Source organism: Phascolarctos cinereus, unplaced genomic scaffold (genome assembly GCF_003287225.1).
Source record: "Phascolarctos cinereus isolate Bilbo 61053 unplaced genomic scaffold, phaCin_HiC Scaffold_726;HRSCAF=1367, whole genome shotgun sequence".
NCBI classification, from domain to species: domain Eukaryota; kingdom Metazoa; phylum Chordata; class Mammalia; order Diprotodontia; family Phascolarctidae; genus Phascolarctos; species Phascolarctos cinereus.
The window spans coordinates 292852272-293140629 of NW_027556098.1; the positions used below are offsets into that span (position 1 = coordinate 292852272).

The window sequence follows — 288358 nt, forward strand, 5'->3', positions numbered from 1 at the left end:
CTGCCCTAATAATGAGAAAGTTTTTAGGAGTTATGAATGTCATTTTCCCATGTAGGAATATAAACAGTTTAACCTTATCAAATCTCTTATGATTTCTCTTTCCTGTTTACCCTTTTATGTTTCTTTTGCATCTTGTATTTGAAAGTCAAATTTTCTGTTCAGCTCTGGTCTTTTCAAAAGGAATGATTGGAAGTCTTCTATTTCACTGAATATCCATTTTTCCTTTAAAGAATTATATTCAGTTTTGCTGGTTAGGTGATTCTTCATTGTAATCCTAGCTCTTTTGCCCTCTAGAATATCATATTCCAAGCCCCCTGATTCTTTAATGTAGAAACTGCTAATTTTGAAACTGCTAAATCTTGTGTTATACTGACTGTGGCTCCATGATATTTAAATTGTTTCTTTTAAATTAAATTTAAATTCTACTTGCAGAATTTTCTCCTTGATCTGGAAGATTTGGAATTTGGCTATAATCTTCCTGAGAATTTTCATTTTGGGATCTCTTTCAGGAAGTGATTGGTGGGTTCTTTCCATTTCTATTTTACCTTCTGGTTCTAGAATATCAGGGCAGTTTTCCTTAATAATTTCTTGAAAGATGATGGCTAGGCTCTTTTTTAGATCATGACTTTCAGGCAGTCCAATAATTCTTAAATTATCTCTCCTGGATCTATTTTCTAGGTCAGTTGTTTTCCCAATGAGATATTTCACATTTTCTTCTATTTTATCATTCTTTTGATTTTATTTGATTGTTTTTTGATGTCTCATAAAGTTATTAGTTTCCACTTGCCCAAGTCTAATTTTTTTTTTCAGCCAAAGACAAGGTTTATTACAACATCATCATCATATTGGACAGACTCTTAAGGCATCTAAGAATTTGTTTCACTAAATGCAATCGAGCCAGATTTTAAGAATCTGAGCCCCAATTCTAACGTTTAAGGAATTATTTTCTTTAGTGAGTTTTTGTACCTTTTTTTTCACTTTGCCAATTCTACTTTTTAATGTGTTCTTCTCTTCAGTGAATTTTTGTATATCTTTTTCCATTTGGCCAATTCTGCTTTTTGAGGAATTATTCTCTTCATTGGATTTTTGTGCCTCTTTTACAATTTAGCCTATTCTGTTTTTTAACATGTTGTTTTCTTCAGTATTTTTTTGTGCTTCCTTTACCAAGCTGTTGACTCTTTTTTCATGATTTTCTTGCATCACTCTCATTTCTCTTCCCAATTTTTTCTTTACCTCCCTTACTTGATTTTTAAAATCTTTTTTGAGCTCTTCCATGGCCTGAGACCAATTTATATTTTTTTGAGGCTTTGAATGCAGGAATTTTGACTTTGTTGTCTTCTTCCGAGTATGTATTTTGATCTTCCTTGTCACCATAATAACTTTCTATCATCAGAATTTTTGTTCTGTTGTTTGCTCATTTTCCAGCCTATTTCTTGACTTTTAATTCTACAATAAAGTGGGGCTCTACTTCCAGGGTGGAGGGGCTACTGTCGCAAGCTTTGGGATTTTTGTGCAGCTGTTTTCAGAAGTAATTCTGGGGACTTGTAAGTTTTTGGCTGTTCCAAGATGGCATGATCTAGGGAGGGGTGTGTTTACCACTCTCCTGTACTGTGCACTGGTTTGTGAGCAATCACAAGCACTCTTTTCAACCCTGGAACTGACAAAGTTGCTCCTCCTTGCACTGATACTAAGACCCAGGACTGCAACCCAGATCCAAGGATAGGCAATGCAACAGACTCCTGCCCCTAGTGGCAATAAAAGGACCCCTGTAAATCTCCTTCTGACCAGTCGTCCATTCCCCTTATTGTCTGTGGACTGAGAGGTCTAGAAACTGCCACTGCAGCCACTGATTCAGTTAGCCTCCCCCACCCCTCCATGGCCTGCTCCTGATTTGCTGGGATCAATCTACACTGGCATGGCCTGTGCTGAACTGGTCTCCTCTCTCACCCTGGCCCAACAGACCTTTTCTGCTGACCTTCTAAGCTGTCTTGGGCTGAAAAATTCTTTCATTCATCTTTTTGTGAGTTCTGCTACTCTAGAATTTGTTTAGTCATTATTTAAAGGTATTTGGAGGGGTTTGGGGGAGAGTTCAGGAGAGTTTCTGCCTTTACTCTACCATCTTGTCTCTACCTCTTATTCTTCCTTCTTTTAACCAGTTCAGATGAGAGTTAGGTTCAAGTGTCAGGTGTTCCCCATCCCGTTCCCCTTGTTTGTATAGATGTCTACTTAATACACCTTGATTTTATAAGATAATTTCCCCTAATATTCCTTTCCCTTCCCCTCCCTTCTCAGTGTATCCCTCCTCCCTTCTCTTTCCATTCTTTTCTTAAAATCATCAAGACATGATAGAACCACTTCCAAGCCTTGTCTAATTGGACTCCCTTTATGAACTCTGATAATGATGGGATTGAAGGGGGATACATGTATCATCTCCCCATATTTGAATATAAGCAGTTTATTCTTGTTTAGTGCTTTATCATTATTCATTCATTTTTACTTTTTATGTTTCTTTCACTCCTGTTTGAACTTCAAACGTCAAGTTTCTCCAGCCTTAGTCTTTGCATCGGGAATGCTTGGAAGTCCTCTATTTTACTTAAGGTCAATTTTCCCCCTACGACATTATACTCAATTTTTTTCTAAGTAAGTTATTCTTGGCTGTAAGCTCATATCCTTTGCCTTCTAAATATTCCAAATTCTCCACTCCTTTATAGGGGTGGCTGTTAAATCACTTGTGATCCTGTCTGTAGTGCCTCTGTACTTGAATTCTTGCTTTCTAGCTGTTTGGAGAATTCTTCCTCTGACTTGGAAGCTCTGGTTTTTGGCTCTGATGCTCCTAGGAGTTTTAATTTTTGACATTTCAGGAGGTGACCAGTTGATTTTTTCTATTTCCACTTTGTTCTCTGGTTGTAAGAGATCTGGTTAATTTTCTTTTAAGATTTATTGAAATATGATTTATGGGCTCTTTTTTTATTTTTGTTTTGGTCATAGCATTCACATAGTTTAATGATTCTTAAATATTTTCTAGATCTGTTGGGTTTTGCTTTGATATCTTAACTATTATTCTATTTTTTTTTAGTCTTTTGACTTTGTTTTGATATTTCTTGTTGCCTCAAGAAGTTATTGGCTTTTCTTTGGTCCATTCATTGTTTGTTGTTTGAGTCAGGTTTTCTACTTCTTGCGCAAAGTTGTTTATTTCCTTTACAATCGCTTCTTCCATAACTCCCATTTCTTTTCTTTTCTTTTTTGTAAATTCTTTTATTCATTCTAAACTTAAATACAAAATGAGAAAAGAAAAAAGAACATTTTCATGTACACAGCAGAAGATGAGAGAGGATTCAATATAAAACAATAAATTTTCACTTCAAGAAAAGCTATGTAATAAATACTGCACATTGTTTTCAAAGCTACCCAGCTTTTTTTTTTGCTTCCTTTAAGGTTTTCTTTTGTTCTCTGATGTGCACTTTTTATTTTATTTTTTTCTCCCTCTCCTACTCTCACTGCCCCACCCCCCACCCTAGAGAAGGATACAATTAATTAGGGATTTTGGTTTCTGCCTTGGTTATTCTTTTACAAGCTGTGTTAGATGCTGAAAGTGATACCCTACTCCGAACTTGGAGTCTGAGTCACAGCTGCTGCTGCTGTTGGTTTCTGAATGTTCTTCTTTCTAGGTACATTGCCCAGGGCCTCCTTGCCTGCAAATGCCACCTCTGGGTACAGGTCCCCTTCTCATTCCACCTTGGATCTATGACCTACAAGACAGTAGTGGCCAACAAAGCCACCAGTTTGCTCCTGTCTCCATCATTGTGCCCTGGTATGAGTCTAGTAGAGCACCAGTATGGTTTGTCACCTCTTCCTGTCTTAGTGTACAGCTTCTTTTGGGGCAACTAGACTGTGCTCCTGCCCCATCTTCTCCTCGGCGTCCACAGACCTCCCTGTCAGTCTCTCCCTATGCCAAGCTAGACTGGATAAATGACTCATTGTGACTTTTTCTGGAGATTTCCCCATCAGGATTCAGGTTAGTGCATTTTCTAGGTTTGTTTGGAGGAATCTGTGGAGGATTCCTGTCACATTTGAATCATTACTTTGCTAGTGTAAGATGGCAACATGATAAAATCTACTTATGCCCATCATAAAAATCTCCATTACCTGTTGTGTGATCTGTAATTTTAATTCTTCAGAGACTAGTATTCCATGATTCACAAACATACAAAATCACCAGAAGAATATTGATGTTAAAAAAATAAACCTTAATTTTAGGGAGACATTTGGCATAATCATATGTGCTGTGCAACCTTATAAATACAGTCCAGTTCACTTTTATTCTTTCCATTCAAGTACAAGTTCCATTATTGTTCATCCTCTGTGCCTATCCAATGTTTGGGTTTTCATCCAGATGAATTTCAGAGTCTTAATTGTCATCTGTTTGACTCCTCTTGCATAAAGAAGTTGACCATTTTTTAATGATTATGGATCTCCTTTAGGAATCTACAGTATTCTGTGGCTTGCTATAGTAAGCACAATGTTACCCACAAACATTTTGCTATCTAAAGAAAATCCCTCTTTATTTTGGACAAAGCTGGAATGCTATAAGTCAATGTCAAAAAACTTTCAATAAATATGTATCTACCTATTTTATCCTTCATTTGATATTTTAAGAATCATAAGATTGTTAAAGTTATCTCTCCTTCAATCTTTCAGGGAATCATCTGTAATTTTAAAGTATACATGGGGGACTTAGCTGGAGGAAAACCTGTAAGGAATAAATTTGTCCTACTGAGTCAAATACTTTTAAATTTTTTACCATCAACTTTGGTGGGTCTTTATATTCTTTGTACCTTTCAGTCATTTCCCTCTAGGTTGAATTCCTCTTGATTTCTCCACCAAAGCCCAACAACCTCTTCATCCTGGAAGATCATTTCAACCCTGGAACTCACACCTTGGAAGTGCTCTCTACCCCTGGGGTTCTTCCTTATTTCACATCACCCAGATAGATGCTTTCTGTCACAATCTCCTTCATTTATGTCTAAAATGAAGCCCTTCTCCATGACAAGGCTAACACCTCTAGGTGCACAAATGATCTCATTCCATCCTGCCTTCTCCAGGATACTATCCCCTCCATCACAACAGCTCTCTCACTTACCTTCAATTTCTCTCTGTTAACTACTTACAAATATGTCCATGTCTCCCCCATCCTCACAAAACCCTCACTTGATCCATCCATCCCCATTAGCTATTGTCATGTATCTCACCTCCATTTTATGTCTAAACTCCATGAGGATATCCATAGGGCAACGTCTCTACTTCCTTTCCTTTCTTCTCTCTCTCTCTCTCTTTCTCTCTCTCTCTCTCTCGCTCTCGCTCTCTCGCTCTCTCATCTGACTTCCAACCACATCTTTCAGTCAAAACTGCTCTCTGAAAAGTTACAAATAATCTCTTAATTGACAAATTTAATGGCTTTTCCCCCCTAGTATTTATGTTTTTTGACATCTCTGCAGCCTTTGACATTGTTAATCACCCTTTCCCTCTTTATATTCTCTTCTATGTTGGTTCTCCTCTTACCTTCTGAATTTCTTTTGCTTGATCCAGGTAATACCCACTGTCTGTGACTGTCCCCTAGGTCTGTGTCCTGGGCCCTCTTTTCTTTTCCCTCTATACTGTTTCACTTGCTGATCTCAGCTCTCATGAATTTAGGTACCATCTCTATGCCAATTATCATCTTAACTCTCAGATGTACTTATCCTGCCCTAAACTCTCTGTTAACCTCTAGGCTTCTGTCTCCAATTGCCTATTGGACAACTCAAACTAGATGTCCTAGAGACATCTTAAACTCAACATACCCAAAACCAAATTCCTCTTTCTTCACCAAAACCTTTTCCCTCCTGAACTTCTCTATTACTGTTGAGGGCACCATGATCATCCTGGTCACCCAGGCTCACAATCTAGGTGTCATCCTCAATTCTTCACCCTCTCTCATTCCTCATATCCAATCTGTAGTGAAGGGCTATCCATTCTATCTTTGTCTCATTTTGTTAAAAAACAAAACAAAACAAAACACAACTACATACAGAAGCTTTTCTTCAGAATTCCCCTTTATGTGAACACATTAAGTAAAACTAAACATACTTAGATACTCCAAGGGTCATCTATGGTCTAAAGTACATGAAAATGCCTGATCCTTTTACATGAAGAAGTAACCATTTGTTACTTGTTCTCAGTACTATGTTTTATTAAATTTCTCTTTCGTGTAGTAAATGCATTTTAAACCACGTGGACTATATTTCCTTCTGGCTCCTAGAGAATGGAGATGGAGAGAATAATCTTAATTAGAAATAGACATGCTCTATCCCTAAGCTACATTTGAAGATTTTTCTGGAGTAATTTCCAGAAGGCACAAAGTTGCAATGAGATTATGCAATGCTATATAAGAAGGATGATTTTTTTTTATTAAAAAAATAAGTCAAGCTTAAAGGAATCTGGACTGAGGTGGGGGACAAGGGGAAGGTGCCTACTGCAATCAGACAACTTCCTAGACTATCTGTAGCCACAGCATCAGCCTTTTCTCTTTGGTAGTTCCCTTTAGGTACTACCTTATGACCCCTTCTATAAGACACGGAATTATCTATACTCTCCCTCTCTGTACATATGAAGACCCAAATCTCCATTTCTAGGTATTTCTCTAAACATATCTGTAAACATTTCAAGGTATTCCTAAAGTATGAATTTGGGCACTGCAGGTTTCTCTCCCCCTTCCCCCACTCCCTGCCCCCCCCCATTTAATCAATACTGGCAACTTCTTGTCCCCTCCAGGATCAAATACAATATCTGCTGTTTGGCATTCAAATCTAAACATTTCAAGATATTTTTCTAATCATAATAAAATGTTGAACAACATGAAATTTCATGATAAGGTAAGCAGCTGTTTTTTTTAATTTTTTTAATCTTGGATATACTTCCTTCTTCAGGATTATAGTAATGAACAAAAGTTATCAATGGGAAAATATTATCCCATCTTCAAGTCTCCAGAAAAAATTACATTTAATCTACTCTCTGTTTTCAACCATAGTTTATAGTGGCATGAGTATTGTTTATTATCTATATTTGTTGTTACATAAAAAGCTATACTATTGCATTACAATCATCAATCAACAATCATTTTTAAGTATCCACTTTGTTCCAGGTATTGTGCTAGATGCTATATATATATATATATAATATATATATATATAATATATATATATATAATATATAATATATATATATATATATATGTATATATGTATATATACAACAATTTGTTTAATGGACACCTAATTTGTTCCCAGATTTTTGCTAGCACAAGTGCTGCTGTGGATATTTTGAATTTGTGACCTTTCTTTCTTTGATCTTGTTTTGTTGCGTCAAAGGATGTAAGCATTTTATTAACTTTTCTTACATAATTCCAAATTGTTTTCCAAAATGGTTGGAACTTCCCTAAAGTGTATTAGTGTGTCTGTCTTTCCATGTTCCCTCCAATTACCTTTACTAGATGTTAGTTCCAGAGGGTTGCAATCAACTCTGATTGGTTGGACAAGTAATAAGAGAATGAATATGAGGAGCTGAACCTATTCTAATGAACTTTGATTATGTCATTTACTTCTAAGTTACCCCCCAGCCTTAGGCAATCTATTCAAAGAATTTATCCTGGCCAAACCTGAGTAGAGCACAATGGCTTCTCCACCTGGGTGGGATCAAACAGATTGTTAAGGAAGTTAATCCAATCTCATTATCAGCAATGTCCTTCGAAAGACTGAACTTTGAAATAAGGACTTTAGAAAAAGGGGGAATTCTGGATCTCCCTAAATCATTGGTTATTAATAATCACTTCTCTCACCAGCTCAATGTCAATAGTAAATCTAAAAATAAATATTGAGTATTCAGCATTGTCAAAAATTTTAAAACTAATTTAAATGTTCAGACGAGTAAAAGCTAAAATTTCATGATAAGGTAGGCAGATTAAAAAAAACTTGGATACTTTTTTTCTTTACAACTGTAATGAAGAATAAAAGTAATCAATGGGAAAATATTGTTCCAATTTAACTCTCCAAAAAAAAGTTAATCTACCCTCTGTTCTCAATCATAATTTATAGTAAACTGAGTATTGTTTATTTCCTTTTGTAATTATATTTTATTAAAATGCTAGATATTTAGTAACATGAGTAAAACTTTAAAATATATTAAGAAACAGAGGTCAATTCCTGGAAACGAAGCCTTAGAAACTATCAATAATATTACTGACTCTGTGTGTGTGTGTGTGTGTGTGTGTGTGTGTGTGTGTGTATACCATCTCAACAAATAGCAGCATTGCTGCAAACAGAGGAGCAAAAGAACTTTAAGCTCATTATCATCAGAGGCTCCTTGTTTCATTTCATGTGCATTTTCTTGGCCATGCATTTCTGCTGACTTTTAGCCAGGACAATCTGAATATTCTATGTCAACCAGCATTGTCTTGTTCTGCATACAACCCATCTCAAATGAGAAACAGCTGAACTGTCTCTTCATTCATGCTTTCTATGCAGGAGTGGAGGTCATCGACTAGCACTTGTAGCTACCCAGATGTCAAATATCTCAGGTCATCACCCTTTAAACTTCTTTTCATCAAGTGTTCACTTACATGGGGCATGTGTAGCAGAAAATGGGTTAAGAGACGTTTTTTCTGTTCTGTTTTATAACTTTTGTTTGGATTTTGGCTGTTGGATGGGTCATTGTGACAGCCAATTTGATTTCTTCTTGCTACTTCCTTTGTCCAGGAAGGAAATCCATATTGTCCAGAACTCTGCTCTCTTTGGGACTAGAGGGCAGAACCAGGAGCAAAGGGTGAAAGTGGCAAAGATTATTTGTGATTGATATCAGCAAAACAATCACAGATATCTGTAAATAGAATGAGAGGTGGCAGGTTCCCTGTCTTTGGAGGTCTTCAAGAAGAGGCTAGCTGACCATTACATATCGAATATAGCGGAATGGTCTTGGGGGTCAGGAAGACCTCAGTTTGAATCCTCTCTTAAAAACTTGTCTGTTACGTGGGCAAGTCATTTTACCTCTTTGAACCTGTTTCCCAATCTGTTTTAATAATGAAATTTGCCTCACATTGTTGTTGTAAGGATCAAATGAAATAATATATGTAGAGCATTTTTAAAACCTTAAAATGCTGGTGCTGGTGCTGGTGGTGGTAGTGGCTGAAATAATCTTTTTGGCAAAGCTTGGACTGGCTTTCTTACAAGGGGCCCCAAGTTGCTTAAGAACAGAGACGTAATATTACTTCCCAGCTCAGGAAGAAAGGTAGATAATATAAGATCAGAATGGGATGTCGAATTTTCTGCCCCAATGAGGTATTTTGTTTTGTTTGAAAAGTCTTGGCCACCTAGGGCAGCAGTGCAGCCACTGCACTAGTCAGTGGTGGTACAATTGGCAGCTTCTATCTTCAAATCCTCCTCAGGAGACTGAAGAGACAAAAGTTAAGGGGGCAAGCAATAAGGTATAAGACCATTTCATTTTGGTCTGTTTTATAGCAAGTGCTCCTTCAGATGACTGGAGTACTGAGAAGGGGAAAAAAACCCCAGCTATTATGGCAGAACTGGCAATCTGTACCCCCTACCCTACCTTCCTTTAGCTGGGTTTCACTGGCACTCATTTCTAAGCATTGCATAAGACTGAATTAATCTTTCTGTCCCTGTTCTTTGCATTTTCTTCTGTCACTTTGTTCATGGTGGGAGGGCACAGGAGAGCTTTGGAAACCACAGGAGACAGTGACCTTCCTAGGATAGGTTTTAGATCCCAACCTTCAGTTAGTTAGAGTTTTTTCCCCCTCTAACTGGGAGCATGATCATAAGCCATTCATATCTTTCATAACTATACTTCCAAGGGCAGAATAACTATGAACCTGGGCATTTAAATCTACCTCCATCAGACCTTGAGCCTAATGTAATACCCTAGGGCAGGGGTGGGGAACCTGCCCTAGTTTTATGATTTGGGGGTATGGATTAGACTAGCTTGGTTATGAAGGCCTCCTTCCAACATCTATCCAACAATATAGCTCGTGAAATGTCACCAATGTATTCATATTTATCTAGTTATCTAGAGGACATAATTCAAAGCAAAAGCATTTAATGAAATAGCATAGAGAAAAGAGAGAGAGAAAGAGAGAGAGAGAGAGAGAGAGAGAGAGAGAGAGAGAGAGAGAGAGAGAGAGAGAGAGAAAGAAAGAAAAACATTTCTCCAAAAAACCTGAGACTCTCCCACAAATACATACACTTTCAATGGAAAGAGTGGATACACATGTAGGAAACTTCTATAGGTTAGGCACAGACATGGAGAGGTAGACACACCCTTCATGTATGAAGGGGAAAACTGACACCTGTGAAGTCATAGGGCTGCCTGGTGCCTCTTTCTATGCCTCCTGTGGTATAGCATTTCCCCCCCATGAATGGTTCCTGCCAGACATTTCTTTATTCTGATTTCAGGTGGCTGTGAATGAACCTTGCTCCATTGGCCCCAAGATCAGTGCTGGTCACTGCCAGCCACACCTCCACATTATAGGTGGTTATAGTGCTTTCCTCTTTAGTTTCTGGCTTCCACTCCAGTCCTTAGGTAAGATGCTCCCTTCTTCATAGGAGAATGAGTGGGCTGTGCTGTGTACTTGTTGTTTAAAATCCCAAGGCTTTCCCTGAAGCACTTCTTTATAGAAAGCAGAAGATAAATAAGAAATGGTCCCTAATACTCAACATCTAATAGGGGCCAGGTAGGAATATATGTATGTATGTATGTATGTATGTATGTATGTATGTATGTATGTATGTATGTATGTATGTATGTGTATATACACACATATACACACATATGCACATACACACATGCACATATACACATGCAGATAAATGCCATAAACATGTTCATATGATAAGTATAAAAATGAGTATACAGTCTTTTGAGGGAGACATAATTTTTAGCTGGGGAATCAGAAAAAGCTGACTAGATATAGCATTTGAAAGATAATGATGGAAAGGTAGGTTGAAGTTAAATTATGAAGGCCCTTGAATACCAGTTAAGAAGTTTGTGCATAATTTGATAAGAAATGAGGATTCATTCAAGGTTTTTGAGCAGAAGGCCTGTAGATTAAGGAGAAGAACTAGGTCCAGTCTAGGTAGGATTTGCCTACACCTCTTTTTCCTACTTCCCACTTGAAAATTTTAATCCCTGTTACTCTTTCCCAGAAACATTGAGACATAAAATACAACAAATGTCTGTGTACCATGGAGGACAAATTTTTCGGCACTAAAAATATTTGTAACATACTTCTAGAAAGCAATTTTTAGAAGTAAACTCTACTGTATCCCTATTTTAAAAGATACCTTGTCAACTCCTAGTTTGATCTTTGTTTGGAAGGTAAATCAGATAGTGATGTTGTTAGACTCTAACCATGTTGGGGAAAGGCAAACAGCTGTGTGGGGAAAGTAGTTAAGTCTTGCAGAAGTCTATAATTGCTATTTATCCCTTGAGCTATTTAGGAAGTATCAAGATACAACCTTGATGCTGATATTTGAGAGAAGTGTAACAGTAGATAGATTCCAAGAGTGTTTGAGTGAATCAGAGCCCTGGTTTACAATAGTTAAGATAATTACTATATCCAGAACCTATGAAACAATTTTTTTACCATTTAAAAATGTGTTTATTCAACAAATATTTATTAAGCACCTACTATGTGCTAGGTTATATTGTAATTGCTAGGGATTCAAAGACAAAAATTAATTGACCTGTACTCTCAAGGGGTTAATATCCTGTTTGTACAATAAAAGCTGTAACAACGATCTCTTCTTCAATGAATATTCATATTCATATGTTTAGTCAGTAAATAAGTATTTTATATTTATTAAAAGTTTTCTTTTATATTCTACTGTACACAAAAAGTCATGTTAATGTCGACCTTTTTTTTTCTCCAAAAAGTAAGAAAGATTAAGACCAAAGATAATTGTTTGAGATAAATTTAGGAATATGCAACTACCAAAGGGCTTATGAAACAGAATTGCCAAACACAAAAACCTAAAAGCAGTCTTAGACTAGAGGCCTGGAGCAATTTGTGAGACTCTAAAATGGATCAGGAAAAGGTCTTGAGAGAGAGGCAGGAGCAGAGAGCATGCATGCAGAAGACATGTATGGAGTATCTACATTAGGGTAATATGGAGAATGTCTTTCTTTAAGCAGGAACCTGAGGTAAAAGGAATTGTGTGTAGGAGTCTGGGTCCTAGAGCTTCATAATGCAATGATAACAGTTTGAGAAGCAATGATAAGCAATCATTAATCAAGTTTGGATTCATACCATGTGTCTGAATCAGCATTTTCTATGTTCCTTACAATCTTCACATGGGAAGAGTATTTGGAGGCATAGGAAGCCCTGGGGCTTGGGTTTGGGGTGAATTCAGAGGCAATGGCATGATTGCTGGTGAGTATTCAGTGTCTCTGACAGTGGCACCAAGGAGCATGTTAGCAACAGAAAAGCTTATTCAACCCACTTCGTGTTGGTTTTAAAGGTTAGCTACCTCAAACCATCTGTCTATGCAATCGATTACATAATAACTACTTAATTTATACAATGCTTTAAAATTTGCAAAGCCTTTTGTCTACATCAGTTCACTTGAGCTTCATAGCAATTCTGTGAGGTGTGCTCTGTACTATTATTACAGATGAGCAAATTGAGGTTTGGGGAATTAGAGTGACATAGGTAAGCATCAGAGGTGGGATTTAATCCCAGATCTTCCTGATTTAACTGATTTAACTAAGCCCAGGACTCTAAACACAATATCATGATGCCTCTCAATGTGGATGTGTCATTCATGAATTCATAATCAAGGTCCCCCACTCCTTGGTTTCCATTTTAGCTTTTTGATATCTGCTGAGAGCAACGAGTTTTATCTATCTATATATCATTGCTCTCAGCAGGCATATATATATATATATATGTGTGTGTGTGTGTGTGTATGTATATATATATATATATATATATTATATATATATAATATATATATAAAATATATATATTATATATATATATATAAAATATATATATATACATGATTACCAAGAATGAAATAGTACTCCCCCCACCAAACTTAAGTCTACTAAGTTTGGTGAACAAATCTGTCATCATCCTATTTCCACATTGTTCACATTATTTTGCCAACTTTGACCACAGACCTCAGCCTTCATCTTTCCAGGATGAAGACTCCTAATCTTGTTCTGCTACCATTTCAGCTCTTCATCCCCTTGAAAGCTCTCCACAGAGAGGATTTGGTCAAATGAACTAAAATATGGAACTCTTGTTACCACCTGTTCCTTTGAAAGGTGAGTACTGGTTTCCTGTATTCAATTCCAAGAATTTAAATCTAACAATTGCTTTGAAAAGGGAAGGGGGAAAGGAAGAAGGGATTGATTCTATGTTTTCTCTATCCCTTTCTAACCTGTGTTTGAAATATTCCAACTGAAAAACTTTGTTACAAATAACATCTTAAAAGATGTAACAAAGGCACTTAGAGAAGATAAAATCACAGCAAACCACCTTCCCTTCCACTTGTCAAAGTAATTCTGTTCTCATTTTAAAGGCAGGTGAAACAATATTGAACATAGCAACATCCTAAGTCCTTTAATTATAATGTTCATTATGGTAAAAGCTCTGGGGCAGGGACACCTTCCATCACAACCCTAGGCTTTCAATTATCTTAAACAATTCTTTGGGACTGAAACTTTCCTGCTTAGTTTCTAACCAAAGGTGCTTTTTAAGATTGGTTTTGTTTTATTTTTATTTTTTAAATAACTAGATATCATATAGGCTGTAGCTAAAGTAGTGGTTGAGTTTACAAATCAAAGCTGAGGAGGTTGTTATTATTGAAAAGGAAAGAATGATATCACCACTCTTGTCATATTCTACAAAGAAGCAATGTCCTGAAAATGATTCTGAAACTTCATAGTAGCTAAAATGCTGGGAGTGGAATTAGAAAAACCTGGGCTCAAAACCCATCTCTGATGTCAATTGCCTCTGCAACCATGGAAATTACTGAGCTTCTCTGAACCTTAGCTTCCTCAACTGTATAATGGGGAACTATCCTTATAATACTTGCTTCATATGCTTTGAGGCTCAAATGAGAAAACATAGGAATTAACATTTTCCAAACTTTAAATGCTATATGTAAATGCCAGCTGTGATGACGGTGGTGATGAAAAATCATGAAATGCTAGAGCTGAAAGGGACCTTGGAAAATACATAATCACACATACTCCCCTTGTTTTACAGATAAAGAAAATGAGACTTAGAGATGCAAAGTGAGTACTTCAGATCAACAGAGTACCTCGCATATAGATCAAACTAGATGATCTCTGAGTTCCCTTGTAAAGGAACTTTAAAAAGTTCTTACTTTCTTTTGACCACGGACCTCAGCCTTCATCTTTCCAGGATCAAGACTCCTAATCTTATTCAGCTACCATTTCAGCTCTTCATACCCTTGAAAGTTATACACAAAAAGTTTTCTTCCTTCCTGCCTTCCTTGAAATGTTGCAACTAAAAAACTTTGTTACAAATAACATCTTAAAGATGTAACAGAGGCACTTAGAGAAGATAAACTCACAGCAAACCACCTTCCCTTCCACTTGTCAAGGTAATTTTGTTCTTATTTTAAAGGCAGGTGAGATTCTGAGGCACTGAGTGACTTTCTCTCAGTCCCACAGTTAGTAAGTATCAGAGGCGGAATGTGAACCCTTCAGTGTTGAAATTTGAGGAGTCTGTGACTTGACTAAAAGCACAGAGCCAGTTGAGGATAGAGTTGGGACTCAAACCTAAGCTTCCTGATTCTTGGTCTAGTAGCAGAGAGTGAGCTGGTCTCAACATAAGGAAAATCTAGGTTTGAAGGATAATAAATCTAGAGCTGGAAGGGACCTTGTAGACCATCTGGTCCAACACCCTCATTTTATAGATGAGGAAACTGAGATCCAGAGAAGTGAAGTAACTTGCCTACAGTTAGACAGGTAGAAAATATCAGAGGCAGGATTTGGTTCCATCTGACTCAAGGGCCAGAGCTCTTTCCATTATACCTTGCTGCACTGGGGATACAAAGAAAAGTAAAAGACAACTCCTGACACAAGGAGATCACAGTCTAATGGAGTAGCCAACATGCAAACAACTACGTATAAAACAGATATAAACGGTATAAATACAGAAGGAAGGCAATAACATTAAGGGAAGGAGGGTTAGGAAAGGCTTCTTGTAGAAGGTATAATTTTATCTGAGACGTGAAGGAAGCAAGTGAAGCCAGGAGACAGATACGAGAATGGAAAAAAATTCCAAGCATGGAGAACAGCCACCAAAAATACATGGAGATTTAACTAAAAAGCTAGTTGAAACAATTAATGATTTTAGCAGAGTAGCAGGATATAAAATAAACCCACATAAATCATCAGCATGTCTATATTGCCAAAAAATTGCAATAAAAATTGCCAATAAAGGAGATAGTAAGAAATAACCCATTAAAAATAGCCATAGCAAGCATAAAATACCTGGGAGTACGCCTGCTAAGACAAACCCAGGAACTACATGAACATAATTATAAAATGCTTTTTATACAAATAAAGTCAGATTTAAATAACTGGATAAATATTTATTGTCCATGGGTGGGCAGAACTAATATGGTAAAAATGACAATTCTACCTAAACTAATCTACTTATTCAATGCCATCTCAATTAAATTATAAAAAAAGAAAAATTATTCAGCTGGCAAAATTCATTTGGAAGAATAAAAGGTCAAGAATATCTAAAGAATTAATGAAAAAATACAAAAGAAGGAAGTTTAGCAGTACCAGATCTTAAACTGTATTATAAGGTGGTAAGAAAGATGGATTAGTAGAACAGAGAAGACATACAATAAATAGTAGTAAATGATTATAGTAACCTTGTGTTTTGACAAATGTAAAGATTTTAGCTTGTGGCATAAGAATTCACTATTTGATAAAAATTGTTGGGAAAACTGGAAAGCAGTCTGGCAGAATTGTGTATAGAACAATATCTTACACCATTTACCAAGTTAAGGTAGAAATGGATACATTACCTAGATATTAAGAGAGATATTACAAGAAAATTAGAAGAGCATGGAACATATTACCTGTCAGACTTATGGATATGAGAAGAACTAATGAATAAATAAGACAGAACATTGGGAGATGGAAAATGGGTAATTTTGATTATATTAAATTAAAAAGTTTTTGTACAAATAAAACCAATGTAGCCAAGAGTAGAAGAAAAAAAGAAAATTGGGGGGAAATTTTATAGACAGTTTCTCAGATAAATGTCTTATATCTCAAATATACAGAGAATTTGTATTTATATTTGTATTTGTCAAATGTATAAGAATGAATCATTCTTAATTGTTAAATGGTCAAAGGATATGAACAAGCAATTTTTTGATGAAGAAATCAAAGCTACATGTAGTCATATTTTTTCAAATGCTCTAAATCATTATTGATTAGAGAAATGCAAATTAAAACAATTTTGAGGTATCATCTCATACCTATCAGACTGACTAAAATGATAGAATGGGAAAATGACAAATGTTGGAGGGAATGTGGAAAAATTGGGACGCTAATACACTGTTGGAGGAACTGTGTGAACTGATCTAACCACTTTAGAGAACAATCTGGAATTATGCCCAAAGAGTTACAAAACTGTATACCTTTTGACCCAGCAATACCACTATTAGATCTGTTTCCCAAGGTGATCGGGGAAAAGGAAAAATGTTCTAAAACAGCCTGTACAATATACATCCTGCCAAAGGATTTTGGGTGGCTGTGAAAAATGTAGGGTTACCACTGCGCACTCTCCTGTTTGTCATGTGACCAGTGGCAACCAACCATTGTCTAGTCTAACCTATCTGCAGCCCGAAGTTTACAAGTTGTGCAGGTCTGCTCTAAAATATTTCTGGCAGCTCTTTGTGGTGGCAAAGAAATTGAGGTGATGCCCATCATTTGGGGCATGGCTAAACAAGTTGTGGCATATGACTTTGATGGAATACCACTATGCTATAAGAAATGATGAGCAGAATGATTTTTAGAAAAATATGGAAAACTGGCATGAAATAAGGAAGAGTGAAATGAGCAGAACCAAGAGAATTGTTACTGTATACAGTAACAGCAATATTGTTTGAAGAATAACTATGAAGGACTGAGTTATTCTGAGTATTGTAAATACTCAAATCAACTACAAAAGGACCTATGAAGGAAGATGTTATCTACCTCCAGAGAAAGAACTGGTAAATAGCAGTATACAGTGTGTTTTACATACATACATACACACATACATGTATGTGTGTGTGCACGTGTGTGTGTGTGTGTGTGTGTGTGTGTAATGGTGGCCTTCTCTAGTTCTCCAGTTCAGTCAGGGTGGGGAGGAAGGAAGACAGTTCAGAACTTAAAATGTAACAAAAAAACTTTTTTTAAATATGTGGATTTAAGAGATGGAGTGTCTATGTGAGGAACAGCAAGGAGGCTAGTGTCACTGAATAGTACGGCATGCCAAGGGAAGTAAAGTGAAAAGGCAGGAAAGAGTCAGTTTATGAAAGGCTTTAAAAGCCAAACAGAGGGTTTTACATTTGATCCTGAAGGTAATAGGGAGCCAATGGAATTTATTGAATAGAATGAGTGAGAAGGTCAGGCTTGTGCTTTATGATGATCACTTTGATCCCTGAGCAGAGGATGGGAGTTCTCTATACCAGTGATTTCACAAGGCCAAACTAAAACAAAATACAGAATTGCCTCAGAAAGAAGCAAGAAAGCATTTACTAAGCACATACTACTATATGCCAGACACTGTGCTAAGAACTTTACAAATAGTATCTCATTTGATCCTCCCAATATCTCAGTGAGGTAGGCACTATTGTTGTTCCCATTTTACATTTGAGGAAACTGAGGCAAACAGCAGTTAAGTGACTTGTTTAAGATCACACAGCTAGTAGTCAGTAGAGGTCAGATTTAAACTTAGTTTTTCTGTCTCTGTCTCTCTCTGAGCTCTATCAACCACATGACCTACCTGCCTCTAAAGTAGGTAGGTAGAAAGGTAGGCAGACAATACTATCTCCATTCTGCAGATAAGATCCTGAGCTCTAAAAGTGGCGGGTGCAATGTTCTTTCTTCTCTCCCCTGCCGCTGTGACAAAGGTTTTGGCCAGTTGATTACTAGCTTAATATGAGCCAAAAACATGATATCATTGCATTCCCTCCCCAAGAGATAATATAAATTCTGTCCATATTAATAGAAATTACTGTCCAGAACAATGCAGGTTATAGTGCTCTCGCACTTTGTGGTCGAATTACTGTGTTCAGCTTTGTCAGTCATATTTTAAGAAAACTAAGCTGCAAAAAGTCTACAGGAGAGTGATCAGGAAGGAGAAGAGACTGGAAACCATTTCATTTGTGAAATGGTTCAAGAAACTAGGGAATAATATATAGCCTAGAGATGAGTAGATTTGGGAGAACATTGCAGCAATTATTAAATTTTTGAAGGGTTGTGGTATGGAAAAAAAAGGAATCGGATTTATTTTGTATTGGTCTAGTGGGGGGACCTAGGGGTGAAACTCAGAGTGGAAGTTTCTAGAAAGAAGCCTAGCTAAAGTATCATGGCAGCATAGTAAAGCAAGAACACTGGCTCTAGAGTCAGTGGGTCTGAATTCAAATCCTGTTTCTTGCTCTTACTACCTGTGTAGTTTTGGCCTAGTCAATTAACCTCTCAAGGTGGTGGGGGAGCCTAGATGTTTTCTAAGGTCTCTTCTAGTTCTAGATACATAAATCTATTAATTTCTCGACAATCTGAACTGCCTAGAAATGGAATCAACTTCATAGACATGAGGTAGGTAGTGAGTTCTCTACTACTGGAGATTTTCAATTAGGAACTAGAATCCTCTCATTTTATCCCTCACAACATCCCTGAGAGGTAGGTGCTGTTATTATCTCAATTTTACAGATGATAAAACTGAGGCATTCAGAGGTTAAGTGACTTGCCCAGGGTCATACAGCTAGTAAGGATCTGAGGTAGGATTTGAATGCAAGTCTTCATGATTTCAAGTGCTACACTCCATCCCACTGTACCACCTAGTTGCCTGTCAGTGATGGAGGGCATTCATATTTCAGTTACAGATTAAACCAGGTGATTTCTGAAGTCTCTTTCTCTTATGATTTCATGACCATATGATTTTAATATTCACACTTCATGAGAGCTTTAAAAATATCTGTGTCTTCTGGAAGAACTCATTAGAAGTCTTTGAGGTCTTTCTCTGGCACCCTTTTCCTAGTTTAATTTACTTGTATCTCTGTATTCTGATGCTTATTGGATCAAAATGCTGAAATGAGACACTGGGGGAGGTCTATCAGAATCTAGACCTGTGATGTCGTCAGTTTAGGGAACTCCCCTACCATTGTAGATTAGCCACTCATTTTAATTTATAGTTTTAGGGAACACCTGGGGACTGAAAGAAAAGTAGCTTATCTATCATCCTGGAATCAGAGTCACAGTTTTAGAGCTACAGGGGACCTCAGAGAACATCAACTCCAGCCCCCACAATTTATTTGAGTAAATAAGACCGAAAGATGTTGAATAATTTGCTTAGGGTCATGCAAGTAGTAATTGGTAAAGCCAAAATTACAGGCCAGGTCCTGACTCTAAATTCAATAGTCCTTCTACTGTTCCAAGCTAATTACTTAGCTAGTATGTGTCATAGACAGGATTTGAGCTCAGCTCTTCTTGACTTCAAAGTAAAAGGAATTCTGCCTCTGGAGTCAGAGGACCTAAGTTCAGTCCTAGCCTCTGCTACCAGTGTGACCTTGGGTAACCAACCAACAACCATCCATTAAAGCATCTACTATGTGCCTAGCATTATGCTGCTTACTGGGGATGCAAAGAAAAAGGTGAAAGTCACTGCCCTAACATGTATTTAGGTATATGTAACACCCTCTTCAGAGCTAATTCCTCAATTCCCACTCGCAATAGCAGGGCAAGTCCCCAGGTGTGGCTGACTACACTATTCTGTCTCTGGGTAATTTTGTGGGGCTGAGAATACTAGGGCTCTTAGTGCTTCCCATTCATTATCATCCAGATTTAATTAGCTTTTAGAAGCACTATTTACTAACATACAGCGAGAACAGTAGGACCAAAACAATACCCCCAAACCTGAGGTTCTCTCCCCCCTCGCATGCTCAATGAGAAAATGGGCTTAAACTACAGTGGTAAGTTGACACACATATAGAGGATGCATGTGACAAAGAGTTGATTTACCGTTCTTGGTTACTGAGTTCTTTTTCCTTTTATGGAATCCATATGAAATTTCCTTTAGATCTTTATTGAGCTCCAAGTTGGTGTTTTTGCAGAGTTGGTAGCCTTTGTTTCTTTCTGCCCCTGATGGGGCATGATTCCTGAAGTTGCTTTTCTTGACACTTCTGTCTTTCCATAACCATCTGCAGGCGCTTCCTCTGTCATCAGCCATTGTTATTACCTCTGGTGGACATCGCCATCAACTTCAGTTGCCATCAGGGCTTCTGATGGTTTTGAACTTTCCAAGTTCCCTGGTCAATTCTGTCTCAGGATATATACATTCAACAAGATTAGGGATGGGGAACAAAAGAAAGAGAAGCCATGAACTCACTATCACATGGCCAGGTGGGTGAATGTACCTTGTTGTCATCCCCTCCAAGGCAGCTCCCAACAGCTTACTCCTTTTGTACACACATTCACTTCTGACTCAACCACTCATGAGTCATCAAGCCAGTCAGAAGACTTTCTATCACCACACAGCTACTCAGTCACTCATGGCAACAAGTAGTATCCTCAAACTTCCACGAGTGGCTGGATTAGAAACAGACAGAAAATATGCTCTAAGGACTGAATCCTGTCAGGAAATACTCATACCTCTCACAAGGACCCGAACACACTCGAGAGCGCGCAGACACACACACACACACACACACACACACACACACACACACACACACAGAGTAAATTAACCTTCCTGGGGCTCAGTTTCAAACTTCCCTATTACTGTTAAACCACCCCATCCTCCCAGTCACCTAAGCTCACAACCTTGGTGACATCTTCAGCTGCTTTCTCACATGGACCCCACATGTCCCAATCTGTTCCCAAGTCTTGTTTCTGTCTTCACAATATATCTCTCATAGTCCTCTTCTCTCCCCTCTCACTGCTGCTCTGGAGCAGGCCCTCATTTCCTCAGCCTGGACTACTTCAATAGCCTACCGCTTGGTTGCATGTCTCTCCTCCTTCCAAACCATCTTCCTCTCAGATATCAAATGTATCTTTTTAAAAGGGCAGATCAGACTATGTCATCCCCTCCCCTCAATAAAACTCCAATGCTTCTCTGTTATATCCCGGATCAAACAGAAAGCCCTCTGCTTGGTTTTTTAAAGGCCCTCATAAGCTGGTCCCTTTCTACCTTTTCAGTTTTCTTTCATTTTATTCTCTCTGTATGCTATGATCCAGTGACACTGGCTGTTCTTCACCTGACTTGTTATCCTTTCTCTAGCTATCCTCCCTTTCTGGAATGCTTTGCCTCCTGGTTTCTTTCAAGACTCTGCTTAAACTCCACCTCCTGGAAAAAGCCTTTCCCATCTCTCCTCTCCTTCCTCCCCCCTCCCCCTTCTGCTAGTACCTACCCTGTTACCTTTCCTTTACTCTGTCTACATCTTGTCTGTACAATTGTTTACATGTTATCTCCACGAGAATGTGAGAGTTCTTCGTTTTGTTGCCTTTGTGTCCTCAGATCTTAACACAGTGTTTGGCTTATGGTAAATATTTAATGAACGCTTGTTGATTGACTGCCTGATTCATCTATAAAAGGAGCACAATGGCCTAGATGACCTGAGGTCCTGGGAGCTCTAAATCTATGACCTTACAATTCTCTGCTTCTCACTTATATCTTTGGAAAACAGATTTTTAAAAAATACTCATTTTTCTTCAAAGTACTTCTAGACATTGTTTCCCCACAGATATGCCACAACCACATTATGAGTTCATTTGCATGGGGAATGGTTACAATAACAATGCTATGCAGTGATTTTTACAATAAGGCATTTTATAACAATATCACAGGTAGAGTTAAAAAGTGGAGGCTATTCCCTTGATTATAAAGAAAAATCTGCTTTTATTTATTTATTTATTCAGAAAAAGCAGCTTTAACTGAGTCTTGTTTAACTGAATTTTTGTGTTAAACCGAATGGCCATAAGCAAAGCGAACCTAATACCTTCAGTAAGCGACAGGCACCCTTCAACTGCTCTTTTTCCATCTTCAATAGATTATCCAGATAATTTTCTTAATCTACAACTTCCTTTTCGAAGGTGTATAGACACAAGTGAGGGAAGGGCAGAGGACATATGAAAATTCAAGATTTTTGTTTATAAATGTCCTTTATTCAAAATATGGAGCTATGCCTTAAGGACTACCTAGTGCAAGCCTGGCCTGTTTTATGAGTTAGCAGCAATCATTGCTTCGTAGTCTCTAGGCTGCTGCATTAACTTTTTAATACACGAAGGGCTCGGAATCAGTGCAGTGCTATGGCTCTTACCAACTTAAGTGATTTTACAAAAGCAAAGCGAACACAGTCAAATAAGAAGGGTTATGTGTGTGAAGGGGGAGAAGCGGGAGCGGATTTCTCTGGGGGAATGGACCGCACAATGCCCCGAGGATGTCCTGTAGTTGAGAGTAACCTTAATCCCAGGAGGGAAAGGGTATCTTAAAACCAGACTTGGCCGAAAGTTTCGCCAAGTGCTGCCTTCCACTGCAGCAGCACAGAGAAGCAATGGCCAGAGTTTCTGTCCCTTTAAGCAACCAGGGAGGATTAGAGTGAGGGGGAGATCTCAGTCGCTTGGTGGTCACGTGAAACAGGGAGAGAACTTGGAGGTCCCGGAGGTGGCTGGGAAGGAGGAACTTCGGGGGAAAGTTTTTTTTCTCTTTTTCTTTCTTTCTTTCTCCTCCCCCTCCTCCCCCTCCCCTCCCGCTTCCCTCTCCTGGGCGCGGATTCGGGGCGGGCGGGCGCGCAGAGGCAGGAGGAGGCGGAGTCGGCGGCCGGCTCGGGAGGGCAGTTCTCTAAAACTTTAGTTTTGGTTCCTGCTGAGAGTTTGGATCTCAGTCGGGCAGAGCCGCCGCCGGGAAAAGAAAGAAAGGAAGGAAGGAAAGGAGGAAGGAAGGAAACTAAGGAAAAGAGAAAGAGGAGAAGGGAACGAACAAGCCTGAATTTCGTAGAGGGAGTTCAGGGAGAAAAGTTTTCTGGTGGCTAAGGTCCTGGGCTGAGCCACTCCCGAAACTCCGGAGCGGCTCCGGGAGAACAGTCCGGGGGCCCCAGAGGGGGGCGGAGGGGTCGCTGCCGGGGATGCGGCACTGCCCCGCGGACCCCCAGCTCTGAGACTAGGATAAGGAGGAGGAGGAGAAGAAAGAAGAGGCCACCCTAGCCGCCTGCGCCTGCGGGGCCCCTGGTCCTCTCTGCCTCCCTAGTTCTTTTTAGTTGCGGGGTCCGGGGCTGTCCCGGACGGGCGGAGCCCTCCCCTCGCCGGGTTAGGGGGTGCGTGCCGGGGGGGAGGGAAGCGCAGGGTGGTAGAGCCATGGATCCTGGCCAGCAGCCGCCGCAAGCGCCCTCCCAGGGCCAGGGGCAGGCTCCGTCCCAGCCCCCCCAGGGTCAGGGTCAGGGACCACCGACTGGCCCGGGGCAGCAGGCACCTCCGGGGGCTCCGGGCTCTCAGGCTGCGCCGCCGCCGCCCCCAGCTGGGCATCAGATCGTGCATGTCCGGGGGGACTCGGAGACCGACTTGGAGGCGCTCTTCAACGCCGTCATGAACCCCAAGACTGCCAATGTGCCCCAGACGGTACCCATGCGCCTCAGGAAGCTGCCTGACTCCTTCTTTAAGCCCCCGGAGCCCAAATCGCACTCCAGACAGGTAACTTCACACTTTTCTTCCCCTCTACCTGCGTTTGTGAATCCCTTCTCACCCCTTCGCGGGACTCGGGGGACCCAGGGACTCTGCCCTGGGGGGGGGGCGGCTTGGAAGCATGGCCCTTCTGGCCTGGCTGGGATGGGCTGGTCCCGGGGGCTCTCAGGGCACTGAAGAAGGGGGTGGGACAAGAGACTACTTGTGAGTGGGGAAACTGGAACTGTCGGGACCGGGCAGTGGGGGGTGGGGGTGGGGGGGTGGTTAAGCCTCTTCTCCGCTGACTTTCACACTTCTCCGGCCCCTCCCTGCTGCTGCTGTTCTAGGCTGAGATTTTTTTCTCCCCCCTCCCCCCCCCCGGCCCCCGGTGTTCCCGTCAGGTTCCATACTGTCCTGGGGGTTGTAGAGATTTGTGGGGCTTTGAGGAGGTCCCCCTTTTAATTTCCTTTCCCCCCTTTTTTCTCAGGTTGGCGGGAGGAGTTTGGGGGAGGTTTGTGGGGGCGGGGAGGGGAGGAGAAGGAACTGGGAAGGGAGGAAGGGGGGGTGGAGAAAAAATTGCTGAGAGCTCTGTGCTACTTGGTGGGCTTGCACAATGCAAGCACCTCCCCTCCCTCCGCACCTTCCTTCCTTCCTTCCCCTGCTGGATGGAGGGGGAGGGGGGGGGAGTCTGGCATTTTGTGTGTGGGTGAGTTGCCAGCGGCAGCCTAGTTTGTGAAGTTGAGCTCTGGGCCCCCATCTCCTTCAGGGCCTCTCAGTCCACATCAGTCTCCTGGGGAGTCAAATAATTGTTCTCTTGTTTTCCAACGTTGATTAGGGGGTGGGGGTTGAACCAGTCCATTTAGTTTCCTTACTCTTTCTCTCTTGCTCTCTGGTCCCCCACCCCCAGGAAAGCATTTATTTCCGTCCTTCTCAGTTTTAGCACTTTTCAGAGCTACGAAACACAACTTCCACATCAGAGACTTCCGAGACTTTTCCTGAGAGTTGTTTATGGAGTTAGTTCTGCCACCCTCCAGCGCTTTTGTGACATAGATTGTTACTTCATTTCACTTTTAAAAAGTTAGTCGCATTGAGTAGTTTTAGAAATTTACTCTCCAATTAAATACTTTTGAATGAGCCATTTTTTGTTGTTTGTGAAGGATTGGAGTTGCTTTTCACATTTTTTTTAAACGCAGGCTGCCTTTGATAATGCTATACAGGTTGACTCATACGAAGTCCAAGTATGATTAAAAGTTAATGTTTGGGAAGCGATGACTAATTCTAGGATAGCCATTGCTTTTTAATTCTTACTGGGGTTGTGAACATGGCTGCTTTTAAATATTCATCCAACTTCATTATTTATCGTTTAGGAGATTTTTCAAAACCAAAAGGTCAGAGGTGTTTTCTTATAGAATCAGCTATATGTTAAATTCCTGTGGGTTTAAAAAAATACTAAATATAGATTTTCTTTTTTTTTTTAATAACTTGTTACCCAAAAACTTGGTATAGGAATCTTGTCTAAAATATAATTTGTTTTCCAAATACTCTCTAGTAGTTGGGCTTTGAGTAACTAATGTAAAGAATAGTTCTCTCCTACCCTCACTTCCCATTCACATTAGTTAAAACAGTCTACAAGTATGCAGTAGATATTGGCCTTTTTAAAGTCTAAAGCTCTCTTAAGCTTCTGGACAACTGGGGGGTTCAGGTAAAGAGGAATAAGGAAAAAGTAGTTAATAACTACATCCCTCAATAGGCAAGCTGTGAAAAGTGAGGTTGGGTATGCATCTGTGGATTCATTGTATATGTATGCACACGTTAGCAATACCCCGCTGGCAGCTAAAAATGTTCAACAAAAACTGCAAAATAGGTTCCCCATTTCAGATTCATCCAATAACAACTATATATCAAAAATAAGTGGGACTGCAAATGGTATATCCTCCAAATACTACACCAATGTGTAAGAGCCAATTAAGTACTACAGTAATTACTTCTGGTAGTTTGTTTTTAGATGCATTGGCTTTTACAACCGAGTTCATAATCCAAAATCATTAATTAGACCTTAGTAAGGTCTAATAACTGTGTCCTGAATTTTCCTTTGTCTTGCTGCTTTTAACATATCAAGAAGAGTTCACACTAATCATGACTTAAAATACAAAGGCAAGTTCTGATTTAAGGCATATGCCATATTCTTCTAATTTCTTCCATTTCTTCCTTTCATTGCCCATAGGAATTTAAGAAATTCCAGGCCCTGAGTAATCTTTCATAACTTTTACCTGACTGTAATCTCTGATCAGTTCCAAACTGTACAATGTTCCCATGCTAACTAAATTAACATTTTAAACATCCTGTGGATCTTACTTTTAGAGCTGGAAGGGATCTTCAGGGACCTCTACTCCAACCCCCCATTCTACAGATGAGGAAACTGAGGTCCAGGAAGGTTATGACTCAAGCTGTCAAGTAATGCCCTCATTATTTAGGTGCAGAGATGTGGTAATAACTGTTTAATTTAAATTCAGGTTCAAGTGTGGATTTTTTTTTACTTGTTAATGAATTTTCTGTTGTCAGAAACAATGTTAGCATTGTTTAAAAGTTGTTTTAATTGTGATGCTTTATTGATTGGAATTTATTCATAATGTGGAACTAAATACTTACACTGTAGTGTTGCTTTGTTTTGGGGTGGAGGGAATGCTGATTTAAAAAAGAAATCACTTGAATACTGATTTCTTCAGTAGCAACTGGTACCATAGAGTTTTCCGAAAGAAAAGAATGCCTTCATTACCTTATTTCTGATTTTTGAATCAAGTTCTTAAATACCTTTTGTGCTTTGTACTTATTTTATTAACCTTCTAGAAAATACAGCTTCATAATATGTAGCATTTAGCGTACATAAAGGCACTGAGGTGGAATTGGTGAACCTGCTGTATTCTAATTAGGCTCTGTTACCTAATATTTTGATTGACCTGGGGCAAATCATTTAATCTCTCTGGATCTCTGTTTCCTTAACAGTCAAACAAGCATTTATTAAGCACCTACTATTTTGCAGTAACTGTACTGGATGATATAGATGACAAAATAAAATGCTTATGGAGGTCTCTTCTCTTGAGTCAGCTAGGTGGCACCGTGGATAGATAAGAGTGCTGGATTTAGTGTCAGGATGACCCAAGTTAAAATCCTGTTTTAATAAAACTGTGTGATCATGGACAAGTCACTTAATCTTTCTCAGACTCAGTTTCCTCATCTGTAAGCTGACCCCACCACATACTTTGAAGTCCAGTGACATTGACTTCTTTGCTGACACTCCATCTCCCAATGGGAATAATAGTAGTGCCTACCACCCAGGATTGTTCTAATAATCAAATAATATATTTGTGAAGCACTTTGCAAGCTAGCTCTGTCAGGTGATAGAAGATCTATCATGTATGCATGCATGCATATATAATTACATACTGGGTATTTTGGGGTTGGGGAAAACTGAGCCTAATAGCTGAGACTGGGAAAGGCTTCACATAGAAAGTGGTGCTTGAGCTGAGTTTTGAAGGAAACAAAGGCTTTTAGGATTTGGAGGTAAAGAGAGAGAGTACTTTCCAGACTTGAGGGACAGCCAGAGGAAAATTATAGAGACTAGAGATGCAGTGTTGTGTTTGAGGAATAGCAAGAAGCCTCAAATCTATAAGTGAGGTTATGAGGTAATTGGGACCAGATCATGGTATCATAGATTTAGAGCTGTAAGAGACCTTATACCTGTAAGGCACCATTCCTTTACATCTGGGGTTTTAAACCTGTACTCTGTGAACCTTTCTTTTTCATTTTACGCATTTATGAACATCATTCTGAAAAGATGTCCATAGGTTTTACTGACCGTCCATGGCACAAAAAAGTGAAGTTCTGCTTTAGATGAAATGAAACTTTATATTTATAAAAGTATAGATTTAAATCAAATCACATACAACATCTTCATAATAATCTTCCATCTTTACTTTGCAGTTTTTTAAAGTACAACCTAGGTTGTTAGTCTCAGCTGTTTCACTTACTGGCTGTGTGACCTTGGGCAAGTCAGTTAACGTATTTGAGCTGAAATTTCTTCCCTTGTTTAAAAAAAACAAAAGCAGATGTTTATTGACATAAAAGGGTTATTGACATCAAGTAAGAGAATATTTGTGAAAATGCCCTGAAACCTGTAAAGCACTATATAAATATAGGTGTTATTTACTTATGCCCGTGTCAAGTACTAAGCATTACTTTAGTATCATAACATGTTCCTAGTATTATCCTGTGGAATAAAAATATTCTAATGAAAGCATTTTTTTTTAAACTTCTGGCAGGCTAGCACTGATGCAGGGACTGCAGGAGCCCTGACTCCTCAGCATGTCCGAGCCCATTCCTCTCCAGCCTCATTACAACTAGGAGCTGTTTCGCCTGGGACACTTAGCCCCTCTGGAGTAGTCTCTGGCCCAGGAGCTGCACCCACTGGTCAACACCTCCGACAGTCTTCTTTTGAGATCCCAGATGATGTACCTCTACCAGCAGGCTGGGAGATGGCCAAAACATCATCTGGCCAGAGATACTTTTTAAAGTAAGTACAATTAATTGAGGGATAGGAGAGGTAAGGAATTTTCAGTTTTTTTTAAAAATAAAACTTCAAAGACATTTAACTTTCCCTTGACTATGCCTGACCCTTCAAATGTTGTCCTTTTCTTTAGTTAAACTTGTGGAAAAAATAGTCTGCTCTTGCTGCTTCAAAATACTGTTTCATTTGGTGACCTTATCAGCTCCCATGGATTGAACTTCATCTCTATGCAGATAATTTTCAGATGTCTTTGTCCAGCCTTAACTTCTCTCCTGACCTCCATTCTTTAACTGGATGGTGTCCAGTTGGACATTTTGAACTGGATGTGTGATAGACATCTTAAACTCAACATTTCCAAAACCAAACATATCTTCTCTCCGAGGTATCGTCCTCAACTCTTCTCTCTCTCTCTCTCTCTCTCTCTCTCTCTCTCTCTCTCTCTCTCTCTCTCTCTCTCTCTCTCTCTCACACAACACACACACCACACACACACACACACACACACACCCCTTATATTCTCCCCTTTAACCCCCCCAGGCACTCTTGTTTCTAAGTCCTGTCATTTCTACCTAACTAACATTTCTTATATATGACCCATTCTCCTCTGACACTGCCACCACAATGGTGTAGGCCCTCATCACTTCATGCCTGGACTATTGCAACAGCTTTCTGGTTGGATCTCCTTGCCTCAAGCCCTTCCTACTTCAGTCCGTCCTCCACTAAGCTGTCAAATTGATCTTCCTAAAGCACATCCTCACTACACTACGTTCAATAAACTCCAGTGTCTCCATCTTACTTTTAGTATCCAATATAAAGTCCTCCTTTTGACTTTTAAAGTCCTTCATAAACTAAGCTTTTTCCTACCTTTCCAGTCTTCTTACAGCTTACTCCCCTTCCTGACCCCACCGAATACTGCGAAGTCCAGTGACATTGACTTCTTTGCTGTTCCTCATACAGAACACTCCATCTCCCAATTGCAGGAGTTTTCACTGGCTGGCTGTCCCTCATGTCTGGAATTCTTGCCTTCCCCATCTCTACCTACTGGCTTCCCTGGCTTCTTTCAAGTCCCAGCTAAAATCATCTACAAGAAGCCTTCCCTAGTCCTCTTTAATCTAAGTGCCTTCTTTCTGAGATCATCTCCATTTTACCCTATGAATATCTTGTCTGTATGTAGTTCTTTCCATATTTTCTCTCCCAAGGAATCTGTCAGCTCTTTGAAAGCAGGGACTCATTTTTTTTTGCCTTTCCTTATATCCCCAATTCCTGGCACAAAATAGGTGCTTAATAAATACTTGTTGACTTCACTGCATCACCTTTTTATTCCTCAACTCCCTATAATTTGATTATGTTGCCCTTCTGTTCTGTTCCATATCTATTCTCTCCAAGGGAGATTACTAATGATCTTTTAATTACCAAAGTCAGTAGCCTTTTTTTCTTCATCCTTGACCTTTCTACACAGGTGGTTTCTATTGACTACTGTCTTCTCTGACACTTTTTCCTTCCTTAGTTTCAACAACACATTGTTCTTCAGATTCTCTTCCTATATCTGTGACCTTCCTTTTTTTTTAAATCACCTTAACTAGTTCTTCTTTTTCCTGCTCCTTGAGTCTGGGTAGTTCTCAAGGCTTTTTTTTGTCCCATTCTTTCTCCCTGATGAAATCATCCAATTTCATGGGTTCATATATCACATTAAACTCCCAAATTTCAGCATCTGGATGTGCTCTCCCCTGACTCCAGTTTTATGTATTTAACTATAACCAATACTCTAAATTCAAAGTCACCCTCAAAAGCTATTCTTTATATCAACTTTCCTGTTTCTGTTTGTGATACTGCCATTTATACCCAGTTACCAGGCTTGAAGCTTTGAAGTTATGTTTGATTTCTCTCACAGTACCCTTGTCTAACCCTAGTCTAATCAGTTACCAAGGCCTGTTGAATCTACCTCAGTGATACATCTTTTCTCTGTTCCTTTTCTTTATTCTCATGTCCATGGCTACCACCCTAGCTGAGGAACTTATGACTTCTTACCTGGAGTATTTTATTAGCCTTTTTAATTGGTTCCTTTTCCCCCAGTGTCTCCTCAGTCTATCCTTTACATAGTTACCAGGCCTGACTGTCATTTCCCTGTTCAAAATCTTGAACAGGGCCCTTTAGTTTAACATTTAAGAGTGTCCACAGTAACAGCTCAACCGAGATTTATCTTTTGCCTCTGATGTTTTGGTTTACAGAACTCTTTTCTCACAATCACTCTGAGGTAGATGGTCTAAGTTGCGTAGTATGTCCATTTTGCAGATGAGGAAACTGAGGTCCAGAGTGGTTCAGTACATCGTAATGCTCAAGCCAAGCTAGTAAGTGTCACTACAACTTGAACTCAGATACCCAGTTTTCTTTCTCTTGAATGGCTCCAACCTTTTTTTCTAGTCTACTTTCACACTCTTCTCCTTCACTCCCTAATAGTCCAGCTTAACAAGAAGTAGAATTATTCCCTTATCTCATCCAGTACCATATCACCTCCTTAGACTTATGTATCACATGGGACACATTTCTACAACATTTACCTGTTGAAATCTCTTCTTTTTCTTCTCCACTTATGTATCATTTACTGTCTTAAGTCTCCTCCGAATTCCCACCTTTACTCTCTCCCGTACCATGGAATTAAGCTTACTCTTCATGTTTTCATATAAGCACTTTATCTGGCTCTCTTTTACCCTACTGAATTATATCTTGTATCATTTACTTGTGCCTTATCTCACCTACTAAATTTTAAGTTCCTTGAAGGCAAGCACTATATATTTTTTTCATCTCTAATAATTGTGAAATTAAAATGTAAATGAAATTTTGTTTATGTATGTACATGTATAATATATTCTGTTATACAGTCATATACACACACACACACAACACACATATATATATATATATGTATATATATATATATATATATATATATGTTCTTTACTAGGAATTACCTGAGTATCCTTCTTAATGATGCCTTGTATGTCGTGATCATTTTCTTTATTGTGATATGATAAAAAAAAAAGTTCTTTAGGTTTATGGCTTTTTGAGAGCTTGATGGACCTATGTTTATAAAGCCTTTTGTAACTTTTTCTTTTGTAACAATTTTGATATTTCTCTTTTGTTTACCAAACCTGTTAACCTCATACAAAAATATGAAAGCATGTCATATTATTTTCAAATGGCAAGTGTTATGGTCAGGGCATTAAATGTATGTCTTATTGGTGTTACAGCACTTTACATTTTTTCTTTTTGGGAGTGAATGTTGTCAGTAGAGAAGAATTATGAAGAATATTCAGAGTTATTAATTTTCATTTGTTATTTTTGTATATTTTTTGAGTTTGGGGGTTTAATAATGTACTTTTGTTGAAATCTTCATATTGATCATCTATTTTTGAGTAGTAGTTTTCTTTAAAATTTAGTGTTGGTAACTTTCGTATGTATCAGGAGGCCTGTCTTTTTTTAAATGAATGCCCACCAAGGTTGTTGTTAAGTGGCCTTCAAGTGTTTTAAGAAAATGTAAAAAATGCAGTTGGACTTCACAGTGTTGAATAGGCTTTTATTATATCAGATTTTGAAGTTAGAGGTAACATCTAACTTTTTTCCATATATATATTGAATCAAATCTTATACAAAATATTCTACAAGCTCCGAACATTAAAAACTAAAGTTTCTCTGTAGGAAACTTGCTGTCTTCTGTATATAATATTTAGGCAGTTAGTGATGGTAATTTTTATAAAAATCACAATTTATGTAATTTAACCTATAGTATACTTTTTAAGTTAGAGTTACTTGGATCTTGATAAGATAATGAAAAATAACTCAAGTTGTGATTAAGCTAGTTTATAGTATGAACTCTTGCTAATCATAAATTACTATAGCCAACACTAGAATTATTCTTTATTTCAGATAATTGCGTGAATTGCACTGATTTTACTGTTGTGGTGAACTTTAGTATTCACTTTTTGATATTGCTCTAGGTTTTTTTTGGTTTGTTTTTTTGGGGGGGTGTTTTGCGTCTTACAATATACACACTTGCTCTCTTAAGTGACCTTTTGTGAAATGAGTTTTTAAGGTTTTTGGTAACTTATTCTTATAATCATTCAGGTGAAGAGCAGAGGGAATGAATTGGAGAGTTTCTACAGTTTCCTTTCCTCTTCTCCAGAAGTTTTTTTTCCCTTTTTTTTCCCTTTTCTTGGTGTCCTGGTATCCATTTCAAAGGGTCAGGTTTCAACAAGAACAATAAAGGGCCTGAAACTGGAAAGTACACACGAGTCTGGCAAACTCATCTGCATGAGCCAGACTGCTTGTTCTCTAGCAGACATCCAAAGTCAATGATTGAAAGAGTGGCTAGCTGTGAAGGATGGGTCTTGAAGGGGAAAGGAGTGGAAACAAACCAGGTTGTTAGGAAGAAAAATAAAGGCTGTACTTTTTGAACCTCTCCCTGCTGGGTCACATGCTGACCTGGGGAGATTTTAAACAGCTTAATAGGCTGTTTGCTTTCTTCTTTCTGCTTTCCTTGGTTGGTGCTGTTGGAAAAGTGTGGAGCTCTGTTCACACTTAAAGGATGACATTAATAGTCTCTTAGTAAGCTTTTTGCATCCTATAATATTGTCAATGGGTGGAATCAATCTATTGTTACATAAGGTAGAGTGAGTGAACTCTTATTTTGAGTCTTTTGTATAAATACTCTGAGGACATTAGACGTTTATTCAGAACAGCTGACTTGATATTGCTGTGTTAGACTCAAACTGATTGAAGTGGACATTGTGAAGAAATCTTTATTAGGGTATTAGAAATACCTACCGGCTAAATTTTTTTGATACTTTAGTTATATTTACTACTTTAAAGAAAAGCTGTTTTATCATGAAGAAAGATCATATTCTTTGACTTTCAATTTTCAGATTTTCTGATCACATTTCAAAAGGGACTTTGGACAACTGCTTTTATGTTGGGGGATGGGGGGGTGGGGGTGGTAACTGTCATTTATGGCATTTATGTCCAGATGAAGGGATCCAGAGGCCACCTTGAATAAGAAGTGCTCAAGGAAATGGGAAATATAGCAAAGCCTGGAGAAAAGCAGATTCGAAGGAATATACAGCTGTTTTCAGATATTTGGAGGCTCCTTGTGTCATAGAGATTAAACTTACTCTATATAACTCTAAAGGGCAGAGTCTAGTAACAACAGATAGTAATTACAGGGAAACAGATAATGAATCAGTGTAAGAAACTTTTTAACATTTAGAATTGGTACAGGGTTTTTTCCTTTAAAGGAATTTATCTTGGTTTGTGAGTCCCTGAGTTCCTTGACACTGGAAGTATCCAAACAGAGATTGGATGACCACTTTATCTGGGCTGTGGTTGAAAAGATTCCTGCATTAGCAGTGAAGTTGAGCTAGATGATCTCTTAAGATTCCTTCCAGCTCTTAAGTTTATATAATATCCTAGGTGGCATCACTTTACTCTATGAATAATATATTGTGTTGAAAGAGGCTGGGAAGCAAGATGCATTTATATGTTGAACTTTTTAATTCTGAACTCTGGTACAGTTCACTGGGATACACTGGGAGATATGAATTGATATTTTTGATATCTTTGAATAGTAGTTGTATGGGTAGAGGTAACTTAATGGTGTCATCTGTCATCAAGGGCAATCTGGGTTTGGAGAATCTAAGGTAGGAATTTTAGTTCAAAATTATTTTAGAATTTTGGTTTTCCAACAGCCAGTTAGGCCATTAATTTTTTTCTTAGTGAAGTACTGTTATTTATAGACTATAGGCTAGAATACTGAATAATTTAGAATTTTTTCTTGTCAAAGAAAAGAAAATAACTTGAAAATTTGAAGGGTTCAGTGAATGCTAGAGCTAAATACCTTTGAATGATTGTGCTTATTTATCCATTTTTTAAAAAGCATAATCTCTTTTGGGTGTGTTAGAAGCCATGCCAACAAAAATTATATGAAGAATACATTTCCTTCTTTGATATTTGAAGAAGACTGTTAGTATGTCAGTGTGGTAAATTTAAGGTAGATTCATAAAATACATTCATTTCAATAAATTCTATTTATGTAATTTCATTGGATTAGCTTGCATTAAAACTACATTGTAATTAACTGAAACTTAAGAATATGTAAAGGAATCTTAGCTTGCTGTATAGATATTTCTATAAATTGGCTAAACTCTTAATTGTAAGTGATAGAATTAGTTTAATGGACAAAGGAGTTGGCTTTGGATATATGGGTTATACTACCATAGATAGACAAGCTGGCTTCAACATCTCTTCCATCTTCCTGCCCTCATACTACAGAGCTATTAAATAATTTTCAGTAAAGTTGAAAAGCCTATTTCTAAAGACATCTAGAGGGAGTTTCAAGGCATGAGTTTTCATGGAACAAGGCTTCTACCTTATTTTAACAAAACATGTCGTGGAGGTGCAGTAAAAGTTGTCCTAGGTAGTGACATCTATCTGGGTTTTGTATTATCACCTTACCTGATAAATCTGTGAAATATAGATAATCACATTTCTCAGGTGTTATTTACTTTACAACTCAAAATGCTTTTCTAGAGTTTAACACGTGGGATTGGTACAAAAAAAAAGCCCCAAACCCCAAAACCTCAACAACCCACAAATCTTTCCACTATTCTGAAAATAAATATTGCTCAACCAGCTGTCTTACAGTTTTCCTTGCAGGAAATGGTTCTTCAAGTAGTTGGTCAACAACTTCCTATTTCTTTATGAACTGCTAAATGACTTCCTGATTTAGTTTTCAATATCATCTCTGGATGTGATAAGTGTTTATCTGCTCAGATTAATTTTTATCATCAGATACTCTGTGGCCATTTATTATATTAAAATGACTATATTGTAATCTGTAGGTTTTTTGTATTTTGTAATTTACAAAAATAATGCAAATTTTGCAAATCCCAAACCAAAGTATGTAAAAGTATTAACATATTTGAATTGTTCTCATATGTTAAATTTTTTTGAGTTTCTTTTTGTTCTGCTAAAAAAAAAGATTCTGTTCTCTATGTAGAATGTGAGGACTTATGTTTTTTGGGGTGGAAAGAGGGGAACATCACATACCCTGGTAAATAAAATACAAAATATGCCCAAAGTCATAATATAAGGTAAGGAAAGAGCACTAACAGAGAATTGGTTTTTAGTCACTTTTACTTATTCCTTCTATGACCTTGGGAACTTGAATTAGATGGCTTCCAAGTTTCTTCCAGCTCTAAATCTATTATTCCATAAACTAGGGAATGCTAAAGAGATGGCACCTGTACTGAGCCTTAAGGAGCAAGAGACTCCAAGAGGTGGGGATGGGAGAGTATTTCAGGTGGGAGGGAAACTGCAACAGCATAGAGATGAAAGGTCGTGTGTGGGAAAGAATAGCTGTCGGTTCTGTGAAGGCAAGTAATGTGAAATCAGTCTAAAAACATGAAGATATATAAATGCCAAACAGAAGGTTTCATCAATTAAAATAAAGAAAATACTGAAGTGCAATTCAGATTTTGCTGTCTTCATCATTAACTGTACTTTACAATGATTTTTAGCCCTTACCAGTGTAGCACTTAGAATTGTTTAGCTATTAACTGCATCTTGAAATTCAGAGTCTTTCAGTACTGTATTCTACCTCAGAAAGGTGGCCTCGACTCTTACTGCCTACTGCAGACTGTGGTAAATGTGTATAAATTGAGAAAACCAAATAAAATCTATTGGCCTTTGAGTATTGTTCTTGACTCTGACTTTTGTGCTCCTCCTGTAACACTTGCCAAGTACTGAGAACACATATAGTGTATATCTGTGTATGTAGCGATGTAGCTGTTCTACAAGAGAATACTTGTCTTAAGAATGAGAAGTTTCTGTGTCCTGAAGGAGTTAGATAGTGCTATGTTAAATGTAACTCATCTGATTTCCCTTTAAAAATGAAGGCTGTAATTTGGCCATTGAATGTTGATGGGTTGCAAAACCAGTTCAAATTGCAATCACATAAAGTATTTCCATATATAAGGGGAGGGAAAGTCTTCTTCTGTTTGTCTTGGTATTGAGACTGAGTGGGAGAGAGATGAAAATGTACCCTTAGCTCTCTGTAGAGTGCTTGCAGTCAGCTCAGTGGGTGGGCATCAATGGAGAGAGTGGGCCACAATACCACACTGATTTAGGGGGTGAAACCCTGGAAGAACACTGTTGAATACTCTGTCATGCTTTTTTTTTTTCATTCTAATGAAAGAAGAAAAACAGTTTGGAGATAGTGCATGTGACTAAGTAAATAGAACACATGATTAATCTACTGAACCAATAAATATTAACTATTTTAGTTTAAGCAATACAAAGTTTAATTGATAGCATAGATGCTTAAAGGGAGTGAATTCAGATACTTGCATAAAGCAAAGAAATTTTAAAAAATTATCTGTTAGGGAACATTTGCATTATTTGTGAATTTTTATTCTAGGTTTTTTAAAGTGTAGCCTAGGGTCATTCTTTAACAGTAATATAATGAAAGCGATTTTCTAATTAATAACTAGAAAAATATTTAAAAGCAGAGGTAATTGTTTTTAAAACTTTGAAAGGAACTCTGAATAAAAGGATTCATTTGTCTTTTCTTCAAGTGGTTATGTTAAAGCACATATAACTCCAGAGTTAGTTTAGGCTTAGTACAAATCAAAGTGAGATCATTTTTTTTTCACTTGTACTTTGGCCCAAGGTTCTTCAGATTTAGTTAGTGTCTCCAACAGTAGCATAATTTAACCATTTATTGTTGCATGAAAATTTGAGAAGTCATCATTATCTGAAAACAAGTCACAATGGAAGCTCTTAAAGAGTAATGCAGATTGGTTACAGCAGTGCCTAAGAGAGGCAGTGCTTGCAGAAAGAGGTTTCTGCTTCCAGGATTAATCAGAACTTCAAACCATGAAAGGGACATTACCGTTTTTATGAAGAAGAATTGCTTCATGGCTCTGGTCAGTCAAGTACTGTAGCACTGCGTTTCCTGGGAACAAGTACTGCCACCATGGAAGCACTTTTATTTGCTCAGGGCTCGACCTCTACCAAAGGCAAACAAAGAAGTTTGGTATAAATCACAACACTCTTCTCTCTCTCTCTCTCTCTCTCTCTCTCTCTCTCTCTCTCTCTCTCTCTGCCTTCACATTCTTAGAGGCAAGGAAAAGTGCTTGGCTGAATTGTTTTAATCCTCATTGGGTTTATGGCATAGGAAGGATTATAATCTATAGCCTATCAAGTTACAGACATTTGTTGCTCCAAGTAACATTGTAAATTAGTGAAATGATGGTAATTTTGAAGTTTTATTAAAATAGTAGGGCTTTCTCTTTCTCCACAGAACTTGTTTATGCAATAGTTGTGGTTGGTGTTATTAGCTGACTTTATCCTGATTTGTGGTATAATTTTTTCAGTCATTTTAGGAATAGTTTTCCAAGTCTCATGTGTGCTATAAAATTCCTTTGAACAATTTCAGACCTGATTTGTTAGAATTTTTTTTTTTTGCAGGGGATTAAGGGAGTGATCTGTCCCTTCCTCTTCTCCCTATGTTTTGGGCTAACTTTCCTTAAAAAAAAAAACAACCAAAAAACAACTCCCTTGATTTAGATGATTTTTACAGCTACCAGATAATTTTCTTCAGAGAAATTACTTTTTTGTTAAGCATGTGTGAAATCTTACTGACTAATATTTGAAGAAAACTGCTTTCTTGTGAAGATACTAGGTTCTTTGACAAGAAAATGATTTGAAATACAGTTCCCAGTTTATTGAGAAGTGATTGTCAGATCTAGCAGGCATTTGTGGGCAGAAAGGAAAAGAAGATATAGAAGATGAGGAGAATGTTAGATTTTTCTGTCTGAAAGTGAGGGGAGTTATTTTTACCTTATGTTCATGGAGATGCTGTCTGTAAGCATAGGGGTAGCTAACTTTAGGGAATAATTGTGTTAAAATAGAATTTTTATAAATCTAATCCCTTTAAATACACTGAGTTTACTTTTTAAAGGGATTTTTTTAAACTGAATCTTTGTGAAAAAAAATCTGTTGTAATATGTGTAACCATTCCCTATTTTATCTGACTTATTTTCAGATTTTGAATGTTTTCTTTAAATCATAGAATTGAATTCAGAGTTTGCAATCAATATGTAGCTTGAACATGGCAACTATATTTTTGAAACCAAAAATCAGGATATACAATCTGACAAAGGATATTCCTTTTGTAAAGCCTTGTTAAAACACATTTATTTTTCCTAAAACTGGGACAGAATTTGGAGTATATGGTCACTGTACAGATGACCCAAAGGCTCTATGTCACACAGGATATGTGTCTGGAACAGAACATTAATTATGTCTAGTGGAAAAAACTGGGCATTGCATTTTGGGAGCTAAATCATAGCTGTATCCATAATATTAGAGACTGCCATCTTTGAGTATGTGATTTTTGTGGGTCTTCCTGTTTATTATAAGCAGTTTAAATTTAGTACTTTAAAGCAAAGCACATATAAATGGAAAACCAACAAGTACAGTCTTTGAAAAAGCAAACACATTATCCTTTCTTCAGAGGGACAAGGGGTAATAAAATAAACAAAATGTTATCTACTGCCCTAATTTAGGTCAACCAGTATTTATTGAGTCCTTAACATGCCTACCACTACGCAAGGGGCATGTCAATATATGAAATGGTCCCTGCCCTCACAGACCTTAAATTGTTGCTTCCTTTACCCTAAAGGCAGTTGGGAAGGTTGCTTTTCTAAGTTGTCTTATCTTGAAAAGACCCAGCCTTAGATATACATCATTTTGAGTGTTTTCAGGAGAGTATTTACTACCTACAAATGATAGTATATCATCCTATGAGAAGATAAACATTGTTTGGAGCTAGATCACAGTTTCAGGAGGATCTGGGTTTAAATTAGAGTAAATAAATAAATATGTGGTGGAAATGGAAAGGAAATAATGTGACTCCTTGATTTGTTACCTTCATCCTGGGTTAAAAGATCATTTTTTCAAAGATCTATCTTGCTTGGTTAAATATAAGAATATTCTTTATAGAGATTTTTTTTTTTTTTGGTGAGAAGCAGCATGGCTGTCTTGGAGTTCACATGAAAAAGACACAGGGGGACCTTGGGAGAATCATAATCTCAAAATAAGCCAACAGAGCAATCTTTAGGCTTAAATGTCTTTTCTGTTGTCAGTGGAAAACCAGTCCTTCATTAGCTAAAAAATGGAGTCCGCAGGCTCTCGTTCTGTCAGCCAGAAATAGTATGCTTCTTGGTTGTTAAAAGTGTCAGAAACTTGTTTGTCTTGGGAGAGGAATGTTGATTCTCAGAAGAAATGTGTCTTAAATTGATCCCAATCATATGCCAGTGAGTACCTGTACTGTAATGTTATAGATGAGAACTAGCTAAAGGGGGGGGGAAGGAGCAGGAAACAAGCATTTTTAAAGAAAATGAAGATATGGGAGAATGAGCAGGATATTGGGTTTTCTTTCTGAAAGTGAGAGGTTATTTTTACCTTATGTTTATAGAGATGCTGTCTCTCAGTATGTAGGGGTATATAACTTTAGGGAATAATTGTCTGTAAGTAGATTTTTTGTAAGTCCAGTCCACAGTAGGCTGTGTGCCAGGCACAGTGCTAAACATTTTACAAGTATTTTCTCATTTGATCCTCACAGCAACCTGGGGAGGTACATGCTAGTATTATCTGCATTTTGCAGTGGAGGAAACTGAGGCAGACAATTTAGCAGGTGAGTTGCCCAGAGTTACCCAACTAGTTAAATTTGAACTTGGCTTTTCCTAACATCAGGCCCAGAGTTCAAGTGATTGCACCACCTAGCTGCCTCTAGATGTGCACTGGAGCTCAATGTGGAATTAACACTTTCCTAATGATTCAGTCACCTTTAAAATTTTATCAAATACATGTGGATAACTTTTTAAAAGCATGGGTAATACCTATAGGGTAGAGCTGGCTGAATTACAGAGGTTTCTCTTGTTCTAATTCACATGTCCAGACCAATATAGGCTATGTTTCCTCTTGCACTTTGGTTGGAATCCAGATGATGTAATCAAATCCTTTTTAACCCCTCATAACTGGTGGGTGTGCAGATTTTCCTGTTAGGACCAGTACCAGTCTCTTCTTGTGGATGAGGAAATAACTGTTGCCTTTTGGTACTGATAAGTTATTATCATTGTCCTTGGTATTTTAAGCTGACCCTGAGTAAGCATGACAAGAAAAGACTGCAGGACCAGCAAACCTTTTCCAAACTCTGTGTTTGAAAGCTGTTGTTTGGTTTGCAACTATTACCTATGACTTGCTATAGCTAACTATAGTGGCAACCTGTAGAAATTGCTAACACTGGAAGCAGAAACCACTAATTGAAGTGGAAACATGGGAATATTGGACATCTCCCATTATCAACACTGTATCTCAGAATTTATGATAGATCAAAGGAAGCCCTTGATTTTAAAAGATGAAGTGCAGAGAGAAAAGGTAGTATTCCATGTTCTAAAAATGCTAGCAGGAAAGTCAGTTCAAAAGGAATGGGTAATGTAGAACTCGGAGAACAACTGATATGATGACTACAACATTGTAAAGAAAAACAGCTTTGAAAGACTTAAAAACTGTGAGCAGTGCAGTGACCAGCCATGATTGTAGAAAACTGAAGATTAAGAATGCCACCCACTTCCTGACAGATGTAATAGACTAGAGGTACAGAATGAGATGTTTTTGGACATAACCAATGTGAGTCTTTGTTTTGCTTGACTAGACTTATTTGTCATAAAGGAAGGTACTTTTTATTTTGGGAGAAGTTGGGGGGGTGGAGAGAGGCGTTAGCACATAGTGGGCACTTCATAATTGTTTATTGACTACATTAATGTTACTCAAAAAAAGAAAGAAAAGTGTACTGAAGAAATTTAAAAAAAAATCCACAGAAGAAAGTTTGGAATGAGATACAGAAAATAAGGATAGCTTTGAAACCAATAACATGAATTTATTATGTACTTTAAAAGTAGCCACTTCATTTCCCAGTCATCTTTACTTTTTGTATCCCTAGTGCTTAGCATAATGTTTTGTATATGGCAACTAATAAATGCTTCATGAATTCTTTTTTTGTGGACATGTTCATGTATGTTGCTGTTAAGCTTAGAGTAACAAAAATAATCATTTAATTCTTAAAACAAAGGGATGAGTAGCTCTTTAATTTCATCGTCTGATTTCAGTCTAATAGCCATTTAAACTCTATACTGGCCTCTGGTCTCAAATCCTTTGCCCCTATCTTATTGTCACTTGTATCTTATCCAGTTCTTGGTCCTGGAAGAATCCTACCGTCTGTCTCCTTGAGCTATTGAGTGCAGCTGGATGAAGTCTCGCAACAGTGCTGACTGAGTGCATTACAAATTCATGTTATCTCATATCAATTGGGTCCTCATATAATAAGGCAATGCTTGTGTTTCATTCATGTTTGACACTTTGTGACTTTTTGGAGTTTTCTTGGCAGAGATAATGGAGTTGTTTGCCATTTCCTTCTCCAGCTCATTTTATAAATGAGGAAACTGAGGCAAACAGGGTTAAGTGACTTGCCCAGGGTCACATAGCTAGCAAGTAGTCTGAAGCTGGATTTGAACTCAAATCTTCTTGACCCCAAGCCTGGCATTCTATCCAGTGTGCCACCTAGCTGCCCTTATTATGCCTTTTTATTCCTCCCTACTTGATTCACTAATTGATTGAGGCAGCTAGATGGCTTAGTGGATAGAGCACTGGGCCTTGAGTCTGGAAGATCTGAGTTCAAATCCAGCCTCAGACATTTACTACCAGTGTGATGCTGGGCAAGTCACTTAACCTCTATTTGTCTTAATCCACTGGAGAAGGGAATGGCAGGCCACTCCATTATTTTTGCCAAGAAAAACCTATGGACGGTGCAGACCATCGTGTAGGGAAGAATCAGACACAATTGAACAACAACTGATTCAGTATCTCCCCACAGAAGGTATTGCAAACCTTTTCTTCCCTTCTTAAGCCTTTCACACTTCTCCCTCTCCCTCAGTAGAGGAACTTGCCGTTTACTTTTTCTGAGAAAGTTGAGGTCATTCAACATGAGCTCTCTATTCATAATCTCCTCTTCTCCAGATCCCTTGACGTTATCTCCTACTTTCCTTTTCCCCAGGTCTGACAAAGATGTGGTCCTTCTTGCCAAGGCTGACCCTTCTACATCTGCACTTGCTCCCATCTTTTCTCCAGTTGATTGCATCCTCAGTCATCCCCACTCTCTCCAAACTTCAGCTTCTCACTTTCTCATGGTTCCTTCCCTACTACCTTCAAACATGCCCAAATTTCCCCCCATACTTAAAACTGTTCCCTCCATAAAACTTTAATTAGGCCCCACAAGCTGTCATCCTGTATCTCTCTTTTTTTAGCCAGAGTCCTTGGAAAAAGTTCTCTTCGTGCACTGCCTCCACTTCCTCACCTCTTCTCATCCCCTTGCGTTACTGAACTTAAACTAGTCTTTCCAAAGTCGCCATAATTGATGCTCTTTATTCACTCCTTATCTTTCTTGACCTACCTGCTGCATCTGACATTATTGACCACTCCCTCTTCCATCTCTTGTCCATCCCAGATGCCTGGAATATACCTCCTCCTTACTTTTGCCTCAAAGTTACTTTTTTCCCTCAAGATGCAGTTCAACTAGTATCTATTGCATGAGCCTTTTCCTAATTTCTCCAAGTCCCAGTGTTCTCCCTTGTGTTTAATTGTTATGTGTAAATTTATACTTATTTACATTCTATTTATGCTATCTATATTTGTATGTATATTTGTTTTTCTCTTTACTATGTGAGTTCCTTGTGAATAGCACTTGTTTCATTCCTTGTACTTGTATCCCTAGTGCCTAGCATACTGTAGTGCGTGTTGATTGATTTTTTCAGATTCATGAAATTTCTGCTGTGTTCCAATTTATTTACTGTGTTTCATTTTACCAAAATTATGTAGCCATACTGACAGTAATATTTTCATTGGTAACCAAAAAGTTGTACTGCAACTGCTTGGGTGTCCTGTTGGCTTCTTGCATCTTTCATATATTTCCTACCTTGTGGAGCTGGAATGAAGCCAGTATTGGTTCTGTGTTTGTGGATTGGCTATGTCCAAGACTTCATTGTTAGTCATCCTCTTTAATGTAATCATTATAATAACACATCACTGCAGCCTGCAAAGAATAGCAGATACCTAGCAAGGCATGTTCTAGTGGCTAAGTTAGAAGCTTGCTATCTTTCATGGACAGACAGAAGACAAATCTCTGTACTACAAATAAAGAACTCAAAATAGCTTTGAGAATTTCACACATGAACTATACTGGAACTTGACCATTATCACAAATAGAACAGCATGATCACCTGGACATAACATGGATCCGTAAAAATTTAAGAAGAACATTTTAATAGTGTTGTCATACTAAATACTCATAACTGCCAAGCTATATGGAATGAAAAGTTTTCAAAATATAGAGACCTATTGGAATAAATCCCCATGGGGGAACAGCTGTGTGGCTGTGGGCTACTCACTTAATCTTTCATTCTCCTCAGCAACTCTCCACATTAATGAAGAAAGTTTTCATACCTGAAGTTTCCTACTCTGATGAAACAAGCTTAAATCTAATAATAATAACAACAACAATCAGAGGCAGACAGGTGGTACAATGGATAGAACTCTGGGCCTGGAGTCAGGAAAACCTGAATTCAAATTTGGCCTCAGACACTTACTAGCTTTGTGACCCTGGGCAAGTCACTTATCCTTTACCTCAATTTTCTCATCTATAAAATGGAGATAATAATAGCATCAACCTCAGCACTTAGCACAGTGCCTACACATAGATATATACATACACAAACATATATATGCTATTCTTAATGGTAGTTATTAAGTGACATTTATGTAATACTTCAGATTTTGGAAAGCTATTTATATACTTTTCCATTTTAGCCTTTGTATAAGCCTGTGGAGTAGTTACTACATCCCCATTTAATGGAGAAGGCTAATGATTATCAGAGGAGCTAAATGGAATGCCCCTTCTCAAATAGCTAGTGTCAGAGGCAGAATTTGTATTTAGGTCTTTCCTTGCTCCACATCTAACACTTTATCCAATATGTTATGCTACCTGTTAATATTAAGTTTAACTGATAGAAAAAAATTATTCAGGAAGCCAGGTGTGATGTCACTGACAGATCCAAGTCCAACGGGCATAAGATCTTAATTTTGCCAGTAGTTCAACTTGATTGTCTACATCTTCATCTGCAAATGCAAAAGGACATAGTAATTATGTATTCTGAAGTCAATCTTGTAAATTTGGAAATTTCTTCCAGATTATCATATTATATACATAGATGTTTTTATATTTTGGTATACTGAGATTTTGGATTTTGTTGTTGTTTTTGTTTTGTTTTTAAAGCCAGACATTGTTTTTTTAGGATGTACTATGACATTAATTGTACTCTAGGGACAGAATGATGGCAGTGTTTCTTGTACGCTGAATATTTGACAGTCTTTAGAATTTTTAGAATTAAGTGAATATAAAGCAAAATTCCAAGCACAGCAATTGAATTGGTAGAATTTTAAAAGATAACACTTTGTGCTATTTAAATGCATTGTCGAGGTTCTTCTAATTGTTTATTCTTTAAATAAAAATGTACTTATTCATATGAGTTGTCTATATAGTCACTGCAATATTTTGCTACTTTGTGTTTCTACGTCAAATACATTGTAGATATGTTGATTAAGTGGTTACTTAATTTTAAATTTGGAGATTATAATTAATTTTTATCTTTTGTTTTGAAAGAGAATTAAGGGAATTAAGTTTTGTTTAAGGCCTATTCTTTTAATTAGTGATTATTACCACACAATCAATTTAGTGAAATTTAACTTCAAAAACTAAAATCATTGTACCGTTTCTAATTGCATTAGACCCACTGATTCAGCTACAGATACAAAACCCCGTAATTTTAAGGTTTTACAAGTTTTTAATATAAAATATTAGACATTTTAGAGGATCTCTTAAAAGATACGGCACTTGTAATAGCTTATCCCTGTTTTACATTTGGCTAAAAATCTAATAACTCAGCACTTATTTATTAGCTAGCTTTATTTAAATAAATTGTGAAGCAAGACTATTAGAATACTGCACCATCAGCCATACCTATTTCTATGGAAACCAAACTTTGTCTTCAAAACAGTCCTGGACTTTGCTTTAACTTCATTAATAAACCTTTTGTTGAAACAGTGAAAGATCAGAATCCTTTACCTAAACTTGAATTAATATCTTGTTGGAAAAAGAACATAAGGGTTTCAGGAATGCTAATTATTAGAGGAAAGGTTAGTTTTGGACAACAGTGTATTTGGCTGTCAAGATTTCTCCACTGTTTTAAGACTGAGTCAACTACAGGTCATTTACTGTTACTGGTTTACCTATAAAGAATTCAGATTTATATACCGCTTTGTATATTAAGTACATGTCTTTGTAAATACATATCTAAAGTTGCCCTGCAGTTATTTAAATAATGTTATTGTTTCAAGGATTTGCTTTCCATTTTTAATTACCTGTTGGAATTGATTTGCTAGGGAAGTCTTTTTCTTTTCTACTTGAGATGCCAGAATACTCTGGCTACAAGGTATCACGACATTATAAACTACTTGCATGTCTTCATTATGAGAATAATATAAAAGTATGACTCATATTTTCCCAATTAATTCTAATGGCTTCCCTTTTACTTGGGGTCATACTGCTCCATCCTTACCAGATGAATGCTGAGGATTTAAATAAAAGAATTCATGTACCCTCTTATTTTAAAGACATACTGTTTTTACAGTAACTTTGTTAAATGTTTCTCCCTTGTCTGTGCTTGAATTGTCCAAGCGTCTTAAAGTTTATGGAATATCAGTTTTCAAAGCCACATGCTTCTAGAACCTGTTGTTTGTATAAAAGTCAGAGCCTTCTGAGTTTTAAATGTCCACCTATATAAAACCATTTAGTAATATAGCAGATAAAAATAAATTTACCTTTTAAAAGAAAGCGTTCATGGGTATAGGGCTAAAATATAGAAAGAAATTAATTTAGACTACTTTGTAAGTTTTTACAGATATTAAATATTAGTACATACCTGTTCTGTAGTCTAGTCTTATTTATATTTCATGGAGTATTAACATCAAGGTTTTCCTTTTTCCCCACTATCGCCAATCTTATGAGCCCCCTTCTAGAGACATACATAAAACGGCAATAAAAGTCAAATACTATTACAATTTGTGGGAAGAGAGAATTCAAACTTTTCTGTTGCGTTGGGAATTCATTGCATCAAATATTGCTCAAAAACCCCATACCATTGCCTAAGGCTCAAAAATCTTTATACCAACATTATCTTTGTAATGTTTTTTATTGGAAGAGGACTCAATTTGCTTTGTTTCCCTTCTGGGTCTTGTTTATGGAGGGAAGGTTTAACTTTAAGTGCCCTATCTCCTCAAATTACCTCTTATTTACTTATCTCCCTACCTGTTTGATGCCCCAGTAGAGTATGAGCTCTTTGGAGGTAGGGGTGATATTATTGTTACATTTTTGTCTTTAGCACTTGAGCATTTTGTGGCTTAGGCACAGTACCCTGTGTACCATAGGAGCTTAATAAATATTTTTTCAATTAAATTGAATTGAAGGCTGGAGTAGAAAGGGTATGACATTGGCAGTTAAGCTTCAGTTGATCTGTGATCTTAAGACATGGGTCTTCCCCTTTACTAATGCCATACCCACTTAGGTTATTGAAATGTTAAATCTAATTTTGAATGAATAACACAAAATTTGACATTGTGTTTTTTTCAGGGAACTCAAAATATATATTTTACAAACCAGTGAGATATTGACAAGTAGTTTGGTGATCAAGTCAAACTTCTTCTACTAGATAAACTTAGTCTTTTTCTAGGTCTTTCTTTTAGTTGGGCAGAAAATTAGTTTCTTGTTCACAATTAAAAGCTTGTTCTTAAGGCCATAAATTTTAGTGACAACCCAATGATAATTTTATTCCAGAGTTTACTCTGTAATTTCATGCAGCTTTTATCCTTTTGATTAATTTATCATAATAGATTGGGGTTAATTTTTTTTAGGTTGATTCACATGCCCCAGTGGGTATGATGGTGGTAGATGGAGGCATAGTTTAAGTGAATTACTAGAGTGCACATTGCTAGTGGAATTGTCATGGATATCTTTTTTTCCTCCTGTATCTCTAGATTCTCCCCTGTTCCACCTAATGGCTGGGGCTTGCTTAAAACTCTTTGGCTGATATTACTTAGTGGAGAAGAATGACTTTTTGTTTGTATTATTTAGATTTCTTTGGTGACAGATGATAAATTTTATAAATTATGTGAAATCACTGGAAGTATTATATTCCTATTAAAAGATAATTCCACTGTTGTGGAATGTGTGTCTGAAAAGATTTAGGTGTGGCCATTAGTCTTTTTTTTTTTTTTTACACCACCCTGAAGTGAAATGGTGGACACATTTGCTTATGAAATAGACCTGGTTCTTCTTATGTGTTCTTTTAAGCCTCCTAATAAGGTGTTCAATTAAAGCAAACATCTCATCATTTGGAATAGTGAAAAAAATTAATAGGTTTAACAGTAAAGAAGAAATAGGTTTAACTTAGAACAAGTCCTTTTTAAAAGCTCTCTGACACATTGGTCCATTTTATTCCTCCCTAATTGAATGATTGTACAAACTAATGATTTGATCCATCTTGGCTTTTTAAAGTAACTAACCAGTGAATAAAAATTGAATTTTTCCAGTGAATCAGATTTCAGCATTATGATTCATGCTTCTAAAAATGAGTAACATGATCAGCAGGATATCCCTAGCCCTCTCTTGAGAATGGGTAAAAAATCTATGGTAACTCCTCCATTTTTGGTGGTAGAGTTGTATCAAGACTAGGAGGAGGCTTTTACAAGAAGGAAAAAAAAAGAGCAGCTATTTATGGAGCCTTTCCTCAGGCCTGCAATTTGAATCCTTGCTCAGAGTTGCTGAGCAAGTCAGTGATGGCATGTCAGTGGTAATTGATTCTTCCACCCTGCAGTCACGCTGGAGTAGGAGTTCAGAACCACTGCTGTGTAAAGTTTTGGCCTTTTAAATTTTTTTTAATTGCTGACTTTTTAAAGTGGAGGAGGGATTTTAAAAGGCTTTAAGCCCAAATTGTTAACAGCTAGATTATTAAGTGGTTAAAGGGGACATGCTGTTTTTTTTTAGTTCATTGAAAATAGTTCCGAATCAAAGAATAAAAAATGTTATCCTCTCCCTTCCTCCTCTTGTTGATTAAAGTCAGCTTATCAGATGCAGAGCTTTCCCAACAGTTTGGCTTAAGGTCACAAAAACAGATGTTAGGAGTTGTCTATCAAAGGCTTTCCAACAAAAAAAGTCTTGACGTACACATGCTACTGTGCTCTTTGAATTATTTCTTAGAATGTAGGCACCTTCATGGTCTTTTGGTGAAAGCATCATAGTTTCCTTTTTTTAACTTAAAATAAGTACAGTTGTAGTTAACTTTTGAAATATTTTATTGAAATCACTCAACTCTTAATTTTAGAAGTTTGTTTAATTGACAGCATAGTGATTATGTCATATTAACTCTAGTTAAAACGTTTTGCAGGGAATTTAACATCCCATTAATTCTAAATACCTAGAAATACTGTTCCATTGTCTGTGCTACATAACATTTAAAAAATCCATTTACACGTTATATCATCTATTGCTACATTGTGATGGTTTATCTACTGTTTTAGTTCATTTAAACTATTAAAGCTTAGAACTATTTTGAGCTACTGATAGCTAGCTTAAAACTGTACTAAAACTTTTGGTTTTCACTGTATTTTCATACTAATATATGCTACGTCCTTCACGTTGGACTTGTAAATAAAAAAATGTTTTCCAACATTACTATGTCATTTAACTTCTAAATTATACTTTCCCACATTATTCTCCCCTGCAAAATAAGTTTGCTTGTACGTCAATAGTAGCGTATATGTATGTGAGGGAGGGACAGGGATACTACTGCGCCATTATAGGATGTCCCTAAGACTGCCATTACAGCTATTCTGTAATGCCTACAAATTGTACTTTTTGGCTAACATTTCTCTATTCCATAACCTACTGTCATCATGGGTTTCAAGTTTAAAATAAGTGAAAAGGATTTCTTAGCTTTGTTACTAGCCATTAAAAAGAGACTGTTATCATCGCCCCTTTGACTTGCTTGGTAGGGATATATTCTTAATATCACTCATTCTATAACTGATTCAGTGTTGACTTTTAGGAGTGTTTTTCATCAGGCTATCTGTGTCCTTAGGTTGGACAGAGGGAGAGTCCCAAGGAGTTCTGTTTACAACAGCTGTGCTGACTTTTCTTCCCTATGATCTGTTCTACATCCCCACAAACACCTACATCTTTCTGGAATTGCCTTTAGAAGCTGTGTCCAACTATTCAGTGCAATGCGTATCCGTTAAATATGTTCTATGGACAGGACTTTCATTTTGGGGTCCTTTCTTTGGGCCATTGAAGGGAATTTCAGTTTCTCTTATTTTAGAAATATATGGTGGTTATTTTTTATTTTGAACTCAATCATTTGAGTGGACCTATGTTTGGGGAGGCAGAAAAAATCAGGGAATTAAAATGTATAGATCACGGCCTCAGCATATTTTCATTCCAGTTGGGGAGATGACAAATATGGAACAATTAGAGAAGGGTAAATGATAACATATAATTAAGTGGTAGATTTAAAGCAGTTTAAGAATTCAGTGGAAAGACAGGTGATTTGTTTGTCCCAAAGGAGTGCATGAAAGAATTGAGATTTGGGCTGACATTTAAAAGATGGATAAAAATTGAGGCAGTTAGGTAATGGAGTGGGTAGAGTGCTGGACCTATAGTTTGGAAGACCCCAGTTAAAATCCTGCCTCAGACATTTATTAGCTATATGACCCTGGTCAAGTCACTTAACCTCTCTCACTCAGCCTTATCTATAAATGAGGATAATGATACACTTACCTGACGGGTGTTGTTATAAGGACTAGATGACATATTTTTGAAACACTTTGCAAACCTTAAAGCATTGTGTAAATGCTAGCTATTGTTTTTTTTATTATTATTAGATAAAAAGTCATACTAAGCTGAAAACAATACCTAGTTGTTTTCCATTGCTTTTGGAAGTTGAAAGAATGATTCTAGTTCTCTTCCATTTGGTAAAATTTTTCTTTCTCACCTCTGTCAGTGTTGATGCCCCCACCTTCTCCTACAGAAAAAAATCCATAATATTAGATTTGTGCATTAGTTTGAAAGAAATAACACACAGAAGTTTCTACAGCAAAAAAAAAAACCCAAAACCAAAACCAACTCAGTTTCTGACTTATAAAATGAGAATAGGATTTAATACTTTTCAATTTCACCCCTTCCTCCATCCCAGGCCTTCTACCAACTCTAGACCTCTCTCTCTTCTTTCCAGCTATTGAGTTCTACCTTACATCATGTTCATTTTATAAGTCTTGCCCAGGGGTGGGGAACTTTTGGCCTCAAGGCCATATGTGGCCCTCTAGGTCCTCAAGTGAGGCCCTTTGACTGAATCCAAACTTCACAGAACAAAGCTCCTTAATAGAAGGAATTGTTTTGTAAAACTTGGACTTAGTCAAAAGGCGTCATCCAAAGACCTAGAAGGCTACATGTGGCCTTAAGGCTTCAGGTTCCCCATCCCTGATCTTGCCTGTATTCCTCCACTTGATTATAAGTTCGTTGAAGGCAGACTTTCCATTTTTCATCTTTAGAATCTCTGATGTCGAGTGCAGTGCCTTGTACCTATACCCAAAAGGATCTGTGATCTTACTGATATGAGTACTCTTTCTAGCTGATTGTAACCAATCCATGCCTTTTCTTCCTGTGATTTCTAGGTAATAATGAAGTCTGTGAATTTTCCAGATATTTGATATTTTCTTTCTTTTCAGAAATATTTTGATTTAGTTCGTCTTTGTTTCCTTCTGCTCCAGCCTGCTGTTTTATCCTTTGTGTCATTTCTCCTTGTAAGGTACTGTGATGTTAGAATTCAAATATGGTATTTATCATTAAGGAGTCACTTATTAAATGTTTGGATTAAATTGTATTATGAATATCTACACCTTCACTAAAGTCCTATATGAACTTTTCATCATGGCATAGTGGTGATCCTGGCTTCTTGAGGTCTATAGCTCTAGAACACAAGCTCTGGCAGGTCCTATGGAGCTGAAAAGACTTTAAGCCTAGACCTCAGCAACTGATGATGTCTTTTGCTCAAGAACTTGCCTACCTATGTTTGAAAAGATTCATAATCAGAAAATTGGAAAGAGAGGTGATTTTTTTTTAAAGTAACTCCTAAAAGACTAGTTACTATGATACTGAAAGGTTTTGATTATGGCTACAGGGAGTACACATGTCAAATAAATCACAAATCTTTGAAGTATGGATATATAAAATGAAAACTTCATAAACTGTTCCTCATGAATATTATATGTACTCAATAAATGCCCACTAAGTGGAGCATTTCAATAAATCAGCAAACATTTATAAATTACCTACTGTGTGCCAGTCACTGTACGAAGGCTTGGGATGAAATGACAAAAATTAAGCAGCTCCTGCCCCCAGTAAGCTTACATATTATTAAAGCACTTTACCCTGAGATTTTATATGATGTATGAATCTCAAGAAAGGAAGAAACTTTTTTAAACATATTTCCCTGATAATGCTTATGAAGGATATTTGAGGAATCTGCTAATTAAAAATGAGGGAAAACCAGGGAGCAGTACAAAAGTAGTGAAAGTGTTTGAAGGTTATAAAGGAAGGAGTGGGAACTCTAGCAGCTGGAGCACAGAGAAGGGGAAGAGTAGTTTTTATGAAGGTGGAGAAAGTTGTATGTATTCTCACCCTACTGCTTCTATTCCCCCCTCAAACATCAAGTGTAGCCTTTTTAAGTAAGTGGGTCAGCAATGAGGTTTGTCTGCTAAATCTAGCAGTTTTTTCTAAACAGGGATTTTGCTTTTTAAATTACCGTTCTTTTATTTGGAGTTGGAATATGGGATTATTTTGAGTTTTCTTAAAAACATTTATCAAGGCACAAAAGCAATGATGGTGCTTTCAGACTTTCTAAGAACTATCGTCTTTTACCGAAACATTTGTCTGAGTACTGGTGTTATAGAAAGTACATTAAATGGAGAGAAACTGTGATGTGGCTTTCCTTTTCTAGAATCATTTTAATGGAATTTAATAGCCATTGTTTAAGTTACTTCTTTTTCCTGTGTTACTAGAGGATCTTTGAAAACATCTTTCTATATAGGATTGAGCCTGGAGTCAAGAAAACCTGAGTTCAAATCCAGCCTCAGACACCAACTGTTTGTCTCAATTTCCCCATTTGTAAGGTGGGGATAATAATAGCACCTACCTCCCAGGGTTGTGAGATCAAATGAGATGATAATTGTAAGGGGCTTAGCACAGTGCCTGTAGTGTAGTAAGTGCTATATAGATGTTAGCCATTATTGTGTGATCCTTTTTCCAAAATTTGTAATGCAGTAACCTTGGTATTAAATTTTTATTAATTAATGTAAGTGGAGGGGCAGCTAGGTGGTACAATGGATAGAGCTTCGGCCCTGAAGTCAGGAAGACCTGAGTTCAAATGCGGCCTCAGACCAAATACTTGACACACTTACTAGCTGTGTGACCCTGAGCAAGTCACTTAACCCCAATTGCCTTTAAAAAAAATTAATATAACTGGACAAATAAATACGGTATTGCAATGTTGTAGGCAAAAGTTATAGGAGATACTTATAAAAGTTATACATGCCTTAGTATATGTGTCCTGTGAAGTCAGTACATCAAGGAACTGTCATTTCATCAGTGTGGAAATTCCTTGAAATGTAGCTTTTAAAATGTGATGCCATTTAAAATGGGCCCCCATTCTGGTGAGAATGTTAGTAAGCTGGGAGGCAGACAGGAGGGCAAAGAACCAAACTTCATGCCATGTGAGAACTAGACTGAAGATGTTTAGTTTGGGAGATAAAAAACTTAGGGAATGTGATAGCTAATCTACAAGTATTTGGAAGGCTGTTACATGGAAAAGGGAATAGATCTGTTTGGTTTAGCCCAAAGCAGGAGCAATGAGTCCAAGTTAGAAAGAGAGAAATTGAGTGTTAATGTAAGGAAAACCTTCTCAACAATTAGAACTACAGTATTCAGAAGTGGCATGGGCTACATTATAAAGTAGTGGGCTGCCCTCTCACTGGAGGTCTTTCAGCAAAATCTGGGTGGACTGCATGCCTGTCAGATATGTTGATGTTGCAAATTTGATTTTTAAGATTTTTATTCTTTCCAAGGCAGATCATAATCCCATCTTTAACATTTATTAGCTTAGAGAATTTGCCTCTGATCACATTGCTGGTGTCAGAGGTTGGATTTGAATCCAGGTCTTTCTTACTTCAAGTTCAGCCCTGTAGACATACAGCACATTGCTGTTGTGGCCAGTGAGATGGATGGGTGAAAAGCTTCTGTGAGTAGGAAGGGTCTAGCAAACTTTTATCAATCTACTGTATACAAGGTAGTGTGGGGAGAAAAGGATGTATTTTTTTTTTGTTTTCAAGGAACTTACACCTGGTTGAGGGAAGAAGACACATTTTATTATTTTTACTATCACCAAAACTTATTACTTGACTGGAGACAGAAGAGTTATTGTGAAAAGAGCACTGGCCTCAGAGCTGGGATATCTGGGTTCTACTTTTAGCTCTGCTGCTAACTTGCCATGCCTTTAGGAAAATCACTTTACTTCTGTGTCTTGAGCTTTGGTTGTAAATTGAGTCTCTAAGGCCCTTTCTAGTTTTAAAATACTAAGATTTTTTTTTTTTTGGCTTTTAGGCAATTGGGGTTAAGTGACTTGCCCAGGGTCACACAGCTAGTGTCAAGTGTTTGGTATGAGGCCGGATTTGAACTCAGGTCCTCCTGACTTCAGGACCAGTGCTTTATCCACTGCGCCACCTGGCTGCTCCTAAAATACTGAGATTTTAAGAATTGATATTTTTAGAAGACTTTTCAAATAGATTTATTGATTAGAGGTTATGGCATTGCCAAGTATAATTTATGCTTAATAACACAAATGAAAATTTGAAACAAGTAGAATGATTAAAGAGGACATTTCATTTTTAAACTGAAAATACGGCATTTTTTTTAGTCTTGTATAATTATTATGCATACTGATTCTGGCCATGAAAAGTTTCTCCTGGTCCCCCTCATCAATGTTAATATATAAAATGAAATAATAAGTTTTTTGTTCCAAAGGAACATGTTTCTTTTTTTTCTATGTTTTTCTTTTGGACTTGAATCTCTTTTAACATCACTTATTGAAAATAGGTCTAGACAGCCACCTCTTGATTTTTCTAATGTAGTCTATTTGATTTTTGGTGAGTCTTATTTTCAGCTGGTGGTGACATTACAATAAAAGTATAAGTAATCCCTTTGAAAATACAAATATTTCTATTTGTTACCCAGCAGAAACTGGAAAAGATAGAGAAATTGGTTTTTGTCCTTTATAAGAAAAGCATTTACCTCAATATCCATAAAAAACCTGAGAGCAAATTTACACAGGGAAAAAAGCATTTAGCTTAAATTTGTGGCATTTTAGAGGTGATACGCTCTATTTATAGCCAGGATGATATGAGGACTGGGGAACAATGGAACATTCATCATTGAATGCTATAGCTGGAAGGGACTTTACAAGTTATCTAATCCAGTGCTTTCATTTTTGCTGTTAAAATAGCTAAGTCTCAAAGAAGTGAGTGACTTGTTCAAGGTCACACAGCCATTGGATAGCTAAGCTGGAATTTGAACTGACATCCACCATCCTCAGAGCCTCAGCACTCTATTCTGGGTGGATACCAAGTCCTACCTTCTGCAAGAAACCTTTCCTAGTCCTCCTTAATATTAGCAGTTTCCTTATGACATTATTTCCAATTTATCCTGTATATATTTTGATTTGTACATGGCTGTTGGCATGCTATCTCCCTTATTAAACTGTGAGCTCCTTGAGAGCAAGGACTGTTTTTTGCCTTTCTTTTTATCCCTAGTTCCTTAGCACAGTGCCCAGCACATAGTAGGTCTTAATAATAATAATAGGTCTTAATAATAAATACTTATTACTTGGATGTGAGTTCTCTGAATGGTAGACATACCTATTTTCATTTGGAAGTAGAACCATCCAAAGCCAAATGATTTTGGATTTTGGATAGATACTGTGGGGGAAAGATTCAGTCTAATGATGACTTGATTATCGAATGCTCTATTTTGATTTCTACAACTGAATGATCTGTATAGTAAATTACTTCTTTGCTTTCTGTCATTCGTCATTGATAATTAAATTACTTCATGACATGTATTTCATCATATGGGAAGGGGACTGTACAGCTGACCTATAGCAAGAACTTGCCGTGGTTATTCTGTTAACTCTTCCCTCCCAAATCATCCTATAGTACAGAAAAATTCACTTAAACTTCCTTTACATCTACCAAATTTGAGTTCATTTCAACAAATATTTATTTAACCATCCAGAAGTTTGTGGGAAACTTCTGTAGTGTGTATAGGACTCTTCCTTCCCTCTTTCCTTTATAAGATTTGAAATCATTCTTTCAGTTTACATATTTAGTGCTTGATAAGCCAAGTTTTCTCTAGTTCTTTTCCAACTCCTGAAGCAGAAGTGTGGTTGTGATTTTTAATTAACAAATTAATAGAAATAATTTAAAATAATAAAATTTTGAGGTCTTATAGAGTTCTCTGTGAATTTTACCTCTATTTGCCATTTTGAATCCTCTTCACCACCCTTTTCCTCCACTGGCACTGACAACAAAGAATTGACTATAAATATTTAAAAAAAATTTTTAAAATAATTCATTTTATAAATGAATTAAATGAATTGCTAACATTTCTACCCTCAAACAACATGTGGCTGTTAGCTTAGAATTTGCTATCAGTTTGGGCTCTAGAATATTGTGATTATTTTGGAATAGTCTGAATTGATAAGTAAGAAATTTAATTCTACCTTCTTAAGTTTATCTCTGTGAGATCATAACTTGTTTAAAGGAACCATACTATGTAGAAATTTCTATTTCTGGAAATGTTATGGTAAAGGTCCTTTTAAGTAGTATAAGATAAAAAACTGACTTTTATTGTATTGTAATGTTATTAAACAGATTTAGAGGCTTGATGACCACCACTTAAGGAATATAAGGAAAATTCATTCATTGGTTGGCAGGTTGGACTAGATATATAGCCTTTGAAAATGCCTTCTAATTCAGTTAAAATATTTATTAAATGCCCAGACCAAAGGCACCATCTTAAGAATGGAGAAATAAATTAAGCAACCTTTCTCCTTCAAGTATGATAGAGGAAACATAATGTGTATATATACAAATAATTTTAATACTAGTTAGAATATGATTCATTGCTTATTGAGGGGCACATAAGTAGCACCAGTTTCAGAATTACTGGTAATGAAGGGAATGTAGAAAGGTGTCATGTGAGGCTATGTAGTACAGAAATCTGAGAAACTGAATATGGATCTCAGTTCTGTCACTACCTGTGTCTTTTTAGGGAAGTTACTTGTTTCTCTTGGTCTCAGTTTCATCATTATAAAATGAAGAGGTTGGACTGGATGGCCCGAGTTCCATTCCAGATCCAAATCTATGATCACTATAATCCCTTTGGAGAAGATGGCATCTGATTTGGGCTTTTGAAGGAAAACAGTACCGGTGTTGGTACAGTTTGGGGTGAGAGTAAGAGTCAGTTCCAGTCATATGGGAGGGTGTGAATACGGAGTAAGATTCTGTATTATGTGTAATTAAATAATAATAGCCACTTAACTAGAGCAGTTCAAGAATATTTAAACTATGTAGGACCAGATAATCCTTTTTTAAAATTAATAGCTAATTCTGGTTGAATTTTTAAAAAAAGAATTATTTAAATGGAGAGAGAAACCAGGAATTGAATTTAAAGGTTACTTCTATTTGTGATATATTTAACATTAAGTAACATACTCCTTTTGTCTTGGTACTAAAAAAAAATTTCCGTGGGAACACATCTTCAGTTTAATTCTGAAAGCTAATATATAAAAAAGATTAATTTATAGAAATTTGTTTTATGATTTTTCAGAACTTTTAGTTTTCATTAAAATGAGATGTGCCTGATATGTGAGTTTCTTATTATAACTTAAAATATTATAGTCTCTCACAAGGCATAGGATGAATAGGCCTCTGCTTACAGGAATTCAGCGTAATATTTTAAATGAGAATCCATATACTTCAGCACTCCAATTCAAAGAGCCTCAGAGATGTTATTGTTATCTCATCAACGTGATTTTCCCTCCATTGGTACAGGTTGCAACCCTTCATGCCTTCTCATTCAACATGATTCTTGTTCATGTTCTTCCATAGGATCCCCACAGAGGATCCACCCTTTTTGCTAGAGGTCTTTCTCGTTCCTTTTTGACATTCTCTGGCACTAGTAGAGGCCTTAACTGTCCATCTAATTCTTGGCTTTCTCCACATGATTGGTTCACCCTCCTCTTTTCCTGACAACAAATTTCCTCAGTGATATCTTTTAGCACGCTCTGACTTTACAGGTTATTGTTGGAAATAGGCTCACACCTGCATTAGCTTACCATGTGTTCTTTTGCCTTATGGGTCACCTATAGCTTTAATTCCTCAGAGGCAGTGTTTTAAGATTGCCAGCTATATATTATCGTGAGGAGGACATATGTGTTGAAAAGATGGATTGTGCCCCAGGAAACAGTTTGGGATCATTAAAGGCACTGGTTAGTTTCCCAAATGCAATCCATATTGCTTTCTTCATCGTGCTCCATTGTAGGCCCAGCTCTGACCCCACCTGAGTTTGAACCTTCTTTGACTGTTGCCTGGATATTGTTGCTGTTCAGTCATTCAGTGGTGTCCAACTATTGGTTTCTTGGTTTTCTTGGCGAAGATACTAGAGTGGTTTGCCATTTCCTTTTCCAGTGTGTTCCCATTTTACAGATGGAGAACTGAGGCAAATAGGGGTTAAGTGACTTGCCCAGGGTCTCACAACTAGTACGTGTGTGAGGTCCAATTTGAACTCAGATCTTCTTGACTCCTGGCCTGGTGCTCTGTCTGTTGTACCACCTAGCTTCATGAACATGACAATAATGTGGTTTCTCTGCTTCTCACTCTAACCTATGTTTGAGAGCTGCCAAATCAATATTCTTAAAACCCAGTTCTGATCATTTCCCTGCTCAAGAAGCTTCAGTGGTTATCTTTTTATATTAATTTAATGTTACTTTCTCCTTCCTTCAATTCTCACAGTACTACTTTTTGTTTGCTTTTCCTTGACATGAAATTCCATCTCCTGTCTCTTTGCCTTCTCAGTAGTTGTGCCCCATACCTAGAAGGCTTTCTTTTTTTATCTCTGTCTTTGGGAATACAGGAAGCTTTTCCTGGTATCTCCACACTTCACCCACAAAATTACTTCACATTTACTTTGCCTGAGTTTGTACTTGCTTTCACTGTATACATGTTGTTTTTTCTTCATTAAGCTGTGAGCTTAGGAGCAGAAACTTTTTATTTTTGTCTTTGTAATCCTGGCACATAGTACATACTTTATGCTTATTGACTTGAATTTTGACTCATTGTCCATGAGCTGTGCCTATCCTAGATTTGCAAATGATGTAACTTACTCAATGAACTGGCCATTCAAGTATTTGTCATAGTTTAGACAATAGGGATGTTTCATCTACTTAGTATATCCTAAATGGAGTAGGAGGCTGATCACATTTGAATAATCATGGATCTCATTGATGTGGAACTGTATAGGACTTCGTGCCATCTGGGCTATTGTACAAGTAGATAAGCCACACAAAATAAATACATATGTGTGTGTGTACAATTATACATATGTATCTGAATTTTTGCTCTACCATTCAAATGTGAAATTAATTTGTTTGAAACAGATATCTGAAGAAAAGGAATTTGCTTGTGTGGATGAGATTGTAGTCTTTATGCTATGCCCTATGTTTGGCAAGCATGGCAAAAATTTCATCTGATACTACATCTATACTTGCATCCTTGTAAAAACTTTTTGGCTTTTGTACTTGATTTAAGAAGAGGAAGGATTGAGATGCCAGGCTTTATGTCCTTACTCTGAAAAGATGATTCTTTAAGAAATGGGTCAGGAATTTTACTGGCTATCTACCATTTTTCAAATGGAAGAGACTGTTAGTTAAATGTATCCTGATATTATGCATTAGTTTTACTAATCATTGTAAACTGGAGTCCTTGTGTGAAATTGGAAACTCTGACCTCCTGATCCAGAGGCCAGGCATGTGGCCAACTGAACCAAACTGTTGCCATTTCCTAAAAATAGTAATGCCCTCTGCATCATGATCTGAATTCAGCTTAATGTTCACAGTGTTCTCACATACTTGGTCTGAATCCCAAAAAAAGGATGTGTTGGGTTTTGTATGTGTTTTGAGTGGACATGCTATTGTGAAATTAATTCTTTACTGGTAGGAGGGGAAGAATAAGATAATTTTTTTCTGCAAAAAGATTTTGTAATATTTTAATATATCAAAATTAATAGAGATATCTAATTATGTTTCCCTTCCTTCTTATATTGAGCTCTTGATAAACTGTGGAAAGAAACTGACAATTTACCTCTTAAATATGAAATATTAGCTAATTAAAACTCAACAGAATATCTTAAATAATATGGTATAATTTTCTTATCTAAAAAAGACAATACCTAGGAAGTTTTGTCAAATTCTTTGAGATTATTTTTCATGTAGAGTTGAGCTTAGAAGAATAATACTCAAGGTAGAATTATTTTGAGGCATTAGGAGCCAAGTTAGTCTGTGAAACATGATGGCATGGCTATTTATAAAAAGTTGACATCACAGTTCTGTTTTGAACTGTTCCAAGTCAAACAGAGTGGAGCCTCTCCCAGTTAAATGCTAGTAGTCTTTAGGGGGCCGAGTCCAACATTTTGTGAGCATTATAAAAAGCTTTTACTCTCAGGAGTTATATTTCAGGGCTTGTCATTTAATCTAAACAATCTTCAAATCTGTAACACTTTGCAATGTTTCAAAATACATACCCTTTAAAGTATTTAAGTAGAAAGAGTGAGTTGGTGGAATTGTGTTTGTTTTGGGAATTATTCATGGAATCATATCCTTTGTTTTGAGTATTATTCTTAATGAAATTTGACTGATAGGACTTCCCTTTCAGCATATTTTAGGGTGACTCTTTCCTGGATCTTTGTCCCCTAATTTCTTCAGTGTACGTAAAGAATTAAGTTTAGTTGTTGAAAACACTTTGGGTAAAATGTGATTTAATTCAGTTAATTCATTCCAATTTAAAAGTAGTCCTGTGAAAATCATCCTAAGAGTTTGTTCCACATCAAAACTTTTGTTTTTCTGAACTTCACAACTGCAGGTGACTTTTATGTGAACAGAATGTTTTGGAGGCTTTAGGTTTAGTTCATAATTAAGTACCTACTTTTAATATGTGCAGAGCTGGAAGTTTTAGAAAAGAGCCCCTGCCTCTATGGAGGTTTTACTCTATTAGCAGCATTTGATAAATATGCAGATAAATATAATACAAAAATGATACTCAAGTATATTAGAGAAGTATAAAATAAGAGGCTATATGAAGTGCTAAAAGAAAACAGAAATGTTCCTTGGAACCTGCACTGGGGAGCTATCCTCAGGGACAGACAGACGAGAGTAGCCAATCACTGTAACTCCTATGCTACGGTCCTATGTTTTCTATTTATTCAAAGGGGGATAATTGAACTAAATTAATAGAACCAGTGGGGTTGTTGTGAGTATCTTCACTTAAAGAGGCAAACCTTGGAAAGTCTTTAACATAAAACACTGCATTTACACCTAGTACTTCCATATTAGGAAGAGATATGCCATAGATCTTTGCAAATGGTAAGCCAAAGGACCTGTAAAGACTGGAATCAAATTAGAATCGAGGTTGGCCTTAGGGGTAGATTTTAGGAGCAGGCAATTGTTACCAACAGGCAAGATTTCAGGGGTTTAGTTTAGGCCTTATAATACCCCCTTGAGGTGGAAAGACAACTCCCATCATTGACCTATTATGTCATCCTGTCATTAATGACACTACCTATTACCTGGACCTCTCCTACAAGTAAAATAAATGAGTAAAGTCATTGTATTCTAGCTGCTGCTATTGTATATGTAATAAGTTCAACTCCTTTGCCAGTCATAGTACCAAATGGAAAATAGAACTTCTAAATGCTTAGACGCCTCATTAAAAATAAAAAATTATTATAAAGGAATATATCAGTAAAAGTATTAGATTGGTTATTTAGTGGAAGTATTTATGTTTTGTTTTGTTTTTGTATTACCAATATTTATCGATTATCCCCACTCTATTAGAAGTCTCTTACCAAAGTGAAATAGCTAAATAATAATACAATGACTGCATCTGAAAGTGCATGCAACATTACAGTGTTGTAGTACCCTGCTTCCACCTCTGTTTTTTTTAAAAAATTTTAACTGTTTTAAAAAATTTTACGTTATCTATTTTCTGTCCCTACCACCATTGGGAACAAAAAAGAAAAGAAAAACAAATTCTTTGTAAAAATATGCATAGTCAGGCAAAACAAATTTCCTCATGGACTCTCTGTGTGCATGTCTATGTAGAGTATGTGTGTGTGTGTGTGTGTGTGTGTGTGTGTGTGTGTGTGTGTGTGTGTGTGAGTGATTTTTTTCATTTTAAATGTATAATCTTATGGTCCTCTGGAATCAGTTGTTCTTAAAGCTTTCCCAGTTGTTTGTCTTACATTGTTATTGTCAGATTTCTCCTGGTTCTGCTAATTTTTCATCAGTTTATAAAAGTCTTCAAAAATGTTCATTTTTATATTATTGGTATGACATAATTTGCTCTTCTGTTTCTTCACTCTGCATGCATGCATAATTTGATTATTCAAACACATGCACACACACAGACAGAGAGAGAGAGAGAGAGAAAACAAAAACTCAGGAGGAGAGGGAGAGAGAGGGAAAGAGAGGGAGAGGGAGAGAGAGGAGAGAGAGAGAGAGAGAAAACAAAAACTCAGTGTGGTCATTTCCTTCCACAGAGATTAGAGGTGTTATTTCTAGTGTTCCCTTGTCTCTGGTCTGGAGAACAAGAATTCTAAGGTTGTTCTGATCTTTAGCCAAGCATCAGAGAGTCCTGCCAGCCAGTGTCTTGGAATTTTTTGAGTGATGGCAGTATGCCCAAGTATCTTGGCATAAGAAAATACTAAAAAGTAAAATGCCAGTAAAGTATAGAAGCTTTTGTATCCCAATCATCACTCTAGATCAGTGATTCTCAAACTGTGGATGAAGGACCTCTGGGGGACCCCAAGACCTTTTCATAGGGTCTGCAAAGTTTCAAAATAATATTAAAATATTTTACTTTTGAATATAATAAATATCGATAGATTTAATCCAAATAAAATGTTTTAAGGGATCCTCAGTGATTTTTAAGATTGCAAAGTGGTTCTGAGACCCAAAAGTTTGAGAATTGTTGCTCTAAATCTTTTAGATGAAATGTATATGGTATTGTCTTCAAGGGTTATGGTCTGAGTTGCACAGTTTAATACTTGCTCATATGATTTCTTAGATAAACTTATTATTTCATGTATATTAGTCTTTCCCTAACAAGATAAAGCTTCCTTTTTATTCAGCAAACCTTTATTAAGCAGCTACTTATAGTCAGGTACTGTGCTGGGTGCCAGTTTTAATTTTAATTTTAAAACCTTAAAATTAAGCTATTAGAACCCTCAAGGAGCTTACATTCAATTGGTAGGAATCAACATGAACTCAGGAAGGTAAACACTAAATGCATTTTAAAAAATATTTTTAAAATGGGGAGGAAGATACTAGCCCTTGGGGAAAGGAAGTTCAGGATAGGCTTGTCTTATGCTACTTTTGCATTGCCCACAGTATTGGGAACTTCAGTGCTCAGTAGATATTTTTTGTTCAGTGTTGGTAACCACTAGTGGTATGCTAACCCAACTGCCTTTTCTGTGCTTGGAAGGCTTGTAAGTCAGTCTTTGATTTGTACCTGAAGCCACTATTTAAAGAGCTTGTTGCTGTTTGTAGCTCTCCCTCTTAGACAAAGAATGAGTCCTGAAGCCTTTATTAAAAAAAGAGCTGCCCCACTCTTGATTGATTGCATGCCAGGCTGGTCTGTCTAGTGCTCGGATTTCCCAGAAGCCTTTGGCTGTGTTGCATTGTTTGAAGATTTGCTTCAGTGCATCTTTAAAAGACTTCATTCCGCCTTCCTGACTTGCTAAACTTGTTCAGTAGCTGCCAAAGCCCGGGTTTGTTAAAGGTATCAAGCACTTTTATGAGATCCACTCAAACAGCATTTAGAAGTCCCTGTATTTGGAATGTAATGAGTATCAAGTTTATGTCACTTCCACTTTAAAGGTGTGTTGTAGGACTTGGAGTACCCAAAGAAGACTCCTCTTCAGTAGTCAAAATAGAAGAATTTGGTTGTAGGTTTTGGTTTTGGTTGTGACAGAAAGAGAAAAGTCATGAGTATAATCAGCTTTCTTGCATTTCTTAATGAAGATAACTATCTGGTTATAAAAAGTAACAGCTTTGAAATCTTCTGGAGTTTGTTCAAGGTTCCCCATGTTGATAAAGAACCAATGAAGACATTTCAACAAAATTTCACTTTTAAGAGATGAAAAAAAATGCTCTCAGAGGTCTGTCAGTTATATGACTTTGGTAATAGTCACTTATAAAAGGATTGGAGTAGAAACCATCTCATGACAGTACTTCTGGGCTACTGTAATGATTTATTTTTAATAGGGAGAGGAGAAAGGAACTGAAGGAATTATGGAATGAATGAAAGTTCATCTGAAGGGCAGATGGAAAGATTATTAAATCCTAAGGAGGGTCAGTGTTGGGGTAGATGGCAAGACCCAGATGGTCCTTAAGTTTGCCAGAGATCGTGGAAGAAGGGGAGAGCATAAGGCTTAGAGGATCTTAGGAAAAAGTGGAAAGGGAAAATTTAATGCCTGGAAGTCCTCCATCTCATTAGGAGTATTGGAGTTGTTGATTGCCTTCTCATCTAAGCCTTCTGGGCATCCAAACAGCCATGGTAAAGAGAGAAGGAGAAAGTACATTCTTGTGGTAGTTTTTTCTACTCTTGGCAATCCAAGATGGGTTCTGTGATGCCTCATGACCAGTAAATAGTGCATTCTCAGTGTTGGTGGTTCTTTTCTGCCTCCTAGCCATTTTGGATGGGTTATAAAATGTAGTTATATATAATATAAATATATACATTAGGAACATATATGTATATAATGTTACATATACACATTTTTTTTAATGATGTGGTCTGAACTCCTACATAATTTAGATGTCCACCTTAATGACTGCACTTTAGCCTATTATACACTGTTTCTCACTAAAGCAGAGCTCAGGCCCTGTCTGTGACTGCACTTTAGTCTACCTCTTCCTATTAATAAGCAAGACCATGAGGGCTTTCCTCACTCCTACTCCTTCCCCTCTCCCCAACATTAAAATAGAATCCTGTGTCTGATTCTCTGGCTTTAACACCTGTTGCTCCAGCCATAGCTGTCACTCCCACCTTTCCAGAAAGTGTTTGCTCTGCTGCTTGACCATGTCAAACCCTGTCACCAAAATAGTGTATATTGGTAGTATATTTGTAAAAGTCTAATCTTTTTTCTTTGCCTATTTCACTCTTAGTTTCAGCTTTCTATGTCCAATTTGAAGCTTAGAAATTAGTAGAGGCAGGTTGGGAAATATCCTATAGTGATAAGATGAAGGAAAATGAGGGGAGTCTTGAGCCTCAGAAATGGTAGTGCCAAAGTTTGCCAAGCCTAACTCCTTCTAGAACAGAAGGTTCATAACCTGAAGTCTTCGAACTTATTTCCTTAATATTTCAGTAGCTGTCATTTTCATATAATCGCTTCTTTTGTTTTATGCCTTCAAAAACATTCTGTGAAAGGGTCCATTGGATTCACCAGAGTGCCAAAGGGGTCTGTGACACAACAGAGGCAAAGAACCCCTTCTGTAGGACCGCTGAAGCATCAGTAGAAATAGGCATCAAATGGAGGTTAGCAAACTTTTGATGATGAGATGAGAGATGAGGTTACAGGTTACAGTTTCTCATAATTGGGGAGGATGTTCTACAAGAGTGTGTGTCAGGGTAGACATTTCAAGAATTTTATGAACTGGACAAGGGAAGGTGTGGGGAGAGGAACATTTAGTATAGAAATACAATAAAGTAAATAAGGAACTAGGCAAAGAAAGGAAGGTTGGATTTAAAAGAAAGTAAAGATGGAAAGGGAATAGTCATAAACAAAGCAAATTCCCAATTTGATAGGAGTGGGGTGCTGATTATGAGAAGGTAATAAAAAGAGCAAGAAAAAGAGTAAGACCCAGGATCTGGGATGAGTGAAGAGGAGGGAAGAGTATTAGACCATCCTAATTATAGAGTACTAGAGGCTATTTCATTTCCTTTCTTTCCCCTGCTCTTTTTTTTCTTATAAAGAGGAGGAGGGAGGAATAGAGAATAAATATTATAATTGGATATGATGGAGGCAAAAGCAAATCCAACAATTTTAACCCTGAATGTGAATGAGATTAACTCACCTACAAAACAAAGAAGGGTTTGGCACAATGGATTAAAATAAAGGAAATCCAAAATTAAGTTGTTTACAGGAAGCACACACTATGTAAAGACACACTCAGTTAGAGACTCACTCGGTTAAAATGAGGGGCAAAGTTCAATCTGTATTCCCTCAGCTGAATCCAGAAAAGCAAGAGTACCATTCATGATACTCCCCCCCACAAGACAACAGTAAAAGTAACCATGGTTAAAAGAAATAAATATCAGGGAAACAACATTATGCTTGAAGGCATTTTAGATAATGAAGCCATATTAATACTTACTTTATGTACAATAAGTAGCATAGCAGCTTTTTGTTGAAGTATTGCTATGCTATCTAGAGTATATGTTACAGGAAGAAATAAGAAAACAATAAATATTGGAATTTCAATATTAATACCTTTTAAACTTAGAAAAATAAATTTAAAAAGATTTTTAAAAAGAAGTTAAAGACATTGTAGAAAATATTAGATATGATAGACATTTAGTGAATAATGAATAGAAATTGTAAGCAATATTCATATTCCTCAGCTTTGCATGATATCTTTATACCTCTGACTGTATGCTAGAATATAAGAATTTCAAATGCAGAAAAGCAGAAATATTAAACACATGACTGCACATGATGTTAATTGAAACAAGGACTCAGAGCACAATAAGAATTGTAATAAACAAGGGGAAATTGAAGAAAGAATTCAGACTTAAATCAAAACCAGTATAATCCCAAAGAATTAAGTGAGTCAAATAACAAATTATAGAAACATAATTTTGTAAAGAAAATGATAACACAGAATATGCCAAAATTTTTGTGTTACAAATTAGTCCTTAGGGAAAAACTAATGTTTTAGCTTGTCAACAAAAAAGAAAAAGAAGGGATCAAGTAATTGAACACTTAAAAACCTGGAAAATCAATTTGAAATCCCCCAAATAAATGCAAAACTAGAAATTCTAAAAAATAAAATTGAAAGCAGAAAGACCTCTCTTGAATTGATAAGTCAAACTAAGTACAGAATTTTTAAAAGATAAAATAGATAAAACATTAATTTGATTTTTTTAAGAGAAGAAAACCAAATTACCAAAATTTTAAAAAATAAAGAATTTGAAGCAGATGAAGAGGGAACAAAGGAAATTAGTGGAAATTATTGAACAAAAATAGATGCCAAAAATTAGATTTTAAATGAAGTGTATGAATGTTTGTAAAAATAGAAAATGACTAGGTAAACAGAATAAGAAAAAAAAGGACTGAAACAACTTATTCGTAGATGTTAAACAAGCCATAAGTAAAATCTCAAAGGGGAAAAAAAGGCACCAGTACTCAGGTGTACTTATGAATAAGTTCTATAAAATATAAATGAATAATTAATTCATATTATATGTTATTTATAAAAATGAAGCTAAAAGGCACTTGAGCATGTCCCTCCTGTAACATACATATGTGTACATGTGTGTTGTGTTTTAATATGTTTTGTTTTGATACACCAGGGAAAGGTAAAGCTGAAAAAGGAAATGATAGTAAAATGTAACTAATGAATATTGCTATAAAAGTATATTGAATAAGATATTATCAAACATGTTACAACATTACATTCAAAAGATTCACTGTGACCTAGTATAAACTATTTCAGGAATGTGTCAACAATTTGGAAAAATAAGTATAATTAAACATTAATAACTAAGAACAACCACATGATTTGATCACTTATATTAAAAATACAAAAAGCACAGGAATAAGCATACTTTTCTTTAATATAATTAATAGTATCAAAACTAAGAATTACCATTTGTGGTGAAGTAATGCTAAAAACCTTTCCAGGGAAATCAAGATTAAAACAGGGCCTTCCTATTATCACTATTATTTAAAAAGAATACAAGAAATGCTAGCTTCGTCTATAACTTGAGAAAAATAAATTAAGGGAATAAATGTAAGAAAAGAAGAGGTAAAGTGTTCTATTTGCAGAACAATATTCAAAATAGTAACTTCAACAAATTAGCAGAATATAAATTAAATCCACAAAAATCATTAGCCTTTGCAATTCCATTCAGAATTACTACAAAATGCAAAAAAATCTGAGAAACAGTCTACTAAGCTATAATCAGGACTAAAATGAATATAACTACAACACACTTCAGAGAAATAAATGAAGACTTAAATAATTGGAGACACTTATGGTTTATATTTGAGCTATGTTAATATGTTAAAAATAATGCTACCATAATTAATTCATGGATATAGAGCTATGCCAATCAGTCTACCAAGGAGTTGCTTTATACAACTATAGAATAATTAAATTCAGTTGGAGGAACAATGTTTTGAAATCTCTAAGGAAGTAGTTTTAAGTAGTAGAAATGAAAGGGGCTTTGCATTATATTTCAGACTACTAAAATCGTTAAACTATTTGATTTGGAAGCATTTTTTCATTTCAACAGACCAGGTAAGGAAGACCCAGAATGAATTGAACATAGTAGCCTAGTCTTTGATCCACTCTCAGATACCATCTACTGCATTAAGAATTCGTCTTTGATTAAAAACTACTGGGAAAACTGGAAGACAGTTTGTCAGAAATTAGGTTTGGACCAGCATCTTACACTGCATGGCACAATGCCCTTCAAATGGACACGTGACCTCAATTTTTAAAAGTCACATCATTTTTGAAAAATTTAGAGGAGAAAGGAAGAAGGTACTTTGCCTAACACTGGCTAGGGTGATAACTCTTAAGTCAATAAAAGAAAGAGGTGATAAAAAATAAAGCAGACTATTTCAGTTACACAATTTAAAAGTTTGTCTTTTTGTTGTCGTTGCATAAATAGAATTATTGCAGTTAGAAGAGAAATGGCCAATTAGGGAAAAACCTTCAGCAGTTATTATCTCTGATAAAGATTTGATAGCCAAGATGACCTACCTTATTTGGCATTTACTGACCTTGTGTTTCTTAACAGGCTAGCGTTTTGTTTGTTTTAAGTAGAATTAGCACTGAGAGCTGAGTGCTTCAAATCCATACAATGAAATTTTATATAGGTCAAGCAAGACTGCATACTACTTGCATATGGTTTTATTTGATTTTTCTTTTTTCCCCCCCTACAAATGGCTTGATTTATTGGTTGACAAAACTACTCCCCTGTTTTTGTAAATGAAAATAAATTTAAATGTATGATATTTGTGTTTAGCATTTCTTTGGGGTTTTTTCTTTATTTCCCTAGAATAAATGACATTCCTGGATATGCTACTAAACAACACACCAAATGATAGAAAGTAGGTAAAAGGCATAACCTAGAATTCAGTGTGGTATAGTAGAAAGACCACTGAATTGGAGGCCATGGGGCCTGGGTGGTAGTTTCTGTGTGACTTTGTGTAAGTCACTTTTCCCTGAGTGTCTTTCTCCCTCTAGAGAAAATGATGGGGGGATGCTTGAAGTTCTAAAATTCTCTGACTGTATTAAATCCTTTTAGAACTTGTTCTAGACCTTTTGTGGACAGGAATTACTTCAACAAATTTATTAAGTGATCACATGCTAGGCTTTATGCTAGTTGTTGGGGCGACAGAGACCAAAAAATGAAACTCCCTGACCTCAAAGAGCTTATGTTTTGCTGGAGAAATCTAATAACCTTAGACTTCATCTTCCCATCCAACCTCAGATCTGCTGTGAGCCTAAAATCAAACACTGGACTCAGGAGAAGAGGCATGGTGGGTAAACAGAAGGCTTTCATGCAGCCATTTGTTTCTAAAATATGGCAGATGAGAAACCATGAAGACCCAGCATATAACAGCAGGAAGTAACAGCTTATATCCTCAGCGTAGACAGAAAAACTGAAGAGGCATTGTACTCGGGGACCATTTAGTGTCCAGACAAACAGTCTTCCATTCTTTGGCAGTCAGTAAGACCATAGCTGTATAATAACAATTGTCCTTATCAACCCTCAGTCAGCAACAAGTAATAATGACTAGCATACTTCACTTATTAAGGGCAGGGGAAGATTTCTATAAAAAATGATTCAAATAAACATGGCTGCTTAAGGGATATAGGCAGGTAAACTTTCAGGTGTCTGGGAAGTTAACTTTTTTTTGGTGGAGCAAAGTTTTATTCCCTCATGATGTTCAATAAATGAGTCATTACTCAGTTGACACGTCCTGACACAGTTTTCTCTAAGTGCCTCTCCTGTCCTGGTCATGAGGAGCTCCAAGATGCTGATGAAATTGCTTTGCTGCAAGTAGTTTCTTAATCTATGAGTCATCCTCATCAAACTAGCCCTGGTGCCTTCAGTTATTAGTGGCCATGGGGATGATTGTTGCCTGACAGATGGTATCCAGGCAGTGCCCACTTACACTTTACATGGACACTTCTAGATGAGAGTCCCTGTTCTAATAGGCTGGCTACAGTGCTTGATGTGCATCCATTTGATATGAAGGTCATTTTTTGATGCTTCGTGTTCCTAATGAGTGTTCTAAATGACTCAGACAGGCGCCAGTCCATTAATTGGCACCCTATAGCTGGAACAATCTGAGTGAACATCTTTCAGGTTTCGTTTCAGTAAATGGGAGTTGATGTTGGGTGTTATTAACAAATGTTTTGTAACCAGTTGGGCAAATACAAACTGCTATGAATAATTATTTTTTCTTCATTGCCTTTCAGTCCCTCTTCCAAATACAATCCTAGAATCTTAGAATTGAAGTATACTGTGTCACTGTACAAAAAAAAATCTTAAAATTACAGGTTATCTGGTATAGTAGTGGTCTACACAATGCTGGATTACAGATTTTCAAAACAGAGGAAATTGGATTGGATTTTAAAATTTTAAATATTTTTAAAATACATTTTGTAGATATCTTTTATTTTTATATCAGTCATATTTGGAAATAGCCCTCTGTCACTCCTACCTCCAGAAGGTGGATGTTTACAAGTAGAAATGTAAGGATCATATACCTGTGTTTTCGTTAGTGTAGGGAACGTCCAGTTGAGCAATCTGCAGGTCAGCTTTTTCTCTGCAACAAATAGTCTCGATGAATTGCTTAGGACACACAGACAGTGGTTAAGTGAATTACCCCAGGATGACCAAGACAATGTGTGTGAGCCCTGGAAATGAATCCAGGTCTTCCTGTCTTTGAGGCCTACTCTTTATAAAGTTTGTTTCTCATTTTTCCGACTCAAAGACCTCAGAAAGAGGTCTTTCATTGCTTCCTTTATCCACTCATTCATTGGTTTCCTCTTATGTTTCTGTAGATGAGAAGAACAATGCAATAAATGCAGATTTTTTCTGTTGTAAGTTACTTGAAAGACCCCTTCCTTAAGGGGCTTCTGCAGCATAGGCCACTTATGTAATGATGTGATTGGGGGAGGAAGGCAACTGCCATCCAAGATAACTGAATTCAAGTTTGTCCTTCCAATAGTTATGAAATATTCACATCTCCAAAGTCTCTGCACTTTTACAAATGGGCAAAGTGCTTTATTTTAATTATACAAGTTTTAAAAGACTTCTTTTTCTTGTTTACTTCAAAAGGCTAAAATAGCAGAAGAAAATGTAAGGTGTCTCTTATTGAAAATAGTTGACCTGGAAAACCGGTCAATGAGAGATTATTAAGAATAATTGGACTACCAGAAGCCAAAGCCATTCTTACTGGGGAAGGGAGAGTGCAGAAAGAATATGCAGGAAAGTCGGGGAGAGAACTGAAATGAAGTATGGTTGGGGCTTTCTTGAAAGAGTCATCTGGGAGAGGGAGACACCAATCAAGACAGCAGGGAGAGTGATGTTGGACAGTGCTTCCAAGGCATGATTTCTGTTGTAGGCAGCTGAGGTGGTTGTAGAGGAGGTAACCAGAGAAGAGAGAGTGAAATCAAGTATGGCTGGAGCCCCTGCTTATTACTGTCAACTTTTTCTTGAATGAGAAAGTTTCCATATCTCTTACCATACTGGTTGCCCTGCTCCAGACATTCTAGTTTGTCAATGTCTCTCCACTTGGTGGTACCTAAAATTTGTTGTGCTCTGCCCATTCACCCCCTATGGATCTGCTGCTTACTGGTCTTTGTGTAGACTTGCAGCATGGAATTAGCATAGGAAGGGACCTTAGAGATCATCTGTTGGAACTCATTCTATAGATACTGATATTATTTCAGCATCACTGCATATATATGGATTGAGATTGACTTGTATTGTGTTAATCCAATCCTGATGAGCCTGTCAGAGCCTATCTAGTTTTTCTACATCAGTATTTGTCATGGTGACTGTGCTCTTAAAATGATAGTCCTAGTTTAGGAAGTAGGTGTAAGGTCATTAAAGAATTACTGATGTCTCTAAGCAAGTTTGAGAGTTCTGAGACAAAGGACTGATTAATTATAAAGTCAATACCTTATTGTAAGCACTGTGAAAAAGAAAGACCTCTTCAGCAGAAACTTTACTAAATGGATTTGTGTCAACTGTCTTTCCCTCTGATGGCCAGATTTTCAGACACTTGTAAAGAACTAGTACTACTATTCTTTATTCTCTCTTAATAAATGTTTCTCAATTGATGAAGCAACTTAAAAATCTTGTTAGACTATTTGGGATGCAAAATTGACCCTTAAAAAACTATTGTAAACTTAATAACTAAACAGAATAAAACAAATAACATTTAAAACAAGGAATAAAATGTTGAATGAGTCCTAAGCATTTAACAAAGAACCAAATGAATTAACAAATAAAGCAAAAAAAAATGCTTTTTGTTGTTGTTGTGTCTAGTACCTGGCTTGTCTCTTGGCTTCCCCCCCCCATCTGTCTGGCTTTGTTTTCTTGGTAAGATGGTGTTTTTCTCTTGACTAATTTGGATAAAACTAACTATGTTTTCTATGCCTTTTGTCTTTATATTTTTTTTCCACTTGTGTTGGATCTGTAGTAAACCAGAACAGTGTTGTTCAAAGCAATTGCTGCCTTACTGACACAACTAAGCACCTTTCATTGATTCATCAGTATCAGAAGAGGGCTACTTTACTTTTTTGTAGAACACAGAATCGGAAGTAGCAAATAAAAACTAGAGGCAACAATCAACCTTCCTTTTTCAGAGAGGCAGCATGTCTAAGTGGATAGAGAACTAACTTTAAAGAAAGGAAAACCTGGATTCAAATGTTGCCTCTGACAGACACACTGGCCATATGACTCTGTCACTTAATTTGTCTAGCTAAATTTCTAAGGCCATAGTGGCTGAGGAGGCGCCAGCCTGCATTAGTAGAAAGAATTTCCTCTCCTGGGAATTAGTTCCCTATATATATCAATGAAATCATAGATCTTGTCCCTATCCATTTTAGGAGCATAATTATTCAACAAAACCAAACCCCAAAACAAGAAACTAAAGGAGCTGATTTAAAGATTCAAAGCTTTAAGGAGCTTGAATACACGTCGTTTAAAAAATGCCATATAGGGTTAGACTAGTACTCAATGCAACATGGTGTTTTTTCTGTAGGAAAGGATATTTGAAGGGAGGACATGGTAGTTGTACTCTTTATCAGTCTAAAGAGTAAGATGAAGATTTGCCCCTAACATTTTGTAGATTATCATTTCTTATCCATAATTTTATCTAAATACTTCTTGAACCCATTGCTATTTGTAACCTATATGACATTTTTACCTATTTTTCATCAGATTCCTGCTCTAGTTACCTTATTACTGTTTAGAGTACCCTGGGCTCTTGAGGGCTATGGAATCTTTGGTGGTTCCTACCAAGTAGCAAGGCTTTGAGTATGGACCTGGAGGCAGATTTGAGATTTGTTATCTATCTGAAAACCAGCTTAACTAAATTCGTAAAAACTCTCCTGGAGTTTGGTCACAAGGGAATGACTTATTTTTTTGCCACAAAAACTCATGAAGATTTCTTAGATGTAAAGGGTGTTTAAATAAAGTTGGTTCGTTTTTGTTTTTAATTTAAAGATGAAATATGTTAAGGGCAAAGACAAGATGTAGACCAAGTACTTGTAAGAAATTTTGGGGAGAAAAAATAACTTTTAGCTGGAGGGATCAGAGGAAGCTTCCGGAAGGAGACAGTGCCTGAATAGGGCTTTAAAGGAAGAAAAGAATATACCAAGTAAGAGCTGTGGAGTAGTGTGTGTGTTCCAGGCATGGGAGAAATACTAAGTAAATCCTTCAAGGTAAGAGAGCAGCAGGAAGAGATCAGGGTATGATTGTCAGACCTGTTTAGCTGGAATGTATTCTAATTGAAACAGAGTAGAATGAAATGTCTTGAGAGGTAGGTTGTCCTGTTGAAAATGCTAAATTAAGGAGTTTAGTTATTAGGGGGAACCACTGAAGGTCTTTGAACAAGGGAATGACATGGTCAGACTTGTGCATTAGCAAGATTATTTTGGCAGCTGACTGAAGAATGGAAGAGAGAGGGGATGAATGTTGGAGGTAGGGAGGCTATTATAATAATCCACATGAGAGGTAATGTGTATCTGAACTTCGATGATATCTGTGAGCACATAAAGGATTCAGATTCTACAGATAGTGTGAGAGTAGATTTTACAGGACTTGGATATAGGCTATAAGAAGGATAGAAGATTCAAATATAATTCTAAGGCTTAAAGCCTTGGTTACTAGGAGTTACATGGGTGATATGATTGAATTATTAGAAACAAGAAAACTGGGACAAGAGGTAGATTTTAGGGATTAAAGATATTCATTGTTGAACAGTCTGATTTTTGAGGTTCTGATGAGACCGCCAAGTGGATTTGTCAGGCAGGCAGTTGGAAATGAATAACTGTAGCTCAGAGTTGGGTATAAAATGTAAGGGAATATAACTCACATTACATAAAAATTAAGAGGTATTTAAATCCATGGAAAATAGATGAAATCACCAAGTGAGAAAAGAAATCTTGAACAAAGCATTGGAGAGAACAACAGTAATTAAGGAGGAAGATCTCTCTCTCTCTCTCTCTCTCTCTCTCTCTCTCTCTCTCTCTCTCTCTCTCTCTCTCACACACACACACACACACACACACACACGTATTTTAGACATGCTTCTAGTAAAGCGGTCCAAAGGTCTGCTTTTAGCTTATGTTTCTTTCTTTTTTTTTTTAACCCAAGTCTTTTTCACTTGGAGTATTACCTAATTTTTTGAGCCCAAGTTTAAGACTGTACATTTAGCCCTTTTATCTTACTTGAATTTACAAATATTTTTGGTTTTAGGTTCAGTTGTCCATATTAATGATCTCTCTTAGTTTTGTGTCATCTGTAAATCTGATAAACATGCTTATTTTGTCTTCATCCAAGTCATCAGTAAAAAATCATGAATAATACAGGAAAAGGACAGATTACCAGGACAATTAAAAGTAAAGACCTTCTACATTGATATCATCTCATTATTTGCTATTTTTTTGGCCCGGTTTTTCAATGAGTTCTGAATTTGACTAACTGTCAACATCTTCTAGCCCATGTCTTCATCTTAATAAGATGAAGTGAGATATTTTGTCAGATGTCTGGTTGAAGTCCAGGTTTTAAGAAATGTTTATGAACTCCTTCAAGTTTGAAGGTGAATCCTAGAATTCCAGAACTTAATACCTTACCTTTCCTTCTGCAAAGGCTGAGGACAGTTACAGCAGAGATGATGGTAATAGCATTTACATGGCAAATGGGAGGTAGGTACTATTATTATTCCCATTTTATAGGCTAGGAAACTGAGGTCTAGGGAGGTAAAGACTTGCCCAGGGTCACACAGCTAGTAAGTTTCTGAAGTTGGATTCATCCTAAGATCTTTCTTACTCTAGGTGCAGCACTCTACCCATTGTACCAGTTAGTACTTGTTTTCATTTTATCTTTTTGTTTCTGATGCTTAACTAACACAGTGCCTTGTAATATAGTAGGAAGTGCTTAATAAATGCTGATTAGATTGGATTGGGTTGGAATATTTGAGTGGATACGTGCAAAACTTGTTCCAGTGTTTCAACTGAGTGTCTTCAGGAAGAGGACGCAAATCTCCACCTAATTAAGATACAGTTTATGGATAATGTATTAATGCAGTTATTGTAATATGACTAGATGAGGCTACATTCTGTGAGTATGTGTCTAGATTACATTGTGGAACTGCACAGTCATTTCTCTTGAAAGGATCATTTTCTAATAGTAGGTTCATACTGTAGGATTATTATTTTTTTTAGCTGCTGTTTCCAAAGTGAGTTTTTTAGGTTTTTTTTTTCCAGCTTAATCAGTATCTTTCTGAGACTTACAGCTAAGGCATGTGCAAAAACATAGTTGTTCTTTTAGGAAAAAATTAATCCTAGAAGAGACAGAAAAAGATGGAATTTTAATCTGGGATTGTGATGTAGTGTCAATGAATTCTCTATTAGTTATTCTAACTAATCCAGCTCTCATAAAGTAAACTTATTTTTGGATAGATGTTAGTTCTTAGAGTGTAACTCCTACATTCACTTGAAAATTTTTTCCTATCAGCATGACATGCATATCCAAAGAGTACTTAATGGAAAACTGGTAACAATTTAAAATTGGTTCCTGCCTCATGGATAGTTTACAGAATCAAACACCACCAACTCCCCCATCTCCAGTGTCTGGTGCCAAAAGCTCTTAATTGGTTTGAGTTTCATTTGTTCCACATGTATATGTGCCACTTCTTTCTAGGTTTTGTGATTTCATTACTCAGATGACTGACATGGCCAAGTCACATGTATTACTTTTAAGAAAAGTTTTTCAGTTGTCATTAATAAAATAAATGCTTTCCTTCATGGACTGCTCAAGATAAGAGTTCTGTGTTCATAATACAAGTTTGAATGGGGAGGAGAAAGGGGTCTTATTTTTATTATAAGTTCTGTGGTGCTTTTTTAGAACAAAACCATTTCCTAATATTCCCCATCCTAGAACTAAAACACTAGCTTATTACTAAGAAGATCAGGTAAGCAAAATGGAAAAGTGACAATCAGTGAATTTACAAAGCATTTCACTTTGTGTGAAGTGCCACCCACTGCTCCCACACCTCTCTACTGATAGAGTATGTTTCACCATCTGTCCTATGGAGCCAATATTGGTTATTGCATTTAATTGGAGTTCACCTGCCTTTTGGTGTGTTTTTTATAATACTGTTTATTGTTCTTCTGGCTCTACTTTCTTTGCTCTGTGTCAGTTGCAAATCTTCCTTCTGAATGCCTGTTCCTCACCTCACATGACATAGTAATAATCTATTATGGTCATGTATTACCATTTGTTCAGCTAAACCTGAATCAGTGTGCACCTTGGGTGGAAAGTATTAGAGGTCATTGAGTTCAGTTCCTTCCTTTTACAAATGAAGAAACCAATATGGGTAAAGTCCAAGAGCTAATCAGTACCCAAGTAGTATAGACCTCATATATCATGTGTAATTTGGGTTTTTTTCCCACTACTCCAGATTACCTCTTATAATGGCAAAATGCCCACTTACGTATATTATTGTAGTTTTCCAAATTAGATAAACAGCATCAAAAATAGGATGATATATGCATTTTATATGAGAAAGTATAAAGCTCAAATTTTATGTGCCAGCTTTTTTATTTGCAAAATTTTGTGATTCCTAAATTGATTCATTGGCCATTTTGAAAATGCTGTCTGGGATGTTTTGAATGAAATGATTCTGTTTTCTGCCTTTTGGAGACTTTCATGACATGCTTTTCATGGGAAGACAGCAAATTGACAATATCACCAAATCAGGATCAACAATTACTAGTATAATTAGATAGAAGTCACATTTGAATTTGTATTAAATCTCATCTAACTGTGGTCACAAAACTATAGAAGATATCTTCTGTGAGAGAGACTTCTATATATTTATTTTTATAATTAATAGTTTCAGAGATACTTTATCTTTGGCATTATAGGCAATTGCCTAGCATGAAATGAAATCATTAAGATAGTTTTAATTTTTTAGAAAGTTTCTATGTTAATATAGTTTCTGTTCTGGTATTTTGGGTAATTTTTGAATGATAATTTGAAACAACAACTTGTATACATAAGCCTGTATTTACTAACTAAACTGTTTTGATCAGAACCATTTGCAATTAGTTTGATTTGAGATGAGAATGTTGATTATGCCCCTGTCCCTTTAAGAGGACCTATGTCTAAGGCCTGTGGCTTGAATGAATGAGATTACAGGACAGACTCAGTTTGTTTGTGTTCCTTATCTTTACCGCCTTTCCCACTGCCGCCTCCTCTCCCCTAGTTGTGGTAAAAATTAAAGGACAAAACTGGCCAGGTCTGTTCCGACATAGAAAGTGATCAACATCCCCTTTGCCATGAGGGGAAAAGTTCATTTTTGTTTGAAATCTAACTGGGATCAAAGTAGTTCCATTTTGGAAATTGTTTAATCATAGTCAGCAAGCGTATGTTAAGTGCCTCCTGTGTGCCAGACATTGTGCTGATCATTTTAGGTGGGATACTGAAAAGGGAAAAGATTATAGATGCTGTTTCCCATCCCCATAAGGAAATTAGCTTTCTTATGTGTACTTTTTTTTTGAGTAAGTCTTATCTTTGAATATAAGGTTCTCCATTTATTAATAAAATTTTCAGAGACTTGTGATCAACTGCTGAATATATTTGTAAATGCAGTTATATTACATTAAATTTTTGAGAATTGTTTATATTCTGTAGTGGTCCTATAATTAATTTTTTAAAAGTAAAATAAAAGTTGATGTGGTCTACTTGTGCTTCGAGGACTCAGGTCAAGAGACTTGAATCCTAGGCCTAGTTTTACCACTGACTGTCAATTTTGTAACTAGTTCCTTTCCTTCTTGCTACCTCAGCTTGCCTAGACAAAAGGAATACCGAAACCTACCTTCTTCTGCCTCATAGAGCAAGGATAAATTAAATGACATGTGAAGCTCTTTGAGATTCTTTGAAGAAAAGTAAATGTCAATAATGTTTTTATGGACAGACTCTCGTTGAACCTGATTATAAGTAAAGGGAGAGTAGACTAGGGACTAGATCTGATTCCTTTAATACAGGGAGCTCCCAAATGAAGAAGCTCCCTTTGTCAGTCCAGATCAGTGCATTCTCTGCAATTTATATAGTCTCAGAGTTGCCTGGGATACAAAGCCAGTATGAATCAAGACAACACTAGGGTCCAGGTCTAACTGATACCAGGGCCAGCTCTCTGTTATTCCATACACCCTCTCAACTACTCAGAGCTCCCTGAAACCAGGTTTGGGGGATGACATTGATTCTTTCAACCTCCTTCTCTCCCTCTCCTACCTTTTTTTTCCCCCGAGGAAAAATATGCTTTGAGGTTTAAGAATAAGTAAAAGCAAAGATTATCTGAGTAGATTTCTGTGTGTTTATCACCCTTTTATGGTTGACATGGGTAAGCAGTGTTTAAATCTAATTTACACTTGCCAGAAAAGATTAGGAAGCAACTTAGTGGTGCAGTGGATAGAGTGTCAGGCCTGGAGTCAGGAAGACCCGAGTTCAAATTCAGCCTCAGGCATACTAGCTGTATGACCCTGGCAAGTCAGTTAACCCTGTTTATCTCAGTTTCCTCATCTGTAAAATGAGCTGACAAAGTACTCCACTATCTTTGCCCAGAAAATGCCAAATAGGGTCACAAAGAATGAGACACTGGGGGCAAAAAAATGTTAATGTTAATTGTTCAACTTAAGTCATTATAGCATACAATTTGGTGTACTGTTTCTACCAATGGTATGTGTAATGAATTGTCACATATGAAATGAGTTTTTTTGTTTTGACTTCAAGTTTTTCTGTCAATCCATGTGTTTATGCATAGCTTCAGCTCACTTTTTTCAGTCGTTTCAGCCTGCACAGTGACTTAAATTACCATTTGCTAAAGATAGTTTTGTGTGTCACAGGAAATCAGAATCTTATCAGAAAGGCTAAGTGTTCCATTCAGTCTCCCATCCTTATCAAGGAATTGGGGTGTGTGTGTGTGTATCTAGACTTTTACTGGAGGTCCTAAAAATAGCTCCGGGTAGAAGTGTACAAATATAAAAAGCATAGGATTGTGGCTTCGGAACTGTAGCTCGTAGAGGGATTATATTGAACAATGTAGTATTGTTCCTAGAGTCAATTAAGCTTGTAGGTTTAGCTAGCTTGGGAACAGCCTGTAGCATGTGACACTATAAATAATACTTGTACAATAAACATGGGCTTGATAAGTGAGCCATAAATCTGGGCTGACTGCCCACTTTTCTGAATTTTAGAACCAGCTATGCCATCATAGTATCCTGAGACTCTTAAGAACAATAACAAAAGTTTAAAGTTTAGAAATTCTTCGCAAATGTTTTTGTTCCAAGTTTTCCAATTTTATCTTGCTCTTTGTTCCCACTTGGAGAAACTGACCTTGTTTAATAGAAAGCCACATCGCATCCTGTCTGGTTATTTGATTTCAAATGAAGGGCTTAGGGATTTTTTTTGGTGGTGGTGGTTGTTTTTTTGCCAAGTGCAGTTTTCTCTTTGCTAATGTGCGAATGGTTGCAGTAGATGTTGCTGGCATGAAAGCCTATTATATTTCTATCATTTCCTTTTTTTCCCCCTTTTCAGTATTATGAGACTTTTTTTGAAAGAATACATGCACATTACATTAAAGTCCCTTGTTATAATGTAGCTTGTAAGCACAAAGCCATAAGAATATGATGAATTCAGAAAGATGTATTTTATTATTGTTGTGAACCAGATCACACTTGCCAGAAGGTTTTTCCTCCCTCCTTCCTTCCCTCCCTTTCTTCCAAGTGAAGGACTTTTGATGACATTTCTAGGCCTCTTTGCTTTTATTTCCAGGATAAAAGGAGAAAACATTCCTACTGCTCAGACTTCTAGTGTCTCCTTACGTTGATTTGAAAACTATATGCAGAATAAATAAATCTATTGCCTGTAAGAACAAATTTAAACTCTTCAGCCTGTCTATGAAGAACCCACATCACTTTTCCTGTTCATCTTTAGCTAGCTAGTTCTCACCAGTGCTATGACCAGAGTAGTTTTATTCACTTGAAAATATCCCACATCTACCCCTTGATCTCCACACGTTTTGTTCTGCTCCCCTTGCCTAGATTTCCTTTATTCCTCTTCTGTCATTCTGAATCCTGTGCTTCAGGCTCCAGTTCAGGGTTGACCATCTCTAAGAAGGGTGAGGTCAGTAGCTGGCTTACATCTTCCCTTAAGGCTTAGTTTTAGGTGCTGCCTAATTTAGGTGAAGACTTTGAAGGACATCCACAGTTATTAATGTTCTCTCTTACCTTAAACTGTGAGTTTCTTAGGAGCTGGGGTAGTGTCGTAACCCCCCCCCCCTTTTTAATCCCTAACACTTAGCATAGTATCTGGCACGTGGTAGGTGTTTAATGACTGAGTGACAAAAAGCACTTTCCTATAGAATCCGTAAATCTTTCCTTAACTGCTCCCTCCCTTTACTTCCTTCCCTACCCTGTGTTACACTGATGGCTCTTCATGCGATTTCCTCTCTGTATATTATAAGTACCTTGAAGACAGATGCCATTTTATTTTGCCTTTGTATCTCCCTGTACCTTATTCACCTAGCAGGTGTGTAATAACTATTTATCAAACTGTCCATTGATTTGTCCTATACCACAGTGATGTTAAATATTACTAAGCCAACATGTGAATAAAAGAAGTTGATCTGTCACTCTAGCTATAAGTATTATTTTTACAGGAAGAATGATTTAATAAAAAAGGGAGTCTGAAACATTCACTTGTTTCTTTTTCAGGTCAGTGACTAATAAGACTGATAACTTTTGAGTGAGCTTATGAACTTTGCCCTCATAACAAAGCTAACTTTACCTTAACTGTGAAATAATATGGTGTGTTAATGATTGGTAACACAAATGTTAAAAAAAAAGTAATTGGCATTGCCAGGCAAAGGGACACCTTGAACATTTGCAGTAATTATTTTCTTCTCCATTCTACTGAAAGAAAATAATTGTAGCTTATGATCTCTAACCTCTATTTTATACACAGGCAAACAAATATAGGAGATAGACTCTAGGAGTACAAGTTCTCTACTGCAAATATGTTGACACATTGATGTGCAGTCAGGAAAAAAACTACTTTCTATCTATCCCTGTGTAGGCCTTATTTGCCTATTTGGGATATGGAGTATCATTCTATTGAAAGATATCTTTTCCAGGGGTGAGGAACCTGCTACAGGGCACTTAATTTCCCTGAATCAACCAGAAGTATCTATTTTCCATCAGGCAACTCAGTCACATGACTTGAAATATTTATTTGAGGCATTACTTTCAACTCAGTTTAGTGATAGGGAGGTACTGCTTTAAAAAAAAACTTATAATTTTGTAATATAAAGTTATTTAAATTTAAAAATAGTGCTTTGGTTCTTTTGAAACACTCAGCTGATTTGTTCATAGAGTTATAAGGGGCCCAGAGGTCTTCCGCTTTAGTATGTACATGAAAAAAAAAATTCCTTTTCCTACATGCCAGACAAATAGGTATCCAGTTTTTGCTTAAAGACCACCAATAAGGGGAAACCCAGTATCTCCCAAGGTAGCCCTTTCCACTTATTTCTTACAGAAAGCCTGACTCTGCCACTTTTCAGAGTTCTCCTGTAGTCCCTACTTCTGGGCTCTGGACCCCAGAAAAACAACTCTAATTCTTCTTCTGTGGTATAGCCTCTCAAATTTTGGATACTACTGTTATGTTCCCCCTAAGTCTCCTCCAAACTAAAGATCACTGGTTCCTTAAACCAGAACTCTTCTGGCACGATGGCCAAGGCTTTTACAACATTATGGTTACCCTGGTCTGGCCCTGGAGTCAGGAAGACCTGCCTTCAAATCAGACCTCAGACACTTAGTCTTAGACACACACTGTATGACCCTGGGCAAGTCACTTGACCTCTGTTTACCTTAGTCCACTGGAGGAAGAAATGGCAAACCACATCAGTACCTTTGCCAAGAAATCCCCATGTGCGGTTACAAAGGGTCAGACACAACTGAAGAACAGCAGTCTCACTTGCAAGAAGCCTTTCCTGGTTCCCCTTGATGTAACTGTGTTCCCTTTGAGATTATTTCCAATTAATCCTGTAAATATATTGTCCATACATTGTTTGCGTATTGTCTTCCTCATTAGACTGTGAGCTCCTTAAGAGCTTGAGCTGTTTTTACCATTCTTGGTATCATGATAGGTTAGCACAATGCCTGGGATATAGTAAGAGCTTAATAAATGCTTGTTGACCTGACTTGACTTATGAGTCTCAAATGCCAACTCATAAAATTATATAGGAAATACTATATAGACACTGTCAAGAAATCAGTTTTGCTCACCCAGTAAGAGTTTTGCCTTGAGTCTTTTAATGTTAGATTTGCAAGCACAGCTTGGTCATCCACTAAAGGAGATGAGGCAGTAGACTCATCATCAATTTCAGATGATATTAACTAATCTTCTCCCATACCAATCTCTTGTTTGCCTCATTTCTTTCTTTTTTTCCACCAACGTTGTCTTTCCTGTATATCACTGCTCAGAGAAGAGGCAAGCCTCAGCCTTGGAGTTGATGGTGCAGAAGTTGACTCTTTTATCATAAATGTATATTCTTGTGCAACAAACCATTGGTGATTTGGTGAAGAGCTCCTTTGTGTGGAGAAGCTAAATCACTGACTGTTAGAGATAGAAAGGTCCTTAAAAGAGGTCAATTTTTCAACCTCTTCATTTTGCAAATGAGGAAACTAAGGCCCAGAGAAGTGATCTGAATTGCCTGAGATCACACAGCTAGGGAGCAGAGACAGAAAGAACTTGAACCTAGGCCTTACCACTGCAAGTCCAAAGATCTTTCCACAGCCAGACACTCTTGAGAACTTTCTGCCTGGTGTAGTTATGTGTCATCTAGAATCTAAATGGGATAGAATATCACATAAACCATTTTTGTGTTATACTCTTGCATATTTTAGACTTGGAAAAAACCCGGTTCTAGTTGACTGTGGAAACCTTAATGGATTCGTATTTTGATAGATGCATTATTTTGTTTGTATTCTCTCTACCCTGAAGCAGATCATATAGAATCCTAAATTCTCCATAGAAGGTCCACCTAATATGATGAAAGCCAGCGTCTTGCCTAATATTTAATAGCTAATTTATTTCAACAAAGGTGCCTACTCTATGCAAGGTACCATGCAAGGTGGTAGAAATAAGAAGACAAAAATGAGAAAGTTTCTGTCCTCAAAGAACTTGTATCCCCGTGGGAGAATAAAACATCTCCATAATTCAGAGTGATACAGATGAATTTCAGGAGGGAAGGAGTGTTGTTAATGGGATCATCAGGAAAAATCTTAGGTAGAAAATTGAACCTGAGTTATGTTTTGGAGGAAGCTAGGGATTATATAAGAAAGAAGTGGATTTCAGACATGGTTGATGGATGGACAGACAGACTAGTTGTGCAAAGGCACAGAGCTAGAAGATGGGACCAGCTGGCAGGCCAGTTTGACTGGAGTGGAGAAAACATGGAAGGGAGCAATGTGAAATGAAATGGGAGAGTAAATGGGAGCTAGATTGTGGACAGCTTCAGGGCCAGAGTTTCTACTTTTTCCTAGAGGCAAGAGGGAATCATTAAAGAATTTTTAGTAGGGATTATATGATCAGATCTGTGTTTTAGGAGAATCGATTTGGTATCTTGTGGAGGTTGTGTTGAAGAGGGGAGAGAGTGGTTGTAGCAAAACTAATTAAGAGGCTGTTTCAGTAATCTAAGTGAGTGGTGGTAAAGGCCTGAAATAGAGATTGTGTGAGTGGAGAGAAGAGTATACTTTAGCCATACCACACTAGAACTGTCCATCTATATTCACTTATTCTCACTGAATGACACTTCTGCCTTTTGTAGTCATGTTCTTAATAATGCTTTTGTGCTACTTTCCGTATGCAAGTCATTGTTGGCAATATGTTGTGACTTCCTTATACCTGCCATATGTCTTTCCATTGCCCTTTGGATGACCTGCCATTTTGATTCTTTTGGGGTTATGATATCCTATGATTTGTAGCCATATATCACCACCAGGAGGATGTTCACATTCAGAAAGTGGATTTTTACATTTAACCAGTGACTTGGAATCACTGAGATCACTAAATCGTTTCCCAAATGTGATTCAGACCCATAGATCTCCCCTTTCTGTTCAGTATAGGCTCTTCTCCTAGTCTTCTCTGTGGTGCCCATCCAACATAGGTTTGCTAATGGACTAACCTGACAATCTGTTCCTATGTTGTCACACACGAATACACCAAGTAAATTAATGGCAACGTACATTACTTCAGTCATGTAATATGTGGGTTGCTAGGCTAATCTCTTGAGTGACCAGGTATCTCACTGAGAAGTCCCTATGATGTTCTTTAACTTTGGAATAAACTACATCAGGCTCAAATAGGAGCATCTGGAGAACTTTTTCTAAAGGGAATCTCTCCTGTTTTGAAGTATGCACAGTACATCTTCTGCAGCACTGGCTATTTCCTGCCTTTGAATGTATGCTTCTCCTATTTATGCCTTACTGGATACTGATAATCAGAGGATGATTGAAAAAGTTATCTTTGTGGTTTCATAGAATCTTTTGTGATCTTCATGTATATACATTTTTTAAAAATTAAGGATAGCTTTGATGTATGCATAGACTACTGTCACAAAGAATTTATAAAGATGAAAGCATGTGTATCTGGGTTGTAGCTGTTGCTGTTTTCTCATTTGACTTTTTTTGGATAATAATATCATTTATGATAGCTTTCATTCTTTTGTAATCTTCCTTTCTTCCCTAAATTCCTTTAAAATTGGATTCAATTTGGTACATATTTTTGTATAGCACGTCCCAAAAGTTTTAGCGTACTTTCATTAAAGCTTTAAGCTACACTAAGACTTTTAGGGTCATCCCTTACATGTCAGCTCTAGCCAATCTCTCTCTTTCATTTTCTGAAGTGGCATTTCCCCTTTCTGGTCAAATACTAAAGTGGTGATGTCCAAATGTGATAGTTCCACTACCACTGATGATGAGAACAGATTGCCATAGCAATGTTGACTGATCTATTCCATTTTACATCTGTTTTGTAGCCTAATAATTTTATTTATAAATATTTTCCAGGTGATCTGATTTTACTGGTTCTCATGCCAAGCTTTCTGTAGGTTTGTTTTGAGATAATGCTACTTATAATTTTCCATTCTCTTCCTCCGTAATATTTTGCAGACAAAGCTGGTATTGCCTTTGGCTGCCTTTCCCTCCTTTTTAATAAGACTATCTGTGCTGTCTGAAGTGGCTTCTGGGCTCATTTGACTTCATTGTGGTGGCTATTTCATATTGATTATCACCATTTCTTAGAGAAATTTAGCCAGTTAGCCTCAGCTTTTATCCATGTCACTTTTTTTTAAGGATAGATTGTGTTGCAGCCAAACAACTTAGTTGTTGCATCATCGCATAATTATTCATTTTCCTAATTTAGTATTTATTTTTTACCTTTTGATCTGATTGTACACAAATTACTGATTTTGAAATGACGCCTTCCCTCTTCACAGAGAAAACAGTTGAATAAAACTAAGCAATGCAGAGGTAGTATGTTATAGCATATGAAACATTCTACAACTGTAGCTCTACTCCCTGTTCCACCTTTCTGTCAAAAGCAGGGATAGATGTTTGACAGTTTGTCCCCTGGAACCAATATTAGTCATTGTCTTTTTGTGTTGCTTTTATTTCTATTATTGTAGTGTATATTATTATTGTGATTCTACTTTTGTTTCATTCCATTAAGTTGAAACTTTTGTATGTCATCTGCTTTCATTTATCATTTATCATGGTGTTCCCCATAGTGTATCAACTCACTAATTTGTCTCCTGGTCAGTCTTCCAATTAGATTAGAAATATTTAAATTGATATTTATAGACAAGTCTAGCATGCATAGCAACCTTTGTCCTTCTTCCCACTGGTGTGTTATCATCATTATAGAAGTGAAGTAGGGCAGCCCAGGATTAAATATGGTTTTATATTTTCATCTGTTTCATGAATCAAACTCCAACCTTCTGGTGATGAGCCTCTCCATTTTAGCTGTCATGGTTCCTTGAAATACAGAGGACAGAATGTTACCAGGTCTGTAAGTATTTCCTGATCAGTAGACCAGCTAAAGCTTGTACTCTACTGGAATAACCCTTGAAAACTCAGAATCACCCTTATTACCCTGATGATACATTGAAATAGGTTGATAACACCCACCTACCCACACACATATATTTAGTTTCTAGCTTTTGTTTTTTATACCATTTTTATACCAAAATATGTACTTATCTCCCTCCCCAGAGGACTATCTCTAATTACAAAGAATAAGAAAAAAGGAGCAGTTCAACAAAACTAATTAATACATCAGCCAAGTCTATCAATGTGTGCATGTATACACAGACATATGCATACATATATACATACTCCATATCCATAGACTTTCACCACTGCAAATAAGGAAGCAAGGTGCATTTTTTCCTCTCTTTTCTGAGCCAAGCTTGATCACTGTAATTACGTAGCATTTGGTTTAATTTTTGTTGTTCTTTCAATTTATGATGTTGTATCAATTAATGAATCAGTAAACATTTCTTTAGTGCCTGCCATGTGTCAGGCACTGTGCTAAGCATTGAGTATACAAAAAGTGGCAAAAGATAGCCCCTACCCTCACAAGGAACTTATAATCTACTGATGCAAACAAATATATTCAAGGCAAGCTATATACAGGACAGATAGGAAATCATTAACAAAGAAAGGGCACTAGAATTAGAAGGGTTGGGAAAGTCTTGCTGTAGAAGGTGAGATTTGAGTTGGAAGCCAGGGAAATCAGTAGTCAGAGTGGAGTCAGAGCATTCTAGGCATGTGGGACAGCCAGAGATAATGTCCAGAGTAGAGAGATGGGGTGATTTTGTTCATAGGAGGTCAGTGTCTGTCACAGGATGGGAGTATATGCTGGGGAAGTAAAGTATAAGAAGACAGGAAAGATAAGAGGGGGGTTGGTTATGAAGGGTTTTGAATGCCAAACAGAACCTTTTGTATTTGCTCCTGGAGGCAAGCGGGAGTTGCTAGAGTTTATCAGTTAGGGGGTGACATGATCGGACCTGAACTTTTGCAAAATCATTTAGTCGCTGAATGGAGGATTAATTGGAGTGGGGAGAGACTTGAGGCAGACTAACCCACCAGCAGGCTACTGTAATGGACCAGGAGTGAGGTAATGAGGGCCTGCCCTAGACTGGTGACAGTGTTAGAGGAGAAGGAGGCGTATTCATGAGTTTTACAAAGGTGAAATCAGGAGGCCTTAGCAACAGCTTGGATACAGCAGCCGAGAGACGGTAAGGAATCCAGGGTGACTCCTAGGTCCTGAGCCCGAGGGACTGGGAGAATGCTGTTGCCCTCTACGGTAATAGAGAAGGTGGGGGCAAGGAGAGCTTGAGGGGAAAGATAATGAATTCTTTTTTGGATATATGGAGTTTAAGATGTCTGTAGTCATTCTCTATTCTTTTCCTGGTTCTGTTTACTTCACTCAGAATCAGTTCTGAATTCTTCATATTTATTGTTTTTTATAGTGTAGCAATATTTGTTTAGTCATTCCTCAACTTATGAATATCTACTTTGTTTCTGGTTCTTTGTTAGTGTAAGAGATGCTGCTAAGAATATTATTGTTGAAGCTAGGATCTTTCTTTTCTCTTCCTTGGGGTATGGACCTAGCACTGGGGCTCCTGGGCAAAAGGTATAGACTTTATTGAGTCACTTTCTCTGCGGAAGTCCAAGTTGTTTTCCAGAATGATTGGACCAGTTTGAAAATCTACTAACATTGTTTTCATATACTTGTCTTTCCACAACCCCACTGAGATTGATTTGCCATCTTTTGACATCTTTTCCAAATTATCTTTACACCTGTTTGTTTTAATTGATGGACAGAACTCCCTTTTCTATTGTGGGCGATTGGTATCCAAATGGATAGAGTGCTGAGCCTGGAGTTAGGAAGATCTGAGTTCAAATTCATCCTCAAACATTTACTATATTACTCTAAGCAATCATTTAACCTCCACATCAGTTTCCTCAAGTGTAAAATGGGACTAACAGTGGCACCTATCTCACAGTGTTGTGTTCAGGATCATGTGAGATATTTGTAAAAAGCATTTGGCATAATGCCTAGTATGCAGTAGGCATCATATAAATGCTTATTCCCCTGTATGCCTGTGTAGGGGACAGGAACCTCTTGAATATATACTCTGGAAATCTCTATTGTAATTTGGGCATTCTTTCAGAATGATTTTTGACCCACCCTCAAATGCTAAAAGTGATGGTGCTGGTGGTGTGATCTGTCAGAAACTTTTTAATACTTAATTTTTGTTGTTTTTGTTCAGTTGTACCTGACCCTTCATGACCCCACTGGAGGTTTTCTTGGCAAAGATACTTGTGTAGTTTGCCATTTCCTTCTCTAGTGTATCCAATGTATCTGTTTTGTCAGGCTATCTGAAATTAAGTGACTTGCCCAGGGTCACACAGGCAAGAAATGTTTAAGGTTGGATTTGAACTCAGGTCTTTCTGACCCCAGGCCCAGTGCTGTATCCACTGAACCTCTCAAATACTTTATTTACCATTCCTCTAAGTACATGAAAAGATGCATGACACTCACTACTTCAATACAGGAAACAAGGGATGTTTTTTAGAATTTGAGAGTAGTGTATTATTTCAAATTCTGGTACAGGTTGTTGTTCAGTCATTTTAGTCAAGTCTCATGCTTCATGACCCCATTTGAGTTTTTCTTGGCAGAGATACTGAAGTAGTTTGCTATTTCCTTCTCTAACCCAATTTACAGATGAGGAAACTGAGGCAAACAGGGGTAAGTGACTTACCGCAGGTCACACAGATAGTAAGTGTCTGAGGCCGGATTTGAACTCAAATCTTCTTGACTTTAGGCCCAGTGCTCTATCTGTTGTGGAACCTAGCTGTCCTAGTATAGGGACCTCTTACAAAAATAGTAAGTTCCCATTTTATTCTTTGGAGCACATAAGTATTTAGTATGTGATTGGGGCCTGCAATTCTTGCCTTCCCCAGTTTATATTAGTGTGTGCTTTCTTGTATAGAAGTAGGACTAGTATCTACCCTTCAGGTGTTCGGGAACTTTGGAAATCCTGAGGATTTTAAGCGTGAGCTATAAGTTTCAGAAAGTTTTCAGTTTATGCTAGGATGCCATACTCCTGAGCTCTTTTTGTGTACTAAAGTTCCTTATTCAGGGAAATGGCTTTAATTAAGCCAACAGGATTGAGAAAAGAAATATATACACAATCACAACTAATCTGATAATGACTCCTGAGGACTTTAGCACAATTTTGCTCTTCACACATGTTTACTTGGATACAAAATCGATTTGATAACATCATGAAGTCAGTGTGAGGTAAGATATATTCCTAATGCTTTATACTTAATAGAGTTTCCAAATAAAAGGTCTTTGTTTAATTGCATTGTTGAAGGGACCAGTATGTAACTATTGTGTAAAGGACATTCTGTACATCCATTGACTGTGGAAGGACTATGGGTTACACTTTTAACCACACCTAGATAACACCTCGATGAGCAATAGTCGTCTTTGAATATAAAATACGATAAATGTTAAATCATATAGTTATTAGTAGGAAACCTGACAGCTTCATTCTTTCTCAACTTTATTTGTTCTAGAATGAGGTCACAGGGTTTCTCTTGGTGATAAATCTTCTGTCCTTTCCTTCTTCTCAGAAGAGAAGAGGATAATTTGTGTATCTTTAGGGAACTTGGGGAATTCTATACTTCCTTCTTGCTCCTTTTTTGCCTTAAGGTCATCAACTAGATGGATGACATTAGGTAGAGGATAAGACAGATTCCATTGCTTAATATTCATGGAATCGTATAGAAATGCTGTCTTATTCTATATATTTACTATTTTCAGCATTTCCTCTATTTCTTTATCTTATTTTTGTGTTGGTCTTGATCCACTTGTTTATAGTTTGACATGATCTTCTAGTATGAAAATTTTACCTGTATTTTTTTTTCTTCATGTTGATACCACAAACTTCCAGTTATTGTCCTTTTTTGAGGATTATGTTTTATTATTATTTACATAACCATTTCTTCTTTTTCCTCAGCAGGAAACATTTAGTTGATTACAACTTTGGAGTCATTAATTTGGTTCTAAAGGTTGCTGAGTTAACAAACCTACACAGTATCCAGAAAAGTGGGAAGATTTAGAATGGCAAACAAGTAGAGGAATTTGGATTTGAAAAAAAAAAACTTTAAAAAAAAATCAAAATATATAATCCTCACATGAAGCATTTAGATTTTTTGTAGGCAATTTTAAAATTCAGTAAATGTATCTGAAATTGCTTCATAGATTACAGAACAGTTACAAGTTTCCTTTGTCCTCTAGATTAAACCCTTGAAAAGTCTAAAAGTCTAAGGAAAGAAATGACAGCATTTTAGATTTCTCAGGGGTTTATTAGCAGGATAGTTCATCTGTCTTTAAGAAGGCAGTGCTTAACTCCATCAAAAATAAAGTTCAAGCAAAGTTTAGAGAGATGCAGGATTCTTGGCTCAGTAAGAATGCAGATGAAATTCAGTTCTAGGCTGATAGTAACAATCCAAAACTCTTATACAATGCCCTGAAGGTAATTTATGAGCCAGAGACCTATGGTGTATCTCAGTGCTAATGGAGCTACTTTGATTAGTGATAGACATCCTTGAGATATGGGCTGAACACTTATATAGCATTCTCAACAAACTATAATCAACCAATGCTGAAGCCGTTGACCACAGTTTGAAGTCAGTCCCTCCCTAGCCAAACTTCCAACTGAAGAAGAGATTTTGAATGCCATTAGATTCCTCTTGTGTGGCAAAGCGCTTGCTGACAATTCCATTCCAGCAGAGATTTACATGGCTGGAAGCTCACTGCTCATATATAAAAGCTGACTGAAATCTTCCTGGTTATATGGCAAGAGGAGGTTATCACCTGGTAGGTCAAGGATACCTTAATTGTTCATCTCTATAAAAGAAAAGGAAATGAGTGGCCCTCTGACAACCACAGAGAATCTCTCTCTCTCTCTTAGTCATTGCCAGCAAGATTTTTGCCAGATCTTTCTTAATAGGCTGATCCTTTACCTGGAAGATGGTAATTTACCTGAGAACCATTGTAGCTTCAGAAAGAACTGAGGAATGGTCAGCATGGTGTTTGCTGCTCGGCAACTAGAAATGCCAGGAGCAGAACAGAGGCTTGTACGCAGCCTTCATTGATCTGACTGAGTTGTGAGGGCTTGTGGAAGATCATGTCAAAATCTGGTTGCCCAGAGAAGTTCATCTGTATTACCAGCTTCATGATGGCATGCTTTGTATTGGTTCTGGATAATGGATGATGCTCTTGTGCTTTCCCAGTCACGTGTGGAAATGAAGCAGAGCTGTGTGCTTGCTCCCATGCTTTTTAGTATGATGTTCTCAGCGATGTGGTCAGATGCCTTCAGTAAAGATGAAAATGGTATCAGGGTCAGCTACGTCACTGATGGTAAATTATTTAACTTGAAAAGGCCATAAGCCAAGATGAACATGAAAGGGGAATTGGTGGGTGACTTTTTGTTTGCAGATGATTGTGCACTCAATGCAGCCTCTGAGGCTGAGATACAACAAAGTAGGAATTGATTCTCTTCCACTTGTACTAATTTTGGCCTTAGAATTAACATCAAGAAAACAGAGGTTCTCTACCAGCCAGCACCCCACCATCTATATGTGGAACCATCAGTTACAGCAAATGGAGACATTTTGAATGCTGTGGATAAGTTCACTTATGTTGGCAGTACACTTTCCAGGGATGTACACATAGATAATGAGGTTCACGCACTCATTGCCAGAGCTAGCTCAGTGTTTGAGAGGCTCCAGAGGAAAGTGTGGGAGAAAAGAGATATTAGACTGCCTACCAAACTGAGGGTCTACAGAGCTATTGTGCTGACCTCATTGTTGTCTGCCTGTGAAACCTGTCAGTCTACCAGAACTATGCCAGAAAATTCAGCCACTTCCATTTGAATTGTCTTGGGAAGATTCTGAAGATCACCTGGCAAGATGAGGTACTGCACACTGAAATCCTTTCTCAGCTGAACTCTAAGCATTAAGACTCTGCTGCAGAGAGTGCAACTCCAATGTTGTTTGAATGCCAAGTATATGTTTGCCTAAAAGACTATTTTAAGAACTCACACAAAGCAAGTGCTCACACGGAGGCCTAAAGAAGTGATACAAGCACACTCTCAAGTTTTCTCTGAAGAACTTTGGAGTCAGTTGTATGACATGGGAGGCACTGGTACAGGACCACCCAGCACGGTGGGCCCGCATCAAAGTGCACTATGAGCAAAAGAAAATTTCAGTAGCTCAAAAAAAATATGAGATGCACGAATTCCAAATGTTCATACTTACTATTTGTGCCCGACCTGTGGTAGAGCCTTCCGAGCTTGTGTTGGTTTGTTCACCCACAGCTGAACACACTGTATGCTGACTCTTTGATTATGAAAGACAACAAGCAAAAGCAAAAGTTTATACTTAAATATTAGATTTAGTATATAAATTCCTTCCATTCACTCAGATCAACAACTTATATGTAGCTCATGGTTTTAGCTGTTTGGGACACTGAGAGATCATGATTTGTCCATGCCTGTATGTGTCATGGGGAGGATTTGAATCTAGAGTTCTTGGAGACTAACCCTTGATCCATCCCATTGTAGCTAGGCAGCATGGTGGATAGGACTAAGCCCTGAGCTCAAATCCAGCCTCAGAAAATCACCTGTGTGACCCTGGGCAAGACATTTAACCTCTACCTGCCTCCATTTCCTCACCTGTAAAGTGGAATTGAATAAGAGTACCTATCTCCCAGGCCTTAAAGTGCTACACAAATGCTATTATTATTAGCTTTCATTAATAATTTTGCTAATTGTCTTTTCTAATATGTGGGAGTCGTGTTTAATCTTTAGAATATCAGCAGCCGGTGGATATTTCCTGTTTGTCCTCAATCAATTGGTTAATTTGTTTGAAAAGCTGTGATGAAATGTTCTCAGAAAGTTACAACTGCTACATTTTGGAAAGCATTCTATCAGTCTGAGAGTCAATATGACATCATAGATTGAAAGTTAAGCAGGCTATGTATTGACTTAGAAAATCACATGTTGACGTTATTTATATTGTTATAATTTTATTTATTCATTCCTTAAGTGTTTTGACATCTCTATTCTGGGTACCTCTCTAACACTATAAGTTGCCTGTCATGTACTGTTAGAAGGAATTTTCTCACCTGGAAATTACCTGTAGCAATAAAATCACATAATCCTTCTCCCTACCCTGTAGCAGCCTAATTATGACCTTTCCCTTGGCTTTACTTTAGTTCTTTCCTTGACATACATGCGCGCGCACACACACACACCAATTTCCTAGGTATTTTAAGTACCAGCTGAATAATCATTATGGCGTAAGCTATAGCACACTGGTCCTGAAATTTAAATACATCTGTTAATGTGAAACCACTAGACAATTCATTTAATAAAGATCTTTCTTGATTTCATAATAGAATATTTCTTTATTTGGATGCTTGTATATACTCAAATGTTGGTATTAACCATTGAGGAAGAATTTTAAGGTATTCCTTTAATACTTCAAAATTCTTCCTCAGTGGTTAATACTGTCAGAGTCTATGGTTAAGTCAAGCAAGAGGGGAAATGAGAAAGGCCGTTAGATTTTTATCACCTTCAAAAGAAATATTTCAGGAGAGCAGTTTGAGTTAGACATTGTGATATAGACTGGCAGTCTTGGATGACTGAAAAATGGCTAAACACTGGTTAGTTGCTTTCAACTTTCAGAGTAATGCATGTATCTTGATGAACGTGATGTGATGACTTGTCTTTCTCCTCTGCTCGGATTTAGTTCATCACACAACTTCCTTATCTCTCCCCTTCTCACCACATTTTTTTTTCTGTTGCCAACCGATTCACTTTTTTATTCTTTCATTCCCCTCTAAGGAATATGATCTTCTGTTCTTTGCCTAGGCTAACTCTTCTGTGTTCTTGATCCATTTAATTCTGCATTCTTGGGGATCTTGCTCTGTCATTTATCTTCCCTCACATCACCTTTCTCATTCTAGGGCGCAAGGAGGCATCCTTTCACTTCTGCCTACACTCATGCTTGTTTCTTTTTTCCATAAACTTGTTACCATTTCATTCTCCTGTCCAGTCTCTACCCTTCCAGGTACTGCTAAATACTGGTGCCTTCACATCTTCTTGCAGTATGGTTTCTTTCCCACTGCTTTTCTGAAATACCTCTCTTGAAGGTAAAGGAATGATTGAATCTAATGGTCCTCTCTTCCACTCCTAACACCTTAACCTTTTTTTCAGTTTCACTTCCCTTAATTTCGTGACGGTGAACTTTCCTGATCTCTCTCTATTCCTCAACATCATTGTGCATCCACTGGTTTTTCTTATCCTTTTCATACCCTAAATTTGGGCACTTCCAGGATTTTTTTCCTTTTCTCTCCATAGACTGTTCCTCAGATCTCTTTAGTTCCAGTTACCAACACAGTGCAGACCAGCACTCAGGTCTACTTTTATAGCCCATTTCTCTGGTTCTGCATTTGTAGCTGTTTGTTGATCACCTCCACTTGGATGTTCTTCTGCATTTCACATGCAGCATGTCTAAGTCAAAATTCATCATCTTTCCCCCTACACTAAAACCAAATCATTCTTCTAATGGCATCACCACTGTCCTTCATTAGAACCTTAGAGACATCTTGGACTAATTCCTGTCTCTCCATGTGTGTGTGTGTGTGTGTGTGTGTGTACAGACACACACACACACACACACATACATATATGAAGGAGATGTAATATTTATTAGTTCTAATGGATAAACCCCACTAGCAGTTTTCTCTTGTACTCTTCCCCTCCTGTCCATTCTCATGTTTCTACCCTAGTTCATGTGCTTACTCTCTCTCATCTAGACTGTATCAGTACTCTTCTAACTAGTTTTCCTGCCTTTAGATTCTTACCTATGTCCAGTCCATTCAGCCTGCATACTTTAATTTTCCTAAAAAGGAGAACTCTTCTGAAAAACCTTCAGTGGTCCTACATTGTCTATAGAAATTTAGCCTGTTATTCAAGGTCCCCCATGTTATGGTGCTAATCTGCCTTTGCAGTTTTATATTCTGCTATTCTACCATGTTCATCCCAAGCCTCAGCAGATTGATATTGTCTGTTTCCCGGAATAACTGTTCCTTGCACACAATTCCATCTTGGCCTACTAAAATGACTGCCCACTTTGTATAAGCACTTTACAAATTTTCAAAGTGCTTTCCTCACAGAACCCTGAGGTAAGAAGTGCAGTTATTTTCTTATTTTATAGAAGAAGAAACATAGAAGGAATCACTTTGTCTAAGGATAGAAAAGAATTCCTATCTAAAACTAGACTTGTTTAGAGGAGTTCCCTGTTACTCGAAGTGTTTGGCCACTTGAGGATGTTGTAGATGGGTGGACTAGTTCAGCGCTTCTTAAACTGACCCCCGGGGGTTGCAACCCATGTTTTAAGAAGCACTGAAGGGGTTGCAAATTGAAAAAGTTTAAGAAACCCTGGACTAGATGACTTCTGAGGCCCCGTTTGATACCAAGATCCTACAGTTCTGTATGCAGAAATGGCAAGTGAATTTCCTAAAGCACGGGGTGACCATGTCACTCCACTACTCAGTAAAATTTAGTGGCGTTCTGTTCAGTCAGCAAACATTTATTATATCCTTACTGTATGTTAGGCACTAGTCTAAGCACTTTGAATAAAAAAAAGAAAAAAGGTAAATAACATGGTCTTTGCCCACAAGGAGCTCACAGCCTAATGGGAGAGACAACATACAAACAATTGTACATTCAAGATACATACATTGTGAATGGAAGACAACCCCAAAGAGAAGGTACTGGGAGCTCAGAGGGGTGTCTTGCAGAAGATGAGAACTGAGTTGTCTTGAAGAAAGCCCGGACTACAGAGGTGGAGGTCAGGAAGGAGAACTTTGTAGCCACGAAGGTGCCAGCCAGTGAGTGGAAAGGCAGTCGGGAGATAGAGTATCCTGTGGACAATAAGAGTACAGTGTCAGAAGACTAGAAGGATAGGGAGAGTTCGGGTTGTAAACGGCTTTAAAAACCAAACGGTGGATTTTGTGTTTCCTATTTATTACTTCTAGGATCAAATACAAACTTTTTGTTTTGTATCTAAGGCCTTCAGCATAACTCCATTCCACCTCTGTAGCCTTCCTACACATTAGTCTCCTCCTTGCATTCTGCAGTACAGTTCAGCTGGTCTGTTTTCTTACTCTGAACACACTACACTGCATCTCCAGTCTCCAAGTGGTTGTACAGGCTGTCCCCTCTCCCCTGCAATGCGCTCTCTTCTCTGCCACACAGAAACTGTAGTTTCCTTCAGAGCTCAACTTAAACATCAGTTTTTGTGTGAGACTGTTACTGATCCTTCCAACTGCTACTTCCTTCCAAAGTTATTTTGTGTTTTATTTACACATGCATGCAGGTATGTTGTCTAGTCCGAAAAGATGTAAGCTTCTTGACTGAAGGACTTGTCTCATTTTTGTCTTTTTATCCCCTGGTGCCAGGTACAGTGCCTGACACATAGAAGTCAGTCAATAAGTACGTGTTGATTAATTGTTAATTGTTTTACCTTTGGTTTAACCTAGGCTATTTGGGTCAGACTCTAAAGGTTTTGTTTGAAGGCCAGCTGTATTTAATCTGTCTGGAAATGAGAGGTAGTGTTAAGCCAGCTGCTTGGTGACTAAACTGAAGGGCAGTTTATTTTCACTCCAAATAAGTAATATTTTCTGCTCAACACTAAAATTCATCTGCTAATGTGATCCTCCTTGATCACAGAGCTGTTCCTGGAGACCTGGGCAGAGAGCACTGTTGGGAGTGTCAATCCCTCATTTCCCTTTCCTTCCCCATTCCCCACTCCAAGCACATTAACCCTTGACCTAGACGCTAATATCTCCTTGCCCCCTATCAAAAGGTATTTTGAATGGGTGTCTTTCAGTTCTGTTTTAGTAATACTGAAATGACATCAGCCCGTAGAGTTTACCATGTTATAACTAAAGATTATGTCCAGTATGCAAACCAGATCTGAAGTTTTTGTTTGCCAATCTAAAAATTATTTGTGGTTTAGATGTTTTCTTGATTTAAAAAATAAAACAACCTGTTTGCAAGTTAAAAATTTAAGTATACTGAATGCCTCAGAATATTGTGTTATATGCAGAGTTTCTGAAAAATAGTCAATGCCTGTAAAAATAATTTCATTTTTATGTTTAATAAAGCTAAAGACATATTTAGGATATAAAACTGTATAGAACCTTAAAAATCAAGTAATCCAACCTCTTCATTTTATAGATGAAGAAACCTAAGGCTCAGAAAGGTAGAGTGATTTTTCTCCAGGTCACACAGATAGAAGTAGCAGAGCTCTAGGATTCAAATCCAAGACTTCTGACTCAAAGTGCCTACATGAGACTTCCTCTCTTCAAAAGCTAGAGTGTACGTCATATTTCAGGCAAGATTTTACTATAACTTCCTTAACTCATCTGCTTTTGACTGGATATCTTAGAGCAAAGGTCATGGATTAGTCCACCATCTGTTTTTGTCAGCTTGGCTAAGAATAGTTTTTGCATTTTTAAAATGGAGAAACTATTCTCAGTTCACAGGTTGTACAAAAGCCGTGGGATTTGGGTCTCCAGTGTAGGTTGCCAACCTCTGCTTTAAAGCATAGTTCATGTAGGATCATACATAGGTTTAGAGACAGCTCTTGAATGAACCACAGAGGTCATCTCATCTAGCTCTGGCATTTTAGAGATGAGGAAACTAAGGAGAAGAGAGATTAAGTGACTTGCTACTTAGTAGAAGATCTACAACCTTCTGGTCTCAAACTCAGTATTATACATTATTATTATCATTATTATTTATTATTATTATTATTATTATTATTATTATTATTATAGGCCTAAATTAAAATGAAACTTTAGTATTCAAAGAAAAGAAAAAGTATATGAAACTGAATTACATATAGATTTTTAAAGGTTATAATAAATTTAATATGATAGCTTTTCTGTGTTGTGTCTCCTTCTGTACTTCTAGTCTCTTCTGTGTGTGTATATACACATACACACACACACACACATAAAATTTCCCCCCCAATTATATACTAAAGCAATTTTTATTTTTTTTAAGTTTTGAGTTCCGAATTCTGTCTTTCTCTTCCTCCCCCCCCCAAGCAATCAGATATAGGTTATACAGGTACAGTCATGTAAAGCATTTCCATATTAATCATTTTGTACAAGAAGACTTGAATAAAAGAAAAAGAATGAAAGACAGAAAATGGAAAAATTAGCATGCTTCAGTCTCTGTTCAAACAATAGCAGTTCTATACCAGTTCTTTTCTCTGGAGGCAGGTAATATGCTTCATCATTAATCCTTTGGCATTGTCTTAGATCACTGTATTGCTGAGAATAATTAAGCCATTCACAGTTCATCCTTAAATGATATTGTTGTTACTGTGTATAATGTTCTCCTGGCTCTGTTCATCTAAAGTTCATATAAGTCTTTCCCGGTTTTTCTGAAATCATCCTGCATGTCATTTCTTATAGCACAATAATACTACATTACAATCATATACCACAGCTTATTTAGCCATTCCCCAATTGATGGGCATCCCTTCGATTTCCAGTTCTTAGCCACCACAACAAGAGCTGCTATAAATATTTTTGTACAAGTAGGTCCTCTCGCCCCTCTTTTTTTTTTTTTGGATATCTTTGGGATATAAATCTTCTGTGTATTTTTTTTTTTAAGTTTCATTGACACTTCTTTCTTTTCTGGCATCACTATCGTTATTGTCCCTACTCCTTCTACTTCTCCCCTTTTCCCTCCAAAAGGTAAGGTTTCTTTTGTGACTAATAAATAATAAAATTAAAATAAATTTTAAAAAAGCAAAAAAAAGGCACATTGACCCTTTCTGAAAATGTATGTCATTCTACACTTGTAGTCTGCTACCTTTCTGTCAAAAGGTAGGAAGCATTTGTAATCCTTGGACACTGCATTGATTAGAATTCCTAAGTTTTTCAAAACTCTTTTCTTTTATATTATTTTTGTCATATTTTCATTCTTCTCACTTTACTCTTCATTGGTTGATATGAGTCTTCCCAGTTTTCTCTGAATCCATGTGTTCTGCTATTTCTTCCAGAGCAATAATATTCCATTAAAATCACATAACAATTTATTAAGCTATTCCCCAGATGATGATACCTCACTGTTTCCAGTTCTTTGTTTCAACAAAAAGCCCCTGGTTCTTTTCCCACTGAGACATAAAGGAGAATCAAGAGAAAACTATCACATTAAGTTAAACTTCATTTCATCTTCTTTTATGATGGTGTTTCATAAATATTAAAGGAAGAGCATATTACTTATTCTGTGAGTTGAAATATAAGATTTATTTCTTGAAAAAGGTAGTTTTATAAATTCTATAACTAGCACATTTCCTTGAGGAAAATGAAAACCAATTTATTTAAACATAGAAAAGTTTCTTACAGATTCTCACTTTAACAATTAGTTAAATTATCTAAATAGTAAGATTTCTGATGATTAAATTAACTGATTTTTTTCACTAAGCTTAGTTTTCTATTTTTATTGGTTCAAACTGGTTTTTAAGCACATAATTTAATATTGGTAATTATTTACTTCCAGGAGTATAAAATTGTGTTCCTTATATGTGAATCTTAAATTTTGCTATTATTAATGAATATTCTTAACATTTGTAAAAATCTGTATTTTTAAAATAAATAAAGCTGGATTATTATTATCCCAACCTGTGATTTCATCAGTATAAGGAATGCTTGATATGGAAATTTCTTCTACCTATACATATTTGTAACTCATTTTGAACTTACAATCTTAGAGAGTTTCTTGAGACACCAAAAGTTTAAATTCCTTTACCAGGGCCACAGATACTATTATATTTTGGAGACAAGATTTGATCCTGATTCCAAAGTCAGTCCTCTGACCGCTGTAACACAGTGCTCCTCTACTGGATTGTTAATGAGTTATAAATCATTTAAAATGTCAAGGAATTTTCATTTACCTGAAATTTAAGGCATAACTTTCCATGCCTCTCAGGAACAGAATTTGCAAAGTAATTAATTAATTAATGCTAAGCATATATAGGAAAGTTATTGAATGACTGGTTTACATGACTAGAGTGGAATAATGAAAGGAACAATGGAAGGAACATAGGGTCTGCTCTTTAAGGATTAATTTGGGATCTTTTGTTCAGTGTTTCCTTCCTATTTTTGAGAAAAGAAATCATTGTTGTTGTTTTTTTTGCTTTTAGGCAGTTGGGGTTAAGTGACTTGCCCAGGGTCACACAGCTAGTAAGTGTCAAGTGTTTGGTCTGAGGCAAGAATTGAACTCAGGTCCTCCTGACTTCAGGGCCGGTGCTCTATCCACTGCGCCACCTAGCTGTCCCGAAAAGAAATCATTGTTGTAAAAACATGAAATATTCTTATGTAATTCAGTGGTTTGTTTTGTCTTAGTCACATCGATCAGACGACAACATGGCAGGACCCCAGGAAGGCAATGCTTTCGCAGATGAATGTTACAGCTCCCACCAGTCCACCAGTCCAACAAAACATAATGAATTCAGCCTCGGGTAAGTCAATTGTGATTAAAAGAATGCATTAATCACCATTTATACACTTCTTGTTTTTAAAAACAGTAACTCTCCTTTGAGTTGATGATGTAAATTCATTTCATATATATCCTCTTGTGCTTAAAACTTTTGAATCATTAAATCCTTGAAGGTTCAAGCATTTAACTAAATGATGCCATTTTCACTATGGAATGGGCCACCCACGGAAAAAAAAAAGGAGGGAGATTGCTTTTCACAGTTTGGAATCAATTATGGGCAAAAGGGGCCCCTAATTCTAAAGCCATTATTTTATATATAAATCCTGTTTAATTATTAATACGGTACCATAAACTAGTTTAGTCATTTAAAGCAAATAATTCCAACATGGTTACTTCACAAAAACAAAACAAACAAAAAACAAAATAAACACTCCACCAAAAACTATAAATGGTGTCTCGAAATCCTATTCAGAGCTGGTTCATGCTGCCTTGACTGCAGTTTCTCTTCTTCTCCCTTTATGTTCAAGACCTTATCACTGAAGTCTCCCACTTCCTTTAGTGGTTTGGATAGAAAGCAAAGGTATATTGTTTCTTTTGACCTTCCAGAAATTCATTCTACCCTAAGAATCACTAGAGGGCAATAGAAATGCTTCCTTCCTCAGGGTACGTGTGTGTTGTACATGCTCTAGGTCCAGCCCTCCAAATTAATTGGTAACTAAATTAAGAACTACAGAGCTTTGTAATACTGGAGTAGTTTCTGTCTTTGAGTCTTCTGTCACCTGTTTCTCCTAATGTTGATCTATGGGTACAGAGACAGGCAAGCATAACTGAATACAGAAATTAATTTCTTGTGCTTTTTCTTTTTATAAACTGTTGTGACCTGTGGAAGCAGAGGCCTAAATGGGTTGCTTTTTTTGGTATGTCTTTTAATTTTTTTGTTGTTGCTTTTGGCCACACTGTCAGAATCTTCCACCAGGAAAACAAGATACATCCTTTGTCAGTTTAAAATTAGATTATATATTCTAATCTTTCATTATTAGGTTTGGTATCCTAAAAAAATTTTTTTTAATCTAAAAATCTTCAATAGTATTACAGTTTTGTAGAAAAATGTTGAACGTTGGCTTGGGCACACTTATGTTAACAATTATTACTATTTACATATTTTTTATTAAAAAAAATCTTCATTTGAGGGGGGAATTTGAAAGAACTTGAGAAAAATATAATTAACTCTTTTAACTTTGAAAATAGAAAATTCATTTAATAGCAGAAAGATTTCAGCTAATACAGAGGACTAACTTAGAGACATCAAAACAAATAAAACACCAGACCCATACAACAGCACAAAACCAACTAACCACAAATAAACAAAATGAAAATGTAATTTATATTAAAGGCTATCTGTATAATTAACTAAAGGCAACCACACCTCTATTTGTCTACAGGAGAAAGCATAGAATCAGAGATTAAAACTGAAAGGTAACTCAGTGAACATTTAGTCCAGTCCCCTCATTTTACATTTGAGGAAACTGAGGCCTAGAGAAGAAGGTAACCTAAGGGCGTACAAGTAATAAACAGCAGTATTAGCATTTGAACCCATGTCCTCTGAGTAAGAATCTAGTGTTCTTTCCAGTATATCACTTTCTGTTCCCTCTCATTATAAAACAAAATGCAGGGAAATGTACTTCTTTGGGCTGGTGAATATTACGTGGTAGGCATCATATCTCTTCCCTAGGCTGCTTGGCTTCTGTCCTTCTCATGTAGAGACTGTGCTGGTGGTATTCTAATTGTTCCTTCTCAGTGCTGCTTACCTGTCTCCCATAGTGAGTTTAGTGACCGCCTTACCACACCCACAGGTGGATCATTAGAACAGCAAATATTTCTATTATGCTGCATTTTTTTGTCTGTAGCAAGTAACTGGGAGAAGTGTGAGGTATGTAGAGCCTGATACTTAGGGAATATATCAGGCTGGATTGGCTGCCGGGGAAGCATTTCCAATAAGGGAATACAAAAGGCAAGATTTGACTCTCATACACCTGGAATGGTCCTTGCTGTTTCTGTTCTGGAAGAGCCTGGACAAAGCAATTTTGGTGCCCTGGGTCAGGTTTTAAAACTGGATCTTCTAGGTGTCTACACACTTGAAGTTTTAAGCCTTTGCTGTATTACATATGAATTGACTTGCCGCTAAATAAATGTGTAATGGAAACCAAAATTTTCCAGCATTTAAAGTGTTCCTTATTGTAGCACTTTTCTCTTCTCCTGTGGATTTTACAATATTCTAATGTGTACGGATGGTTTGGACTCAGTCTTGTGTTTAAAACCAAACATCCATCACAAGCGATTTCTAGTTGTTTTCCTATATCTAAGTGTTTTAAGCAAGCTTTTAGCATGTGATGTAGGTGGAATTGAAGTGCATTTTATATACTTTTGTATATAGTGTATGATTGATGTATTTGAATATCTTCCAAATGAATGTTTTGAGGGTGTTTTGATTTTACTATATTCTATGCCAGTGGCCAAGGTAGACAAGTTGCCCCTTGAACATCACTATAAGTCTGAGCTATGCTATGATGAATCCACCTGGTGATGAAGTTTTTTTCTTTGTTTGAATAACTAAAATTCCTTGGGTAATATAAAAGAAAAACCTCTGACTTAATTTTGGCTTCTTCCACTTGATACTATCATCAAAAAGTAATCAATACTACTGATACTAATACTAAAAGAAAAACCTGGCTTAATATTGGCTTCTTCTAATTGATAACGTATTAAAAGGTTTTCGGCCTTTCTTCACAGGAGCAAAATGTAAGGACTGCTTTTGTGAGTATACTGGTTTATGCAATTGAACATTCATTCAATCAATAGACATTTAGGTGGAAAATCTACTATGTACAAGGCACAGATAGATGCTTGAAATATAGTGTTAAAAACACTGTATTTTTCCTTAAGGAGCAGACATTCTAATGGGGGAGGGAGGTAAGGGGGTGGAGAGATGGCATATACAGATAAGTATAATACAGGGTAGTGAGTGATGGGGGAAAGAGATATATAAATAAAATGCTCTAGGAAAATTTCAAGGGAGTGAAAACAGTTTTAACTTGGAGGCAGGGGAAATGTCCAGGAAGATTGAGCAGAGGAGGTACCACCTGAACTAAGCCACTAAGTTAGATAATGATTCCAGAAGGTATTGATGAATAAGGATTAGTTCCTTGTCACGGAAAGCAGCTTATGTAGATGTAAAGAAGCAAGAGATGGAATATCAAGTTTGGGTGACAATTAGTAGTCCAGTTTGGCCAAAACATTAGAGTGGATCAAGGGCAGAAATATGAATATGTCTGGAAGAGGGAGAGCCAGGTTGAGGAGATGTTTAAATGCTAGACAGAAGGGATTATATTTTGTCCTAAAGGCAGTTAGGGAGTGACTGAAGATTTTTAAGGAAGGGAGTCATATATTCCTGGAACTCATTAGATTATGGTTATAGGACTATGAACAGGTGATATAAGTGGAAAGAATGAATCATAAATGGGATAAATGGGATCATAAATGCTGAGAGACGGTAGCAGAGGGAATCTGGAAGTAGCAGTAGGAAGCAACAAATATGCCACGTGACCCTCCTTGTCTTACGTGTTGGGGGTGTATGGTGAGAGAACTGGTGAGCATTGGAGACATTTTCAGGGCAGTCGTTATGTTCAAAGGAAATCCAGATTTCTTTGATTACCAGAAGGAAAGAATGTAAGAATGAGATATCTAGGATAAAGGGAAAGTTTATTAATAGAACTGGGTGCTAAAGGCTATAGGGGAAGGTGGAGTAGGGATGAGAATGGGGCAGTAGTTGCAGAGGAGAGATATTTTGTTTTGCTTCTCCACCCAAGAACTAGGGGGTCATACAAAAAGAATTTGTTAGCTGTAGGGCAAGGTATGTAGAAAATTATAGACTTAAGTAGGTTGCCAAGTTCTAATTAGAATTCTGGTTTGAAGGTGTCTTCTGCAAATTGCTTCTCCCAGGTGGAGCCTCCTCAGTGTATTGGAGAAGGGGACCAGATAGTTGTTAATGAAAGGCAGCAAGGTTTGATGGTGAAGGCAAGTCTTCTGCAATTGCTATTTTCAAAATTCTAGTCTCCAGATGAAGCCCCCTTGAAGCTATAAACTGTCAGGTAGCAGGGCTCAGGCTGCACAGACAAGATTCACAGAAGATAGGAAGTTTTGGACAAGTGACTTGCCCAGGGTCCCATAGCTAGTAAGTGTCTGAGGCCAGATTTGAACTCAGGTCCTCCTGATTCCAGGACTGGTGCTCTATCTGTTGCTCCACCTAGCTGCCCCTGAAAAAGTGTTCTTTAAATGATTCTAAAGCATCTAGGAATCTGGGATGAAGATATGACCAAGTAAAAATCAAAACCTTTTTTGTTTGTACTTAACTTTGTTAAGTAAGTTGCAGTTACTTAAGTGAAACTTAGTATTGTAGGTAAATGGACTGGAATACATTATGAAAGAGGGTTTGGGGGGGGTCAGAGTTAGGTGGAATGCCTATGACTAGCAAAAAAAAAATCAGCAGAAAATTTTAAATTAAAATTAAATTAATAAGATCTTCCACCTTGAAAATTACTATGTGAGTATACAGCTGTGACTTATACTGTACATGATAATACATGAATTTAATTAACATTTAATGACAGCTGTTGAAAAACCTCACTTAATAGTTAGGAATGTGATTTGACTTTTCTGGTGACTTGGTATATTGGTTATAAAGTCACAAAACCCACAAAAGTTCCCTTTTATACACAAAACTCTTAGAAATGAAGCTCTAATAACCACTTAGGAACTTTTAGAGCCAAAAGTGCTCTGAACTGACACTAAAAGGCCACTAAATTAAAATTAATTTTTAAAAAGGCTATGATAACGAAACACACTTCCAAGCATACCTGAACAAGAAATCTTCTTTACAATATTAGTGGCAAGAACTTATTTGACTTCTGTACAAAGGCCATGAGTAACGGAAAATCCATACCCATCTTCATTTCTCCACTTAAGCTTGCGTGATACTCTCCTCTCATCATTCTCCCCGTATGTGTCTTACTTCTCTTTAGTTTAGCTGGTTCTTCAGCATCCGTTACCTGCCACATAATCCTGGATGTCCCTCAAAGTTCTGTCTCAGGTTCTCTTTCCTTTACTGATTTCATTGACTCCCAAATGACCACGTGAGATAGAGAGTGAAAGTGATGGTATCAAAGGCTTGAGGAAAGAATGCTGTGGGAAGTACAAGAGAGAGTCATCTGGCTCTCCCCAGATGACAGCCTCCCTAGCCACTTTCCAGTACAGATTGCACCTTTCCTCATTCTCCTTGGTTCACAGGTTGAGGTGGGAGAGTTGGAGTACTCCTTGTTCCTTGTTGCCACTTTCAGATTCTGCACCTACCTCCATCACTCAGTAATCTGTCTTCCTTTGAGGTTCATGCTATTCATGTCTACCACCCAATCAAAATCCTGATAGAGTGAACCGTGGAGATGGGATTTGGAGTAAGGGAAGAGAAACAAAGACAAAGAGACAGACACTAGGAGACTTGTAGATAACTGTTACCAACATCAAGATAAGGTGATAAATGGATGGATTGGATCTCAAAGGATGAGAGGTTACTGAGAAATGGTTAAGCTCATTTCTAAAATATTACAGAAGATGGCAAAATATCTTGAAGCACTATCACCTCATAAGCAAGAAACCTAGAAGGAAAGACATTTACAGAAGGTTTGAGGAGAGACCTAACTTATCACAATTTCCTGAGGACATTTAGGGATGAAATTGAGAAACAATGAACAGATAAAAATTTTTAAAATTTATAAAGATTTCACTGTCAAAAGTTTTTCACTCAATGGTAGTGAAGCCACCAAATTTGGACTCTTAACATTAGTGTTTGATGTCCTCCATAAAGAAATAGAAATGGCACTTAAGAAAAATGGGAAGAAGAGTGTATAATCTGCAACATAGCAAATATGTACAGAGGGAGTCTGTAGTAAAGGTGCCACAATTTTGAGGACTTCTAGGGATTAGTTATGATATATGAAGCAGAAAAATCCCAATGACAAAAAAAAAAGGAAAAAAGCCCTTAATCTTTGTTATAATCGGGAGAGAGGGGAAGGTGATGGAGAATATCTCAATAACCACCAATCCATATGTCTTTTCCATATCTACAAAATATTTATGAAAATAATTTATACACTCGGCAATAATAAATAGGCTTTCACCAACAACATTCTACAGTAGAGTTATACAATGTGAAAAACACAAATCATACAAGATCCTGCATTGCTTTTTTTTTTTGGTTGACTATGAAAAAAAACAAAAACATTTGGGTCAGTGAGTAGATCAGTTACTTCCTGGAAGGTTCTATTCCAGAGGACTACCTAGCACAAATATATTTAGATCAAAAGTTTCTTGAAAGATAAGACATATTCCAGGGAGAGAACTTTATTTTACCCTCTGATTATTAATATTATAAAACAAGATCTTGAGCACTGAAGGTATTTGCCACTATTGTAGAGGTTGTCAAGAACAGGGTTCAAATGGAAGAAGGATTCTTTGTAGATGGTGTGCTCCAGAGATGAAGTACTCTAGATGCTTCTGACTATGCATGACGTTGTATTGATCATGTGAAATCCTAGAACATTGCAAAGCTGCCTAAATGAGATCCAAAATCACTCAAAAAAGTTTGAACTTAACTCTCCACAAAGGTTTTGTAAAAAAACAACAAATGGGGGCATGTAGGTGGCACAGTGGATAGAGCACTGACCCTCGACTCAGGAGGACCTGAGTTCAAATCCAGCTTCAGGCACATAATACTAGCTGTGTGACCCTGGGCAAGTCATTTAACTCCATTGCCTCCCCCCCAAAATAATAATAATAATAATAATACAATCAACAAGTGGAAGAGCATCTTGCCTGTAACTGATTATGATGTGCCATGGGATGAATAGCCCTGAGAGTTGTACTGTCATAACTTACATCTTAGACGCTAGAGATGGATAATGAACTGGGTCAAGAATTAAAAGACAGGGAAACAGACTAGGTTGCCTTTTTAAAAATTGGGCAGTGCTTTTAAATAACATTGATATGCTTTGTTTTTATAGCACCTTCTTTTCCAGTGATATACCTGCCTCCCTCCTTCCCAGAGAGCCATCCCTTGGATTAAAGAATTTTTAAAAAGAGAGGAAAACGCAGCTTAGCCAAACTAAGAACACATCAACTAAATCTGACAATACATGAAGTGTTCCACACCAATAGATCCTCACATGTACCCCCCAAAAAATTGTAACTTCTGTTGTGAACAACTCTTTGTGACCCCACTTAGGGTTTTCTTGGCAAAAATACTGGAGTGGTTTGCCATTTCCTTCTCCAGCTCATTTTATGGAGAGGAAACTAACGCAAGCAAGGTTAAGTGAATTGCCCATGATCACACAGCTATTAAGTGTCTGAGGCCAGATTTGAACTCAGGAAGATGAGTCTTCCTGGCTCCAGGCCCAGCACTCTATCCATTGCATCACCTAGCTGCCCACAAAAAAGAAAAAAAAAAGAAAAGAAAAGGGGGGTGTGTGTGCATTTTCTCTTCTTTTTGGTGATAAACTCAATCATTATAGTTACATATTCACCTTCAGTTTTGATTATCGTTCTTTCCATTGACATTGTGATTGTCATAATGTATATTGGTTTCCTGGTTCTGCTTCCTTCATTTTCTGTCAATTCGTATAAGTCTTTCCATGCCTTGTGTTCTTCATAGTCACTACAGTGGAGTAATATTCAATTAAATTCCTGAACCAGAATTTGTTTAACCATTCTCCAATCAATGGTCATATAACTTGATTTCCAGGTTTTTGCTCCTACAAAAAAAGTACTACTATGAATATTTCATTCTCTCTTTGACATCCTTGAGATATATAACTAGTAGTGAGATTCCTGAGTTAAAGATTATGTATATCTTAATAACTTTCTTATACAATCCCAAATTGTTTTATGGAATGGTTGGATCAATTCACAATTCCACCAACAGTGCATTGGTTTGCTTTTCTTTGTACAGTCCCTCCAACATTGACTGTTCCCATTAGGTTAATGACTCCATTAACTTCTTTCTGAAACAAAGGCCCACCTTTTTAATATTATCATTCTTCTAATTTTCAAATCATGGAATGCATAGTCTTGGAATAATTAAAGTAGTGAACTGCTCAAAGGGAATTGATACATAGATGGTGAGCCTGAGTAGGGCGCAACACAACACCTATGAGAAATTGATAGATGTTGAGTACAGGGTGTTGTTATCAGACAAACGTACAACTGTAAAAGGAATTGTGCTTGTCATGTATCAAAAACAAGAGGCAACCGATGGATAAATTGACATGTTCCACTAATACCCACACAACAAGAAATTTGTAGGAAGTACCCTGACATAAGGGGTTTATAAGAAGATATAGAGAGAAGTTGTGCAGGATAAAAAGGCATAGATGGTTTGTGCTATCTACCAGTTAATTATTGAGATCACAGATAATTCAAATTATAGAAGAAGATATTTCTGAAAGTTGAAATTGAGAGAAAAATGACTATTTTTATATAGATATAGAGATAATGGTAAGAGAGAGGCTAGGTTTCCTTTTTTTACTCAAGCTGGAAGTGCAGCAGCCATTCATGAGCCCATTCCCATTACTAATTAGCTTCAGAGCTTTGATTTGCACCATTTTTTTGACCTGGGCCAGTTTTTTCTCCTTAGGTAGCCTGGTGGTCCCCCATTTCCCAAGGCTTACCTTATTGATGGTGGACAATGGATACAATCCATTGGCTTAGCCCTCTGCAATTCACTTCCAACCTCAAGTGATCCACAAGCCTGAGCCTCCTTAGTAGGAGGGATTGTAGGTGTGTACCACCACACCTAGTGATAACTGATATTTGTAGAGCACTTTAAAATTTGGAGGAGGAAAGAGTAAAGAAACAGGAAATAATTGGGTGTATCTATTAGAATTAGAGCTAGAAGATATGAAAGAAGGATTTTTCCAAGTTTTTCTGATATATCAGGATTAGTTCTCCTCCTTGCAAAAACAGTATGGGATTCCTAGGACATTTCCCAGAAAGGAAAAGCTGAAGCTGCACCTTGATTGAGAAAATGCCCTGTCAATCCTGTGAGTCAGTGCAAATCAGGGAAGACAGCACTACACCCACCATTGCTATGGAATAAGACTGATCAGAAGTGGGCAGGGTCACAAAAATAAATAGTAAAGAGCTGTTAGCTTGAACCCAGCCCTGTTGTCACTACTGTAATAGCTGTCAAGTGCTGAAGTACTATGGAAAAGGAGAGAAGAGAGACATGGAGACAAAGGAAACTGACGTGGTAAAATGGGATCAAGAATAAGGATGTCCAAAAAATGAAGATACCAAGGTTTCTGCTTCAAAAACAGGCAAATTGTACAGCTTCAATGTTCTAATCTGCTAATATGGGTTGGGGTGGGGGGCAGGGAGTGGGGGAGGGAAAGAACCTGGATTTGCATTTGCTACAGTATCTTACATGTTGTAGACAGTCAGTTACTTTTTAAGGCAGAGAATTGTAGAGTTACAGCTGGAAGGGAGCCCAATCAGGCAAGCAGACAGGCAACAAGCATTTATTAAATGCTTACTATGTGCCAGGCACTGCACTAAGCCGAGGATCCAAAGAAAGGCAGAAACATGGTCCGACCCTGTCCTCAGGAAGCTCACATTCAAATGAGAGAGAAAACATGTAAATAACAAGATACATACAGCATGTACCCAGAGTAAGTGCTGGGTAAATCTGAGCAGGGAGAGTGAGATTGGGGGAAGCGAGGTGGTGTAGTGTTTAGAGCACTGGCCCTGGAGTCAGGAGGACCTGAATTCAAATCCAGTCTCAGATGAGACACTTGACACTTACTAGCTGTGTGACCCTGGGCAAGTCACTTAACCCCAATTGCCTTGCCGCCCCAAAAAAAGTGAGATTGGACTTGAATCTTCAGGGAATCTAAGAGGAAGAAGTGAACAAGGAGAGCATTCTAGGAAGCGGGGAGAGGGGTAGTCAGTACATGGCACAGATTTGAGAGATAAAGTGTCATATATGAGTGTAGCAAGTGTGGCTAGATTGTGGAAGGGAGGAAAGTATACGGAAACTGGAAAGGTAGGAAGGGTCTAGGTTATGAAGAAGGGCTTTTAAAGCCAAACAGAGGGTTTTATATTTGATCATGGGGGTGATCTAGTGGAGGGAGCCACTGGAGTTTATATTTATTTGGGGCAGGAGAGTGGGATGGCATGGTCATAGCTGGGCTTTAAGAAAATTGCTTTCGCAAATGGAGTGAAGTGTGGCTTAGAATGCAGAGAGACTTGGGCAAGTAAACAAAATCACTTCTAAGGCTTTTATAATAGTCTAGGTGAGAAGTTTACCAGAAAGATGGCTATATAAATGGAAAAAAGGGGAAAGGAGTATTGTGAGACTCAAATGAAATAATGTATACAAAGAATGCCACAAATCTGAGATAACTATAGAAATAACAGTTCTGGTTGTTGTTGTTAGCCTGCAGTGACCAGACTAGAGACCTTCATTCCCTGAATTTTCTACTGCACTGATGCTGAGCTCAGGCAATGTTTATAGAGAAATATAGGGGTGTACTGGTAAATGTTTAACTAGAAGGCTTTCTGGGGGGAAAATGTATGCACATACACTTTTAAGTTTAGCTGCATTACACTTTCTTAAGTCTAGACAATTAATAAAACAGTAAATCAAACCCTATAGAATTGCTGATTTCTGGGGTATAGATACACTGAAAATATAACAGTTAACCAAGGGATAGGGCTATCTCCAGCACACTCCTGGAAGAGGACATACACAAGAGATGTTGTGAAGGTATAAAGAACAAGATTTATAAACTGATTAAGTTCTTGTGAGGAGTCAAGGGTGACACCATGGTTTTGAGTCTGTATGACTAAGAGTATGACGGTACCCTCCATGGTAATTGGAAAGTTGAGAAGAGGAACAGCTGTGGGGGAAAATGAGTTCATTTTTAGGATTGTTGAATTTGAGTTGCCTATAGGATATCTAATTTGAGCTCCCATCATTCAAGAGTGAAGCTTGGGGCTAGATGTATAGATCTGAGAATCATCTTCATGGAGGTGATAAATTAATTCAAATGGAATGATCAAAAAGTATATTTAGATAAAGAAATTTCAGAGTTCATGAACATGGAAATAGAACACTTAAGGGTGATGGCAGGATTAAAGTTTTGACCACTTCTGTGTGCAGCTGAGGTGGCATGGAGGAAAAGGTCATTATAATTGAATAGAATGAGAAACTGGGAAGTTAAGGTGTTTAAGGAAGCATTAATATATTTGTTGAAGTCTCCTACTGTAGAGGTGGGAGTTGGGGCAGAGAAGACAGCCATGGAACTCATTGAGGGAGGAAGGACACTAGCCAGCATTAATAAATAATAACCACCAGGATTTGGGTTGGATGATAAATGTGCGTAGTATGAACCTCCAAAGAGATGTTGCTGAGTGATAATGGTTGTGGTCTGGAAGTGACATTGAGAAGAGAGAAATATTCTATATCTTCCACCACAGCTAGTAAGTTGAGTGCTGAAAAATGGTGGCCAGGGATAGAATGTCATCAAGAGGGACCTGGATCTCAGTGACTGCCAGAATATGGAAGGAATGAGAAAGGAGAAGGTTTTGGATGAAAAGAAGTGTGTTCATTATGGAGCATATTTTCCAGACAGCAAAAGGAAAGGGTAAGTGGATTTACAGTGAGATGTTGTGGGGACAAGGTGGATGGGAAATAAGGAAACAAGTTTAGGATGTGGAACAGGGTTTTTCCATCAGCAGCTGGGATTAAAATCACTGGGATGTGGAGAGTATATGGTGATGATAGTATGCTAACTATTGAGGAATGAGTCCAGGCAGAGAGTAACATGATTGTAGAGAGGTCTGTTTAGGGAGACAGTAATTAGACTGTTCAAGGTCCTTCCTCATGAAAGATGCTGATGTCTCTTGTGAGGTCCCATGAAACCCACTTCATAAATGGCAGAAACAGGTGAAGTGTAAAGCCTGTAGAGTCTGGTAAGGGTAGAGAGTGCATTCTTCCTTTGGTATATTGGGCCCATAAAGAAGTCTTTTGGGGAGAAGTGGTAGTCTGGAGAGAGAGGTCAAGACCTGGTCTCCAAGACAGTCACCTAATAGAAGACTGGAAAAGGACTTGAAGTATAGTATAGAAAGAAAATGTGATTTAAGTGGCCTTGTTTGGTTTGGGGATGACTGTAGAACCTAAAACCAGAGTTCTTTTTGGTGCAACACTAAAAATTTGCCATTTCCATGTTCCAATAATGCATGGATTCTATTCATAGGATTATGATGATAGATTCAATTCATATTTATCTAGTGATATTTGAACACTTTTTTATCCCTTCCTCTTGGTCACAATTATAGGTGCCTTTTCTTGAAATGTTCCTCGGTTCTTGAAAATATAGATACAAAAACTGGTAGCTTTAGCTTGAGTCTTCTGCTTCTACATAGATGCCTATAGTGGCTGATGGCCTTCCTGAATCTCCTTCTTGTCCTTAGCTCAGCCCTGCTATTTCTTTCTTCTAATGCCTTCTGCTACTGTGGCACCATTTTTTCAAACCTAGTTGAGGCTGGGGAGATTGATCCCATGTTTGTCAGCTATTGATGTCCCCCTCCTCAGCCTATCATCAGTTTGGAATTTTCAGCACCCAGTAGCCTCTGGCAAATCTATGTTCCGTGCCTCCTTAAACATCCACTCTCCCTGTAATCTTCAGTCTTTTCTTATCTAATGGCTCTTTCCCTGCTGCCTATAATTAAACTCAGCTTTTCTCAGTCTTTTAAAAATTTTTATTTAACTCTACCATCCCCTCAAGCTATAGCTTTTTTCCCTTTTATGGCCAAATGCTATAAGGTGTGTTTAGTCAACATTTATTACCTCCCTTTCTTCGAGCTCACTTCTCAGTTCATTCTAAAATGGTTTGCAGCCTTCTTTGACCAACCAAAAATGCCTTCTTCAAGGTTCCAGTGACCTTTTAATTGCTAAATCAGATAGTTCCTTCTCAGGCCTCATTGTTGTTGACCTTTCTTCATCATTCAACACTGCTGACCTCCTCTTCCTCATAGACGTGTTTTCATTTGTGGGTTTTCACGGCATTTCTTTTTCTTAACTCATCTTGCTACCTGTTTGACTACTCCTGTGCTGGATCAGCATCCATATTCCACTCCTTCACTTCATGTGTCTTCCAAGGTTCTATCCTGGTCCTTCTGCTTTACTCTATCCATATCTTCTCTCAGTAATCTCATTAGCTCCCAGGAATTCAGTTACCTTTATCATGTTTCCCAGATCCACACAGCCAAATGTAGTCTTTCTCCTGAACTCCAGTCCATTGTTAACCAACTGACAGCTGGATGTTACCAAATGTTGAAAAGTACAAATGAAAACTGTCCAAAATGGAACTAGTCTCCCAGCCTTCCCTACGTCCTACCCTACCTGCCCTCCAAAAAAAGCTTTGCTATCTCTGTTACGAACATTACTATTGTTCCATCTGTTGGGGTTATTACCCACGTTTGCAACCACAGAGTCATCTTCCGTTCACCCTTCCCCAATACCTAATCAGTTGCCAAGTCACATTATCCTACCTCTACACTGTCTTTCATAGCCACCCTCTTCACTTTACTCACATGGTCATCCACTAGTTCAGGATCTCATAATGTACTGTATGGACTATTGCAGTAGCCTTTTAATTCATCTCCCTGTCTCCGGTTGCTCCCCTCCTCAGTGTGTCTTCCATACATCTGCCAAATTGATGTTCTGAATATGTGCCTATTTAATGTGTTACTCTCCAGCTCAAGAACCCTTCAATGACTCACTGTCACGTTAGCCTGGCATTTAAAAATCTTGCCTAATGTAGTTCCAGCCTATGTTTTAAAGCTGATTAGCCCTTACTCCCCCTCATGCATTCTACATTTCAGCCAGACTGGCTTACTTGCTGCTCCCCTTTATACATCATACCTCTGTACCTTCATTTAGAGTCTGTCCCTCAAACCTAGGATGAACTCTTTCTTCACTTCCAACTCTTAAAATCCCTGATGATACACAACACTAAAGTGCCATCCCTACCCGAGGCCTTTCCAGATCCTTCCAAATTGTTAATGTCCCCTCCCCATGACTTCATATTTATTTTTAGAATGTGGGCTCCTTGAGGTCAGGGACAGGTTGTTTTGTTTTAATTTCTTTGTGTCACTATCACCCGTATAGATAGTGCCCTGCACTTTAACGTGTAAACTAAATCGATGCTTGTTGAATGAATGGATACTCTTAATCTGATTATTTTGTTAGTTTAAGACTATGGGGTGGAAAGAATTGAATTGGAAACTTGAGAATATGGGTTCGAATCCTGGGTCTGCTGCTTACTACCTGTGATCTTGAGCAAGTCCCTATATCTCTCTGGGCCTTAATTTCACAATCTGTAAAGTAAGGGAGGAGTAGAACTAGGTGATCTCTGAGATCTCATCCAGTTTCCGGTCTATGATCCTCTGATCTCCTGGCCCACCACATATTTTAATAGACCTAAAAACTCACCCACATCATAGAGTTTATGCCTCTGTTCATATTCAGCTGAGTGTTTGCTTATTTAAGAGAAGGTGATTCTTTCTTGTCTTCTGTGCTTTGTGTTAGAGCTTACATCTCTCAAGAGGCATGTGAAAGGTATAGAAATTGTTTTAGTTCTACTGATTTGGTCTTGAGATAACAATGTGCATCAAAGAATCTCAGTTGTAGTGACTATGAATAATAAATTAGTGATTTGAGGAATGATACTGGTAGAAGTTTAATTTTCATTTTCCTTAGTGATTTCCAAATTCTTCTGGTTACTGTCTTGCTACAATCATCTTCTGACTCATGGGAAGAATATTTGTGTGAAGGATCAAGATGTTAATTCTTATAAAATGATATTCGTAGACTACCATATAAGGATAGTGCTGTGAGTCTAAACCCCGTGACATCAGTAGCTGTGGGTCTCTGAAATCGTGTTCAAAATACAAACAAGAACTATATAACCTCTGGAGAACGATTTTCTTTCATTTTTAACCTAAAGTAATCCTCCCTCTCTCCCCAATTCCCTAACTAAGTAAAATCAAAAGACTATTAAAGACAGCTGGAGCCAAGATCAGCTCTAAAGTTTTGTTTAAGCAGATTACTGCTCATGGTATGCAAATGACTTTCTAAAATCAGCTTATTTGAATTCTTAATATTTTGTAATTCCCATACTGTAATATCAATCTGCAAATCAGCAGACTCAGAGATCATCATTTAAGAAAGTACTTTTTACTTACCTGTGTTGGGTCTCAGAAAGTCCAACCAACAGTGAATGCTGTTGTCATTTTCCAGTTACTAACATAAAAATCAGTTCTAAGTTGTAGTTAATTTCTTGTCACCTAAGATCTGACTGCTCTTCATCTGAGCTCACAATATAGCTATTCAGTGGGTCATAGGTTTAGAGTTGGAAAGGACTTTAGAAGTGATCTAGGCCAACCTCTTAGGCAGCTGTGTGGCATAGGGGATAGAGCACTAAGATTGAAGTCAGGAAGACAGTTCAGATCAAGCCTCAGATACTTACTAGCCATGAGGCCCTAAGCGAGTCACTTAGCCCGGTTTGCCTTAGTTTCCTCATCTGCAAAATGAACCATAGAAGGAGATGACAAACCATTCTCATATTTTTGCCAAGAAAACCCCAAATAGGGTCACAAAGAGGCACAAGTGAAGCAACTAAATAACAGAAGACCAACCTTTTATTTTACAGATGAGGAAACTGAGGCCCAGAGAAGTTAAGCAATTTGCCCAAAGTCACACAGAAGATCTGGAATTCAAATTTGGGTCTTCTGACTCCAAATGCAGAATTTTTTTCAATAGCACCACGATATAGTCTTTCCTTGTTTTCAATTATCCACTGCTACCATTTTACAAGTCACATAGTATCAAATAAGTCAGTCATTTTGTATTTATTACATGCCTATTATGTGCCATACACTAGGCTAAGTATTGGGGATACAAAGATAGGCCAGAAAACCAACCCAGGTTCTCAAGGAGCTCACAGTCTAATGGAGGAGACACCATGTAAGCAACTATGCACAAACAAGATCTATTTCAGATAAATTGGAGATGGTGGTAGAAGGAAGGCATTTAGATTATGGAGGACTAGCAAAGGCTTCTTGCAGAAGGTTGGCCTTTAGCTGAGACTTGACAGAAGCCAGGGAAGTCAAGAAGTAGAGATGAGGAGGTAGAGCATTCCACACATGGGGACAGCCAGAGAATGTTCTCAGATAAGAAATCTTGTTCATTCATGTCCGATTCTTCATGACCCCATTTAGAGTTTTCTTGGCAAAGATACTGGAGTGGTTTGCCATTTTCTTCTCCAGCTCATTTTGCAGATGAGGAAGCTGAGGCAAACAGGGTTAAGTGACTTGCCCAGGGTCACACAGGTAATAGGTATCTGAGGCCAGTTTTAAACTCAGGAAGATGAGTCTTCCTGACTCCAGGACCAGCGCTTTAATCCACTAGCTGTCCATATGAAATTTAGCACCTAAAATATATCTAGGAGCAGAAAAGTGGTAAAAATACATTCAGAAAGAACTGAAACCCAAATTAGTTTGGTCCATATCTCAACTGCAACAGACCTTTCTACTCACTGATTTTTTGCTGTGTTCAGAGGTTTGTGGGAGCATGAGATTTTGATTTAGAGATGAAAAGTACCCTGGAGGTCATCTAACATCTAACTACGTTATTTTACAAAAGAGGAAACAAAAGCCCTGAGAGGTTAAGTGGTACTTGCCTAAGGCCACACATTTGAAAGTGTCAGAGCTGGGATTTGAATACAAGTCCTCTTGACTCCAAAACCAACATTTTTTTTTTCCTCACTGAACCAGGCTGCCTCCTATGTTTTGCCATGTGTTTCTGATTTCAGAATCTTAGAGAATCTTGTTGATGCTATGGTGGGAAAGTATGATGCAGAATTTTACAATCACTAATAACATATTCCATTTCACCATTTATGGTATGCATTTTTATGGGGTTATTTGGGACTTCAACTTGACTGAGAGTTGACACTATAGTTAAGCTCTATTGTACAAATTTCCAGTCTACAAATATGAAAATTATAATCAGAGAAAGTATGTTGGAGATTAATTTAGCATAAGGAAGATTCCTTATTTTTAAAACCTTTTGAGGCCTGAAAGAGGTTCAGAGTTCCGGTTGCTCTTCTGACTTGGATCTTTCTCTCTGAAGAATATTCAAATCTTGATCTTAGCTACTTACTAGTGATACCTGGGCAAGTTAGTTACTCTTTGGGCCTCAATTTTCTTATCTGTAAAGTACTGGGGCTGGGCTTTATGATATTCAAAGCCCCTTCCAGTTCTTAGTCCTAGGATTTTTATCTGAAATGTAGCTCTACCTTATGCCAAGGGGTGGCATATTTCTTATGTATTTAAGTGGGTAGGTAGTTAAGTAGGTGTATGGGTGGGTGTTGGAGGAGGAGACTGGATCTCCCTGTCTTGTTCAGGCTGGACGTGCAATAGTTATTCACAGGCCCACTCCCTGTATTGATCAACAATGAAGCTTTAACACTATTTGCTTTTCCCAACCAGAGCTGGTTCATCCCTCTCTAGGAAGACTTGTGTTCTCCATTCCCAGGACTTCACAGCATTGGTGCTGGACGTAGTGTGGATGCCCGATTGGCTTTAGTCCTACTGTAGCTCTGAACTCTTGAGCTCAAGCCATCTATCAGCCTAAGGCTTTCCCAGAAGCAGGGGATATAGGCATACACCACCACACTCAGCTATGACTGCTTATATAGAATCATTGCACCTCAAAATTTTAAGGGGTGCAGTGGATAGAGGTCTGACCTTGGAGTCAGGAGGCCCTGAGTTCAAATGTGACTACAGACACATGATACTTATTAGCTGTGTGACACTGGGCAAGTCACTTAACCCCCATTGACTCACCCCCCCAAAAAGCTCCCCAACAAAACTTAAGGGGATTTGGAGTTTAATCTAATCTGATTTTCTATCCACTGTAAGAATTTCCTTTACAAAATCAGCTGAGTGAACATATAAGCTCTGTTCAGAGCTTTCCAGTGACAGGAAATTCACTACCTAATCAGGAAGTTCAGTCCATTTTTAGATATCTAATTGTTGAAAAATTATTTTTATACCATGTATGTATTCAAAGTTGAGATCCCAAAGAAAGGACTGTTGGCTGCTCTGTGGAGGATGGATTGAATAGGACTGGAAGCAAATAGTCCAGTTATGAGACTAACCTCATATTACATCTTTTACAGATGCTGAAATGCAAATTTATCTTCATTCAAGAAATACTTTGTTGAATATGAACCATGCAGAGCCACAACACTGTTGAATTTTTATAGCATTTAACATTTATTATGTCTGTGTTCTAGGTACTGGAAAGAAAAAGGTAAAATATCGCATAGTCCTTGTCCTGTACTATGTGGGATATGGCATGTACACAAATCATTTTAGTCCAGAGTAGAGTATGAATGGGGGAAAGGAGAGGTACAGACAAAATGTTGTAGGAAAACTCTAGGGAAAGAATACCTTCTGCTTGTGGGATAAACAAAGACTTCACAGAGAAAGTGTCATCTTCACAGAATCTCAAAGTTGAAAGGTCCTTCAGAAGCCATCTAGCTCACCCTATGCCACCTTTATAATGAGAGTGACAGGTGGTCATCCAGCCTCTATTTGAAGACTGCTAGTGGGAAGTCTTCCCCGTTCTACGTCTAAATAGCTCATAATTCTTAAGAAGGTTTCTCCCGACATCAAGCCTAAACCTGCACTTCTGCATTTCCATCCATTACTTCTGGATCTCTCCTTTGGGGCCAAGTGGAGCATGCTTAATCCCTCCTCTCAATGACAGGCATGCAGATGTCTGAAGACAGTTATCATCCCCACCCCTAAATATTCTCTGCAAATTAAAACCCTTGATTTCTTTAGTTGATGCTTATATATCATCATTTCCAGCCTTCTTACCTCCTAGATGTCTAGCTGTAGACACAAAGAGATTGTATCTTTCCTAAAATGTGATACCTACAATTGAATCCGGTACCCCTGATGTGATCTGACTAGGGTATAGAGTACAACAAAATTATTGCCTTCTTCAAACAGAATCTCTGCTTCTCAATAAAGCCCAGGATTGCATTAGGTTTTTTTGGCTGCCCATGACATGCTAAATATTGAGTCTGTCGTTTAATATAACCATATCTTTTTCACAGGAATTGTTATTATCTCCTCCTCCATTATTTTCTCAGGAAGTGTTTTTTTTTTAAAGCAAGTGCAGGATTTTGCATTTATCTGTATTAAATTTCATTTGATTAGACCTTGATATTTGTTTTGAACATTGTTAGCCCATTTATATTATTGAATTCATGTTAGCTATCCCATTCAGTACCATATTTAAGGAGGCAGAGTTTTCTGTGGATGAAGAATAATTAGATGGGAGGGAATCAGGATGGTGAGAGCTCTTTAGACCATACCATGTAAAAAAGCAACTAAAGATACTGGGGATGTATGTAACTTAGAAAAAAAAAGCTTTGGGGGTTTTGTGTTGGGAAAAGAAATGGTAGCCATGAAAATTATGCAGAAGTATTTGATGGGCTATGGTGAGGAGGAAGGGGGAGCAGAATTACTCTATGTCACTGACTGCCCGATACACACTTCTATTTTGATGTTCCTTAGGCACCTCAAATTCAATATGTTCGAGCTCATATCTCTCCTCCTACAAATGTCCCTACTCCAGACTTCGCTATTCCTGGTAAGGGTATCACTATCCTTCCAGTCACTTGTATTCACAACCTTGGAGTCATCCTTAACATTGTACGATGTCTGATCCACCATATCTAGTCAGTTGTCAAGCACTGATAATTCTGCTTCCATAACATCTCTTGTAACTGATCCCTCTAGTTCAGGCCCTTATCACTCTTGCCTATACTAGTACAGTAGTTTCCTAATGGGATGCCTTGCTTGCAGTTTCTTCCCTATCCAATTCATCCTCCATGCAACAGCCAAAATAATCTTCCTAAAGCATAGTCAACTAGTTTTAATAAAGCACCTACTGGGTGTCAGATACTGAGCTAAGTGCTGCTGTTTGACCATGTCATTCCCTTGCCCAAAAACTTTACAAATGCCTAAACTTGTCATCTAAAGCCCTTCATAATTTGACTCCAGCTTACCTTTCCAGACTCATTTTACATTACTTCCATTCACATATTCTGAGTTCCAGCCCAATTGGTCTACTTAGTTTTCCTCAAATTTGGTGTTCCTTCTCTTGCACCTGTGCCTTTGTTTATGTTGTTCACTATGCCTTGACTGAATGAACAAATGATTGAAAAAGCACTTATTAAGTATTTACTCTGTGTACTGTGTTGAATGCTGGGATACAAGCAAGCAAAACAGTCCATGCCCTCAAAAAGCTTACATTCCATCAGAGAAGACAGTATATAAATGGGAGCTGGGGGTGAGGTTGCAGGCTAAAGCTGGAGTATATACAGCAGCATCATTTGGAAATGGCCTGGAACTGAGTAGGGAGGCTTGATTCCAGGCAAGATGAGGCAAAAACTTACCTAGCAGAGTCCAAGCTCTGGTGGGAAGAGAGTGAAAGGATGGCCAGAGTACAGAGGGCTTGGATTGGATATGGTAAGGAAAACTTCATTTCCTCTGTTTAGAATACCTCCCTTCCTTCAGTGCTCTTCTCAGGTGCCAGCTTCTACAGAAAGCCTTTTCTGATCTCTCTTGTTGTTTGTGTTTTAGTCCCCATCTTGCAGAGAGTAGGCGCTGAGAGGTTGTACCTTGCCAAGGGGTATGCATATGGTAGGTTTTAAAGGCAAGATTCACACTTTTGTCCTCCCTCATTGAAAGACTAGTATTTTTTCTTCTACACCCTTCTGCGTAGCTCAAACTGTGTGAGTAAATGAATTCTCTAAAGGAGGGAACTTAAGGAGAAACCTCAGGCTAGTCTATTTTATCTTATAGGTAATAAATGATAATTAAGGAAATGAAATTTTCAAAACTAAATTTGTAATTATAAATTTGTTGAATTAGAATTTGAGTTGATTTGATTTTAGTTCATCTAATCCAAACTTCTACTCATTCTTCTTTTTAATTTCTCTGGTGTTTTCTTTCTTTTAGTGCCACACTATGAACACAGAATAATGTTTTTTGGCAACCATTCATTTCTTCTAGTGGCCTAGTTGCTATTCCTAAGTTTTTGGACTGGTAAAAAAAAAAACTGAGCCTGATTCCATGAGTTCCAAGAAGATCTAAATCTTGTTTCATTAAGCTTTGGTTTGTCTTTAGCCAGATATCTCTAATTCAAGAGAGTCCTTAATCAGAAATGGGACATTAATATTTGGCCAGTTACCTACCTTATCCTGAGTAGAATTTTGTCTATTTTTATTTTTAATGTTTCAAGAAGTGAGATCTTCTTCTACCATAGCAACCAGCCAATCAACCTACCTAGCAGTAGTAGCATAATGCTTTCCCCAAAGACTAAGTAATCCAGATTTGGCTATCAGTTATATGCCATTCATAGCATATTAAACAGTGACATCTTCCTTTAACCAAATCTCTGTAGTTTGCTTTACTTCTCATATTAGAATAGTTATACCTCTCCATGCATGTGCAGAACTTTTTTTTTCCAATCTGTTCTGCTTATTTGAAATTCCCTTTTTGTTGGCGTGATAGTCAAACATCTTTCTGGAATAACCCAGGGAAGTGAGAAGTAGAGGATAATGTAATCTTTCCAGAAACGTTGTGCTAAATACACAAGTGCAAGAGGAGGGAAGACTATCTGTATATATATAGATAGATACAGGCAGTGTCTCTAAAACAGACCTTGAAGGGTTTTACTGGACTGCAAGTCGAATGTGTCAGCAGTGTCGTATGTCGAACAACAAAGCTAATAAGAGCTAAGGCTGAATTAAGAAAGGGACAGCTTCTAGGAAGGAAGAAGTGATAGTTCTGCTCTACTCTGTACTGTTCCTACTGCATCTGGAGTATTTTAGAAAGGACAGTGGTAAGCTGGGGAGCATCCAAACTCCTCAGATCCATGCCATGTGAAGATCAACCAAAGGAACGGGGGATATTGAGCTTGGAAAAGACAAGATTCTTGGGGGACACCTAATCGTTGTCTTCAAGTCTATGAAGGACTGGCATGTAGAAGAGAGAGCAGACGTGTCCTTTTTGGTCCTGGAAGGTAAAACTAGGGGGAATAGGTGGAAGTTGGTGGATAGGTGCAAAAGGCAAATTTAGGCTTAGTGTAAGGAAAAACCCTATCGTCAAGGTGATTCCAAAGTGGAATGGGCTTCCTCCAGAGGTAATGGTTCACCCTCACTGAAAGTCTTAAAGCGAAGGTGGCATGACCACTTCATACATGTGTGATAGAGGAAATACTTGGGGGGTGTGGTTTGAACTAAATGGTCTCTGAAGTTTCAACTCTGAAATTCTGTGATTCTGGATCAAAATTTAGAGAGTGCTCATTTAGATAAATTATCTTTTTCCTTTACTATGACACATATTTCTAAAATGTACATGAAGAGTGGCTTGCTAGTCAGCTTCTAGGTTCATTTGGCATTTGTAAAGATATATTGAACAATCAGGGGTAAGCAAAAAGCCAAATCCCACTGTCCAGCCTGTTTTTGTACCCCTGGAGCTAAGAATGGTTTTATATTTTTAAATACAATGAAACAGGTAGTGCAGTTGTGGGCCATAGTGGGACTAACAGTAGAATTATAGGATAATATCTTTTCAAGCTGGGAGAAACCTTAGAGGTTATACACTGGACTGGGAGTCAGGAAAATCAGAGTTTTAATTCCTGCCTCACATACTTACTGTGTGACCCCACGCAAGTTACTTAGCCTCTCTCATCCTCAATTTCTTCTTTTGTAAAATAGGAATAATAATAGGACCTACATACAGGATTGTTGTGAGAATCAAATGAGATAATATATCTCAAATGTCACTTGGTAAACCTTAGAGAGCTATACAGATACTAGCTAGTGAGTCCAACCTTCACCTTCATTTTACAGATGAGGAAACTGAAGCTCAGAGAGATGAAGGAACTTAGCCAAGGTCACTGAGGAAATGATTGGCAGATTTGGGATCTGAACCAAGTCCTCTGGCTCTAAATCCAGTTTAGATTCATATTTAGATTCTGTTTCCACTAGAAAAAAAGAGTATAGATTGCTTCAATCCAAGATCAAACCCATCTGATTCAGGGTGGCAGAGGAGGAAAGTGGTATTGTTCTGAAGACAAATATAAAAGTGTAGGACACATGAGCCAGAGCCATAGGAAAATATGGCTTTCCAGTTGCACCATTTAGGCTCCCTCTGATACAATGATGAGTCCCAGTGCGCTGATTTGGAATCTCTGGCCCAGGTGAGACACCATAACTACAAATGGGCGTACCTGTTTGACCTGATTTCTTTTGGTAGAATTCCCCAAGGATTTAAAAAAAACTCCCTAAATCATTAGAGCTATCCAAAAATGGGAGTAGGTTTCCTTCAAGACTCAGCTCATATCCCCCTTCTGAAGAAGGCCTTTCCAGACTTCTTCAGTAGTTGCTAGAGTCTTCTCCTCTCATATTATCTTTTGTCCACCCTGTATCTGTCTCACATGTTCCTAATTATTTATATGTTGTCTCCCCTCTTTCCTGAGGGCAAGAGCCTTGTTTTTGCCTTTATTTGTATCTCTAGCACTTAGCACAGTGTATAGTTTAATAGTAAAAGAGGCTACAACCCACATTGTTTTAGGGGGTACCCACTACAATGTAACTTAAATTCCTCTGGAAGAAAGCGACTAGGAATGACAATGTAGACATGATGGTGGGATTGGGGGAGGTAGGATATTGTCCCTTTGTTGAAATAATATTGAATATTCAAATAATACCAAAAATTCCAAAGCTATCTCTGATTCTAGGGGGTTGGGAGAAGAGTAGGAAGTGCCCTCATTCCATAGGGAGTTCCAATTTTATCCTCAGCACCATGTTTTGCCCCATCCTGATCCCTAACTGATGTTCATTTGAGACTTTCAGTGTCATCCCAAGCCTCATTAGGTAGTTTCTCCACAAAGCAATTACCTGGTTTGTTATGCCTGCCTAATCCTACTAGGACTTGAAGTATCTGTTGTCTTCATTGGAAGAGGAGGCTTTTTTGTTTGTTTGTTTTAGCTTACCTACACATCTTGAAAAGGACTGTATTCTTTTGATTCCTCCATCCAGAAATTTTGGTAGATTGAAAGTTTGATATGGGGTCCAGTATATTGTATCCTTTTTTTTTTCCCTGGGGCTTTTCTTTTCCACCAGTGTCTTAAGTGAGAATTAACTATATTGCAGACCACTTGGAATTCAGTTGGCATGAGGTGTTTCCATTTAGCCTGTTGTCTGCCTTCCTTTGACAGTTGTATTTTCTCCCTACAGACCAAATTCACTTCATTATGATAATTAACAACTCCTAACACTTAACTAGCTATTTAGCCCTTTAAGCTTTGCAGAGTTGTATGCATTTATTTCATTTGATTCTCAAAACAGTCCTGTGAGGTAGGTACTATAAGTATTATTGCCCTATTTTACAGATGTGAAAACTGACCGTCACAAAGGTTATATTAGTTGACCATAACACATTCCCTTGAAAGTGTTACAGGTAAGATTTTACCTGGATCTCTCCTGACTTCAGATGCAATGTTTTTTCCCTAATGCTATGTCAAATAACTCATCTTTAGGAAGTATAGAAAATTAAGTGGCTTAGCCGAAGTGTATTTTATGTGTGACAACATATTTTCCCCCACAAAACACCACGGTATATGTATTTGTTATTCTCATTTTGTAGAAGAGGAAATTGGGGCTCAGGAAAGGTTACTGATATCCTTAGAGTAATAGCCATTATCTGCCAGAGATGGGATCTGAATCTAGGTCTTTTGACTCCAAATCCAAAGATGTTTTCACTATGTTATGCCTGAGATAGTAGGATAATACTCTCTACATGTATCTAGTGGGGGAAGGGAGAGAATGAGTAAACTTTTAATACTGTGCCTCGAAGGTTTACATTCCTAGTTCCCTTAATCTGAGGGCCCTCCATATTTGTAGAGGTTGCTTAAGCAATGGCGGTATCTAACTAAGGCATCCACTGAAGTAAGAGAAATTTTTGTGGGCTCTGATCTTCATTATCTTTGATACTGATGATAATTTCATTCTCATAGACCTGATTTATCATTGTTGTTGTCATCATAGATCATAACAATGAGGATGTCTTTCAGAATCTCAGAAGGGATTTTGGAAACTAGGAAGGTTGTTGCTAAATAACAATAAAGGATAAAAAAGTACATTATAAAATATGGCTTTTAAAATAAAATTAATTATTAGTAAAGGGATACATTCTTATTTTGTTTGCTTAGTTTAATGGATGGGTGGCAGGGCCATCATGACTTTTCTCTCAGAACATACATAAACTCAACTCAGTTTCATAAATTGTTTTATATGTGAAGTTTTTTTAAAAATAGATCAGTTTTTCAGCTACAGCTAATAAAGAGCCAACAATGAATTCCTTCTATATTGCAGGGCCCCTTCCCGATGGATGGGAACAAGCCATGACCCAGGATGGAGAAATTTACTACATAAACCATAAGAACAAGACCACCTCTTGGCTAGACCCAAGGCTTGACCCTCGTTTTGGTAAAGGTTCATCTCAGACAAATGTTTTAGAATATCTCTCGTTACTCTTTCTCTGTGTACATGTGTTTAAATGTAAACAACATATTTAATAGTTAATAGCATTAGAAAAAACTCTGCAGAACCCACCCTACTTTTTTAAGTACTATTTTCCCCACACTTTCATTTGTCATTTTAAACTTTGGAATCTTGGAAGTACAGGATAGTTATTTAGCCAAACCTTTTAGTTTGCTAGGCATCCTGGAGTTAACTGACCCAAATCACTGTTCCTCACAAATCTTTGTGAGACTCAATGACCTTACTTAAAGGTCTTTTGAAATTATAATAATAATCAGGCTGTCAAGTAGTATTTGAAACCTGCTTACCAGCTCATAATTCCAGCTCTTCTCTGTGATGCAATCAACATATTCTTATGCCTCACTTCTACTGAGATGGCTTCCAACTCATGCCAACCCAGCCCTGTTCTTTAATTGAAATATCAACCAGTCACCTTGAAAGTGGGTTAATGAGTGTAATTCGACTTTGTGAAACTAAAGTACACAACCTCAATATCTCTGTCTCTCTGTCTCTGTCTCCCTCTCTCTCCCCCCCCCTTCTTTTCTCTCATCCCCCCCTCCTCAACAACAACAAAATCAGTTCATTTTCTTGATCACCATATCCTCTCCTACCCCAAATCAGGAATTCTCTATCCCCCGAGTGTGCATGTTCTAGTAATGGCATACAAGTTTGCTTTTGGTTTATTTTCTGATAATTCACTATTTTCGGTTTCTTTAGTTGGATTTCTGAGGTATTTTTCCAGAGCTATGGAAAAATGAGTATAAAAAGGAGCAGATCATTGTGATTTTGAAGCTTTAGTCTTGGATTCAGTGCAGCTAAATGAAAACAGTGTGCAGATCACTGAGTAGGTCAGGCTGAGAGGATAAAAAAATCTTTGAAGCTTTACAGGGGTTGACCTAACAACAACTGGCAAGGCCCTTACGAGAAAGAGGTATTAACTCTGTGAATGCCATCTAAATGCAGCCGTGGAAAAACTTAGGTCTGCTTAGTTAAAATAACTAAGCCGTCCAAAGTATTACGAATCTCATGTGACTGACTATGTGGGTACCTTTTACCAAAAAGGGAAGGGGAGGGGAGGGAGACTGCAAAACTCAGACCTTCATTTGCCCTTAGGTGAAATACAGAGGAGGCTAAACTGACCAGTCTTGCAGACAGGTTGAACCCACTATTCAAGTAAAGTCAAAGGTGGAGCATACTCAGAAGCTGTCAGCTTTGGCAGATAGATGGTTTGGCTTAAACACTAGCCTTTTGAGCAGACCTGTTTGTATGTTGTAGAGGTAATGCAGCATGCTAGTAATTTGCAACTTTGAATTCTGTTTATTACATCAATAAGGCCTTGTGGTTGAAACAGGAAACCAAGGAACTATGAGAGGTAATAAATGTAAGTGACTAGAGATATACCAGCTCTGTTTCTCTAAATCATCCTAGAAGGAATAGACTCAGCTTTTCCATGTCTTAAAACAACAACAACAACAACAACAACAACAAAAACAGTCATGTTACATTTTTTCAATTTAAGCATTTCTGAAGTAGAGTGAGAATAAAATCTTAGCTAAGCAGCAAAGGTCATGAATTAGAACAAAACATTTCATTTTTGAGCAATGATTTCAACTACAGGAGTGGGATGAAATAGCTTGCTGTGATCATTGTAAAGTTCCATTAATTATCAACATGGAGTTGGCCTTTCCTTTAAAAATAAGTAAGCTTTCTGCCTCTGTGGTCCCCCATCAAATCCCCAACCAGCAAAAATCAAACCTCTTGGCTAGAATTCTATGTCCAAAAAGCTTCACAAGGTTCTCTTACTGTCTTCAGTTTCCCTTTTAGGGCCCACTGTGTATGTGTATCCCAGACAGGCTTGACAACATGCCAGGGCTTTTTATTTTGTGGCCCGACTTTTAATCTGTTCCAGACCTTTTCAGTCAGAGAGCTCAAGTGTAACTGGAGGGGAGGCAGGGAGGGAGGGGTAAAATAGGAAAAAAAGCATGTGGGTTTCTCTGATCTAGAGTGACAGCAAATAGAGACAAGCTGCTAGCTGCTGTTGAATTTGAAGGAGTTTTCCTTGAAATCTGGTATTGTACATATTGTATCGTGGGTTACATTTTATTATTTCAGCCAAGGAAATATAAAGAGTTCCTCTCCCTTCCTTCTGGCCCACTCCCTTTTTTGACCTTTTGAGGCACTCCAGCATGTTAAGTGGTATATTTGTGTTTACAGTGTTTGTGGGAAAACTTTACCTATTTTTCTAAAACTTCTATGTTAAAACACTGTCTACCAGCCATAATTTGATTAAAGTAGACCTGTAGCTTTGGAGTTTGAAACAGAGCACAAATATAGATGTTGCTTTGTTTTGTTGTATGTGGTCTTCCCATATGTTGACCATCTCCTTTTTCTCTTTCTATTATTTGTTTTTGATCAGTCATTTATGGTGATTTCAAAGCCTTAATGAAACTTGCAAGTTGTCCCTATAAATTTCATTTCAAAGAAATTATTCATTCCCATTTGTTTTAATGTCTTCACATCTCCCCTTACCAACCCAGACAGCCACCCTTTGTAACAATGATTTTTTTTTTAAATCAGTTTCAGCAAAATCATTAACCAAGTCTTGACCAGGAAGGGGACAAAGGAATAAGCATTTATATAGCACCTTCTATGTACCAAGCAAGCACTTTACTAAACACTTTTTGCATACATTTTGCAACAACTCTGCAAGGAAGGTGCTATTAATATCCCCTATTTTACAGTCGAGGAAACAGAGGCAAACAACAATTGAGTAGTGACTTGCCCAGGATCACACAGCTAATAAGTTTCTGAGGGCAGGTTTGAACTCAGGTCTTCCCAACTCCAGGCCCAGCTCTCTATCCACTGATAGATGCTGTGTTTTCACACCCTCTTCAAAAAGGTACAGTTTTACTCTTCTTTGAGGACAAGCTTGTCTAATACATTTATACTTAGATTCTTTTTGGTTTATATTGTAGGAGGTTTTGTGTATATTATTTCCTGATTCTGTTTACTACATTCTGTATCAGTTCATATGTGATTTATATTGCATTCACGCAACACAGTTTTTTTAGCTGTTCTCCAATCAATAAGTATCTACTTTGTTTTCAGGGGTTTTTTTGCTACTACGAAAAGTGCTTACTGTGAATATTTTAATGTTATCAGGGAATCTCCTTGTAGTATATGCCTAGCAGTGAGATCTCTAGGTCAAAGGATAATAGATATTTTAGATGCTTTCTTAGCATAAATTGCAAAGTATATATTCCAGCAATTTTCAGCAAAGTTTGGGCCAATTTACAGATCCAACAACAGTGTTAGTAAACCTATCTTTCTATAATAGTCCATATGGTTTCAAGCAAGAAACTGACTTACCACCCTTTAAAATGTTTAGTCCTTCTTCCTCTCCTCTGAAGAACTATACAGAAGCTCAACCTTTCTCTTCACTGATGGATCACTTTTTTAAAAAAATCCCTATTTCTCTTTTTAAAAAAAATCCAAATTAGCAAATATTACGTCTGTATATTTGCAGCACCAATTATTGTTTGTTTTATTTCTTTATGAGACCCTCTGCCAAAAGGTGCTAAATCATTCCATGGTTCTTTTTGGAAAGGATTTATTGAGAATTTTACAACATCCCTACCACTGTTGGGAATCCAGGGTGCTAGTGTTTTATTTTTTATTGAACCTGTGGGATGGACTGTGAGAAGAGTACAAAATATCAAACTCCTATATGTTAGCAGCTCCAGATTCCTCTTTTCTCTGATGACTTTTGGCCAGTATGTATCATCAGGACAACCCCAAATTTAGATGGACATTTTCTTCTGCATTTTGGAGACTCTGGTTTGTTATTTTTGTTAATCTTGTCATGTGTGTGTTTGAACAATTCTCCAGTAAAAGAAAATGATAATGAAAACACAAACATTATGAAGTTCTTTTGAGTATGAAAGACCTGTGCCAAAACACTGACAGTTAATGAATTGTTCATATATGAAATGTTATTGTTCTTATTGTTTATGTAAAGGGATGAATTAAACATTGTCAGTGTTACTGTTGGTGATGTGTGCTTCTGGAAATAAGTGTGTATGGTACCAGAAGGGTAAAAATAAGTACATTTGTGTTAAACAAAGTAATATTCTGGAGCCACAGCTTCAAGGGAAGAAAGAACCTTATGCCTGTTAAGTTGCTTTGAACTGTTGTTTTCAAGAGCTTTCTGCTAGGATCTAATTCCTAAGGAGTTAATGAACATTGCCATCTGGGTTTGGGGGAAGGGTGCTTTGTAAATGTAGGCTTTGAGTCTTTTTAAAAAATAGATATTTTAGCCATAGAAAAGGACATTTTAAATCAGTCATTAATAGAAATGAATATCAAAGTGTCCCCCCAAACCCTAAAAATGTTTCTTAAAAAAGAGACGATTTAGTGTTAGTACTAAAGACCACAGCTTTTCCTCAGTTTCTCCTTTAATTATCAGAACAAAATCCTTTTTATGAATAATAAAATAGTTGGCAAGTTTAAGTTACTGTTCAGGGAATAAATACTTGCGATAACAAATAAAAGCAATATTTTTAAAATTTTGATATAATTGCTCCAAATGACCAACTGGTACCTGAAATTTTGCCTAGTTTACCATATTGTAAAAACATCAAGGTACTCAGAGACTAGAAAATGTAAATTATTTAATGGAATTTATGGGTAGTGGGAGTACTAACAAACCAGCACATGAGTATGCTAAAGTAAACTGCCAGAAATCTTCACATAAAAAGCAATGTATTGATTAAAAAAAGAAACCCAAGTCTTTAATAATGAACCTAAACTGTCATGTAATAGCTAGAGAGACTAATAATAGATCTTCCACTTACCAGCTACATATTTTAATTCCTGCTTTTAGCAGTTCACATTTTAATATTATTCATTAAGATTCCCCAAAAAGAAAAAGAGTTTGTGGTATATGATGTACCAGTCAGAGGTTCCCAAACTTATTTGGCCTACTGCCACCTTTTCAAAAAGAATTTACTCATCACCCACTGTGGTTAGGTTAACCCTTATATTTATTCAACGCCCCCCAATTACACCTGAGGCTACTATCGACACCCCCCATGTTGTTCCAGAATCCACCAGGGGGCAGTATCGCCCACTTTAGAAACCTATGATTATGCTTGATGGAGTGGCAGCGTGACATAATGGAAATAGGACTGGACTTGGGAGTCAGAAAACCTGGATTCAAATCCTGCCTCTGTCATTTAGCTGTATAACTTTGGGCAAGGCCTTTACCCCCTGAGTTTCTGCTTCCTTATATATCCAGTGGGATTAAATATTATTATCTACCTAATAATACAATATAATATTTATTAATAATATACAATCAACATTTATTAAGCCCCTAATATATGCCAGGCATTGTGCTAAGCTCTGGGGATATAAATGAGAAAAAGACAGTTCCTGCCCTCAAAGAGTCTGCAATCTAATAGTGGAAGACAACACACAGAAAAGCTGGAAGGGCTGGGGACCAGGGGGTACCTGGTGAAGAGTGGGGCATCATGTTCTATGGACTCCAAACTAAACAGAGCTACTGATGGAAAGTAGAAAGTTAGCTGCAAAGCCTGGGTCCTAGCCCTTTATAAAAGAAAGCTTTGGGAGGAGTACTCTACCCTCAAACCTGCCCTCCAATCAGAGAGCAGAGGAGGCTGAGGGAAGGTGTTGAATGTCCAAGGCTGAGTTAGCAACATGGTGATAAGATTTCAGCTGATCAACTTGGAGTTGTGAGGATCCAATGAATTAATGTTTATGAAATTGTATCAGATATGAGTTTGGAACAAAGAAGAATGAAGGGGAGGAAATTACTGAATGATATGTAATATGAAACTTAGGAGGGGATAGAGTGGAAAGAACATCGGATGATATAACCTTTGTGACCTTGGGTAATTCACTTCTTTTTGCTCTGAACCTTGATTTTCTTTACTTTCAGAAGAGAGTTGAACATGATCCCTTTCTGCTTTAAACTTATGCTTATGAACTCAAAGTCTCCCCAGGCAGAGACTATTTGCAAACATTGTCAGACGGAAGTCATTGTTTTCTGCCTGTCTCCCCAGTGACTTAAACAACCTTACATTTTCCTATCTAACCTGTCACTGAAATCTTTGTCCTGTTCCTAAGAAGGCCAAAAGTTTGGCAAGATTTAATTGCTACATTTAATTTGTTGCTTGTGCCTTCAGGCAGTAATCATTTTGTGTATCATTGCTTGCCTCTCTCATGGCTCTAAAGCTAGGCAAGGCATACAACGCCAGGCAGGTAGTGCCGTCCTAGCGGCGTGGTTTCCTCTTTCAGGTGAATTGCTATAAACTCTACACCCTGGGACCTTGCTCAGGAAAATTACATAGCCCTCTCCTTTCATCCTCCCCCTCTTCCACCCTCTTGCCTTGAGATAACAGGGTAGAGTAATATAAGGATTATCTTCCCCAAGGCATCTAATGTTTGTTTACATATCAGTAGTTAAGTAAAGGAAGAAAGAAAAAGGTAGGGGTTGTCAGAAAATTAGGCAGCTGCAGGAATTTGAGAACCAATAAACATTTTAGGAGCCATAACCAATTGAAAATCCGAAACAAAGACCAAGAATCAAAACATGGTTACACACAGATTTACTTTATCATTGGGGGGGAGGGCAGGAGTGAACACATTTGATTTACTTATGATTGGCACCTCTCTGAGAGAGACCTCAGAGGCTGTTTAGTCCAAACTGTACCTGAACAAAAGCATATCTTTTGTTTTTGAGATAAGCATTTATTTGAAGCGTGATTCTCTCCCCCCTTGTCTCCACAATTTTCCTTTAGCATAAGCCAGCTATAGTGGGGGAAGGAGCCCAGTGGATAATCTGTATTCCATGACCCACCTTGAAGAAGTCACCCAAAGAAACATAGAGTCTGAGTCTCATGATGCACTTTGCAAGTTGTTAAATTTTTTTAAATGCTTTAATTTTTCAAGATGTACCTAATACATTTTCTTTCTATATAATACAAAATTTCCAAAAAACATCTGAGAAAACCCTGTTGCAGAATATATATTCTGAAGGAAAAAAGTTAAAATTGATTAATAACTTAAAGTTTTAAAGTGCAATATTGACCCTGACCTGTTGCAGTTAAGAGTTCGGTTGCCTGTCTGTGTTGTATTTATTTACATTGTGTTGTGTGTATAACACACACACACACATATTTATGTACAAATACACACATATAGTCACTCCTGCTGTCTTCATTTTCCATCATCTGAGTAATAGAAATACTTAATTCATAGATCATTATTCCTTATGGCACAGTGATATTGCATTATATCCTTATAATTTGATGAGCCATTCCCAATCATTAGACACATTGTGTTTCTAGTATCTAATCTAATCTTCTACTTCATGCAGAATTCCCTAATTGGCACTCAGTTGTCAAGTTTAACTACTTTAATTGAAAGAAGCTTGCTACCTCAGGAGGCTGTTTATTCTATTTGGGAATAGCTTTTTTTTTTTAAAGGAAAATGGGGTCAAGTAACTTGCCTAGGGTCACACAGCTGCCCCAAGGGAATAACTAATTGTTACAAAGTTTATATATATATTGTGCTGAAAACTGCCTTCTAATAATTTCCATTTATTAGTCCTAATTTTGACCTCTGGTACTGCACAGTTCTTCAGTCTGATATCTCTCCAAATTATTATTGTTATTTATCACCTCCTCTTCCTCCCCCAAAAATCTATTTGCTTCTCAAGTACTTGGTAGGCATTTAACTGTTGAATTGAATTCTATCAATCATCTGCAGTAACTTCATTTATTCTTCATAAGACACAGTTTCCAGACCTTTCACCCAGTTGGTCATAGTCTTGTATGTTTGCCAGTCTGTAGGTCATGGAGTAGTACTCTGTAAGAAATACCATACTCAAGATGTAGTTTCACTAATTCAGACTATAGTGGGACCTGTTGTCTCTCCTTTTCTTGCTAGGCTTATCTCTATTTGTATATCTATTGACTATGGTAAATCTTTTGTCTGCCCTTTCCCATTGTTGACTTATTCTGATTTTGAAGTCAGTGAAAAACTCTTGGGTCTTTCTCATGTGCTACTGTTTAAGCCAAGTCTCTCTCGTCCTGTATTTTGCAGTTGGTATTTCTCGTAAATTTATCTTTGTCATTTCGACCTATTGATCTCTTTGATCCCATCATTTCTCTATCAACTGCCTCCAAGCAGTTGAACCTTTCAGTCTTTTGCTCTGAAGTAGGAACAACAGGTATTTTTGTTGTCATTAGCATTTGACAGTCTTGGATTATTTAGAGCTTTCTGGAACTTCTGACACTCTTCTTCTAGGTCCATGTCACTCTTGCATGGATCCGGGAGTCAAATATCTTTGTATGTGCCTTTTTAAAACATGATTTCATTAGAGAGTTCCATCTACCACCACATTTCTTTCTTTAGCTGTTTCCTTTTGATTGGGGGGATTAAGAAATGGGGCCAAGCTGTATAGCTTAAGTTCAGTGACTACTGAATGTTTTTTAAGTATGATTGTTTCTGAGAATTTCACAATGATCTTTGAAATAATAGTATTCTTTAATGCAGATACCATTGACTCATAGACTGAACCAGCTATGAAGGATTGATTATATATTAATTGAATAGCTGTGAATTGTGAATATATATAGATATATATGTACACACACATATTCCCAATTATATACATATATATGTATGCATATACAGAGAGAGAGATATCTGTGTAGCTAACATTGTGCTTCTTAGCTTTTCGTTCTCACCTTCCCAGATCCCTGACAACAGAATTTCTATTCACAAAACTATGTTGATGGTTTAGGTTACTTAATGTAGTATCATCTCTCAGTAATATGATTAAAATGAAATAGCTATTATCCACCTAAATTAAAAAGAATCAAATAGTTAATAGCCCTTCTCTTTCAAAGAGAACAAACATTACCCTTGTGTTTATTAATTTTCATTTCTCTCTTTTGTATAGCCTTCCTAATCCCTAAAAGTGGTCCAAAGACTCTTGCTTTTTGTGTTTTTGCTTACTCTGTTACCTAATGGAACATCCCCCTTACCCCTTTTATTTACCTTTTGAAATCCTACTTATACTTTGAAGCTTTACTTAAATGCTATCTCTACCTTGGGAGTGGGGGAGAGAACTCTTGAATAACCTGGGGTGTCCTATAACACTGTGTTTAGTATTTATTATGTGTACAGCCCTATGAGGTCAGGAACCTGGGCTTATTTGTATATAGTGACTGTTTAGCACCTAGTGTGGTACTCTGCAAAAATCATTGCTTGATACATTTTTAAAAATTGTATTGGATTGTTTGAATTAAAGGGATTTGCCAAAAAGTCACACAGGAGGTAGTAAACTTCTGAGGTGGAATTTGAGCAGCTAGGTGGTGTAGTGGGATGGTGTGCTGGGTCTAGAGTCAGGAAGACTCCTTTTTGTGAGTTCAAATGTGGCTTCCAATGCTTAACTTTCTGTGTGACCCTGACCAAGTCACTTAATCCTGTTTGCCTTAGTTTCCTTATCTGTAAAATGAGCTAGAGGAAAAAAAATGGAAAACCACTCCAGTATCTTTGCCAAGAAAACCCCCTAGTTGAACAACAACAAACTTCTGAATCCAGAGGCAATTATCGTAACAGAGTACCATCTGCTTCCTTTAGGAGGGATAACAAACCTCCTGGATGACAAAATCAGGATTTTAAAATATCTTGAAAAGTTAGCATATAAGACTAAATCGGAACTCAGAATTTGGAGGCAGGGAAGGCCTGTCTCTGATGCTTTATAACCTTGTGACCCTGAGCAAGTCATTTAACTCCCTAAATCTCAATTTCCTTATTTGTAAAGTGGAGATAATAATAATACCTATCTCACAGGACTGATAGCAAAATCAAATGAGATTTGTCACAGGGTACAGTAGAAAGATCAATGACTCTGGAGTCAGAGGATGTAGTTTTGAATCCTGCCTCTGACACTGGCTAGCTATGTGGATATACTACTAGAGCAAAGCATTTAACCTTTCTGGGCCTCTGTTTCCTCATTTGTAAAATGAAGGAGTTGGACTAGGTATCTGAGCCACTTATTGCACTAACTCTGATTCTTATGATAATGTATATAAAGGGCTATGCAGGTTCAAAATACTGTATAAACATTGGCTAAAAACATTAAGATGAAATTTGGTAGGGATAAATGTATGTAGTCTTACACTCAAGTTAAAAAAATAGCTGTGGAAACATAAGATAAAGGAGGTATGATTATATAGCACATTGGTTTGAAAAAGATCTGGTGGTTTAAGGGGACCAGGTTCTCAAGATGAGCTAATAATGTTATGAGGCATCTGAGAAAGCTGATTCCATCTTAGGCTGCCTTAAGAGAGGTATAGATCCTAAGACTAGAGAGATCTCAGTCCCCCTGTGCTCTGCCCCAGTCATACCACATCTGGAATTTTGTAGTCAGGTCTGGATGCCACATTTTAGGAAGAACACTGATAAACTAGAGTGCTAAGAGGAGGACAACCAATATCATGAAAGTCCTCATGCCATGTGATGGTAGAAATGGGGATGCTTAATCTGGAAAACAGACAGGTGGGACATGATAGCTTTCTTCAGGTATGGAAAGGAACAGAAGAGAGAATAGTCTTGTTTTGCTTAACTGAGAAAGGCTGAACTAAGACCTCTCTAGAAATAACAAGGGCTGCTTCAGGAGATATTAGGTATTAGACCTCACTGGAGGTGTTTAGGTAGAAATTGGATGTCCACTTTTCATACTTGGGTTGGACTACATAGTAGCCACTATTCTTTCCAACTCTGAGATTCTATGATCCTTTGACTCCCCTGGAGGTTGACTGACTAAATTCTGACTGAATTTCATCCAACCCACAGGAGAAATACCAAGAAGTGTCATCCTATTTATGTTGATGTTTGCAAAGAATGCATCATAGCTTTAAATGTCCTTCATGTAATACCCTAAATGACTTTAAGGTCCATGGTACTCCATTAAACCTCTTGGTGTGCATTTCCAAGTTTTTTTCTTTCCTCCCCTCCTGCCACTACTGTGCTCTTCTTTCTTTCTCTGATTTGCTGATTCTTTCCTTCAGTTTTATTGAAGAACCACTAAAGAAATAATAGTGAATAGAAGAAATCCCTGAGTATTTGAAAATGGCAAATTCAGGGCTCACCTTTAAAATCAAATCGAATGTTAAATTGGAAAATCCGTAAGTTATAGCTCAGTTGTCTAAAAAAGATACCAAAATAAGTCAATTTACAGTGAAAATAAATTTTGTTTTGAATGAACTCAGGTTTCCTAGCCATTTTTTTCTGCCCTCTTTTAGTTTAGCTTTTCTTCATACCACTGGAAATTGCTATTGAAAAGGAGATGAGGAAATCACTGGGCATATAATCTGAAGATAAGGCTTATCACATGATAAGCACAGGCAGATGAACTGGTTATCAGAGGAAATATTGGCTGCAATAATTGGGCCTTATAATCCCAGGAATTCATGTCAACATAGTGAGTTTTTTAATATGTTAGATGTTAATAGGGTTGAAGTGTCCCTGCTTCTTCTCTTAGAGAGGGATTTTGAGTTGTATATGCTGCTTCTTTAGAACAGCAACAACAAAAGCTGAAATATGCCTTATAAATTTACCAGATAAAAGGTTTGAATTCATAACCATTATAGCATAATAGTCATATGATTTTAAAGTTGAGTGCACTGTTAAAAGTTACTACCAGCAAGGATTTATGGCACTATAGATTAAATTCTTGTTACTGACTATGCCGGAAAGGGAGTGGGGGAGTGAACATTCAGTTTGTGGAATAGAGTAACAGTATTTGGAAATAAATTAATTTTCCAAAAATCAAATTATTGCCTGTCTGAACAAAGAGATAAGGGCTTCAATTAAATCAAGAAAGATTTCAATTCAGCTTTTTATTTTCAAAAATCCGTTTGCTAGAACAGAGCTGGTAAATAGTTTATGACTTAGAAGTAGCTAATCTCCTATTCACCCAGGGTGAGTAAATGTTTGTTAGGTAATCATAAAATCACTTTTAGTAGTGTACCTCCATAGAGAAGAATGAAATGGTTAAAAAGGATAAATTGTGAGGGATAGAATCTTGTAATCATTTACATAGCTGAGCTATTTATAAATACTCTGTATCTTTTGAAAAATTTGATTAAAATTAATTAAAATCACTAGGCAAGAATTTTAATTAAGCTATTAACTACGGGGACATGAGGGGGTAGCCAGGTGGCACATTAGATAGAGTGCCAGGCCTGGAGTCAGGAAGACTCATCTTTGTGAGTTCGAATCTGACCTCAGATACTTAGTAGCTGTGTGGCCCTGGGCAAGTCATTTAACACTGTTTGCCTTAGTTTTCTCCTCTGTAAAATAAGGAGGAGAAGGAAATGGCAAACCACTCCAGTGTCTTTGCCAAGAAAACCCCAACTGGGATCATGAAGACTCAAACATGACTGAAAAAATTGAACAAGTGGAGGTGGAGAACAGCAACCACAGACTATCTTTGATTTATTTGAAAAATGTATTCCTTTTCATTGGATACATTTTTAAATGTTTGTTGCCTTCTTAGTTGTGTATACATATATGTATACATATAAACATGTGTGTGTGTGTGTGTGTGTGTGTGTGTGTGTGTGTGTGTGTGTGTGTGTGTGTGTGTGTAAGAGAGAGAAAACTCCACTCTGGTTCTATTCTGATGCCTCGTGGTGACCTGGAACTGACATTGGACTCTCAAAGACTATCTGTAAGACAGGACATATCCAATCAAACTGGAAAAGCTTTCAGTGTGGTTATGGTGATTACTATGTTCCTTGTCACCTGAGGAGCCAGCTTACCTAATCATTAAGTTTTTTCAATCATAGACTCTCCTAAAGATTACCTAATTAGTCAGAGATTGGGTGTATTCTGTGCTACTTGAAGTGCCAACACCGTTGAAATCATATTATCTTTTGGTATTTAAGGAAAAGTATATCTTTGAAAAATTGCTGAAAAAACACAAGATATTCCCTTTTTGTGGTGTCTTCTTGTACTACTTCAGTGCTCCATATATAATGAAAAAGCAGTAACGATAGGGCTTTCCTAAATATGCAAAATAAATCCTTCATGCCCTCCTTTAAAGACTTTCTTTATTTTAAGCTCTGTAAATATATTTTTGGAAGTTTATTTTTGTTCTCTTTTCCTGGCCCTCTGACAAGGTAATTTGTGGATTTATTCAGCATATGTTTTTATAAACAAAAATGCAATATGCTGATTAAAAGCATTTTCCTAGGTTGGGGTTGGGAACTCAGTTTATATTTGCCATTATGAGTGACTATATAGAAGAAGAGTTTTTATCAATTAAATATTTTCTGGTCACTAATGCTTGCCATGACCTCTTAAACAAGGGCTGCTCAATAGATGTTCATTTCTTGTGAGGATAAAGTAGGGCTGTGGGCAGAATACTGGACTAAGAGTCAAGAAGATTTAGGTACAGATTCCAATTCAGACACTAACTAGCTGTATGATCCTAAGCAAGTCACTTAACTTCCCTGAGCCTTAGTTTTTTATTCTTCAAAATGAGAGGATTGGACTCAGTTGCCTCTAAGATCTCTTTAGCTGTAGTATTAGAAGCAACAGTACACTGTTATACTTATTTACTCTACTCTATACTTACTCTCTGCCATCCCACTCCAGTAGGAGAATACCAACTCTAAGCAAGTTGTAGGTGATACATTAAATTTAGAAATTTTGTACGAGATTGGAAGTAATAATCACAAAAGACTATTTTCAAAGTCATTATTATTTAATCTGATTTGTTGTGGATTTGCTATAATCAATAATCTTTTAAAAATTAACTTACCCTGCCTTGAAGGAACTCCTGTAATTAGCTCCTCTACCTAAACTTCCTAAAGTGGATTTTAGTGGCTATTTCTCAGGAGAGAGATCATTCCCCTCTGGAGAAATAGAACTGATAACTGGTTAGAACATGTTCTCCCCCTCACCTCATTTAGCAATCCTTGTGTCCTGGCCCAAAGTGCTTAATGAGGTGATGAGAAGAAAATGTTCTGTTCATCTATGTTAAATTATTTGAAATTACTTCAACCATAAACAGGCTTCATCAGTGTGTCATTGGTTTAGCTGGTAATGGAGGAAGTAGGTTTCTAGATGTCTCTAAATAGTAATCGGTATTTATTGTTAATATCTTTGAACTGTTAAAATGCTGGTACTTTCCTTCATTAATTTGGGGAGGAAAAAGTAGAGGAGACTGGAAGATGACATATCCACCTGATGCTTAATCTGGAACCGAATCTGTGAGCATTAAAGTAGTCATGACTATCACCTCGTATCTTCTCTTGAGTTCCACAGATTTTAGATTCTTCCAGGAATGGGCTAGAATAGTCATCCTTACAATGTTTTTTAATGCCTATTTTGTAGGTCAAGCAGTTAAGCATGATACAATGCCAGTTTGCAAGTTACAATGCCAATTAATCCTTTCTTTATGGTTTTGTATGAGCTTATAATGGCTGAAAAAGAACAAGGGAAGTTTCAGTCCTCTCCAAGTTCTGTTCTTGAAATACCATTAAAAGACATGTAAACATGAGCAATTCATACAAATAATATTTAAAACTATGCTTAGAGGTGGCAGCAAGTCAGCACCTGAACTTTTTTATGCTTAATAAAAAGGGGCATTTGACTGTTGCCAGGATGAACTATTTATAATTATTCATAAGATCAATAAAAATATTGTAAGTTGTTTTTCATAGGCAGAGCTGGGACTAGGGGTGGTAAGGTTGGATATAAAACACAGTTGACATTGGTGGGTGGCCGATGCGATGAAGGACACTTAAGAATACGTTTTATACATGTTCATCTCTTTTCATGCTAGAAAATTCTGTTTTCCATGGCATACAGTGAAAATTCAAACCATAATAACAGAGAGAGTATAATTTTGAAGTGTTGAGATGGGGGAACAGAAAGCTGACATGCTATTCAAACCTTGCCTAGGAAGTAAAAAGGTCTAGGACTTGATGGATGCTTTTAATATAAAATATCTAGGTATTATGAATAGACTAAAAGAAATGTCACTAACCATAAGGTAGCCTGCTTATCATTTTATGATTAAAACTATGATGCATTGTTGTCCTTCTAATGTATTTTCATTGTCATGTTCACTTTGTGAACTATAGTTCCTACCTTCAAACTGTTTTAAGTGTTCCCATTTTAAATGTCAAAAAAAAATTTTCAGATAGTCACCTTATAGTAATTGTCCTGTAGTACCTTATATACTTATAGCTTTGTTGATTGGTAGAATACACTATAAGAGAAAGGTGGATAAATTTGAAGTTAGGACTTGGTTTCAAATCTTAACTCTGCTAATGGCTACTTATAACATATTTATACACCTTTTTTGATAAACCCACACCACTTTACTCCCCAAGGTTCTTTACCCACAGAATGGACACTAATGCATTACAACATGACCCAAGTATTAGCAGGATGATGGATAAAGTATTGAACCTGACATCAGGAAGATGTGAGTTCAAATCCTGCCCCACTTACTCACTTACTGGCAAGGTACTCAACCTCGTTCTTAATTTCCTCATCTGTAAAATAGGGATGATGATAGTACCTACCTCCCAATGTTATTATGAGGATTAAGTTAAATAATAATATAAAGCACTTTGTAAATGTTACAGCGTCCCATAAATGCTAGTTATCATCATCATCATCATCATCATCCTCATCATCATGGAAGTAGCTAGGCAGTGCAGTGGATAGAACACTGGGCGTGAAATAAGAAAGATCTGAGTTCAGATCCAGCCTCAAATACTAGCTGTGTGATCCTGGGCAAGTGACTTAGCCTTTGCCTCAGTTTACTCATTTGTAAAATGGGGATAATAATAACACTGACCTCATAGGGTTGTTGCTCGAATCAAATGAGATAATTGTATAAATTGTAAGTATTATAAAGATAAAATCATTATAAAGTGCTTAGCACAATACTTGGCACATAGTAGTGCTTTATAAGTGTTAGCTATTATTATTGTTATCATTACCATAGGCTCAGTTGTTTGTATGCCAGATTAATCTACAGATGATCCAGTAGCTCTGATTTTTTTAAAAAAGCCATCTATTTTTATTTAATATGTTAACTGCTTTATCAACTGAGTATATTTGTAGGTAAGGGGGGGTGAAATGAAATTATTGTTTCAAAACCTCAGTTATGAACAGATCGAAAGTACAGGCAGTTTAATATCTCAATAGGCAATGACTGGGCCTTAAGTGAATTTTGGACAAATAGAGTAACACTGTTCCTTTTAGCCTTGCATCCTGTGAGACCTGCTATAGACTTAGTGTTACGTGTTTTGAGCAGTTGTGTTGTCTCCTCGTTGAAATTGGTAATTACAATAACATTATTAAAACTTGTACCAAAATGTGATGGAAGTTCTTTAAAAGTTTGGTATGTGTAGAGGACCAGATCTCAAAAACTTTTAAATCTTTAAAACGTTACTTGAAATCTATGGAAATACACCAAAATCTTCTTAATGTTAAAAATTCAAATACTGAAAGTGAGCAGTCATACTTAGGCAGAGACAGTGTTAACCCATTTTCCTATTTGAGAGTCCTCTTATTTATTTTACATAACTGCCAGAGTAGCTCATTTGCTAAGCCAAAACAGCCAAAACAGGCGAGGCTGTGTCTTTAAGTAAAACTAAAGCAGTTTCATAGCTCGAATGTCACAAGCACTGAACAGTTGGAAAACACAGAATTTTAAGCAGTTCTAGCTCATAGCCTACACCATGATGCTTCTGAGGGTTTTTTCAAAAAGTATTTATAATAACTATAAAATAAGTATTTTAGTGGTTGAATATAAAAGGAGGAAAGGATAATGCTATTACTTTTCTTTCCTAGCAGCCCTTCCCTTCCTCCCCCACCCCAAACAAAGCCTGTTTTGTTTTTTGCCTGCCTGTGAGGTCTTTCCTATATACCCCATGTGGGTGCGTAACCCTGTGTGTTGTTCAGATGCTCAGCACACGCAAAAAGTAAAGAAAAGGATGCCTCAAGAAACTGGTAAATCCTGGCTCCAAGAGACAAACAAGGTTTATTTGCCTTCACATTAGTCACCTAAAATGAGCTATGAATATGGACAGCTTATAGAACTATTTGTGTCATAAAAATAGAAGCATTTACAGTAAATGTAATTAAATGTGCACATATACCATGACTGACCGACTGCATTTCTTGTTTGGGACAAATTTTGTTGTTCTGTCTTGGAAGACTTTTGGTATGCATATGCAGAATTACAAATCATCTCATTCAATTTTCTATTCAAAGGTGGAATCCCATCTACAGTCTCCTTTCAAGAGGAGACTGCCACTGTTTGAAAATTTACAGTGATGGGAAGGCCATTACTTTTTCAGGCAATCCTTGTAATGTTGGATAGCTCTAAATGTCTTTCCCTATGTTAAACTGAAATTGCCTCTTTGTAACTTCTACCCATTGTTTGTCATTTCAACATGTGGAGGTACACTTAACTATCATTATTCCACATGACAGCAGTAATGTTTCCCTAAAGTCTCCTTTCTCCAGGATAAGCAACCTCATTTCTCTCCATCTTTCTTGAAGCAACATGTTTTCTCTTTGGAAGCCTTCCTGGTTGCACTCCTTTTGACATGTTACATTTTATGAATAGACATCTTAAAATGTTGGAGTCTATAAGCAAATATGGTACTCCAGATGTGATTTTACTGGTGAAGTGGGTTATGCCTCCCAGTGAGAAACTTGATTATTAATGTAATTCAAGATTATACTAGCTTTTTTAGAAAGAATGTCACACAGGTCACTATTAGATGGAATTTATAAGCAGGTATATTTCAGCTCAACTTAGGAAGAATTCCATTACAGAGTCAACACCAAAATGGAAGTGGTATGCTGAGTACTCTATCAGTGGAAGTATTCAAAGAGAGGCTAAACCCATTAGGGATGTTTATAGATGGAGTTATTGCACTAGATTGTTTTGGAAGTCTCTCACAATAAAATTATTCCTGTTAAACTCATGATCAAATACAATTAAATGCCTAGGTATTTTTTTCATATAAACTGTAGTCAGGCCAGTTCTCTCATTCTGTAAATTATACACTTCCTTTTTTTGTAAAAACCTAAGTGTAGAACTTTTGATACTATCCCCCAATTTATTAGCAATCCATTCTAGTTTGTGCTATTTGCAGTTTTCGCAAGTATGCTTTCAGTGTGTTTATCCAAATCAAGTATTAAAATGTTACAGCTTCTAATTAGGTTGACAGGAGTCTGTTCATTAACATTCCTTATATGTGGTTGATCAAATGGTCACAAATCTACCTAGCTATACCATCATCTAGTCTGTATTTTTCCACAAAAGTGTCTTGTCCTTCTTTCATGTCTAACTCTTCATGACCCCATTTGGGGTTTCCTTGGCAAAGATAGTGGAGTGGTATGCCATTTCCTTCTCCAGCTTATTTTACAGATGAGGAAACTGAGGCAGACAAGGTTAAAAGACTGGAGTGTTCAGGCAGGACTAGCACCTCTGGTGTGAGGGCTTGCTGAGCCCTTTTCAGGGCTACTTAGCTACCTTTGGTGTCTATTTGTCCCTTAACTCTCTAAAAGAAGCTATATAGCATGTGCAGCAGACATAACCCAAAACCATCTTGGCAAATTGACTAAATCAGGTTGAGGATAACTGATAGGCCTCAAACCCGTGGATGAGTTAGGAGGGTGGCTATTCCAAGCGTGTGAAGACTTCTCTCATAGGAATGGGTAGATGAGAACAGTCTGTTCCAGTGGCCACAAAGGTGGCTGAAGCAGGTACTGTGAAGTGCTTAGAAGATTGGTAAGACCTCAGAGACGCCAAGATCATCCATTGTATCCTGGGCCATCACCAGTCATCCTGACTTTTATCTTGCCACTGGACTTTGATGGCTCTGGAAGAGAGAATGAGGCTAATGACTTTATGCAACTCTGCCATGCTTAAATTTAATTCACGCACAAGTCAAGACATCATCCTGTGATGTCATTGATCCTTTTAGAAAATAAAGGACAAACAACATCTTATCCTCAAGGATAGTGTGAGAGATTTGAAATGTGTTTCTGAATTTAAGATGGAAGTCGTCTACCAATTTAGTAATTTAGAGAGAGAGAGAGATTGAGATTAATTTGACACGATTTATACATAGTGAACTTATGCCAGTACTTTACAAACAACTGCTATTTGCGTATCATCTTTTTTAACAAAAATGTTAAGGTTTTCATAGGGATTAACTTCAAGAATACTTTTATTTTCGCAAGACTCAGCTGCCTTTTCTTTTTCAACCTTTTGGAAAATACAATTTCAAAGGAAAAATTCCAAGTTATTACCAATATTATGAAAGAATGATCCAAATCACTAAAAAGAAGAAAAATGTAAATAAAAACAACTATGAGGTTCTACCTCATACCAATCAGACTGGCAAAGATGACAATAAAATGAACATTATAATCAGAGGGAATGTTGGAAGACAAGAGCACAAAAACAGTATTGGTAGAGTTGTGAAATGGTATCTCCAGCTATTCTGGAAAGCAACTTGGAACTATACCCCCAAAGTCACTAAACTATGCATACTCTTTGACACAGCAATACCACATCCAGGTTTATATCCTGAAGAGATCAAAGAAAAGGAAAAATACCTTTATATTTAAAAAAGCCAAAAAACACTCACTCTCTCTCTTTCTCTGTGTGTGTGTTATAAGTTTTTTTAAATTCTTAGTAGTATCTTTATGTATTTTTCCATCTGTTGTAAAATTAATATTTTCAAAGAAATTATGTATAGTTCTGTCAGTTATCTAATATAGACTCTAAGAAATAAAAGAACCACTAATTTCATATAAAGAAGAAAATAATTCTATCTTAATGTAATTCATGTTTAGTGCATGCAAAATTCTGAATAATGGTTTGTGAGCTTGTATCATGAATCAAGCATTTTCTTTTTATTTTCCTTTTTTATTTATTTTTAGGCAATTGGGGTTAAGTGACTTGGCCAGGCCACACAGCTAGTGTCAGGTGTTTGGTCTGAGGGCAGATTTGAACTCAGGTCCTCCTGATTTCAGGGCCAGTGCTCTATACACTGGGCCACCTAGCTGCCCCCATGAATCAAGCATTTTCAACTCTATACAAGTATTTGCTAATATTCGTTGATGATACAACAGTTAAGTCCCCTCTATGTATCATTGAAACTTTCTGCAATTAATTGTTTTTAAAATCAAGGTGTTGTTTATTTTAATCAAGTTGCAATTTGGAAACTTAGGGTACAAATTTTATTGTATTTTGCTAGAGTCTATATTTAAAATTAGTCATTTCATAGGTATTTCCTAAATGTTCTTTGTATTTGTCACTCCTTATGACAGTATATAGTACTCAGTTATTCTCATTTATTACAATCTAGCCATTTCCCAACTGCTGGGCATTTAAGTTGTTTCCTGTTTCTCATTGTATGTAACCTTGGTTTACATATAAAGTTTATTTACATATGTATAAAAACTACATACTGTTATGGATTTATAGTTAATGTAGCTATAAACTTGGTACATATAGTTCCCTCTCCCTATACTTATTTCCTTGGCTGGTATTCCTCAAAAGTGGGATTATTACAGGAAAGGGTATAACTGGTTTTCTTTTGTTATGAGGCAGCCTGATTTTGATCTACATATATTTTTATATACATTTTCTCTGTGTTTATTTGACGCTTCCCACCACTTTTCCTAAATCAGATTTAGAAAAACTGAGATAAAATATATTAAATAGTTAATTTAACTTCATTTTGTCAGAAAGAGAGAGAAGGGGAAGGAGGAATGAGAGAGAGGAATCTTATGTAATTCTTCTTTGGGCCTTTCACAGGATAACGCCTCAGAGCCATTATTGGAGTCCCTGGGAAATCATTGGCAGAGTGAGCTAATGCAATATAAGAGTTAGCGCTCAGTTCCACTGAGTCAATGTTGTAGTGAATGGATTTGTATGTCATTTTTTATGGGGACGCATCAGTGACTCAAATTCTCTTAAATTTTCCGTGTGACGCATTCTGCTACCAGAAATCCTACCACCTCTGCAATCACTTTTGATTAAGACATTCTTTCCTTTCCCTAGTTAGACTTCTCAGGATGCTCTTTTATTCCCTTCCAGCCATGAACCAGAGAATCAGCCAAAGTGCTCCTGTGAAGCAGCCGCCCCCCCTGGCTCCCCAGAGTCCCCAAGGGGGCGTAATGGGTGGAGGTAGTTCCAATCAGCAGCAACAGATGAGACTACAACAGCTGCAAATGGAAAAAGAGAGACTTCGACTGAAGCACCAAGAACTGCTTCGGCAGGTGAGGCCACAGGTTAGAAACCAGTCTTCCCCTTTTTTATCCTCCTTTTCTGGTGTTGGGCATGGTTAGCTTTTAGCAGCTGTGAATAATGCTTGCGCCTGTTATGGAGAGAGTGCACTCCCTTCTCTCCTCCCTTCTTTACTGACTTCTTTTTTGGGGCAGGACAGATGGGCCACTTAGTCCCATGGCCAGCTGTGCCATGCCAGTGACTAGGAGCTCATCCCTTGGAGAGTCTCACAAGACTTGCTTTCTTGAGTCCAGGTGGAGTATGAGTACTGCTCCATCTCTGAAGACTGAATAGAAAGCATAAGATCACAAAGAAGCAGAATCTGTCCCCCTAAGTGAATTGATCATGTAATGGCAGAAGAACCTATTCCCCCCTGATTGATAGGCATATCATCCTAAATATCACAGTCTCTTTTTCAGCATTGTTCAGATGGGGGATAGATTTTCTTTAAAGAACAGTATAATTCACATTATACGTCTAATGCCAGAAAATTCCACAGTGCTATCAAATTGTTTTCCTCTAGAAGCATAGGGCAGCAGAGAGCTTGGAATTTTTCTCTTCCACTCTCATCACTTGTGTTCCAGAAAGTGGCATTGGGCCTTTACTGTCCACAAGAAAAAATAGACCCTCCTCAGAATGTAAATTCTTTCTCCTGGTCTACTGCAGAGTCATCATGTGAAGCCAAGGTTAAACTGCCATTTTATTATGTTATACAGGCTAAGAATTTGTAAACTTGATTTTTCCTATTCTCCTTTTAAATAATACACTGGTATTTTTACAATGCAGCATTAGTATCAGTAGAAATTCACTATGATCTCATACAGTGATATCATGTTTGGGGAGTCCATGATACAGAACCGCTTTATAAGTGAATTTCATTTAAAAGATTTTTTTTTTTTACACTGTAGGAACAGTGTTGGCTTAACTGCCAAGACAGACTCACCTTAAATGGAATTCTCCTTGAGGGAAAACACAGTATTAGTGTGTTTCTAGTATAGCAGGCACATGATTAACAGAATGGGAAACTTTATGACAACATGTGATGTCAGGAAGCACTTTGAGGGGAATGTTTCTCCTCTGCTGTTAATAGGATGGAAGGAGGAAGCAAGTTAACAAGATTAAATATTTCCCTAAATGTGATTTTCTGTTAGTACTCCAGAAAAGAAACTTTTCAATTAAATAGTGCTATGACATTATTACAAGGTAATGTCACCAAGCTTATAATTATCTTTTTATGATGGAGAAAGTAATTCATTAACATATAATTCAGTCATTTTTCATTGGTTGCTTTTCATTTTGTAGTTCCTGGGTCCTGGATAGCATAGTTCATTTCAACAAATATTTATTAAAAGCCTGTTATGTGAAATATACCGTTTGAATCATTGTTACAAGACTGAGTTCTTTGAAAAGCAAAACCCATAAAAGTCAAATAAAATATCAGTTATTGAATATATTCCTTTGAAAATCCTGTTGATGTTTTCCTTTCTAGATAACTTTTAGGAGGTGAAAATTGGCCGTCTGTTATCTTGCTGTCGATAATAGATTAGCCTGGGTCTTATGTGGGAAAATATTGCTGTTATAAAACTCCTTCCTTTTAGAATATCTTTCTTAACCTTATTCTTTGCGCTATTACTCTGGGTGTTGGCTCCTGGGGGAAAAAAAGTTTCATTTCCTTAAAGATAACAACTTTATTTTCTTCATTGTCACCTTCTATGTTAAATCCTGGCGGGGTGGGGGGGTGGAGAAGAAAGAGGGGATATAGTCACTATTTCCTCATACTAATAGTCTATTTGTAGGATGTTTTTAAGTCATCTGATAAAAGTTTTCAAAACATTTCCGTCAAGAACTCTCTTTTCACTAAAATGTCACTGATGCTTTCTTTACTCTTTCAGCAGCTGTTTAAAAAGCAAAATCTCAGCAATATAAAATTAGGCAGGATGGTATTGTGGATAGGGCACTGGACTTGGAGTCAGAAAGACATGAGTTCAAATTCTGCTACAGACACTTACTAGTTATGTGACCTTGGGCAAGTCACTTAATCACTCTGCACCTCAGTTTCCTCATTGGTAAAATGAGGTGGTTGATTTGAAGGCCTTCATGGTTCATTCTTGCCCTAGATCTATGATCCTGTGATCATGGCATCCGTAGGGGGGAAAAGTCCATAAAAATGGTCACCAAATGGCAGTTTAGTTCTTGTAACTAATGATCATAGGCAGGTTTCATTTTTTTCCTGTCCTTTCCTCAAATGCTATAAAAACTTCTTAGTTTTCATAATATGGTGGCTCCATTGGCTTTTACCTCCCTCAATCTATCTCCTCTTGGGCTATCATGGGAATTCTGTGCTATGGAGATGTGACTGGATGGTGTTTGTTAAGTCAGCCTGCTCAGCCAAACCATGTGGCTTAAAGTAATTTTTATCCGTCTTATTTTTTACTCTTAGGCATTGCGGAATGTCAATCCCAGCACAGCAAATTCTCCAAAACGTCAGGTAGGCTCTTAACTGATGTTTTAGCATAAGAAAAAAAAAATAAGGTATTAAATTAAAATAGCCAAGAGAGAAAGTTTATGCTTAGTGTAGCCATCCTCAGAGAAGATTAGCAGTGTTAACACACCCATGAGCCACCATGCTGCTGAGATGCTTAATAGATCTGTTAGCAGTGTGCCATGGTCTTTTTATTTAAAAATCTTCTATTTTGACTGATCTTCCATTTTGACTTTCAGAGAAGATCATTGTTCCAGATTTCTAACATTTGATTTTTATTGCACAATTTGCTTAGTCCCATAGTGTACTTACATAATTTTTAAAGTTATAAATATTCTAAAATTCTTAATAATCACTTTTTTTAAAATGTGAATTTAAAAGTTCTAAAGACCAGCAAAAAACAACACAGCCAGCTATCTTGGAAAGACTGACCTACTAGGTTTTTTTTCTAGGTTTTTTTTTTAAGTTTTTCTCCAAAGGAAGTTTGTTTTTACATCACTTATATACCAGTCTGGCTACCTTCCTGCCTTCCTCCTCATCTTTAAAGATGTATTTAAAGGATAATTGCATATAAATTTGAATGGTGTTCATGAGAAAGGAGAAATCTTTTGAGTATTCCTGAGGAATACTGATGATTGGAAAAGAGGATAGAAAATGTCTTATTTTGTCAGTATTTGGATCTGAATTCACAAAGCTCGTTTGAAGGAAACAGAAATTGTTAAATTAGGAAGAGGAGATTGGAGAGGCAGGAGGAATGATGATTTTTTTCAAGTATCTGATAACTGCCATGGAAAAAGAGTTAGACTTGGTCTTTTTGACCCAAGAGGGTAGGGCTGGGATCAACATGTAGAAATTGCAAAGAAGCTGCATGAGGATCCATAAAAGGAAATAGTCCAAAGATAACTATCCCAAAGTGGGCCCCAGAGCTGCCTGGAAAGGAGCAGGTAGTGAGGCTCTGCGCTGATAAAGAGAAAGGTTCTTACTCACAACCTGGACACCACTTGTCTGAACTGTTGTAGAGGAAATTTACTTTCAGGTTTAAGTTCAACCAGGTGATTTCTGAAGTATCTTCCAACTCTGAAAGTTGGTGCAATTTTGTGAATCTTGATAACTATCTTATCACAACCTAGAAATAAAGTTAGGTGTCCCAGAAATGTATGTACTTATTCAAGGAAGGCCTTAATCAGATATCTGAGTTGAATTTTGTATATTTCAAATAAACTATTTACAGATAAATGATTTTCAACCCTTCTAATATGCAAAGAATCATTTTGGGGTATTTTTCCCACAGACTTTGAGGAGTCTAACATTGTGAGAGTTGTGAATTCTAAGAGGTATTCAGGTAGAAAGTCCATTCCTGAGCATTTCTCAAGTTAGAGACAGGAAGGTGAGAGAATGGGTAATTCTTAATTATTACATGCAGAAAATTTAGTGGCATAAGCTGTGTTTGATTTACTGGAAACAATAATAGAATTGTCAACACTGTTTATAAGTGTGTATAAGTGCTTTAAAAATATGCTGTGTTCATCATAGTACCTAAGGTATTTATAGTCTGCTTTTTCTAATCCTAGTGGTCTTCCAAAGAACCTCTTAATTTGAAATTCCTATATCAAGAATCATGGACCTAGACCTACAAGGGACCTCAGAGGCCATCTAATCCAACCCCTTCATTTTGCAGTCAAGGAAACTGAGTCCCAGGGCAGTTAGATAACTTCTCCAAGATGATACATACATTTTCAGACTCAAAGGTCAATGTTCTTTTCATGTTGCTACCCTAAATGTAGTATTTAATATTTTATGCTTATTTTTAATAGTATGATTTTTTTAAAAAATTATAGATTTACATGAGAGGCAGCATGGTTAGAGAAGTGACCTCAGAACTAAGAGGCACTGGGTATAATTTCCACCACAGATACGTATTTATTGGCTGTGTCCCTGGGCAAGTTTCTTTACCTTACCTCTCAAACTCTAATTTCAGAGTAGATCCAGTTCTACTTTGTTAGGAGTTTTCTTACTGTGAATTCCCTATTCAAATGAAGTCAGAAATCCAGCCATCATTAGAGGCAACATAGTATAGTGGATGGCTGGCTTTAGATTCAGGAAGACCTGGGTCCAAGACCTACCCCTGACTCATATGAGCTATGTGACTATAGGCAAATCACTTAACTCTTAGAGCAAAAGCTGTTGCAGCAATAGAATTGTTAGGCTGTGGTAATTGGTTTAGATATAAGGTAAGGGAGAAGAAAAAGTAAAAAATGACTTGAAGAAAAAGACAGAAATAGGGAAGTCAGTATATTGAGTAGAAATTCACTTAAATTCAACAACCAACTATGTGCTCAATAATAAGATAATGAACTCAATTTTGGACATGTTGAGACTGAAGTACAGAGGGAGATTCTGGTCTAGATCTCAGAAGAAAGAGAAAGAAGTCAGGACTGCGTCTATTGTAGAGGTGACAGTTGGAAGCCATGGTAGTTGAGATGATAGTTGCCGTGGAAGCAAATGCCCAGGAAAGACTTTTGGGAGTATATAGCCACATTAAGTAGTTGTAAAGAGAATGAAAAGCCAGAAGGAACACTTATGGAGAAATAGGAAATTGATATTCTAAATTGATCACACTTCTTGTGTCTAGAACTGAACTCCTTGTCATCACTCCCCCAAAGTCTGTCCATCTTCCCAAATTTCCTATTTTTGTTGATGGTAAAATCCTTCCATGATCAAGATTTGAAATCTCTGAGACATTTTTTAATCTTTGTTTCTTTACTATACCATATTAAGTTCAGGCCCCCACTTCCTGTTACTTAGATCACAGGTTCTTAACTTGGGATCTGTGAACTTGTTTTTGTTTTTCATATTTTGACAGCTATATTTCAATAAAGATCAGTTTCCTTTGTAGTACTATATGTTTTACCTTATTTTAAAACATTTTTTGGGGGTGAGACAATCAGGGTTAAGTGACTTGCCCAGGGTCACAACAGCTAGGGTCACACACTCCTGACTTAAGGGCTGGTGCTCCATCCACTACACTACACCTAGCTGCCCCTATTTTAAAATGTTTTAAGACATTATTCTGTCAAACTGTCAACAAGTCCATGACACAAAGTAAGTTAAGAACTCAGACTTTTGTAACAGCTTTCTAGCTGTCTTCCTTGTCTTTAATCTGTCTGCCCATCACAGTGTTTTTCATTAATGTTATTAATGGTCTCCTGGTAAAAGTTGTCTCTGTAAAGTCCTTTCCTGTTCCTCGCCTATAGAATGAAATACATTTAAGACTCTTGCAGTCTGGTTATCACATACTTTCGTCCTTTGCCCATCAAAAGAGCCTACTTCCCAATTTCATCCTGTGCTCTCTCACCTTCCCATACCTTGAATAAGTAACCTGCTTGTTAAAATCCTTCTTTTCCTTCAAGGCCTAATTATAAATGACTTCCTTGACTGCCCTAGACTAACCAGAGATGTAAGGAGAGATTTGACACTGTCCCTCTCTCAAGATATTTTCAAATAGTGGGTGAGGGAAGCAGTGCACACACAAATAAATAATTATGATATAAGCTAAAATGAGATAAATATAGAAAATGGGTCAGATGTAGAAGCACCAGAAGGTTAAAGAGGGAGAATTCACTTGAATCTGCGTGAGGGGAGTCAGAAGCCTTTCAAAAGGTAGTAGCCCTTCATCTGGGCCTCAAAAGAAGAGAGGGATTTCAACAGAAGGGAAGGAGAAGAATGAGAAAATTTTATGCTAGGCATGGGGGGGTGATGGCATGACCAAATGAGACCAGCCTAGTTTAACTGGAACAAAAGCTGGAGAGATTAGTTGGAGCCAGATTGTAGAGAATCTTGACTGTCTAGCTAAAGGTTTTCTGTTTTATTTGGTAGGAATCTGGGTGCCAATGTAGGTTTTTAGAAGTGAGTGCCATGAGGAAAGTGATCACTAAGAAGATTATGCAGGTAGAGGCATTTTGACAAAATTAAGTTATATTTGACATTGCTTTATTGACTTGTAAAATTTTCCTTCTCATCTTAGTATCTTCCTTTACAGCAAGCATGATGGAGTTTACTTGATATCTCTTCTCTTCTTGAACTCCTTTAACTCTTAATAATAACCTTCTTTAATCTTTGAATTATTCACCCATATTTACTAAAAATACAGTGACACTGTCAGAGTTAAAGACAGTTCTAGTGTTAATCATCCCTACATGTTCTAACATTTCCCCCCCTTTCTTTGACAATTCCTGAACCGTTTAGTAATTTGCTATTAGAAATGCTTGTCTTAGAGTTTTTTGATCAAAGTATGTTTGGACCAGGAAGAAAGAAGGACTAAGTAACTGCTATACTAGTTTAACTGTAGGATAGATGGACTAACAGCCAGCCGCAAGAGGACATAGAAATAAGAGAATGTTAAGGCTGAAAAGGGGGACATTAAATGTAATGACAACCCTACTGGAGAGGGTACTAACCAGGCTCAGATTTGATTCCTGGGTGTATCACCTGTGTGACTTAGGGCAGGTTGCTCAATTTTTCTGAGGTTTAGTTTCTTTGAAAAATGAAGCAGTTGTACTAGATGGCTTCTAAAGTATCTTCTGTGATCCTATGAACCTTTGTCTACCCTGGCAAGGACCAAGTGTATTTTGTTTAGAGAAGGTTGTGTTGGCAGCAGCATTTGGTATTTCAAAGGGGAAAAAAATAGTCTCAGGGTGAGAGACAGGAATTATGCCAGCAAAACACTTCACTTGACTTTTTAAAATACTGGAAAGAGAAAATACATGAGTAAGTTTGATATGATGGATAAGTACAAAGTACTGAGGTGGGTTTCACAAGATACTCATGAAAGGAAATTTTATTATTTTACTGTCAAACCTTCATTTTATATTAGTTTTGAAGGGGAAATGATGAAACAAAAGACCATTTTTTCATAATTCTGAAAAAGTTGAAAACTGCTAAGTTAAAGACTTGTCCTTTCTGTGTCCTTCCTTCACTTGCTTGAATGGTCAGTCTGTCTTCATATAGATGAGTCAAATGCAAACTTAAAGAACAGTCTTGGACTTCCAAGATTTTGAGGTACATCTGTAGTGAGATTCATTTCTAAAATACAAGGCACTTTATCCATTTTCTAATGAATTCTTGACTAGTTTGTCCCTACTGTTTGAAAATTATGTAGCATACTTAAAATTGTTTGTTGTTGTGGCTTTTCTGGAAATACCTGTTATGTTATGTTCTGAAAATCTTTTTAAGTTAGAAAAGTTATCATTGCAGGCTTATAGATTGTGGTAAATATGTGGTGTTTGATTTTTTTTAAATGTATCTGGCTGCTTTAGATATTTGAGCTTTCAAAATTTATTCATCGGTTAAATTAGAATAATACTTCTTGTACTATACCTCACAGGGTTGTCCTAAGTACAAAGTTTTATAAAAATAAAAAAGCTATACAAATTTAAGTAGTTATTATTATGAGGAAGATGTGTTGGGATTTGTCTTTTGTAAGTCTTTTAAGACTAACAGTGACAAAAGGTAATTCAAGTTTAGTTTTTACCAAGAGCTTAAGAACTTTTTTCTACCTCCACTCCCTTCTCTTGTCTATTTTAGAATGTACAATGTTTCACTGGATCAAAAATCCAAATTCCTTCCCTTGATATTCAAGGTTTTCCATCAACTGTTCTTACCACCTGGCGTCATCTCTAACTCCTTTCCCAGATTTAGCATTTTGTTGTAGTCAAGCAGATGTCCTTGTCCTCCCCCATATCCTCTGTACTTGGGCTTGTCCTTGTGCTTTTAGTTATGTTGCTTACTCCATATAGTGTGATCTTCCTCTTCCTCCCTGTCTCTGTCCGTACAAATCCTTTATTTCCACCATGACCAGGCTAAGACTAATCTCTAAGAAGTCTCTTTAAAATCTTCATACCTGCCTTGGAGATTACAGCTACTCTAACATACATACATATATATATATATATAGTTAGTTAGTTGCAGGTGGTAAAAGGGAGCTCTGAGACCCCAGTGTAAATGAAAGAGGAAGGGCATGCTGAAGGTAAACGAAATGTGAAATAGAAGGATTTAATTTGTCTTCAGAGCAAAGTAACTGCTTCAACTTTCATGGGAACTGCTGCTATAAATATTCTGTGGCTTGTAAAATTGCATGGCTGAAGTCCTTACTGGGAGTAGTAAATCTAAGTTAAATTCAGTCATTTATTGGTTTTAATATGTGATGAAAACCTTAGTATTAATGTCAGGACAGAGTTTGTGCTACACCATTAGTCTCTGTGTTAGAGGAGTTGAGACATCCATGGTTAGAAGTTAAAGAAAGCAAAATGATACTAGTGTTTGAAGCAATACGAAAACATTTGCACCAAATCCTGGTTTTCTTTTTTTTTAATTTGCAGCTAGCAAAAGAATTTGGCCTTTTTTTCTCTTGACCATGTTTCACATTAGCAATGACTGGGAAAGCTGTGGCAGAATCCATTTGAATTTTTCACTCTAGATTGTCTCCCACATCTTTGAATTCCAGATCTTAAGTGAAAAGTGGGATTTCTTTGGATAGTTTTCAAAGAACCAGAGACTTTTGCAATTTCATTTTTGGTGATCAAGTGATGTATGCACTAGAGAGTTTTGTATCCAAGAGAAGTTCATGTTTTCTCATGCTGAAGCTCCAGTTCATTGATTTCAGTGTTTGGTTTGTTGTACCTTTTGTTACGTACACATCCCACACTGCCCTGTAAGAAGCCTTTTTGTCTTAGAAGACTTCATCTGAAATTCCCTACAGTCTCTGTAGAGCTCTGCTTCTTTGTATTCCTATAAGTTTAATTAAGGAATCACTTAAAAAACAAAATCACTTTTTAAAAAATCACTTTCTCTTAACCTGAGCAAATGACAGAGTAATTTATTTACAGTTTTAAAAGAAGAAATTAAAAAGCAAATAATAAAAGACAATGAAAGGTTGAATATGTTGGAGGCTTCAGACCATAATTCTGAATGTAGTATTCACAATTAGTTCTTTGGTATAAGGAAGTTCAGGTGTTTGTATCATACAATCAGAGAGCGGTCAAAAGTTGATTTCAAACAGTAGACATAGCTGATATCAAAGAAGTTCATTTCCAAACCATTCTGGATATTTAGCAAAATATTTTGGCAACATTAGAGCCTGGTCAAAGACTTGAGCAGTTAGAAGGAATGGCATTGTCTATTTTTAAAATTGTCAACACAAACTTATCAGACAAACTATTTATAAAAGATGTATTTTTAGAGCTAGTAAGTGCCTCTAAATCTGGGGTTTTGGTTGACCAAACTAAACTTACTTGAATAAGTCATTTACAAAAGGAATCTTTCACTTGCCATGTTTCATCCAAAAATGGATACACACTTTTCTGCATCTCACTGCAGGAGAAGAGTAGTGTTATAGAAATACCTGCTGTATTCAAAATCATTTAGGGATTCCCAAATTTTTATTACTCATGTTGCTTGAAGTTTCTATCTGGTGTTAAATTCATATAAATGCATGATATTTGACTGTTGAATAATTTGAGAAGAAAATAATTTTATTTAGTAACAAATAATCAGAAGTGAAGAACAGGAGGGAAATTGGGTATACATAGAGCAATGTAGCTCTTGTGTCCTTTCCCTCATTAACCTTGAATATAGAGTACAGTAAAGCTTTTTTTTTCAACTTCTACCCTTCCTCCATTCCCTTAAAAATTATCCCTTCCAAAACATTTTTATTTAAACATCCCTAAAATGGCAAGCTTTGCTTAGAAGAGAGGGGAAAAAACTCTTTAAACCAATTTGTTAACGCATGTCATTTCATGCTTTTTAAATTATCAATACTGTATATGTTAGTGCCTCCAAATAGAAAGGAAGGCTGGAAGAGTTTGGATGAAATGTAGAATAATAGATTAAGAAAGCAAAGAGGTCACCTGATCTATTCCCCCACTTCCGGGCAAGGCTAGTTAGATCTTGAGTTTGTATTGTAAGTAAGCCCATAATTCTTTGCATTCCTGACTGAGGATTACAAATAAGAATCCAACCAAACAATGAGCAATAATGGTTTGGACTAGTGTTTTTGAAAGTTAGGTGCTAGAAAAGTGTCATAGGCAGCTGCTTTATAGGCTTTTTGCCAAGAGAAAGAAAAGGTGACATTCATATGTGAGAAGGATATTCAAACTTAATTAAACTTCAGTGTAATTTGATTGATCTAAATGAAATCCATATCTGCCCCGTTTTTTTCTTCTTCAGTTACGTTAGATTTGAAAGCAAGATGACTCTTGTGAGCCTTAGTAATTTTAAAAAACACATTTTAGATGTGGTTTTTAGTTGTTCAGATCTAGTATAAGTAAGTCTTGGGATATAGCTAGATAAACTATAAAAATGATTCATGTTAAAATTGCAACTTTTTCTAAGGAACTAATGACTTTTCCTGTACTTAATGCCCCAAATTAGAAAACTGAGCTAAAAATACAACTGTTTTAAGCTTCTGTTTTCCCAAAGGTAGTCAGAATAAATAGTCTGACATACTTTCAAAAACAGAGAAACAATCAAGTTATAGGAACTTAAGCCAAAACTTAATCATGCCTCTGTTTTTGTATCTCAGAGGCCAAATAGTTCTTTCCATGTTTGCCTTTTCATACATAAAGTGAATATTTTTAGCCTCTTTTCTTGAGTAATGATGCAAAAATGAGGAGGCTTTTCCCATTTTACTCATAAATCTTGACTAATCTGAGAAACATTTGAGGTGGTAAAAGATCTCTTTCCCTACAAGTTAAGCTGATGGTTGTAGCTAGGTCTTGAAAACATTCAAAAGCCTGAAGTCAAACATCTATTAAGTGTCTGAGGCTACATTTGAGCTCAGATCTTTATGGCTTCTTTCCAGTGCCCTATCCACTGTGTAGCCTAACTGCCTTATATGGGTATAGTTATTACTCCCATTTTACAGATAAGAAAACCAAGAGGCTAAATGATTTTTCATGGTCACACAGCTAGGAGGTGTTGGAGGCCACATTTAAACCTCACTCTTTTTGAGTCCAGATCCAGCGCTGTATTCACTGTGTCATAGTGCCTCAGTATACTTTTTTAAGGGAGCATTGTATATGCTAGTACTTGGCCATGCATTGTCAAACTTTGTACGAAAGTGATGCATTGATGCTTATGATAGATTAGTCAGGTTGGTTTGTGATAATAATAAAAGTGTTAGCGCAAGTAAAAGAATCCCTACATGGATGTGTAAAAAATGTTTTAGCATTGTCAATGTCCATAATCTCTTGATATAAAGATCTACTGTTCCCTGATGATTATCTAGCTTTATTACCATAGCTAAATCTTCTTGGAAGCGGTTGCATTTTCTGACCATTCTTATTGGGTAACTTTAAGAAAATCATTTAACTTATTTTAAATTAAATTTTATTTAATTTCCAGTCAACAAAAATCAACTTTTTCCTTTTCCCATTGGACTTCCAATTGATAAAGAAAAACAAAACCCCTTTTACAAATAGTGGAGTCTAGCAAAACAGATTTCCACATTGGCCATGTCCAAGAAAATATATGCTTTATTCTGCCCTCTAAATCCCCTTTTCACCACTCTGTTGGGAGGTTAGCATCATGAGTCTTTTGAAATAATGGTTATTCATGACACTGATCAGCGTTCCTAACTCACAAAATCGTCATGTAAGTATTTCTCTGGTTCTGCTTACTTTACTCTGTATCAGTTCATACAAATCTTCCCAGGTTTCTCTAAATCTAACTACATCGTTTCTTACAGCACAATAATATTCTGAGACATATTTACCATAATTTGTTCAACCGTTCTCCAGCTGATGGGCATTCCCTCAGTTTTCGATTCTTTGTCACCAAAAAAGAATTATAAATATTTTATACATTCTTAGAGTTTGCTTCCTTTAATCTACATTCCTCTTTATTCTCCTTTCTTTCTCTCCCCTTTCCCTCTTGTCTTTGTTGAGTGAAATGTATTTTCTGTACTCAACTATGTATTCTTCCTTCCTTTGAGTAGTTCAGATGAGAATACGGTTCAAGGTTCAGAAGCACCCCACATCCCTTTTGGCATATTTCTATAGACTTCCACTTGCATGTCCTGATTATGTGACGTAAGTTTCCTTTATCTTCTTCCTCTCCCTTTCTCCCCAGTGTATTCCTTTTAACTTCCCTTTCCATTCTTTTAAAACCATCCAAAAAAATAACAGAATCATATGTAATCCCTTTGGATTACAGAGGGCTTCAGAGGGAACACATGTATCACAGTTTATGCTTACTTAGTCCCTTAAGTTTTTTTCATTCATATTTGCCTTTTTACACTTTGTCTTGACTACTGTGTTTGCACTTGAAGATTTCTTTGCACCTTTGGTCATCCCATCAGGAATGCTTAGACATCCTTTATTTCATTAAAGATACATTCCCACCTACCCACCCCCACACCATAGCATTAAACTCAGTTTTGAAGGGCAATTTATTCTTGGTTATAAGCCTGTATTTTTTACCTTCTGAAAGTGTATTTCAGGTTCTTTCTTTCTTCATAGTGTTGGCTGTTAAATTGTGTATAATCCTGATTGTAACTCCTGGGTATTTGAATTCTTTCTTCTGACTGACTTGTGTATTTTTTCTTTGACCTGGAAGCTCTGGATTTTGGCTGTGATGTATGTGAGAATTTTCATTTTCGGATGCTTTTCAGGAGGTGACCAATAGATTCTTTCAGTTTAGTTTCCTTCCTTCCTTCCTTCCTTCCTTCCTTCCTTCCTTCCTTCCTTCCTTCCTTCCTTCCTTCCTTCCTTCCTTCCTTCCTTCCTTCCTTCCTTCCTTCCTTCCTTCCTTCCATCCTTCTTTCTTTCTTAGCAGTCAGGTTCAGTGACTTGCCCAGGGTCATGTAGCTGTTAAGTGTCAAGTGTCTGAGGTGAGATTTGAACTCAGGTCCTCCTGATTCCAAAGCTCAATCCACTGTGCCATCTAGCTGCCCCTTATAGGGATACAGGCAATATTATGATCCCTTGAAATAAGATGTTTAGGTTATTTTTTTGGTCATGGCTTTCCAGTAGTCCAATGATTCTCAAATTATCTCTCAGTCTGTATTCTAGGTCAGTTGTTTTTGCTTTGAGATACTTTGTACTTCTATTTGTGCTTTCAGTCTTTTGATTATTTTTTTTTTAATATTTCTTGTTGTCTCATGCAGTCATCTTCTATTTTTTCAGTAAATTTTTCAAATTTTTAGGAAGTTTGTTGCTTGGGCAGCATTTTGTACCTATTGTGCCAAACTGTGCATTCCTTTTTCAATTCTTTCTTCTATAACTCTCATCTCTTTTCCAGTTTTTTCCTCTAGTACTTTCATTTCATTTTTAAAAACATAATTTTTAAAAAACTGTTGTTTCATTAGCTACTAGGAATTCTAGTTATATGCCCAAACTTTGTTTTTGTTTTGTTTTGTTTTGTTTGGTTGAGATTTTAATTGTAGATCTTTTGGAAGCAATCATTCTTTTCATAGTTTGTGTCTTGAGTGTCCCTGTCAACATAATAGCTTTTTGATAGGAGAACTTTTTTTAACTTGCCCATGCTTCCAGCTTACTTCCTGACTTTAGGCTTTATGTTAGAGTTAGGCTTTGTGCGCCGACAGAGGAAATGTCTTAGCTGGTCTTTCATAGGATATTGAGTGAAATGATATTTCAGGATCTAGGTGTACGGCTCAAGCTAGGGACCACAGACCTTCAGTGCTCCGATTCCAGACAAAGTCTGATCACTTCACACCTGGTCTGATTTCTACAAGTTCCTAACCTGGGTTTGGGTATAAGTAATAGGCCCGTTTTGAAATTTCAGTAGACTGATGGACTTACCCATTATTATCTAGCTGTAAAGCTTTGCTGGTTCAGAATGATGGACCTGTCGGCTTCTCTTTGGTTTGGGATTTCTGCCCTGATTATTCCTCTGCAGGATTCAGAAGGGACTAGACAGAGTGGGAAATCTGTGGCCTCAGAACTTAATTAGGATTTGTTCTATGAAGTTTGGATTCAGTCAGAGGACCGCACTTGAGGATCTAGGGTGTTGCATGTGGCCTCAAGGCCACTGGTTTCCCACTCCAGTACTAGAAGCTAGAACCAAGATTTTACTCTTCTCCTGGGATCCAAATTACACAGCTGCTACTTGCTTCTCAATTTTCTCCTTGCTCTGGTCATTCTTGATCCTAGTTCTCTCCTCAGTATGCCCTGGATCTTTGACCCAGAACTGGGAAGTACATGACAGAGACCTTAGGGCCTACCTCTGTGCTGCATCTGGGACCTCTTCTTGCCTCTCCCAGAACTGGAATGCTCTGTGAAGGCAGTACAGAGTGTCCACATACTTCTTCATCTGTCTCTCTCTATGTTGATTTGCCCAGAGAAAATGACTCACTATGATGTTTTCTGGCATTTCCCAATCAGGATTTGGTCTAGTGCATTTTCTAGATCTGTTGGAGGAATTGTGGGAGAGAAAGGGGGAGCTTACAGTACTTCCTACCACTCCACTGTCTTGGCTCCCAAGTCATCTAACTTCTAAGAACCTCATGGAGATAATGCTACTTGCTTCCCTTATAGGCATATCTCATTGGTTAAGATTAAATGATATGATGTGTGGAAACTTCGAAGTGCTATCATTAGGTTACATCTTCAGTGCAAATCCCTAACCGTTGCAGAATTTCAGAGCTAGGGGTGGCCTTGGAAATTAGATTATTCAACCTAGTCCCTCATTTTTCAGATGAGAACATGGAATACAAAGTCCCCTTCAAATCATGTAATGCTATATCCTATTCACTAGTTTTTAACACATGACGTATTTTAAAGAGAAACATGATAGTTTTTCATTAAAATTTTTAAGTGTATGTTTCAGATTTCCAAAGCTATGGGGGAGTGTTTTAACAATATAATTGCCTTTGCTATGCTGGAAACATGGTGACCATGCTAGCCAGTTAAAAACAGCATCCTACTTTTATAAAAAATCCTTTTTGAGTTGCTTGAAGAATTGGGGCATTTTTTAAGAGTCCCTTTACACTTAGGCTGAAGTAGTAAATGGTAGAATGGATGATTTTTGCATAGTTCTAAACATATTGTGTCAAATGAAACTATATAAAACATGAAGCTTCTCAACTTATGGAGAAATTTGGATGCAATGTTTTGGTTTTTTCTCTTTTGAAAACCATGAGGTATCTCCCTGTTCTGTGGATAACACACATAAGCATAGAATCATAAGATGCCTAGAACTGGCAGCAGACTTGAAGATTACCTAGTCTAACCTCCTCATTTTATAGATGAGAAAATCAAAACCTTGGAGAGGCTAAATTACTTGTCTCATATTTGGTGATGGTGGTCACACTGATATTAGAAGCCTAGTCTCCTGATTACCACTGCAGGATTTTTTCTGCTATTCCATACTGGTCTTTCAAATGCCAAAAGAAGAATTTCACCTCAAAATCGGGAAGGGCAGCATAAAGCAGTTGTTGATTAGTGTTGTTTGTTCAATGCTCACTGTTAAAAGGGTTCAGTGTTAAAATACGCTTCGTGATTTTGCTGTAGGGAAACAACGAAAATATCTTAGAACTCTTAAGAATCAACAAATGACTGGGAAGTAAAATGAATGGTTAATTTTTAAATCATTTCTTGTGTTGAAATGGCAGGTAGGCAGGTCAGCGGATAGAGTACTGGCCTGAAATCAGGAAGACCGGAGTTCAAATTCAACCTCAGACACTTAGTAGCTGTGTGACTCTAAGTTACTTAACTCCTATTTGCCTCAGTTTCCTCATGTATAAAATAAGGATAATAACATCACATACCTCACAGGGTCATTATGAGAATCAAACAAGAACAGTATTTCTGAAATGCTTAGCACAGTACCTGGCACCTAGGAGCTATAGAAATGTTAGTTGTCATTATTGTTGTTGTTCTTGATGCTTAAAGATTTAATAAGTCTTTAAATGATTTGCCAAGAATCAGATAGCTAATATGTGAGATTTGAGCCCAAGTTTTCCTGGCACCAAGGCCAGCTGTCTGTCTACTACACCACACTGTCTTCTAGCCCATTTAAGAATTTGGTCTGCTTAGGGTAATAAGAATCCCAATAGTGTGTTTTTGTGTTGGTAAGCTACATGGTAAGGTATCAGAAATAAGATATGAGTCTGATAAGCTTTCATTTATTCATTTCTCTTCAACAAAAATTAATTGATTTAATCAGCAAGGTGTGTTAAACATTATAATAGGTTCTGGGGATGCAAAAGTTAAAATAGTCCCTGCTCTTTAGCTTGCATTCTACTGGAATAAACATACAAAAATGAAAAATAGTGCAGTCCATGTCGTCAAGAATACAGTCTAACCGTTTATTTCATTTAAATTAAAGCTCATTGACTTGGTTTAGAGAAATTGGTTCTTTCTGACTTGGAGTGGTCTGTTTATGCTTTCAATTATGAAATATGCTTCTGTTTTACATACACATTTATTCTTATATATTGATTCTAATGGAGGTGGGGGGGCAGGGTGAGGGAGTGGTATTTGTTTTTTAATCTTTCTTACAAATGTTGTATTTGTTGATCAATGGACTGGTATTTTGTTCTTGCTTCTGTAGGAAATAGCTCTCCGCAGCCAGTTACCAACAATGGAACAAGATGGTGGAACTCAGAATCCAGTATCCTCTCCTGGAATGAATCAGGAACTGAGAACAATGACTACAAATAGTTCTGATCCCTTTCTCAACAGGTTTGTAGGAGTAGCCACTAGCAAAAATTAGAAAAAGCTCATGGTTTTAAGATCATTCTGCTAAATGCTTGTAATAGTCTATTTTGAACATCTGTGTGTGCCAGAAGCCACAGCTGTAAATGAATCTCTCCATAAATGGCAAGTCCACTAGAAGTTGAGGATGAAAAGCTGTCTCCTGTGAGAGGAAGTAAACTGTTCAGACTTGTAGAATGGATTTTTATTCAGAGTCAGAACATGTTTGCCTGTGCCTAATCTGTTGACTAACAGTTATTTAAAATCACAGAATCATGAAAGGACATGTGAATGCCTTTCTAAGCAATCAGATGAGCTGCATTCAAAACGTAGGTAGGGCTGGGTTTTGAGGTTTGTTTGCTGGTATTTTTTACAGAGATGTTCAGCCTTTCAGCTTGCATTGCATTAGCTCTAGACATGATCATATCCTCTAAGTATTGTAGTTCAAGGAGAGAAAATATAGGAATCTGCTTTATTCAAAATACATTAAGACTAATGGCAGGACTTGGAAATCCCTTAGCTTATGGATATTTTTTTTTTTGCTTAGTTACCACAAATCTAATGTTTCGGACAGATTATATAAGTGCTGGTACATAGTAATCTTTTGGAATTAGACTGCAAGCTGAAACAGGTCGTGTTCTTTGCCTAGAAGGACATTTTAAATCAAGATTTGACTAGAATCGATTCACCCTTCTAGGTTTAAAAACATCTGTGGAGTTTCATATACCTATTTGGTCTTAAGGAAATATTTCTGGCACTTGATCATATAATCTGGTCTTTATAGTCTTGATTTTTCTTATAAATAGATTTAAGCAACCAAAGGGTTTTAAAAAAAAAAAAGTTTAGAGACTTGTTTTGTTTTCCTAAGGATGATGTGGAATCCTGTCAGCTCTTAACTTAGCACTAAATAATTTACTTCATCTAAAAGACATAAATTGCCTGAAAATTATTCAGGGAATTTTCAGTGCAACAGTATTATCCATCTTTGCAGTTCTCATTAGTGAATTTAGTCGAATTGTCAGTTACCTATGCCATTTATCACAGATGTAAAATGTGTATGCTTCTGTGTAAATGATACTTTCATTTAGGCTTAATTATTTTATTTTTTTATATCCTCCTCCCCTCAAATTTTTAAACAAGGGAAAATCAAACTCACTACTTACAATTTAACATCCTACCTACTACCGAAGAAGTCTACATCATTGCCAGTGTCTTTGGTGTATTGACCATAAGAAAATATTCCCAATTTGAACCTTTGGTTTATTGAGATGAGAAAACTTTAACCAAACAGAAGGTGATAGTTGTATAATGAAAAAGCTTCATTTCCATTCCAAGGAAAATGGCAAATTCCCAGTATGATTTTATGGAGTTTCCCATTCTTTTTGAAAATTGAGTTAAGTCCTAGATGGAGTCCAATTAATTATCAGAACAGAGCAACCACTTAATTACTATAAAAAGGAGTTTATTTCTAGAACCAGATCAACTAATTTATATGTTATCCACCAAATTTAAATTTCCATATTATAAAAGATAGAAGGAAATTCATTATTATGGCACTATAAAAATAATTTATACATCTTATCCTTTACTTAAATGAATATCTCTAACACCAAATAGAGATATTATAAGAGTCTTATCTTCAGGATGTCCTCACTTTAACAGCTTATGTTCCATAAGTTATAAAGTCATGGATTTGGATCATTATAGCTGGAAAGATCCTCAGAGAAAAGCATTATGGCAAAGGTAGAAAAGAGCAGAGCATTAGAATAAGGAGAGACATGGATTTGAGTACCAGTTCTGACACTAATTGTGCGTATATATGAAATAAAGAAATAGTCTTCCTGAAGTGGACTGGCCCAAGTTGTGGGTGAGGAAAAGGGCCAGAGAGAAGGAGGGGTGGGGACTCAGTGATAAATTACTAATCACCTTAAGTGGGAAGTAGCAAAGTGGTAAGAGATTGGTTTAGACAGTTCTCTCAGCTATATGTTAGGTGGTGTCATAAATCCCTAGCTACCTGGAATACTATCTGAGGAGATGGTTGAGGAGCAGTATAAGCCTTAAAGTGGGTGTAGGAAATATCTGAGAGGAAGGAAGAGAAAGCCTGAGTAACTGATGATGTTTAGTGTATTGTGGAATGAGATGTTTGAATGTACAGAGGAGGGAAAGTACATGATGGGATGAGAAGAATAGCTAATAATCCAATTTGACTCAAATGTACAAAGACTATGTGAAGGGAAATCATGTCAAATAAGGTTAGACAGGTCTCTGTCTGTTGGAGTGAGATTAGAAGGCATGATATGACAAGCTAAGGAATTTGTATTTTTTTATGTAGGCAGTAGGGAGATTTAAGGTTTTCTGAGCTTGAGAATGCTGTGCTCAGAGCTGTGCATTAGGAAGAGTATTTTGGCAGTTGTTGGAAGGATTGATTCAATGGGTCAAGACTGACTGCAGAAAGTAGCAGGAAGCTATCAAATTAGGTGAAAAGTCATGGGGACCAGAACCTGGTGGTATGAGTGGAGAGCACAGAGAAAAATGGATATTGTAAAAGTAAGATTGACAGGAAATAACAGTGGGCTGGATGTGGACAGTGAGAGGGATAAAGAAATGTGAAGAGCCGAAGGTGATCTCAGAGTTTGAAACCTTGATACCTGGCAATAGGAAGTGGTTGGTTTATTCTTTTTAACAGAACAAATTAAAAACTTCAAGATAAATAGTAATTTTTTTAAAAAGTAGCATTCAACCCCTTGCACCAACAAGAAATATAGAAGGGGGGAGGGATGGAAAAATTTTACAGACATGACAGCAAGTTCAAAGACTTTCGTTTCTAATTCTGAGGTGTAAGCATAAGAATTCTTGGAATAAGCTTTTTTCAAAAGCATGTATGTTGACAAAACATTAGACTAGATAATCTTTAGACACTTGCCCAAACTGCTTCATTTTATGTATAGTTGAGCTTAAGGGTTCATTTTATTTTACTGGATCTGTCTGAGAACGTGAATGTCGCTAAAATCTGGCAAGGAAAAACCTTTTCATAAAACTTAAGTCTATCGTTGTTTGTAAGAGGAGAGTCTCTATTCAGAGACCAGGGGACAAAGAGGATTAAAAAATGAGGATAGTTGAATGAATGGCTGTAGAAAATATTCTAGAGCTGTGCTTTTCATCTGAGTAGTGCTTCAAGCTAGATTCTCGAGAGAAAAGTTTAGTGTGTGTATTTGTGTGTTTGCTTTTCTAAGTTGAATGGCTGCTCATCTATCCAGTTGTCAAAAAGGTAGAGGTTCCATATTCTTCTTCAGAGACAGTTAAAAGCAATATCCATTATCATTGGTCCATAGACTTTTTCTACAGCACAATCTAAGATTGACAATTAAACCGCTTCAGACACAGCTTCTACAGGCTGCCAAATGGTCTTAGTTGCTGCTTGTTTGCTTAATAGCTCTGTTTATAGAAGTAGCTATCTCTCTGTTTACTATACCTTTGTATACTTTTTCAAAGCTTTTAAATTTAGCCTAAAGAAAAACCTCTTTCTTTGCCTATACTTTTACTTAAAGGAATATTCATTGAGGGATTTTTCCAACCTATATTTTGAAGCTTCTCTATTCTGTTTAAAACCAAAAGATGCAATAACTCCAAGAGATTAAACTGTACAACTTCTTATCCTTTCCCCCTAAGGTAATGTGAGTGACTCATTTGTTTTAGCTTCCCCCAAGAAGGAATGGTGGGTCTTTAGTTAGGGTTGATTTTGTCTTTGTCTTGAACTCTGCGCAAGAGTTCTTGAGTGCTTAGCATAGGTCTGGTGCAGGCCAGTAGCGTCTGCCACCCACACCCCAATGTTTGGGACCTCTTGTCCATGCTACTGTGTCGTGTCCCCTTCCCCCCAGGATTCTCTCTGATGGCAGCCAGCTGTAGCTAGGCCTCTCAGATTATCTTTGCCTGCAGAAATTATACTTAGTGAAGGTCTAGTCAGGTGACCAGGAAACTTAATTGAGTGATCTGTGTTCAAACACTCGGTGGTATAGCATATATGAATATAAAAAAATTACTTTTTCAAATGCCCCTGGACCCAAAGCTTAACTGAGGGGATCGGGATTGGGGGAGAGGGTCCAAGGAGGTGAGTGTGGACATTTTGATTTTCATTTTGTTGGCAGCTTCAATTAGTATCTTTTGTCAATTTCACTTCACTGCTCATTGGTTATGTCTGGAGTCTGAAGGACACATATTTCCAAAACTGCTAAGCAGAGTTTTCCTCTAATCCTCTTTCAGAATGATGTTGTTGTCAATAGGCTTGTTTCTGTTTTAAAGTATATCTCAAATATTCTACATTAACTTTCCACCCTTCTTTTTTACAGTGGCACCTATCATTCCCGAGATGAGAGTACGGACAGTGGGCTGAGCATGAGCAGCTATAGTGTACCCAGAACCCCAGATGACTTCCTGAACAGTGTTGATGAAATGGATACAGGTTGGTTTTCTGATTATGCAGTAATGCTGCCTTGAAAAAATATGTATGTGTAGTATTGATTCTATTCAGTCTTAGAACTGTACTAGGCACCAGGTATACAAAAACTAAAAAGAATTATCCCTGCCCCTGGGAAGCACACAGGAGGGAAATGGCTAGTGCCCAGAAAAGTAAATTCAAAATAAATAAATTGTAATTTGGGGGGAAGGGCACTAATAACTAGGAAAATGAGGGAAGAACTCTTGTAGGAGATGGGACTTAAATTGATCCTTGAAAAGAGAAATTGTAAATAGATATCAGCTATAATGAATCATACAAGGTCTTTCTTCCTACCTTCTTTGACAGTCGGTCTGATCTGGTAAAATAGATCAGAGAAGCTAGGACCCAGGGATTACAGCTTCTTAGAAGACTTAACAATTGCAGAAATATTTAAGGAGAAAAGAGAAAAAGCACCTGCTTCCCAGTAAGAAAGAAAAAGAAGATCCTCCTTTAGCTATCTTGTTTTTTCTAGAGGTGGATTATTGGATCATTCCTTTTTGAGTTTTTATATACCTGGTGCCTAGTCCAGTGCCTGGAATGTGCCTTTCTATGGCTCACCTGGTGGGCCTGTCACTAACTTTTTATTAGCATCTTTGACAGAGGGCAAACACCAATGAAGAGAAAGACTGGAACTCAGGCTAGTCAATTCTGCCAGTTGAATGTTTGGTGGATGGTGTTGTCTCTAAAGCTAGCTTAGTCCTGACTCCAGAACTTTCCTCATGTTGACCTTCTGCACATGGAATGACCTTTCCTCTTGTCTTTGATTCAAACAGTGTTTTGACTTCCAACTTGGTCCTGCCTTCTGTGGAAAGGTTCCTTACTAACTCTAATCTATATGTTTTTCTTCCCTTTTCTATTTTTTAGCACTTGCTTTTTCTATCACTGATTTTGACACTTAACCACATTGGTTTCTTGAATTATTACTTCAACGTTCTGTGCATGTATGTGAATGGCCTGTCTCTCCTGCTACATTATAAGGTTTTAGAGGACTTGCATTCTTTTTCCATTTCCTGTTCCCCTCCTTCCCCCTTACTCCTGCTGGTACCTAGGAAGTATTAGGCACTCAATAAATATTAGTTGGTTGAATGAATGCCTATGAAATCTAAAATGAACTCCAGGGATTACTCAAAGATTTTGGTTTTAATTAATGATTTCCATTAGGGAAGAGAGTGTATTTCAATGGCCTATTAACAAATTTAGAACAACAGACTGGAAGGTGATTGCAGAGCTGCTTTCTGCATGTGTTTGTTTGAAGTTATCTGATAAGCATATAGCCTCGATGTAATTACCTCTTTGGTACAACTTGACTACCTCTTTGGTTTTTTTGTCCCAACTAGGTGATAGTATCAGCCAAAGCAACATACCCTCACAGCAAAATCGTTTCCCAGACTACCTTGAAGCCATTCCAGGGACAAACGTGGACCTTGGGACACTGGAAGGAGATGGAATGAACATAGAAGGAGAAGAACTGATGCCAAGTCTTCAAGAAGCTTTGAGTTCTGACATCCTTAATGACATGGAATCTGTTCTGGCTGCCACCAAGCTAGATAAAGAGAGCTTTCTTACATGGTTATAGAAGCCTCAGGGAGACTGAATTCTACATCTGTGAAGGATCTAAAGAAATGAGACGTTTGCATCTTAATTTTCCAAATAAGCTGCCGTGGCAGACTTTTGGCTTACTTAGAGCTGAACCAACATCCAGCAAGATTCTTTCATCCCAATATTTTGCTCTTCCTTGTCCATTGCTGCTGTTATATATTGCTGACCTCTTTTACAGTTGGCTCTGAAGAATCAACAACTTTTGTTTTGATCTTTATTTCTATTGCTGTTGCAACTACTGTTCATTTTGGGGGTTGGGGGAAATAAGCCTTGTTTGGCTGACGAATACCATTCCTTTTGCCCAATTATGTGTTCACCTATCATTTTAGCTAAGTGCTCTGACTTGTGAGTTAAATGCTACATGTCACAGCTTGTAGTTTATTCAAGTAGTTGTGTCTTCAGCTGCCTGTGGCAAGTGGAAAAACATGACTTACTGGTCTGACAAGCCAAAAACGATGGATCTCATCAAAAGAACTCAACGCTGACATGGAGGAGGGTACAGCTCAAACCAAGAGTGAGCATTGTATCGGATAGTCGGTCTTTTCCACTATTAGCTCTGTCATCAGTCACATAGCGCCCTGGATTCTACTTAAGGTATTAAAAGGCATGGGACAATTTCTGTAGGAACACATGAATTATTGCCACATACTCTAGCCTAATTTTTGTCTGTCAGAAATGAGACAATTTATCATATTAGTGAACATGGTAGTTATAGTTTGGGAGGGTTATTGTAGTTTTCTTTATGGTGAAATCTACATTTCCTGGTTTCATAGTCTTATTTAAATCTTGATTGTCTGCCCTTTTTTATACATATATATACTTACAATATGTTTATGTTAGACTGATAGATGAATATATAGTTTTATATGCTTTCTCTTTAACTTTTCAATTTATTTTTTAAAAGGTAGTTTTGAATGTATCCATTTAGAATACATGACCAGTGGCTTATTTTTCATGCCTGTTACTAAAATGTGTAGTTTAAAATCTGTTTGGGGGCAGTCCAAAGATATGTAGCAGGGGGAGGAGAGTGTTTCCAGACGGAGGTCCTGCGCTTTGTGGGCACAAAACAGGTACTGTGTAATCAATTTGAGAGGAGTGAACAAAAAGAATGCTTCCCTCCCCCTTTAAACTCCAGCCCACGTGGCCTTCTCAAAATTTTAGTGAAATCAGCAAGGAAAATAACGTTCACAACAGAAGGCTTTATTAAAAGTTCTTCCTTACTCTCATCTTAAAAGACAATGCAAGAAAAAAAGCTTCATGCAATTAATTAAACAAAAACTTGTTTGCTGAGTCACCTACAACATAGAGAGAGCTGAGCTCCAGGGGAGTCTTAAGGTTTGGACTATAAAAGGTCCCTACCTCACAATGCTTACCAGACTGTCCTAACAAAATGCAAGAACCTCTGTGCTGGAAAATTTGCCCTAGATAGAATATAGAAGACTATAAGGCTATGTGTTAACTGGCAAAGAGATCAGGTAATTAATTCAGTGCATTTTGATAGATGAATTGAGCACAGCGATAGAGAGAGAGAGATGATTATATCTTTATTTTAACAGGAAGAGATGTTAGGCTACATTATCTGCAAGAGTAATGACAGTTCCAAAGAGTATTTTTGAATGAACAAAATGAGCAATGAATCAACTCTTCAGTATAAGCTATGAAGTAATTTTTTGTTTATCATTTATAGAGATACCAACTAGCACCTCTATAATTAAGGGTCTGTCAGTGTTTCCATGGTAAACCCTTATTTTCAAGGGTTTTATAACTTAGCCATTAAGGGAAAAAAAATCCTGGCTGAAGCTTAGTTTGAAAAGTCTTGGCTCAAAGGATATGGTTTTTTTTTCTAATTATGCATTCTGAGTAGTTTGGCCCTTGGACTTAGAGGAGTGCAAAAGTGAAAGCAAGAAGTTTTATGTTAGAAAATGTCAGTGCTCCAAAAATTCAATCACTGTATTGTACATAATGATTTCCAGGTTGATGGTTCATAGTAGTTGACTTTAGGAATTTGTATTAAGCAAAAAAGCAGTGGAGAAATCGAGTATGGGGAAAATGCACTGTGTTAAGTGTGCTAATCTTTTAGAACAATAAAATACTATTTAGAATGCACAATATAGTATGTAGATGGTACAGCATGTTTTTTTTAATGTGCAGAAGATCAAAGCTACTCCGAAGGAGAACTAAAATTCTGTTCTGCCCAAGTCACAAGTTAATGTTTCCTCTTCAGTAGTAGCACGTAAACTTTTGGGGGTCTTGTAATGTTAATGGGACCTTGATAGAGATTTTAGGGTGGTTGTTGTTTTTTTCCTTCCGTAAAGACTACCCTGTCTTGCCACTTGGTCAGTTAAAAGAATATTATTCCAAAATTTAAAGTCATTTAAGTAATTTGATATAAAATCATAAAACAAGAATATCTAGATCTTATAATTTCCCTTCTACTTTAACTTGCCAATTTATACCTTAATGTTGTAGCTTCTTGGCACACATCACTGTATACTGAGGTCAGATGTCTAGTGTTCTAGAGTGAGTAACAAGGTTTTTTTCTTTCTGGAGTTCAAGTCACCTCTATGATGTTACTTTTAATATTTTATTTTTCCTATATAGTTTTTAAAAACTGCTTAAAACTTCTTGTTGATAGATTGGGGATAGCATTGATATGGGTTCTGACCTTAACTGGGTATTCTTGAATTGTTTTTAACACTAAACCAATTTTGTAATCCTTAGGCTTATCAACCTTTTGACACTCATGTTCTTTTCAAACAGGCAGAAAAATTCTTCCAAGCTATTTGTCCACTTGATGGTCCAAATTACTTTGGTTTTTCTGATCGTCAAAAGAAAATATTGAAGTAGATTTTTAAAAATAAAAGCATCAATACCTTTTTAAACAACACTTGATTGATTAAAGCAATAATATTTTAATCAGAGAATTGAGTGGTCTTAAATACATGTTCAGCATTAAATGTCTGCATTGTGTACTGAACTCTGGCAGGCAAACTGGGAAATATCAATAAATTATATGACAAAAAAAAAATCAGACCAATCAGTGTTGGAGCTTAAGCAATGCAAAAAGGGGAGACAGTTTCAATATGATTAACAGTTACGTAGCTTTTGCACATCTTGGAAATGAGTACTCAGATGAATTTCACTTTGTAAGCATGTTTTTATAAGAATAGTGGGTGTGCCTGTCTAAACAAAACTTTTCTGTATCTTGAAAAAGTACTCTCCACATTTTAAATGTTTTATATTAGAGAATTAAATGAACACTTGTCAAATATATATATATAGTACCAATGTTACATTTTTGTTTTAGCTATAAGAGCATGCCAGTATGTTAGGTACCTATTATACTGTTACATTATTTCTCCTTATGTAATACTTTTTCATTTGTTTATGTGGTATAAATATATACTTTATGCTTAAACTCACCTTTGTTGTTTTTAACAGTTAGTAATATTTAAAGCCGTTTTGGTTTCTTAGGTATAGATAGCATTTGAATTTTTAAGTCCAGTTATGGTGATTTTGTTTTGTTGTTTTTTAAGCTTCTGTACTCATCACATAGCCGCTTGTGCAGTCCTAGGCGCTGTCACTTGTAACACACAGCAGCATTGCTGTTCACATTCCCTGAGGACTTGCTATGCATAACAACACAGCACCAAGAAAGCTGGGAAGAATGTAATTATGCCTTCTGTGACAGCCTGCAGCTTTATGTCTGCAATCTGTCCTCTTGGTGCCTTGGAATTTCTTCACACTTACGTTAGTGAATACCTCATTTTGGCAGATGCTAGGCTTCCAATGTCTGTCGCAGGTTTGTTAATAAAGACATTCCAGAACCTAAATGGCAGGTCCAGAGCTTTGAATTGAAAGCTAATTTGGTTGATGTCCTTGAAGTTCACTCACAGCAGTGTGTGTGTGTGTGTGTGTGTGTGTGTGTGTGTGTGTGTGTGTGTGTGCGTGCGCACGCCTGGATACATCTGTAAATCCATGTGTGTTTTCTTTTGGATTCACAAATATATGAGCAGTCTGTGATATCAGTATAAGAAACTTCTTGTGTGGAAGCTCCCTCCATCAGTACAAAGGGCAACTGATCTGTGACTTCATAGATGGATCCTAGGGTGCTCCCTGAGGTATATAGAGGTTAAAGGGTTTGCCCAGAATATGTTAGAGGCCAATAGAAACTTGGGTCTTAAGACATCTCCAAAAGTCTCATAATGGAAAATGCTATCCACATCCAAAGAAAGAACTATGGAGTCTGAATGCAGATTAAAGCATACTATTTGCTCTTTTTTTCCCCTTTTATTTTATTTCTTCTTTCTTATGGTTCCTCCTGTTGGTTCTAATTCTTCTTTACAACATGACTAATGTGAAAATATGTTTAATAGGAAGGTATATATAAAACCTGGGTCAGATTGTATACTGTCTTGGCTAGGGAGGCAGGGAGGGAAGGGGAGAAAATTTTAAACTCAAAAGCTTGTGGAAGTGAATGGTGAAAACGAAAAAAAAAATTAATTTAAAACAAAATCTTTCCGGGGAAAAAAAAGAAAAGAAACTTGGGTCTTCCTGACCAAGCCCAACACTCCTGCTTGCCTCTGCAGTTTTGGATGCTCAATATGTTTTAGTTGTTGGCCAGTCATTTCAGTTGTGTTCGACTCTTTTTGACCCCATTTGGGATTTTCTTGGCAAAGAGACTGGAGTGGTTTGCTATTTCCTTCTCCAGCTCACTTTACAGAAGAGGAAACTGAGGCAAACCAGATTAAGTGACTTTCCCAGGATCACACAGCTCATAAGTGGCTGAGGCTAGATTTGAACTAAGGAAGATGAATCTTCCTGACTTCCAGCCTGGTGCTCTTTTCCACTGCGCCACCTAGCTGCCCCATGCTTAGCTGTGGTGTTGGGTGGCAACACCATTTATTAACAACACCAAGTGTTTAGTGATTGGGGCCTATCCTTTCAGTCATCAAGTGTAGGCAGATTCCATTAACAATCATAGAACGTGTTTTGTGAGTGTTTTACAATTATAAACCTCTCATTTGGGAGGAAATTCATGGTACTGTTCAGGATGTAAGAGTGGAAGGAGAATACAGCCTATACCTGCAGAGGTAAACTTGGTATCGCTATGTCCGGTGCTTAAACTCACTTTGGTTGTTTTTATCATTTGAGCATACTTAGAACTCTTCTCATGTCTAAGGTATAGTGTTTGGAACCCTTAAGTCAGATTGCATTTTTATTTCAATTTTATTCTATTAAGCCAGTAATAATTATATGTAACTGGTTTTTTTAAGGATTGCAAAACACCCTACAAACATTATCTCATTTTATCCTCACAACAATCCTGTGTGGTAGTGTTATTAGCATGTCCATTTTACAAATGAGGAAACTGAGGTTAAGAGAAGTTAAATGATTTGCCTACAGTGTCAGCTCATGAAGGTCTGAAACAACATTTGAATCCAGGCCTTCTTAACTCAAGACCAATAGACAGAAGTTATTGAAAAACAAATAATGTCTCAATATAGGAAAGAATTTCTAAATAACAAGAACTATTTGAAAATGGTATAGGTTGCCTTGGGAGATAGTTGCATTCTTTTAGATTGTAGATCTTCAAGCTAGAGTTTGGATTAGAAGAAATGAGTCCCCTTGTTTCTCATTTTAATTATTCCTGCAACCTGATCTAACAAAATAATAGTGGAATTTGACTGTACTGCAGAATAAATTGACCTCAGACTGAAGTAACCTGCCAGGAATAGAAGCAAAAAAAGAACAAAGCAAATGGGCAGTATAGCAATCTTAGGATTTGACCTGGATTGGTTGTTTTAATACTTCCCTTTTTATAGGTAAAACACACTGCAAAGACTTAAAGGTGCAGTATCCCTTAGAAATAGTCTGCTTAAAATGAACTGAAAAATGTTTTTCCTTTTTCCTCTTTGATGTACAAATTCTGTTCCTGAAAGAAAATCCAGACAGTAGCTAACATATATATATATATATAGCACTTGCTTTGTAAATGTTATCTTATTTTATCCTTATAACAGCCCTGGAGGTAGATACTATCATTTCCCCCATTTTATGGGAGACAGAACTGAGATAGAGGTTAAGTGATTTGCCCAGAGTCATACAGTCATTGTCTGAGATAGAATTTGAACTCAGTTCTTCCTGACTGTGCCCAGTGTTCTAACCACGTGACCACCTAGCTGCTTACGTGTAGTAGTTGTCAACAGGCCAGCCCTGGACTTGGTGTAGTGCCTGTTCACCATCTTGATAAGCTATGATTGTGAAAGAAGAGAACCCTCAGGACCTCCAACCCATTCTCTTTCCCTGTTTTATTAGCCACTTAGAATTTTCTACTTATAAAGGCAGAGATTTCAAACTACAGTGGGGCGTCAGGAATCACCTGCCATTTAGAGATGAGAAAACACTGAGAAATTGCTAGTTGTCCAAGGTCAGAAAAATAGTAGCAAAGCCATAATTGAATCCAATCCTATTTCTACTGCACTGTACATAGACACGTTCTATATAATGTAAATGGAAGGCCATCTTAGTTAAAGGGTCCGTAACCTTCCTCATATCAAAGACTTCTTTGCTATTTAGTGAAGACAATGGACCTCCTCAGAATAATGTTTTAAAATGAAAAGAAACTAGGTTTATAAAGGAAACTAGTTATGTTGAAATGGCCATCAAAATATTAAATAAACAACGTCACAGGTAGAATAAGAAACACTTGTGTTAGAAGGAAGACACTGGAGTTAGGGAGAGGAGATAAGGAAAAGCCTCCAGTAGCAGACGGGTTTTGAGCTTAGCCTTGAAGAAAGGAGAGAGCTCGCATTGTAGGCATATCGAACGGTCAGTGCAACTGCTTGTTTGAGGCATAGCAGCGGCAAGGCCGGTGTAGTTGGGCCAATGGAGGGAGGAGTATAGTAAAACGGCTGAGAGAGTAAGAAGAGGCCAGGTTGGGAAGACTGAATAGAAGAGTTCGTGTCTGATCCTATAGGTGGTAGGGAATCATTGCAATTGAGGGAGGGGAGGGTGATGTTGACATGGGCAGAGCTTTGATTTAAGAAAATCACTTTGGCACCTGAATTGGGGTGGGGTGGGGGGTTGGATTATGGTGAAAGAAATAAGGCAGAGAGACCAATAAGACGACTATTAAAATATTGGCTACACCAGGGTGGCAGCTTTATGAGTGGAGAGAAGGTGTATGCTGGAGATGTTGTAAAGTTAGGGAAAAAAAGAAATTAATAACAGATTGGATATGTAGATGAGTATGAATGAGGAACTGAGAATGACACCAAGGTTGTAAGCCTAGTTAACTGGAGGGGTGGCGGTATTCTTGACACTAATAGGGAACTTGGGAAAAAGGGATGTGGTGAGTTTGATATGCTTACATCATAACCAGATTTTTCTGGGAAGTCATGAAACCCTCGTGAACGTTGTTCAGCCAACCACCCTTTTATAGCCTTGCTCCCATACATCCAACTGGCTCCTGTAACCAATTAACAATTGGCAGAGTTTGCCTATAGATTGTTCCCAAGCTATGGGAGCATAGACTAAAATACTTGAAGGCATATGACCCTGAGTAAAGGACTCATCTTCCTGAGTTCAAATCTAGCGTCAGATGCTATCTGTGTGACCCTGGAAATCACTTAACCCTGTTTGCCTCAGTTTCCTCATCTGTAAAATGAGCTGGAGAATGAAATGACAAACCTCTCCAATATCTTTGCCAAGAAAACCCCAAATGGGGTCACAAGGACTCTGACATGACTGAATAAAATTGATTTGCAGTCAGAGCACCTGAGTTTGAATTCCTGTTATGCCACCATTTTTCTATCATTTTAGGCAAGTAACTTCCCTTCTCTGACTCGTTTTCCTCCTTTGTAAAATAAGAGAGTTGAACGTGATGCTCTGAACCATCTGCTTCAGTTCTCAATCATGTCAATAGAGCCTAGAATCAGTCAATAAATATGTAATAAGTTCCAGGCTAGAAAAATTTCTTGGGGTGGTTCAGCAGGCTCTGTTTTCTGGAAAATCAAATTAATCTTCTTAAAAGACCTGATTATTCTATTGCATTGTGGTATGAACAAAGCACTATTGGCTGTAGGATGAGAGGATCTGGGTTTGAATTCTACCACTGACATCTATTGTGTTACCTTAGGCAAGTCATCGAACTTCCCTAAGCCTCAATTTTCTCATTTGTAAAATGGGGGAAATGGACTAAATGGCCTTGTATCCAACTATAGATCTATGATCCTAAAATGAGATTGAATCATAGTTTTATCATGATGCTCAGTTTTCATCCAAGGAAAAAAAGAAGACACATTGTGCTCAGTGTGTGTGTGTGTGTGTGTGTGTGTGTGTGTGTGTGTGTGTCTCGATTGTGTGCAAAACGATATTTTACTGAAGGAAAAATAACTTGGTTATCTCAAGATCCCAAAGCACACTCCAAAAAAAGCAATTCATTCCCTTTTCACTGGTAGAATTTGGCCCAGTGTTTTCTGTCAATTAGCTGTCTGTACATAAGTTGCATATGCAACAATTGTGTTTTCCTTCAAGCTTTGTGTAATTCTCACTTGGTAAGTAATTGTACTACAAAGGCAGAATTCTAGTCGTGGTATGTACTGTAATTATTTGTGTCTTTTCCCCATTATGCTATTTCCCTTCCATTTTTTTAAAGAAGAAAATCAAGAAAAATGTCTCCCCACCTAATTCCTTCTCTCCAACCCCCCCAACCCCCCATTCTTCTTTAAAATAGCAACCACAGCTGCCAGGAATCTCCTCTGGGGCTTTAATAGCATTCATCATTTTTACAGCTAGAGGCAGAGGGATCAAGAAAGAACACAGTAATTCCTCTCTAATGGACTTTCCTTTCACTGTCTCAGTTCTTCCCATAGACTTAGTACTTTTTTGCATAAAATACGTGGTTTTCCTCACGGTGGACTTAAAATATTGAATTAAAGGAGCAACAGTAAGCAGCCAGCTGTTTGTCACTGACTGTGTAAAGGAGATGGAGGGTAAGTCTACACTCAGTCCTTTACCCAACACCCCACTCAATAGGCTTTCTCCCCCCTTTCTTGTGATCTCCATCTCCTTCCTGCTTCCCTAGTGGTGTGTCAATTATACACAGCCAGTCATAAACCCTGGTCACTAACTTTGAGCAGACTAACCCAAGGACAAGGTAAGTAATGGTACTTACCTTGGATATTTGTTGGAAGTCTATGAACCTCCAATTCTGTTGGGAACCACTGGAGCCAAGAGCTGGGGCTGTAGTAGCTGGCCAATCCTTCCTTCCCTTTATAAAACTTGCTTTAACTTCAAACTTACAAGGAGAGAATTCTCAATGTGAAAAACCACTTTCAGATCACCTCTTGACCATTCACAAGGTATTCCTCTTACTGCCTCTCCTTCCTCATTTCTCTTGCAGCTCAATTCAGTTCATCTAGTATTGATGAAGTCCTACTGTGTGCTTGGCACTGTGGAGGATGAAAAGAAATGCCTTTACTCAGGGTTGGAGAGACAATAAATAGTTGCTCACAGTCTAGTAGAGGCAACATGAAACAGAATTAACAGACCAAAGCAATCCTTTATGTATATGGTCAGTTCTAGGAGGATAGTATATACCCTCAGAGCTCTAAGAGAGAAACCTCCCTCTCCCAAATCCTGATCCCATACATACAGACTCCATAAAATGTCCTGATGAAAGCTTTTTTTTCTTTTGGCTCTGGGTACTGCGTACCCGACGATCTCTCCTCCTTTCTCAAATGCTTTCATAAAGTCAGGAAAATGGAGGTGGGTGTGGTGAGATTAGGGGTGAGGGTGGAGATGTAGCTCCAGCTGGCATCTCATGTATAATGGAACAATTGTTTTCATTTTCCTTTGCCTTGCTGGTTTATTCCCCAACTAAAATCCCCCTTCCAATTACTACCTGTGTGACCTTGGGTAAGTCTTTTTGCCTGTTTGGACCCTTTTAAGATCTCTTCCAGCTCTAAATCTATGGATCATATGTGTTGACTTACAATTTAGAAATGTTAGAAAAATGGGAAAGGGTTACAGGAAAAAAAAAATCCACACTGACATCTTGGAAAATGGTGGGGGAGTCTCATTTTTTCCCTTGTATCTGTTGGTTTCCTCCCATAAATGTTTCCTGGGTTTGGTTATGTTAGGGTTTTTTTTGTTGTTGTTTGAACAGTACCAGGGATAATTGGGGCTCTCAACAGGAAACTGGGCTTTGGGGCTGAGCAGCCCCAGCAAGAGCAGCAGGGATCTTCTAAGGGGCAGGGAACTTCTAACACAGAGCCTCTCGACATCCTAGTCTAATCCTGGCAGTAGGAGAGAAGGGCCAGATCAAAGTTCATCTGGAGAAAAGGGAGGGGAGAGGGGGTGAGGAAGCCAAACCTGTTCCTTTGAAGTTACATTAGGCCATTAATATACATCACATCTGTTTAATTTAAAACCCCTGCTCAGTGTTGGTGAAAGTTAATTGCACACTTCTCAAGACCCAGCATTAAGTTACTGTGTATTTGGATGGGAAACGTGATTTGTGCTGTACTTAATGACAGGGTTCAGAACTGAGTCCACAGTAATGTGCTTTCTGTAACTCACCACTGATCTGCCAGCATCCATGCTCTACATAAATAGGATTATAAATCTGGCCCCAAATGGGTCTCTTGCACCAGCTCCTTCTCCATCTCTGTACAAACTGCCTTTTGCAGGATTCAAGTTTACAAATGTGTTTACACTTCTCTCTCTTTCATCCAGCTATAACTTTTCCTCCCAGCCTTTTTTCTTTCCCCTTGTGGCTAGTTAGGTTTTTCACAGGTATTACTTTTACTGGCCAACAGTCCAAAATGTAAATTTCTGTTAATTTTCCAGGAAAGCAAGGGTGAATCGAGGACATCCTGCTGTAATTTCCAAGAGATGATCCTTGCTAGTGATTACAAAGAGCTTTTCTTTAGCAGTGATAGCAGCCTTCTGACCAGAGCTGCAGGAGAAAGCATGTATAGTTGAAGCATTTCTTCAAAGATAGACACAACTTGAAAATGTATGTGAAATATTGCTGCTCGCCAAGTTTTATTTCTAGCCAGTGTTAAGAAATGAAATACCATCTTGTCTCACCAGAAATCCTGACCTCTCTTCTTATCCTGTCAGGAACAGAATGATTGGTGATACTTTTTGGTATGAATTAAACAGGGGCCTGAGAGGCAGCATAGGAAAGAGCATTGGATTTGGGGTAAGAAAACTTGGGTTTAAATCTTGACTCTATTAATGAGTTCTTTTTCATTTTGAATAAGTAATTTATCTGGGTCTCACTTTACTCTTCTATAAGATGGGAGAGTTAATGGATACAGTACCATGCCTAGAGTCATGAAGATCTAAATCCAACTCCAGACACTCACTGGCTCTGTGAGCCTGGGCAAGTTACTTAACTCTGTGTCCTCAGTTTCCTCATCTTCAAAATGGAGAGGGAGACAGCAAACCACTCCAGTACCTTTGCCAAGAAAACCCTTAAAAGAGGTCACAAAGAGTTGGACATGACTGAAAAAAATGACACTATTTGTGTGATCCTGGGCAAGTCATTTAACCTCTGTTTGCCTCAGTCTCCTCATCTGTTAAATGGGGATAATAACAACACATATCTCCCAGGGTGGTGAGGATCAAATGATAATAATTGTAAAGCATGTAGCAGAGTGCAAGACTAATAGTAAGTGCTATATAAGTGTTGTTATTATTGTTATTGTTGTTATTATTATTATCTAGAAGATCTTTTCCATTTCCAAATCCTATTTAACATGATTTCACAAATATTTAACAAGGAACTAAAATGTGCAAAACTCTGCCCTAGGCGCTATAATCCTGTGACCAATTTGCTAGCAGACCCTTTAAAAGTAGCAGTAATAAACAGAACTGCAACAGTGGGATCTGGTCATAGGGTTGGGAAAGCCATGGGAGCTAGTAGACTCGGGTGCAAGAGAAGGAGGTTATGGAATATCCAGCATGATCCAGTCATGTGTAATAAACATCAGAAACAGCCCAGAGTTGTTCAAGGAAGCTAAGTAAGAGGAGCATGCCTTTCTGTGGTTCTTAAAGGATACTTTAGGGATAGAGGAAAGAAATCACAATGCTTTGTTGAATACTTTCATGGGCTGTTGAACTACACGTGTGTGCATTATGCAGTGCAATGACTAAAGTCAAGGTTAGCTGGATCACCTCAAGTTTAGCCGCTGGGTTTTAGCTGTTACCATTAGCCAAAAAAAATTATAGTAATAATAGTTTATTGATTTGGTCATTCATTCATTCACTCAACAAAGATTTCTTAAATGCCTGCTATGTGCTAAGGAACTATATGAGACAGTAGGGAAGATCCAAAAATAAACAAAGTGTAGTCCTTACTGTCAGGGATCATAAGGTCCCAGGATTTATGGATAGAAAAGATATTTATAATTACCTACTTCAGTCCACCACCCCAATCTTACACTGGGGACCAGAGACTTATCCAAAGTCGTACAAGTGTCAAGTAGGAGAGTTTGAACCAGGTCTCCTGGTATTTAAAGGTTCCCAAAGCACTCCTTTCATAGGAACTTGCTAGTGAAATCATCATCCTCATTTACAGTTACAGTACTCCCACCACACCAGCTTACAATCTAGTGAGGGAGATAAGACATGAACACAAGTAACTAACGTAGGCAGGAGGTATGATGATGCCACCTCTAACTGGCTGGAATCTAGTAGGCCAGGAAACATTGTCAGATATGTGAAGGATTTCTTTGGCAACAATCCTTTTCTAAAATTCTAATCTGCCACTCCTCCAGCCCACCCTGGAACTTCTCTTTGCCTTCCACAGCATTTCCCACAACAACAATAACAACAGTATCAACAACTTAAAGGCAAGGTTAGTCAAGCTTGCCATGGGTTCAAGTTCAAATCTGGCCTCAGACACTTACTCACTGTGTGAGCCTGGGCAAGTCACTTAACCTCCATTTGCCTCAGTTATAGAATTTGCTTCACAGGTTGTTGTGAGGATCAAATGAGGAGCTAATTGTAAAGTGTTTAGTACAGTGCCTAACACATAGTAGGTGCTATATAAATGCTCTTCTTCTTGTTCAGTTGTTTCAGTCGTGTCCAACTCTTTGTGACCCCATTCAGATATTCTTGGCAAAGATAATGGAATGGTTTTCCATTTTCTTCTCCAGCTCATTTTACAGATGAGGAAATTGAGGGAAACAGGGTTAAATGGCTTGCCCAGGGTCACACAACTACTAAGTCTAAGACTTGATTTGAATTCAGGAAGATGAGTCTTTGTGATTCCAGGCCCAGCCCACTATCCACTGTGCCACCAAGCTGCCCTGATATATATATTAGCTATTATTACTATTATTCTTTACATCAGCTCCCAGGCTGACAGCTTTGCACATTAGGTAGAATTAGGTTGCAGAAGCATCCTCATTCTTCTGGAAGATGAGTTTGGGTCCATTTGTTTGTCTCATTGATTTATAGTTGTATCTTATAACTATGAAAGTTGAAGCAAGGTGAGAAGCCATTCTTGTTCTCTGGAGGGGACGGTGTAGTTATCTCTCAGTATGTAAAGGGCTATCTGGTGGAAAAGGGATTCGATTTGTCTTTAAGCAAAGGGTGGATGACCATTTGTCAGGTATGTTGTTGAGAAGATCCTTGTTCAGGTATAGGTTGGATTGGATGGCATCCAACACGAGAATCTTCGAGACAGGATGTTTGGTCAAGGGCTTAAGTTGTTTTAATTATAAACTTATTATATTTTATAGTTACCATTTGTGGAGGATGAGATTATGAAACTATCTGGTATCTTCTACCGGATAGTTCTACAGTAAGTGTTGCAATTATATCCCATGCAAATCATTCAACAGGAGGTAAATAGTTGATAGCAACTCAGCCAGGGTAGCCAGAGTAATCATTTCTACTCCCATCCCCATTTTTATACGTGTCTATATAAACCCATGTGGAGATTTAACTCAGACATATCTGCTTTCTAACTAATCAAATCGGGGAAGGACAGTCTCTTTATTTAATAGGCCTCCACTTCTTCCCAGATTGTATCTTTATATTTTGACCTATTTTATGCAGTTGCCATGTAGGAAGTGTGCCTTTAGAAGAAGGAAAAAAAAAAGGCTTCCCACATCATAGAGAAGTTTCCTTCTGTGTTTTGTTTTGTTCTTTTTAAAAGGAAATTCGTAAACATCATGCACAAACCAATGCCATGGATTTTCAAAAGGTCAAGTTTCATAGCTAAGTTTGAAGTTGGAGTTATAAGGGGGTGGAGGGAAGGCCTAACTTTGAAATCCCAAGCACCTTGCCAAGACAGCCCTTTGCTCCTGGTCCCGTAAAGAGCCCATGTCCCTCCTGGGCCTTTCAGAGCTCTGTATGCTCTGAAGGAAACAAGGAGTGATAGTGGATGGAGGGCAGCTCCCAGTTCACAGAAGAACGACCATTCCCCAAAGAAGCCCAGGATTCTTGAACCACTTCCAGCCCTTGTGGAAAAGATGCCTTTTGGGCAGAGAGTCAAGTAAACTACTGATGAGCTTGAAAAACTCAGACTTGGCAATGCAATTCAAAAGACCCTTCCAAATGCCGATCTTGCAGAAAATTGTGAGGCAGGCTCATTGTTTACAGCCCAACTAAGCTACAGAGATCATGAGGGAAACAGGCTTGCAATGTTGGGGATGAAAAAAAAAAGTGTGCGAGTATAAAAAGTGTGTGTGGTACCTCCAGTGTGGCAACCTGACCTGGATTCGTTCTCCTTATGCAGAAAAACAGTAGGCCAGGATGCTTTTTCAGATGTATGAAGGATTTCTTTGGCAAGAATCCTCTGAAAATTCTAATCCACCACTCCTCCAGCCCACCCTGGAACTTCTCCTGGCTTTCCACAGCATTTCCCTAGGGGCAAGGTCAGTCGAGCTTGCCTCAGGTTTAACGTTTGCTTTCGGTGCTTCAGGCCTGGTTGTCTCATTCTGTTCATCCCTCCCCCACTTGAGTACTCTCCCCAGTTGGAGGGGCCAAGAGCACTGGGAGGGGCAGGAGGAGAGAGGCCTGGGAGGTAGGGAGGCTCCCATGACCCAGAACAGGTGTGCACCCTGTGCAGCTGTGCTGGTTTCTGCCCTTCTGGTCATGGAATTGAGTCCTATAGAGTTCCCTGGAAGGAGGCCTGTAGTATCTCACCTTCTAGTATGATTTATAACTTGACTAATCCTGAATTAGCTTGGAGTAGCTTTTCAGTGTTCGGCCATTCTCCAGGGTTGTAAGGAAGACTTTCAAAGTTAAATAATTAGTTATGACACCCAACCTGAGTAACTAACTGCATACCACCCCTGCTCTTTACCAGTAGTACTTATCAGACCCACACTAGCTTTTGGCTTCATCAAGAGATGCAGCTGCATCTGAGAACACCTCCTCCACTTCCATGGCAGAGTTCCCCTGGAAGCCAAAAACCATTTTAGGATTCTCCAAGTTCCAACATGCCACTGGGCCATTTAATTCTTCCAGTCTAGAGGAGTTCTAAGGCCAGGAGGATTGTTGGCATAAATCCTCTTGTGTGAGCGTATGGGGCCGCAGCAAATTGGTGGAAAGACTTCAGGCCTATGTGGCATCTGGCTTTGTCACTAAGGAGCTGTGTGACCCTGGACAAGTCACCTCCAGATCTTTTATGGGCCTCAATTTTATAATTTCTGATAGATAAGCTTTGTCAGTTCCCAGGGGAGTGTTTCCTCTTCCTGGGAGCTGAAATTGGATTTCCACATAGCCTTTCCCAGTTTGGAGCTAGGCCCTTTTCCAACACTAATACTTTTTGCTCAGTTGCAAAAAAAACAAAACAAAACAATCTTTTGGTGCATGAGTCAGCATGGCACAATGGAAAGAACACTGGGTTTGGACTCAGACACAGGAAGCAGACACTGGGTTCACATGGTGGCTCTGCCACTTACCTTTACCTCCCAGAGTTGTTGTGAGGATTAAATGAGTTAATATTTGTAAAGCACTTAGCAGACTGTCTGGCGCATGGTGGACGCTGTACAAATGTTAGCGATCACCATTATTATTAGGCCGATCACCACCTCTATGGGTCTTGGCTTTTCCCTGTATGAGAAGTGAGGGCTGTTCTTGAGAGTCCTTCCAGCTCTAAATCATCTGACCTACGGCGTTTGGCTGCTTTTTCCTTAAATTGCCTGCCTTTTCACCTTCACTACCATGCAAAGGAGCAAGAAAGGAAGTAATAAAAAAAAAATGCTATCACCATTTCATAAACACTCCTCCCTTGGGACTTTCTGCAGCAAAATCAAAATAAGGTGTTGACTAGCCAGCCCCCAAGGCATCAGGCCCAGGCATGTATGCTGGGCCTCAAACAGGGCAATCTGACTTTTCTTCCCCCTTTGTTCTGTGTTAGATAATATCTGTGTTTATCTCTTTATCTGAAGTTTTTTTCCTACTTGTTTGTTTTTAAACGACAGTGGAGAAGATTAGTCAATGATTGTGCTCTTGGTTTAGATTTTACCCTTGTGCCCTGGTCTCCTTTAATGTAAGAATAAGGTGCCAAGAATTCAGGTTCTCTCTCTTTGCCGAGTTCAGTATGTTGATGCCAGTCTCTCTGGCTCCTCCTCCCTAAGCTATATCTTTTTAATTTTGGCCCCATCCTGGAATGGAGTCCAATTCAGAACCCAGCACTTTGAGGGCATGGTCACTGGTTCTGGTAGTTCTTTTAACTGGGGAAGATCTAAGGTGATGTCTGTCAGCACAAAATCTGCCACGGTTCACATGGTTGAGGGGGGAAGGGCAGCAAAGTGGTAAGGAGAATACATGACTTAAAGTCAACAGATCTGGTTGTCATGACCTGGGGTCGTAACACTCAGAAAAAACACATATCCTTGTAGTTTCTCCCATAAGGAGGAGCAGCATCTATGTCAATGGTAATTATGCCTCCCAGTGATCTCTGCTCCCTATTTGTCAGGACAACAGCCATATGTGTGGAATGGGTAGCTATCTACATGGTATTATTTTAGGCCTTAGACGCTTCCTAGCTGTGTGACCCTGTTTGCCTCAGTTTTCTCATCTGTAAAATGAGCTGGAGAAGGAAATGGCAAACCACTCCATTATCTTTGCCAAGAAAACCCCAAATGGGGTCACGGAAAGTCAGAACACAACTAAAACGACTGAACAACAACATTAGGCCCACCTTCCCTAGAATATCTCCACTACTGACCTGCCAACAACTTGTCTTCCATGGTCTCCAATGCAAACAATGTTTGTTTGGGGGTGAGGAAGGTATTATTCAAGTTAATTAAACATGCAGGATCTTGTGCTCAGTCTTGAATTGGTTTCTGTTCTCAAAGAGCTTGCAATCAACCAAACTAATGGGGGGATGGAGAAGCAGGGCTGTAAGAGTCAGGGGTTGACAGTGCCATATTAGGGACCTGTTAGTGATTTCTACCTCTTCAGTTTTCCTTAGAGTATATTTGTGTGTATATATCTTATGTTTTTCCCAAATAAAATGTAAGTTCCTTGTTGGCAGGGATAGTTTTGTTTCTTTCTTTGTATTCCTTGAACAGAGTTGGTAATTAATAAATATTTTAATCAAATGGGGATGCCAACAAAGGGAAGTGGAAGGGTGCAAGGATAAATATTGCCTGGAGTCACCCCTATCTGCTTATCTGCACTCTTCTCCATATTACTTCCCTTTCCCAGCCCTACCCTTCTGATTAACTCCACTGTTCTATTCACCCCTCAGTAAAGTTGGGGCTCCCCTCCCTAGCCCAGACTTAGGAAACTAGATTCCTCAGTTAAAGGAAAATTTTGTCATCCCAGAACCCAATAAATGAAGAAGATAATAACACTATTGTTCTCTGAGAAATCTTCCAAACTCTGTATGTGTTAAAATATTAGCAATCACCTTAAAGTATAAAGGTGGAGGTCTTTAAAAAACGACATCAACAAATGAAAACAGCAAAAGAAAAAAAAGAAAAGGAATTCCTATCTAGCCAGAGCTTCAGCTAAGAGTCACAAAAATCTTTCTTTCTTTTGGCTTCCAACTCTTCACCAGTTATGAAATAGACCTCCAGAATGCTCAGAAAGATCAAAGAATAAATCTGCTTCCTCTGAAACATGCTGCCTTAATATATGCCGGCTTTTCTTTTATGCCTGCTTTTTTGGGATGTATCTCCTTTAGGTATGTCCTACCCTGAAACAAATTCAATTCCTCAGCTCATGCATACTCATTTGAAGATGGTTTGAAGTAGGTGCTTTAGGCCAATGGGGGAAAATGGACACTTTTGACATTACAGTAACCTGTCCGTGGGGACACATTTTCTTAATAAAGGGGAGGGGTTTTTATTTTAAGCAAGTGACAAAACTTGAGTCTTTTGTTCAAAATTTATTGGGAATTTATTTCATAAAAACTCCCTAGATTAAATAGCAGGCCATTATGCTTTACAAACTATTGTCCCCAATTCAAATTGTATGCATTTGGACAGATACATTGTCTATACAGCCCTCCTAGGATTGAAACTTTTCAGTTCCTGATACTTTTGAGAAGACTCTATTGGGAAATAAATTTTAAATCAAGTTAAACCGTGGAAATTTATAGGTTAAAAAAAAGGACAAAACTATGTTTGTAAAAATGTGGAGGGTGCCAGTCTTCAGTCTGTGTGACACAGTTACAAATGTAATCCGTTGATCTATTTCTCTCGCTTCCATCTACTGATGTCTATGCTGAGCTACTCTACTAAGCCTTCAATTTCCACCTGCTTGTTTTCAACTGAAGGACAGCTACCATGTGCCTTTTCCCCCATAAATGGGCTGGGGTCTCAGTTCTTTTAGTTTACAGTTCCAGTGGTATTTCAACTCTTGTCATTCAAACCCTCAGCCATTCATCCATCCAGAGAAATACTTAGGTATTGAGTCTTTCTTTGAATTAGTTTTCTTCTGCCTCAGCTGCAACAACAGAACTATCATCTCCCTTGTCCTGGACACTGTCTCTCAATGTATTCTAAGATTATATTCACATTTTTTGCTTATCAACTATTGATTTACAGTGACTTGGCAGTACTCAAAACCTTCCAGATCTTTTTTTCATATGAACTATTCTTAGGGCTTGCCTCTCTTTTTAGATTTGGAGAAATTGATTCTTTGACCCTAAGTGTAAGACCTTACATTCACCCCTCTTGTATTTTAACTTATTAGATTCAAGCCTATTGTTTTAGCCTGTCAAGATCTTTTTGGATTCTGTTATTTATCCTCTTAGCTATCCCTCCCAGTTTTGTTTTGTTTTTAACCTCTCTACCTGCGCTAATGTCCAATTTTTCCCCTATCTTGTCCCTAAAATATATGACTGTCAAGTATTTTGCTAAAATCTAGATAAACCATATCCAAAGCCTTCTCATCTATCAGTCTAGGAACATGGTCAACAGAGGAAATGGTGAGTCTGGTGTGACTCATTCTTTCTAAAGATGTGTCGTCTTTATGTGACCACCACTTGCTTTTCTAGCTAGTCCTTTAATACATCCTAGAATTTTGCTAGAAAACAGTCAAGCTTACTGACCAATAGCTTTCAAATTATAGATTATGTTTATAGTTGACCTAGTGTTGAACCAATTTTGCATTTGTTTTGGGGGCTTTTTATTTGAGAGTTCATTTATAGCTTGTATTTCTTTTTCTGAGTTTGGGCTTCTACAATTCTCTATTTCTTGTTATGTTAATATAAACATTTTACAATTTTGTAAATATTCACCCATTTCATATAAATTATCAGTTTTATTGCTATATAATTAGGCAAAATAGTTTCTAATATTTTTTATTTCTCTTCATCTGTTGTAAATTCTCCTTTTTTGAATAAGGTAAGTTGGTATTCACCAAATAGCTTATCTATTTTATTAATTCTGCATCCCCCCCCATCAAAACTAGTTTTATTTATCAGTTCAATAGATTTTATTTGCAATTTCATTAGTTTCTTCTTTGATTTTCAGAATTTCTACTTTGGTGTTTAATTGTGTGTTTTTTTTAATTTGTTGCTTTTGCTACGTTTTTTAAAAAAGTTGAATTCCTAATTAATCTGTTCTTTCTTTTTTGTTGATGAAAGTAATTAGAAATATAACTTTTCCTCTAATGATAACTTTGGCTACCTTTCAAAAGTTTGGTATGTTATCTCATTGTCATTTTCTTTGGTGAAATTATCTGTTGTTTCTTTATCCATGTAGTCTTTAAAGTTATATTATTTAGTTTCCATTTGAGTTCTTTCTTCACAAATTTTATTTATTATAATTTTTCTTATATTGTGATCAATATATTTGGTACTTCTGCTTTCCTGCATTTGTTTATGAAGCTTTTATACCCCATTACATAGTCAATACACAACTGAGAAATTTTTATACTTCATCCAATTCCCATTCAATAATCACTAGAAAGTTAATATATCTAACTTTTGTAAAATTCTATTCAGGTTGTTAAGATTAATTTGTTTTGTTTTGTTTTAGACTTGTCTAGGTCTAAAAGGGGCACAGTGAGATTCCTAACTAGTATAGTTTTTTATCTATTTCTCCCTGTAATTTGATAAGTTTTTCCTTTAAGTACTTAGATAAGATGCTATTTGATACATATAGTTTAAATATTTATATTATTACATTATCTTATGTGCCTTTAAGCATAATGTAGTTTTTCCTATTATCGCTTTTAACTACAAGTGTGTGTGTGTGTGTGTGTGTGTGTGTGTGTATTTATATGTATTTGCTCTTGCCTAATGTGAGATGATTGCTGTCTCTGCTTTTTGTAACTCATCTAAGGCATAACAAATTCTGATCCAACTTTTCAGTTTATTCTCTGTGAATCTTTATGTCTCAAGAATCTTTCTTGTAAGCAAAATTTGGTTAGACTCTACTTCCTAATCTAATTGGTTATCTTCTATTTTGTGGCTAACTTCATCCCATTCACATTTAGTGTCATGATTGTGTTTTTCCGTCCATCCTCTCTTTTTCTTTTTCCTTTTCTTTTTTCCCACATCCTTCTTTACCAAAAGAAAATGCTGAAATAAAATGGATATAATCAACACCAGTAATCTATAGTTCATCTGGTCTGATCCCATTCCTCTGCCCAACTTCTCTGTGCCTACCCCAGGCTCAAATCAATGCTTCTTACATTTCCCCCTCTTTTTAATACCTTCTATAGGTGAAATTTGTTTTACTTGTGACTATTCTCTCCCTGAATCTACCTGACCTCTTAAATTCTGTTTCCTCTTTTTTCCCCTCCTTTTTTCTGATTAATTCAATGTATTTCTATATCAACTTCTTATATATGTGTGTGTGTGTGTGTGTGTGTGTGTGTGTGTGTGTGTGTGTGTGTGTGTGTCTGCTCAACACTCCTTGATTAGATTCAGTTAAGGGGGATTTGTGCAATGCCTGCTGCTTCCACTCTCTCCTTTCTCCACATTCTTCTAATTTTTCTCTCTTTTGATTTTGTTCTAATATCATGTCATTCATGAAACTATTGAGATCTATTTGCCCTACTCTATTTTTCAAAGACTATAATGCATGGGTAAAATTTCATATTCTATTCTAAGTTATTTATTTTCCTTCCATGTTTTTTCTTCAACAATTCTAATTTCATTTTTTAGAAAATTCTTTATTCATTTTTCCAGTTATTCTCAGGAATTTTGTGTCCAAGCTATTCCTTTCTCTGAGGTGCTATTTGTATTTGTGGGGTATTACTCTTCACTTTGGGGTTTACCTCTTGGGCTTCTCTTAACCCATAATATTTCTTCTTGCATTTGAAGTTTTCTTCCTATTACTAATATCTCCATTCCTATCTGGATTGGGATGTTGTGCCACAGCCAGCTTCTTCCCCTTCCTGTACTTTTGGTTCCTGTTTAATGTGTCCCCTCTCTGTTGCCTAGATGTACCTGCTATTCTGGATAGGGCAGCTTGGACTAGGCCCTGTCCTCTACCACAATTCCTGCCTTCTGCCTCCTGCCTCCATTTCTAGGTGACCTAACATAGGTATTAGACTCTGCCCTGTCTCTTCTATAATGATGCACTACTGGGTCAGTGAACAAGCATTAATTAAACACTTAATGTGTGTCAAAACAATCACTGCCTTCGAAGGGTTCTCGGACACCACAGTGGCTCCAACAACAAATATCGGCACTCGCTCTAGGTGTGCACAAAGGCTTTCATAGACTCACCTTCTCCCCATCCAGTGACCCACTGGGGGTGGGCTCTGTCACCTGCTGATCCTCTTACAGGCTGAGGCCAAGCTTTCAGCTTTTTCTTGGAGATTATGCTGGCTTCTACTTCTTTTGGGGCATCCTGTCTCCAAGTGGCTACAGGCTTCTGCCTTACTTCTTATCAGTCTTAAACTTGATGGAAAACACTACTTCTGTTTCTCTTTGGTTTTCTTGATTACTGTTCGACCTGAAGTGCTATTATATCTTTGCTGTGGCTCCTCTAGGACTTTTCACATCACCATCAACTAGAAGTGCATAATTCTTTTGAGAATTGTTTGTTCATGTCTTTTGATCACTGACAAAAATTCTTTTCATAAGATTTCAGTTCTAGATGTGGAATCCCTCGGGGCCATTTGGTCCATTTCCCTTATTTTACAGGTAATAAACTGAAGCCCAAAACAGTTATTTGACTTACCTAAGATCACACAGATACCAAGTGACAGAATCAGGATTTGAACCCAGGTCGTTTACCTCTACTACAACATTCCTTCCACTTTACCATGCTGCCTCATTTTTTGAAGCCTGTCCTCTGCACTCCTCCTATACCTAACGTCATCGTATTACTCTGTGATTTCCAAAGTCTCTCACCTCATATCAAAGAACTGGAAACAAAGCAGGTACCCATAGACTGGGAAAGGGCTGAATACACTGTGGTATATGGATATGATGGACTATTATTGAGCCATAAGAAATGATGGGGGCAGCTAGGTGGCACAGTAGATAGAGCTCTGGCCTTGGAGTCAGGAGGACTTGAGTTCAAATCCAACCTCAGACACTTCATACTTATTAGCTGTGTGACCCTGGGCAAGTCACTTAACCCTGATTGCCTGACTAAAAAAAGATGATTGAGGAATTTGGAGATAGGATGAACAAGCGGTATGTCACACCCCAGGTGGACCTTTAAAAGTCAGTTTAGTCAGGGCAGGTGGAAGTCAGACTGAAAGAAGAACCCAGTTTCTGATGAGACTGAGGGGAGGCCAGGAGAAACCATGTGAGCCAGAAGGGCAGAAGCCCCAGGCAAAGGCAGCCACCACAAAGAAAGAGAGCAGGTTCTGGGATCCAAGGTGATTGGGTCAGTTGGACTCAAGGACTATCAAGTTAGGTAGAGAGAATTACAGATCCTTTGATACAACTTCCGAGAGCAGAGAGGGAGTGTTTATACTGGAAAACCCGCATAGGCAATGAAGCCATGGTAGAATGGAGGGAGGGGAAAGCAGAGAGCAAATGGGAGTAGCTGAACAACCCTGCCCACTACCCAACTCAACCACAGCTACAAACACCAAGACTACAGTAATGCAAGTGAAAAGAACATCACAGGGAAACCAAACTCTGAACAATTAGAATAACCAATCCTGGTCTCCAGAGAACAGATAATGAAACATGCCTCCCTTCTGTCGGCAGAGAAGCTGGTATTAGTGAGCAGATTATTATGAGACAATAACTGTATTGGTTTGTTTGGGGGTTTTTTGCTTTAATGTTTTTGGTTTGGTTTTTTTTTTTTGCTACAAGGGAAGGTTCACATGGGTTGGGGGTGAGAGAATATGGTGCTATATACCAAAATGATTGTGGAGTACAAATAAAATATATTTTAAAAATTCTGTTTCAGAAGTTATATATTGAATCCCCCTTTCCACCTAGCCCTTACCCTCCAGCTCCAGAGTTTGCCATCACTTCCAACCCCAAACAAATCTCCTAGACCCTGAGAGCTGCTGTTGATTCAATTAAAGCAGTTTACATTAAGGTGTAAAGGAGACTAACCCTCTCTGCATATTTTTGTCTTTCAAAAAGGAGAATTAGTGCAAATGAATTTCTTATTGGTGGTAGCTGGTGATAGTGGTAGTGATAGATGAGGAGGGGGAGAAAAAAAGGAAGAGGAGATATTTGAGGGACAGTGGGACTTTCCAGTTCTGTTTGCTTAATCTCACCCTCTACCTCCACCACTACCTACCTTTGGCCTTTCCTTCCATAGCCTAAGGAGTTCAATAAACATTGCAGTTCTGTGCTACTTATTCTAAATTCCATCCCTAGCCTTTGTAAGTGGTTCTGAAACCCTCTGAGGCTCCTTAAAACAAAGTGTCTTTGCTTCAGGTGTCTGAGGGGAATGAAGGGAGCATACATAGCAAGTCACAAGTATTTGATATCACAAATCAGTGGTCTTGAAAATGAAGGAGCCCCTGTCTTTAAATTAATATGCCAGAAAAGTTGATACCTGAATGTGTATATTTTGAATCAAAATGTAGTATAACTCAAGTTCTGAATCTAGGTTTGGGGATTACTCTTTTAATTCCTTCTAACTAGGCTCCAAAGGCCAATTGTTAATAGGTTGACTGTCTCCCTATATCAACCATAGTGTAGTTTTCAAAATCAGCAGCAGCCAACTAGGGGTAAGCTTAATTACATACCCAGGCCTAGAGTAAGTTGATATTTGGGTAATACAAGATTAACCTTCTGTTTGCATTGGTTAGTAGAACACACTCTTAAAAGTATGAATGAACTCTTTCTTATTTGCCAATAAATACAGGCTGAGTGTTTGGGGATGTTTGTTTTACTTTTACTGGCATGACTGAAAACACTATTCATTACAAGAGAGAAATGCATCCTTCCTACATTGATTGGATGCTGTGATGAACCGTTAATTGTCAAAGAAAATGAGAAGAATTGTGAATTGAATAGATTCTGGATGAGGAAGGGAGCCAACCAGGGTAAAACAGTTGGGATTGGTAGAATGACCTCACCCAAAGAGTAATGATAGAGATTGATACCATCTGACCTCAGACACTTACTTGGGGCTGCTCTTTGTCTCAGTTTCCTCAACTGTAAAATGGGGGTAATAATAGTTCTACCTCCCAGACTTCTTGTGAGTATCAAATGAGATAATATTTGCAAAGCATTTTGCACAGTGCCCAGCACATAGTAGGTGCTATATAAATGCTAATTATTATTATTGTCATCCTAAAGGGAGCTTGTTAGTGGAGTACATCCCATGTGTGCCCATGTTTTTGTTGAGCTGTTTCAGTTGTGTCTAGCTCTTTGTGACTCCATTTGGGGTTTTCTTGGCAAAGATACTGGAGTGGTTTGACATTTCCTTCTCCAGCTCATTTCATAGATGAGAAAATGAGGCAGAGTTAAGTGACTTGCCCAGAGTCACACAAATAGTCTGAGGCCAGATTTGAACTCAGGTCTTCCTGACTCCAGGCCTAGTGCTCTAATCATTATGCTACCTAGCTACCCCTGTAATATCCTATGCTTGGGTTCAAAAATTGAACTACACAAGTATAAAATGGAGGACTGATGGCTAAACAACAGTTCATATGAAAAAGGTTTGGAATTTTAGTGGACTACAAGTTCAATATGAGTTAACTCTGTGACCTGGCAGTCAGAAAATAAACTAATGAAATCTCAGGCTGCAATAAGACAATCATAACATGCAGAACCAGGGAAGTGGGAACCCAAATATTCTCTCCTCTAAATACATAACATCTGGAATATTGTGTTTAGTTTTGAGTGCCACATTTTAGGAAGGACACTGACTAAATTATACCGAGAATGGCAACCAGGAGAGTTAAGGGCCTCAAGATCATGCTATATGAGTGTCAGTTGAAGGATCGGGGGATGTTCAACCTGAAGAAGAGAAGACTTAGGGAAGAGAAGGTAGTCATCTTGCAGTGTTTAAAGGGCTATCACGTATAAGAGCCAGTAAGCTTTTTCAGCTTGAACATGAAGGTCATAATTAGAAGTAAGGAAGTAAAAATTGAGAAGAAGCAGATTTCAGCTCAATATAAGGGGGAAAACTTCCTAACAATCAGAGCTATGCAGAAGGTCTCTGCTGGCTCTAAATCTGTGATCCTACTCTACCACTATCAATGCTAGGCCCAAGGGGCTGGGCCATCGAATTCTCTCCTTCACTAAGGGATCCTCTTTGTACTAGATCCATGCACTTATGATTAGGTTCTTAACTGACGAAACTTGACCTAAAAAAAGGGCCATCTTCCTTTTCTCACCATCTTTGGCTTACTATACTCCCATTCAGGAGGCCTGGAGAAAAATTACTTATAACATAAGTTTGGTTCATTTCTAAAGTTTCTCTGAAGAAGAGAGCAGAAAAGATTTCAGTGTTCAGTATGAATCAGAAATGGTGACAGTTATTTATTTCTGCTATACAAAGGAAATGATTAAAACAAAAGGCTCTTACATGGACTGGTAAGGGATGGGGGCATCAGTAGAGTCGATCATTCAATTACCCTGCCCTACTTAAATAACCAACAAAAATACTTTACACTGATAACTTTGTCAGGTGAGAACACATGTGTTGAATTGATCAGTCAATCAAAGGTATTAAACTTAATGTATGCTATGTCACTGTGGGTTTTATATAAAATTAGCTAGCATTCATTTGTCTGGTCTCTTAGAAGTGAGAGCCAATCAGTCCTCTGAGGGAGAATAGTTGAGGGGGGGAAGAAAATGAGTAGAGCTTTTCTCTTCTTTTGCCCCCCAATCCCTTGACCAGAGGATAGCTTTGTGAACTTTGGCAGGTCAGAGGATGTGGATTCTCATCAGAGTCCCAGTAGATTCCGAGAGGAGCCATTCAGTGGTGCATGGGATATTCAAGAGAATGACCACCTTTGGTATGAGGGCTTGCCAAGCCCTTTTCAGGGTTGCCCATCCACATTTAGTGTTGACTGGATTTATCCACCTCTCATCTGTGGCTCTAAGAAGCTGTAGCATGCTCAGCAGCCATACCTACTAAACTCTCTGGGAGGACAGGGAGAGTGTAACCGACAGGCCTTGAATCTGTTGGTGAGGTACAGGAATGTCTACCACAAGCACATGAAGACTTCCCCCAGCAGAATGGGCAGATGAGAACAATTTGTTCCAATGACCATGAAGGTGGCTGAAGTGGTTGCTGTGGAGCACTTAGAGCTTAATCAAACACCAGAGACGCCAAGGTCATCCACTGCTTCCTGGGCCTTTGCTAGTAGTCTTGACTTTTGTCTCGCTACTGGACATAGATGACTATGGAAGAAAGAGTGAGGCTGACGACTTTGTGCAAATCTGCCTCACTTAAATCTAATTCACACATAAATCAAGATATCACTCGTGATGTCATTGGTCTTTTTTTTAAAACCAAGGATAAACAACAACAGCAGATTCTGTGTTAGGAGCCAAGTGCGATTTAGGTGTACTAAAAGAAGGGAAATTTTAGGACTCAGCAAGGAGCCCAGCAGAAAACTAAGCCATACACAAAGGTCATATCATGAGGACACAGCAAAGGACTTCCAGGAGCTAGGAGTTACCCATTTTGCCAAATATGCTATAGGCTGGAGCCCAGCTTTCCCTAGAGGTTGTTTGAAGAGTGTGTCACAGATTATTGAGAGGATGTTTTGCACCAATTGCTCTTCCCATACCATCTTAGTAAAATAACCCTTATCAAAAGCTAATTAAATTTGTGACTATGTTGTTGTAGTTGAGTTATTTTCAGTCATGTATGACTCTTTTTGCTCCATTTTCTTCTTTAGTTCGTTTTATAGAAGAGGAAATTTAAGGCAAATGGGGTTAAGAGACTTGCCCAGGTCACACAGCCAGTAAGTGTCTGAGGCCAGATTTGAACTCAGGAAGATGTCTTCCTGACTCCAGGCCTGGTGTTCTATCCAATGCACCACATGGCTGTGACTAATTGGTGTCAATTGATAAGCATGGCACTAGGAGTTCATAAGCCATAATGTTAGAAAGCTATCCACTAACCCTTTTGGCTCCCCTAGAACCCTGAAGTGAGAAATAGCCACTACCCTCTGGGGAACCAAAATGACAATGAGAATAGGTGTTGGGAGGGTAGCTTCAGAGCATGTGCTATACACACACTCACAAGACGAGGCAATAATAACTACTGTTATAGTCTCCTAGGAGGTTGAGACTTAAAACATCCAAAGATAAGGCATCGGGCAGCACTACTAGTGAGACATTTTACATTTCACCTCTATTCTGCAGGGTCTAAACACTACGTCTGTATCTTCTGGCAAGCCAGGCCAGGGTTTGGGCTCTTGTGAGTGGTCATCTTCTCTAACACAGAAACTCTCCTTGCTATCAGTCAGCTCTAGCCAAGTATCCAAGATCTCTGATCTCTGCAACTCACAAGGTTGCCTCCAAGACTGGACGCATCTGCCTTTGCCAAAACTGGTCTTTATGACCAGTTAAAGAAACACATAAGTCATGGGACTGCTTTGGCATTTCAAAGCACATCACTAGAGTCACCAGAAGTTTTTTCCTTCTCCTTTGGTAGTTTGTTTTTTGTTGTTTTGGAAGATGACCAATGATGTCATTGGGTAACATTTTAACTTGCTAATGAAGAGGATTTAAATGAGGCAGCATTGCACAAAGTCATCAGCCTCACTCTCTCTTCCAGAGTCATCAGAGTCCAGTGGCAGAACAAGAGTCAGGAGGACTGGTGATGGCCCAGGACACAGTGGATGACCTTGGCATCTTCAATGTCTGACCAAGCTCTAAGTGCTCTACAGTACCTGCTTCAACCACCTCCATGGGTGTTTGGAACAAATTGTTCCCATCAGCCTGTTCTGCCAGGGGAAGTCTTTACATACTTGGGGTAGACATCTCCCTAACTTACTGATGAGTTTGAGGCCTGTTGGCTACCTTCAACCTGGTTTAGCCCATCTGCTGAGATGGTTTCCAGGATATGGCTGATGAGCATGCTACTTGGAGCCACCCGTTAGAGTTGGGGGACAGGTAGACACCACTGGTGGATGAGTACCCCTAAAAAAGGGCTCAGAAAGTCCTTACATTAGAAGTGCTGATCCTCCCTAAACATCCCATACATCCCAAGTCACCACCACTTTTGGTGGTAAGGAATGGAGCATAGCAGCTGCTTGTTTGTTCCCTGAGGGATAGGGCCTCACTGGTCACATCAGGACAAACTATAGGATTTCCAGGAATTTCTTGAAAGGGGCACTGTCAAAACAGCATTTCCATGGGTTGTTCTGGTATGACCAGGTCCTCCCAGTGAGGGGTGACAACTATAGGTGTGTGGCACTTAGAGTGCTTCGGACCATCACTTTTGGATATGAGCAATGAATGACCCTTTGCCCTCTGACTTTGCATCTCCCCAGCACAGTCCTCATCATACAATAGGCATTTAACAAATGTTGGTTGAATAAAGAAATTAATTTCTATCTACATCAGAACTGGAAATTCAGAGAGCTGTGCTGAGTCTTCAGGGAAGTAGCTTCTTTTTTTCATGGCCCTTTTCCTTCCTCCCACATTTGCTGTGACTTCCACAAGCTCAGGTCAGTCAGGGGTGTTCAGAGGGGAGGAAAATCATGGAAAGCACCTTTAAGTTGAAGAAGCTGCTTTTCACAAACCAGATGGGTTCACATGAACAATGCCATATGAGGTGATTTTTACAGCTCTTCTTATTTCTTTATTTCCAAATGTGACTTACCTAGGGCAATACTCAAGGATGTCAAAGTAAACTAGGTTGTCTGTCATCCTCATTTCTCAGTGTCAGGAAGCCTCCCCCAAAGCAACCCCTGGATCTCCAATCTGTTTGTAGATTTAGAGCCAGAAAGCCTTTGAGACCAACGCCCTTACTTTATTGATGAGGAAATTGAAGTCCAGAGAAGTTAAATAAATTGATAGGGTCACACAGCTAGTAAATGTCTTTCAATTTTCAACATGTGATTCTTTTTGTTTTGTTTTTAATTTTTCCAAGAGGAACCGTGTCAACAGCTGCCCTGTATAGACAGTCCTGAGAATTCATTGCCATTTCTGGTGTGTAGTCAAGACAATGTGCATTTATTAAGCATCTACCCTGTGCCACACACTATGTGGAGGATAATAACAGTAGTTTATCTTTTAATAACACTTTAAGGTTTACAAGAGACTTTCCTCACAACAACTCTGTGAAATATGTACTCTAAATATTGTTATCCCAATTTTACAGATATAGCCACTAAAGGTCAGCAAAGAAAAGTGAATTGCCCAGGCTTATCCAGCCAGTATCAGAATGAGCACTCTAACTGAGTCTTCTGACTCTAAATCCAGCACTCTTTCCATTACATAACACTGTTTCTGGATCCAGATGAAGTTTGGGAACCTGAGGAGACATGTCAGCACTCCAGGGAACCTCTCCCCCTTTTCTTCATTCTGGAAGAGCACCTAAAAATAAACTTTTATAAGTTGGAGCTAAAAGCTACTGTTTAGATTTTAGAGGGTGTTGAACAGTTTAAATTATGAAAAGGGTAGATAATTATAGTTTTCTTTCTTTGGTTTATTTTATGCTGTGATGACAAATGTTCCCTTTTCTAGACCTGAAGGCTTAATTTTCTGGGTTTTGCCCTCCTTTTTACCTGCTTCTACCTGTTGTTTTGGGTGTCATGGCATCCCTATTTTTTCACCAATCAGAACATTGTAATTTCCTGTCATCATTGCTTTCACAGGATTTTTAATACGTGGGTAGCTTCTGGACTTACTGGCAGAAGGGAGGACAAATTGTGAAAGTTGATCCTTGTGCCTGAGTGGAAAAAAAAATGCAAATCTTTTTGATTAATAGAGTTCATTCTTGTCAGATATAATCTGCTTACTTTTCTTTCCTGGTTTTGAAGTAAACTAAGGATGGCACTCAAGGTCCTTCAACCACTAATTTCCCCTTACCCATTTACAGAATCCATGAATCACGTGTTCATGTGTACTATGACCAACCCGTGTTTCTCGAATCTTCAAAGCTAAACTGAAGGTAAAACTTTTGCTAAGTTATGTTAGAAGCAAGGTATTGGAAATCTCCTAATTTTTAGGCTGAGTCCTAAATGTCTAGAAATTGATTATTTCGGATTTAGACAGTGATATGCTAGATCCAGATCATACAAGAGCCAATTGTAAATTTTCAGGGTTTATTTACATCTTGGAAGCTTGCAAACACTACCAATCATACCTCAGTTTATGGCTTGGTTGATTGGCTAGGCTTATGAAATTAATGGAGAAAAGCTTAGTAATGCAGGTTAAATTTAAAAATATGTTGTGCATATTGCTTTTTTGGTGGTTGTTTGGAGAGCTGATTGTTAAACATTTACTAGCACAGCACTATTCCCAGAGAGTGGGTAGAGACTGGATGTGTGATTTCATTTTTATAGAGAACTCATAAGTAAGGAAATTCCCTTTATCAAGGCACCTGAGAACTTTTTTCTGCAATTTACAGTATTAGAAAGTTGCCCAGTGCACTGAGAAATTAAATGATTTCCCCAGGGTAATGAAGCCTATATGTCAGAGGTGTGGCACTGAACCCATGTCTCCCTAGTTTTGAGACCAACTCTCTCTCCATTGAGCCACATTGCTTCCTTATTCCTAGAGAATAAGTTCAATTCAATTAAAAAAAAATAGGGGCAGCTAGGTGGTGCAGCGAATAGAGTCAGGAGGACTTGAGTTCAAATCCAGCCTCAGACCAAACACTTGACACTTACTAGCTGTGTGACCTTGGGCAAGTCACTTAACCCCAATTGCCTAAAAAATAAAAATAAAAGGGTGTTTAAAAAAAACAATCATGTATTGGGAGTCTAGCAAATGCATGGACCCCCTCAGTTTGCTAAGATGGTGTTATCCATAGGGAGGGTATTAGGGAGTGAAGAAATGATTATTTCTCTTTTATATTAATAACCAATTACTATTGGGGAAATCCAGGATTTTTTCCCCTCCTACTTCCTCATTCTCTCCTAGGTCAAATCAGCCCCTGAAGAATAGGGCTGGGGGCAGCTAGGTGGTGCAGTGGATAGAGCACCAGCCCTGGAGTCAGGAGGACCTGAGTTCAAATCTGGCCTCCGACACATACCACTCACTAGCTGTGTGACTCTGGGCAAGTCACTTAACCTTAATTACCTCATCCAAAACAAAACAAAAAAAAAAGAATAGGGCTGATAAATGAGATTGGATTTAACATTCTCTTCAATATTGTTCAGACCCCATCCCACTGCGGAAGCCCTTTGTGTTCTACTCAGGCTTGTATAGGAGGTAGATGCTTAGTCTAGACTGCCCAGGCTGGGGGTATTCTGGGAGTAAGAGTGACATAATCAAAGTCACATCCCCCAGCCCCTCATTAGAACAGGTCCAACCTCTCATTAATAATATTCATTCTTCTCATTAACTGTTAACCAATCAGAGTTGATTACTGTCAGTCAAGAACACCTATTCTTCCAAGGGCACATAAGTGTCAGTAGGCCCCCATGAACAGTCTTTTGGTGTATGAGAGACAACCAAGTGAGTATCTTTTTATTAATTATTCACTAGCCATAATTAATAAAGTGATTAGTTACACAGAAATTATGTCTCTCAAACTTTTTATACGTCCCAGGAGATACTTTCAGGAGACTTGTGAGGATTGGAGAATATATGGACATTTTGCATCTGTTTCTGGTTGGACTACCATGTGATTGGGAGTGGTCTTTTTTCCATTGGCTGTAGAGCTGAGACTGTCAGCATCTCCAAAAGGGCCCAAGTCAGCACTGGCCACGGCTTTGGCTGTATTCACTACATTCACTACTGGTATTCTGAAGGAGTGATGTAACTGCTTCACTCAAGGACAGTGAGAACGTGCAATAAAGGGAGAGGTCCTTAGGGCCTCCTTCTCCTGCCTTCTTTCTCCTTGAGGTCATGTGTCCCCCAATAAATACGCCTACTTGCTTGTCCTTTTTGTGCTTTCTTTTCATTCTATATGCAGGGAATATTTGCTCTGGTCTGGGCTAGGATCGTTTAAACATCCAGAACATGTATTGCAGCCAGCCTAGCACTGATGTCCTGAGGAGCAAGGATCTGGGACTCCAGCTCAGAAGAAATAATGCTGTATTTGTACATGAACTTGGTGGGACCAATGCTAAGCAAATGATGAGCCTAATTCTTCTCTCAGAGACCATAAGGTGGCTTGGAGGGATTATGCCTCTGAGGACATATGTCTCTGAGGAGCAGCAGTGGAAATGTATGTTTGTTCTTGCTATCTGTGCAAAGTAAATATCACTTTGTAAAAACCAATTGATGTTAAGTGTTTAGATGGAACTGGATCCCTAAAAAATGAGAGGAAACACAGCCAGTGAGGCATTTGAGCCAATGGCAGAAAAAAAGAGATACCCTAAACCCCACCTGGTGCCAGAGAACCCTGAGAGACATACCCCTGAGAGGAGGCCAGAATAATATTTTATTTTTTCCCAATTACATGTAAAGACAATTTTTAACATTCATTTTTAAAAAATTTTGAGTTCCAAATTCTCTCTCCCTCCCCCCTCCTTTTCCCTGAAATGGTAATCGGTTATACATGTGCAATCATGCAAAACATATTTCCATATTAGTCACATTGTAAAAGAAGATACAGACTTTAAAAAGAAAAAACCATGTAAAAAAATACAGTAAAAAATAGTATACTTCAATCTGTATTCAGACTCCATCAATTCTTTCTTTGGATGTGGATAACATTTTTCATCATAAGACCTTCAGAATTGTCTTGGATCACTATATTGCTGAGAATAGCTAGGTCATTCACAATTGATCATCATAAAATATTGTTGTTATAATGTTCTCCTGGGTCTGTTCACTTCACTTTGCATCAGTTAATATAAGTCTTTCCAGGTTTTTCTGAAATCATACTGCTCATCATTTCTTATAGCACAATAGTATTCCATTCCAATCGTATACCACAACTTGTTCAACCATTCCCTGATTGATAAGCCTCCCCTCAATTTCCAGTTCTTTGTCACCACAAAAAGAGCTACTATAAATTTTTGCACAAATAGGACTCCCCTCACCTTTTTTTTTATCAGAGTAAACCATGTTACGTTTATTTAACATCTGTCATTTGTAGAACATTGTGCTAGATGCTGAGGAAGAGTACAAAGTCCGTATAAGGCAGAGTCCTTGACCTCATGGAGTTTACAATGTAGTAGGAGGCTGACTGTGTTACACCACAAAATGCATGAAAATGGACCATATGAGGTCCTTCTCTCATTACTGACAGGGGTCAGAGAAGGCTCCCAGGAGGAGGAAGATATCTGCACTGTGTTTTAAAGGATGGGTAAAATTCAACAAGTGAAAAAAGTGTAAGGAAGGCATTCCAGACATGAGAAAAGCATGAGCAAAGGCTTGAAGTCAGGAAAACATAGTATATGTGCAGAGAAGAGAAATCTGTGCAGATTGGCTGTATCACAGAGTGTATAGATTGGAATGATATAAAATAAGGTTGGAAAGTTTCAGTTTCAGATTGTGGGAGGTCTTCAATACTCTGGAGTGGAAATTATTTGATAGACTATAGGAAAATACAAAGATTTTTGAGAACAAGAGAGATATAATCAGATCTATGAATAAGAAAGGAGGATCAAGATGGAGCAGTAGAAGGAAACAGTATAGCTTAGCTCTCTCTCATCTCTAAACAACCTGATTATCAAACAACTCACCTGTAGACAGGTGGTAGAGAGAGAGAGAGAGAGAGAGAATAGGAGAAGAGAGGAGAGGAGAGGAGAAAAGAGAACAGAAGAGAAGAGTAAAAGGACTTTTAAGATGCAAAGGAAGACCAAGACATAAACCTAAAACAGAAGAATAACATAAAAATACTGGGATAGTGAAATAAATAAAGCAGGGGTGGGGAACCAGCTCCCTCGGGGCCACATGTGGCCCTCTAGGTCCTTGGGTGTGGCCATTTGACTGAGTCCAAGTTTTACAGAATAAATCCTTTTATTAAGGAGATTTGTTCTGTGAAGTTTGGATTCAGTCAAAGGGCCACACTTGAGGACCTAGAGGGCCATATGTGGCCTTGAGGCCTCAGGTTCCCTATTCCTGATAAACCATAGCTATGTTTTTTAAAAAAGAAAAATATAAATTTTTAAGAGAATTCACAACAGGGGCAGTTAGGTGGCAAACTGGATAGAGCATCGGCCCTGGAGTCAGAAGGACCTGAGTTCAAATCTGGCTTCAGACACATAACTTGTACTAGCTGTGTGACCCTGGGCAAGTCACTTACCCCATTGCCTAGCCCCCCCCCAAAAAAAAGAGAGAATTCACAACAAAAAGAGAAATAAAACATGTTTTTAATAACCATTTCACCTGACTATATGGCAATAGAATCAACAGCTTAAATTAAATTAATGAATATCTATAAAAATGTAAAATATTCCACTTAACAGAACAAGAAATAGAAAATTTAAATGGCCTGATTTAAAAGAAAGACATTGAAAAGCCATAAATTAAATTCCAAAGAAGGGAAAAACTCTTTAGGACCAGACAGTCACAAGTAACTTCTATCAAGTATTCAAAGTACAATTCATTCTCATATCACGCAAACTGTTTGCAAAAATAGCAAAAGAAAATATCCAATTAAATTCCTTCCATGACACCAAAACTTAATTAACCATAAAAATGAACAAAATCACATGATTATATCAATAGATGCAAGAAAAACTTTTGGCAAAATTCAACATTCATTTGTGACACAGGAAAAATCCGTCCTTTTCTTCTTTTCCTTTTTTTTGGGGGGGGCAATTGGGGTTAAGTGACTTGCCCAGGGTCACACAGCTAGTACGTGTCAAGTGTTTGGTCTGAGGCTGGATTTGAACTGAGGTCCTCCTGACTCCAGGGCTGGTGCTCTATCCACTGTGCCACCCAGCTGCCCCTCATCCTTTTCTTATATGATAAATAGTTAATCTAAAACTAAGAACTACTACTATATGTAATGGAGATAAGCTAGAATCTTTTCCAACAAAATCAGAAGCAAAACAAGAATATCCATTGCCACCATTTCTATTTGATATAATATTAGAAATGCTCCTTATAGAAATAAGACCAGAAAAAGAAATTGAAGGAATAAGCATAAGAAAAGAAGGAAAATGATCCCTTTTTGCAGATGATATGATGGTGTACTTAAAGAACCCTAGAAGTTCAACTAAAAATTAATTGAAACAGTTAATAACCTGTTAAATGGTTAATAATAATAAATTTGCAGGATATAAGATAAATTCACACAACTTACCAGCATTTCTATATAACACCAGTGAAATCCAGCAGGAAGAGATAGAAAGAGAAATTCCATTTAAAATAAACACAGAATGTGGGGGTGGGTCAAGATGGCAGAGTAAAAGCAGTGACTTGCTTGAGCTCTCCCCCAAACCTCTCCAAATAGCTGTAAAAATGACTCTAAACAAATTCTAGAGCAGCAGAACCCACAAAAAGACAGAGTGAAACAAATTTCCAGCCCAAGACAACCTAGAAGGTCAATAGGAAAGGTCTTTTGTGCTGGGCTGGGAGAGAAGCACAGTTCAGTATGTTCCGTGCAAGCAAAGACGGGGCCTTAGTGAATTTGGAGCAGTCCTCAGGGGACTGAATCATGGGCAGCTGTGGCAGTTTCCAGACTTCTCAACCCAAAAACACTAAAGACAACTTAGAAGGTCAGTGGGAAAGGTCTGTTGGACCTGGGTGAGAGAGGAATGTGATCTGGTCCCAGCCTTGGTGCAGTACCAGGGTGGCAGTGGCAGTAGATGCTTCTGGAGCTCTTGGTGCACAGCTGGTGTGGGTATCAAGTGGCTGATCAGAGGGAGATTGCAGGGATCTCTTTGCTGGCACTAAGGCAGGATTCTCTTGCTTTGCCTGTGCTTGGATCTGGGTCATAGTCATGGGTGGTTGTCCTAGAGCGAGGAGGAGCACCGACATAGCAGAACTTGTGGCTGCAGTAGAGAGGGAATCCTCTTCACAGTTCCAAGGAAGAAAAGAGTGTTTGTGGTCACTCATAGACCACAGCACAAGCCAGGAAAGAAGTAAACACTTTGATTATTCCACCTTGGAAGAACTGAAAATTTGCAGGTCCTTAGAAGTACCTCTGAAAATAGCTGCACAAACCCCCAAAGCTTGGGACAGTACATTCTCCACACTGGAAGCAGACCCATACCTTAACAAAGAGTTAAAAGACAAGTAATTGGCTGGGAACATGAGCAAACAACATAAAAAGAACTCAGACTATAGAATCTCACTTTGGTGACAAAGAAGATAAAAGCATACAACCAGAAGAAGACAAAAAAGTCAAAGCTCCTACATTCAAAGCCTCCAAGAAAAATATGAATTGGTCTCAGACCATGGAAGATCTTAGGAAGGATTTTGAAAAGCAAATAGGAGAAGGAGAGGAAAAATTGGAAAGAGAAATGAGTGATGCAAGAAAATCATGAAAAACAAGTCAATAGCTTGCTAAAGGAGACCCAAAAAAATGTGGAAGAAAATAACACCTTAAAGAATAGACTAATACAAATGGTAAAAGGTACAAAAAGCCAATGAGGACAGGATTACCTTAAAAGACACAATTGGCCAAATGGAAAAGGAAGTCCAAAAGCTCAGTGAATAAAATGATTCCTTAAAAATTATAATAGAGCAAGTGGAAGCTAATGACTCTATGAGAAATCAAGAAATTATAAAACAAAACCAAAGGAATGAAAAAATGGAGGACAGTATGAAATATTTCATTGGAAGAGCAGCTGACCTAGAAAACAGATCCAGGAGAGATAATTTTTAAATTGTTGGACAACTTGAAGGCCATGATCAAGAAGGGAGCCTGGACATCATCTTTCAAGAGGTTGTCAGGGAAAACTGCCCTGATATACTAGAACCACAGTAATAAAGTAGAAATTGAAAGAATCCACCCATCATCTCCTGAAAGAGATCCCAAAAGGAAAACTCCAAGGAATACTGTGGCCAAATTCCGGGGTTCCCAGGTCAAAGTGAAAATATTGCAGGCAACCAGAAAGAAACAATGCAGGTATTGTGGAAACACAATCAGGATAACAAGATTTAGCAGCTTCTACATTAAGGGACCAGAGGGCTTGAAATATGATATTCTGGAGGTCAAAGGAGCTAGGATTAAAACCAAAAATTGTCTACCCAGCAAAGCTGAGTATGGTCCTTCAGGGGAAAAAATGGACATTCAATGAAACAGAGGACTTTCAAGTATTCTTGATGAAGGGACCAGAGCTGAATAGAAAATTTGACTTTCCTATACAGGACTCAAGAGAAGCATGAAAAGGTAAATAGTAAAGAGAAATCATAAGAGGCTTATTAAAGTTGAACTGTTTACATTCCTATATGAAAAAGTGACATCTGTAACTCATGAGAACTTTCTCAGTATTAGGGTAGTTGGAGGGAACACACACACACACACACACACACACACACACACATATATATATATATATATATATAGAGAGAGAGAGAGAGAGAGAGACAGAGGGCACATGGTGAGTTGAATATGAAGAAATGATATGTAAAAAATAAAATTAAGGGGTAAGAGAGAATTATACTGGAAGATGTAGAAAGGGGGAGGTAGAATAGGGTAAATTATCTTAAATGAAAGAGGCAAGAGAAAGCTTTTACAGTGGAGGGAAAGAAGGGGGAGGTTAGAGGGAATGAATGAATTTTACTCTCATTGGATTTGGCTTAAGGAGAAATTAACATACATGCTCAACTGGGTATGAAAATCTATCTTACCTTACAGGAAAATAGGGAGAAAGGGGATAAGAGAGAGAGGGATGAGAGAAGGGCAGATTGGGGGAGGGGGCAGTCAGAAGCAACAACTTTTGAGGAGTGACAGGGTCAAAGGAGAGAATAGAATAAATGGAAGAGCAGGATAGGATGGAGGGAATTATAGTAAGTTTTTCACAACATACTATTATGGAAGTGTTTTGCATGACTACACATGTATAGCATATATCAGATTGCTGGCCTTCTCAATGAGGGTGGGTGGAGAGGGAGGAAGGGAGAGATTTTGGAACTCAAAGTTTTAAAAATGAATATTAAAAATTGTTTTTACATGCAACTGGGAAATAAGATATACAGGCAATACAGTATAGAAATCTATCCTGCCCTACAGGAAAATAGAAGGGGAAGGGGATAAGAGAAGGGGGGTATGTTATAGAATGGAGGACAGATTGGGGGAAGGGGTATTCAGAATGCACACCATCTTGGAGTGAAGGGAGGGGAAAGATGGAGAGAAAATTTGGAGCTCAAAATCTTGTGGAAGCAAATGTTAAAAACTAAAAATAAATTAATTATTTTAAAAAATAGAATGTATAAACTACTTGGGAGTCTACCGTCTTAGATATACACAAGCATTATATAAATACAACTAAAACCACTGTTTACAAAAATACAAACCTAAATAATTGGGAAAATATTAATTGCTCATATGTATTCTTGGGTTCAAAGATCACTGCAGGCAGTGACTGCGGCCATGAATTTAAAAGATGCTTGATCCTTAGAAGGAAAGCTATGGCAAATGTGGACAGCATACTAAAAAGCAGAGACATCACCATGACAACAAAGGTCCATATAGTCAAAGTTATGGTTTTTCCAGTAGCAATGTATGGCTGTGAGAGTTGGACTTTAAGGAAAGCTGAAATGCCACAAAATTGATATTTTCAATTTGTGGCACTGGATAAGACTTTCTGTAGTCCCTTGGACAGCAAGAAGGTCAAATCAGTCAACACTTAAAGAAATTAGTTTAAGCTATTCACTGGAAGGACAAATACTGAAGCTGAAGTTTAAATACTTTGGTCACATAATGAGAAGACAGGACCATTAGAAAAGATCTTGATTTGGGAAAGATTGAAGGCAAAAAGGAAAAGGGGACGGCAGAGGATGAGATGGATAGATAGCATCATGGAAACAATGAACATGAACTTGGACAGACTTTGAGAGACAGTGGAGGACAGAAGAGCCTGGAGCACTTTCTACAGGGTCATAAAGAGTTGAACATGCCTGAAGAACAACAAAACAATGTCAATATAATAAAAATGACAATGCTAAATTAATTTACTTATCTCATGCCAAACTAATCAAACCACCAAAGAATTACTTTACAGAAGTAGGGGGAAAAAAAGGAAATTTATATGGGACCAAAAAGGTCAAGAATCTGATGAAAAAACAAATGGAAAGAAGTGGGAATAAAGCAGGCCTAGCAGTGTCAGATCTCAAACTTACTACAAAGCAGTAGTTCTCAAAACAATATGGTAGGGCCAGCTAGGTGGCGCAGTGGATAGAGCACCAGCCCTGAAGTCAGGAGGACCTGAGTTCAAACCGGCCTCAGACAAACACTTGACACTTACTAGCTGTGTGACCCTGGGCAAGTCACTTAACCCCAATTGCCAAAAAAAAAAAAAGGCAATATGGTACTAGTTAAAAAGCAGGAAATGAGTCAGTGGAATAGGTTAGCTATACAATATGCAGAAGCAAATATATCTACCCTAGTACTTGTTAAATACAAACAACCCAACTATTGGGAGAAGGATTCACTATTTGACTAAACTGGGAAAATTAGGTAGAAGTGTGGAAGAAATTAGATTTAGACCAACACCTCTCACCTTATACCATGAGAAGCTCCAAATGGATGCCTAAAAAAGAAATGTTCACACCATAAACAAACTATCTATCATATCAAACAAACATTATCTATCAGGTCTAAGGATAGCAAAAAGTTCATGACCAAATAAGGAATAGAGAAGATTACTGAAGATAAAATGGCTAATTTTGATTATACAAAATTTAAAAGGTTTTCCACAAGTATAACAAATAAAGCTAAGATAAAAAGAGAAATAATTAACTTAGAAAAAATCTTTGCAATGAGTTTCTCTGATAAAGATATACAAAGAAATTAATAAAATTATAAGAAAAAGAACCATTTCCTATAGTTGATAAATGGTATAAGGATACGAAGAGGCAGTTCTCAAAAGAAGAAACCCAGGCTACCTAGAGCAACATGGAAAAATGCTCCAAATCACTATTAATCAGAAAAATGCAAACTTCTGAGATTCTACTTCATATCCATCAGATTGACAAGATGACAAAAAAGGAAAATGATAAATACTGAAGGGACTGTGGTAAAACAAGCACATTGATTTATTATTGGTGGACCTCTAAATGGATCCAACTGTTCTGGAAAGCAATTTGGAATTATACAAGAAAAGTTACTAAACAGTGTATGCCCTTTTACTCAGCTATAACACTGCTAGACCTATCCCCTCCCAACCCCAATGATCAAAGAAATAGGAAAAGATCTTTTATGTACACAATATTTATAATACACCTTTTGTGGTAGCCAAAAAACTGGAAACTAAAGGGATGCACATCAATTGAGTAATGGATGAACAAGTTATGGTATTTGAATGTGATAGAATATTATTGCACTATAAGAAATGAAGAAATTGATGATTTTAAAGAGACATGGAAGGATCTATATGAGATACAGAGTGAAGTAAACAGAAACAGAAGAACATGTTATGCTATGACATCAATACTACAAAAATGTACGAATTTGAGGACTTTTTATACTATGATATCAATAGCACAGATGTGAACAATTTTGAAGACTTTCAGACTGATGAGGAATGAAATAAGGAACAATTCTACAATTACAATAACAGCAACATCATAAAGAAAGACAACTTTTGAGGCTGCTAGGTGGCACAGTGGACACCACATTGGCCTTGGAGTCAGGAAGACCTGAGTTCAAATCCAGCCTCAGACACTTGACACTTACTAGCTGTGTGACCCTAGGCAAGTCACTTAACCCCACTGCCTAGCCAAAACAAAGAAGACAACTTTGGAAGGTATAAGAGTTATGATAGATACGATGTCCATCCATGATTCCAGAGTACTGAATTAAAAATATACAATCCATTAAATTCAAGGTGCATGATGAAACATTTAGATTTTTATGTAGAGTCAGTAAAGGCATTTGTTTTGCTTGACTAAGCAGGTTTGCTGCAAGGAATTTGTTTTCCTTTTCTTCCCCCTCCCATGCCCCATGGGGTAGGGGTTGAGAGGGAGAGAAAATAGATTTCTGTTGATTTTAAAAAACAATTTAAAATAAAGAGTTGTGGGGATTCCACAGATGTGTAATGTTGCATGCACTTTCAGATAGGTCTCTCTATAATTAAATTACTTAATTGTTTTAAAAAAGACTTCTCAGAATGGTGGTAATCTGTAATGTAAAAACAAATCAAACGAAAAAAAAGAAAAGAGGCAGCAAAGGAGGCAGGGAAGGAAGTATTAGAGAGAAGGAAAGAAGAATAGGAGTGTAGTATTACTGAAGTCAAGAGATGAGCAAGTGTCCTGGAAAGTGGATAAGGGATTCGTGTCAGGAGTGTCACTTAGTCAAGAAGACTAAAGAATGTAAAGATACAATAAGATTTGGCAAACAGGTCTTTGTTCCCCTTTAAAGGAGGAGCTAAAGTAGAATAGGGAAAGGTACAAACTAGATTACAAAGTGTTGAAAAGACAGAATGTGGTGAAGAAAGGGAAATTTGCAAATAAAGTTTCTTTTACCTATTAGACTCTATGAGGACAAGATCATTGAAAACATAGAACACTTTTCCCAGAAATTGGACAGTGAAGAGGAGGGAAGAAATGGGGTAGAAGCTAGATGGATTAGAAGGTCAAAGAGAGGTTCTCCCAAGGCTTAGGAGCGTGTCTCTAGAAAGATAGGAAGGAGTCAATGGCAACAGAGACTGAAGATACAATAGGAAATCAGCAAGGATAAAAAGGACTGCTGAGCAGGACTAGCTGAGGTTATATATCATAAATTTGTATTGGGAGAAAATACTTTGAATTTGTGACTGACTTCTCCAACACTTGAAAACCTGTCAACAAGAATAAACAAATCAGACAACGGTGATTACTCAGGCATGAGAATTAGCAGGTTGAGGATAGCAGAATGTCTTGTGATCACAGGATCATAACATAAGGCCCAGACACTTCAGTTGAATCAATACATCAATGCATTTGACAAATTTTAAACAAGCCTGTAAACAAAATGGTTTACATCTGATGATCCCTTACACTATATAAATCTCTTTGATTGGGTCAAAAAGGAAGAAAAGGTGATTGGTTGAAAGGATCAGTTATGCCTTTCAGGCCTAAATCGTCCAAGGCACTCAAGAGACAAACCAGTCTTGTGGGGGAAGAGCTCCAGTTCAGAGGATTTTTGTTGGAAGGAGCTGAGGTTCCAGGGGTAGGTAAGAGAAGAATTTCTTTCTTCCTTCTGTCCCCACCCCCCAACCATTGGTCATGGGAGAAGTAAGAGACAATTCAAGCAGCCAGGGGCAGAGAGGGACAAAAATGGAAGCAGAAAGATTGCCACTTGAGGGAGGAAGTAGTTTCAAGGAGCATCATCCCTTGACTTTACAAAGGCAACAACACAACCCTCAGAGCTGAGCAGACAGCTATACCTAGGGGAAACATCATGAGAAGTCTATGAACAGAAAAAAGGACTTCCAGTTTCTCATTTGTAATATATGGTCTCTACACCTGTACTTTGCTACCACTGTACTCTAAAGTTGATTGCAGTCTTCCCATGGAGCTATGCATTTTCACAGGAGAGTGTACTCTAGGCTTTGGAGGGAGGGATGTGGTGTTTTGTTGTGTTTTGTTGTTCTGGTTGAGAATCAAGATTCAAAACTAGCTTTATTTATATAGTACTGTTGAACTAAAACCAAACAAGATGAAAATTAACATGGATACATGGAAAGTCTTGCCTTTACATTCAAAAATTCAGGGTTGATAATGCAATAAGCGAGTCTTCTTTTGGTAGCAGTTCATGTAAGAAGTTTGGGAGTGAATATCAAGGAGATGTAGAAAGACGGGAATACCAAGGCATTGCTGGTGTAACTGTGCGTTAGTAATGAGGGGCATGTTTTGTACCAATTGTTTTTAATATACCTGCTTGAGAAATCAACTTTCTAAAAGCTGATAGAGTCTGGCTGATGAATTATCAATAGGAAGTCCATGGGTGTCAGCTTGTGAAACTAGAAACCCACCCCTCAGGGATACCCCTAAAATCTGAGAGAGTAATAAGAGCTGCTCTCTGTGTACACAGACTAGCATGGGAGTTGGTAAAATAGCCCAAGAGAGGGTGCTATAATAGGATCATAGATTCAGGGTTGGATGGGACCATCTTAGTTACCTCCCCCACCTCCCCACTTTACACATGAGGAGATAGAGGCCAAGAAGGGTTAAGTGACTTGCCCAAGCTTGTACCGGTAGTAAGCAATGGGCAGAATTTGAACCCAGAATGGTAACTAATAATGTTATTGCTGGCCTTTTTATTGGCCAGTTTCTTATATGACTGCTGTGACCCCACCTCATGATTCAAGGTGGCACTAATGTATGAACTTCTGCTTGGAGAAGTAAGATTAAGTAATGGATGAGACCCCTGCACAAGAATAGAACCATTTATTGCTTATTACATACTGAAACTGCCAATCAATCCTACCTAATTAAATGTAACATATTATAGCCCTTTTGCTTACATATTGAGAATAGTATTTATTTTTACATATGATGACTTCTAACCTAATAGGTGTTGTAAACTTTGTGAGAAAACACTTCTAGACTTTTCTTTCTTCCTTCCTTCCTTCCCTAACCTCTCCCTGCCACACATACATTTTAAGTTAATGGTAGCTTCTTCCAAGGTCATCTTTAAGATAATTACTAACATATCCAGGACACCCACTATGAGATAATAGCTGCTTTCCAAGGTTAGTAAATGTGGTCGTCCTTAAACTGATTATGAGAAAATGATCAGTATAGGCAACCCATCCAGATAACAGCCACCTATGTCTAGCAATGCTGTGAGAGTGTTGTTTATGTTCCAAATCTAAGTAGACCAAAAGACTGACCATGAGTTAATAAAAAACTATCCATGAATTCAGGCTTGGGTACTCTGGCCAATCAATACTCCCAAAACTTTCAATGCTAAATTGGAGACAAAACTTCAGTGCATAAGTGATTTCAGAAGTAAGGCTTTTTCTCTATATAAGCTAGAGTAATCTATCCACTACTGGAGAGCATGCTGTTGGAGATCCATTGATACATCTGGAGAGCATTTACTCCTAAATATTTGGGCATGAGTGATAGAGCTAATTGTCTCTCCAATCTCTGAAACTATGCCCTGAATCCAGGACATTAAACTTGAAGGCAGATAATGCCCTTTGTGGGCAAAATGGACAAGGAGGATAGCAATAATTAAAGGAATTGGCGGTCATGATAAAAGTGAAGAGTAGTTTCAGTGTGAGTGAGACTGTAGAAAAGATGGAGGAATGAAAAAACTTTGGTAAGAGATTGGAATTTCAGAATTCAGCATTTTGCGGGGTGAGGGGTGGGGGTTAAAGTTCCATGATACCATGCTGGTCTGTAGCTGACATAGAATGGAGAAAGAGATTATTGTACAGGTGCTACTGAGGAATTGGATGGCCTAGATGTTGAATAAGTCATCAATTTGAATATTAAAGTTTGAAGGATGAGGACAGGAAATAGAGTGCAGAGGAAGACTGCCAACTCCCAGGCCAACCTTATCAATCTAAAACACAGGAAAAAAATAGTACTATTGTTTATTATGTCATCGGCTATGACTGTGGGAACAGGTCCTCCCTCCTACATAGGCAAGGTAGTGGGACTGGTGCTGAATAGTGAAAAAGAAATAGTGGTGCAGAAATTATTCCATCCAGAGTAGGAACCCTAGCCATGGAAGAGCTCAGGTTCCTGCAAAAGCAGTTGGAAATTTCTTGTGGTGGCAGCTGTCTACATGGATAAGCCATTCAGAAGTGAGGTATTCATATCCCAGGGATGCCTGTTTTTCCCTTATGTTCCCTCTGCCTCTAGCTGCAGAGGTTGCCTTACTAGCAACTAGCATTCTCCTACTCTGTCCATATAGAAGGGTGTCCTCCTAGGTCAAGAAATAGGAGATAATGCTTTGGGAATATAGCTTAGTTCGTGAATGGGAAATATCCCTAAACGGAGACACATCCACACTGACACCCTAAAAACATTGCAAGCAGGCAGAAATTAGTTGAGTGGGTTGCTCTGAGCCAGTGTTCAAAGCTATTGCCAGGAAACGTTGTAAGAGCCAGGAGATTCTCTAGGCTCTGGTTATTGTGTACATAGTGGCCATTGCCCCACATCCCTACCCCCATTCATTGTTTTCAGTGTCCCTGATTTGTTTCCATGGCAGACTGCCTTTGACAGAGTGGCTTTTCTGTGGAATTCCTGTGGTTGACTGACTTCATACTTTTTGCTCTCCTCCTGTCCCCTTCACCCCCAAATTATTTGGGTATGTGATCTCATGTGCCTGGCCTGGTGCCTTGACAAGACTGTCTTCTCTGTGTGCCCCCCATACAGAGGGATTTCACCATGAAGCCCCCATTGACAAGCCTAGGGTAGCTGCACATTGGTAAGATGGATTAGCAAAAGGGGAAAATCTTTGACAAAGTTTGCGGGGAGAAAGCAGCAAGAACTTGGCCTTGGCTCTTGCAGGGGAATTAAAAGTTGCAAGCAGCCTTATTGCTGGGAATAGCTACAGACCTCTAGAAGCAACCACAAGTCTGGGGGTGCCTGCTGGGCCAGAAGCAGCCTTTCTAGCACCATCAGTAAGGACAGATGTCTTTAGGAGAATCCCCACTAGGAATGATTAAATCTGTCCATGGCTGCTTTCCTAATCAGGACTGCCCAGGGAATAGGTTTGTGGGCACCACAATGATTAGCAGTGAAAAGAAGGTGGATTGAAGTGAGTGGTAGATGGGTAGGGGTATATCTTCTAGGTCTTGATTTCTACAAATAATCACGTTTAGCTTATTCAGCTGTGTCCATATTATTGTGACACATATGATATTATTAGGCTATGCTTGATTACATCCTTGTAGACATTGCTAACTTGTGTGTGTACTCTGGACCAAGTTTTCTTTTCAAAATAGTTTTGTTTGCCTACTACACTTCCCGCGGGCATCTCCTTCAGTGCCTAGTACAGTATCTTGTACACAGTACCAATCAATAAAGCAGTCAGTAGACATTTGTTAGTCTACTATGTGCCAGGCATTGTGCGCTACAAGAAAAATCTAAAACATCCCCTACCCTCAAGGAACTTAAAGTGCTAATGGAATAGGGACTCAGTAGTGCCAGCTCAGTAAACACTATTGAACCAAATTGCGCCAAGAATGGCTATTACTCAAAATCTAGGTTCCCTTCAAGTAAAATAAATCAGATTTTATCAAATCTAAGTAAAGTCACGATCTCAATGAATTGCCTTCTTTAATCTTAAAGAATCTGGCAAAACAAAGCCAGAAATGTCAAAGGTGGAGAAACAATTCCCCTGCTTTTTTATTGTTCCCTTTACCTTTGCCCATCCACTCAAATCCCGCCCCCCCCCCACTCTTCTTGCCCCCTTTCCCCGGACTTATCAAGAAGTCAGCTAGTTAATTGCAAACTTTCCGGCAATGTTTTACTTGCATTACGGATTACTTTGGAAGAACAAATTTAAGTTTTCCCTCTTGAACAATGAATGGTTTATTTTAAACTGGGTGAAAGGTAATGGGGGGGCAGGGATGGAGGGGGAGAGCCAAGAGTGTTTCAGAGAGGTATATTTTAGAGTTTGCCAAGTGCTTAGTAAAGGGTTACGCCAATTTCAGATGGTTGGAAAATAGAATGTAATGTGAGAACACCGAGGTCCTGTAACTCTGAGTTTTTCCTCTCCCTCAAGATGGGAGGAAGAGCCGGCAGCTTCAGAAAGCCCGCCATCTAGTGGCGGCCCCGGGTAACGAAAACCAGGAGGAGGGAATGCATGAGCTCTGTGTTGTTTTTAATTGGGTTAGGCTGTCCTTGGATTAAGGAGCAATTTCTCAGTGTCTGATAGTCCGTCTGCGCTCTCAGTTTGCACAAGCAGAGCAATATCACAAAGCCTGGGATGGACAGTGTACAGAGCCCTAGTTTTGTTGTTTGTTTGTTTTGGGCCGGGAAGTGGCTGCTTCTTTATATATTTTCTGTAGCTCATATAAATCAAGGCAATATAAAGGTTAATTGAGATTTCCCCCCTCCCTCTCAGAAGTTGCTAGCCAGTTGCCAAACACTTCTGGCTTTTCAATTTATAGGTGATGCAACTGAAAAATTGAGTACAGAAAGTTCCTTAGGTTGGAAGCATTTCTCCTAAAAGTTTTAGGAAAGGACTCTGTTTTCTCTAAAATACAGACCCAGAGATTGGTGCTTTCTGTGTTATGGGTAAATTACTAGTCTCATTCTCTGGTTTCCTCAGTCTAATTCTGGATCAAGTAACAGCAAAAATCACATCTGATATCAATGTAATATGCATTTATTTAGCACCTCTTATATGCCAGGTTTGAGTAATAAAACAGATAAAAATGAAACCAGTTTCTGCCTTCAAGGAGTTGAAAAGGGGCAGCTAGGTGGTGCAAATGGATAGAACTCTGGCCTTGGAGGCAGGAGGACCTGAATTCAAATGTGGCCTTAGACACTTGACACTTACTAGCTATGTGACCCTGGGCAAGTCACTTAACCCCGTTTGCCTCATCAAAAAGTAAATAATAATAATAATGATTCCATCACAAACTGCTTCAGAATATTCTAACTGTCCCAAGGGTAAACAGAATAGAGGATTGCCTCAATGGTGTGATGTCAAGGGCACCAGAAGACATAGGTAAGCAGCTATAGAAGTCATCCAGTCCAGAGCTCTAGTTTTGTAGATGAGGAAACTGAGGTCCAAAGAGGCTAAATAAGTGACTTTCTTCTAGTCACAGAGCTAGTGAATGCCTGAAGAAGGCTTCAAACCCAGCTACTCCTGACTTTCAGTCCAGCACTCTATCCATTTAAGCTCCCGCCTCTCAAAAATACCTTTCATACTTCATAGCTGAGGACTTATAGCTTTATATCTTTAGTCTTGGATTTCTGTTAAAAATGGAAACACCTCGGGAAGTGGTTAAACCAAACTGTTATCAGTATTTTAACCTTAATGTGAATTATTTTTAGATCCTTTCCTGAAATGTTTTGATAAGGAAGGAGAAAAGCACATGAAGGTACTAGGCCCTAGAGGGGCAATGGGAAGAATGACCTACTTTGAGAAAGGAAAGGACTAGGTGTGTAGGGTACCATGGGATGCAACAGACTACCTCAACCCCATTGCCTTATTATCTTTTTTCCACCAGCAAGGCCAGGTGTGTTCCCTGGTGTCCCTTTAGCATGTCCAAGGGACCTCATTATTGAAGATGTCTTATATCCCTTGTATAGAGCATCTTCCTGTGTTTGCCTAGACCAAGTGTTACAGTACCTTGCTGTAGTTGGCCATGCCTCACAGAGTTACCTATGTTTCAATGGTTGGTCTCTATTGGGTTATTCCCTGGTGATATGACTAATTAATGTCTTTGTGCTGACTCATAGTGCTTATTTGTACAAAGACTTGTATCCACAATCACTCCTAGGTCACCCTGGCTAGAGTTGATCTCAAAAATTCCTGTATATTTCCCCATTGGTAAAGAGTCCAATGGCAGCTAGATGGCTCAGTGGATAGAGTGCTGGGCCTAGAGGCAGGAAAACCTGAGTTCAAATCCAGCCTCACATACTTTCTAGCTATATGATCTTGGGCAAGTCACTCAATCTCTGTTTGCCTTAATCCACTGGAGAAGGAAATGGCAAACCCCATATGGGATCATGAAGAGTTGGATGAATGACTGAACAATAACAACAAAGCGTCCAGTGACATTTGTGCTGCTGCCTGTGCATATCCAAGTTCAGCAGTGCTGGGACCTGAAGAAGACTCTGTGGCACAAACAGCTCACGTTTTTGTATATAGACTTTGCGCAGTTCCGTTTCTATAGCAGTAGAATTGACTGGCCAGAGCTGACCTCTAGGAACATGCTTTCCTTATCTCACTATAGCATACAGGAGACTATGCACAAATGGGATATTTCTCCAGATCATCCAACTGGTGCAACTTTGCCCTGATTCCACTGTCCAAGGTTTAGGAAAGACTATCCTTTCCCTATCCTAAATCCAGCAAGAATTAATCAATCAACTAGCATATATTAAGAACCTACTATGGGACTATATCCCAAAGAGATCACACAAATGGGAAAAGAACCCATATGTACAAAAATATTCATAGCAGCTCTTTTTGTGGTGGCAAAGAATTGGAAATTGAGAGGATGCCCATCAGTTGGGGAATGGCTGAGCAAGTTGTGGTATATGAATGTAATGGAATACTATTGTGCTATAAGAACGATGAACAGGCTGACTTCAGAAAAACCTGGAAAGACTTGTATGGTCTGATGCTGAGTGAAATGAGCAGAACCAAGAGAACGTTGTACATAATAACAGCCACGTTGTGCAATGACTAATATTGATAAACTTATCCCTTCCCAGCAATACAAGGATCTAAGACATCTCCAGAGGCCTCATGATGGAAAATGCTATCCACATCCAAAGAAAGAACTATGAAGGTTGAATTGCTAATTTTTTTTCTCTTCTGTTGAGTTTTGTTTCCTCTTTCTGATGGTTCATCCTATTGGTTTTAATTTTTACTTATAATACCAAAAATGTGAAAATATGATTAATAGGAATGTAAATGTATAGCCTATATCAGATTGTGCGCCATCTTGGGGAGGGTGGTGGGGAGGAAGGGGGAGAAAAATTTTAAACTCGAAAGCTTATGGAAATGATTATTGATAAATCAAAATAAATTAATAATTTTTTTTTAAAAAAAGAATCTACTATGTGGGGCAGCTAGATGGTGCAGGATAGAGTACCAGCCCTGGAGTCAGGAGGATCTGAGTTCAAATGTGGCCTTGTACACATAATATTCACTAGCTGTGTGACTCTGAGCAAGTCACTTAACCTCAACTGCCTCACCAAAAACAAACAAACAAACAAAAAAACAAGAACCTACTATGTGCCAGGCACATAGATTAAAAAAAAAGTTAAGGAGTTCCTGCCTTCATGGAGCTTACCATCAAACGGGGGTGGGATGGAGAAATAAATGTATACAAGTAAGAATATACAAAGTAAATACAAGATAATTTGGAGGGAAGGCACTAAAACTTAGCAATCATAGGGGTGTAAGTTGTCAGCAGAGACCTCATGTGGGAAGCAGCCACATCTCAGTTGCACTCTGAAAGAAGCTAGGGATTTCTAGAGGTAGAGGTGAGGAAAGAAGTGAGGAGGGAGTACAATCCAGGCACTCCTGGCACAGTCTCTATGACTTTCAGAGACAGGAGATGGACTGCTTTGTGTGAGAAAGAGGAAGACCAGCTTGGCTGGGCCCACAATGATGGGGAGTTTGAAAAGGAATAATATATAATAAGCCTGGGACAGTAGGGAAGCAACTTTTCTCCATCTGGACTCTAAAGGTAGCTTTCTTCGGGTTCTAGCCTTGTGCCACTTTCATCTTCCCTCAGTGCCCACATGCTTTGGCCCCCCTGGATGCTGCTCACCCTCTTGTCTTGCCTCTTGTTCTGACTGGTCCTCTGAAGCAGACTATAATACAGATATTTTGGCCAATTCATCCTTCTCCACCTATACTTTATAGTTTGTAACCCAAGTGGTCAGGTTGTCCAGAGAATCTCACTCTCATTCTAAACTTGTATCTCCAATGGTGGCCTTGTCCCTAAGTTAGATCTCCTATTGACTGAGCTAAGTTGACAGATACACTCAAAGAGGACCAAGAGACAATGGACAAATTTTCCTCATCGTCAGAGAGGAAACTTCACATCAAAGTCATGAGTCATTGGCTGGTACCCACTTCCTGCTTCCCACTGTCCTTCAAACTGTATGTTGTTAATTTAATTATAAGTAACAATTCATAGGCATATGAAGATATCAATTTGTCCTAGCCTCTCCTGCCCCAATAATTAGATGGGACAATTTCACAATAGGATACTGAAGGCCCAATGAACAATGTTATCCAAAGCTATGTCTCATTGGTTCAATCCTAATGAAAGAGAATAATATTAAAGAATCCTATCCTACAATAAGGGCAGCAACATGGTACAGTGGGTAGAGCACTGGCCAGGCCTGCAGTCAGGAAGTCTCATCTTCCTGAATTCAAATCCGGCCTCAGACACTTACTTGCTGTGTGACCCTGGGCAAGTCACTTAATCCTGTTTGCTTCAGTTTCTTCATCTGTAAGATGAGCTGGAGAAGGAAATGGCAAAACACTCCACTATCTTTGCCAAGAAAACCCCAAATAAAGTCACAAAGAGTCAAACTCAACTGAAAAATGACTGAATAACAACAACAACATGCTACAATAAGTGTCCTCCCTTGGGGAAGTAGAAGATTTGCAAATATGGAGGACAAGAGTTCTGATGGAACAGGAAGGCATTCAAGTACTCCTTATGTGCCAAAGATCATACTAAGAACTGAGGGTACAGGTAGAAAGTTGAGGCAGTCCTTGTTCTCAAGAAGCTCAAATTCTAATTGAGGGAGAGAACAAATAAAGAATTTAGTTTTAGGGTGGGTAAAGAGCCATAGGTATCCTTGGGTCATCTTGGCAGGATAAATGTAAAGGCTAAGTTGTCTTCCATCTTTTAGGAAAGAGGTGACTCCTTGCTCAGCCAAATGATATGAGTGCCATGTCATCGTGCACCTCAGGGTGCCTGGAGGCACCCAGATTCAAAACCTCTGGAAAGGAGAGATACGGGTAGGATAAAGGAAGGAGACAGTTGGGGAAAGGCTCTAACATAGCTTGGTTGGCTCTGCCATCTTGTTCCAGAGAGCTTGGATCTGGCCTGCCAGGGAGAGGGATGAGGCCTTGGGAAATGGACTCGCACATGACTTGGACATTTGATCTGCAGTAGGATGGGATGAGGAGGGCATAGGCTGGAACATTGGAGGAAAGGTTTAGGAGCCTGGGGGACTGCCCTCTCGCTCTCAGTGGAGTGAGATAATCCAGTAGCCAGTAGTATATTCGGGAGGAGTGCAGCATGACTTTGGGCAAGACATATAGCTTCTTCATACCATAGTTTACTCATTTATAAAATGAAAGGGCTGACCTACATAAGTCTAAGATCTCTTCAGTCTCTAAATTGTATGATCCTGTGATGATGTCACTCTTTGGTCTCTAAGAGGCAAACAGAGCTTCTTCCACTAATGAGGTAAGCCATCTCATACAGGTATGCACCTTTCTTGTTTCCTTGGGAGTGAAGAACACCCAACTATCCCCACACCTTTGACTTTGCAGTAAGAGTCTAATGCTTTGAAGAAGGAAGATTTGGGCAGCCTGGCTCCTGTTGTGAACACCCTCATGGAAAGAAAGCACTTTTGACATCGTTGATTCAGGGGAGTCAGAATAATGAAGTACAAGTTGTTGCCAGCATCCTGACTTCCTGGTCACAGATGGTAACCACATCAGACAAGTATGATGACAGGCAGGAGTGGGGCACATGCACAATTAGAGGTAGAGAATCAACACCTTGAGGGTAGGCACGACTTCATTTTTGTCTTTGTATCTCTATCACCTATTAAAGTGCCTTGCACCTAGGCACTCAATAAATCTTCATTAAGTTGAATTGAATGGGAATCCTTGTTTTCCCCGTGTTGGGTGTGGTGTCAGAATAGAATACAGGTTGTCCCCATTGGTCTCTGCTTCCCATTTTGTGACTCTTTTCTGTGGGTTTCATGACTCTGTCTATATCCATTCAGTCAGTTCAATCAATCAACAAGTATCTATTAAGTGCCCACTATGTGCTAGGCACTGAACTAGGTATTGGTTCAGTACAAACACGGAGTGTCTTATTCATGGAAGAGCCAGGAGGCCAGTGTGTCTGGCCCCACTTAGTGGGGAGTAAGGTAGAAGAAGGCATAAGGTAGGAGGGGGCAAGATTATGACGAGTTCTGAATGTCAAACAAAGCATTTCATATTTGTTCCCGGAGGCAATAGGAAGCCACCGAAGTTTATTGAATGATGTGTATGCGTGTATGTGATGTAACTGGACCAGCATTTTAGTGAAATCACTTTAGTGACGGAATGGAGGTTCAGTTGGAGTGGGGAGAGACTTGAGGCCGACAGGATATTGCAATAATCCAGGAGTGAGGTGATGAAGGCCTGCCCCTGAGGGGTGGCGATGTCAGAGGAGAAAAGGGGGCATATTCCAGAGATGTTGCAAAGCTGCAAATGATGGGCCTTGGCAACAGCTTGGATAAAGGCGTTGAAAGAAAGTGAGGAATCCAGGATGACTCCTCGGTTTTAAGCCTGAAGGACTGGGAGGATTCTGTGGCCTTCTACAGTAATAGGGAAGGTAGAGGGGCGGTAATGGTTTAGAGGGAAAGATAACCAATTCTATTTTGGACATATTGAATTTAAGATATACTGGACATCCATTCTGAGATCCTGAAAGGCAGTTGGAGATGTGAGATTGGAGGTCAACAGAGAGATTGGGGCAGATAGGTAGATTTGTGAATCATCAACATAGAGATGACGGTAATTAAATATATGGGAGCTGAGGAGATCAACAAGAGGAGTAGGATAGAGGAAGAAGAGAAGAGGGCCTAGGATAGAACTCTGATGAACACCTATGGTTAGAGGATGGATCTGGAGGATTCAGCAAAGGAGACAGAAAAGGGGTAGCCAGATAGATAGGAGGACAACCAAGAGAGACTGGTGTCCTGAAAACCTAAAGAGAATGTTAAGGAGGAGAAAATGATCATCAGTAACAAAGGCTGCAGAGAGGTCAAAGAGAATGAGGATTGAGAAAAGGCCATTGGATTAGATAATGAAAGATCATTACTTTGGAGAGAGCAGTTTCAGTGGAATAAGGTCTGAAGCCAGATTGTAAGGGGTTAAAAGGAGAGTAAGAGAAGAGAAAGTGGAAGCATTTACTGTAGCTGCCTTTTTGTGGAGTTTAGAAGAGATATAAGATGATAGCAGGGATGGAAGGGTCAAGAGAGATTTTTTTCGGGATAGGGGAGTCATAGGCATGTTTGTAAGCAGTAGGAAATAAGCCAGTAGAGAGGGAGTGAATGAAAATAAGTGAAAGAACGGAAATAACAGAGAGTGCAATCTGTTGGAGGAGACAGGACACAAGGGGATTGCTTGAACATGAAGAGGGGTTGGGGTTAGCCTTGGTAAAGTGTAAGGCCACTTCATCATGTGAGACAGGTGAAGGAGAGAGTAGAAGAAGGTACCCAAGTGATAGGAGATAAGGAAATGGAAAGAAGAGGGGGTTCATAGCAAATGGCTGCAATTTTTTTCTTTAAAATATAAGGCAAAGTTCTCAGGTAAGACAGTAAGGAGAGAGGGAGCCAGGAGAGATTTGAGGAGGAATGAAAAGGTTTGGAAGAGCCACTGAGGAAGGTGGAATAGTAAGTCAATAAGGGAGGTATAGTAGGATTGCCAGCAACAGTTAGGGCCCAGTTGAAGTGGTAGACTCCCTGGACAGATTGAAGATGCTCAGTCTGGCCCCTAGCAGCCTTTCCTCAGGAGACATACTGTGCCCAGCAGAAGATGGAAGGCTTAGGATGCTAGCTCAGGTGGAGTCTGACATCTCCTCACCTGAAGAGGCAGGCTATAAGGAGTCAGTGTGAGCAGAAGCAAACACCTTTAGGCCCGTTTCTCAGAGTTGGTTAAAAGAGGGAAAGCAGGGTAAGTCCTTCCCCCTCACAGGTTCTCCTCTGGTCCTGGTGCAGCAGAAAGGATTTGGGGAAAAGAGAGCAGCCATAAAGATGGCAGAAATATACCTATAAGACTAATAGTCATTCCCCAATAGATAAATCATCAAAGGATATGAACAAATGGTTCTCAAAAGAATTGCAGTGTTCCCAACCACATGGGTGAATGCTCCAAATCACTAATATTAAGAAAAATGTAAATCCTTTCATCTCATACCTTGCAAATTAACAAAAATGGCAAAAAAGTGACAATATTAGACGGATTATGGAAGTATCTTTGTAAGCTGCATGTTGACTTGATTTTAAAATGTAATATTATCTACATTTTATTGTGTTTTTATTTATTTTGCTAAATATTACCCAATTATATTTCAATCTGGTTTCTGCACACTTAGGAGGGTTGTGGGTCACACGCTGTGCTCAAGCACAGATTTGTGAGAGGGGACACTTGGGGGCAGGGAGATCACTTACAAGGCTATTTCAGTAGTCTATAGCAGATGTGATGAGAGCTTGGACTAGGTTGGGGTGTGTGTGTGTGTGTGTGTGTGTGTGTGTGTGTGTGTGTGTGTGTGTGTAGAAAGAAGGCTAAAGAGGTCAATTAAATTCCCTTCTATTTCATTCCATCGAACAAACAGTTTATTGAATGCCTGCCTACTATGTACAGAGAATTGTGTATGAACAATAAAGTTACAATGTACTAGCAATCTAGATCTTGCTTTTGGGGAATCTTCTTTAAGATGGAGTGTTCAGGTTTGTCATTTATTTAAAAGTAGAAGCCACCTATACTAAAGACTCCTAAGAATTTGGATCAGGAGAATCACAGCATAACATCAGAACTTGGAGAGTAAACAAATTTTTAGGGTTTCTTTCTGCCTAGTTCTTGGGCTTTCTGAGAAGTTATTTTAAGCTCTTTAAAAATAGAATAAATACATCTCAATTCAGTGTAATGGGAGCCCAATTGGTATTTAATGTCTTTTAACAAAGGGTTAGGGTAAGGGGCAGCTAGGTGGCACAGTGGATAGAGCACTGGCCCTGAAGTCAGGAGGACCTGAGTTCAAATCTGGCCTCAGACCAAACACTTGACATTTACTAGCTGTGTGACCCTGGCAAGTCACTTAACCCCAATTGCCTAGAAATTTAAAAAAAAAACACAAAAAACAAGGGCTAGGGTGAACAAACAACTAATCCTGTATCCAGGATTGCCTTTAAGAGAAAAGACATAATGCTTCAAAGACAAGGTTCCTTCCAGTCCTGTTACCTCATAGTAATTGGAAATAATCTGTGTCCTTGCTGTTCCCTCTTACCTTTGAATTACTTTTCTCTGCACTCAAGGGAATCATGATTCAGCAAGAAAGAATATGGTACATTTGGCCACACCCCATCACTGGGAGGGGGGATCAGGCTCTCAGAAGAGGTGGGAAGCCGTTTGACAGGATTGGGTTGGAGGAATGGATTGCGCAGTGTGGGAGAAAAGATGTGTAAGTTCAGGTCTGGAGTCCTCTTCCTCCTTTTCTTCTTCCTTTTTCTTTGCCAGCTCACCATGTGGGTGATTGGGGCCATCAAGCATCTCTTATTGGATTGGAACTATCAGGCTTGCAGGCAGGCTGTGATGGCTGATACTACAGCAACCTCGATGGTCCTTCTGGCTATTGCACTTGGGTCTGGGACAAAGGCAGGGCCTGAAGCAAGAGGGGGAGAAAGGACCCCAGTCATCAAGTTGGTAGCTCTTGAGGATCCCTTAGGGCAATGAGGCAGGAGGGAGGCCTGTCTTTCCTCTTACCACTTGTCGTCTGCCTCCCCTTGGTGTCATCCTTGATCTGGAGCTGTACTCTGGGAGACACAGTTTCCTGCTCCCCTTACCCCTTCCCCATCCATTCTTTTTTCTACGAGGCGGGCAACTATGGTTAGAGAATCCCCTAGCCACACCTAAGGAACTGGGGGAGATAGCAAGAGATGACAGGAGATGACTAGAGGCCTATGTCTCTATAACATAAGTGCCTTTTACCTTTTTCCTCCCATTTTCTGCTATTTTCAATAAACTCTCTGAGTACTTGGAAGGGTGGAGGAGTTATGTTATGGCCACAGAGGATAGATGTTAGAGTTGGGGTACAAGCTCTACAGCTGGAGATTTTTTTTTTTGAGCAGTGTTACATATTATCTCCTCGCCAAATTCTGAATCCAGACACCATGAGTTTCAACTGCTTAGGACTGCCTGCTTTAACCATGGCCCCTTGGTGGTGAGAAAGCAACCTAGGCGTTTTCAAGTTGATTGCCCTCTGGTGGCATCATGGATACTGCAGCCATTAGGAAGTTTACATCAAGCTGTTCACTGGAAGGTCAAATACTGAAGCTGAACCTTAAATACTTTGGACATATGATAAAAAGATGGAACTCGTTGGAAAAGACCCTGTTGTTGGGAAAGATTAAAGGCAAAAGGAAAAGAGGATGGCAGAGGATGACATGGATAAATAATGTCATGGAAACAATGGACATGAACTTGGACAGATTTCAAGAGATAGTGGAAGATAGAAAGGCCTGGCATGCTATGGTTCATGGAGTCACAAAGAGTTGGACACTACTGAATGATGGAGGAACTGAGGTGACTACTGTGCTGGTGGTTCACAGACAGAAAGCAGTAACTGGTGGGCAGCTCCCTCATGGGATGGTTAGTATGATGACATACGGATACCTATGAGGTTAAGAAAGGCAGCCCACAAACTGATTTTGACTGTGCTGGAGTTCCCCAAGTGTCATATGTGGGGTACACAGGAATCACAATGAGAAACATTGTGCTAGATGACATATTGCAAATAATGAAATTCACACTTATTCTACAGATGAGAAAGTGTATATCTAGAGAAGTTAAATGACTCCTACTCCTAATTAGTAGGAGAAGTTGCACTAAAATTCTTGAATTTAGTAAATTCTACATTACCCTTTGCTGTTTTCTTCCTGTCTTAACAATGCCATACATGTTCTTACTAGAAAGTGAGTACATATGGCTTTTATGCTCATTACAGAATGACAGACAGTATTTTTCCCCCCTGACAGCTGCAAAAAGGAAATGGGGAGAACAGCTTCATAATTGGTAAGCTATGTTCATAGACTTCACAAAAGGATTTGACTCTGTTAACTTAATTGCTATGTAGAAAATCCTGTGAAATATTATCTTTCCAGAGACGTCTTTAAACATAGGGTCATAGATTTAGAATTAGAAGAGACCATAGAGGTTATGGAGGCCAGCCCCTTAGTTTTACAGATGAGGAAACTATGGCCCAGCAATATTATTTGGTAGGAATCATGGACATCTCTGAAATTCTACAAATTCCTAAAATATCTTGATTTTAAACAACTCACAAGGCAATGGGAAGATACATGGTGGGTATAAACAGGCTACAACATCTTACCCAGAATGACTTAGATGCAAGAACTGACCAAAAAAAAGACATTATCCAGAAGATACTTTACTGGCAGAGTGTTGTATGATGGTGATAATAGTGGTGAATATTTACTGGGAAGTTAATGTGGTGTGAAAAAGGAAATGTTGATTAAATATATTTTAATAAACAAGATTTTGTGGTCTGGATAAGGGGAAATAAAGCAATAATTTTCCATAGTCATATGTTAAAATTCTTGGCAGTTGGAGTCAAGAGAGTAACTTGGAGTTGGTGAAGGAATTGTAGCAGGTATCCATCTTTGTAAATGGACTGGCCCTATCATCTCTATTATCTGCTATTTAGGTTGAATATCTGGAGTTTGGAGACTATAGAAGACAAAATCAAAAGGCTAATTAAAGAGTGTTTATCTTAAAATGTAAACCAAACCAATTAAACCTTCTAGAACTAAAGAGCAACAATAAAACCTTGCGTTCTTATATACGTATATACATATATATACATATAAGTATATATTTAATTTGCCAGTGGCTTTCAAATTTAATTTAGCTTTTTCAATAAACAAAAATCTTTTTTCTCTTGCATACCTCTGCCTATCAAATTGAAAAAGAAAGAAAAAAGGAAATCTTGTAACAAAAATGCATAGTTAAGAAAAACAATTTACCAGTGGCCATTTCCAAAATATACACATATCTCAATCTGCACTCTGAATCCTCATTTCTCTAGCAGGAGACAGTGGCATGTTTTATCATGGGGCCTCTGGAATCAATTGTTGCTGGTCATTGTATTGATTAGTATTCTTAAGTCTTTCAAAGGTGTTTGTCTTTACAATGTTGTCATTATATAAATTGTTCTGGTTTTGCTCATTTTACTCTGCATTAGTTCAGGCAAGTTTTCCTAGGATTCTCTGAAATCATCCCTTTAATTATCTCTTACAGCACAATAGTATTCCATTATATTAACATACCATAATTTTTTCAACCAGTCTGTAATAGACAGATAGTCCTTTAATTTCTACTTTTTTTTTTGCCCACACAAAAAGCTTCTATAAATATTTTTGTATATATGGACCCATTTCTTCTTTCTTTGATCCCTTTGGCATATGAAACTAGTAAAAATATCACTGAGTAAAGAGTGTGCACAAGTTAGTGACTTTTAAAAAATATGTATGTGTGTATTTTTTCTCCAATTACATGTAATAACAATTTTTTAAATGCATTAACAAATTTTTTTAGTTCAAATTCTCTCCCTCTTGAGAAGGCAAGCAATTTTATATATATGTATTATACATGACAGGTTAGTTAACTTTTAAGGTGAGTTCCAAGTTGCTTTTCAGAATGATTGCACCTGTTCAGAGTTCTACCAACAGTGCATTAATGTACGTTTTCCCCTGACAGACCCTCCAGAATTTATCATTTTCTTTTTTATCAACTTTGCCAGTGTGGTATATGTGAGGTGAGAACTCACTTTACTTTAATTTGCTTTTGTCTAGTTGGTGACTTGGAGCATTTTTATGTAGCTGTTAATAGATTTCTAGAAATCTAAAGGATTTCTTCCTCTGAAGATTGCCTGTTCACATTCTTTCCTATCAGTTGGGGAATGGCTCTTATTGTTATAATTTTGAATCAGTTCCCTAAATATCTTGGAAATGAGACTACAGGAAAAAAAAACTTGCTGTGAAGATTTATTTTCCCAGTTACCTGCTTTTCTTCTAATTTTAGCCATATTGGTTTTGTTAAAATAAAACCTTTTTAACTTCGTATAATTAAAATTGCTCATTTTATCTCCTGTGAATCCTTCTATCATTTGTTTTGTCATGAACTCTTCCTCTATACATAATCATTTCTTTCTTGCTCTTCTAATTTGTTTATAATGTCAACTTTTATGTTTGTCACCTACCAATTTGGAGCTTATGTCATTATTAGATGTGAGATGGCGACCTATACCTAGTTTCTGCTGGACTGCTTTTCAGTTTTCCCAGCAGTTTTCCTCAGATAGTGAGTTTTTAATCCCAATAACTGAGATCTTTGCATTTATCACACTATAACATTGTGCTCATTTGCTTCAGTATATCGTGTACTGTTCTGTGAGCTATTCACTGATTTGGTTGCTAACTCGTATTAAATAATTTTCATGATTATCACTTTGTAATATTGTTTGATTTTTGGTACTCTGAGGTCCCCTTCCTTTCATTTTAAAAAAATTTTCCTTGAGATTCTTGATTTTTTTGTTCCTCCAGATGAATTCTGTTATCTTTTTCTAGCTCTATGAAATAATCCTTGGTAGATTGATCAGTATAACATAAAATAAATTAATTAAGGCAGCATTGTTATTTTTGTCTTACTGTTTCGACTTACCCATAAGCAATGAATATTTCTCCAACTATTTTTATTTGTGTAAAGAGTGTTTTGTAGTTATATTCATATAGTTCAGATATGTTGGCCGGTAGACTGCAAAAGTATTTTATAAATTGTGTAGTTATAAATGAGATTTAAAAAAAAGAAATTTGGATTTTAGTCCCTTTCTATCTCTGCTTCTGTATTTTGACTTGCTGAAATGATTTGGACATGGTGATATACTGATAAATATTTAGATTAAAAATAGAAGAGTTTAGCAAGAAATCTGTTTGTGCCTGTACAGAGAGGAGATCCATGATAATACCAACTTGAGAAAAGGAGGATCGTGTATGTATGTTTCTTTACCTGGGATAACTTTGAGAATGCATCTGCTAGATAAATCAGTTTTTGAGGCTACAGGAATTAATTATGGTAGTCGAGAATTCATGCAATGTATATATAAGATGTTAAACCAACAGTGGAATTCTTATATTTGAAAGTGTGCTTTAAATATTAAAGATAGACATGGAAGTTACCTTCTTTCGCACTGGTAAGCCTCTCTTTCCATCATATACATCACATACATACACATACGTACACATACATCCAATGTGTATACATATATTCTAGTACTTATTTCAGTGGTAAGAAAGGAGCAAGAGAAACTTGATTGTTTTATACTTATTTGGGTAAATAATATGATCTGTAATTTTCTTATAGATTTCTTTTCATGGAATTGAATAGTGTAAATAAATAAGTGTTTTTATGTGTGTGTATATATATACACACACACACACACACACTATATGCATCTATCTATCTATCTATCTATCTATCTATCTATCTGACAGCTAGGTGGCATGCTGGGCCTGGAGTCAAGAAGATCTGAGTTCAAATGTGGCCTCAGATGCTAGCTGTATGACCCTGGGCAAGTCATTTAACTCTGTTGCCTCAGTTTTCTCATTTGTAAAATGAGCTGGAGAAGGAAATGGCAAACCACTCCAGTATCTTTGTCAAGAAAACTCTCCCAATGGGGTCACAAAGAGTCAGACAGCTGAAATGACTGACAACTATACACACATGTATATGTGTGTTTGTATGTATATGTCTCTGCTTCATATAATACACCTATACATGCATATGTACATACACCTACACACTCATATGCAAGTGTGTATGTATATATGTATGTATGTATTTAATGCATACACTTGCTTATAATTCTTGCAAAGTCAGGGATTGAAGAAAAAGAACATACCTGAGACTAATACTGATTGTGAACATTATAGTGGGCTCAGTGCAAACAGCATGGAAACATGTTCATCCCCATGCCTATATTGGTAAGATATGCATTCATCCTTTATAAAGTATGGGAAATATTTTGACTTTATTTTTAGCGTAGTAAGTTTAAGTCACTTTGTGTGATTTAATTGCTTAACACAGCCTCTGAGGAGCTCAAGTATTTACCACGCTGGGTCTTTGGACAGTAACTGGAGTTAGTATATCTACATGGCACTGCTTTCTTATGTAGCTAAAAATTTGTCCAAGTCTCTTCAGTCTGTTAATCCATAGAATAATAGAAGAAAAGACCTTAAGAACCATCTAGTTCAACCTCCTCATTTATTCCATGAAAAGCCTGAGGCCCACTGGGTTAAGTCACTTCTCCAGAGTCAGACAGTTTGGAGTTCAAGTACAATTGTGGCTGAGGTACATCTGTTAATTGAGAATTACAAAATAAGCAGCTTTAGAAAGATATGCCTCCTAATAGAATAAATGTGAATTAGCTACCACTTACCTATAGTTATGTATAAAATCCAAGGAAAGATAGCATTTAAAAAAAGATTTTATATATATGGGCGCGCACGTGTGTGTGTGTGTGTGTGTGTGTGTGTGTGGTGTGTGTGTGTGTGGTGTGTGTGTGTGTGTGTGTGTGTGTGTATGAAGAATAGTTTGCTTATGTCCTGCCCTGATCCATTATGGTATTGTGGAGGTGGCCCTGGATTCTTCAAACCTATGCCAGAGAACTTAAGCTTTGGTGAGAAATACTGAGTTGGAAGGGTTTTGAGTACAGCCTGTTCATAAACTGGCTTTTGCTGTTGGTAGCATTTCGATGACACTATTATGTCAAATAATAGTGATAATACTAAGCATCTTTGCTCCATCCTGATTTTGCAAAAGCTTCAAGTTTTTTCCTGTATAGATAATACTAGCTTTAAAAATGTTTATAATTGTAACATGTAAAAGACAGTTCCTTTCATTCCTATGGTTTTTATCATTATTAGCATAAATGAGTACAGTATTTTTAAGGCCTTTTCTGCATCTGTTGATTCAATCACTATGTATATGTGTGTGTGTGTGTCTCTCTCTCTATATATATATGTATGTATGTATAGTTGTTATTTATTTTATTAGTGATTATAATTGTTCTCCAAATATTGAACCACAGTTGTAGGCCTATTATAAATGCAAGTTGGTCATAGTGAATACTTTTTTAGATATTGTAGTACAATCCTTGCTGGTTTTTTATTTAAAATATTTCATAAATATTCATTAAATATTGGTCTAGAGTAGAGCCCAGAATTAAAAGTAGTATTTTAACTTGCAAAGGTGTCCTTTTATATCTTTTTTGAACATATTACTTTTATCGTTTTTTTGGTTCAGTTCTTTCTTTATGACAGATACTGAAGTGGTTTGCCATTTCTTTCTCCAACTCATTTTACAGATGAGAAAACTGAAGCAAACAAGGTTAAGTGACTTGTCCGGGGTCATATTGCTAGTAAGTGTCTGACACTGGATTTGAACTCAAATCTTCCTGATTTCAGGCCTAATCCTTTATCCACCTAGCTGCTCACTATTTTCATTATGTAAAATGTTCTTATTTTTATAAATAATAACATTCAATCTGTTGTAATAAAATTAATCTATTTTGGCTCATAATTTCCTCTCGTTGATACATGTCTAAAAATTATTTACCTCCACAAGAGTCAAAAGTTATTTTGTTTTCATCTACTCTTTTGTGGTTTTAAGATATTTTGATCATTGGTCCATTTAAAATTTATTTTGACACGTTATAAAATGTGAGCTTACTACCATTTTTTCATCCAATTCTTTCCCACTTTTCCCAGAAGTTTTTATTATATAGTAGATTCCTTCCCCATTGTACTGTGATCTTGGACTTACTAGTCCAAGTAGAAGACATTTGGTTCTAGATTATGTTAATTTAATGTACTTCACTCATCTATTTTCCTATTTTTATCTAGTACCAAATAGTTTCATTGTTACCACATAATTGCCACCACCATATATTCGTCTCATCCTATCTTTTCAGTCTAAAAATTGGTTTATAACCTTTCACAGAGCAATCATTGCATGGTATAGTTCTATTCATCATGCTGCTTAAAAGGTAAACAAGAGCAGCAATGCTTCACCAGAGACATATGCATATGCATTTCTCTCTCACATTAGGAGCCTGAAGCCTAGAATTCTCAGCGCAGTGAATTATCAGTATATTTCTGAAAGCCAACTTGTGTGGTTTGTTTAAAGTGCCATAGTCCTAACCGTATTGTCACTCAACCCAACAAAGAGCCATAGGTGCAACGGGAGAAGTTGCCATGAATAAGTCATGTGATATGGTAACACTTGCATCTTCCCAATTTTAACGTATATTCATGAGTATCCATGCATCCTAATCTTTCACCTAAGACTTTCACCAAAGTTTAGTAAGAAATGATTTTTAAGTAATACTGGCACAATTTTTAAAAGCTTCACATAATGGTTGCACCCCACTTTTTTGCAAAAGATTGGCATAAAATCTGTGATGATTATACAGTGAATACAGTATTTCATGGTATAACTCAGGATCAGACAGTGTAAGTTTATCTTTCTCTTTTTCTCCCTCCATAATTTCCTTTATTATTCTTGAACTTTTGTTTGTCTATGTGAATTGTATTTTTATTGTTTTTTAGCATATTTTATTATTTTGTCTAATTCTAAGAAGTATGTATTGATATTTTGATTAGTAGAACATTAAATCTGTAGGTTAATTTTGATAATTTTGCTCATATTAACTCAAATTAACAAAGCTATCATATTAAATCCTTTATTTCTGTAAAAATTCATTCATAGTGCTCTTCAAATATATCCTATGTGTTTTGCTTAGTGGTTAATGGTCAAATACATTTAATAATTTTGTAGTTAATTAATTTATTTCTTCAGACTGAACCCTAAGTTACCTTGACTGGAAGTACAGTGGCCACTCACTGGCCAATCCTACTACTGATTGGAACAGCATCTTTGACTGGCTCCATTTATAACCTGGATCAGTGTGACCCTCCTTCAACAGCCTGGAGGCTCCTTGCTCTCAGGGTGTCACCACAATGGTGCCAGACTTGGCCTGGACATCTTATTGGTTTGATCCCTATGGCAGCTCAGAACTTCCAGGCTCAAGCAACACACCAGCCTCAATCTCCCTAGAAAAGAGATTACCACTTTACATTACTATGTCTGGCTTAACATTATTTTAAATAGTATTTCTCTTTCCATCAAATTCGTGTCCTGGATTTTGTTGTTAATTAATAAAAATGTGTGTGTGTGTGTGTGTGTGTGTGTGTGTGTGCGCGCGTGTGTGAATTTATTTCAGAGCCCACTATTTTCTTAAGGCTATTAATTATCTCAATTTTTGTCATTGAATCTCTTGGTTTGTTTTTTTAAAATAAATTACTGTAACATCAGTAAGTAGAGAGAGTTTAAATTTCTCTTTGCCAACATTTATTCCTTTAATTTCTTTTCCCTGACTTATAGCCATGGATAGAATTTCTAGAACTATGCTTAATTGTAATCATGAACAGGTACAGACTTGCTTTACCCATGTTCTTTTGGGGAAAGCCTCTGTTTTTCCATTACATGTAATACTGGCTTCTTGGTTTCAAATGAATGCTTTTATTCATTATAGAAAAGATCCATATATTCCTATACCTTATGTTTTAAGTTTAAATAGATGGTGGTATTTTATTAAAGGCTATTTCAGCATCCATAGATATAATCATAAGATTTTCAACATATTATTCTAATTGCTTTCCTAATATTAAATCATCACACATCCATTAGACTGTGAGCTCTGTGAGAGCAGAGACTGTTTTCTGCCTTTCTTTGTATCCCCAGAAATTAGTAGAATGTCTGGCATATAGCAGGCACTTAATAAAAGCTAGTTGACTGACACAAAAGGGCCCCACTTTGGGCTCAAGCTGACCTGCACTCATCCAGAAGGCACCCTGATTCTAAAGAGAGGGAGCCTCACATACTGGCTAATTATGCCCTCATCCCAAAGTTCTGGGGAAAAATCTCTTCAACAAAGCTTAGATATAGTTCATGTCTTAGGATAGCCCCATAATGTATTAAACAGAGTTCCTTCTAGAAGAGGTGCCAGTGATAGCTAGCTGATATTAGCTAGATATCAGGTATTTATTTTCTCCACCATTAAAGAAATGCTTAAAACTTGAAACACCCACAAATAGACATCCTAAATATTTAAACCATAAAAATGGCTTATCATGCCTATTATACTCTCCCCAAAAGGTAAAGGCCCTTTGTGGGACTGCCAAAAAGATGTTTTAGCTTTCACCTTTAATCTGCACTGTCTGCACAGTTCCATGGCTTAGATTTTCTTCATCCTTTCTTACAGCTTCTCTTGTCTGTTTCTCCTTGAAGTGGTACCAATTCTCCCCTGAAGTGGAGCAGGTACAGGTGTAACCAGGGAGTGGCCAATAGTAGGCCAAATTACTTGAGCATGCGTAGTGTGCTTTGCCTGGTAGCAACCCCTATGGGATGCTTGTGGAGCCTGCTTCTGCAAAAGCAAAAAGGCAGACTCTGCCCTCCCCATCAGAGCATGTACGTACAGGTGGTCTACTACTATTTCCTGTCAGCATACTGTGTGATGAAGGAAAACTTTTCATTTGGCAGCTGATTATGTAGCAGGGTACATAAAATGTGCATAAAAGGCACCGATGGGCCAGATCTCACTATGTCCTTCTTGCTGGCCACAAAGTCTGTCACCATTCCCCTCCCTGGGATAGTAAATGAACATGAGGATGGCTTCCTAAAGTCTATGTCTGATCTAGGACTTCCTTCTGTTTGGGTCTTCTTTCCTTTTTGGTACAGAGTTTCATTAGATCTCAAAAGATTAAAAGAGGCACCAGAAGGCCAGCAACCAAGACTGTTAAGGAGCCAGCCCTAAGGTGTAATCTGCTTGACCCAGCACAGCCAGGGATTGTCAGGGTTAGAGTCATAATCACTCCAGCCTCACTTAGCTGTGATGCCTTTATCAGACTGGAAAACAATCAGGGTTAAATCAATCAGATGTAGGAGCTGGGTATAAATAAAACCAAGATCCTAAACAAACATAAACAGACATCCTGTTACACCTAGTTGAATGCCATTGCAGGCGTAGGTAGAGCGTGAGATATGTTTTCACCTGATAAAGGTATAAGACTTAGGTGGTGTAGGGTGATTTTTACTCCAACTCTTAACACAGGAAATTCTTTCCTCTGTGTAAACATCCTAGAAACATCCATTTCTCAGAATTGGTGAGAATACACATTTCTCAGAACTGTAGTTTAGCATCCTGGGCTCTAGGAGACAAACATAAAACAGGCAGAGCGATCAGGCATTTGAGGTCCAGACTTGCCTAGAAAAACATGGATTCTCACTGTCTTGTGCTTGTAGCTACCAACAGGGAGCTTGAAGAATCCCAGAAGTAATAAGAAGGGGAGAAGACCTGGGGGGGGGGAGGGGAGAGAGAGAGAGAGAGAGAGAGAGAGAGAGAGAGAGAGAGAGAGAGAGAGAGAGAGAGAGAGAGAGAGAGAGAGAGAGAAGAAGAAGAAGAAGAAGAAGAAGAAGAAGAAGAAGAAGAAGAAGAGAAGAAGAAGAAGAAGAAGAAGAAGAAGAGAGAAAGAGTCCTTTTCTTTCATAGCCTACTTGGTGGGTTGTTCTTACTGGCTCAATTGTCGATCATCTTTGGCATAGCCCCCCATAGTTATGGGACAAATAGGGACAAATAAGAAATTGCTCTCATCCCCAAAGGCAAGTCCCTTAGCACTGAGCCAGAAAACACGTCCATCCCCTCAGAGCCAGAGTACATGCTCTATGGGATTGCTCCCTGTTAAATACATATTTTAAAGTTCTAACTAGAGAAACTGTTTTTTTTTATCCTCTTTGAAATAACAGAAAAACAGCATTAAAGTGAGAAAGGGGCACTGGCTTTGAATCTCAGTCTTGAGATTCAAGTAGTAGCTGTATGACTTTGGACAAATCATTTAACCTCTCTAGATTTCAGGTTCCTCATTAATAAAATGGGAGTGGTGGGTAGAGAGGAGGGTTGTTGTGAAAAAAAAATATTGTAAGATTTTAAATTCTTTATGAATGCGAATTGTTACTATTGCATTTTACATTCTCACTCATAATGAATTGATGATTTCACAGTTCTATTACCAGAAAAATAATATCATTAAACATGATAAAAGTATTTATTACATATATAATTGGTTATGGTATCATATTTAATGCTACACAACATTTAATGACTAAAAACAAATGCAATCCCAGCTCAGTAAGAGTTTTTAAACCTGATACAAAAATGTAACTAGCAAAATTCTGTCAAGTTAATTCACATGACCTATGAAAACAAACAAACAAAAAATCATGAAAAAACCCACAATGCCAAACTCACTAAGACTTCAGGCCTTTTCGAATTAAGCTATACAGCATATCATTATTTTTACTGAGAAATATTTGTGTTCTAATTTACCTTATAATATTTGTTTTATTCTTTTGTTTGGATTTTCATTGCTTTTGTTTAAGTCAATAAACTACTGGGACATTGCTACCTTCACTTAACAATAAAAAACACACTATGATTTCTGCAGATGAGTCATTTGTACTTAGCCACATAACTCATATCATTTTAGTTTTTAACTCTGAAAAATGAAATTTTGATTCACCAGCCTCTATCACGAATTTGTGCTTTCTTACCACGTGAGGGCGCTAACATAACACCTATTAGCAGAAGCTTTGTTATTTCTATAAATTTCAAATTAAGACAAATCTGCAAATATAATGAAAAGACATTTGGCTAAGGATAATAAAATCTAAATTTTCTTTTGGTCTATATCTCTTTGATTATAACTCCAGCTGCATTTTCTTTAATGTTAGTTTTATTTATGAGAAGAAAAAAAATTATAAATTGAAAAAAGTTTAAAATTAAGTCTTGTTAGATCATCTAGAAAAACAAAGTAAGTATTTTTATAATGACAGTAACTATTTATTGATAGTTGAAGGAACTCCCCACATTTTCACAAAATTTCTTAAAATAGTAATGATTTTGGGAAATTTAACTGACTTCCAGTCTGTAGGAACAGTAAACTATCCAGAGAAGAACAAAAATTTTTCCCATGTACTTAAAAAAAATCATAATGATGACTATGAAGGTACTACAAGACCCTAAGGAGAACCATCATCATTCCAGTTGGTTCACTACACCATCCTCCTCAACTCCTTATTCTTCCCCATTCCAGCTATCCAAGTTGCCAAGTCTTTTTGAATTGACCTTCACATTTCCCATGTGTTCCCTTCTCTATGTTCGCAGAACAGACTGTATAGCCTTTCTCCTGGACTCTTGCAACGTTCTTCTAATTGAACATCATGCCTCAAGGGTCTTCCCTTTCCAATCCATGCACTGAACAGCTTCCGAAATGAAATTCCTAAAGCATAGTCTTATCACCTTACTCACCTGCTTAGTATTACTCCACTCATTCCCATTACATTGAGGATCAAATGTAAATTTAGTTTGGCATTTAAAGCCTTCACATTCTGGATTCAAACTATTTTCTCTAGCCTTAGTGGATAGAGAACTAGACTTGTGGTAAGGAAGACCTGAGTTCGTATCCTGCTTTAGACACTGACTAGTTGCTTCATGTTTTTAAGTTGCTTAACCTTTCTCTACCTCTGCTTCCTCCATTTAAAATGAGGGTAACAATATATCTACCTTATAGGGTTGTTGTGTGGATCAGATTAAATAATATATGTAAAAGATCTTCATGAACATCATAGAACTATATAAATGTTAGCTCTTTTTATTGTCATTGTTGTCATTATGGTTATTTCTCCCTTTCACACACTCTTGAATCCATCTAACCTGGCCTTCTGGTTGTTCCTCACACCTGACAGTCCAGCTCCTATCTTTGCACAGGCTGTCTTCCATACCAGAATGTATTGCTGGTGGTGGTGGTCCTTTGTATTTGAAGAGGATCAGTGAGATCACAGGGTGATGTCTTGATTTATGCGTGAATTGGATTTAAGTGAGGCAGAGTTGCACAAAGTGGTCACTTCACTCTCTCTTCCAGAGTCACTGAAGTTCAATGGCAAGACAAGAGTCAGGATGACTGACAATGGTTCAGGATGCAGTGACCTTGGCATCTTTGATATTTGACCAAGCTCTAAATGCCTTCATGCCCATTGGAACAAATTGTTTTTCATCTGCTCATTCCACAAGGGGAAGTCTTCACATGCTTGGGGTAGACATCCCTCTACCTCACTGATGGGTCTGAGGCCTATTGGTTACCCTCAACTGGCTTGTGGGGTGTATGGGGTGTTCAGGGAGGACTAGAACCTCTGATGTGAGGGCTGCTCATCCACCTTTGGGGTCATAAAGAGTTGGACATGAGTGAAACAACAACAACACAATATGTAAAACCTTTGGTTATAATTACATGAGAAATTCAATTGTATTTTAATGTGCCAATTGTAAAATGTTAGTCAACTGATACATTTTTGGAAACAACTTCCTGATGGGAGGGTGAATGATCTTTCTCAAACTCATTTAGTATTTCTTAAACTAAAGGGTGCAGTAATAGCACTAAGGAAATGGCCTTCTACAACTTCTAGTAGTTTGAAACTTGGAACTGAGCCTTAGTTTTCTTTAGAAATACAATTGAAAAAAAAAAAGAAATACAATTGAATTGTCATTCCCTTCTAGCCTTATGCTTTTTGAGTTTTTCTGTTGCGTTCTTTTCTTTTCTCTTCAATGTTCATGCTTAAGGAAAATCAGGTTTGATTAGATAAGAAGAAGGTTGGAGACATTTGCAGAGGTTATGAAGGGGACTTTTGAACTTTTGGTTTGGTCAGAATGTGTGATTTCTTTGGTATTGGGAGCCCCCTGGTGAGGAAATTCCCTCTACCAACACAGATTGGCAACTGCTCTGAAACTTACGGTCTGAGTATCTGGGGAATTAAAAAGTCAAATGACTTGCCCATAGTCACAAAGCCAGTATGTGTCTGAGGCAGAACTTGAGCCCATGTGCTCACATTCTGAGGCTAGCTCTCTCTCCACTGTAAGCTACTACTGACTTCTAGATATTTTCAAGAACTTTGGAGATTGATGACACCAGCTTTTTCGTCCTTTCTTTTGACACCAGTTCTTTATTATGCCTAATTTCACTTCAGAACTTATAGTTTTCCTTCCCCATGCTACAGATTTGTGATACTACTTCCTAAAAACTATAACTGTCAAAAATGGAATGGGAGTAATAAGTTCCTTGTCACTAGAGATCTTAAAGCAGAAGTTGGAAGATCATTGTCAGGAACGTTGAGGTGGGGATTTATGGTTAAGTGGGGGTGGAACTGACTTCCAAGTTCCTTCCAATGCTCCAATTCTATTAGTTAGCCTATATCTTGCTTCTGAAGTCATATTAGCATAACTTGGGGTTCTAGCTTGGGTACTTGCTCAAGACTCTCCTTACCGGTAAAGAGAACAATTACTCAATACTCAGTGATTGAGGGAAGGGAAGAGTTGGCAGGAACTTGGGAGAGGAGAGTGCCTTCTTCTGACTTCTGGCTTTGAGAGATGACACATATATTTCCAGGATTTCTTCAGAGAAAGGTTCCTGGAGAGGGGGAAAGATTGGGAAGAGGCTGATAGGTAGAGGAGCTGGTCCCTTGATATGTCCTCCATAGTTTGTCACGCTAGAGACTTTAGGAAATTTCTCATTGGCTCCTATGAGATTGAGACCTCTGTCTTTCTCTTGGTTGAGTTGAGATATCTTACCCCCAGTGGGAAAGTTGATTTGCTCTCTGTATTATTTGCTATTTTTTAATATATATAACTTATTCTATTTCTGTTTTACATCAGCTTGAATAAATTCACTAGTCATTATTATTATGGTCACTTGTACAACTAGCATTTGGTGGAAGGGAGTCGAGCCTTTCGATATAGCTTGTGGCATTCCCTCTCTGTTAAGGAATAATAACAAGAAAATAAGTTTGTTGTGGCAAAGAACTGGAAATTGAGAGGATGCCCATTAATTGGGGAATGGCTGAGTAAGTTGTAGTATATGAATGTAATGGAATACTACTGTGCTATAAGAAATGATGAACAGGCTGACTTCAGAACCTGGAAAGACTTGTATGGTCTGATGCTGAGTGAAGTGAACAGAACCAAGAGAACGTTGTACACAATAACAGCCATGTTGTGCAATGACTGATATTGATAAACTTAACCCTTCGCAGCAATACAAGGATCTAAGACATCTCCAAAGGCCTCGTGATGGAAAATGCTATTCACATCCAAAGAAAGAACTATGGAATTTGAATGCAGATCGAAGCATACTATTTGCTATTTTTTTCTCTTCTGTTGAGTTTTGTTTCCTCTTCCTGGTGGTCCCTCCTATTGGTTCTAATTTTTACTTACAACATCACTAATCTGAAAATATGTTTAATAAGAATGTATATACATATATAGCCTATATCAGATTGTGCACCATCTTGGGGAGGGTGGTGGGGAGGAAGGGGGAGAAAAATTTTAAACTCAAAAGCATATGGAAGTGATTGTTGATAAATCAAAATAAATTAACAAAACAAGGAAAATTAAAAAGAGAAAATAAGTTTGAATCTAAAAATCATTTCCCCTAGACTAGTAATATGGGGGGGGGGCAGGCAACAGATAGATATCATTCTATTCCAGTATCCCCTCTAATGAGGAGGGCAGAGAAAACTAGCCTTGTGACCCAAGTCTCCTGCTTCCCTCTAGGCAGAAATCAATTTCTCTTGGAGAAATTTGTATGAGATTTGAGAGATCTGTTTATGTGTGTGTCTCTGTAAGCTGAATTTAGACAAACTCATGTGAACGTACACATAACCATGTTGCACGTACATGAGCAATTCACTAGTAAAAGAATTGTGTACACTTTTAAAACACCAGAGAAACAAAGTCTGCAACCTATTTTGCAGATCTATTTCAATCCTCCTGCTAAAATTTAAACTAACTTTGTCTTGATTTGACCATAATTTACATAATTATTCATTCATTCATTCAATAAAAAATTTTAAGACTATTGCTGGCTATGAGAAGGCAGAGCTAAGATGGTGGAGTACAGGAGGAAGTGTGGCTGAATTCTACGTCTTGCAAACAAACAAACAAAAAACCCTCTTCCAAAAAGCTCTAGAAAATGCTCCAGACCAAATCTGGAGGGAGATATACAATAAAAAGTCACAGTGATTCATTTTTGTAGCCCAGGTCTGCATAGAGAGACAGCTCTATGGACACTGGAGATAGGGTGTGGATAGTGTGCACTAAGGAGAAGGTACATGGCAAGGTGTGGTCTCAAACCCATCCGGGGCACCTTGACCTTACGTAGTGCTGCGTAAGTGCTAGCTATCATTATTGTTGTTATTTTTATTATTATTAAATACAGCTAGAATTCCTGGGAGACCTGAAGCAAGAATTTTTTTAAAGATTATAAAGTAAATGGAACACTAGAAGGAAAAAAAATGAGAGCTATGGAAAAAAATAATTGGGAAGGGAATTAACAGCTTGGCATAAAAGGTACAAAACCTTTCCCAAGCAACAAACTCCCTGAAAATTAGAATGCATCAAATAGAAGCCAATGTCTCTAAGACAAAGTCAAAAGACTGAAAAAAAATAGAAGAAAATGTAAGGCATCTCATAGCAAAAACAATTGACTGGGAAAATAGATTGAGGAGAAAAAAAGGTAATTTGGATCAGAATACCAGAACACCATGCCCAAAAAAGAAAAAAAAATAACGCAGGCATCATATTTTAAATCTTACAAGAAAACTGCTCAGATCCTTCAGAACCACCCAGTGGAGAAAGTAGAAAGAATGCGTTGGTTACCTCCTGGAAAACACCACTAAATGAAAATTCTCAAGTACATCATAGTCAAACTCCAGCTTCCAGGAAAAGGAAAAAATGCTGCAAGTATCCAGAAAGAAAGAATTCAAGTACTGAGGGGCTACAGTCAGGATCACACAGTTTAGCAACCATCAACTTAAAGAAACAGAGAACTTGGAATACAATATTCCAGAAGGCAAGGGACAGAGGCTTGTAGCTAAGATTAACTTAGCTAGCAAAACTGAAAATAAAATAATGCTGAGTGTAATATAGAAGTAAAAGTGGATTTTTACTGAAATAAAGGACTTGTAAGCATTTCTGATGAAAGGACCAGTGCTGCATAGAAACTTTGAACTTCAAACACAGGAGTTAAGAGAAACAAAAAAAGGTAAACATAAATGAACAACTATAAGGGAGAAATAAGGATAAACTGTTTACACTAAGATAGGGGGAGATGATACATATGTCCCCTCTGAATTCTTTCATCATTAGGGCTCATAAAGGAGCCTAATTAATCAAGGTCTGTGAGTGGTTCTGTTATGTCTTGATGATCTCAAGAATGGAAAGAGAGGGGAACAGGAATACACTGGGCAGGGGACTAGAGGAAGGGAAGGGAAAGAAAGGTTAGGGAAAATTATATCACATAATCAGGGTGCACAAGTAAACATTTATGCAAACAAGGAGGAGAGGGTAGAAGGGGATGTAGCTGACACTTGAACCTCACTCTCACCTGAACTGTTCAAAGGAGGGAAAAAATACATGCTCCCATACACACACAGTTGGGTACAGAAGTACATTTCACTCAATAGGAAAATAGAAGGGACAGGGAGAAGGGAGAAAAGTAAATCAGAGGGAGGGTAGATTAAGGGAAGAATTAGTCCTGGACAGCTAAGTGGCACAGTGGATAGACCACCAGGCCTGGAGTCGGGAAGAGTCGAGTTCAAATGTGACCTCAGACACTTATTAGTGACTGACTCTGGGTAAGTCACCTAACCCTGTTTGCCTCAGTTTCCTTATCTGTAAAATGAGCTGGAGAAGGAAATGGCAAACCATTCCAGTATCTTTGTCAAGAAAACCTCAAATGGGGTCACAAAGAGTTGGATATGACTGAAACAACTGAACAACAAAGTCCTAAGCAAAAAAACTCTAAGAATGTATGAAAATACTTATAGTTTGTTTTTTTTTTGAGGCAGCAAAGAATGTGAATCTGAGAGGGTTCCCATAAATTGGAGAATGGCTAAACAAGTTATGGTAAATGTGATGTAATATAATTGTGCTCTACAAAATGTTGAAGGGGATGGTTTCAGAGAAAACTGGGAAGATTGATAAGAACTGATACAGAGTGAAGTGAAAAGAACCAGGAGAACAATTTATACAGTGATAACAATATAGTAAAGACAAACAACTTTGAAAGCATTAGGAACTCTGATCAGCATAACAACTCCAGAGGACTAATGATGAAACATGTTGCCCACCTCCTGACAGAGAGATGAAGGACTCGGAGTGCAGAATGAGATGTATATATTTTTTTGAATGTGGCCAATGAAGAAATTTGTTTTGTTTAACTATAAATGTTTGTGACAGGTTGGTTGTTTTTTTTTTCTTTCATTTTTGATGGAGGTAGGGAAAGGAAGTTAGGGTTAGAGAGAAGGAAGATTTTTGCTAAATGAAAAAATATATAATTTTTTAAAAGACTGGTAATACTTTTAAATATCCACTCATTCTAGACTTCAAGAAGTAAGCGTGGTTATTTTGGTTTTTCCTCATAATAACTAATTTTTCATATCTTTTAATCATGATTAATCATTTAATCATTCTGACTTCATTTCCAGGTTCTTGCTTCAGTTATAGGGCTCAAGGTTGACTATAGTAGTCATAAGGGCCTGACCAGTGCTGAACAATTGCCTTGCTTTTGTATGTCAATACTCCTATTCATAAAACTTGTGATTATGCTTGTTAAATATTATACTGCTGATGCATACTACATATTACACTTCTGACTCAGCTTGCAGCATATTAATTTCCTTAACCTTTTTTTCTAGGCTTATGCAAAAACTAGGCCTGCTTCAAATCTTCCTTTGCTTCAGCTCCTTTATGTGCACTTATTATACATATTATCTCACTCAATTTGGGATCATCAGATTTAATGAGTATATGTCTGTTTTATCATCTTTTGCAATTGGGATGGTCATGAATATGGATTGTTACTATTACTACTATTAGTATTATTATTATTTTTTTTTAGGCAATTGGGGTTAAGTGACTTGCCCAGGGTCACACAGCTAGTAAGTATCAAGTGTTTGGTCTGAGGCCAGATTTGAACTCAGGTCCTCCTGACTTCAAGGCTGGTGCTCTATCCACTGTACTACCTAGCTGCCCCTTATTACTACTATTATTAAACACTTAGAATTTATATAGTCCTTTATATAGCAAACAGCTCAATGATACAGTGGACAGAGTACTAGATCTGGAGTCAGGAAGACTTCTTGAGTTCAAATCTGGCCTTAGACACTTACTAGCTGTGCGACCCTGGGCAAGTCACTTAACCTTGTTTGCCTCAGTTTCTTCATCTATTAAATGAACTGGAGAAGGAAATGGCAAACTTGCATTTTGCCAAGAAAACCCCAAATGGGTCACAAAGAGTTGGACATGACTGAAAAAATGACAACAACTTAACAAGCACTTTAAGATTGGCATGTGCTATTGTTATTAGTTACTTTGCTTTTTATCAAACTCAGGCTTCTTCTGACTTTGATATTATATTTTATATATTACAGTATATTCTATCCCACTTTCCTCTCTATTTCCATTTTCCTCCATCATTCTCTTATTCCTCTGCCAAAAAACCAACGCTATTTATTCCTCATACTTTCTGCCCTGTAAATCCAGATATTCACCATAGCCCAAGTCAGCTTTCTAGAGTTTTTAGCCATCTGCCTAAGACTAAAAATTAGAAGTCAAAAAGTCAGGCCACATAATTCCCTCCATAATCTTCTACAAATGGTTCCCTCCTTTGTCCCTCCATGAAATAGGTTTTCTAAAGTCACTAGTAAGGCTTTTGTAAATTGATTTTGTTTTAACATATTATACATTTCCTGAACAAACATACAATTAAATCCTCCAAAAAGTACAATGTTTTCACAAGTGAAAAATTAAACAAATCAGCCTGAAAAAAGTGATTGAAGATAGTAGTTGTGTCACCTTATACTTTAATTTAGGGATAAGGACTGGATCTATGTCATTGACGTAAGGAGCTACCAGAGAGAAAAATCCCTTCACTAATGCAGGTAGACAACTCCTCTATAACTTCTGGTTTGTCTAAAGACAGAATTACTAAAACTACTACTTGGGACACTGAGAGTTAAGTAACACGCAGCCAGTATGTTTCAGAGGTATGGCTTGAACCTCAGTCTTCCTGTTTCTAAAACCAACTCTTTATTATACCATATGGTCTCTTATATACTTTAGTTCATGGCTTGTTAAAAAAAAAGAAAGTGTTTATACTTTAATGTTAATTAGAACCAACATTGTCCAACCAACAAGTTCTTCATATTTATTTTCATTCTAGACTTTAATACCAAAAGAGAACATTTCCATATACACAGCAGAACACAAAAAGAGGACTCTATGTGAAACTATTAATTTCCATTTTATACTGCTTACAGTTTTAAGCATATATAATAAATTCTGCACAATACTTTCAAAACTGTCTTGGTTATCTGTGCTTCCTTCTGATCTTTTCTGTGCATTTAAAAATGTTTCGATTCTTTCTTTTGAGGGGCATCATAATTACTAACCTTCCTCCCTCAATCACCTATTCTAATTAAAAAAAGAAATACAACCTTTGTAACAAATAAACACAGTGAGAGAAATTATTATTAACAACCGATGATTTGGGGAGATCCAAAGTTCCCCTTTGTTTTCTAAAGTCCTGATTTTAAAAGTTCAGTCTCTTGAAGAACATGACTGATAATGGGATTGGGCTAACTTTCTTGTTCAGAGCCCACCCAGGTGGAGTAGCCATTGTGTTTTGCTCAGGTTTGGATGGGGCATAAATTCCTTCAATAGATTGCCTAAGGCTGGGGGGAACTTAGAAGTAAACGATATAATCAAAATTCCATCCTCTCCTCATTGTAATATACTTCTCTCATTAATTGTTAACCATTCTGAGTTGATTGCCATCCTTTTGAATACTCCTCTTCCAAAAGGACATATAAAGCATGAGTCCACTACCATAATTGTCTTTGGTCTAAGAGAGAGGGCTAAATGACCATCCTTTTATTAAAATGTTGGCATTATTGGTAAAATGGTTAGATTAACCAGAAATTATGTCTCAGGAACCTTTTTAAATGTCACAGTTATGGTGACCATGAAGGTCACTTTCTTCAAAATCTTCAGTCCTTGGATTTTGTTCTAATATTTCTTGCTATCTCATGGAGTTGTTGATTTCTTTTCTAGCTTTTAAAGAGTCTGTTCCACTTTCTCTTCTAAGTTGTTTATTTTCTTTATAATTCTTTCCTCCAGAACTTTTGCTTAATTTTGTATGCCGCACTTCATTTCTTCTAGACATTCATGTCATCTTTGTAGAAAATCAACTCAACCAATAAGTTTTTCAAAGTCAGATTCAATCGTGTCTTATTGGTTTTCATCTCTTATGTCTTCTCCCTGTTTTTGATACTGTCCACCATCCCTCTTTCTTTAAATTCTATGATTGGCTTTTAAAACACTGTGTTTTTCTATAGCTTCTCTCACTTTTCTGTCCCTTCGTTTCTCTTCCTATTGCTTTTAAAACACTGTGTCCTATTCTTTTTTTGTGAATTCATCTGTTCATAGTGATCTAGCAACTATATATAAATATACTATTTCCAGATCATCTTTTCTAACTCTAAACTCTCACACTTTTTCATCTTTTTTCATAATAACAAATCCTCTCCCAACTCCTAGCCCCAGTTTGTGTAGATGCTTTTGGGAAAGGAGACTTATTTCATAAAAGCATGCATTTCTAAAGGGCCTGTTTGATCCCCCTGAATCCAAAATGATACTTTGCTCAAGCCAAAATGGAGTTTTATAGGACTTAAAGCCCTAACCCTGGAAAAAGAAAGTAGAAGAGTTCTATCTTAGGCCTTAAGAAGACCTGGGCCTCTAGGAGGTTGATTGGGCTATATGGTGTTAAAGTATATACTCTTATCATGAACCTCAGAATGAAACAGGTTAAATTCACTATTATCTAAGCCAGTATCAGGAAGGGAGGATAACTCTTTAGAATTGATGAATTATTTATTTCCATGTGGACTGTTGTCACAGACCTGGGTCCATCTGGTTAAGCAGAGACCTGGTGAGATTCCTATGTATAATCTTGTTGCTTGTTTATATTCAACAAATATGGGGAGGGGTTGTAATTATTTGCTTTGTTGATTCAATCTTCCCACATCATGAACTTGAACTTAGAGCCAGTCTAAAACTGGCCAAAGACAAAATCTAGCTAAATAATACAAGGTGCCAATGTCTGTCATTGAAAACTATGAGCTCAGTGTGATATAGTAGTGAATTGAACTATCTCTTGAACAGAAGACCCAAGCTTCATTTCCTAGTTAATGCACTGATATTGAGATATATTGTGACAACATGAGGAGGGGGAAGTAGTGTTGGAGATTGCAAATCATTGTTTAAAAAAAGATGAACAATACACACAGGGAGACTTAAAGGTCACACTGACCTCACAGTAACCATAAAAGAATGGAAAAAGCAAAGCAGACACATGATGCATTGTTTCAATAGAGAGAAATTCAACAGATAGAATGACAAAGGCAGACTTTTACAAGTAGTATTCTATAGCAGATCACATCTTTACCATCACACAATCGACTAAAAGGTGCAGAAAATGCAAAATCCCACTGTGCTTATTTTTGTAGAATATTTTTTAAAAAGCATGTAATTTGATATAGCAAAACTGCTTTAACAGCTCTTTCCAACAAGGCATTTCCCATGAATAATTTATCATATAGAATTCTTTGATAGATTCAACTTTCAAGATAACTTTATTAAAGTGTCTGATTATTATCATCAAGTGAGAAACAAACTATAGAAGTATGCTCATCAAAGGTCTTATCCTCTGGTATAGAGAATATTCACATACAGTTTTGTGATCCTGTAGTCAACTAGAGCAAAGATGAATATTAGCAGTAAGTCCAATGAATATGATGGAATAATCTGGTTTAAGTGGGTTTCACAGTGAGTTCAACACAAATATAAGTTTTCGAGTGGAGGCCGGCATTTGTCAGAGATATCGTATGTGGTTGAGATTGAAGATAATAGTATTAATTTACAAGCAATTGCTAGAGAAGTACACTGACCAACAAAACTTCCTTTGCTAGCCAAGGAGCTCTCTGCTTGGACAAAATTCAAAGGAATTTTTATTGCAACACTAATACAAAGGAAGGGTAAAATACAGGATTTTCATTTATAGTTTTATATCATTTAACATAATAGGAATAAACATGGGCACACCCTTGGACAGATACAGTCAACAGTTCTGACCTCTTTGAAGATCAGAGGCCACACATTAATTTTCTCAAGATGACAACACTAATCTTTACCTTTTACAACACAAAGAGGCTCTGGTGTTTGTAGGCCTGTTGGGCAGGCTATTTACTGAATGCTGATGCAGAAATGATTTCCATAACTACAACTTGCCTCTACCCTAAATTAATCTAATAATATGTTCTTATCAGTAGACAGTCCATTTCCCCCCCTACTTTTGATTCTCAATCTCTCTACCATCCTCACTCCTTCAGATATTCACAGATGACTGACCTAGGCAGTCAGGAGTCCCACTGAGATGTCTAACCACCTGCCTTCATCAGTGGAGCTTTGATCATGCATACTCTTGGCCTAGATTCATTCCCAATGGTTTAGCAGGTTTCCTTTTGCCTTCCCCACCCTAGTAATATTTATTCCCCAATTGCCAAAGAATAGCACCCCTCAACTCTCATCTGCTCTTTCTTTCCTGTCAATTACAACTTTGGCTCCCCCACCCCCATGTTCCATTCCAGATCTGCCTAATCTTTCTACTTTGCCCTACAAGTACTCCCATGGAAACTTCCTTTCATTTTTAGACTTCTTCCTCTCATATTTCTTTCTTCCTTTTGGCAGTTACTAAGACCTGGTTCCCCCTGAATGATGTTAGTTTACTAACTGTACCTTCTTTTATGGACACTGACTTACTGGTTCTGGAAGGGGAGTCAGAATGTTCCTTACCTCCCGTTGCCACTTCTAGATTCTATTTCCCACTGTCACCCAGCAGCTTTTCCTCTTTTGAGGTTCACTCAATCCAAATTTATCACTCAATCCAATCCTGGTGGTTGTTATCTATGGACCTCCAGGACATTCTCCTTGTTTCTTAACTAGTTTGGGGCCTTAATCACAGCCTTCCTCCTTACCCTTAACTCTTACTGTTACACCAGGGTACTGCAATATATATGTTGATAGTCCTTGAAATACACTAACTCTCCAGTTCATAAATCTACTCATCTCTTATGATCTACTCATCTATCTATTCCCACTTAACTACACAAAGGGATGGTCATACCCTTCATCTTGCTATTACCACATACATCTTCCACTTCCATCCTTAAGAACTCTGAGATTGTCTTATCCAGTCAAAATTTTGTGTCATTCCATCTCTTTCTATATCTTACTGCTTCTCAACCTATTGTTTTTTTTAACAATTGAAGAATGGCTCTTATTTTTATAAATTTGATTAAATTCTCTATGTATTTGACATATGAAGCCTTTATCAGAGAAACTCTATGTAAAAATTCTTTCCCAATTTTCTGTTTTCCTTATAATTTTGGCTGCATTGGTTTTGCTTGTGCAAAACCTTTTTAATTTCATGTAACCAAAATTATCCTTTATTCTTCCCATAATCCTCTCTATCTCTTGTTTGGTCATAAACTCTTCCCTTATCTATAAATCTGACAGGTAAAATTTCCATGCTTTTTTTTTTCCATGCTGGTTTTGTTTTGGTAGGTAGACTCCTAAATATTTTATAATGTCTACTGTAACTTTAAATGAAATCTCTCTTTGTATCTCTTGCTGTTGGGCTTTTTTGGTAATATATAGAAATGCTTATGACTTATAAGAGTTTATTTTATAGCTTGCAACTTTGCTAAAGTTGTTAATTATTTCAACTTTTTTAGTTAAAACATCAAGTTGAAACTTCAGATTGTGCTAGTATCTTATTTTAAAAAATTTTTTTACAATGATTTTCATTGAGGAAATTGTCCTATAGTTTTCTTTCTCTGTTTTTGCTCTCTCTGGTTTAGGTATTGAACTATATTTGTGCCCTAGAATGAATTTAGTAGGGCTCCTTCTTTACCTATTTTTTTTCTAATAGTTTCTATTAGTATTGTGATTAAATATTTGATAGAATTCACTTGTAAATCCATCTGGTCCTGGAGATTTTTTCTTAGGGAGTTCTTTGATGGCTTATTCAATTTCTTTTTCTGAAATAAGGCTATCTAAGTACTTTATATCCTCTTCTGTTAATCTGGGCAATTAATATTTTTGTAAATATTCATCCATTTCACTCAGATTGTCAGATTTATTGGCATGCAGTTGGGCAAAATAGCTCCTAATTATTGTTTTAATTTTATCTTAATTGGTGATACATTCACTCTTCATTTTTCATACTGGTAATTTGACTTTCTTCTTTCTTTTATTAATCATATTAACCAATGGTTTAACTATTTTATTGTTTTCCCCCCAAAAAAATCAGATCCTAGATTTATTATTTGAATTTTTTTCATCTTCAATTTTATTTATCTCTTTTTTGATTTTCAGGATTTCCATTTTATTGTTTGGGGATTTTTAATTTGTTCTTTTTCTAGTGTTTTATTTCCATGCCAATTCATTGATTTGTTCTTTCTCTTTTTTAATTGATGTAAGTGTTTATATGTAAGTGTTTAGAGAATAGGGACCCAGCTGGCCAATTCCAGTTGGGTAACTCAGCTTGTCATCCCTTCTCCCTCTTCTCTCTTTCCTTCTTCCTTTCCTTCTCCTTCTCCTGGCTAGATTTCTTTCTCAAAGACCAAGCCTTAAACCCAATTCACTCTAGAGACTGGACAACAATAGGTCCCAGGTGAGCACCACTTAATGGTAATTTTTTGGCCCCCCTGGCTCAGAGTGAATGTAGATAGTAACTCTTTCTCTTTTGATCAGCAACCCTGAGGATCTTCCCTTCTCAGTTTGATTTTTTTTTTAATTAAAGGGGCCATCCTTTGACTCATTTCTTAAAGAGGCCTATTCACTGAATGGGCATTACCTCCCTCAAAGTGAGACCCTGAAAAGACTTTAGTTTAAAAGGGCCAAGGTCTCCCATTTTATCCTGGGCCATCTCCAGTCATCCTTTTGAGTATCTGGCCACTGGACCTGGATGGCTCTGAAGAAGAAAGTGCTGGTGACCTTGCACAGCCCTCCCTCATTCAAATCAAAGTCAATTGCAAGTCATGACATTCTTTATGTCATGGTCCTCTTTGAGAACAAAGGACAAACACAACAACACAAGTGTTTAGAGATATAAAATTTCCCCAAGATATTGCTTTGGCTTCATCTGACAAATTATGATATGTTTTCTCATTGTTGTCATTATTTTTCATAAAATTATTAATTTCTATGATTTGTTCTTTGACCCACTTATTCTTTCAGATTAGACTAATTTCCAATTAATTTTTAATGTGTTTCCAAGGCCTTTTATTGAATGTAATGTTTATTGCATTATGATCCCAAAAGGGTGCATTTAATATTTCTACTTTTCTGCATTTGGTTGTGAGGTTTTTACGTCCTAATTCATGGTCAATTATTGTGAAGGTGCCATGTACAGCTGAGAAAAAGGTATATTGCTTTATATTCCCATTCAGTTATCTCCAGAGGTCTATCATATTTAACTTTTCTAAAATTTTATTCATCTCCTTAACTTCTTTCTTATTTATTTTATTAGCAGATTTATCTAGTTCTGAGAAAGGAAAGTTGAGGTGCCCCACTAGTCTAGTTTTACTGTTTGTTTCATTCTATAACTCACTTAACTTTTTCTTTAAGATTTAGATGCTCTGCCATATATATTTAGTATTGATATTACTTCATTGTCGATGGTACCTTTTATAGCAAAATGTAGTTTCCCTGATTATCTCTTTTAATTAGATCTATTTTTACTTTTGCTTTATCTAAGGTCATGATTGTTACTCCTGCCTTTTTTACCTCAGCTGAAGCATAATAGATTCTACTTTAGCTCCTTATTTTATCTCTGTGTGTGTCTTTCTGTTTCAAATGTGTTTTTTGTAAACAACATACTGTTGGATTCTGGTTTCTAATCCATTCTTTTATCTGTTTCCATTTTATAGGTGAGTTTATCTCATTCATACTCACAGTTATGATTACTGTTACTTCCTCCCATCTTATTTTCTTCTGTTTATCCTTCTCTCTCTTTTTACCTTGTTCCTCCTCAAAAATCTGTTTTACATGATCACTGCCTCTCTTAAATTGCCCTCTTTTATTTTTTAATCTTCCCTCTTTCTCTTATCTCTTTTCCCTCCTACTCATTTTTTGGGTAAGATAGATTTCTATATTCAACTGAATATATCTATATCTATCTATCTATCTATATTCTATCTATCTGTCTATCTATCTATCTATCTATCTATCTATCTATCTATCTATCTATCTATCTCTCCTTTTCCCTCTGAACTGATTCTGATGAGAGTGAGGTTCAAGCATTGCCTACCCCCTTTACCCTCTCCACTACAAAAGCTCTTCCTTGCATTCTTTTTTTATAGGAAATGATTTTCTCCATTCTTCTCTCTTCCCCCTTCTCCCAGTGCATCCCTCTTTCTCAACCTTTCATTTTTTTTTTAGATCATCCCAACATAATTGATTCACACCTATGCATCTATGTAGACTTGTTCTAACTGCCCTAATAATGATAAAGCTCTTAGGAGTTACATGCATCATCTTCCCATATAGGAATATAAATAATTTAACCTTATTAAATCCCTTATGATTTCTCTTTCATGTTTACCTTTTATACTTCTCTTGAGTGCTGTGTTTGAATGTCAAATTTTCTATTTAGCTCTGGTCTTTTCATCAGAAATGTTTGAAAGTTCTCTATTTAATTAAACAATCATTTTCCCTCTGATGGATTATACTCAGTTTTGCCAGGTAGGTTATTCTTGGTTGCAATCCTCGCTCCTTTGTCTGCTTGAATATCATATTACAAGCCCTGCACTCCTTTAACGTGGAAGCTGCTAAATCTTGTATGATCTTAATTGTGACTCCATAATATTCAAATGATTACTTTATAGTTGCTTGCAATATTTTCTCCTTGACCCGGGTGCTCTGCAATTTGACTATAATATTGCTGAGAGTTTTCATTTTGGGATCCCTTTCAGAATTCTTTCAATTTCTACTTTACCTTTTGGTTCCAAATATTACTGTAGTTTTCTTTTATAATTTTTAAAAATATCATATTTAGCTTCTTTTTTATCACAGCTTTCAGGTAGTCCAATAATTCTTAAATTCTCTCTCCTTGATTCATTTTCCACGTTAATTGTTTTTCCAGTTCTTTTGACTTTGTTTTGTTTCTTGCTTCCATTCATTAGCTTCCACTGCCCAAGGAATTATCATTTTCAGTGAGCTTTTGTACCTCTTTTTGTATTTGGCCAATTTTGCTTTTTAAGTTCTTTTCTTCAGTAAATTTTTGTGCCTTGTTTATTATTTGGCCAATTCTGTTTTTTGAAGTGTTATTTTCTTATTTTTGGTGCCTCTCTTACCAAACTTTTAATTTTCCTTTCATAATTTTCTTTCATTGCTCTCATTTCTTTTCCCAATTTTTCTTCTACCACTCATCTCTTTTCCAGAAATTCTTGTTGGGCTTATATCCAATTTACATTTTTCTTTGAGGTTTTACTTGAAGCTATTTTCATATTGTTGTCTTTTGAGTTTGTGTCTTGCTCTTCCCTGTCACTATAATAATTTTATATAAACAGGTTTTTTTGTTGTTGTTTATTCATTTTCCCAGCTTATTTCTTGATTTTGAACTTTATGTTAAAGTTGAACTTTGTTTACTTGGGGGTAGGAGCATGCTGTCCCAAGCTTTAGGTGTTTTCTCACTGCTATTTTCAGAGCTAGTTCTGGGAGTCTGTAAGTTTTCAGTGATTCCAAGGTGATGTGATCTGGGAGGAGGTGTGCTATACTCTGGTCTTTACCCAGGAAGGGCCCTAGCTCCCTGCTAATGCTCCTTAGCTAATGCTCCATGGAACTGTGACCAGGACTTCTACTACTTTGTGACCAACCATATGCTCCTCTCCACTCTGAAACTGAAACTGTGACTCAGAACTATTTATGGGCCAAACAGTGCCAGGACCTTTGCCTACTGCCAGCAAAAGTTCCTCTCTTTCTGATGATTTATCAGACCCCTTTACAAGCTCTAGGCTGAGAGATTCTGAAGCTGCTGCTGTCCCCAAGGTCCACTACTGGTGCTGCTACTCAGGTGCACTCTGGGCCAACCCCACCCTGGTGTCAGACCTCTTTGCCAACTTCCTAAGTTCTTTGGGCCTGGAAAAATTGTCATACTGACCTTTTGTTGACTATGCTACTTCAAATTCAATTTGGTGCATTATTTTCAAGTTGTTTAGAAGAGAATGTTGAGAGAATTCTGCTAGGTTGTTGCTTTTACTCTGCTATCTTGGCTCCACCTGACCTCTGTTCTTTGCTTTCAAATCCCATGGTCCCTTGTCCTATTATCTTGCCAAACCCCAACCCTGAATTACCCCTACCATCTGCCTCCTTTGCTCTTATATGTGTTCTGCTGAAAATAGACTAAGAAAACCACATAACCATGCTCAATGGATCCACTACAAATTTAAATTACGAGTTAAATTTATCTTGGTTGGGTCCTCCCTGCCCACTCCTTCCTAAATGATTCTTTATCACACCTATCTCAGCTGCTATTCCAAACTTTCTCTTCTCTCCTCAAATCTCCCATGACTCACCTGCCTCAGTTGAAATCCTTGCTCATATCTTACTGAAAAAAAAATGATGTCATTTGCCAGAAACTTCCTCTTTTTCCTGGCTCTTCATTTCACATCTACTTGACATCATCCTCCACTATATTCTCTTTTCTCTATTCTCTTCTCCTCAAGGCTAACCTCTCTATATTTTCCATTGATCCTATCCTCTACCATCTTCTCTAGTATGTTGTCCCCATTGTCACTTTCCTCACTAGTCTTTAATCCCTTCCTACCTACCAATTCCTTTCTTGCTACCTACACACATGCTCATTTCCCCTATTCTTATAAAATGCTCACTAGATCTTGCCACATGGTAAATGCTTAAAAATTCTCTATCTTTCTGTCTATCCTACCATCTCCACTAATTATAGTCTTATAGTTCTCCTTTATTAGACTCCTTTAAAAAGTGATCTGTAGTAGATGCCTCCAATTCTTCTCTCATCATTTAATTCTAAACCATCTGTGAGACCTCAACAGATAGGCCCAAGAACCCTGGGAATGGCAGGGTCTCTCACACCACTTGGACTACTTTTAGCCCAACCTTCACAACCACTTCTGTGGAGAAAGATCTAGCCTTCCCCACCAAATGCCAATCAGTTGTCACAAACAGAAGTTATCTAGCCTAGGTGAAGCACCAAGGCATTCCAAAGAAGAGACAGGAGGCATCTGCATGCTTTAGGCAAGTCAAACCATCACACCTTGACCACCATCTCCCTTAAGATCCTGATGGAGATAGGCCAGGACTCTGAATAGAGAGCCCTGGGAAAAGCAGGTGCCCAGTGATCTCAGCCATCATCTTGGGAAGCAAACCCTATAGAGATGCAGCCTGCCAGGGTCAGGTGTGAAGGTAAGGCCCAGGCTTGGGCTGCTGGTTGTTGGTGCCTTCACCTTTGCAGTCAAAAAGCTCAGTCATCTGACCCCAGGGCTCTGGCAATGCTTGGAACCCCCCTCTTCTGATTTCTGGTGTTACTTTGCCAAGTCACTCTCCTTTGCACTAGTTACTTGGGGATATGCTGCCTTCATGCCCTTCCCCCCCATTAGAGTATAAGTTCTTGAGGGCTGGCTCTGTAGCATCTTCCTTTGTACTCTTGATTACTGGAAAACTGAAACCTGTTAAAGACCTTAGCTTGAAAAGGCCAAAGTCTCCCATGGCATCCAGGGCCATCTCCAATTGTGCTGATCCATATCTGGCCACTAGACCCAGATGGCTCTGGAAGAGAAAGTGAGGCTGGTGGCTTTGTACAACCCTCCCTCACTTAAATCCCCAATTCACTTGTATATACTGGCAACACCTCCTTGATGTCATGGTCCTCTCCAAGAATGAAGGACAAACAGCGGCACTGAAGACTCAGAAAAGAAAGTTCTTGCCACCAAAGTCTTTGGCACCATCAATGGTTTAACACTAGAAACTTATGTTTTATCAATGGAAATGACATTAAAGAAGCATTACCATTTACTTTCTATTGCACTCCAAGGACCATGAGACCTTTCCATCTGACTTATAGGTGAGAACTTCAGAATGTGTTGTCTCCCATTAGAATACAAACTCTTTGAGAGCAGGACCTATCTTATTTTCCTATATGTAGTGTATTCTCAGTGCTTAGCACAGTACTTTGTACATAGTAATCACTTAATAAATGTTTTATTCATTCATTCATTCAATACTTAACTGAAATGACTCTCTCTAAAGTTACTACTTGCCGAATCTAATACCTTCCTCCCAATTTTCATCTTTCTTGACCTCTCTGAAACATTTGACACCGTCCTCTTGGTTATGAATGGAATAGTGCATAAGTCACTGGACTTGGAATCAGGAAGACTTGGATCTAAATCCAGCCTTACAACCAGAGCCAAGATGGCAGAGTGGTAGGAAGTAGGACAATGGATCTTCCTTCCACAAAACTCCTCCAAAGAGATCTAGAAAATGCACCAGACTGAATAATCTATAAAAAGTCACAGTGAGTTATTTGTCCAGCCCAGCTTGGCATAGGGAGACAGGTTTATGGACATTAGAGATTGGGCAAGTCCAGAAGCATGCCACCAAAGCACTCCAGTGCTCAAAGAAAGGCTGTGAACCAGGGCAAGAGGAGGTCCCAGACACATTCTAGGGCATCACCAGATCACAGTAATCTATGGCACTGAGAAAGGGACAAGGTGAACAGGCAGCTTGTCACCTTCTACTCAGTTTCAGGTCACAGATCCTGGGTGGACTGAGAAGGGAGCCTGACCATAACAGTGGCAGTAGGGAGGTGTACTGAGAAAAGAGAAAGTTCAAAAACCACCAGCAGCAGTTGTGTAGTTCAGACCTGAGGCCTAGAATAGGGCCTCGTTTTTAGCGTGTAGTTCAGCTTACAGAGGAATAATCAGGGCAGGATTCCCAGATCAAAGGGAGCCTATAATTCTGCAACTATGAACCAATAAAGCTTCCCTATATTGAGGTTTAGAGGGTGCTGGGACCCCAAAATTACAAGTGGGTCCTGCCCAAAAGAATTCAACCCAAGCCTTTCAGCCAAAGACACAGTTTACTAAAGATCAGCCATATTGGCCAGACTGTCAAGGAATCTAAGCATTTGTATCACTAATGCAGGCAGGCCAGATCTTAAGAATCTGAGCACCTTAACAGAGGCCAGATGGATCTTATATAAAGAAAGACTGTGGGAAGGATCTAGGAGTGGCCAAGTAGTCTGGGATAACTATGAGGTAACAAAATGCCAGAGACCTGAACCACAGTGCCCAAGGGAGAATGGAGCCTAGATAGGATTAAGGGTGGGAAGTGGGGGGGGGAGGATAGGGAGGTAAGACAATGGAGGGCTAGGCTAGGTTAAGGGTAACAGAGAATTGGGAGATTGGGTTTAGGTGATAATGAAAGGCCAGTTGATAGGATTATAGCCTCAAGTGAATACCAGAGTTTTGGCCATGTGGGAAAGTCCAGGGCTTTTCCTTTTTGGGGTCCAGATCCCAAAGACATTGTCTTTTCTTTTTAGGGGTTCAGATCCCATCCCCATCACCACAGAGTTGATAGAGGTGGAGTCCAGCAGCAGAATACTCTTGCTGAGACCCAAGCTTAGATTGGGGGGAAGCAATCACACTTTGCCTTGGATCAGATCAGCTTGGGAGCAATGAAAGCTTGTAGGTCCCCAACATGTACATGAGATCCTGTAATGATACAACACTCAACACTCAAGAAAACAACAGAACCAGACCAGACCTTCCCTCTAGAAATGTGGCAGATCCCAGCCCTGATAATAAGTCCAAAGTCAGGAGGCAGGCAGGAAGAATGAGAAAAAACAAAAAAAAAGAATCACACTGTATCTTGTTCTGGTCTCCCTAAAGTGTTCAAAGGAGGGAAAAATGTACACTCATACACATACAGAAATACATTTCACTCAAGAAAGGGGAGAAAAAAAAGGAATTGGAGGGAGGGTAGATTAAGGGAAGGATTAGTCCTAAGAAAAATAAACTTTAAGAAAGTACAAAAATATTTACAGCTTTTTTGAGGTGGTAAAGAATGGGAATCTGAGGAGGTGCCCATAAATTGAGGAATGGCTGAATAAGTTATAAGTTGTAAACTTGAAGGATCTTTTGCTTCCAGACCAGATTTGTTTGTGATGGTAAATCCTGGGACATTTTGTCTCAGTTCTTACCTGGCCCTTAGTGATTTTCTGGGCATTGCCTCAGGCAAGCAAACTGAGGAAACTTCCTTGACCTAGAAAGTTTCTGGAAATTTTATTTATCTGGTCAGTTTTGTTTCTGAAGGGCAATTTCATTTTGCTATTCTGGAAAACACTTTTTGTTTGCATTTTTTTTTAATTTTTCAATGGGCTTTGGAACAGAGTTATGAAAATAAATTGTGTCTCAGATGCTCTCTAGCTAGTCACTTTATCATTCTATAACTCAATTTCCTAATTTGTAAAATAATACTCTAAGGTTCCTTCCAGCTCTAAATCTATTATCCTACGAGTTGCCTGCCTATGAGTATGTTATTGATTAAAGCTTGTGACAACTCTCCCCACCTGACTTCCCTTCTTCCTAAACCATTTTGATCAGAGGTCTTCAATTTTCTTTTTTAATTGTACAGCCCTATCAATAATACACACACACACACACACACACACACACACACACACACACAGATACCCCTCTCCTCAATCTATGTACATTTATTTACTTATAAATGTGTTACTATATTGTAGTCCACATAGTAATAATGTGTATTATAAAACATATCAAAATAGAAATTTTAAATGATGAGATAAAGATGAAATAAAATGTGATCTGAATCAGTAGGAAAACACTGGATTTACTGAATAGGTGAGCAATCTGGACTTTTCCTGCCAGCAGGGATTTAGAGAGAAACGCTGTTCCGTTGTTGAGATCTAGATGCTAGGGGTGCTAGGACCCCGAAATCATGACATCTGGGTCCTGTCTGAAAGAATTCCACCCAAGCCTTCTTTCAGTCAAAGACAAGGTTTATTAAAGATGAACCATATAGACCAGACTCTTAAGGAATCTGAACATTTGTCTGGCTTTTAAGGATGAGTGGGCATGAGGAAGTCTCAGTCCCTAAATGGTAGCCAGGACAGATCTTATATACAGCCAAGTAGTTTGGGGTGACTGGAGGAGGGGCTGGGAGGAGGATCTTGAAGCTGGAGTGACTGGGGGAAGGTTCCTGGGAGAATCCCAATAGAAGTGTCTGGGAGGTTGAATGGGGTCTGAATAAGATCTGGGATGGGAAGTATAACCCAAGGCTATTAGGCCAGTACTAGACAATGAAGGGCTAGGCTTAATTAGAGTAACAAAGAACTGGGAGATAGGGCCTAGTCAATAAGGAGGAACCAGTTTATAGAAATAATAATAACCTCGAAGACTGCTAGACTTTCTAGACCAGGTAAAAGTTCAGGTAAGGTTCAGTGGTTTTCAGGGGCCCATAGACAAATGGGACCCAAATTCTTTTTGGTGTGAGGGGCAAAATTCTCAGCTTGGGCCCATACCCCATCACCATTACCTGCAGGTCTTCTAATCTGGCCTATTTCAGCTTGCAAGAGATCTCTTTCTCCCTGGAAGCGATCAGGGAGATTCATTCCATTCCTGCCAGTTTAGCAGCCTAGCCTTTTCCTGCCAACAGGAAATTGGTGCCATTCTATATCATTCTGATGCTCTGGACTAGCCTCTTCCTGCTTACTGGGAACCCTTCCTGCCTACAGAAGACTGAGAGACACCATTCCTTCCTGCTTTCTCTACTTATTGATGTCCTGGCCTGGCCTGCCTGCAGGGATAGGACAGAAATGCTATTCCATCAGTTCCCAGCACTGGTCCCCTTGATTGAGATGCCTAACAGGCTGAGAGTCTGCCTCATCCCAAAGCAGAACCCATAGTGATATTAATAAACCTCCTGTACTCATGCTATAAAACTTAACTCTCACCCAGTCATACTGATGAGGTTTAGGGGTGCTGGGGCCCCAAAATAGCCACAGGTGGATCCTGCCTGAATGAATTTGACCCAAGCCTTCTTTTGGCCAAAGACAAGGTTTATTAAATATCTGCCATATTGGCCAGATTCTTAAGGAGTCTGAACATTTGTGATGCTCACATTGACAAATGGGCCAGATTAAATCTGAGGAATTGGCTAGATTGAATCTGAGCCCCTTAACAGAGACAAGATGGATCTTATAAACAGAAAGACTGTGGAAGGTATCTAGGAGCAGCCAAGTAGTTTGGGGTGACTGGAGGAGGGGTCTAGGGAGGATCTTGATGGCAGTGTCCAGTAGGCTGGAGTGACTGGAGGTTGAACTTCAGGGACCAAGAGAATGGGGTCTAGATAGGATCCAGGGTGGTAAGTAGCAGGAGGCAATCCCAGAGGTAATAGACAAGGAAAGGCTGGGCTGGGTTAAGAGTAACAGAGAATTGCACATAGGCATAATGAAAGGCTGGTTGACAGGATTATAGCCTCAGGCTAACCTAGAGACTTACTTGATCAAGTGAGAAAATTTAAGGAGTTCAAGGTGGAGGTTTCCAGAGTCTATACCAGTCATTCCACCCTGAAACAAATGGGACCCAAATTCTTTTGGAGTAAGGGGCAAAGGTCAGCTTGGGCCCATACCCTGTCAATACCCTAGCCCAGTGATTATAATTTTCATTTGGGTGGTTTTTAAAAATTCAACTTTATTTTCCTTCCAAATTCTCTCCCTCTCATTTCTCCCTCCCTCACTGAGGAAGCAAGAAAAACAAAATGCTTTATAAACATATATAGTCAAGCAAAACAAATTCCAGCATTAGCCATGTACCCTCATCCTCCAAAATATGCTGTAATCTGTACTCTGAGTCTATCGCTTCTCTCTTTCCAGAAGTGGAGCATGTACCGTAATAAATCTCAGGAATTGTGGTTGATCTTTGTATTGATCAGAAATTGTTTATTTTTTCAATAGTGTTGTTATTATATAAATTGCTCTCTTGGTTTTACTCACTTTACTTTGTATCAGGTCATATCAGTTTCCCCAGGTTTCTTGAAACTGATGAGGATGGGATCTAGACCCCAAAAAGGAAAAACCCTGGACTTTCCTACATGGTTAAATCTCTGGAGTTTGCCTGAGGCTATAATCCCATTAATTGGCTTTTCATTGTGGCTGTGCCCAAGTGGCTAAACCCAATCTCTATCTTTGTTATCCTAAACCTATCCTGGCCCAGCCCCCAGCCACTTCCCACCCTTAATCCTAGCTAGGCTCCATTCTTCCTTGACCAGGTGGCTCAGGTCCCTGGCATTCTATTACCTCACTGTCAGTCCCCCCCCCCCAACTACTTGGCCACTCCTAGATCCCTCCTACAGTCTTTCTGTATATAAGGTACATCTTATCTCCACCAAGGTGCTTAGATTCTTAAAATTTAACTACTGCTCAGATTCTTATAATCTAAGCTAATAGCTCACTAATGCTCAGACTCCTTAAGAGTCTGCCCAATATGATGGATGTTCTAATAAACCTTGTCTTTGACTGAAAGAAGGCTTGGATTGAATTCTTTCAGTCAGGATTCCTGTGTTGTGATTTTGGGGTCCCAGCACCCCTAAACCTCAATAAAACCATTCCCTTCATTTTTTATAAACCAATAGTATTGGTTTCAGAAATTCATAAACCGTAACTTGTTCAGCCATTCCCCATCTGATACATACCCCTTCAATCACCAATTCTTTTACATTAAGAGCCGCTATCAATATTTTTTGTACATGTGGATCCTTTTCCTCTTTCATTGATTTCTTGGGTTATAGATCTAGTAGCAGTATTGTTGGGTCAAAGGGTACACTTAGTTTAACAGCTTTTGGAGCATAGTTCCAAATTGCTTTCAGAATGGATAGACCAGTTCATAAGTCCAACAACAATGCATTAATGTACCTGTTTTCCACATCCCCTCCAGAATTTGTTATTTCCCTTTTCTATCATTTTTGCCAATCTGGTGGAAACAGAGAGTTTTTTTAATTTGCATTTCTCTAATTATTAGTGACTTAGATATTTTTTTTCATGTGGCTATCAATAGCTTGGATTTCTTCCTCTGAAATCTTTGATCACTTTTCAATTCATAATCTTTGATCACTTATCAACTGAGAAATGACTCTTATTCTTATAAATTTGATTTAGTTCCCCATGTAACTCCAGTCCCAAAGCCACTGGTATGAGACTCTTTTCTCATTGGTGGAGACCAATGCTCTGCACCTGCATGAAGGGCAGGGAAGAGGAGAGAGGAGAGCTCTTCAGTTTTCTTCAAATCAAACCCAAATTTTTTGGGTCGTTTTGTAGTTCTTCAGGTGTCTTAGGGCTTCAAGTGCTTCTGTCTACCATCTTCAAGGAGAAAATGGATAATGTCAACCCTGCATCAGGTTGCTGAAGGAAAAGATTCTGAGAAGAAGCCAAGATGAAAGGAACTGGCAGTCTCCATCATATCCCTATCCACAGCTTACCACACTAGAAACTCCAGGAAACTTCCTCTTGGGTGAGATCTAGGACTCTTTTTTTGTTGAACTGTGTTACATAGCTCCCAATGGAAGAATTCCTTTATACTGTATTATTTGGTATATATTCTCTTACATGTACTTTTTTCGACTTTTATTTTTTTGTTATTAGCTTGCATAAATGGGCATTCTGCTACCTACCATGTGTGCTCATTGTGGAACCCAATCTGGTGTGAGGGGAGTTCAGCTGTGAATATAAAGGGCCCCCCTCCCCCACCGCTCTACTCAAACCACAGTAAGAGTTCTGATTTCTGCATGATCTCCAAAATTAGAAATAAAAAACCCCAGCAAATCCAGGGCTTGTACATTTCAGATTACTTTAGTAAAAAACTCACAAATAAAATGATGCATATTTAAGGGAAATATCATAGACTTTCACACAGAAGTACATAATAAGATTTTTAAAAATCTATTGCCATTCATTTATTTTGCACAAAAATGTATAAATATATCACTAGCTTTTCTCAGCTTAAAAAAAATTATCAATTAATTTTTCTAAGATAGGGCATTTAAGGACTCTACTCCCTGTTCTGCTAATATGGACAATTTCTATTTTTGTACATATTAATCCATTTCATTTAGACAATCGGTTTTATTGGCATATAGCTGGGTGAAATAGCTTTTAATAATTTCTTTCATTTCTTCTTCATTGGCTGTGAATTAACTTTTCATTTTTGATAAAGGTAGTTTGTTTTTCTACTTTCTTTTTTAAAATCAAGTTAGCTAATGACATCTTTTTTTCCTTCAAAAAAGCTTCTAGTATTATTTTTTTTTAATTCAATAAGGTTTTTTGTTTTTTATTTTTTGTTGGTTTTGCTTTCTCTTTGGTTAATTTCTCTCTTAATTTTCAGGATGTCTAGTTAGGTGTTTATTTGGGGGCTTTTAATTTATTGGATTTTTAAAATTTAGTTACATGTCCAATTCATTGATCTACTTTTTCTCTCTTTTATAGGTTAAACCAGTTAGAGTTATAAAATTTCCCCCTGCTTTGTCTGCACTTCACCACTGTCCAACAAACTCTTCTCTGTATCCCTAAACCACTCTGAGCCAGAAAAATGACTTCCTGTGACTTTTTCTTGGATTTCCTATTCAGAGTTCATTCTGGTGCATTTTCTAGATCTTTGTGAAGGGGGGTTGGCTGAGGAGTTACACTGTATTTCTTGTTTTTAGCATCTTGATTCTGCCTTCCCCAGCTGTTTTTAAACAAACCCTGTTCTTTATCCTCTGCCGCCGACTCCTTTATTTCTATTCCATACACCCAACCCCCTCCTCATGTTGTCATTCAAACCCACCTACCCCTTCAATCGCCTATTATGTGCCAAGCACTGTGCCTGCACACAGTTTAAATGTTCTGGGGATACAAAAAGAGACAAAAGACAGTTCCTACCCTCAAGGAGCTTAAACAGGTAATCTAAGCGGGGAGACAACATGCAAACAAATGTATACAAGTTATATAAGGATGTGTGTATGGACATATATATATATATATATATATATATATATATATATATATATATATATATGTATATACATATATATGTATATACATACATATGTGTGTGTATACATATATACATATTCATATAATTTTATACAGTAAAATAGGAAATAATTAACAAAAAGAAGGCACTAGAATTAAAAGGGGCTGAGAAAGAGTTCTTAGAGATTGGATTTTAGATAGGACTTAAAGGAAGCCAGAGAGGTCAGTAGTTGGAGTAGAGAGCATTCCACCCGGGGGACAGCCACAGAAAATGTCCAGAGGGGAGAGATGGAGTGTCTCCTTGTCTGTGAAACAGCCTGGAAGCCAGGGTCATTGGATCAAAGAGTACTTAGGCAGGGAATAAAGTGTAAGAAGAGGGGAAATATAGGAAGGGGTTAGGTTATGAAGGGCTCTGAATGCCAAACAACATTTTGCATTTGATTCTGGAGGCAATATGGAGCCACTGGAGTTTGCTGAGTAGGGGAGTAACATCACTGGATCTGTGTCTTGTACTGGCCCTTTCATTGTACTCCCTGGCATACCACTCTATAGCTAACAAACTTACTTTCATCTTAAATCTTTTCCTTTCCCACTCCTTTCATCTTCTGGCTTTCATTGAGACTTGGCTCCCTCTCTTGATTACTCAGCCTCCCTAGCAACCTTCAGCACTGCTTTCACATTCCATTTGCCCCAACTTTCTGGACCTATTTGGGAAATTGGAATACTCATTACTCCACATTGCCACTTCCTTTTTTTTTAAGTTAATTAATTTATTTTTAGTTTTCAACATTCACTTCCATAAGATTTTGAGTTTTAAATTTTCTCCCCCTCCTCAAGACGGTAAGCAGTCTGATATAGGCCCTACTTATATATTCATATTAAACATATTTTCACATTAGTCATGTTGTAAAGAAGAATTAGAACTAATGAGAGGAACCACAAGAAAGAAGAAACAAAACAAAACAACAGAAGAAAGAGAGAGCAAATAGTATGCTTCCATCTGCATTCAGACTCCATTCAGACATCTGCATTCTTTGGATGTGGATAGCATTTTCTGTCGTGAGTCTTTTGGAGTTGTCTTAGAGCCCTGCATTGCTGAGAAGAGCTAAGCCTGTCAAAGTCAGTCATTGCACAATGTGGCTGTTACTGTGTGCAATGTTCTCCTGGTTCTGCTCCTTTCACTCAGCATCAGTTCATATAAGTCTTTCCAGGTTTTTCTGAAGTCCACCTATTCATCATTTCTTATTGCACAATAGTACTCCATTACATTCATATACCATAACTTGTTCAGCCATGCTCCAATTGATGGACATCCCCTCAATTTCCATTTCTTTGCCACCTCATTGCTACTTCCAAACTCTTATATTACCTTTATCACTCAGTGACCTCTTCTTTTTTTTGAGGTTCATTCAATTCATATCTACCACTCAATTAAAATTCTGGTAACTGTTGTTTACAGACCTCCAGGGCACTCCTCTTCTTTCCTCTAGAAGTTCAATGTCTGGCTTAGAGTCTTTCTCTCCTCCCCAACTCCCATCCTCACAGGAGGGGACTTCAATATACATATTGGTACTCTCTCAAAAACCCTAACTTCCCAGTTCCTCAACTTACTCATTTCCCATAACCTACTTCTTCATCCTGCCTCAGCTATACACAGAGATGGTCATAGTCTTGATCTTGGCATCATTCATAAATGCTGCACTTCCATGTTTATGAACTGTGAAATTCCCTTACCTAATCACAATTTGTTGTAATTCTAACTTTCTCTCTGCCTTGAAATGCCAGACCTTATTCTTCATTATCATCCTGACTTCTAATTCCTCTAGACCTTAGTTCTTTAAGGCCATCACTCTTGCACCTGCTACATTCTTCCCTTCCCCATCTTGACCCCTTAGTGAACTAGTTAAATCTATTCTCTTAAATACTTTCCCCCCTTATCTCATTACTAATCCTATGCTACTTAGGAATTAATTGACATAGGGCAAATGACATCTCTCCGAGCCTCATTCTCCTTATTTATAAAAGGAGCAATTTGGACTAAATGACCTACTCCAAAGATCCCTTACAACTCTGAATCCTATGATTGTATGAAGGTATTGAGAGAAACACATGCTTAGGAGCAGATATAGTCCCCTAAGAAACATCTGTCACATCCACTTACACGTGGAAAGCAGTTAATGATTATAAACTGAAATCTCTCATGTTCTCAAAGTCCAGTATCAAGGTTTCTGCCAAGCTGGAGCCCAGTATTACTCCCACCAGGTGCTGCCTTTGCTCCTACTCTGTCAAATGAAGCTGGAGAAAGTGCTAACTGGATCTACTACAAATTTACATCATGTAATCTCAACTGGGCCTTCACAGTAGCAAGGAAATTCCTTTACACCTCCCTAATCAAATCTATTCCACTTGTCACAACAATTTTCTAAACCTTTTCATTCGTTCTTAAACTCCTCCAAATGGTTATGCCTTGAAGTCATGCCTCAACACTTTTGGGGTCATATTATAGCCAAGTAGGGAGGCAGGAGTCCGCATTTTGGGTACCACTGGTCTATGTAATACTAAGGGGAAACAATTTTCTATTAGGGCATCAGCACCTAGATCAGGAATGCCATTCTACCAAAAGTCCAGTTAGTCACCCCCATCTCTGGAGGAGACATGCCCTTGGGACATACTTTGGGTAAGCTATCCAGGGGATTTCTTAAGGGAAAGGATAATTGCTAACACCAAAACTATGACTTCACTAGGAAAGAACATTGGATTTGGTGTCAAAGGACCTGGATTTCAATTCTATCTATGCTACTTAGGAATTAATTGACATAGGGCAAATGACATCTCTCTGAGCCTCATTTTCCTTATTTATAAAAGAAGCAATTTGGACTAAATGACCTAGTCCAAAGATCCCTTACAACTCTGAATCTATGGTTTTATGATAGTATTGAAAGAAACATACGCTTAGGAGCAGATATAGTCCCCTAAGAAACATCTGTCACATCCACTTATACATGGAAAGCAGTTAATGATTATAAACTGAAATCTCTCATGTTCTCAAAGTCCAGTATCAAGGTTTCATAACTGAAGGTTGTTCACCAGTAATACTGATAAGATATAACTCTCTGATAATGCTAGATATTTCTTTGTTAGATTTTTTTTAATGTTAAAATTTGTTCATTCTCAGACAGTAGACCTTCAAACAATATTTGTGGGGAATCACTTTTTAAAAATTCAAGCAGAGATTCTTGTACTTCATTGAAAATTCTTATGTGGCTATCACAGTACTGGGAAATTCCCAGCAATCATTCACAATGACTGACATGTACTTAAAATAGCCTGTTCCTTCTCTTAAGTTTCACTTTCAATTCTGCTGTTAACCGGAAGAACTTCAAAGGACATGTAATTCAGCCAGAATCTCATCTAAAACATAACCAAGTATTTATCCAGTCTCTAGGAAACCTGTTACTATCCAAGGCACCCAAATCCACTTCTGGATAGTTCTGTTAGGAAGCTTTATATTCTGTCAAGCCTAAATCTCTTCCTCTCTGCTTTCCTGAATGCCTACATTTTTATCTCTATGCTCCTCATTCTGCCCTATGAGACTAAGCAGAATTCCTGTATAACAACCCTTCAAGTACCTGAAAAGACTTATACATCATTTTCAGGTCTTCTCTTCTCCAGGCTAAACATTCCCAGTTCCTTCAGTTCGTCTTTGTATGGCATAATGTTTAACCTCCCACCACCCCAGTTGTCATCTTACCATCTTCAGGACATATGCCAGCTTATTGATATACTTTCCACAATGCAACAGTCAGGACTGAATGAAATATTCCATATGTAATTTGACCAAGACAGCAGGACTATCACTTTTCTCGTTCTGGACACCATGCTTCTTCTAATGCAGCCTAGTTTTTTGACTGCTGTGTTACCCATGTTGAGCTTATGGTCCACTAAAACCCCAAGATCTTTTTCACAGCTACTATTGTTTAGCTATATATTACTTCCTCTTGATGGCTTTTAGTGGTCAGTGAAAGCCATTCTTCACCTTCCATCCTACATGACCAATGGCAGAAGGGGAATGATAAATCATAGTAATGTTGGTTTTAGAACAAATAGAAGATACATATGGAGAATAAATAGGGTGTCCATCTCACCATTTTCTAAAACACTTTCTTTGTTTCCTAACTTTAGAAGGATATCTGAAAAAAAAATGGGACAATGAGAATTGGGGAAAAAATGGCATTTATAGGTGTTAGACAGTTATATGCAGCATACTGAAATGGTAAGAGGAAAAGAAAAATGAGAGAGCAAGTGAATAGAAAAAGGAATCTGTCCTATCCCCAATCAAATTTAATTTTTTTTATTGAATCAAATTTAATTTTACATTAATCTTAGAAGTCGGCCAAAGAGTGTAGAGGGGTATCATTACAGGCTGAAACAATTCTCAAAGTTTTGATTCAACTGGAGGGCTCTGAAAAGATCAGAGCAATTCAGGGGCTACTCTAGAAGTCTGTTTTGACTCCAGGGTGGGTAGAAAGTTGTAGACTAAACTGAAATCTCTCTAACATGGAAACTTAATCACTAAAAAAGTGATTCATTCTTCCATAGATATATCATACTATATTGACTATGGAAAGTCATTTGACACTCTGGAGGCTGCTATGGACCATAGTGGATTGATTACCTTGGTCCTATTGACACAGATTCACATTCTTAGAGCCAGCCTCTGAGTAGCTAAAGGGTATCTGCCTTGCTTACTTCTACTTAAGGATGGATTTCTGAAGAATAGGAAGGATACAGGAGGAATATGAATTTTGGAAAGTTTTTAACTTTTTAAGATTATCTTCCTGGGAGGAGGGGAGTTGAAAGAATAAGAAGGAAGATGTAATAATAACTACACTGTAGTTTACATTTAGAAGATACCTTTGCTATCTAGCTTATCCTTAGCTAGCACTGCCTAAATTGTCTACTGTAGAAGCTTTCAGCAGATTGGAAAGTTGAGGGAGGTGTAGGGTGCCCCGTAGTCAGATTCTAGACTTCAAGCAAAAAACCAGTTCAAATAAAGTACTTCCATTGGGGATGAAAGGGCAAAGTGGAGCAATTTTAATAACCAGTTTAAAATCTCCTCCCACACCTATGTTCATAATCTTATCTTGATTGGGACCAGAAGTGGAAAAAAAAAGACATTTAAAAAAAACCCACAATTTAAAAGAAAACTATTCTGGGTTTTTTATACCTAAAGGTCTGAAAAAGTGGTGACTTAAAAATGGAAAACTAAATAACGTTTAAACCAAAAGTATATTTTTGGAGAGGGGGAAGAGAAGAAGGTTCTTCTAATCATAGGAAGTAATGACATATCTCTTATCACAGTACTTCTTCTATACTACTTATTACTGTCGAGCCGTTTAGGAGAGTCAGGAAATACTAAATGGTTTAGTGTCATGGAATTCCCCTAGTGTGGCTGCTGAGTAAGGGGAAGTCTTAAGTGGTTTTTGCCCTAGGAGTTCCCCTAGAATGAGGAAAGCACCTCATTCAAAGGTCGAGGGGCGGGCTAAAATAGGGAGGAACTGAGATGATTTAAAAAGTTTAGCACTACTGAACAGCGAATGACCCTTTGCTGTTGCCAGTCGTTGTTAACAGTCATCACGGAAGACTTATTTCTCGGCAGACGAGGTGTCTGGCTTGGGAGAAGCAGGTCTGTGCTGATTCGAGTCTTTTATAACACCACTCTTGCCTTTCTTAACGTATTTTAGCTGGAGCATCTATGTGAGTAGCGTTGAAGGTTGAAGTTTATACGGAAAGGTTTCACCTGGTGCTGAGTCACTACTCAAATTGGGGGGGTGGGGGTGGGGAGGGCCACTGAAATCTCTGCACAGGGACTGTGGAATGGATTTGCTAATTTTGGACCATTCAAATAGTCCCAGTTGGGAGGGGGAGCTGGGGGAGGTGGGAAGAGGAAGGAATCAGAGGATGGGCGGGGCTGTGCTATGGGGATCATAGAATTATAGATTTAGAGCTGAAAGGGACCTTAGAGGCTATGGAAGTCAACCTCATCATTTTTACAGATGAGAAAACTGAGAGATTAAAAGACTTACCCAGGGCTACACAGCTAGTGGGAAAGTGTGAAGCCTTGGGGAGCAGCTGCCCACAGAGCCAAGAATGCCAGACCCCAAGAACAAGGCTCCTGGCCTGGCCTAAACCTAGTTTAGCTCTTTCCTTCATCTGCTCCTTCTTATGGACCCTGTCATACAGGGCGCAGTGCAAAGTAGTCTGAATCCTGGCTTGGCTTGTTACTCTCTGTTACCTTAGGTAAGGCGGTTTTCCTTTCCAGGCCTCAGTTTCTTTATCTGTAAAATGGACTGAATGACCTCTGAGGTCGTCTCCATTCTAAAATCAAGCATCCTATCCACCTTGGAGCCACTTCTTAAGGTTCAAGTACCCTCTCAGGATGCCAGATCAATGACCACCAGGAGGAGGGTGTGTGTGTGTGTGTGTGTGTGTGTGTGTGTGTGTGTGTGTGTGAATCCTCCTGATCTGTGAATCTTGTTTAGAAAGGGAAATGTTTACTAGGCATAGATAAAAGAGGGTGAAGAGGTAGATGATTGAAGAGCTTATTAAGCATGGGCCAAATGTGCCAAACTTTGTGCTAGGTGCTGTGGATACGAAGGGGAGTGATGAGGTTGGCAGCTAAATTATAAAGGAAAGAGGAAATGCGTGAGAAATAGCTAGAAAGCCTCTCTGAATGGAAAAAGAGAATGAGGGAATGTATAAGAAGATAGCAGAGACAGGTTGGAGCAAGTTGTCAAGGGTGTTAAAAACCAGACAGAGGGTTTTATATTTGATCCTGAAAACAATAGAAAGCCACAGGATTTTTTGAGTAAAGCAGTGACACGGTCAGAATATCAGTTTGGCAACTGTGTGGAAAACAGATTGGAGTGAGGAGACACAGCCAATATGTGTGAGAAGAGGGACTTGGACCCAGGTGTTCCTGGCTTCATTGTCAGTTCTCTATCCACTAGGACAGACTGACTGTTCTAAAAGCTGAAGTTGTTTGCATTTTATTCTACAGGCATTGAGAAGCCATGACTGAAGTTTTGGAGTAAAGGAGTAAAATGATTAAAGCAGAAAATTCATGTGTAACAATATATAGATAAAATTAAAAGGAAAGAAATTTGAGAGAAGAAAACTAAAAGACTTACAGAAGTCTAGGTGTGAACTAAGGTAGTGGCAATACTATCTTACTAATACTTAATATCTAATTAACACCTTATTTATTATTAAAAGATATTGTGGGGACAGCTAGATAGCAAGTGGATAGAGTACTGGCCCTGGAGTCAGGACCTGAGTTTGAATGTGGCCTCAGACACATGATACTTATTAGCTGTATGATCCTGGGCAAGTCAATTAACCCCGACTGCCTCACCAAAAAAGAAAAAAAAAGATATTGTGAATGAAAATATTGACAAATCCTGGTAATTGGATATGAGGTGAATTTTGAAGATTTATTTACCATATGTTGATATTATGAACATAGAAATAAGGAAATTCGGTTTGGGAGTAAAAATTGATGGGCTTGGTTTGGACATCCAGAAAAAGCTATATAGCAGATGATGGTTGAGAAAGAAGGCTAGGGAGGGAAGTGCCAACTTGGGAATCATTTTGCCAGCAGTGATTGTCAACAAAGGAGTGCATGGGATTTGAGAGAAAGGAATACAGGCTTTTAGACTGGTCTTGCCTAATGTACACAGCATTAGTATTTTAGATTGGTTCTAAAAAACAGGCTATTCTATATATTTGTGTAAAGCCACTGACTAACTTGTAGCAGAGCCTTTGCTCTAAACTATTGCCAATACAGATATATCCTACCTCATATCTTTGATTACTTAAAAATACTACATTAAATGAGACAGACACGGGTATTTCCATAGGAAGAATATTTATATATGGACAATTGGATAATCCATGTTAGAGTGAAGGATCATCTTACATCGGGGCATCATTGTGCAGGGGGTGCCTGCACAACACTCTTCGTGTGGGAAAGTAGAGCAGAGAGCAGAGGAGGGGATAGAAGATGTATTCCAAAGGGAAATTACACAATACTGTGTTTTATCTTAGACTAAAAATTAATGTGGAGAAGGAGAAAGTAGCATAGCTCTGCCTGTCCCTCTTCCTACCATTTATGGGAAGACAACTGGTTGAGGAAAACTGAATTTGTATCCACTTAAACTGGTCCCACTATCTCTAGAGTCAGAAGCAGAATTATAAAGTACACAGTATCTCTTTGCTTTTTTTCCATATCCCTTTGGAAAACTTCTTCCACATGAACTTTCTTTTTCCTGCCTCTAACACCCAAGGCTGTCTTGCCATTCTCCTTACTGAAGAAATCCTCTTTTTCTTTCCCATTTACAATATTTCATATTGGGATTACTCTGTGGACCAAGTGATTATGGAGTTTAGACAAGTCAGATCATGGAATTAATGATGCTTAACCTTGCAAAAATTCTGTTAAAATTAATATCTAATTCAAAAAAGATTTTGTGTTGGGAATAGGGCAAAAGCCCTAGAATTAATTTTGCTGCAGAAAACTCTTTACTCTGTTGCTTCTTCTTTGCAAACTCCAGAAACTCGGTAAAGAGTTCTTCTGTGTATCAGCGAAGGCAAATATTTGAGAGGGATAGGACGAGGCCTGTAGTTTCATTGATACAGAGCTCATCCTAAGAATTCTCCTCTATCAATGCAGATCAGGACCTTCTCTGAATTTTTGATTAGATCATTTAGTGGTTAAAAAACTTGCCCAGGGTCACACAGCTACTATTTGCCAGAGATTGAACTTGAATCCACTTCTTAGTTTTGAGAACTGCTCTCAAATATTTGATACTGAGCTTAAATGAGGGAGCCTCCAATAATGGTAATAAATTTGAGTTTATCCACTTGTATGTTTTCCCATTCTGTCTCATAACCAATGATGGGTTTTTTCATGATGGCCAAAAAGAGCAAAATCAATTCATTTATGTGAAATTAAATCTATGATTTGGGTCATATCATAATGGAGTTAATATTAATAGTGTGTATTGAAAAGGAATTTGCATGACAGATTTTTGAAATTAAGTCGTATTTACAAGTTTATGATTTATAAAAATTATATGTCCTATGAATACTTTGTATTCTAAAATTCTCTCTTTTTTTTTTAACAGATTTTACAGGAGAAGAATCTTGTTCTCTCTCTCTCTCTCTCTTTTTTTTTTTCACTTTCTTTTGTGGACCAAAAATACCAAAATGGAGACGTAAACCCTTAAAAGGGACATAGTCTAAACTCAGGGAGGTAGTTTTGTGCATGAGTAAAGAAAATAGTTAATTAAAGTTATTGGTATCTAATGATTGTTAAATTTTGAAACATGGTTCATTGATAAATGCTCTAACTATAACATAATGAAAATTGATATCTCATTGTGGCATATAGAAAATATAAGTGGTCATATCAAGGTCAATAATCCTTTGAAAGTCACCCAGTGCTAACAGTTCTAGTGAAGAGAAGTGAATATTTTCTATTAGTATAAAAATGAATTATTTAGAGCAAAGAATTAGCCTCAAACTTTTTGTGAAGTTAACTAAATCTTCAAATAAGACATGTGTCATGTTAAAAAAGATTTGTGGGGATGAAAAAATAACAAGACCAAGAATTTTTGACTGGCATGAAAGGTTTAAAGAAAGCAGGGAAGAAGTCAGTGGTGGTACATGAAGTAGTTGTCAAATGACCTGTAAGACCAAAGAAGATCACAGAATCAGAGGATTTAAAATTGGAAAGGACTTAGAGGTTGCCTACTCCAACTCCTTCTGTCCAGTAAATAAATCTCCCCTATAGTATCCCTAAGGTCATGTGACTGCTGTGTGAACATATCTAATGACTCAAACAACTCACCTTACAAGGCAGTCCATTCCATTGAAGAATAGTTCTAGGTAGCAAGTACAATTCTTTTGTGAGCTGAACTCTGATTCCTGGTAACATCTGTAATGTTCCAGATATTGTCTGATTAGCACAGCTTACACTAAAACTATGAGGTGCTGAAAGGGTCCGATATTTAGTTCAGTCACATGGTCATTGGAAGAGTGATGGATGAAAAGTTAAATTTAGATAAAGATGGATTTACTCAGAAAAAAAATAAAACTTGCACATGGAGAATGAATGCTTCTGGGAACTATATGCTGCATTTTGCTGACTTGGTATTTGATCTTTCAAGGAAAGCTAGACAAAATAGAAGCATTTGTTGAACATAGAGAGCTAACAAAAAAATGCTGTGTAAGTCAAACACTATTAAATATGTTAACTATTAAAGGCTGGTGGTATACTGTTGCATCATAGTTACCTGGAATAAAGTATGTACTTTTGAAGTAACTTTTGACACTACCCAGTGGTCAAAAACACTTTACACGCCTCCAAAGGTATCTAACTTTAACCATTAAGTTTATATAATGGCACTTATATAAGAGTATAAAGACGGTGATATGTAACTTCAAAGTGTGTTACACCACTTTCAAAGTATGTGAAGTCTCTAGCTACCATACTAAATTTAGGATATCTCCATGAAGCTCACGTATTTGGCATGAAAAATTATAAAGAATTTCATTTCCAGGTTTTTAGCCTGGTACTAAAACCATGAAGGATGCACAAAACTACCTCCCCAGAGGTAAGACTTGTCCCATTTTTGCCCCTGGAATCTCATGAACACAGCAGAAGATAGCAACCTATGTGAACTGAAATTCGACTTTTCTTGTGAACTCTACAGAATATCTACATTCTCTGCTTTCCCAGTCAATGTTCCAATCTCAGAAAGAAGTCTTGCTCGGGCTGGATTTTATTACACTGGTGTGAACGACAGAGTTAAATGTTTCTGTTGTGGCTTAATGCTGGATAATTGGAAACAGGGAGACAATGCTATTGATAAACATAAACAGCTATATCCTAGCTGTGACTTTATTCAGAATTTGATTGCAGTTAACAATCTAGGATTTTCCTCTCAGTCTGCATTTTCTTCTTCAGGGATGAATAATGACACATGCTCATTATCTCCCAGTTCAAAACAGAGTGGATATTACAGTGGTTCTTATTATAGTTTTCCACTGGAGCCAGTGACTTCCAGGGTAGTTGAGGATTTGTCTCCTTTGAACACCAGCCCCTACTGTCATTCAATGAGTACTGAAGAAGCTAGATTTCTTACTTACCAGACATGGCCACTGACATTTATGTCACCATCAGATCTGGCAAAAGCTGGTTTTTACTACATAGGACCAGGAGACATGGTAGCTTGCTTTGCCTGTGGTGGGAAACTAAGTAATTGGGAACCAAAAGATGATGCCATGTCAGAACATCGGAGACATTTTCCTAACTGTCCTTTCCTGAGAAATCAAATCCAAGAAGCATCAAGGTTCAGTGTTTCTAATCTGAGCATGCAAACCCATGCAGCCCGTATGAAAACCTTTGTGACCTGGCCACCTCAAATTCCAGTTCATCCAGAGCAGCTTGCAAGTGCTGGCTTTTATTATATAGGTAAGAACCCTAACTCAGTAGAAGAAATATTCATAGCTAGCCAGTAAATTTTCATTTAATTGGTTGTGCACATTCAAGTTTTGGCTCACTTTTTTTTTGTTAGGTTGCGATGATGATGTCAAATGCTTTTGCTGTGATGGTGGACTGAGGTGTTGGGAATCAGGAGATGATCCTTGGGTGGAGCATGCCAAATGGTTTCCAAGGTGATTATTTTAAATTCTTCCTTGTAAAATTCTATAATAATGAGAAAGGTTGTTTAAATGGATAAATTTAGAGCTTCCTGTTCTCTAACATAAACTGGCCCCTCTCTACTACATAGTAATCTTTTCTTCAATTTCTGATTGTCATCCATTAGACTATGAGCTACTTGAGAACTTGAGGGACTGATTTTTGTCTTTCTTTGTATCCCTAGCATTTAGCACTGTGCCTAGCACATTGACTGACTGAGTAACAGATTATCATACTTCTCAGTGTTGGTTGATCAGTTGATTCAAATATCCTCTCTTCTTCAGCTCCAATTTCAAACTACTACCTCATCCTACCCTGGGGAAGATGACCTCATTTCCTGCTTTAATCAATCTGTCATGAGCTCTCTTGATTCCTCTTCAAACCTCAAAACCTTTTTTGTCTTTACCCATTCCATTATCTCCTTACACACTGGCCATCTTTTCCCCAATCACGGTAGCGCACACACCACCTTTCATCCCTTGTAATCTGAGAACCATGATTAAATCAACTGTGCCTTTGCTTCTGGAAAGGTTGTGTCAATCAGCTCTCAAAATTGTGTTATCTTCTCTTACTAGAATATAAACTCCTTGAGGGCAGAGATTCTCTTTGCTTTTATATGGTATCCCCCAAGCACAATACCTGGCACATAATAAGTGTTTAAAAGGTGCTTTTTCATGCATTAATTTATTCATTAACATTTTAGGTGTGAGTACTTGAACAGAATGAAAGGACAACAGTTCATCTGTCAAATTCAGGCCAGTTATCCACGTCTTCTTGAACAGGTATAAAGACATTTTTGTAATTGTCAATTTTATCTAGGGCAGGGGTGGGGAACCTGCCTCCAGGCCCCATGTGGTCCTCTAGGTGTGACCTTTTGACTGAATCCAAGTTTTACCAAACAAATCCTTTTATTAAGGGGATTTGTTCTCTGTTTGGATTCAGTCAGTGGGCCACACTTGAAAACCTAGAGCGCCACATGTGGCCTCGAGGCCACAGGTTACCTACCCTTGGTCTAGGGTTTCCTTTAATTGATGATTTCAGGAAGTTGAATAAATTCAGCTATTCTTAAAGAAAAAATCCAAGAGGCAGCATGTATTGTATACTATATAGAATGCTGGTCTTGGAGTCAGGAAGAGCTTAGGTTTAACTCTTTCCCTTGATAGTAGCTATTTGAGAATGGGCAAATCAAGGCCCTTGACTTGTTTGAACCTCAGGCAAAACTCTCTATTCATTGTTGGATAGGTTGTAATCTGCATTATTTCCACACAAATGAAATAAAAATATCTTTGACCCAAAGTGGATGTTTGCTTTATAATGGTTTTTTTTGTTATTTAGAAAAGCAAGAATAATCCAAGAAAAGACAGAAAAAAATTGATAAATGCAAATTTATCTGTATTTAATAACAATAGATAGCATATATATGTAGCATAAATATGCATAACACACTTTACATATTAGTCTCATTCTATCCCTACCACAATCCTGTGAGGTGGGTGCTATTATTATTACTCCTATTTACAGATGAGAAAACTGAGACTAAGAGAGATTAAATGACTTGTCAAACACCATATAGCTAAGCATCTGAGTTGGATTTAAATTCAGCTCTTCCTGATTCTAGGAACAACAAACTATCTACTATAGTACTTAGCTGTAAATATAGTACCTAATATTTACATAGTTTTTTAATGCCTGCGAAGTAGCATCTTTATAGCAACCCATGAGATAAGTATATTTCTTCCCATTTTATGGATAAGAAAAATAGTTCAGGAAGGCTAAACAAATAGCCAACAAGTATCAGAGATGAGACTTCTATACACCTTCTGACTCTATGACCAATGCTCTTTCTAGTATGTCATGATTACGGAAAAATAGTTTTGTGTGCAGATGTGTATGTTTTCCCCATTTTTTGGGAAAAAATACCTACCAAAAACAGCCAAAACGAATAGTCAAACTATGTAAACTTATATTAAGATGTAGGAAGAAATCTTTGCTGTTCTGTCTGTCCTTCCTGGAAATTCAGCTTTTTTGAAAAAGTGACATTGTAGTTTGAGGATTAGGAAACTGAAAAATAGCAGTGATCATAACTGATGAGATGATGCCTTCATGTATATGTTTGTGTGTGTGTGTGCTTACCACAAAGGCTGACCCAGTGACTCTTTCTCATAGTTATTAAATATTTGTTGAAGGCATCTTAAAAAAAAGCCCCCAAAAACCATTGTTTTCCTTATCTTACTGATGAGAAAGAAAAATATAGCTTTGGTTAGAGCCACAAGGAGAAAAATCTTAATAATTTAGGGCTTGGAGTTGGATTGTTAAATATAAATGAAATAGTTTAGTGTCTTATTTGTAGTATATACACACACATACACACATAATTTTGCTGTTAGCATTAGAGTATATGTATCAAACAATTATTTTTGCAATAGGAAGGTAATTTTAGATTTATTTTTACTTATGTAGTCTTTTTATCCCACAGCTGCTATCTACATCAGACACTACAGTGGATGAAAGTGCTGAGCTACCAAGTATGTACTATGATAATGTACCTTAAATTTAAATTTCATTATTTTACATTGTCAAGAAAACATATAAAGGGTTTACAAGATCATTATAAAAATAAATACATGAAACAGTTATAAAATTGAAGGATGTTCAATTTTGAGTTTGTTTTCTTTCTTCCATTTAATATTTTTAAAAATAAACTATATACTGGATTTTGGGATTTGGGAGAAGGAAATTTTCTATATTCTTTTTTACTTACTCAACTTTAGTCATATGTAATTATTTTTTAATATTTAACTTAATAAATCAGATAAATTAATGTGTAAAATGCCAATTTTATGTAATTCTGATTTATATATCTTTAATATTTGAATATTTTTACAAATTGAATCATTTACAATTATTATAATTTTCATAAAATTCTTCGTTCTAAATAGTTATTCATTTTGGACCAAGAGAAAACCATTCAGAAGATGCAGTCATGATGAATACATCTGTGGTCAAAGCAGCTTTGGAAATGGGCTTTCATAGAAGGCTAATAAAACAGACAGTTCAAAGTAAAATCTTAACAACTGGAGAAAATTACAAAACAGTCAATGATCTTGTATCAGATTTACTTAAGGCAGAAGATGAAACAAGGGAAGAGGAGAAAGAACAACAAGCTGAGGAAATAGAATCAGGTATATATGAGCTACTGATTTTAGTGAAACTGTTTCTTCTTAACAAGTGTAAAAATTACTTTTAGTGCTTGAAAATGTATTCCTCTTCTCCCTCTTCTATGAAATTCATCCTAAAATCAAGTGTAAATGATGTTTTGATTACTTGGTGTGTCACTGCACATTTAATTGAAAAGTTAATTACAGGGGCAGCTAGGTGGCGCAGTGGATACAGCACCGGCCCTGAAGTCAGGAGGACCTGAGTTCAAATGCGACCTCAGACCAAACACTTGGCACTTACTAGCTGTGTGACCCTGGGCAAGTCACTTAACCCCAATTGCCTAAAAAGCAAAACAAAAAAAATAAAATAAAAAGCAAAAACCTATAAAAAAAAAAGAAAAGTTAGTTACATATGCATATTATATTGTTCTAGTTCTTCTATCTTTCTGGATACTCTTTCCCTGTTTCCACAGTATTATTTCTTTTTTTTATTCCTAAAATCGTCCAAAGCTGAAAGTTCAGTTTCCTTATCTGTAAAATGAATGATTGGACTATATCAGCAGCTCTCAAAGTGTGGTCTGTGGACCCTTGTCCATTTTAGGGAATCCTCAAGGTCAAAACTATTTTCATAAGAATTCTAAGATTTTTTTGCTTATTAGAATATTCCACAACTACATAGCTGTGAGGCCTTATTTTTTTCATGTATTTCAACTAAAATAACATATGGTAACATTGCATATAGCATATATGAGAATTCAGTGGTTTTTTATTAAACCAGGCACCAAAGAGAACTTGCAAAAACAAATAAAACAAAGTTACTCTACTTTTTTGTGGGGTAGGGAGAATATAGTTATGTTTCATAAAAATATGTTATTTGTGTTAACATATTAGTTTATTATTACTATTTTAAATTAGTTAAATTTAGGTTAGTAATGACTTAAAATTCATCAATTTTAATTTCTAATACAGTAAATTGTAATAGACATAGCCCACATAAACACAATCTCAGTAATAATGTTTAAGAGTATAAAGGGGTCTGAGACCAAAATGTTTGAGATCATTAGACTAGATGGTTTCTAAGGTCTATTCCAGCCATCAGTATACTAGCAAATGTTTAATGACCAACTCTCTGGGAAAAAAAAAGTACCCATGACATGCTTTTAAGTTTAATCTTCATTATTAACATTTTCTCCATCACTTTCTTAAGCCTAGAAAATCAGTAAAATAATAAATCAAGCATTTGCTGATTTCAAGCTGTGAATGCTTACATGGAATATTTAACAATTGGCTCTCTATTGGGCCTGGCTCCAGAATACCCCTCCTGTGATCCTATGCTTATATTGTCCCTTTGGACTAAATGCCCTTTCTTTGTTTTCACTTGTTGAAATCCTGGTTACCCAGTTCACATATCATATCTCTTCCACTTGAAGCTTCAATGGTCTTTTTCTTTTCTAAATTCTCAGTGCTTTGCATGTAATTCCTCAATAAGTACTTGTTTGATTTAAGGAACAGAATAATACCTTGTTTATATGTCTTGTACTTATCAAATTTTACCTTGTATTATAGTAATTTGTATATGTCCAAAAAAAAATTAAGTATCCACTTTGTGTAGAGTACTTGCATTAGCAACTGAGAAAGATACAATATTTAGATAAGATAGGGCCCTGCTCTAATGAGGCTCACTGTCTAATAGAGTTTACCGTGTATGTATAATGATGATGATACCTTGAATTTAAATAAAACCTTTTCGTTTGTTTTTAAGGATAAAATTATATAATTATTTGAAAAAAGTTATTTAATGGGCATAATGAACTTAAATAAGGAAATTTCTTAGAGTGCTCTAGATGAGTATTGACTTTGCAACTTATAGTTTTAGAGTTGCCTGGGGCACTAAGAAGTTAAGTTACTTTCCCAGAGTTACACAGTCATTATGTCAGAGGCAGAAATTGAACCTAGGTCTTGCTGGGCCTCTATGCACTACAACATAATGTTAAATAGTAGTAAAAATAATAACAACTAATATTTATTGAACCTGAGGTTTGCAAAATGCTTTCTAGATATCTTATCTGAGTCTTCAATAACCTTATGCAATAGCTACTCCTATTATTATTCTCCTCTAAAAGTTGAGGAAACAGGTTCAGAAAAAATAAATGGTTTACTTTATGGTGACATAGCTAATAGGTATCTGAGGTTGGATTCCAACACAGGTCTTTCTATCTCCAAGTCTAGTCCTCTATATGCTGAATGGCTTTATCAGATTACTATAAAAATAAATATAGAAGAATTCTGGATTTATAAAATTGAAGGAAGCATAAATCTGAGGAAGACATTTGAAATCTCTTATTCTACTTCATAGTTAGAAAAATAATTATGCTGGATGTTTCATATTTGAAATCTGAGGACAAGGAAAGGAATAGTCAGTACTCTTAATTTCTTACTGCAGTCATATGTAATTGTTTTAGATTCATTACATCATAAGCATTATTGGAAATTAATTTTATCTTGTATAATAGCCTGCCTTTATTATAATTATTCGTGTAGGTCTACCTTCTTGTCTTAGATTTTATGACACAATCACAGTAATAGAAAGTAACATGAATAGTTTAAAAGAAGACAAATTGCTAGTTGAAATTTGAGAAGAGGAAAGTGAATTACCAGCTCAGGTATAGGATTAATTTGAGTTGGATTTTAAAGGATGGGTAGGAATTCATAAGAATAGGGGGAGGTGGGAGGATGATCCGGAAAAGGGAGCAGTCTGAATAAAAGGTGTAGGAGCAAGAAAATGAGGTCATATAGAAGGAGATAGTAAGTGGTTTCTTTTTTCTGCAATATAAAGTATGTGGACAGGTCTAGTACAAGGTAGGGCTGGAAAGGTAGGTTGCCATCATATTGTAGAAGGCCTTGAATGCTAGGCTTAGGAGTTGAACTTTGGTTGGTGAGCTATAGGGAATCATTGAAAGGTTGCAAACAGAGGATAGACATGACCAAAACCATACATAAGTAAGATTAATGTGGTGTAGAGCATCTGGCACTGGACTTGGAGTCAGGAAGACCTGCATTCAAATTGTGTCATAGACATTTACGAGATAGGTAACTCCGAGTAAGTCGCTTAACCTCTCTGTGCTCCGGGTTCCTCATTGATAAAATGAAATCGTTGGAAAGTCAATGGCCTCCAAGGTTCCCTCCAGCTCAATATCTATGATCCTATTACACATTGGAGGAAAGACCTAATAGGAGGCTATTGTAGAAGCCAAGAGGATGAGGACTTTACTAGGATGGTGTCAGTAGGAATAGAGAAATGAAGATGGCTATGAATTAAATTGGGAAGGTAAAATTGACAGAACTAACTATCTATGAGAGGTGATAGAGATGGAAAAGTTGATGACAATACCAAGGTTTAAACCCAGATTAGGTCAGTGATATTACTGATGAAGAAAGAGATTAAAAAAGATGTTTTAGATGAAAGATATTAAACTTGGTTTTGTATATCATGAATTTTATGGTTCTGTTGAAACATGAGATGTAGTTGTGTACCATATCTGTTATTTTGCTATATTTTTGAAATCTGAATTTCATTGTATTTCAACTTATATCTATCAATTTCACCATGATGCCTATCTCTGCTTATTTTATTTTGTATTTTCATATGAAGACTGCATAAAAAATGTATTTCATTATTTTGTCAGTTATGATTCTTAAGATTATAGAACAACTAAAGAAAACAAAGTTAGGAAATGAAGCAATATTGAAGTTTTGTGATTAGAGTTAATATGTTTAAATTAATGTATTTTTCTTTTTCAATAAAGATGACTTATCATTAATTTGGAAGAATAGAATGGGTCTGTTTCAACATTTGACCTGTGTGCTTCCTGTTCTGGATAGCCTATTGACTGCCACTGTGATCAGTGAACAAGAATATTATGCTATTAAACAAAAAACACAGATATCTTTGCAAGTCAGAATGCT

The 288358-nt window shown here is 37.7% G+C and overlaps 2 protein-coding genes across 14 annotated transcripts in view; both read left to right on the plus strand.

The window, feature by feature from the left end:
• Positions 1-22986: 22986 nt before the first annotated feature.
• On the plus strand, positions 22987-176204 carry YAP1 (Yes1 associated transcriptional regulator). 12 transcript variants are annotated; one of them, XM_020996117.2, is made up of 9 exons: positions 22988-23994; positions 28284-28534; positions 101804-101919; positions 127535-127654; positions 148896-149089; positions 151525-151572; positions 166135-166265; positions 170624-170736; positions 172110-176204. In XM_020996117.2, the coding sequence occupies exons 1-9, from the start codon at positions 23662-23664 to the stop codon at positions 172346-172348; spliced, it is 1545 nt and encodes a 514-aa protein (XP_020851776.1). In that variant the 5' UTR covers positions 22988-23661; the 3' UTR covers positions 172349-176204. The 12 variants fall into 12 exon arrangements, with proteins under 12 accessions (XP_020851784.1, XP_020851776.1, XP_020851780.1 ...); XM_020996119.2 differs by having other exon boundaries at positions 22989-23994; positions 148896-149077; XM_020996118.2 differs by having other exon boundaries at positions 22989-23994; positions 127535-127648.
• A 98834-nt stretch (positions 176205-275038) lies between these two features.
• The window catches only part of LOC110215023 (baculoviral IAP repeat-containing protein 2-like), a 15338-nt gene continuing 2018 nt past the window's right edge, over positions 275039-288358 (plus strand). Inside the window, exons 1-7 of one of the 2 annotated variants that reach the window (XM_020996194.2) lie at positions 275039-275156; positions 278656-281006; positions 281110-281209; positions 281938-282016; positions 283711-283759; positions 284174-284416; positions 288199-288358. The exon at positions 288199-288358 is cut by the window's right edge and continues 95 nt beyond it. In XM_020996194.2, coding sequence (XP_020851853.1) covers positions 280181-281006; positions 281110-281209; positions 281938-282016; positions 283711-283759; positions 284174-284416; positions 288199-288358 — 1457 coding nt within the window. In that variant the 5' untranslated portion in view covers positions 275039-275156; positions 278656-280180. The remainder of the gene's footprint in view (positions 275157-278655; positions 281007-281109; positions 281210-281937; positions 282017-283710; positions 283760-284173; positions 284417-288198) is intronic. The other variant, XM_020996196.2, reaches the window with a different exon arrangement.

What these genes read in the sequence shown, in the direction of transcription:
- YAP1 (XM_020996117.2), top strand. Translation starts at nt 23,662, where the DNA reads ATGGATCCTGGCCAGCAGCCGCCGCAAGCGCCCTCCCAGGGCCAGGGG. An exon ending in TTCGGCAGGTGAGGCCACAG is followed by an intron (nt 149,090 to 151,524) that starts GTTAGAAACCAG and finishes TTTTACTCTTAG; the next exon opens with GCATTGCGGAATGTCAATCC. An exon ending in TGTTGATGAAATGGATACAG is followed by an intron (nt 170,737 to 172,109) that starts GTTGGTTTTCTG and finishes TGTCCCAACTAG; the next exon opens with GTGATAGTATCAGCCAAAGC.